The sequence below is a fragment of the Cervus elaphus genome, chromosome 32 (genome assembly GCF_910594005.1).
Source record: "Cervus elaphus chromosome 32, mCerEla1.1, whole genome shotgun sequence".
In the NCBI taxonomy this organism is placed as follows: domain Eukaryota; kingdom Metazoa; phylum Chordata; class Mammalia; order Artiodactyla; family Cervidae; genus Cervus; species Cervus elaphus.
The window spans coordinates 34,273,453-34,561,810 of NC_057846.1; the positions used below are offsets into that span (position 1 = coordinate 34,273,453).

General features: G+C 38.9%; 3 protein-coding genes across 15 annotated transcripts; 1 reads left to right on the forward strand and 2 right to left on the reverse strand.

Annotated features, from left to right (window-relative positions):
* Nucleotides 1-57,940: 57,940 nt before the first annotated feature.
* On the reverse strand, nt 57,941-95,571 carry PURG (purine rich element binding protein G). Of its 4 annotated transcripts, none has more exons than XM_043893952.1 (3): nt 95,287-95,571; nt 94,094-94,969; nt 57,941-58,842 (listed from the first exon to the last, which is right to left on the reverse strand). In XM_043893952.1, exons 2-3 carry the CDS (start codon nt 94,961-94,963, stop codon nt 58,738-58,740), a joined length of 975 nt encoding a protein of 324 aa, XP_043749887.1. In that variant the 5' UTR covers nt 94,964-94,969; nt 95,287-95,571; the 3' UTR covers nt 57,941-58,737. The 4 variants fall into 4 exon arrangements, with proteins under 4 accessions (XP_043749887.1, XP_043749886.1, XP_043749888.1 ...); XM_043893951.1 differs by having other exon boundaries at nt 94,085-94,969; nt 95,287-95,494; XM_043893953.1 differs by lacking the exon at nt 57,941-58,842 and adding an exon at nt 80,014-85,673 and having other exon boundaries at nt 95,287-95,494.
* A 59-nt stretch (nt 95,572-95,630) lies between these two features.
* WRN (WRN RecQ like helicase) lies at nt 95,631-221,121 on the forward strand. 10 transcript variants are annotated; one of them, XM_043893940.1, is made up of 35 exons: nt 95,951-96,164; nt 110,109-110,305; nt 115,747-115,848; nt 116,491-116,609; nt 120,952-121,097; nt 121,583-121,731; nt 122,484-122,633; nt 124,681-124,750; nt 131,798-131,912; nt 133,985-134,402; nt 136,432-136,512; nt 139,006-139,147; nt 141,488-141,563; nt 143,192-143,259; nt 143,534-143,642; nt 144,240-144,308; nt 148,440-148,522; nt 152,613-152,719; nt 157,542-157,729; nt 168,028-168,202; nt 172,552-172,733; nt 177,487-177,588; nt 177,872-177,964; nt 191,884-192,025; nt 198,166-198,336; nt 198,414-198,511; nt 199,617-199,689; nt 200,469-200,545; nt 207,381-207,456; nt 207,690-207,802; nt 209,925-210,039; nt 210,957-211,088; nt 213,673-213,835; nt 217,183-217,397; nt 220,342-221,121. In XM_043893940.1, the coding sequence occupies exons 2-35, from the start codon at nt 110,285-110,287 to the stop codon at nt 220,459-220,461; spliced, it is 4,260 nt and encodes a 1,419-aa protein (XP_043749875.1). In that variant the 5' UTR covers nt 95,951-96,164; nt 110,109-110,284; the 3' UTR covers nt 220,462-221,121. The 10 variants fall into 10 exon arrangements, with proteins under 10 accessions (XP_043749879.1, XP_043749875.1, XP_043749880.1 ...); XM_043893941.1 differs by having other exon boundaries at nt 95,952-96,164; nt 200,472-200,545; XM_043893944.1 differs by lacking the exons at nt 95,951-96,164; nt 110,109-110,305 and adding an exon at nt 95,631-95,767.
* On the reverse strand, nt 102,371-102,795 carry LOC122688109 (small nuclear ribonucleoprotein Sm D1-like). Its single transcript, XM_043893955.1, has one exon. It carries the CDS (start codon nt 102,782-102,784, stop codon nt 102,446-102,448), a length of 339 nt encoding a protein of 112 aa, XP_043749890.1. The 5' UTR covers nt 102,785-102,795; the 3' UTR covers nt 102,371-102,445.
* Nucleotides 221,122-288,358: the final 67,237 nt, after the last annotated feature.

A 288,358-nucleotide genomic window follows, 5' to 3' on the forward strand; every position in this document is an offset into this window, starting at 1 on the left:
ATGGATGGAGGAGCTTGGTGCAGGCTACTGTCCATGGGGTCGCAAAGAGTCGTGCACGACTGAGCGACTTGCCTTTCAACTAGTGAGGTGGGTCCTCTCCTGCCCCCTTCTGATGTCTATGTCAGAAGCTTTTTCTGTCACTTTCACTTTAAATAAAATCCACACAAAGTTCTGAGTGACTGAGACTGTCTTTGGTCCTGTAGTTAAATCTCCTTTGGAGACCATGAATCTGGGGGCACCATTCACCATAAGCTATCATCTTGGGGGCTCGTTCGGGAGCTTCAAGACAAGGTAAGGACACTTGGAGTATGTCAAGGCTGTATATTGTCACCCTGCTTATTTAACTTATATGTAGAGTACATCATGAGAAATGACGGGCTGGGTGAAGCACAAGCTGGAATCAATATTGCCAGGAGAAATATCAATAACTCACATATGCAGATGACACCACCCTTATGACAGAAAGCGAAGAAGAACTAAAGAACCTCTTGATGAAAGTGAAAGAGGAGAGTGAAAAATATGGCTTAAAACTCAACATTCAGAAAACTAAGATCATGGCATCCCATACCATCACTTCATGGCAAATAGATGGGGAAACAATGGAAACAGTGAGAGACTTTATTTGGGGGGGGGGGGGCTCCAAAATCACTGCAGATGGTGACTGCAGCCATGAAATTAAGACACTTGCTCCTTGGAAGAAAAGTTATGACCAACCTAGACAGCATATTAAAGAGCAGAAACATTACTTTGCCAACAAGGGTCTGTCTAGTCAAAGCTATGGTTTTTCCAGTAGTCATATATGGATGTGAGAGCTGGACCATGAAAAAAGCTGAGCACCAAAGAATTGATGCTTTTGAACTGTGGTGTTGGAGAAGACTCTTGAGAGTCCCTTGGACTGCAAGGAGATCCAACCAGTTAATCCTAAAGGAAGTCAGTCCTGAATATTCATTGGAGGGACTGATGCTGAAGCTGAAACTCCAATACTTTGGCCACCTGATGTGAAGAACTGAGTCACTGGAAAAGACCCTGATGCTGGGAAAGATTGAAGGCAAGAGGAGAAGGGGACGACAGAGGATGAGATGGTTGGATGGCATCACCACGACTTGATGGACATAAGTTTGAGTAAGCTTCAGGAGTTGGTGATGGACAGGGAAGCCTGGTGTGCTGCAGTCCATGGGGTCTCAAAGAGTCGGACTCAACTGACTGAACTGAACTGAAAGACACTTTGAGCTCTAGTTCTTTTGTTCTCCTAGTAAACACGTTTTCTATTCTACTTTACTAACTCTCTGGTGTGCCTGTGTGAGTGATTGACTGAAAGCCAGAGATGCACAAAACAAATGCGAAACTAGAGTTAATCCCGGCTTTGGGGTTCCATGGCACCTTGTAACACCTGAGGGCATGCCCAAAAGGGGAGGCTGTAGGGGGTTTATACCAATCTGCCAATGCCAAGAGGGACCCAGCGTTCCCAGGAGGGGAGCGACCAGAAATGGGTGAAGCATGTGGACCAATTTCCTTTCTCTGTCAACTTCTCCTGGTCTTTCTGACCATTTCATAACTGCCTGGGGAATTGAAACTACTAACTTAATGTGTTGAATCATAGACTTTCAAGGGATTTGCCATCCATGCTGTTACTGTGTACTGTTACTTAGACCTCAAATTTAGATTGATAGTCACCAAGCACATAGTCCTGGTAGAAGCCAAAACTTACACCTGGGTTGTCTTTTCATGCATGGCAGACAGGATCCTGTTCGGGAGCTGGGTAGAGCTCTAGCTCCATGAACATCTCTCAGGCTAGAGGTTGCTCTCTTAGCTGTCTGCCTCAGGGGCCACAACAAGCTGAAAGTGACTCCTTGTCCCAGCTGTGCCTCTGGTCTATATGGACAGATTCCTAGGTCGGGAATCCTAGGATCTGGTCAGATTGGAAGGGCAATGGGCTTCTTCCTTTGGTAACACTGGCCCTTAGCAGACCAGAGGAGGCTCTCCAGTGGCTTTTGTCTCCACTCCTTAGATATTCTTTCTGTGGAATCTGTGGAAATGAACTGGAAGGATTGGCCCTAATAGCTCGAGGATAAAGATCACTTTTCCTCGCTGCCTGGCCCTTCACCACCTCTTTTGCTGTCACATATCACCCCGGTTGGCACCAGAGGAGCAGAAATCAGGCAAAGGTTTTAATGGTGAGGATGCTATTTTCCACACACTTTTGCTGGGTTTTTTTGTTTGTTTGTTTGTGTTGTATCTTTTGATACATGGACTACATTTTCTTTTGTTTTCCTCTAATGTTTTGGCAGGTACAGATACTTTTGTTAACTAATAACAATAGGATTTGTTCTTTCTAATCATAACAAATGAAAACTCTGCCATTTCTTCCACTTGGCTACTAATTCAATTTCTGTTTCTCCCTGTTTATTTTTTTACCACAATCTATAGACATGATGACTCAGAGGTAAACAATTTGGCTGCCAATACAGAAGACTCAGGTCCAATCCCTGGGACAGGAAGATTGCCTGGAGAAAGAAATGGCAACCTACTCCAGTATTCTTGCCTGGTAAATCCCATGGACAGAAGGGCCTGGCAGGCTATATAGTCCATGAGGTCACAAAAAATCGGACATGACTTAGCAACTCAACAACAGCAATTGATTTATAATCTTAAGTTTAAATTTTTAGCATTATAAAAATTATTTAATACTCGGGGAAAGTTTGTCACACAACTAATACATAGAGAAAAAAACATTGAGTGCAACTCAAAAGTGAGTTCAATTATCTAAGTTTATAAATGGGACCAAATGTTTAACAAATGTCCTTTAAAGTAATTTTTAAAATTTACTACATTTATAAATCAAATAATAAGATTTGTAAGGCAATTCATTGTGAGCTTAAGAGGTAAGTTTATGATTATAGTCTACATTGATTATTTAATTATACAATTTCAACTACATTCCCAAGACTAATCAGGTAGATGTATTAAAGTGCCAAAATTCTCTTAAACATTTTTATGCTTAATTCTTTTTTTCTGTAATCATCACATGCCTTTACTTATTTACTTTAAGCTTTTTTATCTTCTACTGGGATATAGCCAATTAACAATGTAGTGACAGGTGACTAGCAAAGGGACTCAGCTGTATATATCCATGTAACCATTCTCCCCCAAACTCCCCTCTCATCCAGGCTGCCACATAACATTGAGCAGAGTTCCACGTGCTATACAGTAGGCCCTTGTTAGTTACCTATTTTAAATGTAACAGTGTGTACTTGTCCATCCCAAACTCCCTAACCATCCTGTCCCATGATCCTTCTCTGTGGCAACCATAAGCTCGTTCTCTAATTCTAAATCTCTTGGTTTTGAAAGATGTTTACCTGCTAAGAAAATAATGATATCAACATGAACAATCTGGGTTATTTTTCCATATAACTTCAGGGGTCAGTTTATCCACTTTCTGCTGTTTCTTTTTATAAAAAGAAATTTATATACAATTGTATACAATTTGGTTTATTTTTGGCTCTGCCAAGTCTTCATTGCTGTGCAGGCTTTCTCTTGCCATGGTGTGTAGGCTTCTCCTTGTGGTGGCTTCTCTAGTTGTGGAGCAGGGACTCCAGAGCATCCGGGATTCAGTAGTCATGGCTCCTGAGCTCCAGAGAACAGGCTTAATAGTGGTGCACGGGCTTAGTTGCTCCCTGGCATGTGGGATCGAACAGGTGTCTCCTGCATTGGCAGGTGGATTCTTTACCCCCCGAGCCACCAGGGAAGCCCCTTTCTGCTGTTTCTTAATGAGCAGAAAGTCTCCTAGCTCAGACACCAACAGAATTCTTTTCCACAACCCAGATTATGAGGTGAGTTCCCAAAGCAACAAATATCCTGATGAATCTTTTTCTACTTAAATTTCACTGGATATTAGTGAGGACTTCATGTTTTCTTCCAGCCTGACTTGTCTTCCATTGAGTCAATAGACTTCTTATTTCCTGAGTTGGTTGCTGATTGACATCTGCTCTATCTGGGAACTCCTCAAACATTGTCAACTCATTCTGTCTCTCTTGTTCCTGGAATGAAATTTTTCTTTATTCTATACCTTTCATCCTAAATGTGGAAATCTTGTTCTAATCTAAAATTCTACTCTAACTTTAAATAGGTGTTTTAAAAAATAATTTCTAAGATTAACTCTGATTTCTTTTCTAGATGTCACTAGCCACCAGGTATCACCAATGTGAATGCATCTTTTTTTAATCCAAAGGCTGTAGGGTTAGCAATAAGAACAAGATTTTTACCAAGGTAATGGTGAACTTTAAGTATAATCTATATCCCAGGCATGAAAAGTTTCGTGTTGAATAGTTGGCAAGTACTTTAGAGTTTCTGGAAACCGAGGTCTCAGATGTTAAGTAACTTGCCCAAAGTCATATAGCTATTACTTTAATAAATATTTATAAGTAAATAATATTCTTTTCTTCCTAATAAGAAATCCCTTACTCCCTACACACTGTACTCCATGTGAAACTAGACTGAAGAGAAATGGGCTATTGAAAGACTCAGTGTCTTTCTATACAGAAAGACAGTGTCAATTTCCAGATATATTTCATGGTTAGTTAATTTGTCTAACTGGGTTTTAACCCAAAAAATCCTTGTATCAAGACATATCAGTCTGGGGGACTTCCCTGGTGGTTTAGTGGTTGATTCTGTGCTTCCAGTGTAGGGGACATGGGTTTGATATCTGTTTGGGGAACTAAGATCCCACATGTGCCACAGCACGGCCAACAAAAAAAAAAAAAAGAAGAAGAAGAAACATTGGTCTGTTCTCTTCTCTCCCTTTCTCTCCAACATAAAGACAAAATAATACTAACTTTTGACACTTTCAAACAGTTGGATCAAGTTGATTTTCTGTTGAATATTTTCTAGTCCTTAAGGGCTTCAGTAAATTATTTTGGAGGGACACAAACTTTGTATGTGTTACCAGACACTGTGCCCTTTACATATTCTTATCTTTTTCTGACAACAATCCTGAAAAAGTGGCATTGATTTCATTTTACAGTTGGAGAATCTGAGGCTCAGATCAGCTAATTTTCTAAGCACATACAGCTAATAAGTGATAGAGCAAGCGTTCAAATCTAAGAGCTTTGGCTCTAAAATCCACTTTCTATTATACTACACTGAGTAGAAATTTGAAAAGAATAAGTAATATTTTTAACTAAATTTCAAAAGTAAAGGTAGTTTATTTGTCAAAGTTTTTAGCACCTAACAATGTTATAACCTTTATAAGTTCAGGTCTTTGATATTCTGTAAGGTAATTACTGTAGTTTCAGGGCAGTGCTAGGCACTTAAAAAAAGCTGCTCAACAAATACTGTTGACTTAAATCCAAAGAAATATTTTCTCTTGAATGATTATCTATTAATTTCCTGGGAAGAAATCTATCATGTAAAACTTTCCAGCATCTTCTCCATATAGAAAGAATCACTTGAGTAATTTTGTAATTATATGGCAAATATTCACTCTTTCCTTAGGGAAAGAGCGTAGTGGTAACTCTTCCATGACTTAAAAATGACTGCAATTTCCATTACCCTCTTGGTGTGAAAATCTTGATACTGGGAAGAATAGTACAGATTTAGTCCAGAACAAATGAGCTACTTGAGAGCAAAGAGATGGAGGTCTTGACTTATTCTAAGGTCAATATAAAACTTCTCTGATGAACTTAGATGTCGCTACTGGGATATGCTGAAAGGGCAGCTCCCTGAAGGACCCCCAAGGATGAGCACAGGATGAAGGATGGGAAACTGTGGTGACAATGGCCAGCATCTATACTCAGCTTGGCCTGAATGTGGAAGCTCTTCCAGACAATGTGGGATTATCCCGGTGTTATTATGGGGTTGTGTAGCCTTAGGAGTACAAGCTTGGGACATCAAACTAGAGACAAAGCCTCTTTTCTCTTGAAGAATCTCTACATCTTCTTTAAGAAACTAGATGATCAGTGGCTGTATCACAAACATAAGCCTGGGTGGAGAGGTTGGGAGTAACAGAAGTGGTGCTGGCCATGACAGACCCATTGGCTGCAGAAAAAAACAGAAACAGTTCACTAGCACGCTGATTTCTGAGTTCTTTCTCCAGGTAGCCTTCCCGAAGCAAAAGTGGCCCCTCTGTTACTTCCGAGGGCTTCCTAGGTGGCACAGTGGTAAAGAATCTGCCTGCAATCCAGGAAACAGATGCAGGTTCCTTTCCTGGGTTGGGAAGATCCCCTGGAGGAGGAAACAGCAACTGACTCCAGCATTCTTGCCTGGAGAATCCCATGGATAGGGGAGCCTGGCAGGCTACCGTCCATGGGTTCTCAAAGAGTCGACCACGACTGAGCTATGCATGCACCCATTGCACTTATTAAGTTCCTGGAGTCCTTAGACAAATCACAGTTAGGGAGGCGGGCAGATTTAGAAAACAGTAAATGTAAGTATAGGATGCCAAGTTAAATGTAAACTTCAGATAAACAAGTAGTTTTTCAATATAAGTATGTTCTGTGTAATATTTATCTGAAATTCAAACTTAACTGGTACTTTTTTTTTTTAATCTCTCAACACCCCATGTCCAAAGTAAAAATTAAGGAATTTCTGGGTAATTTTGTCAGATGAGGGTTTAAACATGGGTCGTACCAGTTAATAAGCCAAAGTAAAATATAAAGAATATTTTGTCTATAATCTACTAGCATCTGTGCCTCCTACTACTTTAGCACTATACCCTGTACTGCAAGCATCAATTTTCTTAAGTCTCCCCCAATTTTCTGTGAGTTATCTGAGGGAAGACACTGTGTTTTCCCCATATCTGTATCCCTGAAGCTCAACACTAGACCTAAGACAGCCGTATTTGTTAAATGCTAAGTGGTACTTGGGACTTAACTGGTGGTTCAGTGGTTAAGAATCTGACTGCAATGCAGGAGACCTGGGTTTGATCCCTGGGTCAGGAAAATCCCTGGAGAAGCAAATTGCAACCCACTCCAGTATTCTTGCCTGGAAAATCCCACAGACAGAGGAGCCTGGCAGGCTAAAGTCCATGGGACTGCAAAGATTTGGACATGACCTGGCAACTAAACTGCAACAAAATGAATACTTGAGAAATTAGTTCCAGTTTCAGTGAACCTGGGCAGATTGTCATTCTCTCCAGTAGAGGGCAGCTGTGCACACAGTAATGTATAGAGCAACCTGTCCATTAGTGCGATCCAGCATTCTTAGCTTGGAAAATTGTAAACCATCAGCTCTCTAATTTCAGCAATTCCAGCCACTCCCCGCTCCTACCCCTGCTCCTGCAGCCGTGTCAATTCACACAGGATCCAGATCAGTCTGTGGGAAAGGCTCACACATCCTCCAGTATTCTTAATGTTCATTGTTAAGACTTTGGTCTAGATAGGGCCATACTCATCCCTACAGCTATACTGTGTTTTATATAGATGTTGACTAAGTTAGTGACTAAGTGTTAGCACTAAGTGTCGTACTAAGTCATGTTTGTGACCCCATGGGCTGAAGCCCACCAAGCTCCTCTGTCCATGGAATTTTCCAGGTAAGAATACAGGAGTGGGTTGCTGTTTTTTTCTCCAGGGATTGAACTGGCATCTCTTGCATCTCCCACTTTGGCAGGCAGATTCTTTACCACTGTGCCACCCACCTGGGAAGCCCCACACCTAAATTAGTGGTTCTCAATCCAGGGTCACTCTGACCTCCAGGGGACATCCGGCATTGTCCGCAGACTTGCTGGTTGTCACTTCTGGGTCAGGAGAGGAGTACCATTGGGAATACTGAAGACCTTTGATGTACTGGGGCCAGAGATGGTATTAAACATCCTTACAATGCACAGGACAGCCCCCTACAACAAAGAATTACCTGGCCCAAAATGTCAACATGGCTGAGGTTGATCTATATGATCACACTTTGTATTCAGTTTTGTAGTCACACTTAATAATTTATCATGGACATTTTCTCATGTCAAAATGTATTTTACCTTTTCTCTTTGTATTCTTCATTCAATAATAAATTTTTAAGTAAGAAATGAATTTTGAATTTTATCCAGATACATCCCTATCCATTGAGATAACATAAGGTTTTTCTCTACTAGGTTAGTAATACACACTATGAATTCATTTTCTAATGTTGAGTCAATCTTATGATTCTCAAATAAACCTTTGTGATAAACATTTTTAATCTCCAAGAACTCTCCTTTCTCAATATCCTTTACAGAAAAATTTTTATGGCAGTTTGAATCTTTTGCAAGTTCTTTGTGCCTTCAAATATGAGGACAGTAATTAGAAGTTTTTACACGGTCTCTTCTATTCATGAAATACCTGTTTCTTCTGGAGTGGGTTGTTCCACTTTGTTTATCTTAAAGCTTCTCTTCAGGCTCTTGTTTTGCTTTGAATATCTGCTTTGAGTAACTTGTTCTTGCATATGTTTCAATGACAGACTTGGCCATGCAGCATTCAAGCTGGCCCAGGTACCCCAGGGTACCTCCATGATGGCTTTTCTCAGCAATAGGAGAGTGGTCAGGAATGTGCTAACAGACAGGATTCCACTCAGAGCGGGTGAAGGTGGCACAGGTGGGAGGAGCCAGCTAAGCGTAGGCCCCTTATTTGCTGCAGTAAGAAAGCCCTCATGTGGCATCAGAGTGTGAGTGTGTATTTCGTGCCCTGCATGTTGCTGCACTCGCTTTTCTCCCGTTGGGTCTGCTGTGGGGTTGCAAAGCTTCCCTGGGTTTCATTTAACTTCTCCCTTGGATTCCAGTGCTCTCCCTGGCAGTCTTCCCCTTTTACGTATTTACAATTTTTTTCTGATCACATCTAACTTGCAAGCAAGTGCCTCCACTAGGTATTCTATCTACAAACAGTACAATTAATTAAATTATCTCATTCCATGACTCATCCCAGCTCTAACTCCCTCTGAACTTGGAGTTCCTCCTAGAAACCATCGGGGGAGGTGGTGTTCAGCTGTGTATCAGGCCTTGATTTTGGACAATGGGTTTCTTATTCAGTTTCCTCATCAGGCAAAAAAAATTTTCCTTTTATGTATTTTCTAATTCTTCAGTGAGATTCTGGCAGATATGAGAGATAAATACATTTTCTTAGGTCACCACCTTGAGCAAGTTAATATGTTTGAATTTCAAAACATATTCAGTGTTCGCAAAGAGTCGGATACAACTTAGTGACTGGAAAACAACAAGAACGACAAAATATTCAATACAACCTTCTAAAATAAAATTTACACCGGTTTACACTTTTATCAATAGTAGATGAGCAGGTCAACTTCCCCATTCCCATGTCAGCTCCTGGCAAAATCTGGACTTTAAATTCTTATCTTCATAGATTCAAAATATTTTCATTTTCTTTTGATTTGTACTTTTGTCAGTGAGTTTAATATTTTTTCATCTTTGTCATAGCTCGTTAGTTAGTTTCTGTTTCTTGTTAGTTTCCATTTCTGTCAGTTTTCAGTTTGATCCCCATTTATTGTTCTATTGATGTGTTTGTTGATTTTTATTAATTTGAAAATTATTTGTATGTACCAAGTGTATTAATTATATCCCTACCATGTTACATGTATTTTTCCCAGTTTGTTACTTGTATTTTATTTTTATTTACAACCTATTTTGCTCCAGAAGTTTAAAAATAAATTTTGTAGTCAAATCTGTCAACATTTTCCTTTATGGTTTCTATTTTAGTATTTTGCTTAGAATGTTCCTTTATCTACTTTCTTTTATTTTTTGTTTCTTGAGATAAATGCATAATTGATCAATATTTATTATTTATTCATATTAATATTTACAGCATTGAATTTTACATAAAGAGCTTCACAAAATAACCAACAGTATTTTTTTATTAACTTTGGTGTTCAAGGAAGAAATGTAGTTTATCATTTAGGTTTGTATGGCCTTTGCAGTATTTTCCTTTTTCTACTGTATCAGATACCAAGAATCCATTGCATCAGTTTTATTACATATGCTGTCAATGTAACCATATGTAGACAACTCACAATATTGCCAGAAGAGAAAATAAAACTAAGCTATTCAGCGATAGTAAAGGCCTGAACAAAATTATGGGTATGGCTGGGAGTTGTTAATAATTGGTTTGATCAGTGCAGAGTGGGTTGTCACGGAGTATGACAAGTAGCAAATTGTCTGTATTGCATTTATGTGAACAGGAGATAAATTCAGGTATCGCACGCTCCCTGGGGGCTGACAAGCCCATTGCTCACACAGTACACATTGTACAGTGATGACAGAGATGTTACCCTGATAAACGCTAATTGTTTGTTGTCTCTCCTTTGAATACATGAGACAACTTTCAGGAAAAGGAGTGAGTTTAGTGCACACCATTGAGAAAATGCTGAGGGAGAGACTGTTATGGGCTGAAATATGCTCCCCTCCCCCAATTCATATGAAGCCTTAACCTTCAATGTGACTATATTTGGAGATTGGGCCCTTAAGAAGGTAATAAAAGTTGAATGAAGTCAAAAGAGTGGAGCCATAATTCGGTAGAACTGATGTCCTAATAAGGAGACACTAGAGATCTCTCTCTTTTGAACTCACAGAGGAAAAGCCACAGAGATGCAGTGGAAAAGCAGGTGTCTATAGGTTAGGAAGAGAGGCCTTAGCAGAAACTGATCTTACCAACACCTTGATTTTGAACTTCTAGTTCCCACAACACTAAAAAAGTAAATCTCTGTTGTTTACACCATCCAGTGTGTGGTGTTCTCTTGCGGCAGTCCTAGCAAACAAATGTCCTAGCATCTTTCTTTTAGACTCTCTTTTTATTAAACTGTGATCCCCTATTGTCTTTTTTCAAGGAATTCTATTCAATTGTCAGTCTCATCTCTGTTTTTTGTTCTCAATCTTGTCCTCTTTCAATCACTTCTTATCATGTTTGTCTTGCTAAGCTTTTATTAAAATTCAGTCTTTTGCTCTTTAGATAAGAAACTGAGAAAAATGTAGTACAATGTTATTTCATTCTTTTGAAAAAACTAGTTGGGAAAAATACAGCTTAAGACTCTGGTTTAGAACCAAATTGCTAAAATACCTTAGAATCCATGCACATTTTTACTATCTTCTTTGTATGCTCTGTATTAACTTCATTCATCTGAATCTTTGGAAAATGGTGACCCTCACCATCAGTCTATCAAGGCTACCATTTCTATGCAAGAGTTGTTAAACACACTTAACTTTTTTTTTAAATCTCAGGAGTAAAGAATTCTGTCTTAAATATTATTTTTTCAATTCCTAGCATGATCCCTGAAAGAGATGAGCAGATATTTTAAAAGTTGAATTTAATTGTGTTCACACTAACTCTCAAAATTCTCATCAGTAATAAACTCAAGTTACCAGAAAAAAGACCCAACTATTAATGATATATAAAATCTACTGAATGCTAGGCAATTAGTTCTTAATCATAACTTGCTTTAAGACCTTTGGTAAGGCACTTAGCTACTGGGTTTGTTTTCTTGTCTATAAAGAGCAGACACCCACTGCTATTTGTGTTTTTCCCTCAGATGTGTGGTTCAAAGAAAAGGTAGAGGGGCAGTTGACAAGATGATCTGTAAGATTCCTTCCAGTTCTAATATTCTTTCAGTCACATGTCGCAATTCACGGCCTGTGCTGCACGGCATGCTGGGACATTCCGCCGTCAGAAAGTGGCAGTGCTGTAGAGAAACCGCCGGGACATGAGCTCTCTCTGGGAAAAAGATGTGCCGTCAAATCAACAAGTCCAAGGAGATGCAAAAAACTCCAGGTTACTCTAGGTCAACGGGTACTCTCTGAGAGGGGAGACTTGACTCAGGAAAGTGGGCACAGCACAGGATTTCTGGACGGCAGTGATTCTCAGGGTCAGGTGGGTTTCCAGAATTATGAGTCAGGGAGGACTCAGAGTCAAGGCAAGGAATAGCAAGAGTCCTGGAGGGAAGCTATGACCAACCTAGCCAGCATATTCAAAAGCAGAGACATTACTTTGCCAACGAAGGTCCGTCTAGTCAAGGCTATGGTTTTTCCAGAGGTGAGAGCTGGACTATAAAGAAAGCTGAAGGCCGAAGAATTGATGCTTTTGAACTGTGGTGTTGGAGAAGACTCTTGAGAGTCCCTTGGACTGCAAGGAGACCCAACCAGTCCATCCTAAAGGAAATCAGTCCTGAATATTCATTGGAAGGACTGATGCTGAAGCTGAAGCGCCAATGCTTTGGCCACCTGATCCGAAGAACTGACTCATTGGAATAGACCCTGATACTGGGAAAGATTGAAGGCGGGAGGAGAAGGGGACAACAGAGGATGAGAAGGTTGGATGGCATCACCAGCTCGATGGACATGAGTTTGAGCAAGCTCTGGGAGTTGGTGATAAGAGAAGGGGAGGCCTGGTGTGCTGCAGTCCATGGGGTCGCAGAGTCAGACACAACTGAGGGACTTAACTGACTGGAGGGAAACAAGCAGAATACGCTTAGTGAAGGGAACCTGAGTTATGGTCTAAGCTCGGATTCAGGGTCAAGCTTCATTCCCAGTGGGGAAGTTGCTTGGGGGCAGAAAACCCTAGTGGGCACACCAGACAGACTGGCTATACCTGTAAACCATGTGAGCATCTCTGCTGGGGGTAGGATTAGAGGCAGGCTACTGCTCAGGGCTCACATCAGGAATCTCTGCATCTTTGGTATAGCAATTATTTCCATACTCTTACTCACTACTGGGGAAAGTTCTCATTTCTTGCCTGACTGACTTTTCATGGGTTTGAAAACTGGGTAGGGCTGAGCCCACAAAGAGTAGGACGCGAGCAAGCAGTGGCTGACATCTGACAAGTGGAAGAGGGAGCTGACTTCTCTGGGGCCATCAGAGGCTGGAGGTTTCGTGTTGGTCTCACCTATCCATAGTGACCTACGGGCTAGAGATGCCTGGGGGCACTCCCAGGGGAGCCACTGAAGACATTTCTCCTTTCAAAATCAATATTGTGGTTGCACCAGCCTTGTGGATCTTATTATGATTGCAGGACACACAGAGGTTATCAAGGAGGAGTTTAGGAGGTGAGGGGAATGAGAATGAGTATTTAATGGATATAGAGTTTCTGTTCAGAAAGATGAAAAAATTCTGGAAATGGATAGTGGTGATGGTTGTACAACACTGAATATTCTTAATGCCATGGATTTATACATTTAAAATGGTAGTGTCTATGTTTTGTATGGGCTTCCCAGGTGGTGCAGTGGTGAAGAATCTGCCTGTCAATGCAGGAGACCAGGGTTCGATCCCTGGGTCAGGAAGATCACCTGGAGAAGGAAATGGCCACCCACTCCAGTATTCTTGCCTAGAAATTCCATGGACAGAGGAGCCTGGCGGGCTACAGTCCATGGGTTCACAAGGAGTCAGACAAAACGGAGCACACACATTTTGTATACTTTATTACAGTCAGCAACAACTATCAGGGAACTTTTGAAAAACAAAGTTCATTACCCATAGGTCTGAGAAGGCACATGGCACACAGTAAGGTCTCTAGTAAAGACAGTCAACCTGGGCCTGGAATTCTTTCTTTGGAGGTACCTAGAGGGTGGGGTACCTAGGATTTCACAGATTCACTACTGGGGAATTTAAATGTTAAAGAGTGGGAATTAAAGATGGCAAAGGCAAAACAAGCAAGTAGGTTGTTATCTAAGTCAACCAGAGATCTCTAAAACAAAGGAACTTCTCTACATCTATATACCAATAAAAAATAGAACAGAGGAACTTCAGGGGTGGGGTGGCTTGGCTCTTCAGTCATGTAGCTGGCAATGTGTTTATTGAAGTGAATGCCTCAGCAATCAAAGCTTAATGTCAGACACTGGTATTAAAACAAAAAGATGAATTTTCAGGCATTTACACTATGCTGAGCTAGGACCACGTGGCAGAACCATATGAGGTGGACTTAGCTCCCACAGAAAAGAAGATCGTCAGTTAGACCTGAAAATGAATCCTCCATCAGCGTCAGCTAAATTAGAGTTGATTGAAGAGCCATAAGGTTTGCTGTTGAGGGAATTCTTCCCTAAGCCATTAGCAAGCCAGTCAGCTCTGCCTCCAAAATTTGTCTGCAATCTGACCATTTTCTCCATCTTCTCCCCAGTCCAGCCACCTCCACTTCCTGCCTTGACCACTGTAGACACCTCCTCATTGGGCTCCCTTTCTCAGGAAAAGCCTAAGCAGTCTTTGAAAGGCTCACCTGATTGGGGTAGGCTCACCTCAGATCCTTGAGTCAATGGACTAGACCTTAACTACAACTGCAAAACTTCTTCACCTTTGCTGTATAATGCCACAGAGTCAAAGGAGGGATGTTCCATCATAATCACAGGGCCCGTCTACACTCAAGGGGAAGGGATCTTGCAAGGATGTGGGTCACTGGCAGCCGTTGTAGGGTTCTGCCTACCATGGATATATTGTTATACCAGCCTCAACAGGACCCCACAGGGAACTATGGAGCATAAGTCACACCAAGCCAAAGCAGTGTGAGAAAGTCAGTGCTGTTGGGCTCTCCAGAGCCTTCATCTTGGCCATCTTTTTTTCAGGTACCAGATGCCTGGTGATAGAAGTCACCAGAGATTTTGGGACTTCCCTGGTGGTCCAGTGATTAATACTCTGCCTTCCAATGCAGGGAGCATGGGTTCCAGCCCTGATGGGGGGAACTAAGGTTCCATATGCTGTGTGGTGTGACTACAATTTTTTTTTAAGTCTGAAATTTTGGGCAACTCCTGTTTAATGTCTCTACTGCAATGGATCTACTCTGGTGAACATTCATGGGGCATACAAAGACCCTCTCACTTTAGCTCATTCCTCTACTCTTCCAGGCTTACTCTTTCCAAACCTCTGACCAACCTGTTGAATTATTCACCACAGCCTGTGAGCAACGGTGAACCTAGGGTATCACCACTGGTGAAAGTGGAGGTGGAAGCGGTCCATGCCTGTGTGAGCAAGAAGGGTCTGTAGAGAATTTATGTAGAAATTCTTAAAAGACAGGTCATGTTTTATTATCACTGGGCAGTGGCAATTATAACAATGTCAGTATTAAACTATTTCTCCACACTGGGGTGGACTGTTCCCACTACTCCCCTCCCAACAACTTGGTAAGTCCCAATAGTATCTGCTCAACCCTCTGTGATACCGTTACTCAGACATTTCTCTCTTCACACAAGTAGATGACCAGGGGCACTGCCTGAAACTCAGCCCATCAGGAGGGCTTCCACTCACTACTCTCCTTGAAGAACACTCCCGACTCGGGTTGTAGGGCAGCCCACTCTGTTTGTGGTCCCCTCTTATGAACTGAGGGCTTCCCTAGTGGCTCAGACAGTAAAGAATCTGTGCCTGCAATGCAGAAGACCCAGGTTCAATCCCTGGGTTGGGAAGGTCCCCTGGAGAAGGGCACGGCAACCCACTCTAGTATTCTTGCCTGGAGAATCCCATGGACAGAGAGGAGCCCGTTCATGGGTTGCAAAGAGTTGGACACAACTGAGCAACTAACACACACACACACACACACACACACACTGATGAACTGACCCATCCATCCTCACCAAACATTACAGTAATTAAGTTCACCTTGTTGTTGGTAGTTAGGGTCTACCGCCTGGCTTCTGCTGTTCCAGAATCCTGCCATCCACACTGTCATTAAGGAGAACAGTTCCGTAACGGCCTCCGGAATGGTCAGCCCTGTGCAGGGGAGGACGCCACCACCAAGTGTCTCAGGAGTGCGCTGTCCTCTCACTTGTAGATCCCTTATTGCATAAGAGAAAGAAGCATCATCTGGACCTTCTCAAGGAACAACGTGAGTCCTTGATTCTAAATCATTGATTCATTCATCTCTGAGCCTTCAGACAACCATCCTGAGCACTCTGCCAAAGCACTTCCAACGTCTCTGCTTTTAATGTGGATTATTTCCCCCCATAATTTCTAAAAGCCATCCCAAGAGCACATTAGGGCAAGCTCCACTGCCAGGAAATTAATTCCTGAGTCACAAGATGGTGCCCTCAGCGTTTCAAACTGTCCCTTATCCAGGCTAGTGAATGGTGCCCCACTCAGGTCCAGCACCTTCATGATCCAGGTCTTGAAGCTCCTTCAGTGCATATTCTCTTTCTCTCTGTGGCAAAAACAGCTCTTTCTCAATCAGGTCACAGTGAGATTTGTCCTGTGTTATTGATCTAGTGGCCAGGAGGGAAAGAGACTGCTGAATTTGAGGAGGATGGCAAATACCATCTTTTAAAAAAAAAATATTTATTAATTTGACTACACTGGATCTTATTTGTGGCACACCGGATCTTTGATCTTAATTGTAGCATGTGGGATCTTTAGTTGTGACATGTGAACTCAGTTGCAGCATGTGGGATCTAGTTCCCTGACTAGGAATTGAACCCATTGGGAGTGTAGAATCTTAGCCACTGGACCACCAGGCAAGTTCCAGTAAATATCATCTTGAGCACAGGGCATCAGCCATACTTGAGGCCTTAGGTGTTCTTCAGGTGAGGAGTGGGCTGCTATTCTCTGACCAGGGGCATAGAGGTCACTTCTGCAGACCCAGAGGGTTCGAGGTTCTCAAGTACATCTATCCAGATGTCACCATTCCAAGTCTCAGGCTCCCATTCCTTCCTGAACAAAGCCCTGGCTCTGATCTAAGAGACTTGCCTCTAGTGTCTGGTCTCTAGAGACTAAATTGCTCTCCAGCTTGCAGACAGCAGATTGTGGGACTTAGCTTCCATAACCAGGTGACCCCAGGCTTGGTTATAAATCTGGTTATAAATCTCCTCATATCTCTCTTTATAACCCTATGGGTTCTGTTTCTCTGGAGCACCTTAATAATAATAAAAGCAGAGTAACATAACAGAATTCAATAGATAGGGAACTTGGTTAAAAATATTTAGGTCAGGGACTTTCCTGGCAACATGGTTAAGACTCTCTGCTTCCCCGGCAGGGGGGAAAGGTTTGATCCCTGGTTGGGGAACTAGGATCCCACATGCCACGTGGTGTGGCCAAAAAAAAGTTAGGTCAGTGATAATTAACCTAACTTTACAGATTTATTTATCAGGAAATAAAGATGATCAAAATAGACATGATTCCTGCTCAAACTACTGCACAATTGTACTCATCTCACATGCTATTAAAGTAATGCTCAAAATTCTCCAAGCCAGGCTTCAGCAATACGTGAACCATGATCTTCCAGATGTTCAAGCTGGTTTTAGAAAAGGCAGAGGAACCAGAGATCAAATTGCCAACATCCGCTGGATCATCGAAAAAGCAAGAGAGTTCCAGAAAAACATCTATTTCTGCTTTATTGACTATGCCAAAGCCTTTATCTGTGTGGATCACAATAAACTGTGGAAAATTCGGAAAGAGATGGGAATACCAGACCACCTGACCTGCCTCTTGAGAAACCTGTATACAGGTCAGGAAACGACAGAACTGTACATGGAATAACAGACTGGTTCCAAATAGGAAAAGGAGTACATCAAGGCTGTATATTGTCACCCTGCTTATTTAAATTATATGCAGAGTACATCATGAGAAATGCTGGGCTGGAAGAAGCACAAGCTGGAATCAAGTTTGCCGGGAGAAACATCAATAACCTCAGATATGCAGATGACACCACCCTTATGGCAGAAAGTGAAGAAGAACTAAAGAGTCTCTTGATGAAAGTGAAAGAGAGTGAAAAAGTTGGCTTAAAGCTCAACATTCAGAAAACTAAGATCATGGCATCCAGTCCCATCACTTCATGGCAAATAGATGGGAAAACATTGGAAACAGTGTCAGACTTTATATTTCTGGGGGCTCCAAAATCACTGCAGATGGTGATTGCAGCCATGAAATTAAAAGACGCTTACTCCTTGGAAGGAGAGTTATAACCAACCTAGACAGCATATTAAAAAGCAGAGACATTACTTTGCCAACAAAGGTCCATCTAGTCAAGGCTATGGTTTTTCCAGTGGTCATGTATGGATATGAGAGTTGGACTATAAAGAAAGCTGAGTGCTAAAAAAGTGATGCTTTTGAACTGTGGTGTTGGAGAAGACTCTTGAGAGTCCCTTGGACTGCAAGGAGATCCAACCAGTCCATCCTAAAGGAGATCAGTCCTGGGTGTTCATTGGAAGGACTGAGGCTGAAGCTGAAACTCCAATACTTTGACCACCTGATGCGAAGAGCTGGCTCATTTGAAAAGACCCTGATGCTGGGAAGGATTGAGGGCAGGAGGAGAAGGGGACAACAGAGGATGAGATGGTTGGATGGCATCACCGACTCAATGGACATGAGTTTGAGTAAACTCCGGGAGTTGGTGATCAACAGGGAGGCCTGGCGTGCTGTGGTTCATGGGGTCGCAAAGAGTCGGACACGACTGATCGACTGAACTGAACTGAACAGTCTCATGGAGTAGTAGTGGGGAAAAACAACATTCAATAAAAACATGTAACCACAACTATCATAAACAGTACACCTAGAGAGTATACAGCAGGGTCTGTGACACAGAGGCCTTCTTTCAGAGGAAACGAGCAAGCCACGGTGCTCTGAGAAGAGCAGAAAGGAGAAAGTGGTACAAGATGAAAACTTTGAGAGACCAGATCACTGGGCCAGGGATGACACAGAAATGGGAAATACTGAAAAGTTTTGCACAAGGGAGTGACGACATTCGATTTGTGTCTTTATAAGACCATTTAATGATGTAATTTCTGTTATTCTAAATAGTATATATATATATATGCTCTTAACAAACCAGGAATAGAGGATAACTCCTCAACTTTGTAAAGAACATCTACAAAAAAAGCAACAGCTAACATCATAGTGAATGGTGAGAGTTATGGGCTGAATTGTGTCTCCCTCCCCGCCCCCCATTCATATGTTGGAAGTCCTAACCACTAGAACCTGGGACTGGGACTGTATTGGTGGGTGAGGTCTTTAAAGAGGTAATTAAATTAAAATGAGCTCATTAGGGTGGACCCTAATCTGATTGGTTATCTATATAAGAAATGGAAATTAGGACACAGAGAGGTACAGAGGGAAGACCTTGTGAAGACACAGGGAGAAAAGAGGCATTCACAAGCCAAGGAGGGAGACCTCAGGAGAAACCTACCCTCCGACATTTTGATCTCAGACTTCTAGCCTCCGGAGCTGTGAGACAATACATTTCTGCCTAAGTCGCCCAGTGTGTGATACTCTGTTACGGCAGCCCTAGCAAACTAATACAGTGAGAAACTAGATGCCTTCCTAATGAGATCAGGAATAAGGCAAGGTGTCCTCTATTAACACTGCTATTCAGTATCATACAGAAATAATAGCAACAATAACAAACATTGCACTGGGAACTCCCAGCAAATGCAGTAAAAAAGAAAAGGAAATAACACATATAGAGATTGAAAAGGAGGAAAAACTTTGTTCATAGGTGGCATGCTTGTCTATGTAGAAAATCCCAAAAAATCAACCAAAAAAACCTTGGGAACTAATAAGCAATTATAGTAAGATTGCAAGATACTAGGTTACTGTACAAAAAGTCAATTGCTTTCTTATATTCCAAAATTTGAAATTTAAAATGCAAAGTCATTTACACTAGCACCTCCAAAATTAAACACTTAGGTATAAATCTAACAAAATATATATAAGAGCTACAGGAGGAAAATGGCAAAATGCTGACGAAAGAAATAAAAAAAAAATCTAAGTGGAGAAAATATCCCATGTATATGAATAAGAAGATTGTAGAAGATTGTCTCAATACTGACAAGATGTCTGTTCTCCCTCACTTGACCTATAGATTTTATGCTATCCCAATCAAAACCCTAGCAAGTTATTTCATGGATATTTGTACCTGCTTTTGTGTATATGTAGACTATATTCAGAAAGGTTCATTATAAACTGCTAACAGTGATTGCCTCTGAGGGTGAGGAACACAAGGAATTGGGGGGGGGGTACGGAGACTTGTTTTTACAATTTGTGTGACTTGAATTTTACACCACACACATGCTATGTAGATTAAAAAATTTAAGCTGGAAAAGAATTTGCACAAGGTCATACAGGTAGTAATGGACAAAAAAGGACTAAATCTGGGTCTTCAGAACTGTAAGGGGGACAAGGTTTCTCTTTGTGCAGGTGGGTAGTGACAGAGAAGGATGGAAAGAGCCTTGTGGTTGGATTAGGAATGGGCTTGGCAGAGTGCCAGCCTCAGGAGTGTGGATGTCATCCTACAGATCATGGAGCGTTGGCCAAGTTTTATGCAGAGGAGAATTCGATCAAAGGAGTATTAGGAACTTTACTCTTCTCTTCTCTGATGACTGCCCAGAATCCACCTAATCAGATTTCAGAGGGGGTGAATCAGGAGAAAAAGGAATTCTGGAAGAATTGAAAAAGTAAGATATAGAATGATTCTCTTTTAGTAGAAGCAGACAGCTTATTTAAAAAAGCCTCAAAGGGCTGCAGGAGTGATGGGAACACCTGGTAGCCCAAGCAGTGACAAAGGAATAACTTGATAAGTTGCTAAATAGACAGCATATGCATAACCAGCAAGCCATTAGAGGCCAGGGAGCAAGTCTCGGGAAAAGAATCAGGAACAACTCTAACATTCCTGGCTACCCTTCACAATGATTGCTTTTCTTATTGGACCAAAAGAAAAAAAAAAAAAATGGAGGAAGCTGTGTTCAGATTAGAAGCACTTCTCAGTGTTATGAGTGAATTGAGGATCTAAAGTCATTGCATTTGTACATGGAAGTCAGCTGTAATGCAATCATTTGCATTTATATAGAAACATTCGTCTCAGGCAGAAACGTGCTTCCCAGCATTAACTCATTAATCCTCACAATGTCCTTGTGAAGGAGCTGGTGAGTATGATTATCTCCATTTCACAAAGAGGAACAACGGAGCTGCTGAGAGGGTAAGTGATTTGGGTGAGAAAAGGTTGGGTCTGTACAGGGAATTCATGCTGGTATTAACACAAGGCTCTTGAAATTAGTTATAAATGATTGATCGGTTCAACACAGCTTAGTGTTCAGATTTCTCAAAATTTTTAATAAATGAAGGTCTTGCTTTGGCTTTATAAACAACAGAATCTGATTATTATTCAGTCTTTATTCATGCTGATGAATAACATTTGTCTCCTGGGATTCAAAGCCACATTTCTCCCTGACTAATAACTTTAGAGCCCAGGAGTCACAGACGCTGTGGAAGGAATTGCAAGGTCAGAGAAATAATAACAGAAAGTCACTTGGCTTAATAGGTTATTGGCAATTAGTTTTAGTTTCTGAATGTCTCCCCTCACACACACACAAAACAACTTTTAAAGATTTGAGTGCAAGTAGTTTATCTACAGGGCATTCCAGAAACCTTGTTGAAGGACTGTGGAGATGAGATAGGGATGAGAGGAAAGTTAATAAAGTGTTGAATGGGCAGCTTGCAGCTATGGGAGTGGACCCACAGTGAGTCTGCGGGTCAACAGTGTCCCATCCAGGAGCCAGGAAGTTAGGTTTTGATGCCCTAACTCTCGGACCTCTTTAATTGATCATTTTTTCCTGCAGCAGTTTGTGCAGGTAGAATGGCTCCTGGAGCCAGAAAGCCCTCGGAGAAATGCTATGAGGCTGTAGTTTAAGTGCCTCACTTTACAGGTTTGATTTCTGAGGCATCCATGGCAAAGACAGCTGCTCTGAATAGATCAGTTGCCGGCTGTGTGATACAGCAGCTAGCAAAAACTAGGTGAGAAAACAGGTTGCCCCCACCTTCGAAAGTCCCCTTGAGAAAGCCCTGAGTGACTTAGATAACTGACCGCTGGAGTGACCTGGCTTTTCTTTTCCAAAGCCCCAATTCCTGATCTTGTGTTTGAAATTAGACACTGATGGGACTTCCCTGGTGGTCCAGTGATTAGGACTCTGAGCTTCCACTGCAGAGGGCACGGGTTCAATCCCGTTTGGGGAACTAAGATCCTGCAAGCCAAAATTAAACAAAATAACTTAAAAAAAAAACAAGAAATTAGCCAGTAAACAGTGAAACCAGGAAGCCCTAGACACCCCACCCCTGGACCCAGTTCTGTGTTCATTCCCTCTCTCTTCCTGCAGTTATGATAGAACCATGAGGGGTGGTCCAGGCACATCGTTGGCTCTGGGAAAAGGTCTGGGGGCTGCCAGGAGTAGTAGGAGCCCAGGTGAGTGCCTCAGCAATCCTAACTGCTAACATCACTATCAACAGCCTGATGAACACTACAGAAGGCTTCAGTAAGCCAGGGATGTCACACCTGAAACTACCGGTGACCTCAGGGCAGGCCAAGAGGAAAAGATGAATGTCCTGACAGCATGTGTCACAATATTCAAGTATTCAACATTTACTTAAGACCTACTCTCTGCCATTTTGCTAGGTGTAGGAATACAACATAACTAAGACATGGCATTTCTCAGAAACATAAATTCTGAACATGACACGCTTGAGAATCTCTTCACTAGTTCAGATCTGCTTCAAACTGCTACAGTATTATGAGAGATGCAGAGAAATTTGTCAGCTTGAGATGGAAAAACATCAAATAGCCTTAATATATTCTATTCAATTGGGCTTGACTGAGGGAGTGACTCCCTAGCCTGCTTCTCCAATCTCATCCCAAAATCTAAGCTATAAGACTTTGGCTTCATTCTAGAACATGGCAGAATCCTCTCACTTTATGAACCCAATTTCACCACATTTCAATGACTTCTTCCTTACTAGGCACAATATCTATTTGGCTTCAGTTTTTTCCACTTGTCTTAGATTGAATCACAAATATACTGGTTTCTCTCCTGTTAATGTCTTTGCCTGTTTTTTAATCTTTTCAATGTGATTCTTCCTTTAAGAAATATTTTCAATGATTATGAGTTCATTTTGAGTGTTCCTTCCCTATTCCAGTGACCTCATAATGACCGCCCCTCCCAGACAATTTCTGATCTCCATTTAAATTGAACGACATTTTTATGTAATCCTGAAATTCTAATGCTCTTTTCTGATTTCCAAGGTAAAGCTAGGTGAATTTTTCCCTGGGTTAGTAGGTTGTGAGTGAGAAAAGACAAACCCCGCTGCTCTGCCTCACAAACATACCCTAGGTAGTGTTTATGGATTTTAATCATGGCTCTGCCAGCTGAAAAATAATGCACAGGAGTTGTGAGTTAAGTTTTATTTGGACTATAAAGTATCATAAAAAGTATTATAGCCTGAAAGACAGCATCTTGGATAGCTCTGAGTAACTGCTCCAAACAGGTGAGGGGGAAGGTCAGTATGTTGCAGGAAGGGGGACCCCTTCCAGGGCCGGAAAGTGGGTTCTTGTCTAACACTTGGAAATGAATTGTCGGAGGAGACACATGTGCTGATAAAGCAAGAGGAAAGGACGCCTGGGCAGAGAGCAGTAGGGTAAGGGACCCAGGAGGACTGCTCTGGCAGTCTCGGGTTTTACAGTGATAGAATTAGTTTCAGATTGTCTTTAGCCAATCATTCTGACTCAGAGTCCTTCCTGGTGGTGCGTGCCTTGTTCAGCCAAGATGGATGCCAGCGAGGAGGATTCTGGGAGGTGGCTGGACACGTGGTGTCACTTTTTGACCTTTCCTGAACTCTCCCGGTTGGTGGTGGCTTATTAGTTCCGTGTTCCTTACCAGGACCTCCTGTCGTAAAACAATTCGTGCAAATGGTTACTATGGTGCTTGGCCAAGGTGGGCGGTTTCAGTCAATGTGCTTCCCCTAACAAGTGTATGTGTGATTTTGGTGAAAATAGAGTATATGCAATCAAGCACATTTTTTTCTTTTCTTTTTGCAGGTCACTGCTAGTCACAGGGAGCAAAGGTCACCATGAAGGATTTTAGTGCTTCTCTGGGATACAAGAATTGGGCTCACAAAAATCTCCTCCTGAAAATATTTAGCTGTCTGAAGTCCTGTCCTGCCCACTTTTCCCAGAGCACAGAGTGCCTCATTTCTGATTCCCACCCTGAACTCTTTTCAGGGGGTGTTGATGGTCAGCAGATTCAGCAGTTCATAATTTAATCTTTTTTTTTCTTTTTTTTTCCGTTTATTTTTATTAGTTGGAGGCTAATTACTTTACATCATAATTTAATCTTTGTGGAGGTAGATGGCAAGTGCCAATTGGTAGGTGAGAACTCTTAGGAGTCAACCTTCCCCTTTCTGACCCAATAGAATAGAATAGATTGACCCAATGGCATAAGAGTGACAAGACCCTCAGTTTAATGTAAAGGCAGAGGTAACATGTTTTCTAGACATAGGGTTATTTCTGCTTAGAACTTACATCGTGTTGTGTATATGTCCAGATAGTCTTGTGAAGAAGGGAAATAAAGTTATTTGGTGTGGTGGGGAGGATCCAAGTTATATTTCTGTTAACTATGTAGTCATTTTGAGTCAAATAGCTATTAAATTGTGTCCAACTTCTAATGTCAGACAATGAAGTTTAGAGAACAGAGTCCATGCGAACACTGGGTTTGCATGTCCGTGACTTGGTGATGGTTGTTGTTGTTGGTTAGTCACTCAGTTGTGTTTGACTCTTTGTGACCCCATGGACTATAGCCCATCAGGCTTCACTGTGCATGGGATTCTCCAGCCAAGAATGCTGGAGTGGGTTGCCATTCCTTTCTCCAGGGGATCTTCCCGACTCAGGGATTGAACCTGGATCTCCCACATTGACTGTCTGAGCCATCATTTTTTATTGCGATAAAATATACATAACATAAAATGTACCTCTTTTAATCACTTTAAAATATACCAGGCAATGGTGTGAAGTACAGTCAAAATATTGTACAACCATCACCCTCTCCATTTAGCTGAGCCTTCATTAAAAAAAAAAAAAAAAAAACCACTCTTCTTATCACCTGTTTCCTAAGAGATCAAGTCAATTACAGTAATACTGGGTTAAAATCATTATGTAAAATTATCTTACAAAAACAATTCTGTGCGGGCAAAGTAATAAGCCACCTACAAGTCATGAAGGAGGCATTTCTCCCAGATTCATATTGAGTGGACAGATCTTGTTGCACCCTGAATACCTCTTAGCCTAATTGTCTTAGTTTGGGCTGATATGTAACAAAATACTGTAGGCTTGGTGGCTTCAATAGCAAACATTAATTTCTCACAGTTCTGGAGGCTGAGAGGTCCAAGGTTCAAGGACCAGCTGGTCCGGTCCTGATTTCTGGTGTGGTCCCTCTTCCTGGATTGCAGGTGGTCACCTTCTCGCTGAAACCTCATGTGGCAGAGGGATCATTTCTCACGTCTCTTCTGAGAACATGAATACCAGTCATGCCCTTCTTCCCTCCAGAAGACCTCACCTCCAAACACCTCACCACCAAACACCATCACATTGGAGATTAGAGAATCAACATGGGGATTCTGGGGGATGCATTCAGCCCATAGCACTGATACTAGTGTTAGAGAAAGATAACCTGTATTTCCAGTATGTGGAGAAAAACTACCCTAAAACTCAAAATCAGAGACTCTGGATGTATAAACATCATTGGATTCCCACTGGCAAATCAAACCACTCCAGGTCCTTGATACTATGATCTGCACTGTCCTCACTCTTCTGAGCCTTTAAAAATAATTTTGAAAGCATTTTAAATCTTGGAGGAAAAAAATTGGACCAAAAAGAGAACAAGGCACTGAAATGAACGGCTGATGGGACACACATAGTAGAATGTATTAAATGGCTCTGTGTGTTTCTGTGTGTGTGTGTGTCTGGTGGTGAGGGGAGGGGGTTTAGGGGAGGCAGAATTTAGAGAAAGCTGAGAAAGATACTGTCTCGTTCATTTTGGTAGACCAGTGGTGGTCTTCATTTAGAATCCTAAGAGGGACTTCCTTGATGGTCCAGTGGTTAAGACTCTGCACCTCCACGGCACGGGGCACCTGTTTGATCCTTGGCTGAGAACTAACATCCTGCATGCCATGAGGTGCAGCCAAAAAAATTTAAAAAATAGAATCCTAAGAGATTGTTAGAGGCGATCTTCTACTTCCCACCCCTCAGATACTTGTTTCCTTTTCTGTCCCCACTGCCCCTCTCCTCTTTGCTGACCAGTTTTCTCTCCCACAAGTGTCCTTTGCGCTTCCATTTTTTTCTTTGCCTCAGTCTTGTGCTTGATATCACAGGCAATAACATAACATTTACACAAGTCCCCAAAGCCTCTTAAGATTCCAAAATGGATCCATGCAGGTCCAGAATCTCCTTACTTTCCCTAAGGAACTCAAGATTTGCCCTCTTCTCATGGCTGGCTGCATGGGCGTTCAGAAGTTGTATTCTCTGTTACAAGTGCACAATATTTCCTTGTCAATAGTGGATAATTGTGATTTCTGATATTTCAAGGCATCCTTCAGTGAAAGCTTCAGGAGAAATAATGATTCCAGCCTCCTATTCTTATTAAAAGTGAGTGTAATGTTAGTATAATTTTTTTCAAATCTTAACTAAAGACAACAGTAGGAACTAGTGATCAAAGGCAATTAGGAGTAATTCCCAATGATTAGAACATCTGCCCTGCTTGTTATTCTACCTAGGATTCTTTTGTGATGTTAGGGTTAATGAATTAAATCAAGATTTGGTTAATACGTGGCAGATGTTGGGGAATCAGACTCCCTTGTAAATAGAGCGAAGGTTTCCTCTAAAGGGATCAATTATTTCTGACATCATTGATTCAGTTGGATTTAATAAATCAGAACTTAGAATGTATAGCAGGGAACAGGTGTCTAATTTGAGGTCTTGTTCTTTTCAAGGACAGATTTTAAAGAGGGCTTTCAGTGAGGTGAGTGTCTGGGTGTGGGATCCTGGGCAAGAGATGCCAAGATGGTATTGTAGTAAATTGGACAGTCATCACCTACAGGGGTCGGAGGGAGTCTCAAGAGGGACGGGATAGATGTATACATATCGCTGATTCACTTTGTTGTATAGCAGTAATTACAACATTGTAAAGCAATTATCCTCCCCCCCAAAATTGACAATCATCACTTTCTGATCCACAGTGCTGTTTTCAAGATATTGTTCTGCCCACAAGCACTGGAATACACCATCCCATATCAAAGCTTATAGGACAAGTTGTGGATACACACTACTAGATAATGCCAATTAAATTTTTGCTTTTGAGAAGTTTGAATTGTGGCAATGAGAGTCTGAGTCAATTAGATGGTTGGGGGTGTTTGAACTAAAAGGTCAGGGCAGTCAGGGCTGAAGATGAATTTAGGGAAGCCCTATGTTCTAGCCAAAAATTTAGGGAGCTGAGAATTTATCCTCAAAGAAAAGCAGGAGACTGGCAGAGCAATATAGCCAAAAAGAGACTAGAGATCATTCAGCATCCCTGATTAGTTAGGGGCAGTCAAGCTAACTGTAGTTTGGTCCTTTTCATGGCTGAATAGTATTCCATCCAACAAACTACACCATCCCATGGTAAAGCATGACTCATTTCTTCATTGATGAATTCTCTAGTATGAAAGCTCATTATATACCCAATAGATTTGCCTGATTGTTCAGGCAAAAAAACTCATATCACAAAGAGATTCTTCACTTTCAGAAGGATTTTCCTCCAGAGATTCTTTAACCAGAAATGACCCTAGTAGCACTTAAAATGTAGATTGATTTACCAAAACCCAACTTAGAGGTTTTTTAATGTAAAGATTTTGTTTATATGTTAGTGTTCTAGTCCAGAAGACCCTTGGTAAAATTCCTTATTCTAGTCCTGAAGTTTACTGATACTCATTATACATTTAATAGTTTTTCCTTCTCTCCAGGTTAAAAAAAATAAAAATACAAAACCATGACTAACTAGTTCTCTCAAGCAAGTCTCACCAAAATTTGTGTGCACATTTCTTGGGGAAAAAATTCATACTTCATTACAAATAGGACAAGCAAGCTTTGCAAAGTTCCTACAGGTGTGCATGTTAGTTGCTCAGTCATATCTGGCTCTTTGCAACCCATGGACTATAGCCATCAGGCCCCTCTGTCCATGGGATTTTCCAGGCAAGAATACTGGAGTGGGGAGCCATTCCTTTCTCCAGGGGATCTTCCCAATCCAGGGATCAAATCCAGGTTTCCCGCATTGCACGTATATTCTTTACCACCTGAGCCATCAATATTTGTACTGACATTAATATAAAGTATGCCATATTAACATTATAACAATATAATATTTGAACTAATATAAATACTAATATTAGTACTAAATAATAGAGAGGGACCCACCTGGTGAATCCTTCTTAACTGAGATAATAGAACTATGATAAGATGTTATCATTGTCCATCTTTTCTGCATCACAAGTTTTAAAAAGGACCTGAAATGAAATTCTGCCCACACCACAGCCAACTAGAAAGAAAAGGAACTGGAACATTTTCCCCCTTTGAAGTGGAGGAAAACCAGTGCAGACAAGAACCACTATTAGAATCACTGTTTTTTGCCTCTTAATTGGAATATGGGGAGGGCAACTTCTAATTAAACATATGAAAAAAGAAAACTCCCATGAGCAGAAGGCTAAACTTAAAAGAGTGGTCATACCTGAATGTTGTTTCATTTTGTTTTGGTTAAAGAATAAATAGGCACTGAAATTTCTTTTTACTTGTCTCAGAATCTTTTGGCATTTTAAAACTTTTTCCTATAATGTATTTCAAAATACCAAACTTAAGCCAACTCCCACAAAAAGGAGTAAGCTCTGATTTTAGCTAGTGTTGGGCATAGACACTAAGTGATCCTCTTACATTCATCTTTAAAAAGTCATCACTTCTGAGCAAGCAGAAGAATAATAACTTGCAAGATTGCATTGCCTGCTTCCAAGTACTCACCTGGAGTGATGTATTTCTCAGAATTCTCTTTGATTAGCTGCCTACATTGCACATATCTTTCTTGAAAAAAAATAAGAAATCATTCAGCATTCTTATTTTTCATGAAACAAATACGTGCTAGGTGTCGAGGGTATAGGAGTGAAAAAGCAATAAGTTTATCATTAAAACACTGTGAATGAACAGTTTCCAAGTGAGAAATGTGTCATGCTGAGATTTTGCTTTGGGGGAAAGATGCAGAAAATGAAGAATAAAGACATAAAGTGACACTCCTTAAGGAATAACTTTCACCTTCACCTCCCTAAGCTTGAAAAGTCTCCAAGTTTTTTAGTGCAGAAGCTGATGCTGGGAATTACAATCTTCTTCATTCAAAATGATCTCAATTTCCTCTCCCCAACATAGAATATTGTTTCCAAGGTACAACACACAAAGAGTGGTATTTTTTAAACTTAAAAGAGAAATGGAAGATGTAGTTTGGATTTTGTGAATGAATTTCATAGATCAAAGAGCAAAGGAAATTTGTTTCATCTGCAGAGAAAAAGTAAATTTCACTTGAAATCATGCTTTCAAGATAAAGATGGACAGAAATTCAAGCTTAAATATGTTAGGTATTTTTTGTCTTCAATGAATGAATTTGTTTAGCTTCAACACCTTTTTACTATTTCATGATGAGATTGAGAGAGTAAGCCTCATATATAAATACTGGCACTGACCTTTTTTCGCTGCTACCTAATCAGCAGGCTTTGTCCAGAACTAGCGGGAATTGCCCCAAAGGACAAGAACTACCCCTTGCTTTTTAACTGACTACTCCTGTTGGCAGTAATTTTCACAAAGAGAAAACATTGGCTGAAAGAAAAGGGAAGTTCTTTTCCATTGTCGATTCCTCTATAATACCAAAAATAATCTGCTGAAATGCAGTAGGGAAAAAAAAAACCTGACAACTGGTGCTTTGACTGTCCTAGATCAAATGATTTTTTTTTTTTTTTTTAAGGACTTCATTGCAAAGAATGGTTGTTTCTGCATGGGGTAGAGGCAACTTAAGATTTCAAGATTTACCAACTAACAGATTCTGCTAGCCTGATCAAAATGATGGTGGTGGTGATAGAAGATACTATTTATTGAATGTTTACAACATGCCAGGCACTATTCTGCCCATCATCTAATCCCCAATAACCTAATGTCTTCATTGTGCAGGGAGAAAATGCCCAAGATCACACAACTAATATGCAACAGAGCTGGAATAGGAACTCAGGTTAGTGAACTTCAAAATACACATGTAAAGTAAACCATAAAAGGGCTCATCTTTATTGATTTTGGATATGCCTATAAAAAAACACGACTTAATATTAAAAACCTAGTAATAATAGGGCCCCAGGTGCCTTGGATTTAAATAACCATTCTTTCCTGATCAGTCATCTTTGGAAAACAATTTACTATCAGTATTTTCCACCACTTAGTCATCTCATCTTGAAGAAATTACAGAAGAGAATTTTTATGTCTGAAAGTTCCTAAAAATTGAAAGTGGTGTTCATCCATTTAGGTAATATTTCACAGTATATGTAACATACTTTTGGATGATGATGGTGCTACAGGTGGGCATGGGGGATGAGAAGAAAATAAATAAGTTTGGAATGAGAATAAGAAATCACACATCTTGTATAAATTTGAGCAAGCCAGCCCATTGCTGACGGGTTCAACATATGTATACTTGGAGTAAAAGAGTAGCATAAATTCCTGGGTTACCTGACAAAGATAGATCACAAAAAAATGAGGTAATGTACAAAAAGTATTTAGAATGCTAAGTACAAAGTGACTATGTTGCTCTATTTCACGTATATGACATATAAAACTGCACTATATTTTTAGATATATGTCTTCTCTTTTTTTGTACAAAGGGCTTCACCTTTCTGACAATTAGTCTTCTTTTTCTCTCATATCTCACTTATTATCCAAATCCTGTAAGCTCCATCTTCAGGGTATATTTATTATCCTTCTGTTTCTCGCTGTCTCCACTGCTTCCCTGGTTTAAGCCACTGCCATCTCTTTTTTGGGCTACTGCAACCTCCTAACAGAAATCTCTGCTTCCCTCTGGCCCTCCTGAGGTCTATTGGGTCCTATGAAAATGCAAGTAGAAAGTAAAATAAAATGCAAGTCATATCATGATACTAAACATGCTTAAAACTCTCTAGTAGCTTAATTTGATCAAAGTACACATCACTGGTCTACACATCACTACAGGGTCCGTCCCCTTTCCCCATCAACTCTTCTCTCATCTTATCTCTTATTTTCTCTCTCTCTCTTTTTAAAATTTTTTTAATTGGATTTTTAAAAAACTGTTTGTTTGGGGTTTTTTGGCTGCATGCCGTAGCAGTTCCCTGACCAGGGGTTGAATCCATGCTCCTTACACTGGAAGCTTAGAGCCTTAGCCACTGGACTACCTGGGAAACCTCACTTATTATTATTTGTTAACTGTCCCAGCCACACGGACTTCCCCGCTGTCCCTTAAACACTCCAGGAACAATCTTGCCTCATGGCCTCTGCACTTGCTGTTTCTTCTGCCAGTAATGCTCTTCCCTCTATATCCAGATGGTTCAGTTCCTCACTTCCTTCAGGTATTTGTACATGTTCAGCAAGTCAGAGACCTCTTCCCTATGGGCCAGGACTTCATCTTACCCCTGCACTCCTTATTCGTCACATTCTGCTTGATTTTCCTCCATTCCCAGCACTTTTCATCACCTGACAAATTCTTGTTTGCTTATTGTCTGACTCTCTGCTCTAGAACATAAGCCATAGAACTAAGAACTTGTTCAGTTCACTGCTGTACCCCCAGGACATAATAAACATTCAATAAATAATTGTTTTAAAAAATGAATGAGTGATTTTGTCTTCATGATAGTTTAGGATTGAGAATAGGATGGAAAGCTACTTTCCCCTTTTAAAAAAATTGACTTGAAAGCAGATTTCCAAGACACAAATTCTGTTTGCATGTTACATAAACTTTTACATGATTTAGGGAAACTGGTTCTGAATTTCCAAAACTTTCAGCCCATGGCTGATTCATGTCAATGTATGGCAAAAACCACTACAATATTGTAAAGTAATTAGCGTCCAGTTAAAATAAATAAATAAATAAAAAATTTCCGGAAGTTTCCATTTTGGGTTGGTGATAACCAATGCAATAAAAGTATAGGAGAGAGATGCATTAAAAGTTTGAGACAAGGGACTTCCCTGATGGTGCAGTGGTTAAGACTCCTTGTTTCCACTGCAGGTCTGATCCCTGGTTGGGAAACTAAGATCCTGCATGCCCCTGGGTATGAACCCCCCCCAAAAAAAGATTTGAGGCAGATCTATGTAAGCTGTATGAAAGCAGAGACTTTTTCCTGTTACATTCATTGCAGCTTTCCTAGAACTTTGACCATATAGAGCATGCAATAGGTGCTCAACAAGTATTTATTGAACAACTAGACACATTTTGGGCTTCCCTGGTGGCTCAGTGGTAAAGAAGTCACTTGCCAATGCAGGAGACAGGGGTTTGATCCCTGGGTCAGGAAGATCCTCTGGAGGAGGAAATGGCAATCTACTCTAGTATCCTTGCCTGGAAAATTTCATGGACAGAGGAGCCTCCATGGGGCTGTAGAGTCAGATTGACTGGGCGTGCACGCACATATATACACAGATTCATTTTTACACGTTTCCCATTAAATTGAGTCTTATAGAAGCAAATAGCAACCTCTTTTCTTTTGCCAATGCCCATAGATAGCTTTCCAAATAATGTATTTTAGTAGGTACACCTACACTGGTGTTTGGATTACTATGTAACAAGTTTGATATCTCAACTGAAATCTGCAGTGCTGTTTCTTAAATATTTTGAAGGACATAATGCATACTCCAGTTTTGTAATATATATTTTTTTGATTTTGATTTTGAGTTGTAATTCAGTTGATTTATTCCCTGAAGTATTTCGGCACCCTCTATGTATAAAGTATGGTTCAGTGCAGTTACTGGGCTTTTGCAGAGCCCCACGAGTGGGAATGGGCCTAAACTAGGCTATTGGCCACAAGGGCATATAGAAGGAGCAGATACTAACTTCATTATGGCAGGAGTCTGGCCTAGACTGAATGTGAGGGACAAGAGGAAGGAGTAATTGACTTTGACCTTGTTACTGTTCATCCTGCCCTTCAAATGGCTATATGGAAAATGTCCCTGAACTTCTTCAACTGGAGGCCCTATGGAAAAACCTGTCTGCTATACACAGTGTGAGAAAGCTTACAAACAAGTCTCGGATGGGACTCGAGACATCAGGGACAGAAAAGTTTATGACACAATCCTTCTGTTTTTTTTAAAATAAATATTTATGTATTTATTTGGCTGCGCCAGGTCTTAGTTGCTGCATGTGGATCTAGCTCCCTGACCAGGCGTTGAATCCAGGCCCCTTGTAGTGGCAGAGTGGAGTCCCAGTCCCTGGACCACCAAGAAAGTCCCAGTGCAGTTTTTATGTTAGGATGTCTATACTTTGCTTGAAGATAATTCAGCCCTGACTGGGTGTTATTATGGATGTGTTACTTAGATTAAGCTACCACCTAGTTACAGCTAGCATTCTGATCAGATATTACTGGGGATGGCTATCCTACACAGATGATATTTGTGTGATTAAGTGTATTACGTGTATCTTGATCCACTCATAATTACTCTGTTTCTTAGCAGTGTTGAAAGGTCGTTTTCCTGATCAAGTCAGTGAGTTGTTAAAAAGCATAAAGAAGGTAGAAATGGGACATTTCAAGATATATTGACTGGTAAATATTTTGGAGACATTCCCCGCAGTTATATGGAGAGAATAACAAGAATCTTCCAGGGGTAACCGTAGGCTAAGAGGATTCTTATTATCTATTGTTCTGGCTTCAACATCTAGAGTGGTAAGAGAATTTGGCAAGAAAGAAAAGGACAGGAAGGGAGGAAGCAAGCAAGTAAGCAGGAATTTCTTCTTTTTTAAATGGGAGTAGAATTGCTTTTTGCTGGGAGTAAAACTTTAATGGGAGTAAAACTGGGCTTTTACTGGGCTTCCCCTATCCCACCCTTCCAGGTCACCACAAAAAGGAGAAATTGCTTTTGAGCACAGAATGTGTTGTGCGAAAGGCTTTGCTCTTGCCTGTTCAGTGAAAGGTTCAATACAAACATGTGTGTGGATGATCTTTTACTTTTATCTAGTTTGTTTCACTTTTTCTATTTCATATTCAGGGCTCCCATTTCATTTAGTTTATATTTTCCAATTGCTCCATCTCTTTTCTTTCTCAAGCCTTTATCAGGTGTAGTAGAAAAGCTTTTGTATACCTATATATAAATAGTATGTAAAATATATATGTTTTAGAAAACATGAATTTTTCCCTAACTAAAAAATTGTATGACATTTTGATTCCACTTGTTTGACTTAGTATGGATAGAATGTTAGATTTCTAATTAAAAAAAAATAGATGTGCAACAAAGCTTTACTGTATAATAGCAGAGGGAACTATAGTCAATACCTTGTCATAACCTATAAAGGAAAATAATCTGAAAAATAGTATATGTGTATATGTATAACTGAATCACCTTGCTGTGCTCCTGAAATACTGCAATCTATTAAACTTCAACAAAATATATATATATATTAAGAAAAAAAAAGAAATGTGAGTGTGTAGGCAGAATGTGGTCTGAGGGCTCCTTTCCTCATATCCAGGCATCAAGGAGTTGGCAGAGTGCTAGTCCTCATTCAAGGCAAACTTTTGGGCAGCTATTGCCGTCTTTCCAAAAGAGCCCCAGTGTTTCAAAGCGGCTAGGATCAGGTGGCTGCTCCTCGCCACTGTGTGGTGCAAAATAAAAGCAAAAACTCACATAAGATAAGTGTCACTCAGTCCAATTATTTTAAAATAACTATTAGATGATTTTTGAAAATATTAAGTGCATGATTATTTATATTCTTTCTTATTGTCCAGCATCCCTATTTTGCTGAAGCTTTTTTTTTTTTTTTTTTTGCTGAAGCTTTAAGACTGTTTGCCAAGTCTAATCAAGATTGTTTGGCGACTTTCCTGGTGGTCCAGTGACTAAGACTCTGTGCTACCAATGCAGGAGGCCCATGTTAGATCCCTGATTGGGTAACTAGATCCCACATGCCACAACTAAAGGTCTTGCATGCTGCAACTAAGACCCAGTTCAGCCAGATAAATAAATATTTTAAAAAATACTCTTCTGCCCAGCAAAACCCACAATGATGAGGTGGCCACTGAGCTTATGGAGACAAAAAGCCACTTGGGCAATTTGTTCCTGGTTACTCATGTCATCTTTCGCAGTGCAAGGTGCTTTGGGAGATGGAACAGCAAACCAAGGCCAGGGAGGGAAGGCAACTGAAAGTCAAGGGAAAGTTAGAGCAAAGGGCCAAGAAGAGATCGATGAAAAACAGAAGAATTAGGGCGAGTTGCTGAAAGATATCATTGCTGCCCAGTGCCCTAAGGGCAGCTGGCAATTCGCATGATATTTTTTCATGTACCTTTTACATGGTGGAAAACCCAGGACCTTGCTTTGTTTATGAGGCAACTGAATGTTCTTACTCTAAAATGAACTTTCAGACCTCTGGTATTTGGTGAAAGGAAAATAACATCTTCATCAATTTTCAAGCATCTGTTTTTTCAGCCCTTCAGATTTTTTTTTTCTTTGTGAATGGATTAGAAGTACTAACTTTCCACCATACTGACAAATTTAGAGAAATGGAGAGATATATTACCAAATTTAGGGTAGAAAACATGTCTTGCTTATTTTAGTCTTTCTCTTTAATTATTATTTTCTGAACTTAAATTATACAGCTGTCTATAAAGATGTGCAAATAGAAAAATCACTACCTTGACAATCAAAACAAGATACTCTGGTACATAGCTAAATTACATGTTTATCTTCAATATACCTTATTCATTACCTCACAAAGAATTTATTTGATTTGGGGGTATTTAAAAAAAGCCTTCTTTATAAATGAAGTACTGATTCATGCTACAACATGGATGAGCCTGATTCCATTTATAAGAAATGTCCAGAATTGGCAAATCGACAGGGACAGAAAGGAAATTAGTGGTTGCTGGGAAAGTGGAGCAGGGGGGAGGAAGTGGGCACAGAGGGATTGACAGCTAATGGGTATGGGGTCTCTTTCATAAGGGATGAGAATGTTCCGAAATTAGTAAACAAACACAACAACAAAGACTCTCATGACACAGAGGAGCAGGATGGAGTGTGGTGGGAGGGAGACCCAAGAGGAAGGCGGTATTTGTATGCATATAGCTGATTCTTCTAGCTACACTGTAAAGCAATTATCCTCCAAAAGTACAGTAAGAAAATGTTCTATAATTAGATTATAGTGACATCTGTGAGCCATCTTCTTTTATTTTCCTTTAAACCCCAACACATCTGCACATACGAGTATATATCACCTTAAGTATTAACACAGCAAAATCACATCGTTGCATTTGGAGTTATTCAGAGACAGGCTGCTGTTTATACGTCATCTTTCACAAAGTTGGAATATGGCCAGCGATTTCAAATCCGTACACAGGGTGCGATGTTTTCCAGTGTAATTAACAAATGAGAGTTTAAATGACGGATGGGGATGCTGTGTATCTAGTTTTAGCTCAACCAGGAAACAATCTTTTAAAACCAGGAACTGCAACATAAAGAAAGTAATTATATTTAAATAACAATGCTCCATCTGTAGGAAATTGAAGCCGATTACACTAACCCTTAATTTGCTCTGTCCTCAATATTGAGGATTCAGGCAAGTCAAGAGGCATAAAGCCCTGTTAGATATTTTTTTCCCTGCTACCAATTGTGCAATGAATGAATAAATGCACACACACACACAAAAGATACAGTGAAAGAAATCACTTACACGAAGAGAAATAACATCGTGTCTAACATATGGTGCATAAGTGATAAATAAATGATATGGGTGTTTCTTAATAAGTAGGAGGGGGTATTTTCTGCTAAATAGAAAGTATGCTTCGGCTTGAAGCCCTTCAGTAATACATAATTACTATTTCACTATATGAAGGATTCAGATTATAATTATGGAGTTTTCAGTAATTAGACATTAGTTTATTGAACATGAGGGAGAGTACAGAATGTAGAAAGGAGATGATTTTGTTAGTATCTACACTTTGCTAGCACAGAGGAAAGAACATCTCATCTGTTTGGTAGGTGTGTATGTTTTTAACCTTTCCCTCTCTGGTGTCCTTGGACAACTGTCAGGAAGTTTCAAAATTTGCATGCTCTGCTTTGAGACCTACGAATCAGGAAGTTTTAGAAGTCCTGTTCTGAGATGCGAGGACGCTTTCCAATGCGGCAGCCCAACCTTCAAGCGGATTTGAGAAAGGTGTTGAGTGCACAGTCATCAGGCCAAATTGTTCTGAACTACAACAGTAATGGGCGACAGCGACATCAGAGAATTCAGAGAAAACATGAAGCCCAGCCAGCCATCTCTGCAACATCATAAAGTATCCCTGTGCTGTTGGGCTTTGTCCCATTCTTGGCATAGAGCTCCTAAAACCCTCAACATTTCCTGAGTGCTAAGAGTATAATAGGACTTCCCTGGTGGCTCAGTGGTAAAGTACCTGCCCGCCAATGCAGAGATGCGGTTTGATCCCTGGGTCGCGAATATCCCACATGCCAGGGGAGGTGGGGGCAACTATCTGTGCACCCCAACTACTGGGCCTGCGCTCTAGAGCCCGGAAGCCGCAACTACTCAACCCACGTGCTACAACTACTGAAGCCGAAATGCCCTAGAGCCCAAGCTCTGCAACAAGAGAAGCCACTGCGATGAGAAGCCTTTGCAGTGCAACTAGAAAGTAGCCTCTGCTTACCACAACTAGAGAAAGGCCCATGAAGCAACAAAGACCCAGCAAGCCAAAATAAATAAACAGGCACATAAAATTATTATTTTTTTTAATGTATGATACGGGATCACTAACCCCTGCATCCTTTAGGTCTCTAGGGATGGAATCAATTTTGGCCATCCCTCCCTGGGATCCAGTATTGTTTTTTTATTTACTATCTTTGCTGGGAGAAGGAAGTAGTTCAGAGACTTCCATTTGCCTTTTTCCATTAAAAATTTTTTTATACCAAAAATCAAGGAACCAAGGTAGGATATTCTGATAACTAGAACAGAATCCAAAAATAGAACCACATGTATATGGACAATTGATTTTTCAAGGAAGATGCAAGGGTGAGTCAGTGGAAAAGAATAGTTTTTGCAACAAATGATGCTGAAACAATTGGATATTCTATTGCAACAAACCCCTTCCCTGGTGGCTCAGCTGGTAAGGAATCTGCCAGCAATGCAAGAGACCTGGATTCCATCCTGGGTTGGGGAGATCCCCTGGAGAAGGGAATGGCAACCCGCTCCAGTATGATTGCCTGGAAAATTCCATGGAATTTAATCCATATCTTACATTCATGCACAGTAATTAACTTGGGGATTTCCTGGCTGTCCAGTGGTTGGGACTCCACGCTTCCACTGCAGGGGGCATAGGTTTGATCCCTGGTTGGGGAATTAAGATCCCACCTGCTGCAACATGGCCATAAAATAACAATTCATTCTTAAAAAAAAATTAACTCAAAATTGATCATGTGCTTCTATATATAATGCATAATATTATAAAATTGGTGAAATAAAAAATTGGAGAAAATTTTTGAGAACTTGGATTCTGTAATATGGTATTAAAAATATGATTCACAAGAAAGAATTGATATATTGGACTTTAGCAAAAGTAAAGACTTCTATTCTTTGAAAGGTATTGAGACGAAAATGAAAAGACTAGCTACAGAATGAGAATATATTTGTCCTCACCCAGCTGATACAGGACTTGTATAAAGAACTCTTAACATTCAGACAAGGTGGACTTCCCCAGTGGCTGAGTGGTAAAGAATCCACCTGCCAATGCAGGACACATGAGTTTGATCCCTGGTCCAGGAAGATCCCACACGCCAAGGAACAACAAAGCCAGTGTGAAACAGTTACTCAGCCTGTGCTCTAGAGCCCTTGGAACCACAACTACTGAAGCCTCAGTGCCCTAGGGCCCACGCTCCACAACAAGAAAAGCCACCGCAGTGAGAAGCCCTAGCTCTGCAACTAGAGAGTAACCCACTCAGCAAAGAAGGCCCAGCACAGCCACAAATAAATAAATAAGTAAAAGTCATAGAAAATTCAAACAAGGCAATCAAAAAATTTGCAAATCAAAAATGGAAAAAGATTTGACATTTTACCCAAGTTCTGTAAATAGTAAGCAAGTATATGAAAAGATCCAAAGCATTACTAGTCATTAGGGAAATGGAGATTAAAACCAACTGAGATACCCCCTATATGCCTACCTATTCAAATGACACAAATTAGAAAAATTGATCATACAAAATATGGGTGAGGATGTGGAGGAATTGCTGGTAGGAATGTAAAATGGAACAACAACTTTGGAAAACAGTTTGACAGTTTCTTAAAAAGTTAAACATGCAAAAAAAAAAAAAAAAGTTAAACATGCACTCACCATATAATCCAATCATTCCAATCTTAGATATTTGGTAAAGAGAAATGGAAGCAAGTGTACATGAAATGCTTGAACACAACTTTGCACAGCAGCTTTATTTTTAATAGCTAAAGGCTGGACACAACTCAAATGTCAATCAACAGATTAATAAATTTAGAAATTTAGTATATCCATACATTGAAATACTATTGAGCAGGTGTTGCAGGTTTGGGTGCATCTCATTGATTTGCTGAACATACTTCTCAAGATGTAATTGTTTCGCTGGGATTCAGAAAGCTGTAGTGGAGCAGACAGGCTGCAGATCACCAAATGACCACGACCATTTTTTTGGTGCAAGTTTGGCTATGGGAAGTGCTTTGGAGCTTCTTCTAGGTCTAACCACTGAGCTGGTTGTCACTGGCTGTCATATAAAATCCACTTTTCGTCACATGTCACAGTCCAACCTAGAAATGGTTTGTTGTTGTTGCCTAGAATAAGAGAAGTGCACGCATGCCAAGTCGCTTCAGTTATGTCTGACTCTTTGCAACGCTATGGACTGTAGCCCACCAGGCTCTCTGCCCATGGGATTTTCCAGGCAAGAATATTTTGCCATGCCCTCCTCCAGGGGAACTTTCTGACTCAAGGATTGAACCCTCGTCTCCTGAGGCTCCTGCATTGCAGGTAGATTTTTTTCCCCCAATATTTATTTATTTGTTAATTTTATTTGGCTTCACCAGGTCTTTGTTGTGGCATGAGGGATTTAGTTCCCTGACCAGGGATTGAACCTGGGCCCCGTGCATTGGGAGTGTACAGTCTTAGTCTCTGGACCACCAGGGAAGTCCATACAGGTGGTTCTTTACTGCTGAACCACCAGGCAAGGCCAGAATAAGAGAAGATGACACTTAAAAATGACGACTTTTTGGATTTTCAGTCAGCTCATGAGGAACTCATTCACTGAGCTTTTTCACCTTTTTTTTTCCCTAGAAATAACTTTATTTTTAAAAAGTAATATGGAATTATATGAAAGGCAGCAAGCATGTAATACTTGAATAAGACAATTTTCTTAAAAAACTTACACATAAATGTGTATGGTAGAAATTTTAACATTAACAGAATGCATTTAGAAACATTACCAAGAATACAATTTGTAGCCACACCTTTTTTGGTTTCTACTAGTAACGCTTTTTTACCACTTAAGTATGCTGCTGCTGCTGCGTCGCTTCAGTCATGTCCGACTCTGTGCGACCCCATAGACGGCAGCCCACCAGGCTCCCCCGTCCCTGGGATTCTCCAGGCAAGAACACTGGAGTGGGTTGCCATTTCCTTCTCCGCTTTTTCACCTTTCTAATTAGCTTCAAATGCCAGATGACTGAAGAATGGTCGACTCTGAGTTCTTCAGCAACTTCTCTTGTAAGAGGATAAGCTTTGATGATTTCTCTCAATTGGTTGTTGTCAACTTCAGATGGCTGGCCACTATGCTCATCTTCAAGGCTCTCGTCTCCTTTGCAAAGCTTCTTGAATCACCACTGCCCTGCATGTTCATTAGCAGTTCCTGGGCCAAAAGCATTGTTGATGTCGTGAGTTGTCTCTGCTGCTTTCAAACCATTGTAAGCTCAAATAAGAAAATCGTTCGAATTTGCTTTTTGTCTAACATCACTACTATAGTCTAAAATAAATATAAAATAAACAGCAAGTAAGTCATTAGCAAAAAAAATAATAATAATAATAAGTAAAGGTAGAAATTCTCATTAAAATGATGTATAACAAACCACATTTACTTAAGAATGTATTCCAATATCAAATGGCAAATTTAAACAATGCAAACACAATTAAGTTTGCATCAACACAATATAATTCCATTTATATGAAATGTCTACAATAGGTAATTCCATAGAGACAAGCAGATTAGTGGCTAACAGGCCCTGTGGGAAGGGAAATTGGGATTAACTGCTAATAGGTACAGGGTTTCTTTTTAAGGGGATGAAAATGTTCTCAAATTAGATAGTGGTGATAGTTGTTTAACATAATATACTAAGACCAGTGATGTGTGTACTTGGAGATAATGAATTTTATGTTGTGTGAAGTATATCTCAATTTTTAAAAATGTTATTTAAAAAACCTATGAGGAGTAAAAAAGGTGTTTAAAGAAGTAATTTGGGTATAGCATAGTTGAGTAGAGTAAAATATTAATTTTGTTTTAAAATTGTTTGCTTACATTAAATAAATAAATTTGGAAAACTATTCACTAAACTGTTAGCAACAGTTGCTTCTGATGAGTGAGATTATGAAGGAACTTAACATTCTAATTAATACATTTAATAATAAGTAATCTATTATATATATATTTAGCACCTATACTATATTATATCTATATATGTACAAATGACTTTTGTGATTGAATAAAATCAAAGACTTTTCAAGGATTAAATAAATATGCTAGCAGAGTTTACTATTAAATATGTGATACAGGAAATCTTGAAAAAATAATCTGATTACTTTAAAATCATTCCTTTTTGTACAAATTTAGGCTTTTATATTGAAAGAGATATTTTTATTTTAATACATAAGATGCAAGTTATATAATGAGATATTTGCATATTAAAATGTTTTTTAAAGTCATAAAGTAGTCGCTTTTATGCAGTAGAAATCTGACTGTTGAGCTTAAGAGTACTCATGAATGTTTTAACAATAATTTTATTTCTCATGGTCAGTTCAGACTCCACTTAGGCTAATCTTTCTCCACCAGATTTGAGTATAAGTATCAAAATTACCCCTCACTCAAAATGAGCCAAATAAGCCTGCACATTTCATCCATGGCCGAGATGAGTTCTTTGTGGTCCAAACACCTCTATGTGGTGGGGCGGCCATGAGAATGCGCCTCTCACATCTCCTAATGCCGGGAGGAGAGTGAGCCAAAGGCACCAACTGCTCTGCTCTGACTTCCATCACTGGGTTCAAGCCAAGACCTCATTCCCTTGGACCGTTCCCAGTGACTGCTCACGGCAGGAATACCAAGGCAGGCCCATTTCTGAAAGACACAGGACTCCTCTGAAGGGCGCCTTTGGCTCCAGGTCTCCCTCTGGGTCCTGCCAACCTCCTTGGAACAGTGCTGCGGTCTAAGATGTTCCCTCCTCATTCACACGGAGCAGCAATGAGCTGATGGCCTGTCTCCCGTGTCTCCTGCAGCTCCCCATTTTCCCTCTCTGGTATTTGCTCCTTATAACTCTAATCTGGTCTTTGGTTTTTTTTTTTTTAATATTTATTTATATTTATTTATTTGACTGTACTGGGTCTTAGCTGCTACATGCAGGATTTTAATTGTGGCATGCAAATTCTTAGTTGTGGCATGTGGGATCTAGTTCTCTGACCAGGAATTGAACCCCAGTCCCCTGCATTGGGAGCAGTCTTCCTTGGACCACCATGGAAATCCCCATCTTAGTTTTGCTTCTTGGATGACCTGGAGTGATACAAGCAGAACCAAGGCTGACATTTGGGGCTGGCCCACCAATCAGGCAGAGGGCAAAAAGGAAGGTAACCTGGTTGATAGTTGGGGCCCAGGTAGGCCCTGGTGTAAGGTGCGTGCTAAATCGCTTCATTCGTGAACGGACTCTTTGCAACCCTATGGACTGCAGCCTGCCAGGCTTCTCTGTCCATGGGATTCTCCAGGCAAGAATACTAGAGTGGGTTGCCATGTCCTCCTCCAGGGATCTTCCCGACTCAGGGACCAAACCCACGTCTCTTACATCTCCTGCATTGGCAGGTGGGTTCTTTACCACCATCCGAGCTGCCCCGGGTGTAAGGTGGTGACTGTCAAATGTTAAGGATTTCATTGATAAAATCTGGGGGAATGTCTTGGAGGAGGCAAATGTTGTTGTAGATGTGACATCCAAGCATTTGAAAGCTATGGAGACAACAATGGACTCCAAGACGGCTGAGCTGTCTGATTAATGCTAAGCTGTATTGACGGCAGCAGAGAGAGAATGAGGGGCTCTGAGCTATTAACAAGCAATTAATGGCTAAGTGTGAGAGCCAGAGGGTCTCTTTGGTGGCTTCCAAAGAGGCCATTACCTCCTCCAGAATGTTGGAGTCCAAAGTTGAACAGGCCAAAAATCAAATAAAAAAATTTCAAAGCTTGTTGCACGTGTCCACAGGGCTTCGTTTTTATTTATTTATTTGGCCGTGGCAGGTCTCAGCTGTGGCAGGCGGGAACTTCACTGCAGCATGAGCTTAGTGGCCCTGTGGCATGTGGGATGTTCATTCTCGGTCCAGGCATTGACCCCGCATTCCCTGCATTGACAGGCAGATTCTAGACCACTGGACCACCAGGGAAGTCCCCGAAAGATGAAATAAAATTGCAGAGATCCCTAGATATTCAAATACTCAGCTGAGATATATCTGCGATACCAAGATCAGAGTCGGGGAAAACCTGGAACCCTGAAAACTGGGAGGAGAACATGTAGATAGACACCCCTGAGTGCGTTGCATCTGCAGGACTACCTCCGTCCCCACCATTCAGGTTTGGAGAGGTGTCCCATCCTTTCCTGGGAAGAACAAGCACTTCCATCACACGGGAAGGTGCTCCAGAAACTTCTCCCTCAGGGAGGAACCCAGGCTCCCCTCAGTAGCTGCTCTCATCCCCTCCTGTCTGATGACCGAGGTTCACTCCATGCATCACTTGGGTGCTTATGTTGCTGGCCAAAATCTTGGCTTTCTCTGCCCACCGATGTGGAATAAAATATACGAAGACAGAGTTTGGAGGAAATAGAAAGATGGCTTTAATTCTCAGCTGGCAGAAAGGGGAACATAGTAGGCTCATTTCTCAAGAACTATGTCCACCTTTCCCCCATGAGGAGTCTAGGGGCTTCTATAAGATGAGGGCTTGCAGTCAGTAGTCGGTGATGAGGAATAAAGGTGTTAGGATCTTGACTTCTTTCTCTTGCCTTGCTTCAAAGACAGTCACAGGCTGATGTCATATCCCAGTCATTGAGTCTGGCAGTTTGAGTGACTCTGTGCTCTTCTTTCTGATATGTAACTACAAGGAGAAGGGTGGTGGAAGGGTTAACACCAGAGAGGGGATGTATTTAGCATAGAGTCAAAGGAAAATAGGTGTGAAGTGTAGCATTAGAGTTAGAGGCAGAAAAGCAAACTTACAGACATTCAGAGTTAGCAGTGGTTAAATTAAAAAAAAAAAACCTATGAATGTTCAGTTTTCTTTATCTTCTTTGTTCTCAAGAATGGGAAAGAAGAAAAGCTCGTTCCTCTTTTTTTTTTAAATCCTTTTCACTGTAACAGGTACCTGTTAGGAATGATTAAGATGCAAGGAGGGGATTCCCTGGTGGTCCGCTGGCTAAGATTTCTTCACTCCCAATGCAGGTGGTGTGGGTTTGATCCCTGTTCAGGGAACTAGATCCCACCTGTGGCAACTAATACTCAATGCAGCCATATAAATAGGTATTCTGAAACCAGGAAGGAGACCATACATCAGAAGAACTGAGAGAATTAGCCGGTAGTACCAGCAGGAGCAGAGGTGTACCCCGGGGGCTGTATTTTGAGGGTGATTGGTAAGGGGCTTAAATGTAAGTTTCTCAGGACCAGAGATTCAACACCTTTGTGAGGACCCCAGGGAATGGGGCAAATTCACTGCCAGGGTGGTTCTTGGAAGTTTGGGCAAAGCAAGGACAGCACCCAGTGAAGTGAAATTTCCATGTTGCGCTCGGCAGGAAAGGATTCCACCACAGGTCCAGGCTGGGGTGCCCGTGATGCGGCTCATTGGTCCAGGGGGTCAGAGGAAGGAATAAGGAGGCTGAAGGAAGTGGGGACCCCAGCCTGCACCCTCTGAAACGTGCAGACTCCTGCTGCTTCAGTGACGTTCTTAGGGGGTCCAACGACCAAGAGCGTGCCAGGGTATCTCCTCAAAGTAAAAGGCATATGGGTCCATCTTGGGTTCCCACTACATAAGGAAGCCCCGCCTACTTATGTAGTCTTTTTGGGGGGTTCAGCAAGACAACACACTCCACAGATGCAAATGTGGCTCTGGCCCATATACTGCTTAGATCAACGCCAGCTTTGAGAAGAGATCAGAGCAGGAAATGCTCCACGGCAGGTACGGCAGCCCTGCTTGCGTGGTCGTCGGGTGAGCCCGAGGCTTTGGAACTGTCAGTGTCAGGGAAAGATGCAGGGGGAACGAGAACCCAGGCCGCCACTGGCGGCCTCAGAGCTGACGTGATGGAACCGGGTGGCCGTGGTAAGCAGACAACTAACCAGGGGACCCACTTCACCCTGAGGAGGTGGATGGAGTTGGCCCCCAGCATGAACATCGCACCATCTCGAAGAAGGCCGCTTCACAGAACGCAGAAAGGCTTCTAAAGGCACGGGTGAAACGACCGCTTGAGGCCATCCTCTGCAGGCACAGCGAAGAGCAGGGCCTCCCAAGTGGCGCTAGTGTTAAAAGAATCCGCCTGACAATGCCGGAGACGTAAGAGACGCAGGTTCGATTCCCGGATGGGGAAGATTCCCTGGAGGCGGGCATGGCAACTCACTCCAGTATTCTTGCCTGGAGAATCCAATGGAAAGAAGGCTATAGTCCATAGGGTCTGACACGACTGAAGTGACTCATCAGCCCGGATGAGACTCAGGAGTCCTAGCCACCAGGCCAGCAAGGGCTAGAGGCTAGAAGCTATTTCCCCCTGGATCTTTGCCCCCAGTGAAAAATACACTTCTCACGGAGGCAAAAGCCGCAAATGCAGGTACGAGGTTTATTATTAGAGACACATCACAAGTGGGAGAGCACATAGAGAAACAGTTTGTTTAGCTAGGACAGAAGCAAGGCCGCGATGGACGCCTGGAGAGAGAGAGAGAGAGTGGGCGTCCCCCCTAGTGAAGAGGAGCGCAGTTAGTCCTTATATAGGGCAGTTCTTCAGCTGTGTGTTTACCTTTAGCCAATGATCTGGTTTCTTTTCCCACACCTGACCTACCCTAGGACCCTCCCCGACATGCCATGCGTGCACAACTTTTCCCCAAGATCGAGTCCAGCCCAGAGACCTACGGGATCACATTTTGACCCCCCAAAAGGAGGGTGCATATGAAATGTCTTATTGCCCCAAAGATGGGAATATATGACCTTCTGAACATTGCGTCAAACAAGGTTTAGCCTCCTTCTCTTCCTGCCATGACTGTTATCTTAAGGTGTCCACAGGAGACAAAGCCTATCTATCCTGTTTCAGTTGTTTCTTCCATTTTAGAGAGCAAACAGGAGGCTGGCCATAAATATCTAACCTGGAGTTTACCTACCTCCTGTTTCAGGAAATGCAAACAGGAGGGCAGCTGTGAATGCTTAGCCTGGGGCCCCTTTGAGTCCCTCAGAATCAAAGGCCTCCATATAGCAACTGGGCACTCGATAGGAGAATCCATGAATCTTCTTGGGAAGAAGTGGGAATCAAGAGGTGGAAGCAGGAAAACTGTAGGGGAGGAAAACTTTTCCTTTCTTCCCTCCTAGCGAACCAAAAAGCTGTCTCGTCATATCTGATTCTTTTCTAATCAAAGCCTTGGTAATATAACCAATGTTTCCATCTGTGTCCTATTATAATGAGAACAAGTTCTTTTCAACTATGTATACAATTATAGTGCCATAAAAATAAGAATGCTCACTAAGAGTTTTTGGATTCTGAAGAAACCCGGTAGGGAGAAAAAGATAAATATTTTTCATCTCTGTTCACAAAGGTGTATTTCTCCAAATCTCTGATTAATTAAGAGAAAAATATCCTTAAATCTGGGAAAACAAAACATAAAAGAATCAAAAATATTTCAAATAAATAAAACCATAACAAGTATAATCATCCTCATTGGTTCATGCAGCCCCATGTAATTAATTCTTCTTCATCTTGATCCTTTTTTTAGCAGTTTTACAAAGCCATTTGTTTCTCCATTAGAGTTCTATAAATTCTCACTGAATTCACCAGTAAGAAAGTTATTAGAAATGTGTATTCTAGAGTACTTGTCCTTTTAACAAGGTTCTCTGAAGATGAAACACTTTTGCAAAAACATCAGAGTAAAACAATAACTTGTGTAAATAAAAAGACTTTAACATGATGTTGGGTAAAACTCTGATGAAAGCTCTCATTTCGATGTTGTTGATAAGGAAGTTTGGCTATTTCTGTGACATACATCTTAGGATAATAGCTAGAATTACAAGTGATGACATTATATTAGGACATATCCGATTTCTAGGAACTTTGTAAAATTTCTGGAACACTTATACACCTCCACAAGTAAAACATAAAGAAGGCTTAGTATTAACTCCTTATTTGATAATGTTTCCATGTAACTTAACATAAAATAAAGCTTATTAATTTAACCCCTCCATGTAATTTAACATATCAAATAAAGCTAATTAGTTTAACCCCTCCCTCTCTCTCTCTCTCTCTTTTTTTTTTTTAATAAGGAGAGAGAGCAAATTTTGTTTTGAGATGTTCCAGAGTCTCCTGGAAATAAACCCCAGTAGTTTGAGGTCAGAAAAACTTCATTTAGAATTTAATTGCGGGGGGGGGGGGAATGTGGGACGTTTGCTAATTTTTTTTTTATAAAAAGGTTTTATAACATTTAAATAGATGGGTTCATTGATTACTGTGAAACAATACTTTGTTGCCCATTTAACCAAAGTGACAAAGAAAAACAGAAAGTTACATAGTTGAAAAAAAAAAACAGCTCTTTTAATGAAGAAGACTTGGTTTTAGATAATCAAAGACCTGATAAAGACAATGTGGGGCATAGTCAATTTTTTCAGTAAGACAAAATCTTTGCTTTCTGAGCAGATTACTTAAAAGGTAAAGAAAACATTTCTAATCTTATCAAGAGCTGACCAGTGGTCCAAGAAAACGTTGAGTTTTCAGTAGATGAAAGAAAATTAAGTTTTAGCTTTATATAAGCATAAGTACACTATTTAAATTCTATTATAATAAATTTATTGCATTTTTAGACAGTTTGAGTTACACGAAGTAAAACCCCCTTTCTTTCTCTCCTGCCAAGTTTTTCGATCAACTTAGTTTGTCCTTTACTTTCCTCTTTCTCGTTCAGAAATAACCAGTTTGACTTTGGGCAAATTAATTTCTTTTATCTTTACAAAAATGTACCTCCATACCTCATACCTTTCTTACCCCCAAACACATCCTATTTCCTTTGCATACAGAGTTGCTTCCCTTATTATTTCTAGTATGTGTGTTAGTTGCTCAGCTATGTCTCTTTGCAGCCCATGACTATTATTAATACATCTTATCCCTTAAAACCTTAATTTCTAGGGAAAACTAAGAAATACTGTGAACTGTGCTACATAAACATTCTTTACACTGACAAATTTGTGAATGCATTTCATAATTCCTAGATGCATATACTTTCACACAGTATAATTTTTCAATGTGGAACAAGACATGTTTACTAATGAGTCCAAGTCTCTTTTGTTTGGGCTTCCCTCATAGCTCAGTAGATGAAGAATTTGCCTGCAATGCAGGAGATCCGGGTTCAATTCCTGGGTCGGGAAGATTCCCTGGACAAGGAAATGGCAATCCACTCCAATATTCTTGCCTGGAAAACCCCACGGACACAGGAGCCTGGTAGGCTACAGTCCATGGGGTTGCAAGAGTCAGACACGACTTAGTGACTAAACTACCACCACGAACTTTTGTTTCTCTGTAATAGGCAACCGAAAGCAAAAATCATGTTCAACATAATTAATGTTCCTGTGTTTTATCTTACCTGGAAGCAATCCAGATATTCAATGAATTTCCAGCATTTAACTTAGCAAAACTACGTTATCATAGAGATTTGGGAAACTACTTCAGTAAACATACCATAAAACACTTATTGTTGAAAAGTTCTTTAAAAATTTAATCCCACTTACATTTATTTAATTTACTTGTTCCCACCAATTTTCCCACTAATCAAACTTATTCCCACCAATCAAAACAGTTTTTGATCAAACTTGTTCCCACCAATTAAAACAATTTCCACCAATCAAAACTTGTTCGCACCACTAACTTAATGAGACATCAAAGCAGCTAGTCATCACCTTAAGTTATATTTTTGCTGATAAATTTGACAACAGAGTCAATATGAACTTACTTAGCTTTCAATAAACCTAGGCAGAATAAAAGTATTATATTTAATGCTGATAACTGTAAAAATATGCCCATTTCTATAAACCAAACAAGCTAACTTTTATTTAACAAAATTATTCTAGATCATGTGAACTTGAAAACATTTGGGTTAGTTTATATATTTCTGAGGATATACTTAATTTATATAGCACTTGATTGTCTCTAAGCCAATTAAACAGAACTCTTCAGGAATTAATTTTGGCAATACCCTTCAGAGGTAGAAAAACATCCCATATATAAAACATATATCCATAGATACAAAAACATATAGACAGACACAGAGACCCTATAGCTTTCATTCCCAAATTTTAGCTATGAATCAGGTCCAACAATATGAAACTCACTAGTTTATAAATAACAGTTGGAATATGTTAAGATTACCCACTCAGATGACTAAAGCTTTTACTATTTGTGGACAAGACTTTTAAGATTTGTATTTTCCCATGATAAATCTTGTAGTAGCTATGGACTAGAGTTTGGGCAAAGGAGATTTTATAGCAGTGTGCATATTTCAAAGCCTTCCCCCCACCCCCCCCTCCCCCGCCCCGGCCAGCTGTCTCAGGTGTTTGTGTGCAATGTTTTAATTATCTCCTGGGGTGTTTATGTTTCACAGACATGGTAAGATAGATGTCTTCAATGCATAGAGAAAGAATGTAAGTTTTCTTTCTTTTTTTTCTGAGAGTTTTGGAGTCATCAAAAGTCAGCAGTAAATACTATTTAAAAATTTCCTTCTTTTCTTTATGTGCAGGGCAATTGTACTTCCAATGTCCTTTTTTTTTTTTTTTTTTAATAATATGTGCAGATGTCTGAAGGCAAAAAAGAAAGGGTCTGAGTGGACTCTGTGCTGTTCTCAGAGTTGGACTTCTGTTTCTCTAAAGATTCAACTGGCAATTCAAGGATTTTTTATTTTAACTTCTGTTTTCTCTTGCATTCCTGCAAGCTACCTTCCTGAATTGGGTAGCTGCTTCCATGACCATGCTAACAGTTTGACTTGCCCACTCAGCCACACTATTTTGAATTTGTCTTTTTATACTTCATAGAAAATTTCCTACTAAAGCAGAAATGAAAAAATTTCTATGTTCTGGAGCTTCATGGTTTAGTGCAGTATGCCTTTGAATAGTCTGTACAAAGCGTTCAACAAAGACTTTTGGATGTTCTTTCTGAGCGCACAATTCAACCTTAGACCAGCTCACCTTAGGGGGGAAAGCCTCCTTTGTGGCTTCTATTAGCCCCTGAACATCTAGCTGATCCATTTCCTGATAATTTGTAGGAAGGCCTGGGAGAAACTTTGGTCATCGGTCTCCTCTGTGAAAGGGCTTTTGAATGACCACTAATCTTTCTAATTCCTCTAAATTTGGTAGGATCTTCCGAAACTGGAGGGAAAAGGGCTTTATAATTTAAAAGGTCTGTCACTGTCCAACCAGGGTATATAAATTCTTGATGGTGGGGGGTCAAAGATACATCTGTAAAGGATATTGCATGAAAAGGACCGATGCTTGCAGAATCAGATTTAGAGCCTAGGAGAGCAGGAGTTGTACAAGACAGCAAAAGCAAGCCTTACTGACCTTCCCAGGTGCTTTTACTAAAATCATTCTCTGGCTTTAAGCATTTACACCTGGCACCTGAATACCCTGGGTGTAAAGAGCAGCTGAAGGGCTATCTGTAAATCTTGTAGAGAAAGGAAATTAACAGACAGCTGGGTGTTTAAGGGATTTTCTGGGGGAAGATGGGGGAGTTTTGAGAATTTGCTAATAGATGCTGGAATTTATTTTGGATGTCAACTTTAATTTTTGTTCTAAATCTAATTTCTGTTCTTTCAGCTTGTGAAGGGATTCCCTCAAGTTAGCCTTTATAGTCTTTTCTGAACTCTTTTTAATTTGGTCTTTGCATAAGTATCAGTAAGATAATTGTTTAGGATGAGCACTCTCAAAAATTGTTTTTTTCTTTCAGATATAGCCAATTCAAAGGATTCGTCAGCCAGTCATTGATAGTAAGATCTTACAGTAATCTCCACAGTGACTCAAACCAATAAGCCTTTTTATGGCTCAACCATGAACACAAGAGCTGTCCCAAAGGAGAGTGTAAAACATGCAGTCCTTGCAAGATCCAGAAAATTCATTCCCAGGCTTAGCCCAAGAAATCAAAAACCTCCCTTGTCATAGGCAGTAAGACAGATGGAGTGCAAACAGGGTCTTGGGTCTCCCATGACAATGTGAGACATCCGACCACAAGGCTGCTACTCTGTGACCCTGGACAGGAGTTGCTGGAATGGGGCTTTTCCAGAAATAGCAAGACAATGAAGGCTGAAATGACCAAGGTCCCGTCAACTACAAATTGGCACTTGCCATCTACCTCTACAAGGATTAAATCATGAACCCACTGCAGCGGCTGGTCTTCAACACCCCCTGAAAGGAGTTGATGGTGAAGATCAGGAATAAGACACTCTGTGCTCTGGGAAAAACCACCAGAACCAGTCTTCAGATAGATATTTTCAGGAGATGATTTTATAAGCCCAATCCTTGCATCTCCTCGTATCTAGAGAAGCATTAAAATCCTTCGTGGTGGCATGTGCTCCTTATGATTAGCAGTGACCTCCATGAGACTAGCAGAAATTTGGGCAAAAAAAAAAAATGTGCTTGATTGCACGTATATACTCCCTCTTCACCAAAATCATGTGTATACTGACCTCCCACCACCTCTTTGGAGCAGTTTCTAAAAGCTATAGTCCTCATTTACCCCCCAATAAAACTTAACTCACAACTCTGACATTGTGCTTTTTTTTTTTTTTTAAAGCTGACAGTCCCTTTGGGTCTGGGACCCCTTCTGACAAATTCCCCATTGAGTTGGCACAACCAGAACGCTGCTTGCAAACTTGTGTCTCAGAATCCCAGTGTGTTTGGCCACCAAAGGCAAGCCAGCACTCGCATCTTCCAGCTGATGGAGACCAGAAAGTATATCCTCACTGGCCACAAAGCCAAGCTCTCAGGACAAAGAACAAGATGAAAGGAAAATCTCCTCTGGTTTTTGCACAGGTGACCCACAGCCAAATTTGTCTAAGTAGATGCCGGTCGGGTGACAACTGTGAACTCACCCGCCTGTGAGGCTGCCTTGAGCAACAGACTTACAGGACCTACACCTGTGTTCCACCCTATGGTTTTCTTCCTTATGACAAACGACATTAAAGAGACAAAAGAAAACAATGACCATCTCTGGGGAGGAAAGGGATCCATAGAAAACAGGCGCACTCATCACAAATCTCTACCAGAGTTGCTGTACCCAAGTAACCAGTTCACACAAATATTTTCTGCTCATCTAAACTTAAGAAAACGAAAAGGACTCTCACGTGCTCACTTCCAACACATCCTTAGGCACAGATCAAGGAGACTGACGTGGTAAGAATTCTTACCTTCTGCCGGCGTTTTTCAGAGGTCCCAGGATCTCTCAGCAGGCCCAGAGCAAATAAAACCAGTCTGTGGAGAGTCCCAAGTTGGGCACCAAAACTGTTGTTGTTCAGTCGTGTCCAACTCTTTGCGATCCCATGGACTGCAGCACGCCAGGCTTGCCTGTCCTTCACTATCTCCTGGAGTGTGCTCAGACTCATGTCCATCGAGTTGATGATACCATCCAACCATCTTGTCCTCTGTCGTCTCCTTCTCCTCCTGCCCTCAGTCTTTCTCAGGATCAGGGTCTTTAGGGGAAGAAAATTTTTCCCTTCTTCCCTTCTAGGTTCTTTGACTGGTCTGATAATTAAATTGACAGAGGACAGATTAGCAGGGGAGAAAAAATGAACTGAATTTCATATATTTCGAAGTCCATAAAAATAGAAGACTCCAAAAAGTGACCAAAGCAGGCAACTTTTATACCTTTTAAACAAAGAAACAATCCATTTGTGATAAATCGACTGAACAAAGGGGTTTGTACTTGGGGTAGCACATTATTGAAGAAGTGACAAGATATACAGCCTTTTGTACTTTGAATTCCCTACTCTGATGATAAAGATGCCTGCTACCGTCCTGGTGCAGAGAGTAACTTCACATGAGATTTATTTCTTACTTTCAGGGGACAAAGGAGGATCAGAAATGTCCTTTGTGTGCTGGCTGTTTTTTAAATAACTTTAATTCAAAATAATTCATATGCCAAAATGGTACATTTTGGGGGTGACATACTCTGCTCTCTTTCATCATTATTACCCACTGGGGAGTTTGTCTCCCTGTCCTCATAGCTCTGAACTCTGCAGGGTTGGATGCTCTCCTCTCCAAATGAGGCAAATTCTTGCCAAGAAACACAGCTAGGAACCACTGAATTACAATGTAACTACAAGTTACAGCTGCTGCAGGGGGCAGGCAGGATTCCTTTTGCTAAGGAACCAGCAGGTTGGAAGAGGAGTTGCCATCTGAGGAAGGATAATTGACTGATCAGTAGAAGGAGATGGTGCTGCTTTAAACAAGGGGGCAGGCAGGGAGGAATTGTGTGAGGAACCTGCATGATCCACTCCAGCCGCCTCTAGGTACTCCCTCGCCCCACAGTATCTGCTTTCAAACCTCTGTAGCAACCACAATCTGAGAAAGGAATGCTGCTGGGTTTGCTCTCAGGGCCACAACTGGAACGCATCCTGTTCCTCCTTCATCATCCATTCTAAATTACCTCTCACCCCCTCTCTCACTTGGCAGGAATCAGTGGCTTACCTGGTGGTATGATTCAAACCTTCATTCCCAAGTGGTCTGATCTCTTGGTAGTCATACCTTTCTGGGGTGATGGCTCTGATGAGCTGATGTGATTATTTCCCTTTTCTTGGCAGGTTTGTATCATGGAGTCCATCATAAGATGATGCTATTCATTAATGTTACTCATTTCCTTTCTATCCGATTTTATACTTGTCAAAAAACATTGTTACTAAACTTTAGAAGTAGATTTTCTGCCAGGTGAGGTGGTGCACGCCTGGAGTCTCAGCTACTCCGGGGGCTGAGGCTGGAGGATCACTTGAGCCTAGGAGTTATCGGCTGTAGTGAGCAACGCCGAGCGGGTGTCTGCACTAAGTTGGGCATCAATATGGTGAGCTCTAGGGAGTGGGGGTCCTCCAGGCTGCCTAGGCAGGGTGAACCTGCCCAGGTCGGAAAAAGAGCAGGTCAAAATTCCCATGCTGATCAGTAGTGGGATCACACCTGTGAATAGCCACTGTTCTCCAGCCTGGGCAACATAGAGACCCCCGTCTCAAAAAAGAAAAAAAAAAGAATAAAGAAGTAGATTTTCCTACTGAGAATTGCCAACCAGTTGATACAGGTAATCTAATCTATCTAACATTTATTTCCTTCCTTTAAATAATCATTTTTAAAATTATAAAAATAATATTTGATTATCACAAAATAATTTAAAAAGTATAAAAGCAAAATGTGAAGTCCGCTTCTTGTGCAGTTTCCTTTCAATCCTACTCCATCGAAGCAACACTATTTTCTGTTGGAAATTGTTTTCTCCATTGGATATTGATGCTCAAGGTATGATTTTAATGATCTTGTTTGAAAGGAAACTCTTGTGTGTTTACCCAGAATGAACTAACAAGACTGAATTTTTATTAAACACACAAAACTGAGGGCCAACTCTTTCATGCAGAGTCATTTTTAATTTCCACAAGCCAATCTTTCACTAAGTCTTTTATGATGGCAAACACTCTGCTTTGCAAAAAGTGTAAACTTCAGTTACCACTTAGAATATGAGAGATTGTTTAGGGAGAGTATGTGTAGCGCTGTGCTTACTGCATTTTAAATTTTATTTACTCTTATGAACTATGACTTGTTTTTCTAATTACTTGAATTAAAAAAAATTTTTTTAAACTTTCTATTTTGTATTGGGGTTTAGCCAATTAACAATGTTATGATAGTTTCAGATGAACAGAGAAAGGACTCAGTCATACATATACATCTATCCCTTCTCCCGACTCACTTGTTTTTGTGTTAATCTTTTCCCTTATTTTCTAGAAGTCTTCCCCAAGAATAAAGTAGGGGGTAAGAAAAGTAACTAGTTTCAGTGTGAACGTAGTAGGCACTTACTTCAGTAGTCTTAAAAAGAATGTGTGAAGACAAGTTTGAAATAATTTAGGTTATAGATTGACTTTTTAAAAAAAGGTCAGAGAAACCCTAGAAGTCCAGTTGTTAGGACTCCATATTCCAGTGCAGGTAGGCATGGGTTTGTTTGATCCCTTGTCAGGGAACTAGGATCCCCCCCACCACCCAAAACTAAAAAACTAAGAAGAAGGTCAATATTATTATCACCGGCCATTTTCAAACTCAAAGAAATTCTTCATGAGAAAAACCAGTTCCCTAAGATGAGTGAGGTTAGGCTGTTAGTGTACACAAAATTTAGCTTTAAAGATGTTCTTCAGTGAAAAACATTTGGATCTTTATTTAAGTTTTCATTCAAGAATTTACAAATGACACTTGAGCATAAGATCTCCAAGGGATATTATTGTTTAGGGAACAAAAAATGCAACTTAACAAAATAAGGTTGATAAAACTATAGAGGCAAATATAATTTTGTATCTTTTAAAAAACTTCAATTATGTTTTCACTCAATGAGGGAGGGACTACTTTATTTTCATAAACAACTAAACTTACAAAGTATAGTCATTGTATTACTTTTTAGCTATAAAAGGCAAGTGAGATTTTAAAAGTAATGTCATACTAAAAATGTTGATAAAAAATTTATGAGAATAATTTTTTAGGTGGGACAAACTATGGTCAACTGTAATTTTAAATATGGTTGACCATGGGAATAAAAATTAGAGATCTTTCCATGTAGATTAAAAAGTAGATTGTTTTTTCCAAAATCAACTTATTTATTCTCTTGTCCTTTCATAAAATTAGAATTTTCTTTCAATTAACAGGCAAAATATTATCAGAAATAAAAATACTCTAAAATTTTTATAGATCTTTCTCTTTTTCATCATAAAAGAAAACCTGGAACTATTTTGTAGTACATTTATTAGTTGCCAGCTTTCAAGAGATGAAATCCTGTAAAGGTAGTTATAAAAATATACAGTAGAACTGTTTTTGGGGAGAGCCTGTGATTTTGTACATATCGCATTTGTTCAAGATAGTCATGGAGATGGGCCTTCCCTGGTGTCTCAGTAGTAAAGAACCCGCCTGCCAATGCAAGAGGCATGGGTTCGATCCCTGGGTTGGGAAGATCTTCTGAAGGAGGGCATGGCAACCCACCCCAGTATTCTTGCCTGGAGAATCCCATGGACAGAGGAGCCTGGCGGGCTACAGTCCATGGGGTCGCACGGAGCTAACCAACAACAACCAAGTCATGGACATGCAAACCCAGTGTTCACATGGGCTCTGGTCTCTAAACTTCATTTTCTGACATTAGAAGTTAGACATGATTTAATAACTATTTGAAGCAAAATAACTAGCTTACACTTTTTATGTAATAAAGAGCCGTAGTAGTATGGGAATGTCATTTCAGTCATGGACCCATTGGATTAGGTTAATAGGTTTGATCATCTTCTATTTGAGATCAATGATTGTTGCTTGAGGAGCTTTATAGATTTAGCTGGATCTTTTCTTTTTATTTATTTATAAAATTAATTTACTTATTTTAATTGGAGGCTAATTACTTTACAATATTGTAGTGGTTTCTGCCATACGTTGACATGAATCAGCCATGGGTATACATGTGTTCCCCATCCTGAAACCCCCCTCCCACCTCCCTCCCTTGTGGTACATATACACAATGGAATATTACTCAGCTATTAAAAAGAATGCATTTGAATCAGTTCTAATGAGGTGGGTGAAACTGGAACCTATCACACAGAGTGAAGTAAGTCAAAGAAAAACACCAATACAGTATATTAACACACACACACATATATATATAGATATTTTTTTTTAAATTTAAGATTATCCTTGAGTTAGGAAAAATACAAAGCCAAGCATACGAATTCACACTTTGCCATAATATTGAATTTATCTCTAGTTGCAGAGACAGCCCTCTGCCATCATGAAGAAAGGGAAGCAACTTCTTTTGTCCTAATGCTGTGATTCTTAGTGCAAATATTAAAGTTAAAAATCCAGTGAACCCCCTGCATGGAGTTATTTATTATGCCATTCTGGCATGTGATATTGGCTTTGTTCTGGCAAGTTCCAATTTGATTTTTTTTTTGGTCTCATTTCATACTCATGGGGAGGAACTTTAAATATCATTTAGGAATGGTCTTTACAATGTCTTTGCATTGTACTAAAGATTTTGAAGGCCTACTTGCTTCCATGTAAATGTTATAAAATTTTATTAATAAAATATTAAAATAGACACTCAGAACATTTGTATTCTTCTCAACTTACTTATTTCCAGATTTGATGAGTCTAAGTTTTATAGCTCTGATCTAAACTTGATTTTAGAAGCCAGGCCAACTGGATTTAAATTCCTGAAGATACCATAGATTTGGGGGCACAAATAACATAATACACATTTCTAGTAAGATCTACTTTGGGTTGATATGAGGGCTCAGGAGAACGAAACTGCTTTTTGAAAAATAACCGAGAATCCAAACTAATCACACATATAAACCAGTTTATTAGATTGTCAGTGATACTTTGAGACAAATTCAAGTTATTTTTATTGTACTTTATATAAACAGAGGAAGGGAGGAAAGTTTTAAACTTCAAGCTTTGTTCAGCATGTGTTCAGTTAGCATCCACAGAAGCACCATCGGATATGGAAGAATTAGCACCACAGAATTTTCGGACCTAACTGTTAACATGCATCACTGAAAGATGTGGAACATGAAAACTGAAGTGGTACATGGTATGGCCTATTAGAAACAATACAAGGCAATTTATGACTCATTTTCATACAGTACAATACAATCACCAATCAATGAGAACCTTTTAAGTACAATAAAGGACAAAAACCACTTTGTACCCTGTTAACACTAAAGCAGTTACAGATTTAAAAACATGTTTTCTTCGAAGAGGCGGTGGGTTGAAATGATCCCGCCTCCTCAATTTTTAAATTCAGAGTTATATAGTTACATGATCTCTTAAGAAAGTATTTTCAAATCTATATCTCTCTACTAATGCCGACAATTGTTTTTTTTTAAACAGAAAGGTTTGATGAATGAAAACAAAACAAAATAAACAAACAAAAAAATAGAGTCTAGAAGTACTCCAGTGTGGTGGAAGACATTCCACATCAGATCAGTTTGAAAAGGATGCCAATGGTGCTGACACTTGTCTTTCCTTCCGTGGAGGAATGTCAAGTACAGAAGCCTCGCATTCACGATGAACTTCGGTTCATTTCTTTCACCGAATGCCTTTATTCTGAAGTGTAACATGAGAGATTTATTCTTTATTCCTCTACTGTTTTTGTAGTGTCATGGGGCTGTTCCTTTGGCTGGATTTGACAACAGTGAAAAGGGTTGATATTCTCTCTGGATTTAGGGTAATTTGTGAGCTAAAGAAAAAATATTAATTTAAATTTAGCACAGATGAAATTTTAAAGGGACTTTCACTATTTTCACAGTACAAACCCATAATGAATATCATTGAAAACCTTTCTGTTAGAAAACATGTAACAAACCCTCAATTTTAAGTCTAGGCCAATTTTGGCATATTTGAAGATACTGTATAAGAAATGTGCAATAAGAATAGATACAGGTATATTCAGATCTCAATGCGTTGATGCCAAGGAAAAAATATTTTTACTCACCAAGAGAAGAATATACCTTGAAGCATCTATGCAGACACATGAATCAATCATATATCTGCCCAACTTCTAATTCTGGAATAGTGATAACAGGGTCATTTAGGAAAAAGTACTCAATTACAGTACGGCAGCAATTTTATGTTGTATATATTTAACAGCAAAAACATCTTTGAAAATAGAATCAGTACTATACGGTAAGTTTACAATTCACCATTTCTATACTTGTAATACATGCGTTTATTTGTTTTCCCAATTTTTAAAAATCCCACTAGGACCAACATCTTTCTGAACAACAATCTAACATGAAACAAAAACCTTCTAAGGAAAGTATTTAGCATCACAGAGACTTGAGAAAAATCTGTTACTTAGCATCACAAAATACTTGATAGATCTACATTTAAGATTGTTCATGCCATGACATTAACACACCTTTGGGTTAATATATCTTATTTAGAAAAAAAAAAAAAACCGAATAAACAAAGAATTGACATGGAATTTATCTTTAGTCTCTTCTTGGTAAGAGTAGACTTCTAATAAACTTGACTCCTTTCTGTACCATGTAATGATGATTGATCTATGAAGCAGCATTTACATGTAGTAAAACGTTTAAGACTACTGACAGGAAAATGACCACTACAGAGAAATAATTAAAAATAAGTAAAATTATGGAAAAAAGTTTTTTTTCTTAAGTGAACTGCCTTCAAACAAAACGAAAAAAAATCACAAAGTCTGTTTGCTTTGAAATATTCTTGTGTTGAAAAATATATTTGGATATAAGTTAGCCTATCCTTATAAATATCAGAGAGATGTAAGGTGTACCTTGAGAAAAAAACTTAGCTTTTGAAAAAAAATCCTGTTTTTTTTTTTTTTCTGTTGAATCAAATCTATTGTTTAAATCAAGTATTAATTTTCTGAAGAGGAAGCAAGTATACATGGCAGCACATCCACATTACCAATTTAAATCTGGTAATTCGCCAGGCATGGTTGATTTCAGCATAGAAGCAACACTGATTTCTTAATGTGTTAGGGTTACATTAAAAAAAAAAAAACACCTCAACTAAAAATTGAGTAATGACAGGCTGGCTTAATAGTTTTGATTGCCCTTATCTTTGATCAACGTTTCAAAACAAGTTAGTACCAATTAAAAATAAGATTAAAAAAATAAAAGCTGTCTAAAAATTGCTCAATGAAAAAGCCTTCAAATTTTACAACATTTTAACCTCAGATGATTGTAGACTAACTCAGACGAACAGTTTTGCCATTATCACAAACACTTTTTGTTACACTTGAGTTTTTTCCTGTAGTGTTCATTGGTTGTATTATGTAATACAATTTTGTTTCATTAAAATAGTTTGAATTATTATATTTTATTATAAGAAGCTTTAGAAAAACACATAAGTAGGATAAATTTATAAAAGGATAAAGAATATTTTATGGGATTTTAGACAAGTTCTATACAGACATATAGCTAGTTCAAGGTAATAAAGTGCCTTTATTTCCAGGTAATTACTTTTTCATTAAAATATTTTAAGGCTTTATAAGAAACTTAACATTATCAGAAGTTTGATAGCATATGGGGTTATGCCATTAATTAGCATTCTTTCATAATTTTTATTTCATTTAATCTTTTGATCCATATTAGGTAATTTTTAATAATTAGCAGCTTAAAATGACAACATTTGAATTGCAAATTCTGAATTCATTTTGTGAGGAAAAAGAAAGATGTATAATTTCTAAATGCTGTGATTTGAACATAAGATTCACATGTTTCTTGTGACTGATCCGTTTATGTCATAATATATAACAGCAAATGCCCCCCCAAATTCAACAGAATACTTCATTTCATGGCAAACAGGGCCATGACTTCATTCATTCATATATTCTGTTGTCTGTACATTTAAAATGATTGTGCAGCCTTAAATGAAAAAGGCCACAGGAAATCTAAGATAATATCTTCAAATACAGGCACAATTAACATTTTTTATTGCAATAGCTTATGCATAATCTATATTGATGTCAATATCTAATGTTAAAGCATTTATATTTGTTTTCATTTTGCTTCTAATACCCACAGATGTATCAGAATAAAATACTGGTAACCTAATTGAAGTATATACAATAGCCATAATCATACAGAATTCTATTTCTTCTTGTGATTTTTCTTTGGAGGATATGGGGGTATTTTAAACACAGCTGTGTCCTTAGTTATCTTGGCAGCTCCAGATTTTAAGATACATTATGTCTATATGGACATCAACTACTTGATTTTGCTATAACGAATTAAAATGGTTAAAGATTCTTTTTAGGTGTTTAGTTATTTTTATCAGAAAATTGCTAAAGTCAGGCACCAGATTAAAGGACCATGATATCTAAAATGCTTTCCTAATTACCACTGTATTAATTTAAAATGTTCTTTAAAGATTTTTGAGATTAGATGTAAGAGGAAAGGTAAAACGCATTGCAAAGAATGGTTTAAGTTAATGTTCCATACAATTAGAAAAACAGGAACTACCAGTAGGACCAAAGTGCTAGTTTTAAAATTGGGTTTGGTTTCGAATTTAAAGCCTAGTAAGAGTCATTCCTGGGAATTAAAAAAAAAAAATTACAATGACATAAACTTTTATAATTGCACATTCCTTTACCAAAGTGCCACAAGTTACCAAAACATTTTAAAAATGTACATGATGCTACTTTTCAAAATCTAAGTATATATAAATTTACCTTTATTTTTAATAGTATAGTACAGACAAACTTAGCACAAATATAAGCAGGAAGATGAATTATAACTTTCTAAAAACAGTATAGTGTATTTTAAAAAAATAACTATTAAGAACTTTTATCATTATGAAGATTCAAACCCAAGTATAGCCAAAGCATTTCCATAAAATCTGAAAACATCATGAGAGTTTATGTAGGCAAATTTTAGTCACACGCTGTCATGCAATGCACAGACATGAAGTGCCTTTCTTTTAACACTTTTTAAAAAAAATTTGACTACATATTATACTTACTTTCTTCAAATGTTGAAGGGACAATATATGCAATAACCGAGCTTTGGAGACAGTACTAAACATAAGGTTTTTAGCCTTAAGTGTTCGTTCCTATTAAGCACAGCAAAAAAGGTTTGATGCATGGGTTATTAATTTTCATGCTTCTATCTCTTTATTCTAAATAGAAATGTAGAGGTCATATAATAAGGACAAAAGGTCATTAGAGACCAAAGCACAAACATAAGGAACAAACGTGGTGGAACCTCTCCATATGATTAAATTTGGTGAACTGGGGGAAGACAATAAAATAAATGATTTCTTTACCATGTAATAGTTATATTAATATATATTTTAAAATAAATGCCCCCCACATAATATTAGAGTTTTAATAGTTTTGTAGTTTGAACGTGATGACATTAAACTAAGGAGGTGTCTCTTTATAAATTGTGACCAAAAAATACTGTATTGTTCAAAGGAGAGAACATGGGATTGTGATTGTCAGTGACAGCCCCTTGTCTTTTGTTATGCTGCAAGTTAAACACTGTGGTGGAGCGTCTCATTTAATTAGGGTGAAAATGCTGGGAAAAACATACAATAACTTATGTTAAAATGAAGATTAGTTCATAGTCATGGAATATTAAATGACTAGCAAAAAAGGACCCCTTCCTTTTTCTACAGTTTGAGAATCTCCCTTGGATGTAAAAATGACCACATAAAAGCATATGGAAGAAGTGCCCAATTCAATAAGTTCTTTATCTTCTGAGGATATAGGATGGGATACAAACTGAGATTTGTATCCTCTGAGAAATCCTCTGAGAAAAGTAACAAACTTTAAAATCAAGTAAAATCAAAAAGGATCAATCATGATAAATCACTGATAACAACTCTCTTCAACCCAACATACAATAGGTAAGTCAGAGAAACAATAAATATGCCTCCTATATAATTTAAAGAAACTTCTTGTAGGTTTTGAGTATGAGGATATAATCTCTTGTTGGTAAGTAATAGTCTTGGATAGTGGTAGCATTTAAAAATTACTAGAGAAATACTTCAAATAATGGAAATGCATAATATTTCTAATAGAAACTGTAGATGTGTGGATATTCCACACTATGTATGATAATCCAACTATATATTACCTCATGTAATACCCAATATAAGATTCTACGATCTTTCTTGCTGACACACACCGATTTTTTTTTTCTTGACTTTGCAAAATCATTTGTATTTACCTAATTTAGCTTTTCCCTGGGGAGCAGTGCTATTATAATGACATAAGTACTGAACCATCCCTACCATATAATTTAATCTTGTTTTCTATTTCTACTGTTATTTTCTACTTAGTATTTCAATATCATTCAGCTGTTGTACAGCACTGTTGATTTCCAAATGCCTTACAAATGATTAGAACAGTCACGTCTCATTGCATTCCTATGAGGAAAGGAAAGTTCATAAACTGCTTGAGCAGTGGTGGAACTACTCAGACCTTAGGTATCTTCTCCAAGCCAAAAGCAGTTGTCCAATTCTATGTATCTGTACCATACAATCCCTGGGGTCAAAGGCAAGAGCTTCTCTGCTCTACAGACCTAGCAGACTGTTTAGGTCATGCTGTATGCAAAATAAATATTTATTGACTTAATGAAGGAGAAATGAGATTGAAAAAAAAAACAGAAGAAAGAACCTCGACCCCACGCTTAACTGAAATGGTGCGCTTGGCCCACTCTTGCTTCTCTGCTACCAGAGGGTCGGTAGTATTACGTCTTAAGTGATAGGGTGGTATTACTCACTCACGATGGCAAAACCCATGTTGTACATGCTCACCAGAATATCAGTGACACAACTGTTATTACAACCGCTGCTAAAACTTTGAATGAATCACCTTGCCTTTTGCCAAATATTTAAATGAGAAGTTGTACTTTCATGACAGTAGACTATTCTTTTCCTAAGTTAATTCGGGCACAAAGCAATTAAGGAAGTAACCCTTCTAGGTGCAATCATTATCTTGAATATGGAGGATAACAGAAGGGAGTGGACAGACAGCTACTCAGACAGTGCAAAAGGAACCGGGGACTACTGGTTCTTCAGTGTTTTGGAAATAAGTGCAGGAAAGTTAATATCCTTGAGAAGACAGGGTTTTAGTGAGCTAGGTGAATGCTGAGGTTCACCTAGATGATGTCAGTCTTTTCCAGCTCCATGTTGTGCTGTGCTTCCTCCTCTGATATGATGGAAATGTGTATGGTAATCAAAATAAATTTTATTTTTAAGAAAAAAGAATAACTTTGTAACATTTAATATCCTGGATCTCTTGAACGACTGAGTATTAAGGTTTATCTTTAAACCATCACTAGGCCTTGTTGACTGAAAAAAAAAAAAAAAAAGCACAATGTGAGAGTTGTGAGTATAGTTTTATTTGGGGCAAAATGAGGACTGCAGCCAAGGAGACAGCACCTCAGATAGCTCTGAGAAACTGCCCCAAAGAGGTAGGGTGGAAGTCAGTATATATGTGATTTTGCAGAAGGGGGAATATATGCATCAAGCACATATTTTCTCCAAAGGTTTCTGCTAGTCTCATGACGGTCACTGCTAGTCCCAAGGAGCCGACATCACCACGAAGGACTTTAGTGCTTTTCTATGTATGAGGAGATATAAGAATTGGGCTCATAAACCATTCTCCTGAAACTATCTTACTATCTGAAGACCTGTTCTGGCAGTTTCTCCCAGAGCACAGAATGCCTCATTCCTGATCTCCACCCTGAACTCCTTTTAGAGGATGCTGAAGGTCAATAGTTGCAGTGGCTCATGATTTAATCCTTGTAGAGGTAGATGGCAAGTGCCAATTAGTAGGTGACAGCCTTCTTTCGCAATGTGCCATGTCAAGCCTTTTAAATCCTAAGTAAATCTATTTAAATTATGTCAACCTATTTTGTGGATATTATAATACTTTATATTATCAGCAAAATTAGCAGCTAAGAGCTTGCTCCTACTTCCACAACTTTACATGAATGTCTCTGAATAGGTCTTACCCACTAAGTGCAACTCATGACCTCATGTTCAATTTCAAAGAGAGAAAGGTGAAATTTCTTGTAAAAATGAAGACTTTTGGTTTTAAATCACAAATGATAATCATACTGAGTATGAATCTCTAAGCTGCTATACATGTTAATAAAAACAGCACTATACAATAGCTAGATTAATAAAGTTTGACAGAGAAGCAAAAACATTATTTATCCAAAATTAGGAAGAAAAATCTAATTTTTATTAGCCAGAACCATAAATACATGGGTGGAGGAAAGATGATTTATTATGAACTTTAGTTTCTGCTAAGCTAGGACTTCCAAAACTCTTTAAACTGCATGTACTCACTGGGAAATCAGGCATACATTCTTTATTTCACAACCTAAGACCACTTTACACTTTGAACATTAAAATCATGTCTTTATGCATACCAAAATGGGAACCAGGGCTATATCCTCACTTCTCCACATGGCAACAAACATATCGACAGTTAATTAAAATTAATTACTACAACAAAAAAAAATGATGAACTGCTTAGAGAATTCATGCATACTGCTTGAAAGTGGTTAACCATCTTCATAGTGTAGAACATATATCCTTGAAGCTGAGTATGATAGCACTTCAAATCCTCCTTATGGGTTAAATTACAGTAATGAGATTCTCTTGGTAATTTAAATGTAACTGCCTTTTTATGAGAAATAAGACTTGGGCCAAATTCTACATTAAAGTAGGTCATGTTAAAGGGGAGTTTCATTTCAGTATTTCTGGAATAATCAGAATGAAATATGAATGTGGTAAAATAATTTAGGAACCATAAGGAGAAAAATAGCTATCAGACACAAGAAGGAAAGTATGTGTATTTAGTGGCAGGCAGAAAGGCAAAGGAAATGAGAAAATAAGTAGATGAGAGGGATTCAGAGACTGGGAATAGATGAAATGTTATTAATACTCTCTCAGTGATCTGGCAAAATATTTCCTTTGAGTGTCTTTTTCCATAGAACTGATGCAACACTGTAGTACCATATGGTTTCTCTTCCCCTTGCTGAATAGTTGTATAAACTATTGTTGAAAATGACCTCCTACCTTCCCATAAAGTTAAGAAAGTGCCCGTTGGGGGTGCTTTTCAGTATGACTTAGTGTTCTGCAACCTCTTTGTGGTTCTGCTGCTCCTCATTTTAGAATCTTAGGGGTGGACATGGGATGGATAGGTAAGGACTAAGCCAAAGGCCAGTTCAAGTCTCTCCTTTGTTTAGTTACATCTGAATTCAGACTCCTCTTTGGCAAGAATAGGATTCTCTTAAAAAAGACAACAGCAGATCTATTGGTACACAATTGACGATGCCACACCAGAATCACAGTATTATCTTCACTTAAATATATTGCTGCTCCCCAGAATCTTAATGGCTCTCTGCTTAAAATGGTAAAATTTAGGAATTTCCTAAAGTTTTCCCTGGCGGTCCAGCAGTTAAGACTCCACACTTCCAATGCAGGGGACACAGGTTCAATCCTTGGTGGGAGAACTAAGATCCCACATGCTAAGTGACCACAAAACAAAAAAATCTCTATGCCAGAGGTGATAGTTATACAACTCTCTACATATACCAAAGATAACTGAATTGTGCAAGTAAAGCAAGTGAATTGTACGGTATGTAAATTATAATTCAAAAAATTAAAAAACAAAATGGCAAAATTTTGGTAAATTCAATTAGAACTTTCAGAAAAACAAAAATGTAATCTGGATGTTGCTTTCATTGTATCCATTCTCCTTTCATAAATTATGGACCAATGTGAGTTTCCAGGAATAAAACTGAGTTCATAAGGTTTACATTATATATTATATATTATTATATAATATATATTATATATTACATTATATAATTTTAAAAGTGTGTACAAGCAACTGAGGCATCACCATACTGATAAACAATGAAAGCATTACTTCCTGCATGTTTGGATAATAGAGATATCATAAGAAGTATCTCCTAGTCTGGAATTATTTTCACATTACTTTCTGAGCTCAAAACAGAGCTATAAAGTTAAAAAAAAAAGCAGTAACCGTTCACCGGCTATTGAATAGTTGAACTGCACAAGCCCATCACCTCTGTTTTTAAAAGAATAATAGGATAATTTAGGGTCTCTCAAAAGAGTACAAATATAACTAAGGTAGGAGAGTTGTCTGAATGTTAAGAGCACTATCATTTAATATTAATATTAGCAGATATTTTGTCCCCTCCATCCTTACTAGAGGGTTGCTGCCATGATTTAATTAAGACAGAAAAGATCTGCTTATTTTTCGCCTGTTTAAAAAAAGCATCATTAGCAATAAAAAGGAAATATAAATTCAACAACAGGGATGGTCCTGAAACTACTAGGCTGAGTGAAGGAAATCAAACACAAAAAATACTTGTTAACTTATATGAAATTCCAGAATAGATGAAAGTGACTTATGGGGTGAGAAATCAGACTGGTGACGGCTTTTGGAAGTCAGGATGGGGGGACAGTGTGCGTGGTGACTGGGAAGGGATACGTGGGAGTTGGCGTGAGAAAAATATTCTATGTCTTGATACTTGCCCAAACTGACTGACTGGTATAAGAAGAACTATATATAAATTAAACTTGAATATAAAACATTCAACAGCATTACAACTAAGCAAAATATACCTGCTGAAGAACCATCGTGAAGGTTGGTGTTATTTCTCTTTTTTCATGTCAAAATTTCTACCCTCACCATGCCCCATAGACAGCAAAATATCCCAGAATGGGGTCTATGAGGTACTCTGCAGATGACATGGATTTTTTATTAGTGCATTAAACCCAGACAGGCTCTTTGTAACTGGAGAAAAATTAAGACACATTCTTTTATGGTCCATAGTAAATGTGTCTTTATATCTAAGAAAAGGTATAAAACATCTTATGTTTCAAATACATCATAGAATTGGGACTTCCCTGGCAGTCTAGTGGTTAAGATTCCACGCTTCCCATGCAGAGGGCAGGGGTTTGATTCCTGGTCGGGGAACTAAGATCCTGGTATGGCCAAGCAAACAAAAAAACCCCTAGAGTGTGAAAGGTTTTCCAAGTCAGACTTATTCACGTAAATACTAATTTTTACACACAGAAAAAAAAATCAATAAAATTTTGGCTCAAATGCTTAAAAGCCATCATGGCAGTATGGCCTTCAAGCCTGTTTTGGTTCTACACTGAATGCGGGTGTAGCAGTAGTGACCACTAGTATCTAAAGGAGGTCGATGAACTTAAAACATTTAGGTGGGAAGGAAACAAAATTTCATCTCATGCTGCTGGTGGCAGTGAAGTTGCTAAGTTGCGTCAGACTCTGCGACCCCATGGACGGTAGCCCACCAGGCTCCTTTGTCCATGGGGTTTCCCAGGCAAGAATATTGGAGTGGGCTGCCATTTCCTTCTCCATTACCTTGTGCATAATCAAGCGTATACAGTATGCCGCATTTTAAACCACTTAAATGCCATTGGCTGGGGCCTAATTTTTAATGATTAGCTCATCATTTCAAATCTAAGTGGCCAAGCTCATTGACTTTAAAGAGGTGACAATCAGAGGTAAAATATTTGAGGAATTCCCAATTTCCTATAGAAATAATCTTGTTACACTACTGGACAATTCTAAAAATAAAGTGAAGAAGTTCTACCGGTTCTGAGAAGAAAAGAGTAATATCCTGACATATCCTGAAGAGAATTTATGTGCAAGTGATGCCAAATATTCATGGGCAAAATTAAGACCATGAAGAAAACCAGATACTTATTTCTCCAAATTATTTCTTGTTTTAATTCCATTTCTAACCCACCAAAGGCTTATGCTGTCCTAAACTGATGTGTTATACAAAGGCATCTAAAATATCTAATTTAAATGCTATTCATCATTTCCACCAGAGTAGAGGGAAGAAATGGAAAAAGTAAGCCATTTCCCTAGCACAATGCCTGCCAGTAGGAGGAACTCAATAAGGATTCGTGGAATCAATGAATGAATGCTTCCATTTCTTGGAACTGTCATTTCTTACCTCACACAATGACTTCTTACTATACATTAAAACTTCAGTGTGATTGAAAAGGAAAAACATAGGCACATACTTAGTAAAAAAAAAAAAAAAAAAGTAATTCTCTGGGGGCTTCCCTGGTGGTCCAGTAGTTAGGAAACTGTGCTTCTACTGCAGGCGGCACGGGTTCAATCCTGGTTGGGGAAGTAAGATCCCACATGCCACACAGTGCGGCCAAGTAAGTTTAAAAAATTAAATAAAATGAAAGTAATGCTCCGAAACCCTTAAATCCCACATCATTATCGCTGCTATTGCTATTGTTGACCCAAAAAGTTGTATAAATATACACTGATGTAACTGGAAAACCACAACAATAAATTGATACATGATAACCTAAATGTTTAGCTATAAAAAATTTCCTTTTAAAAACTCAGTTGACAGTAAAGGACACCATTTGCTTTTCTAGAAGTGAAAGTGAAGTTGCTAAGTCGTGTCTGACTCTTTGCCACCCCATGGACTGTAGCCCCGCAGGCTCCTCGGTCCACGTGATTTTCCAGGCATGAATACTGGAGTGGGTTGCCATTTCCTTCTCCAGGGGATCTTCCCAACCCAGGGATTGAACCCAGGTCTCCTGCATTGTAGGCAGCCACTTTACCATCTGAGCTACCAAAGAGGAGTCTTTTCTAGAGGCAATGATAAAAACTTACATAATTAATAGCATGGGTAGTTGTATGATGCTTCAGATAAATATTTTCTGAGATAGTGAGAGGTTTAAAGGTTCATAAGCACCAAAGAAAAACAGAATGCCGGGTGCTAGAAGATAGAAGAAATATAGTCCAAGATGATATAAAATGAGGAAAAGCTCAGTATTAGAATGATGGTCTGTAGGAGCCTCTTTATGACGGTAACTGGGACCTCAATTATAATGGTTACTTTCTGGTTAAATAAGGGTTAGAGTGTGTGTCAACTATCAAACAGCTATTTTTCAGAAGAAAAAAATGACTCACACACATGATCTTGTTTGTAATAGCTTTCAACTTTAAAATAAAGAGGTGAGAGAAGTCTTGTAGCTGAGAGAAAACAAACACATATTCTAAATGAATCACATATACCATCTCCAACAGATTTTGAAGCAAAATAATAGAGAAATAGGTATTAGGTAGTGGGAAGACCATTTAATAAGGTTTAGTTCAAGTTCTGAAATGATTAGTTAAGTGATTTTGAACAAGACACCTAACATCTTTAATGTTTTTCCTATCTGGTTTAAGAGACTCGGGTTCGATCCCTGGGTCGGGAAGATTCCCTGGAGTAATAAACGTCCACCCACTCCAGTATTCTTGCCTGGAGAATCCCATGGACAGAGGAGCCTGATGGTTGCAGAGTGGGACACAGTTGAAGCGACTTGGCACGGCATAGCACATAAAATGAAGGTGTTACATTACTGCAAAGATTCCTTTGTTGACTGGGGGGTGGGTGGGGGAAGTTGAGGCAGATTAAGACGAGAAAATCCTAAATTGTCAAGTCACTAAGGATACTTACACAAATACTAGGAAACAGGTGATTATAATCCTTTTAGTTGTGGGGAAACTGGCCCCAAATTATGCAAACTGCCAAATGACCATCTTTTAACAAAAGTCAAGCAGGGCATTTGTTTTCCTCCAGCAATAAAACCTTGCTTTCACACTTCCTTGTCTGCAGTTAGATTATTCATTTTCTTAATGGCATCTTTTGATGAGCAGAAAATTTTAATTTTGGTGAAGTCTAGTTTTTTTTTTTTTTCTTTTATAAAAGTTAGTGCTTTTTGTTTCCTGTCCAAGAAAGTTCTGCCTACAGAGTTGTTGGCTTTTATATTTTACTGAAAACAACTTCAATCGATTTTAACTAACCCAACTCCCTTGTTGCAGCTATACCTGACTTGAGAGTTAATCTGGTAAAAGGAAACTTCCACTTCCTTCCAATGTTGCATACTTCTGTTCTACTTTCTGGATAACCATCCACTTTAAGAGTTGGGAAGAATTAATAATGAGGTTAGTAAGTTTATTAAATGCTTATTATGTGACAGAAACTTTGCTAACAGGTTTATGTATCTTGAAAGTGAAAGTGAAGTCACCCCATTGTGTCCCACTCTTTGTGACCTCATGGACTGTAGCCTACCAGGCTCCTCCATCCATGGAATTTTCCAGGCAAGAATACTGGAGTGGGTTGCCATTTCCTTCCCCAGGATGTCTTCTTGACCCAGGATTGAACCTGGGTTGCCGGCATTGCAGGCAGACAGACGCTTTACCGTCTGAACCACCAGGGAAGTTCAGCTTAGCCACCTAAGCTTATGTATCTTAGGATGCTGAATTTTCTTTAAGAGCATTTTGGCTGACTATAGGTTCTGTGAGGCAAGGAACCTTATCTGTTTTGTTATTGATACATCCTTTGGTCCAGCACACAGTGAGTCATTATAAACAGAAAGCTGATTGAATAAATTCTCACACTGATTCTAAAAAGGTATAAAATTTGTCCCATATTACACAGTATGTGACAAAATTTGATCTTGAACCCAGGACTGGCTGACATGAAAGTCTGTTCTATACTCTTTATCATTCTCTACTGGACTACTGACACTGCCTGATAACTCTGTGGGGAACCAGTATCTAGAAATACAGCTGAAATTATTGCCATAGTTTAAGGGGGATGGACAAAATGCACTAAAATTATTTTATTCCTCTGAAAGCAAAAAGCAAACATGGATATTCTACACGGATTTTTTCATGATAATCCTAGGTATATTGACCTTCTTATATTTATAGCTATGTGATTATTTATGCAGATTGAGCCACATGAAAGTTTCATGGTCACAGAAATATATGCAGAGATAAATTCAATCTCCAGGTGAGAATTTAGAATTCAGCCTGCTAATTCCTCAGTGAGGCTGCAAGTGAAAGTGAAAGTCGCTCAGTCATGTTCAACTCTTTGCAACCCCATGGACTGTATGTCCATGGAACATGGAACACAGGCCAGAATACTGGAGTGGATAGCCTTTCCCTTCTCCAGGGGATCTTCCCAACCCAGGGATCAAACCCAGGTCTCCCACATTGCAGGCAGATTCTTTACCAGCTGAGCCACAAGGAAAGCCCAAGAATACTGGAGTGGGTAGCCTATCCCTTTTCCAGGTGATCTTCCCAACTCAGGAATCGAACCAGGGTCTCCTGCTTTGCAGGTGGATTCTTTACCAACTGAGCTGTGAGGGAAGCCCCTGTGAGGCTACAAAACCATGGTTAACTGGGAATGCTAGGAACAATTCATTTATTCACTGGAACTTCCTAGTCAACAGTTTTAACCACAATGCTCTGAGCCTGTTGAAATTCAAATATTCCTAGTATGTATGATTATTTTGATTTTCTGCTTCAATAAATATAACACAGTGAACATGATAAAATTTTGTGTGTGGGTGAAGAAGATTACTGCACTGTTAACTATTATAATGATATAATGGAAGAAGATGTGGGTTCTTGAGTTAATTTGCTAAAAACTTGGAACATCTGTTTCAAATGGGTTTCCAAAAAAGCCTGCTTCCAACTTATTATGTGATCATTTATCTCTTGTTCACGAGCGTGTAGGGGAAAAAAAAAATCACCAGTTGACTTTTAATTATTAATTGAATTTATTGTGCAAATAGTTTTCTCTCTTAAATTCTCCAAATAACATTGTTTGAAGGCTACAATGCAACGCAATGCCATGGTAAGACTCGAGTCTACAGGAAGGGATTTGTATTCTAGTCAATAGGATCCAGTTCTGGGAGGTTCACTAGGGTGGGAAGCTCAGGAAAGAGGGTCAAGTTCTCAGTAACTAGTGGCTGAATCTAGGCAGGTGGTTTCTGTATAGACATGCACACCAATATAAAGATTTGACATGCCTTCCGCCAGGGCCAAAATAGATAAAAAAATTCAGTGCAGAATTGCACCTAAAGATGTAACAAAAACAGGAAAGTAACTAGAATGCATTAAAAAAATATTTTATTTAGCTATAAAAAGCATGTACTTAATTTGAACAAATTTTAAGTTTACCATTTAAAATTTCTATAGTTTTATTATGAAGGCTTCAACAAGCCGTGGGCTCCTTATAAACCTTGGTTATTTTAGTAGATCACTAAGTGATTTACAGCAAAGTTGTTTAACCTGCCTGGATCTGTTTTCTTCATCTGTTAAATGAGGTTAGTGATACTGATCTAAATTCATCTGAATTAGTATTTTCATCAGGATGAAATGAGATCCAATATATGAAAGAACTTTGAAAAATGTCAAATTACATGAAAATTATTATAATTTAAAAATCCCATAATTTTTTTTAACATTGAATTAGAAAATATTTTAGCAGCAATGGCCATTTATAGAAAAACTTTCAGGATAAATGAATCTTTTGTGCCAAAAAATAATTGAATTTATCCATTAACAGCTCTTCATTGCAATGAGTCTACAGTGAAAATTATTACAGCTTGTGATTTACACAGACACAGTTGAATCAGGTTTACTGCATTCAGCTAAGACATTGGTGAGTAATTCATAGTCGAGAACATGGATGGATTTTGTGTATCAATCTAGACATATGGAGAGAAAAGGAGTGCATGAAGATATCATATACATGATAAGAATGAAATTAAATTAAAGTGAAGATGAATACAAAGATCTGGGGCAGGGAGGACAAACATGTGACATGAAAGTTACTACTCCTTGTCTTCCTCATCCTCTACCCAGCTGAACCCCATGGACACACAGAAGTCACAGGGGTCTTAGGATGAGCCTGCCTGGGACTCCACAGTCTCCAACTTTAGAGCTCAGGAAGTCATCACCATTTGAACACAGCACATGAGATGGATCAGAATCATTATTTTCATCCTAGGACATCAACAGAGACTTGGAATGGAAAACTGAAAAAGACACATGTATCCCATTGTTCACTGCAGCACTATTTACAATAGCTACAACATGGAAGCAACCTAGATGTCCATCGACAGATGAATGGATAAAGTAGTTCTGCTACACATACGTAATATAATATTACTCAGCCATAAAAAGGAATGCATCTGAGTCAGTTTTAATGAGATGGATGAACCTAGAACCTATTATACAGAGTGAAGTAAGTCAGAAAGAGAAAGATAAATATCATATTCTAATGCAAATATATGGAATCTAGAAAAATGGTACAGAAGAATTTATTTACAGGGCAGCAGTGGAGAAACAGACATAGAGAATAGATTTATGGACATGGGGAAAGGGGAGGAGAGGGTGAGATATATGGAAAGAGTAACATGGAAACTACATAACCATATGTAAAATAGATAGCCAACGAGAATTTGCTGTCTGGTTCAGGAAACTCAAACAGTGGCTCCTGTATCAACCTAGAGGGCTGGGATGGGGAGGGAGATGGGAGGGAGGTTCAAAAGGGAGGGGATATGTGTACACCTATGGCTGATTCATGTTGAGGTTTGACACAAAACACCAAAAATTCTATAAAGCAATTATCTTTCAATTAAAAAATTAATTAAAAAGAGACTTGGAATGGAGAAAACAGAGATATTGTTTAAAGTAGTATCATTGTAGTTCTCTAAATTGCATCAATGAAATATATCCTAAGTACCATAATGCAGATGCAATCTAGATGCAGATCATTCATCACATTTAGAGAATAAATTGTTCAAGGGAAAAGTCATACAACTTTAATAACAGCTCCAAACATACTTATATTTACCAACACAAGGCCAGGCCTGTGGCAGATAATCAGATGGGTATCCAGTGAATGGAAAAAAATGACAGATTGATTAGGCTCCAACAGTTGCTTTGAATCAAATAACTTTGGACATGGCCCACTTCAAGCTAATGGCAGTAGAATATTATTCTTTCATAAAGCACTGTATCTTGAGTTCTTAGCAAAAGGGCTGGCACAGAGCAGCCACTTAATACTCACTGAGTGAATACAAGAACAGGATCATTTATCTATTAAGCAAGGGACAAAATATTTCTGAAGTAAAATTTAGGATGGGCAGGAAACCAAAGATCTCATATGCTACAAGATTTGTGAGTCAGTTTTTGGAATAAGATGACATAGTATTTCTTATCAAGTTTTTAAATGATCACTTTCATTTCCACTTGTCATCATTCTGATTTGTCTGTTAAGTACTATGATCTTCAGGCAACAAGATTTCAAAGGCAAAACAGGAATAGGAACGCTTGTGATTAAATGAAGAGGGATGATTTTAGTCATCAGCCCAGGGCAAGGTGTAGAGGGGAATAAAAAAGAGGAAGAAAAAACAGCCTCTGGTTTTAAACTTAAATTCAAGTTAAGGAGATGGGATTTCTGTACAGGAAAGTTAAGTTTAAATTTTTAAATATATTTAATCATGTTCTAGGCTGTGTCTAAAAAAAAACCTTTTGGAACTAAAAGAATGGCCTGTGTTTTTAGTATACACGACCAAAAAATAAGTCTACACTTTATTAAAGCAACTGTAACTAAACATGAAGGATGCCAAGAAAGAAAGGATGATCAATTAATGTCAGATGAAATGGATAAGATGTGGAGAAAATAAGAAAAGGCCACAGAAGGAAGCTGAAGGTAACTTTAGAAGTTTCATGACTCCATGGATACAGAAATTGAAAGGTTCTTCTGATCCAATGCTCACACTGATGGATAAACAAGCTGGGGTCCACAGCAGTGAAATGACCTGCTGTAAGCCTACCTAGGGCCTTCCCAGGCGGCTCAGTGGTCAAGAATCCACCTGCCAGGCAGGAGACTCAGGGTTCAATCCCTGGGTCAGGACGATCCCCTGGAGAATCCAATATTCCTGCCTGAAAAATCCCATGAGAGGAGCCTGGTGGGCTACAATCCATGGGGTCACAGAGTCAGACATGACTTAGCAACTAAACAACAAACCTATCTTGAAAACACCAGAGCTGGGGCTTTCGAATGATAACATACAACATAGCACTCAGCCTCTGCACCACACCTCTGTGTATCAGGACAACACAGGCGAGACCTTAGGATCCTTTAAAGTCCACGAATGCTTGAAGTAATAGTCCAAATAACACACACTTGAAATTTTTTTTGCTTTATAAATAATAGCACAAATATAGTGAGTAATTTGGCACCCACAGTCATTTTACAGTTATTTTTGAAACAAAATTATTAAAATAAGCCTGTCAGTTATAATTGAATTACTTAAATCTAATAATCAAATTTCATGTTTATCTAAAATTAAGTTTTTCCACATAAATCGTTAAGTTTCCATCAAAGTGTAGATTGTCTATAATATGTCTCATGTCAGAAGCAAATTACCTAATAATCAAATTTCATGTTTATCTAAGATTAATTCTTTCCACATAAATCATAAGTTTCCATTGAAGTGTAGATTTTCTATAATATGTCTCAGATCAGAAGCAGATTACCTAATGGAAGGTACTGCTTGAATCCCAGCTTGCCACATCAGTAAATGTAATATTGGGAGTCTTTTTCCAAAAATGAGTCAAACAGTAAATGGTAGTGATTAACAAACCAAATTGCACATAGTTACCTAATGACCCAAAAGATCCTTAAATAAGAGTACTGTTTAGCTATGTTTAAAGAATATTAAAAACTAGTTTTAATTATTATAAGTCACACAGGCAGTACTAATTCTAAGTAAGTTTAATATTGTAACTGATAAACGGCCGTTAAAAGGAAAAAAAAGGCTCAGAACTTGGGGGAATTTTCAGACTGGAGTTTACCACATTAAAGATTCCCAACTGGCAAAACATTAATGCCTAGCTTATGTTAGAGATTACAAAGAGAGGAGAGATTAACTTCTAGGTTGTTAACAGCATGTGCTGTGAGGATTACAGGACACCAAGAGAAGTTCTGTGTTTGCGGGATGACAATGGTAGGCAATAGAGAAAGATCATAAATAGTGATGGGAGGGAGTTCCCTGGCAGTCCAATGGCAGTCCAGTGGTTAGGACACAGCACTTTCACTCCCGAGGGTCCAAGTTCAATCCCTGGTGGGGGAACTAAGATTCCACAAGGTGCACAGTGTGGCCAAATTATATATATAGTGATGGGAGCACTGCAAAGAAAAAAAATAATTGCTTAGTATGTTACTGGACCAGATGCACTCCAACTCTTTCATTAAGTCTTTTCAACTCAAATTTTTTTTCCGCTTATTGAGAAAACATTTTTGATTTTTAATAGAAATCAAAGGAGTAACAAAATTCAATTTTAAGGAATTTTCTTTGAAATATTTTCGTTGCAACATATCATTAAAGAAAAATCTAGGTACTACAAAAAGTATGGAGATAAAACTCATGATACATTGATATTATAAATTGTTAAATTAATAAAATGAATATTCAGTTGTCATTATTCAAGAATCATGATCAATTAGTTTTTGTGCCAGTTCCAACGTATTTATTTTTTTTAATGGCTGCCCTGAACAGTATGTGGTATTAGTTTTCAATGAGGGATTGAACCCATATCCCCTGCATTGGAAGTGTGAAGTCTTAACCACTGGACCACTACAGAAGTCCCAGTTCCAAGATAATTTAAGCCAAAAAAATTAATTTTTTTTCCTTATGTCAAGAACATAAGCATAATTCTTATAATTATAGCATTTCTGGTTATTTAGATGGATACTGCTTTATTGAGTTCTTGAAAAATTTTAATAACAGAGTAAGAGAAGCTTTTTGAGGAAAAACTTTAAGAGTTTTGAAAATGTTTCTTGGGTTGAGTTTTTTCTCAACTGCCAATGATTTTGAAAATAGCATGTGAAACACTTCACTTGAAGAAAATGTATTTTTATTTATAGCTATTCCTCCCAAATTATGTTTGTAATAAAGCTACTTAAAGCTAAACAGTTTCATATTGTACTAAGCAAAGATTCTGAAATCACCTAGTGAACATCAACACTGTCAAAAACCAGGAAAATTTCCAATCTATTATATTATACAAGTAAATTTTCAACCTATTATATATACAAGTATATATTATACAAGTAATCTATTATACAAGAATTGTCTAGAAGAAGACAATTCTAGGATGTACATAGGAAAAGTCTAGGAAATTCCAGGATTTAGCCTATTTGCACTGGTAACTCTAACTTCAAACTTTCAACAAACAGGCACAAAGATTCCACTGGAATCCTCTCAGTCTCAGGAAGAATAAAGGGTTACCTTTCCCTGTAAATCATTTCCAGAATAAAATATCCTCATTCACAGTCACCCAAAGAGTATAAGGAGTTCTTAATAGAAGCATAATTGTCCTGTGATTGTATATCTTTTTGCATGAGGATTATAACAATAAAGAATATATAAGGATTCTACTTGGAGAGCTAAGCAGCAATAATTATAAACTCATTATTGATGGAAGAACAGTTAAGGAAATATCTTGCTTATTGAGAAAAAAGGTTGAGAAGACAGTAGAATGGGGGTTGCAAGGAGATGGGGATGGTAGGATGAGGAATGTTTAATGGGTACAGAGTTTCAGTTTTGGAAGATGAAAAAGTTTCAGAGATTGGTTGTATAACAAGGTGAATATATTTAAACACCAATGAACTGTATACTTCGAAGTGGTTAAGGTAGTACATTTCTTGTTATGTACTGTTTTAAACACACATAAACACAAGTTGAGCAAGATCAGAAGGGAGGAATTCAGACTGATTAAGGATATGTTTTTCTACTTCTAATAAATTGTAAGTTATAGCTGAAAAAAACAAGGTTGAGGAGTTATTCAAGACTTGGTCAACTTGTGAGAAGACAAATTACCTGTGGATTTGAATTGGGCTGGAAAGACTCAAGAGTATCTTGGTTATCAAATCTGGGGAGAATGTAACCAGTAGGCACACGTCAAGTAGTTTGAACCTGAATTTCAGAGATGGGGAACTGACATTCCCAGTGATCACTGCCCAGAAAGCTAGCCAACAAATACTGAAGTGGGTAGCCATTCCCTTCTCCAGGGGATCTTCCCGACCCAGGGATTGAACCCCGGGAATCCGGGTCTCTTGCACTGCAGGCAGACTCTTTACCATCTGAGCCACCAGGGAAGCCCCTAATATGACAGCACAAAATCTTAAATACTTGGATTTGTGTATTAAGCCTCTCTTAGAGAGCTACAGATATTACTTGCTAATAACATAACCAAAAAATCATCTTCCATCGTGTTATGCCTGACAGTATTAAAATTTAAGCAATTCCAGCTACAAAAATGATATGGATGAAAGACTGTAAGTCTAAGACAAAGAATGGCCTCCAGACCATCTGTATCAGAATGAAAAAAGCCAATCTCAAACTCTACTCTGGACCAACAAAATCAGAATCTCCAGGGATGGGGACAAGAACCTGCATTTTTAATTGCTATGTATGCTAATATTTGAGAATGTCTAGGCTGAATTTTTTTTTTTTTTTTTGGCTTCATTGCATAGTACATGGGATCTTAGTTCACCAACTAGGAAGCAAACCCACATTGCCCACACTGGAAGGTAGATTCTCAACCACTGGACCAGCAGGGAGGTTCTGGGCTGATTTAAAGAGAGAAAATGTTGTCATTTTAATGGAAGTTAGAACTCATTAAAGGCAAATATAAAGTTAAATTCCGAAGGAGATTCTTGATGACATCATCATGACCATGGTCCTTTGAGTTCTTCAGAGGCACAGAAGAGATTCTCTGCTGTGGTAAAGGAGGGACCATTAGATGAACAAAAAATTCTCTTGAAAGCATTAGGAGAGACACATTCCTATGACAGTTTTCTGCTCCAAGGGCCAGTTGTCTGGCTGAGTTTGAAATTTTCAGAACTACAATGAGAACTTTATAGCTCTAAAGCAGAGATGACTTTAGCCAAATAGCAAATATTTGGCATGAATGCTGTTCTTTTCTCTTTCCCTCTAGAGGCAAATTTCTAGCACTTTAGGGCAGCCAACCAACTGTAGTAACAAACAAGATGAAGCCAATTTGTCCCTGTTTCTCCAAGGCATGGAAGGGGATGCAGAAAGAACTGGTCTCTCTTTATAATTTTATACACACACATACAATAATCTTGTAGAGTAAAATGTAGTTAGCTAAATAGTTAGAAATATGTAATACATATACAGTTTATGGACTTTGGCATAATATATTTCAATGTATTCAGGTCTCTCTCTTAAAGGTATTATAGTACTTGTCCTTTTGAAATTTGGATATGTTACAGTATCACAGAAAGCACAAATGGCTTAAGAAGTGACCAGAAAAAAAAGTGGACTCTCCAAGTGAGAACTGATTTTCATATTGGTTTACACTAGATCCCTGAATTTAGATATTATTGCCACTAATATCCTTCAGCCTTTTGTAAAGCCTTGAAATTCTCCAGGAGAGAATCACACATATTATTTGCAACAATAATCAACTTTCTCGGAAGCCTAATCTGTAATACAGACTATCTGAGCTGAAATTAGCAAACTTCACGGCTTCTTTCCATCTTAAATTAGTAGTGCAAAAAAAAAAAAAAGAAGTGAAAATATTATTTTATTGCTTCAATCTTTAAACAGAATTTAATCTGGATTTCTATAAAGAAAACCTTTATTTGATAATATCCAATAATTTGGTTTTCCAACTTACCATACTGTCATGGCTTTCCAAATAAGCCTGTATAAGTCCTTTCAAAAAAGCCAAAGTAAATACTAAATTTATTCCTTAAAAAAAATCCTTTCTGAAAAGAATGATTAAAAATAAAAAATTTCTTATGAAAATTAAAGTTGGATTTGATTTTGAAGGGCAAATTTCATGAAACCTGTCTTAACTAATTCATTTAAGTAGTAAAGCTCATGAAAATTGGAAAGCTGGGTCTTGTTTCGCAGTAACAAGTGCTGGGAGGAAGTGATCAAGTTCCTCTTTTTCCAGAATAATATTAGAAAAACTGAAATCACACTTCTTTATCCTACCTGTTAAATCAACAGAGGACCTGACTACAAAAGTTCTAACCATTATTTCTAAGAAATTCACTCTAAGTAGAAAAGAGTTATCAAAGTTACAATAGTCCACTTATTTTTCTGATTTATTAATTACCTTTATGCATCATGTGTGAGGGAATCTTCTCTACCCAGGGATTGAACCCAGGTCTCCTGCACTGCAGGCAGATTCTTTACCAGCTGAGCTACCCGGGAAGCCCATCTCTGATAGATCAGCAGTTAATCTTTTTCACAATTAGGAATTCGTTCATTGTGAATTCACTCATTCACTCAGTAAGCACTGAAGCTGTAAAGAGAAGTTAAAGAACTTGCAGAACCACCAAGTGTATACATATGAATTTAGTATTTCTGATAGGATGTGATCCACTAAAATGACAGCTGCTAAGAGTTTACATATAGTCATATTTATTAATTATATTTATATATAAAATAGCTTTTATTAATTTTGATCAACACGCTAATTATAGAATGTCCTCAAGTTGACAAACATAAGATGAATTATTAATATGTTAGTTATGTTTCCAAATAATATTCCCAGTGAGTATTTAGGTGAAGTATCTCTAAATTTAAATCAGTGGGTCCAACTGTTAATCTGAAAAAGTACGTAAATACACTATAGTGTGTGTGTGTGTGTGTGTGTGTATATATACATATATATATATATTTCCTCTATCCTCTGCATACAGATAGGACTTAGGAAGATGGTGAAAATATCACAGTCTTGCAAAAGAATTATACTGTATCTCTTACCACTTATGTATCTTGAGAGCTAAGCAGCATTTTAAGTTTTAACCTTTATTATCTGTTTACCTAGCCTATTTTAGTAATTATGGACCTTTGAAGTACATGGAGTATATCACAAAATGTAAATTTAAGGGACCAAACTAATTCCAAGGTCCCTTCAAGTCCTAATACTTAGTATTCACTAAAACTTGTATTAACAGTTCTTGAGTATAGAAATTATTCACTTTCCTTTAGCAAGACTTGTCTACCAGTTATTAATAAATCAAAAATATGTTACAGTCTCCACAAATCTGAAAGCTAAGCTTTTCACATAAGGATTCATAATGGTTAATTCCAATCACAATTATCTCAAGATAGCTGTTAAAAAATCAGAGGCAACTAATGAATTCTTAAATGTAATGAAAGGGAAGAAAATAATTCTTTACCCAACCTCTAGTCAATTTATTCAAAAAGGTTAAAATATGAAAGTGAATGGCATAAAGCAGAAAGAGTAGGATGGCAGAAAAAGTTGCAAAAAACCATCTTTTTGTCAACTCTGGGATTTGTAAACTTCTCAAAGCAGAAGGAATAATGCTGGATCTTTTTCCCAGCAAGATGCTACAGTTGTCTTGACCCAAGTTTCTGCTTCAGCATCCTGTGTAGCTAAGGTAGAATCATATCAACCTAGAGTACTGTAAGTACTAAAGTATGGTCCCCAGATCGGCCGCATGGGGTCCCCTGCAAATATATGAGAAACACAAATTCTTGCTCCTCTCTTCACTCCCCATACCTAAGGAACAGAAACTCTGGGGGTAAGGGCCACTAAACTGGTTTAACAAACCCTCTAGGTGATTCTAATTCTCTTAAAGTTTGAAAACCACTGGATCTGTAAACAGGGCAGGCATCACAGTTTATCCTTTTGGAGTTCAGAAGAAAAAGAGGAAACTTGGTAATTAAAATATGAAAATGAATGGAACAATGCAGAAAGAGTAGGATGGCAGAAAAAGTTGCCAAAAAGAAAAAAAAAAAAAAACACCCAATGAAACTCTAATATTGCCAAGACCTGTTAGACATAACCAGTTAACTTTGGATCATGAAAATTAAACTGCAGACCCACAGTGAATAGTAATTTGTTTCCTCTGTGCCCTTTGGGTAGAATTGGAATGATCATCTGTATTTTCATCATCTGATCCCTTTAAAAAGTTATTCACATTTATTTGAAACACTTGGTCAGGATAAGAGGTTCAATCTATAATCTACACCAAAAATCAAGTAAGTTGGATTGGCATCATAGTTTAACCAGCTAGATAAATGTTCATGTAAATAAGTGTCTTTTGGTGGTACCAGCCCCAGGTATAGGGAATAGTTTTGGATTAAAAATAATTCCCAGTAATCGGAGGCAGATTTATTGACAGTGGTGGCTGGGGTAGACTGTGCTTTATTAGTTGGGGTTAAATCTCAGAGTAAGTCTTAAAGGCATTCTGGCCTAACTGAGCACACTCTTTGGCTTTGTGTCAATAAGGATCAAATATATTCTGAACCAGTTTCTAAGCCTCTGGAAAATTATATTAAGATAAGGATAACAGTAGAAGATGTCTAGCAAAGCCTAGAGCATGGAAGACAATAGTACTTATTAGTACTTCCTAGAGCATGGAAGTAGTCATTAGTACCGATAAATCTTACTTGACTCTCCCTTTTGTTAACACTTTCTGTTTGAAAATGGTCATGGTGCAATTTTCCTAGAGGCTAAATTCATTTCTGAAATTACCTGTCAATCATGTTAGTCAAAATATTTTCTGAAGACCTGCTGGGTACTGAACAGTGGGAGTAACTGACCTTTCAGGCTGTATCATCCCAAGTAAAATGTTTTCTCATCATCTTAAACTGTTACACAGAAGTTCTGATCAGAGTGTTGAAATTAGTTAAGTGAAGCAGCAGCCCTTCTTTCTTAAGAGTCCAAAGTCAAGTTCATAGGGCCTTTTATACTTTTTCAAAGATGAGCTTTAGCCTTTCTTTGTGGTGTTTCAATAGTCATTGGAACAAATAAATAGGATAGAGAGGGGCCACGGTGGTAGTGGGAAAAAAACGAGTCTTTAACCACTTTCAAGGAAATCAACACTGGATATTCATTGGAAGGACTAACGTTGAAGCTGAAGCTCCGATACTTTGGTCACCTGATGCAAAGAGCCGACTCATTGGAAAAGACTCTGTTGCTGGGAAAGATGGAGGGCAGGAGGAGAAGGGGACGACAGAGGATGAGATGGTTGGATGGCGTCATCAACTCAATGGACATGAGTTTGAGCAAACTCTGGGAGACGGCGAAGGACAGGGAAGCCTGGCGCGATGCAGGGTTGTAAACAGTCAGATGTGAGTTAGCGACTGAACCACCATACCACCTTCAACAGGGTAGAATGTACAGAAGGGATGGGAAAGATAAGGAAGGTTATTTATAAGCGACAGAATTTAAAAGTCTATTTTTATGCCTGATGATAACATGGTTTACCCTTTTGTGGGAATTTACTAAACAGTGATCGATGTGTGTTTGTGTGCTCAGTTGCTCAACTGTGTCTGACTCAAAAGTGTCTGACTCTTTGCAACCTTGTGGGCTGACTGCAGCCTACCAGGCTCCTCTGTCCATGGGATTTTCCAGGCCAGAATACTGGAGTGGGGTGCCACTTCCTCCTCCAGGGGGCCAGGGCGTCTTCCTGACTCAGGAAGATTCCTTGCGAGTCTAGAACCCGAGACTCTTGCGTCTCTTGTGTTGGCAGGCAGATTCTTTGCCACTGAGCCACTTGGTAAGCCCTTTATGCATCCTACCCAAAAGATAAAACCCCATAGTAAATGCAACTGAAACTTCAGACTATTCTACCTATTTAAATTCTAGACTGACAATTATTGGCATAAATCACCTTGCTAGTTTAAAGGACCTAGAAATAAAATATAGCTGTTTCTGAAGTAAATTAGCAAATGATAAGAAAAGTTCTGTACGTTCTGTACATACAAGGTGTCTTGTACATATCCATATCTTTATTCCTAAGTCAGCTCAAGATTTTGTTGTTTCATCTGCTGGGTAATTCTGTCACTTAGCTGTGTTCTTTTGGTAAAGCTGCTTGGAGGGTCTGAAATGGGAAACTGAGAAAAATTTCTACAAAATGGCCAGGGTGAAGAACTGCCAAACTAAAGTATTCTTTTTCATCCGAGTTAGATTTCAAACTACACTGAAGAAGAAGCAATCATGAATCTAAAATGGATCTGCTATTTTGAGGAGAAGGAGAGAAAAAAAAATTCTACAACAGCCAATTCACTCTACAGAATCTGTTGATCAGATTACTAGCGTGAACCACCACCAGCTAAAGGCTTTCATTAAATGCTTCTGCAATGGAATTTTATGTGTACAGGTATTTTTGAAATTGACAGATCACATATGTGTATATGCACTTCAAAATACACTTTCCTTGCTCTAAAATGCTGTCTTTGATAAAGAAATAGGCCTCCAAAAGATGGGTTTAGAGAGAAAGGTGTCACTTTTTGTGATTGCTGTTGTTTAGTCGCTAAGTCATGCCTGATTCTTTGTGATCCCATGGACTCTAGCCCTCCAGGTTCCTCTGTCCATGGGATTTTTCCATGCAAGAATACTGGAGTGGGTTGCCATTTTCTTCTCCAGGGGATCTTCCCAAGCCAGGGATCAAACCCGTATCTCCTGCATTGGCAGGCGGATCCTTTAAAGCTGAGCCACCTGGGAGGCCAGTCACTCTTTGTAACTTTTTAACTCCCCTCTATCGGCAGTGATGTAGGCGGTGCACAGGGGAGGACTGGGATGCCTAAATAAAAGCCTTTGAGACAAAGACCTGTGTGATGCTCCTTGTCTCTCCAATCACCAACCTCTGCAGTTTCTCAAGGCTAAAAACAATAATACAGCAAACTTATTATGGTTTATCTTGACACACCCTAGTAGTTACAGTCCTCTGCAGCAGAACAATACTGTTTGAAGTTCATCGTTCTTGATATTCTCTGTTAAATGTCATGACTTGTAATATAGGACATTCAATAAGACCAAGGAGATTGGGGTCAAAGGAAGTATCTGATTGTCAGGGACCAATGTGATGATAGTTGCAGTATATTATTTAGCAATATAATTTATGGTTATTTCTGGAACAATGGCATTTCAGTAACTGATGTTAACTTTAATATTTCTTAAGATAAAAAAATGACTACAGTATGTATAGACCTAGTGATGCTGCTTTCTAAAAAGGAAACCTTGAATAGACAACAAAAATTTTTGTTAAAAAATTTAAAGCCTAGGGTAGTTATGGAGTAAGTATACAACAATTTGGTTCTAAAGAAGACTACGAACAAAATTGTCTCTCGTGTGGTTACAGGGATACACACATTCTAAAACTGACACTCCTGCTAGTCTTTCAGGCATCCTGTCAGGTTGTTACATTATTATAGTTGTTATTAATATAAAGAGAATATCTCTTACACTTTCCAGTTCAGGTATTATTCATCTGTTTTTTCTTTCACTCCCCATCAATACAGAATTTAAAAAGTTTAGAGTAGGAGGGAACCCTAGCTTCTAGGACAAAATTGTTCATGTTTCATATAAAGAAACAACTGAACCAAACTTAAATGATTTGCTCAGGGCCAGGCCATACACTGGCAGAATTAGGTCTTATGATTCTTTCTCAAATGCTCTTTCAAAGGTTAAATAAACAGATTTCATTCTGAGAATGACTTATTTATCTCAGTTCTCTTAGACTGATTTCTTTCGTTACAGTCAAGCAAAATAATCAGCCATCACCTTTCTCTTCTCTATTTCTTCTTTTATATTTGTGACCTCTAGACAACAACTTCAGCAAACCCACAACAAACCATAAATAAAATCCTGAATTATCCTACACAATTATTTCTTCTAAAAAGACAAAATACTGAATATTTCAAAATATGGGCATCTCAGATTAAGACATTCTGCCTCTACCCAGATCAAATAACCAGATTTATATTGCTATTTTGATAAAGACTTATCAAAAGATCTTCCCAACTCAGGGATCAAACCTGGGTCTCCTGCATTGCAGGCAGATTCTTTACGATCTAAGCCACCAGGTAATCCCTTGATAAAGACTAAAACCAACAAAAGCATTTTCCCCACAATCTTACACTTTGAGTGACTTTTAAATGTTTAAATACTGTAAACTCTTTTCTTAGGGATTACTTTCCTTTTTCTTTACTCCTAGTATTTCCTGGGAACAATGAATAGTTTGAGTAGAATAATATGGAAACTAAGTATAAAGAGGTAAAAATCATGTACAGACAATGGCTATTCAATCTTAGAAAAAAAGTCAACAACACTCAAGAAGAAATCGTATATCCCATTTAAAAGAGTGTTCTCTCCATATTCACATTACAAACTACTTTCACTATAGCAGCACTAATTCATTTCCAGTAAGATTTTATTTACTAGATGTTACTGGCCTCAATAAGGCTAAGCAATATCTCACAAGGGATACTGCAAAGAAGGTAAAGTTTGGGGAAAAAATTTACCAGAAAGCATCAACATGGGAAACTCTTTAATGAAGGATGGAAAATTATTAATATTTTTAGCCTAAACGTGAGCAAAACTCTTTCCAAAGGTGAATTTACCTTCCTTTTGATCCCTCTCTTTAAAAAAGGAACAATACCTACATACCATTTTAAGCTTAAACAACTAAATACCTGGAAATCTTAATCAATGTTATAGACTCTGCAAAGGATAGTGAGTTGTTCACTAAAATGAAAGAAGCAAACTTTAAAAATATATGTTTAAGACAATCTCGCTTTCTAACAACACCTTTCTCATGTTACAAACAGAAAATCATGCCATTATGATTATTCTAAAGATGAATTAAAGTGCTTTAATTTTTTAAGTCTTTAAACATTTTCATAAAGTTTACATATACTAATCCATAAAAAAATTATTTCTCAACCCATATACTCTTGAAGTTACTTCTAACAATATTGGAGTTTTTACTTTGGTTGCTTTAATTCATAACTAGATAGGAGCCTTCATGGTTCAAGTACTGGACGTTAATCTTCCAGAACATAATCTTTTCCTGTTGGCTATTAGAAAACTGACCTTAAAATGCCCCCTTGATGTGAATAAAAAGAGAATTACGACTTTTTGCTAGGAGGGGTTGGGGAATTAAAGCAACTTTGTTTATATTTTCAGGAATAGTAATTATGCTACTACATTTTAAAACAATTATATGTGCTATTTTATATTCTTCTGGCAGAGAACAGAAATGGTTTAATTGTATTTTTAACCACACAGCCCTAAGGTATTTAGTCTTTTCCCAAATCATCATAGTATCTTTTGGTCTCAAGGAACTCTGGTAGACTCTGGGTCCCTCAAAGGGACCCAATGCTTTAAATAATCAGAACTAGCATTTTCTGTTTTTTTTGTTTAGTCTTGGATTTGACTAAGTGCTAACTGAATGATTAATTAATAACTATACTTTTCTTATCATATATATAAACGCTTATGTTATTAAATCAACAATCTTCAACAGGGTCATAACCTTTTGTGATGGTTCTAGTATTGATTTTCTCTAATAATGATAAGGTCTTTGGATAAAAATAATAGTAACAGAATTAGTAAAAACTGATTAAAAGTGATAATTTATTAAAGCTTTTAAATATGGGTATTTTTCATGAGGACACAGTTAATTTAAAATAATCTTTGGGTAAACAATTTCATATCCTGAACTGTATTACATCAAGAAAAAGAACACCACTTTTTTGAGGGGCAGGAGAGGGAGAGATATGAGCACAAAGTAGTTTGGAATAAGGAAGGATAACTGAATATTTATACATTTAAAAATTGATATGTACATATATTTGCACTTTGAGTAAACTCCAATGGGAGTCATCTGAAATTTCCTTGGGGTTCCCTTGGTGTCATAAATAGCTCAAATTAAATGCTATGGTAACTAGATCAAACATGGCATCTAAAAGAGAAGGGGAAAAATACACTTATAATGATAGACCTAATATTGATACTACTGGGTACAAGAGAGTGTCTATATGTTTTTAACTGTATGTTTTAAAAGAATGTGTGTATATATACATATGTGTATATGCAGAGTAACTTTAGAAGGATGCACAAGAAATTGGTAACACTAGTTGCTACCTTTCAGTGTCTATCAATCTGGAGCATCTAAATTTTGTACTATATGCAGGTTTTCCCTATTCAAAAATATTGATTAAATAAATTTAAATTGCTTAAAAAAACCATGTCAAATTAAGGAGAAAAGATTTTTGACATTACTCAAGAAAATACACTAACACATAAACTGTTTTTCTACATAAATTTGAGTATGACAGAGTAACTGTGATCTAAAAACCCAATTTTCACAAGACATTAAATTGGGAAAAACACATTTCCCTGTACCTCATTTCTACAGCATTGTGGACTACAGATTGTCTTAACAGCATGCGAACATCTCTCCTCTCTTCCTCTGATGGGCTAGCCATGAGCCATCATTTCTCTATGAAATTCAAGGAATCTTGAAGGAAACTCCAGAAGGATTTTAAGAATCTGTATTTGGCAGGGATAAATATTACACCTGTATTATTCTGTTGGCACAGAGTCAATTTTAAATTCTCTTTGTGGTTTACTTTAGATTTTTATCCTGCCAATACCAAATATGTTTGGTGTTTTGGTAAAAGACAGACTTCAAACTACGTGGTGACTAAGCAAAGTTCTTATATAAAGCTTGAATAAGATTTTATAAATAGTTCCAATGAAAGACACTTGGAAATAAGCAGGAAAAAAGAAACTCATACTTATGAAAAAGTTATTTTCAGTATACTACTTCAAGTTTCCAATCAAGTCCTATTTAAATATTAAAATAAACATAAAATCTAAAGGAATGATAGTACAAATATCAACTTTCCATGGCAGCTGCTTATTAAAACTGAATGTCTGAGGGTATATTCCAATTTCATCCTCTTCAGATTGTGCAGCTCAGATAAATGTTTATTTTACTGAAAATATTTGCAAAATTACAATATAAATACATGAGTATATTAAGATAGGATCACTCTATATAATGTATTCTTATCCACATATATAAAATGAATGCAGTAAATATAGTATACTCTTGATGAATTGTTAGTACACAGTGTTTCTTAGTAAAGTACATACAACCTATTATTAAGCAACAATTATCTACTTTTCAAATGTACATCTTAGGAAGTTTTCAGGATGGAAGGATACACTAAGTCCCCTAATACCCTTTTCGGTTGGTGAAAGTTAGTTCTGCAAATTTTGAAATAATGTCATATTTATTTTAGCAATTGTTCTTAGTTTCTTTGCATTTCCTTAATTTGAACATCATGTCTTTAGTCTGGTTGTTTTTTTAATGATGCCATATCAGCCAATCATACTTTGAATTCTAATACAGTACCAGGTACTGTCTTTTCATTAGTAAGTGAAACATGCATCAGAAATGAAACAGAATCATTAAAAGTTTTTTTTGCTTGCACAAATTTCCAAAATTCATTTTCAGGGTATTATGGGGAGTCTCAATTAGATATAATCTCAACTGTAATACTAGTCTGGGCTAGAAAGAGTTTAATTAATTGATTCTAGTCCTTAAGGATACAAATATGAACTCTAAAATTCTCTGTTAGGTGTCTCGGGATTTACTTCAGAGGCATCTTCTACCCTTCTCCATGACACTGGTTGAATGGAAACTTGTTACTACAGCAGTTCCAACACAAACATATGCATGCAACAGCTCACCCTACAGACTCTAAACTACACACTATTGAAACACGTCCCACCAGTCCAGTGGCATAAATGTACATCTTTTATATACAAAAGGTAAAGTGCATTATTAAATTAGTGAACTGACAGATTGTCTGCCCGGACCATATAGCTTTCAAATAGACAAATGTGAAATTCCCCCATTAGAACCCATTATTTCAAGAGGTTCCAACTAGCTTTTCCACCCTGTCATTTATTTTTTGGCCATGCTCTTTAGTGCAAATAAGCTTGTGTTTGACTCAAGTTTAAGGGACATGGCAGTTTGGGGCTTTAACAAGGAAGATTATAAAGTGTGGCAGAAGTTGAATACTTTTATAATACATTGCATCTCTTGCATATAAGCAACAGATTAGTGCGGCTTTCAACTGGTAGGAGCACACTGCCGACAATGAAGAGGAACCCGTTTCCAGATTTCGTACTACCAGCTTATATGATTACAGTTTTGAGTCTGTACCACATTATGCTTGGATTATTATGTGCAAACATCATCAGTGTTTTAGAATTATATAGTGAAAGAGTAATTTTGGTTACTAACTGAAATGCTCACTTTTTGATTGCTAACATCCAGTTGCCTTAAGAGTTTTATATCTTCAAGGCAGGGATCCTAGTATTTTGAAGAATACCATGTACACTTGCAGCTCCATTTGTGATACAAATGACAATAAATAAAATGTATATTGCACAGATAAGAGTAGTAGCTTATTTTATAAGATACATGGCAATACATGTCCTAATACCAGAGTTTTGGACTGGATCTTACTGGATTATGGCTAATGAATGATTGGAAATTTTAAGTATCAAAAAATCATAGCATCATTTCCTTTTTCAGTGAACATTAACTTTGGAAAAAAAAGAAACTAAAGGACTGGCAGAAGGCTTAATGATTTTAAAGTATATTCAACTGCCGGTATATATGCATCTATGCAATCCATAGCTTTGAGATGGTAAAAACTTTGAAGTATACATACCATGTAGAAAATTTGGCTGCTTAATCCATTTTTAACTTAAATTGTTAATGAAAAATTAAACTAGTAATATTTATATACAATGAGTTAAAGATATTTACGTCTGACATAGTAGTGTGTGTGAATATATATATATAACACACATATATACATACATATATATATGTACATATATATATATATATATATATATATAGACACACACACTCAAATCTTACCAGACTAAAAACCAAAAAGGAAATCATTTAGACTTAACGGATATAAATATGTTAGAAGAGAAGGTTTTAAGAGAGAGTACACAGTCACAGCAATAGTGAGAGGAATGCTCAAATAGTGGAATATTCACAGCTCCAGTTTGCCAAAATCTGACAGGTTAATTATTATTCATAGGCACTATGATGGGCAGCAAAGCAATCAGTAGTATTGTAATGCAAGGGCACACCATTCCTTCCTAGAACCCAAAGCTACTTTTTATCAAGTCTACAATAGTTACTTTACAGTGAGGACTGTTTAAAGATCCTTGCTACTTTTAGAGTCTCAACACCCACCATGTGCTATTAACTCTAGTACTAACATCATCTTCTAACCTTCAGCTGTTCCACAGTGATCCAGATGGTCCACAATTATAATGAACTAGTGAGATTCCTTCACACTGTTTGAGGAAACCGGAAATACAATCCGTAAGCCAACACCAGCATATACGTCTGGGTTACTGACTGCTTGTTTTTAAGTAACATGAATTAGTGAAATTCATTTTCTTAATTCATCTCGTTTAGTGACCTTTTGGGGGACAACCTCTGGAGGGAAAACAACTGTTAAAATAATTGTGAATTACTTATAGCATATAAAAGAAGAGCTACATTCTGATCTCAATCCGAGCAGTCAGCTCTCATCAATGAGAGCTATATTTAGGGGTTGAAATCAGTGTTTGGCTCCTAAACATGATTATATGGACTTATTGTGTGGGAGGTGAGGAAAGCCGAGAGAAAAGACAGTAATTTCATTCAGAATAAAATGCAGCTCAACAGATAAAATTTCAGTCAGTTAATACAGGGTGGGTTGGTACACATATATATTATATCCACTTGTTTAAAAAACTGCTTAGGTGTTGGAAAATTGCAGTGGCACTTCCTGGAAAGTAATTTTTCATACAAGTAAATGGGTGAGTCTTGTGTAAAGTAAACTTTCTTAAGTATCATAAAGAGCACCTTGGAAAATGCCTGAATTTTCTTTTCAAATATGCTTGTAACCAATCTTCAAATAATATTTTTTCAGGCTGAAATTTTATGTTTATTCTAAACGCTTTTTAGAAAAGAGAAAACTTTTCCTGGAATTAAAACACCTGTAAAAGTCAGGTTTATACTGGAAGTGTTGAAATGGTCTTAAGGTGCTAAAAGTGCTACTAAAATATATTATTATAGGTGTATTTTTATATCAGATAACTGGTGCACCAACCCCTCTGAAATAGTGTTAAAGCAGCAGCAAAAAATATAACACCTTGAGTCTATGATATATTTTGGGAAAGAACCTCTTACAACCTTCAAATTAGTATGAAAAGCTAAAATATCAAGATTTCCACAGCAAAGCCATAGGATGAAGCCTCCCACGCAACAGTGACATAAAAAGTAATTCCTGAAACTTTGGAAAGCCACTAATAATATATGGTACAATCATCAGAGGTGAAGATAGGATTGTAACTAGCTTAGAATAACCAATAAAAACTCTTATGGCGCTCATACGGCAACTATAAACTGTAGGGTTACCACAAAATTTGAAATTATAGCATACTATAGTAACTAAGATTTGATTCTTTAATGGGACTGTTTAATATTCAGTTATCCAATGGACACTGAATATATTTCACCTTGTCCTTTTATAAATAAATAAATATATTTAGAATAGAAGTCAATTTCTGTTTCTGTGGTAACTGTCCTACAGGTAATTCTAGCAGCTTTTAATGAAGTAGGCATGGAATACTTTTTGGGGGGGAACTTATTAAATAGAAATCACACTTCCATATTAGGTATATGTATTTTTTTCAGGCTTATGTCATAGTGCAATGTAAATCTTAGCTAGGGTACTTAGAAGGTCAGAATGTCATACTTTGTGCTGATTTGCATACTTCAATAGTCTGGAGCAGTTGAAGCAGGTAAACTATTTAGCTTTGGGAAGGCAGGAGTTCCCATAAGAATTAGAGTGTTCTACGGGTAACATAACATGAGAATCAGACTCCTTGAAGTATAAACTACTAGAGGTATTACTGATAACAAAGGGCCCCAAAAGAGGAGAAATTTCTTCAAATGAGTATGGATCAGTTCTTTTAGCCAATCTATGATTTTAACTTTTGCCTGATGGAGTTCACTTTCATCTTAGTCGAGGCATGCTTGTTCTTCACCACTGGCCCTTCTGCCATCCATGCTCTTTTCTTTATGGCTGTTGCAAATTTTCCTCATCTCTTCTTCATACTTGATAAAATTCTCCCCAAACCTTGTCCAAGCTTTGAACGGAACGGTAATAGTATTACGGTAAGGTGGCCTCACCTCACTTACCTTCAGGAAAATTCCATATTTATTAGAGCCCACATCAAAGTAGAACCTTTTATTGTCCACTCTGAAAGAAGTCCCCTCGGGGAGTTCCACGGGGTCGTCGTCTCCACCTCTGCGTTCTTCGATGTCCCCTTCGCCATAGTCTTCGATGAGCTGAACCAAGGCGTCGCGGAACTCGATCATTCCTTGAGCTGGGAGGACAATAGTCTGCTCTTGGCCCAAAGTGTGGCCAAAATAACCTATCATGCCAGTCCCCCGCATCATGGTTTGTCTAATCCTTAGGAAGCGCCCCCGCTGGTTTTCCTTCAGGTCTAGATAGTATTTCCTGTTGTCCCTCTCGATGTAGTCTGTTTTGAGGACACTGTGGGGGTGCTCTTCGGACCCCACCGAGACCGGCGGGGAGGGCGCTGAGTGCTTCTGTCTCCTCCTGGAGCCCTGCTCTTTGCCGTGACCGTGCTCTTGTCGGTGGCCTTTCAGGCCCAGGTGGGCATAGTGCTCGATGAAGTCCCCTAGACAGTCCTTCAGCTCCGCTGCTACCGACAGGGAGAGGGTCAGTTTACTCTTTCTGATATTGTCTTGCCGGCCTCTCCCTATCCAGACTTCGGCTATCTTCAGGAACCGGCCCCGCGAGCTCTGCTTCACGTCTAGGTAAAACCTCTTTTTCTGGATGTCCACTCGTTTGGAGGCCAGCTCCTGGATTTCGGCGGCGCCCCCAGCCTGACTAGGGGTGGCTGAAGCTGCGTAGTGGGGGTAGTGGGAGTGCTGGGCCTGGGGGAACAGTCTACTCTTGCTTAGGCCAGAGACCCCTACATTCTTGCCGCCGCGGCCACGGCCGCCGCCGCCGCCGCCTCCCCTTCGCCTGGCTCTTTCCATCTTCAGCTGCAAGTGACAAACAGACACACGGGGTGGGGTGGGGGAGGGGGTGTTGAGAACAATCGCAGACGCCCCTCGGCCTGCGCTGCCCCAGCCTCTGCCCGGGACCCCCACATCGGGCCGCCGCAGCGCCGGGCTCCCCTCCTCTCCCGGACGGGCTGCGGCGGCCGGGCGAGCGGCCGGGCGAGCGGGCGGCGTCTCCCGGCTCCGCACTGGGCGCTCAGCATCCCTCCGCCGCCCCTGGCCTCCCGCTCCCGCTCTGCGCCGGGTCGCCCGCCTCGGGCTCGGCAGCCCCCGGGCCCCCCCAGTCAGCAGACACTCACATCAGCGCTACCATCATCGCCGCCACCGGTGCCCTTCACGACCGCCGCCGCCGCCGCCGCCGCCAGTTCTCGGCCCCTCTGTGGCAGCCGCCGCCCCCTGCCTGCTCCCCCGCCGCCGCCGCTGCTCGCACCGCCCCGCGCCGGAGCAGCCGGGCAGGGGCATCGCCCGCGGCGCCCACCGCCGCCGCCGCCGCCCCTCCAGCGGCCGCTGCGGGGGCCGCCGCCGCTCTCCGGGCACCGGCCCGACGCCCGCCGGGGAGGAGGGGAGGGGGCGGGGAGGCGGGCGGCGGGAGGCGGGCAGTGGACCCCGCCTCCTCCAGTACAACCCGCTGAAGCGAAGATCGGGTCTCGGGCTCTCCTCTGCGGCCCGCCCTGACGGAAGCCCAGCGCCTGGGACTGGGGCGTGAGCGTGAGGTGACCGGACAGGTGTGAAGATGGAGACGAGGACCCGGCTGAGGCGAGGCTGTTCTGACTTCTCCAGGTACCACGGAGACGTAGGACTCGGGCGGCCCACCGGCGCCCGCGCGGAGACTACACTTCCCGTAGTGCTTAGCGGCGGCGAGACCACCCCCTCCCCCCGCGCGCATGCGCGCCGCGTAGCCAGCTGGGCTAGGGTGGGTGGGGCTGCAGCTCGGCGCTTCGGGAGCGGAGTACTCGGGGGCGTGGCGGAGCCCGGAGGGAGGGGTGGGGAAGGTCCGTGTCCCAGGAGTGACACGTATTGTGTGCGCAGTGATTCGCCCGCGTGGGCGCCGCAGCGCGGGAATGAGGTCTGCTGAATCGGTATCGAACTCGGATGTCTGGTTCAAGGCCGTGGTGTTGGGTCGCTGCGCAAGTCATCCAGCTGATAGACAAGTCCCGTTGAATTGGCTCATCTCAGGGTAACGTGTCCTTCCCCCCAACCTTGCTTCCGGATGTAGGCCTTGGGGTATCTTTCTAGCCTTCTCCGGCCTGGAGGTGCTCAGTCCCACAGAGTAGGTCTCTGGGCTTTGGGTGGGAGGTTCCTTAGGGATGGACATCTTCGTTCTCCTTTTCCACCTCCCTTTTGTGTAATGTAACAAATCATGTTGGATTTTTGAATTCAAAATACTCAGTCTTTAATTTTTGTTGTTGTTGTTTGTTTTTTTCCTGGTTAAAATTGAGTTGTTTTCTAGTTATGTGTCAGTAGGTAAATATTCTCCCTACAGAAGAGGATATTAACATCCTCAAGATGCTAATTTAGTAGTGTTTTAAGAGTATTTGGCATGTTAATTTTGAGGGAGTTGAAGTCTATGGCTCGGGCAGTTAGATTTTCATGCTATTAAACAGTGATCTCCCTTTGTTAATTCCGCAAATATTTACCGAGCGCCGCTCTAGGTCCGTCAGTGAACAAAACAAACACAAATCGCTCTGTTTTGGGAAGTTTGCATTTTGGAGAGAGATAGGCTGTAAGTCAAATGCCTGGTATGTCAGAAGGTGAAAATTCCATGGAGAATAATAAAGGAAAGAGAGATGAGGAGTGTGGATGAGGGTAGGAAACTGAAATTTTACGGTAAGGTAAGGCCTGGCTGAGAATGTAATTTTTTTGAATTGGTGTTTATTGGAGTATAGGTGCTTTGCAATGCTGTGTTAGTTTCTACTGTAAGGCAAAGTGAACCAGCTGTATGTATACATAGATCCTCTCTTTTTGGACTTCCTTCCCGTTCACGTCACCACAGGGCACTGAGTAGTTTTGTGCTATATAGTAGGTTCTCATTAGTTACCTATTTTATACATAGTATCAGTAGTGTATTTGTGTTAATCCCAGTCTCCCAATTAATCCCCCCTTCTCCCCATCTTGGTGTCCATAGGTTTGTTCTCTGTGTTATGTTTCTGTTTTGCAAATAAGATCATCTATGCCGTTTTTCTAGATTCCGCATAGATGCATAAAATATATGATATTTGTTTTTCTCTTTCTGACTTACTAAACTCCTTGTTAGTGTTAGCTGCTCAGTCGTGTCCGGCTCTTTGCGACCCCATGGACTGTGGCCTGCCAGGCCCCTCTGTCCGTGGGATTCTCCAGGCAAGAATACTGGAGTGGGTAGCCATTCCCTTCTCCAGGGGATCTTCTTCACCCAGGGATCAAACCCTGGTCTCCTGCGTTACAGGAGGATTCTTTATCCTCTTTGCCACCTGGGTAACTTTTGAGTAAAGAGCTGAAGGAAGTGAGAGAGCTAGTTTTGTGGCTCTCTGAGGTAAAAGAAAGTGCAAAGGCCCTGAGGGAGCCTGCTTGGTGTATTTGAAGAGCAGGGCTTTGCTGGTGGCTCAGACGGTAAAGTGTCTGCCTGCAATGTGGGAGACTCGGGTTCGATCCCTGGGTCAGAAAGATCCCCTGGAGAGGGAAATGGCAACCTACTCCAGTATTCTTGCCTGGAAAATCCCATGGACTGAGGAGTCGGGTGGGCTACAATCCATGGGGTCACAGAGTCGGACATGACTAAGTGACTTCACTTTTTCACTACAAGGCCAGTAAGTTAGCAGAGAGTGAGATGGAGAAGAATTGTAGGAGATAAAGTTGGACAGAAAAGAGTGTGGGACAGATTGTATAGGACCTGGTAGGCAATTTTGAAAATTTGGGTTTTCATTCTGAGGGAGATGGGAGGTTACTGGAGAGTTTTGTCAGGGAAACACCATGAGCCGAATGATCTTAAAAAACTGTGGTAAAATATATATGACAAAGTTTACCAGTTTAGCTATTTTTCACGTGTATGATTCAGTGACATTAATGACACTATTACACAACCATCACTGTTATTTATAAAAACTTCTTCATCAATCCAAACAAGCTCTGTAACTGGTTAATTAAGCAACAACTTCCCGTTACCCTTCTGTCCAGCCCCAGGTAACCTCTGATATGCTCACTCTCTATGAATTTGCTTATTCTAGATAGTATATACAAGTGGAATCATAGTTGTTTTTTTCCATCTGACTTATTTCACTTGTCATAATGTTCTCAAGGTTTATCCACGTCGTACCATGTATTAGAACTTAATTTCTTTTTATGGCTGAATATGTTTCTGTTGTGTGTGCATACTATATTTTGTTTATCCATTCATCTGTTGACAGACAGTTGGGTTTTCCCCCCTTATGGTTATTGTGAATAATGGTACACTGAACATTGGCTTACAAGGATCTACTTGAGTCCCTGTTTCTAGTTCCTCTTTCTTTTGGGTCTGTACCTAGGAGTGGACTTGCTGGATCATATGATAATTATGTGTTTAGCTTTTTGAGGAACTGTTTTCCGCAGTGGTGGAACCATTTTACCTATGCATTTTTTTTTTGGGGGGGGTGCTATGCTGGGTGACTCGGGAGATCTGAGTTCCCTGACCACGGATTGAATCCGGGCCACAGCAGTTAAAGTGATGAGTCCTAATCACTGGACTACCAGGGAACTCTCAATTCCATATGAATTTGAGGATTAGCTTTTCCATTTCTGCAAAAAAAAGGCCTTTGGAATTTTGATAGAGATTGTGTTGAATCTGTAGGTAGCTTGGGGTTGTATGACCTCTTAACAGTATTAAGCCTTTCCGTGAACACAGGTGGTGTTCCATTTGTTGTGGTGGAACTTGTCTTCTTTGTGAATGAAATGTCTGCTTTAATTGGCAGCAATGAAGGAGTCTTTTGGGCCTAGAAAAGAGAACAACAGTCTCAAAGGCCCCTTGCTGAATCATCTAATTTAGGAGAAAACAAAACAGAACTTTAGTTCCGCCCTGATGCTCCAGGCCGGTTGCATCTATCTGGGACTTATCACCCCCTGTCCGGAAACCTACCACCCCCTACACCCGCCCAGAAGACTTATCACACCCTGCCCAACTACAAATGTCATCTCAACAAAAGAATACTCAAAATATCCCGCCTGACTGACATTTCCCTTATCGATTTCACAAACCTCCCTATAAGTATGACGCCTCCCTGATCACTGTCAGCACGCAGCCTGGTCCTTAGGCCGACTGTCGCCCCTCCTTGCCTAAATAAAGGTAACCTACTTCTGTTGAGGTCATCTTTCCTTTTCTGCCTCACCCGATCTATGCCTTACAAGCAATGTTTTGTAGGTTTTGATATACAGGTTTTTAATTTCACCTCCTGGGTATTTTATTTTTTTAGATGCTATTGTAAACAAGATTGCTTTTTAAGTTTCTTCTCAGATTGCTCATTGCTGTTGTCTAGAAACACAGCTGATTTTTGTGTCTTGATCATGTACCCTGTAACTTTGCTGAATTTGCTTATTAGATCTAGTAGGTTTCTTGTGGTTTCTTTGGGATTTTTTTTTATAGACACAGTCACGTCATATGTGAATAGAGTTTTACTTCTTTCCAATTTATTGCCTTTTACTTCTTACTTATACCTAATTTCTCTGAGGCTAGAAATTTCAGTACTCTTGTTCAATAGCTTTGGTGGAAGGAGTATCTTTGTCTTGATCTTGATTTTAGGGGAAAAGATCTTCAGTCTTTTACCGTTGAGTATGATGTTAACTGCGTTTCTCATAAGTGCCCTTTATTGTCTGGAGGAAATTCCCTTCTATCCCTAGTTTTCTGAGTTTATATCATGAAAGAGTATTTGATTTTGTCAAATGCCCATGTCAGTTGAGGTGGTCAGTTGTATTTCCTTCATTCTGTAAAAGTTACATATTACATTGATTGATTCTCTTATATTGAGCCACCTTTACATTCCTGGGATAAATCTCATTTGGTTCAGTTCAGTTCAGTTCAGTTCAGTCACTCAGTCGTGTCCAACTCTTTGCGACCCCATGAATCGCAGCATACCAGGCCTCCCTGTCCATCACCACCTCCAGGAGTTTACTCAAACTCGTGTCTATCGAGTCGATGATGCCATCCAGCCATCTCATCCTCTGTCTCCCCCTTCTGCTCCTGCCCCCAATCCCTCCCAGCATCAGGGTCTTTTCAAACGAGTCAACTCTTTGCATGAGGTGGCCAAAGTACTGGAGTTTCAGCTTCAACATCAGTCCTTCCAATGAACACCCAGGACTGATCTCCTTGAGGATGAACTGGTTGGATCTCCTTGCAGTCCAAGGGACTCTCAAGAGTCTTCTCCAACATCACAGTTCAAAAGCATCAATTTTTCGGTGCTCAGCTTTCTTCACAGTCCAACTCTCACATCCATACATGACCACTGGAAAAACCATAGCCTTGACCAGATGGACCTTTGTTGGCAAAGTAATGTCTCTGCTTTTTAATATGCTGTCTAGGTTGGTCATAACTTTCCTTCCATGGAGTAAGCATCTTTTAATTTCATGGCTGCAATCACCATCTGTAGTGATTTTGGAGCCCCCAAAAATAAAGTCTGACACTATTTCCACTGTTTCCCCATCTATTTCCCATGAAGTGATGGGACCAACTAAGATGCCATGATCTTAGTTTTCTGAATGTTGAGCTTTAAGTCAACTTTTTCACTCTCGTCTTTCACTTTCATCAAGAGGCTTTTTAGTTCCTCTTCACTTTCTGCCATAAGGGTGGTGTCCTCTGCATATCTGAGGTTATTGATATTTCTCCTGGCAATCTTGATTCCAGCTTGTGCTTCCTCCAGCACAGCGTTTCTCATGATGTACTCTGCATATAAGTCAAGTAAGCAGGGTGACATATACAGCCTTGGTGATGGTATGTAATTCTTTAAATTGAAACATTTTTTAACAGAATCACTGTGACTTCTGTTTTGAGAAGACGGTGGAGGCGACGGAAATAAGAGGTCATGTGGCTTGAACCAGGGTTTTTCTGTCCAGGTGGTCAGAGATGAGAAACGCCTCCTTTATGTCAAGTTTCTATATTTACATGGCTCTGTTTCTGAACATGATATATTTTGTTCCATTGATTTATATCTATTTTTATACCAATTCCACCCTATTTTAATTTATGTTTTTCTGAACTGCTTATGTTTAATAGAGGGATTCCCTGGGGCTTCCTTTGTGGCTCAGCTGGTAAAGAATCCGCAGTATGGTAGTATGGTAGACCTGTGTTTGATCCCTGGGTTGGGAAGGTCCTCTGGAGAAGGGAAAGGCTCCCCACACCAGTATTCTGGCCTGGAGAATTCCATGGACTCTACAGCCCATGGGGTCGCAAAGAGTTGGACAGGACTGAGTGACTTTCCCTTTCCCTGGTGGCTCAGACTGGAAAGAGTCTGCCTCCAACGTGGGAGACCCAGGTTTGATCCCTGGGTCGGGAAGATCCCCTGGAGAATGATATGGCAACCCACTCCAGTATTCTTGCCTGGAAAATCCCATGGATGGAGGAGCCTGGTGGGCTATAGTCCACAGGGTCTCAAAGAGTTGGAGACGACTGAGCGACTTCACTTTAGGAGTTCTCAAACTCTTTTTTATGTTTAATAGAGTGAATTTTTCTTTATTGGTCTTATTTTCTCAAAAAATACATTTTTTGGAATGCTCTTGACTATTTTCTTCTTTTAGTGAACTTTAATATAAGCTTGTGTGGTTTGATGAAAAATCCTGCTGACATCTTTTCTTGCGTTGCTTCTGGAGTGTAGTGATTTAATTAATTTAAAGTTTTGAGTCTTAACTGTCCAGGAATTCAGTATGTCTTCTCTAGCCCTTTTTTGATGTCTTACTAAGCTTGCCTAGTTGTCTTTAAAATGGGTCTTATGTAGTTTACTTTAAGTTTATTCCTTGGCAGATGGCCATTTTTGCTGTTTTTGAGTTTAGATATAAATTATACTTTTTAATTGATTCTTGCTCATATATAGATAAGTCCTTTCATTTGGATATGCTTATCTTGAATCTGGTCATCTCTGGAGTATTTCAGTCTTTTAATCAGGTTGATAACATTTTATAAAATCAAGTTACCTCAAAGTGATACTGGGGGACAAGTATTTTGGAGACTTTAGCTCTTTGATAGGAGTTAAGCTTACCTCTTGTGAAAACTGGTTACTAATAGCAGTCAGGCGCTACCTCCCCCCCCCCCCCCCCAAAATGATCATCATCAGCATTTTTTTTGTGTGTGTGTGTTACATCTATGTTTATTAAAGACTGCCACAAACAAACAAAGCCTGTACAAAAAAGCTCCAGGTACATTATCGCTTAGGACCTCCAACTCCTCTGCCACAGCCACATACTCTTCCTCTGTCATGGATTAGTTCTCCCTTCCCCTCTACTTTGAAATAGTAGTCTTGAGAGACATTATCGCCTAGGACCCCCTCTTCCTCTGCCTCGGCCTCGGCCACGTCCTCTTCCTCGGCCTCGGCCTCTTCCTGCAACAGCTTCCCTTTTCTTAGACTTCACCTTCGGTTCCACATCCAAGAGCAGGGTGTCCAGAGGTAAGCTGTCCGGCAGAATGAAATACCGGGTGTTATTTCCTCGGATACTCAGTGTCTCCAGCTGTACCTGTTCTCTGTTCTTCAGGGTCATTTTCACTGCTTTAAGATGCGTATTCATACTGACATCTACGCCTGTGATTGTTCCATGGACCTGTGTTCCATTCTTTAATTCAATGGTTACAGTTTCGTGACTCAATTTCATCAAAAATGAAATCAAAACAGTCCATCCCTGACTTGAAACATTTCGGAACTGGGTTTTATTACTTCTTGATAAACCTCTGCAGCTTCTAAGTACTCTTGCCGGCTCTGCATGCTCACGAGCTTCATCCTAGCGGTGCCGTCACCCTTTCGGCCCGATAGTACACAAAATCCGACCACCGACAGCCGAGGTCGGGAGTATGAATGGCCGGAAACACTTACTCTCAGGGCTCCGACGTAGAGACCGCGCCGAGCGCCCATCATCAGCATTTTTATTATCATCTGCACCATCATTATTCTTCACTACTTCCCTCAGGGAACATAAAGGTTTAGCCTGTATCCTCCTTCACCTGCAGAGCAGTCAGCTTCTTTTAAAGGGTGATTTGCTTTCTTTTTTGATAAATGTTTTATATATGGGAGGATTAAGAAAGAGGTTGGTTTTGGAATAATTTCTTCACTGGGAAATAAGTGATTAGAATAATTTCACATTATCTCCCAATAAGTGGAACCAGTGACCTTCCCTCCCTTCCATTCAAGCCTTTGCTTCTTTCTAACTCCAGAGTCTTGTCTGAATTTTAGTCTGATTTAGTTCCACCTTTAGTCTGATAGGCTAGCTCTTCGGGGCACGGCAGAGATTCACCCTCTCTTTAGGTCTCTCTGAAGCCAAGAAGGTAGAGGTGTGGGATCTCCCTAGTGTATTGTAGGAATAATAGAAGCAATTAGAAAAAATATCAAAGGTTTGTTGCTTCTTCTGATTTTGATCTGTAGCATGAGACATCACCTGTTGGCCTGTGATCTACTTTAGCTACTCATTTTTGAAATGAGGGCATCAGAGTGCGGTGGAAAGATCACTGGACTGGAAGATAACTTTTGGCTTCTGTACCATCACAGAATTGCTCATTTTTCCTTTTACTCATTTATAAAAACTTTCCCTGTCTGAAGAAGTTAATCTGAAGTTCTTGGCATTGGATAAACTTATGGTTGCTTTCAGAATCGTATATTAATTTTCTAATTTCTTTTTCACTCTGTCTCTATTTTTACCTTTTGCTATTCCTTTCACAGTTAAATTGGTCTTATTGTAAAATACTACACTTTTCTTTCTGTCTGAAAATCCTGAATTTCAGCCCAACACAGAGCTATGCATCCTAAGGTTCAATATCACCCCCATTTATTAAGTCCTAATTTTCTGTTACATTGCTTTTTAATGTTATTTTAATTCTTATTTTGATTTAAAGAAGATATGAAGCTCTGTTTATGAAATTTTGAAACTTTTGGTACTGTATGCTTTGTGTGGCTAGTATTTTTGTATGTTTGTGTGGGGCTAGTATTTTTAATCCTTATAATTTATTTTTATTTAAGATAAGGGGTTAAAGAAAAGAATTGGCCACATACTGTTATTTTCAATTATATTTGTGTGTTAGTTACAACACAAGCACCGAAAACTTGACTTAAACAGGCTTAACAAATAAGGAAACTTATTTTTAAAATGAACCTTGAAGGCTGAGGGAGGACTAACTTGAAGACTAGTTTAGTGCATTGACTGTAGCTTCATTTTTCATCTTTTCTATCTCCTGTGTGTTGGCTTCATCCTCCAGCTAATTTCCATCACTGTGGCAAATTGGCTGTCGAAGGCCCAAGGCTTCCCATACTCAAAACAGGACATCTCTTGTGGTACTTTCATATAAGTGAAAAAAAAAAATTATTCTCAGAAGCCCCGTAAACGTCTCTTGTATCTCATTGGTCTGTCTTAGGTTGCAGTTTTTATTCTTAACCCAAAGCTAGGAGAATGCCTTGAGTTCAGGCCTGATTTTCTGAATCATCATTGTGACTGGGGGAATGGGATTTATTTTAGATCAGTTGGATTTTTCATGGGAGCTGGCAGTGGAGGCAACTTCCTTGAAGCACATTAGCTTTGCAAATAACTGGTCATTATCTGAATTAAATTTACAGTACTGTGCAAAGGGTACAGGGTGGAATGGATGCTGGGTAGCCAACTGTCAACGTCCTTTTGATAATGAGTCTTATAAAATTTCATCTCAGCCCATATGAAGTGACAGTGAAAAATAAAAAGGAAAAATAAGCAGCCTGAGAAAGTTTTAAATTGACTTACCTGAAAACTTTCTCTGCAGTTTCCCAGTTTATAGTCGCTGATTTTAGCTGACTGGCTATAGCTACTTACAGAACAGAGGAAATTCATTAAAAATAATGAATTATTCAGTTGGATAATGAAATTCAGTTATAAAGCACTTCGCTGTGCCATGGACTCAGTTCAGGTCAAGTCATGTTCCTGGTTTATGGGCAGTGCGGCTTCTCAACGATGACACAGCATTATTCTTTTCCCCTGTTGCTAGCATTTTAATGACCTTTTTTTGTATTTATTTGGTTCTACTTATACTTTATTTCAATTAACTTTATTAACACAAATTTTAACTTACACTTTAAAAATATAAATTATATATTACATAATGTTTGACAGTTATGAATATTTAGTAGATACCTATAAAGAAATAGGTCTCTCGAAAGAAAAATCCTGTTACCTTTAAAATTGCAGTGATTTACTGTAGCTGAACCAAATGCTAATGGTGGTTTTATTTAGCCTTTGTAGTTTGTTTGCCTGGGTTATTTGGAGGGAAATTACGATTCAATAGATTAATGAAAGCCTCTTTAATTAGGGAATTTAATGAGGGCTTTGTCATGGATTCCATGGTTCTTTTTCCTCTGCCCCTTCCTATTCCTATTAGTGCATTGAAAAGTAGAAAAGAATTCTCAAAAACAATACAGAAGGATACCTTATAAGTTATATCCTTCACAGTAATTACAGATTGTGCATGCTTGTGTAGAAAAATGTGTGTGCATGTGTCTCTATGGGGACTTCCCAGGTGGCTCAGTGGTAAAGAATGTGCCTGCCAATGCAGGAGACGCAGTTTCATTCCCTGGGTTGGCGATATTCCCTGGAGAAGGAAATGGCAACCAACTTCTATATTCTTGCCTGGGAAATTCCATAGACAGAGGAGCCTGACAGGCTATAGTCCTTGGGTTGCAAGAGTTGGACATGACTAAAACAACAGTGTGTCTTTATATGTATCTGTGTATATATATACATATATATAATTTATTATTGTTAGTCTCTCTGTCGTGTCTGATTCAAAGTGTCTAACTAAAATTTGGACATTGATAACCAGAGTGAATTGCTGAATCATTTAAGCTGCTTTGGTTTTATATTATGTATAACAAGGATGGCTATGTGTGTGAAGTCGCTCAGTCGTGTCTGACTCTTTGCAACCCATGGACTGTAGCCTACCAGGCTCCTCCGTCCATGGGATTTTCCAGGCAAGAGTACTGGAGTGGGTTGCCATTTCCTTCTCCAGAGGATCTTCCCCACCCAGGGATTGAACCCGGGTCTCCTGCATTGTAGGCAGACGCTTTACCGTCTGAGCCTCCAGGGAAGTCAGGATAACTATACTTGTATATAAATCTTTCTGGAGAATGCTGGTTATTTTTGTAAGATTAATTTTTAAAAATGTAACTTTAGGTGAAACGGTGTGAGAAGTAGAGAAGTATTTTGAGTGGAAATCATAGTATTGTGTGAAGAAATTTCCTTGGCCTACCTTCATGAAGATGGCTTATCTTTTGTTTACCCTAGGCTCTATTTAGACATTAATTTTCACACTAGACCATCAAACTAGTCCTTTTAATAATTTGACTATTGAAGCATTTGATTGATGCTGATAGTTGATGGACTGGAAGAACTGAGCTAGTGCCCCTCTCTGGATTCATCGTTTGTACTCCCAGTTTTATAGATGAGAAGGTAAATGATAGGCTGTGTGGGTGCTCCTCACGTCATTGTGGAATCCATAGGGTGAAGTAATGTGCCAGGCCAGCGTGAGTTGACACAGCAGACTCAGAAATGGGGAGAAAAGGAGACGTGCTCCAGTCTTAGGATAACTCCCCTCTTACTCCTCTAATTAAGTAGGTGTCCCAGACTATCACCCTGTTTCCTGTTTTGGCATATTCCTACTGTTTCTCAACTACTCATTCTGTAGTCTAACTCCAAAAATGTACCCAAGTATTTCACTCAAAGAATGTTTTATAAAGGGATATTGACTTAAAATTTCTAGAGATACTCAGACCAGCTGCTGGTACTGATTTGTCTACAGCCGAGGTTAGAATTAAGAGGCCTGCAGGAAACTGGGTCTTGGAAATTGGTATCAAACGGGAGATTGCGTAGTAACATCCATTTCTTTTGAAAATTTGGAAGGTCTGACAAAACTGGGACCATACTGACCATTGGCAAGCGTTAGCTGAAGCACTATCCTTCTAGTTTGTGCTGCAGCATAATGATATGGGTTATGGGTAATGCAGGATTTTGATGGTTGCATATTTTTTTATAATTTTCAAGCATAAAAACTTTTTATAAGGCAAACATTCAAAGATTTGCAGTAGGTTAAATCATATTTGAGCATTCTTTATGTAGATCATTTTATAAACTACTTGAGATCTATAACATGTATAGTTATGCACAGTAAGCATGGTTGAAAAGGGCTGTGTTGTGGCTGTATCCTTCTGACTTAACTGTTAAATAATTTCCTATCTGTTACTCACTTTAGTTGGGTATGTGTATGTTATTTAATCATTGGGAAACTTATATGTGTTCTTTGAATTTTCTTTCTTAATTTTCATAGTTTTACTGGAAGCATAGAAAAGAGCATGATTATTAGTTAATTATTACTATTAATAATTGAACATATGCAACTCAGTTGATTCAATAAAATAAGTCTTTGTAACTTCAGAAACTCATTAAAAAATATATTTGATTACCCTGAAGTGTTTTTTGTTTACTTTAAAATTTTTTAATTATTAAACTAAATGAAAATAAGTATTTCAGTACACTTAGTTTTTGTTTAATCTCCTTAATTTAAAAATATTGTTTTTTTGGATAGGATTTGTTTAGAAATGTTCACAAGAATACAGACAGGCTAAACAACAGAAAACTTTCCCTGAGGACTTAAAGACCTGTAGTATTTTAAGTACTTTATATACAAATAGATTTAATTTCCTTAGATACTTACTTTCCCATTTTTGATATCTAAGACTGATTAAAGCTGGAAAGTCATCCAGTTAATGAGTTGAACATAATAGTAAATATTTATTAGTCAATAATTAAGTAGTAAAGGATTATCTCAGAATTGGATTTGGTATTCCCAGAATTCTTCACTTTTCAGCCTAAATCAAATGGAGTAGGGGTGTCAGGCAGAATATTCTGATACTTTTTCATAAAACATTTATTTTATGAAACAAAAGATCTGAACTTTTGAAAGTGTCTGTGAGCACAAAATAAGAACAAATTTAAGAGACTGATAAAAGAAATAATCAGATTGAACTCAAGAAGCTAGTTACAGGATTGAACAGTTAATAACCCAGATTACCTCACTAGATTGCTAAATCTGCTTTTTCCCCCCCTGCTTATACAGAATAATATGTTTGGGACCAGTGAGGCAAAGGAAGTAGAAAAGTTGCCATTTTTCAGTTATTCTTTTAGAAGATAAGTTGAAGATTTATGGGCTGAAGACAACACTAGAAGAAGATTAATGAAAAAAGTGTTCATTGCAGTTATGAATTCGTAAATACTGGCAGTGGTCCTCAGCGGGCTTTATAGAATCTTTGAAAAATGCCTGGAAGGACATTATTTGCTTGGCACAGAAGTTCCAAAACCAACTGGAGGTGAAAAATGAAGTGAAAAATGAATATTTTGAAACACATGAGAAATTATAGAAACTGGAAATGTGGGACTGGTAACAATAGGGACGTAGAAAGGCTTTATGTTAAGTTCAACATAAAAAACCTGATATTCCTAGTTATGTGTTGTTTTATTCACAGAGAATCTCTTGTATATTAAAATTTACTTGTAGTTCTGAATTCTGCATTAAATAATGTCATAAAAATGGTGAATCTACTGAAATCCAAGTGGCTACAATGCCATCCTTTCAGCTTTAGGTGAAGAAATCTGATTAGCTATTTCATTACTGAAATAAGTTGACAGTCCAAAGGAAGATTTATAAGCTAAAGGGAAAAATTTCAAATTATTCTATGTGAATGACTCTGACTTTGCAGGTTTTTTGAAGTCTAATTATTGGCTTCAAAAAATGGTATCCTTAACTGACATTTTGAGCACTTGAATTAACTTAATCATCACTGTAGTGATCATGTGGAAAATATATTAATGTGTAGTGACAAAATTTATGGATTCAGAGTAAAAATTCAACTTTGGCGGAGTGAAGTTAAAATAACTTTTAGAAGTGATTGTTTAATTGGTGTTATTTGAATCCTAAAGAAGGATTAATATTATTGAGAAAAGCCAGTGTGTGCCAGATACAGAACTTTAGCATTGAAATTCTTGATATAAAAATATTCATTTGTATTTGAAGCTTATTTAACATCATCAGAAGAAATGAACATATTTCTCAGTAGAGGAACAGGGAAGCATTAAAGACTCTCAGTAGGCTTGAAGTTCAATTTAAGGAGATCGAATTGTTGGAATGCTGGTTAACAGTGAAAAAGGAGCTTTCAGTATGTCGGAGCAAAGCTTCCCCTTTTGCCATTTGCTACCATTGGTGCTAACAAAGCTTGTCCGTGATGGTTGCTATACGGAGTGTTAAGGATACGTTGTTTAAAGATCTAAATCAAGAATTTTGTGTAACCATGTTAAGCATAAAACCTAATATACAGAAGTTATTTCTTCTAAATAATTTCAAGATTGTTATTTTAAAAGTTTGAAAATTTTAATTTTATAAAGAAGATAGAAGTTTCACAGTATATTCACATTCCCAGATCCCATTCCCAGCATGCCATGAAAACAGTTTCATTTTCTGAATGTGCCATGAACTTGAAAATGTCCACTTCTGGTATAGAACTTCATTTATAAATGAATTGGACAATTGAAGACTGAAATTCTAACCGCTAGACCACCAGGGAATTCCTGAATTGGACAATTGAGAGTCATCATGTATTTGAGTAAAATCAACAGATATCAAATCACTTAGCTGAGTAGTTGACCCTTGATAAAAAAGAATTGTCTACGCAAAAAATAACTTAAAGAGTCCTTGTGAAAATGGATTCAGTGGATTCAATAGAAAATGTATTAAAGAACTGAAAATGGTGGAAAAGGACAATCGGAAGTTAGGAAAGGAATTAAAACATTGTTTCCTAAATAAAGTACTCATTAGAATTACTGTGGTAAAACAAATGAGGCTGAAAATTAAATTGGTATTTATTGAATGTGAAGAACTGATTGGGCTTAGGAAGCCTACTTGATATTTCCTGTCTTACAGGACTTAGAGGAGTTGTACTGGTGGGTTCTATGTGCTGGTGAGCTAGAGCTTGAGATTACAACTCTGGATACCTGTGAATCAAGACATTGGCTTCTAGAATTTCATGGAAGACTTAATATAGTCTCTTGGTGCTCAGTTTGCAGCTTTCTGATGGACCCTAGGAGCTGAGACTGCTGATGATAAATAGAATTATACGGGTAAAGTAAAATAACATTTTTCCCAAGGAATTCAGCATGAGGAACATCCAGAATAGGAAACTCCTGTTGAAACAGATCTTTGAAATAATTAAATCATAACTTTTACTAAAGAAAGAAATTACAGGCACATTTGGGGAGACTCAACTAGAGTGCAAAGAAACTTTCTGAAACTAATAGTCCAAATCTTAACATTGTAAAAGTTCAGTAAGGCAAATTGTAAAAGGACTTTGAAATGAAAGGGAGAATATTGAGAATGAAATTAGCATCTTGGAGATCAAGTAGAAGAGATGTCTTGTAATACTGAACAAAGTTAAGGAAAGTCATCATCAGGTGGGAAAAAATAGACATTAACAGAAGAAATTCAGGCAAGTTTTCACTGGAATGTGAATAAGTGGTATAGAAGGAAAAAAGGAATAGGTTATAGCAATTAATAACTAAACCAGTAACAGGGGTGTATTAGTTTGTTATAGCTGCTGCGATTAAGTACCACAAACTGGAAGACTCAACAGAAATGTAATATTCTGCAGTTTTAGAAGCTAGAAGTTCAATATCACATTGTTGGCAGAGTTTCTTTTTTTCTGAGGGCTATGAGGGAAAGAAAGGTCTGCTTCTGGCCTGCCTTCGTGGCTTGTAGATGACTTTTTCCATGTGTTTCTTCACATCATCTTCTGTCTATGCATGTCTTGTCTCTGTGTCCAGATTTCCCCTTTTTATAAAGACATCACTCATTTTGGATTAGGCACGGCCCTAATAACTTCATTTAAATTTGGTTACCTCTGTAATGACCCTGTCTCCAAACAAAGTGGCATTCTGAGGTACTTGGAGATTAGGACCCCAACCTGTCTTATAGTGGAGAGGCATACAGTTCATCCTGTAACAAGAGGAAAATTTTCTTAAGACTTGTAATCCTTTCCAGGGACTCGCTGATCCCAAGAAGAATAGAGTGGAGTGCTTTAAAATATAAAAATCCTTTAAAGTCTCTAAGGCTCCCAGATGGGAAAAATGTTACTCATAATTGAAGAAAGCAGCAGAAAAGCGATGGACTTTTTACTTGTGACGTTAAACGGCAGAAGACTGTGAGAGAACATCTGCAAACTGCTGAGAGACTGTTAGGCTCCGTCAACACATCATTCTCTTATCTGTCTGAAAAAATAGGTTTTTATATATGCAAGGGATCAGCACTTATCCCCTACATATTCTACCCGAGGAAAGCAATTGAAAAGAACGTCTGAGCAAACAATTGAATTCAGAACAGAGATCCAGGATAGGGCAGGATGAATTGAAAAGGAAACCATAGTAAGCAATATAAGCACTTACATATATATTTAAATTTATATGAACATTAAAATGGATGATGAAATTTGTAACAAAAATGTTCAGAAAACAGTAAGGATTTCTTGAAATAGAAAAACAGTACTAGAAAGCTAACAGGCTGTAACAGCCAAAACTGTATCAGTTAACTACTGTAACAGTAGTTAAGGGTGGGAAAGTCAAAACATTCTAAGTTTTCCCTTACTGGGTGGAGGGACAGTGTAAATGTCAGGTCTTGATGGGAAAGGGATATAGTTTTATTATTTTGCCCAGAGAGTGGAGTAATAGTAGGATGTGTAAAAAGTAAAGTTTTAACACTGAAAATGGTAAAAAAGAGTATGAATGGTAACTTCACCCAGTTGGAAAAAATGGACGAAGAGTAAGAGGAAACCAAAGAAAGGAAGATGAACATTAATCAAAAATGAAAGTTCTTACGCTAACTGTGAATGAGATGAATCTCCTTATTGAAAGACAGCATGTTCAAATTGGCGCTGTTCAAAACCAAAACCAGAAAAATAAACCACCACGAAAATCCCAGGTGTGTGTTGTTTAAAGCCAGCCTTTAAAAAAGTGATAAAGGTGAAAAGTGGTAGATAGTGGTGGATAGATAGGTGAGATTATTCTAGAAAAATCCAAACCAAAGCAAATGAAAATACATTGTTTATTTTAAAGAGGAACTTGGATGCAAAGAGCTGACTCATTGGAAAAGACCCTGATGCTGGGAAAGATTAAGGGCAGGAGGAGAAGGGGACAACAGGGGGTGAGATGGTTGGATGGCATCATCGACTTGATGGACATGGGTTTGGGTGAACTCCTGGAGTTAGTGATGGACAGGGAGGCCTGGCGTGCTGCGATTCATGGGGTCGCAAAGAGCCAGACACGACTGAGTGACTGAACTGAACTGAACTGAACTGGGATCCTTTAATGGCTCAAATAAGAAATGATAAGATTTGATTTTGGAAAAAGATGTGTGAACATTGCTCATACCCAACAAGGTAACAGCTCAATATATAGTTTAAAAATTCTATTATTCAATGACTTAGATCCCTTCCAAGAATAACCTTTATCTGATCAATGATTAAAAGCCTCATGTATGCAGAAGAATTTCTCTACTGTGAATTATTCTCCAACTTTCCTTTTCTGTGTGCTTTTTATCTGGTACAAGATGTAAGTATTAATAAGTTTGATAAAAATGTTAGGTTTGTAAACAAGTTTACTTTCAAATTCTTAACCTGGAGGCATCTAGACAGAATTTTGTGTCCAAAAAAGAGTATTTCCATCTAAAAATTAGACATTTTAAATTAAAATGATTTCAATCTTATTGTTGGCTATAGGGAAGTGTTACTGAGGTTTATTTCTGTTCTGGCAGTGTGAATGATTACTTACAGTATTATAAGATTTTATAGTTGTTTTTATAGAGTTGTTTATTATTTGCAGAAAACAATTTTCTGGCAGTTTTGTGAATGATCTACTCTGTATATAGCAAAACTTGTTTTCCAGTTTAATAAAAATGTATTTTAAGATTAAGAATAGACTCTTTCCCTATGTGTGTTGTGTGTATGTACACATACTTTGGGATTAACTTTCGACTTTCCTGTTAAGGGCTTTGGATTTGTGGCAGATCAGTTCAGTCGCTCATTCATGTCCGACTCTTTGTGACCCCACAGACTGCAGCATGCCAGGCCTCCCTGTCCATCACCAACTCCCAGAGCCTACTCAAACTCATGTCCATTGAGTCGGTGATGCCATCCAACCATCTCATCCTCTGTCGTCCCCTTCTCCCACCTTCAGTCTTTCCCAGTGTCAGGGTCTTTTCTGATGAGTCAGCTCTTCTCATCAGGTGGCCAAAGTATTGGAGTTTCAGCTTCAGCATCAGTCCTTCCAATGAGTATTCAGGACTGATTTCCTTTAGGATGGACTGGTTGGATCTCCTTGCAGTCCGAGGGACTCTCAAGAGTCTTCTCCAACACCACAGTTCAAAAGCATCAATTCTTCAGTGCTGAGCTTTCTTTATAGTCCAACTCTCACCTCCATACATGACTACTGGAAAAGCCATAGCTTTGACTCGATGGATGTTTGATGGCAAAGTAATGTCTCTACTTTTTTAATATGCTGTCTAGGTTGGTCATAACTTTTCTTCCAAGGAGCAAGCGTCTTTTAATTTCATGGCTGCAGTCACCATCTGCAGTGATTTTGGAGTTCCAAAAAGTAGTCTGTCACTGTTTCCATTGTTTTCCCATCTATTTGCCATGAAGTGATCGAACTGGATGCCATGATCTTAGTTTTCTAAATGTTGAGTTTTAAACCAACTTTTTCACTCTCCTCTTTCACTTTCATCAAGAGGCTCTTTATTTCTTCTTCACTCTCTGCCATAAGGGTGGTGTCATCTGTATATCTGAGGTTATTGATATTTCTCCTGGAAATCTTGATTCCAGCTTGCATTTCATCCAGCATATATTTTATCTTATGACATATAATGCAGGTGGTAGTGCTAACACTCAAGTTGTTATTTCTGATTGACTGAATCATAGATCTTCCTCAGTGCCAGACTTTGCTAATGATTCAAAGAGTACAGGCAAGCTTGAAGTGCAGATGGAATATTACTTTCTTTTTGTTTTTTGGAGGAACCCCAAACTCTCACACACAGATTCCAAAAAATGTCCTTTTCTTCTGCACTAGTACATGTTACGGTTTTGGATTAGCAGAATAGTTTTGAGCAGTTAAAAAAAAATTGCACAAAGGAAGTTGTCTTCATTTTGGAACTCCTCTGTTTTATATTATCTTAATTGTACAGCTTGCTGACTACCTCCCATTTTCCAGACATAAATTAATAAATCCATCAATCCAAGCTTATTTATGATAAGCAATCTAGATAGGTTAGTTATATCTGGCTAACAACATTTTCTAGATAGATGCTCTTTGGGATGTTTTGGGTAGTAGATACCATTGATAGATGAGCTTGGTGGCTCAGTGGTTGAGATCTTTCATTCCCACTTCCTTAATAGAGTGAGTGAGTTACCTTCTACTATAGTTAACTGTTTCCTTCCCAAGGTATAAGAGTGAGTTTGTATGACAGATTTGTTTGCCAAAGTAATCTTTAAAAATTTTCTTTCGTACATTATTAGTGTTATCAGTTTTGGGGGTTTATGCTTGGGAAAAAAAACTTTTTTTTTTTGGGGGTTTATGCTTGGGAAAAAAAAAGAACTTAATGGATACTTGCTGGATGCTGCTTAATTTCTTCAGAGTTTATAATATCAATAGGGATGACAAGCTAACCCATAATCATAAATAGTTGCTTTGATTATTTCATGTTGATATCATATTTCATCATAAGAATCTTCAGGTATATATTAAAGTCTGCTGTGCGTTTACTAGAAATTTGAAATGTCAGGAACTAAGGTTGGGGTTTGAAGAGTTTTATTAAGAACTTAAGGCCACTTCAGTTTATTGTGTAAAGTGGCACGAGGAGATGGCTCTGTTTTACCTTTAACAGAGTATGTCATAGTGTTCCTAGCCATTGTGTTTCTGTAACCATTCTTGAAGTGCAGTTTACATTGAGGAGAGCCCTCAAAGCTCATAATAGAGTTTTAAAAATACTCCCAATGAAATAGAGAGACTAGTTCACTTGATAGGCCAAGAGTGTAATAAAAACCCTTAATATAGAAAAGCTTTTCTGTCTTTTCAGGTAGATTTGTGAACAATTTAACAGTTTCATGAGTTTACTTATATCTTAGGAAATATGATAAGAAAATTAAAGTTATCAAAAATTTATAGAAATTTATATACCCAGAGATTCTCATTGTGAATGAGATAAAGATTATTTTTTTAAGAGATCAAAGTCACAGAATAATAGAATTTTGAAACTGCTAGAAGCTTAGAATTTAGAACTCTATTAAACTGCCTCACTTATTTTAAAAAGAAGAAATACTAAATGAATGGCTTTTAGAGCTAGCATGTTGTTTCTTCTTTTGCGATTCTGGCTCTTACATCCTGTGTTTGTGCCCAGATGCCATAGCTTACTTTAAATATGTATGTTTGGCTCTTCAGTCATGTTGATTGGTCTGTCTGTAGGTTTCTTACAAAGACTGGATTTATTCACAGAATAATCATTCTTTGGGTTTTGCAACTAGGACCTTTTAAAGATGAGTGAACGAACGTTGGAAAAAGGACAGCAGCGGAAACTTCCTGAATGGATGTCTACACAGAAGATCTATACAGTAAAAGCAAAAAAGGTTGCAGTTCATCAGTAATTCTTTCAGATGGAAAATTTAACGTATATTTGACTGTAAACTGAGTTCATCCTCACTTATAAACTTCAAGCCATTATTTACTTTTAGAGTTGTTGTGAATGAACCAGAATCTAGTCATTGAATGGATGAGTGGGATTAAATTTTAATTGGGTTTACAATATAAGAATTCTTATTCTGTTTTCCCTTTTTATCTAGTTCACATGGCTGGTCTTGCCAATTTGTTCCGATTCAGATTGTGATTTAGACAATATTTATTTTGGTGAATTTTTTTATGGTCAAGTGAATTTTAAGTCCTGATAGATTTAAGCTTCACCAACCAGTCTTTAGCATTTTAAGGCAACATTATTGCATCTAGAAGACTAATCTAACTGCAGAAAAGCATTAATAAAATAAATGCTTTTATGAAAATAGGGTAGAAGTTTGCAAGTAAATTTGTTAGAAAAATAATTTTACAGTAAATAGCTTCATCTTTGTTAAATTGTCCATATGACTCATTAGTCTATAAAGCTTTAGTTGATAAAACTTAGAGCTATAATTTGCCATGTTTCAGTGAATTATATTATTTCAATGAACATTTATTATTTAATGTGACTTTTATTTGTGCCTCTTTGGAATTTTGTTTAGCTCAAGGCATCTGTTCAGAAGAGTGTTTTGGAAGATGACCTGCCCTTCTTAGAATTCACTGGATCCATTGTGTACAGTTATGAAGCTAATGATTGTTCTTTGCTCTCAGAAGATATTAGGTAATGAGTTAAATTTCCAACTTTCATTTGAATTTGGACCCTTAGACTATAAGCCTTATGGTAGTATTTGTAAGTGTACTGAGTTTTATAGTGGAGGTGTGTTTAGTACATAGTTATACATGTAAAATATCACTAATTCTACTTTTTAAATAAAAACTTAAAATTTCCGAATTAAATATGTAATGTCCCTGTTTGTTCATTCATATACCTTTGTATTACTTTAGCTTATTTTTAATCTTTTCAATACTTAAGATATTATATATAGAATTACTGAACACACCAGTTTAGGAAAACATGCAAAAGTTATTCAACCTCTAACACGTCCCTTTCTATTTCATTAAAAATACCAACATTGTAATATTGAATAGTGGCTGTGACTGTCTCTGTTGCATTTAATTAGCAGCAGTTATAGCAAATGGTCCTTTAAAAGAACTTTAAAAATGATTATTAATATTTTTTAAATCATCAAATTAGTGTTCTGTAATAATGTAGTCTAAGGCTCTTCAAGCATTTTACAAGGAGAAGTAGTAGGAGATTCATTCAGATCTTTGATGTTACTATCGTTGTCCTTTTTTTTGTTGTTTTTTTTAAATTACTGTTTACATATTGGACCTCCCTGGTGTCTCAGACCGTAAAGAATCTACCTGTAACGTGGGAGACCTGGATTCAATCCCTGGGTTGGAAAGATCCCCTGGGGAAGGGAATGGCTACCCATTCCAGTATTCTTGCTTGGAGAATCCCCATGGACAGCGGAGCCTGGTGGGCTACAATCCATGGGGTTGCAAAGAGTCAGATGTGACTGAGCTTAGGACTCAGCATACACATAGCATACATTGGCTTGAAAGAAGCAGAGGTAAGTTAAGCTGTTTATTAATGGTCTCCTGGTAGATATATTCTAGAAAGAGCAGTCAGGTGACCTCACTCCCACAATAGTTCACTGGCTATATTTGGGTCTCATCAAATAGAACTAAGTTTGTCTTACAGAGAAAATAAAATCTGTTGTTTATGATTATGTATTAACTCTACCATCTTACCTTTAACAATGCTATAGTATGTCCTGTCTGAAGGTAGTAAGCCTAAGTGTCTTGAAGGGTGTAGTTCTGATGAATTGTGTGATTTATGGAAGATAAGCAAGTAGTTTTTTTTTTTTTTTTGCTTCACCTCATCCCAGGTTTTCAGCAATTTGATTATGATGTGCCTTTGTGTAGTGTGGTTTGTGTTTGTCTTGCTTGGGGGTTCAGTGAACTTTTTGGATCTGTGGATTTATAGTTTCATTATGTTTGAATAATTTCTTCAAATGTTTTTTCTCTCACATCCTGTTTTTCTCTTCTGCCACTCTGCATGCATGTAGGTTACATTGCTTGATACAGCAACTGTGTTCTTGGTCATGAGGCTCTTTGTCTTAAAAATTGGTCTTGGGCTCTGTCTTCAAGTTCCCTTGTTTTTTCATTCTGTAGTATCTGATCAGCTGTTATGCCATCCTGTGAATTTAAAATCTTGTTGTATTTTTCATGTCTGGAAGTTCTATTGTTTTTTTTTTAAATACCATCCATTTTGGCTCTTACCATATTCATATTCATAAAAAGCAGAGACATCACTTTGCCAGCAAAGGCCCATCTAGTCAAGGCTATGGTTTTTCCAGTGGTCATGTATGGATGTGAGAGTTGGACTATAAAGAAAGCTCAGTGCTGAAGAATTGATGCTTTTGAACTGTGGTGTTGGAGAAGACTCTTGAGAGTCCCTTGGACTGCAGGGAGATCCAACCAGTCCATCCTAAAGGAGATCAGTCCTGGGTGTTCTTTGGAAGGACTGATGCTGAAGCTGAAACTCCAGCACTTTGGCCACCTGATGGAAAGAGCTGGCTCATTTGAAAAGACCTTGATGCTGGGAAGGATTGAAGGTGGGAGGAGAAGGCGATGACAGAGGATGAGATGGTTGGATGGCATCACCGACTCAATGGACACGAGTTTGGGTAAACTCTGGGAGTTGGTGATGGATGGGGAGGCCTGGCGTGCTGCGGTCCACGGGGTTGCAAAGAGTCGGACACGACTGAACTGAACTGATATTCATGTTTTCTTTTAAATCTTTGAACATATTCGGCATATTTATAATAGCTGTGTTAATATACTCTTTTGTTAATTCCATTATACTTATTATTTTTCTATTAAATGACTATTATCCTGCTTATAAGTCATGTTTTCCTGTTTCTTTTCTCATGTCTGGTGATTTTTGATTAGATGTTATGATCTTATCCGGTTGAATGTTAGATTTTGTTGTCTTCCTCCAAAGAAAGGAGCTTTGCTGTGTTGGGCAGTAAAGTCACCTGAAAATCAGTTTTACACTTTGAGACTTGTTTTTAAGTTTTTAGGCCTGATGTCAGTAACCTTTATTCTGGGCATGATTTAGTCTGTAATGGGTGTGACCTTTCTGGAGTCTTTGCTGGCTGCCCCAGGTGATCAGAACGAATCTCCCTGCTCCAGCTTTGCAGAGCTCAATGCCTCTTGCCTCTGTGTAAGCCGTAGGAGTTTCCAGACTGCAGTTCCCTGGTTTTTCTTTGTCCAGCCTCAGTTTCTCTCTGTGCTGGCATGTCCTTTGCTGCCTGGCTCCCTCCTCCCCAGAACTCTGCCCGCATCTTCCAGCTGCTTCCCCTTCTCGTTCTGAACTCTGTCCTCCCAATTCCGTGCTCTGCTTTGGACTCTCCTCCCTGTTCTGTTGTCTAGAATGTTGCAGGTGGAAATCTGGGGCAGCATTTGGGCTTACACTTGATTTCCTCACCTCAGAGAGCATAGTCCTCTAGGGCCTGTTGTCCAGTGTCTGGAAACTCTTGTTTATGCATTTTGTTCAATCTTCTTTATTTGTTCATGGGGGACAGTTACGACTGATCAGTGTTATTTCATCTTAGCCCAAAACAGAGGTTGAGTTTTTTAAAAATTTATTAAATAGGTTTTTCACTTTTAACAACTGTGAAGCAGGCAAATATAAGCAATAATTTAACATGCACCCATCGTCCTTCCACTAGCTTTGTCAAACCTTAAATCTTCCTTTTCTTCAAATCTTTATTAAGACAAAACAATAAAATACAGCTCATGTATGCTCTTTCTGATTCTCTTCTGAGGTCCTCTGAGCTAACTTCTATCATGAGTTCAGTGTTTAGTATTCCCTCACATATTTTCTATGATTTTCATAATTTTATGTCCCCCCCAATATCATATACTATTACTTTGCCCATTAAGAAACTTTCAAAATAATACTATCAAACTCTGTGTATATTCTTCCACTTGTCTTTTTCACTCAACACTTTATGTTCTTGTGAATTTTTCTTTTTGGTTTGGTATGTGAGGTTCTATTTAAACTTTTATATAGTATTACATTGTCTCAGTATATCATAATTTATTCACTCTTTTGTTGATGGAAATATAGTGTTTCCATTTTTGCTAGTCAGAATAGTATTGCAGTGAACATTCTTAAACATTTCTAATTATGCACATATAAGTTTCATATATTTATGAGAAAATCTTGTCAGTTCATACTGTTCATACATCTTTAGCTAGATATCATTAGAGTTTTTTCCAAGAGGATTATCAGTTTAAAAATTCACCAGTATGTGAGTGGTCCCACTGGTAGTTTTCTTTATCAGCATTCAGTATTGTGGAGCTTTAATTTTTGTTAGTCAGATAGATGTGAAATTGTAAAGATTCAATTTACGTTTCTCTGACTTCAGAGATTTTGTGTCTTCATATATATATATATTTGAATTTACTGGCCATTTTGATTTCCTCTGGGGAATCGTGTGCTCTGTTGGTCAGTCGTGTCCACCTCTGTACGACCCCATGGACAGTAGCCCACTAGGCTTCTCTTGTCTATGGAATTTTCCAGGTAAGAATAGTGGAGCGGGTTGCTGTTTGCTACTCCAGGGGATGATCTTCCCAATCCAGGGATTGAGCCCCCGTCTCTTGCGTTTCCTGCATTGGTAGTCAGATTCTTTTCCTGATGGTGCAGCCATCTGGGAAGCCCTCCTTTGGGGAATTACCTGTTCATATTTCTACCCCCTTTTTTTAAACTGGATTATTTATCTTTTTTGTATTGACTTTTCAAGGAATTTTTTAGTATTGGATTGGTGAAAAAGTTCACTTGGGTTTTTTCTGCAACATCTTGTGGAAAAACCAGAATGAACTGTTTGGCTAACCTAATATTTTCTGACTATTGTATGAATATGTATGTTGCATGTATTACGATATCCTCTACAGGCTGTGGCTTGTCTTTTAACATGTTTAATGATGTCTTCAGTGATGCAGAAATTAAAATTTTAATGAAATAATTTATGCTTTTTCCCCCCACTTAGCATGAGTCTCTCTAATGGAGATGTGGTAGGATTTGACATCGAGTGGCCACCAGTGTACAAGAAGGGGAACCTGGGCAGAGTGGCGCTCATTCAGCTGTGTGTGTCGGAGAGCAAGTGTTACTTGTTCCATGTTTCTTCTATGTCAGGTTGGTGTCTCTTATTTTTGTATGGTAGATAATTGTATTATGTCAGCTTTGTCCACATGAAATTAAGCTCTTGAATTAACGGGAGCCTCTCTCACCACCTCATATTTAAGTATTTATATTTAAGTATTCACTCATATCCCTGTTTTATTTAATTTTCATGTCACATCTGTCAGTCAGTGATATTATTCCTGTTTCAGAGGGTAGAGAACTGAAGTGTAAAGGGGCTAAATGTTAGTGATAATAGAGTTATTAGCATTTAAATTAGTTGTTTTTCTTGTCATTTATCAGTCAGGACTTTTTGCTTTAGGTGAAAAAAAAAAGCTCTCAAAAACACTCAAGGTAAGTGTTGGTTTCTGAATTTAATCTCAAATTTAAATATAAACATAGAATGTGTATGAAGTAGAACATAAATCTGTCATGTTTGATAGAACCTATGGGAATAAATATTATATATTATTATATAAATATTAATAAAAATATTATAGTTTTCCCTCAGGGACTAAAAATGTTGCTTGAAAATGAAGCAATTAAAAAGGCAGGTGTGGGAATTGAACAAGATCAGTGGAAACTTCTACGTGACTTTGATATCAAATTGAAGAGTATTGTGGAGCTGACAGATGTTGCCAATGAAAAGGTAGACATAATACATAGATTATTTTCAGAATACAAACAAAATAAATTTGTGTTTTACAGAATGTCCCTTCTGAGTGTTAAATTTTTTTGGAGAGACTATTTTAAGCTACATAATGTTTTTATAAAAAAGAAGTCCCTAATGCGTGTCTCATAATGAAAACTTTCAGTTCTAATCAGTTGCCTTAGCAAATAATTTTTTTTAAGCAAGCATCCTCTCCCATATTTAGTACTATTTCACTTTGTTTTATATATTTGCAAATTTAATTACTGTATTTAAAGTTTCTCTCTTTAATCCATCTATATCAATATCCCCCCCCCCCCCCTTTTTTTGAGGCAAACATAATGCAGCTCTTGTGGTGTGATGCTCTTAGTGGAAGTTTGACCATCATTTCCACGGCCCATATTTCACATCTTTTATTAATGCAGTCATTTAGGTTATGTTCTCACATTAGCCAAGTGTTCGTTTGGCTGAGAAGTTGAAAAATCACCAACCTATTCAACTTTTGTCCATGAATGATACTTTGACAGTCCAAGAATTTTAATACCTACATTGAGGAAATGATAGAATTACATTCTTGTAAGGTAGATTGCAAATAAGGTTTTTAGTGACTGGAAATCTAAGGACTATCTCTGCCTTATATTTTGGTGTAACATTTTCAACTTTATGTGTGACGTGGTCATTTGGTATCAGAAATATCTAAGAATACATGGAAAGAAATAACTTTTGCTGAGTTGATTTTTCATTATTTTTAGCTGAAATGTATAGAGAGCTGGAGCCTCAGTGGTTTGGTTAAACACCTCTTTGGTAAACAGCTTCTGAAAGACCGGTCTATCCGCTGTAGCAACTGGAGTAAGTTTCCCCTCACTGAGGACCAGAAACTGTATGCAGCCACTGATGCTTATGTAGGTACCAAAGATCTTTTTCAAAAATTAATTTTTATTAGAATATGGTTGCTTTATAATGTTGTGTTAGTTTCTACAGTATAGCAAATGAATCAGCCACACATATACATGTATCCCCTCTTTTTTGGATTTCCCTCCCATTTTAGGTCATCACAGAGCATTGAGTAGAGTTTCCTGTGCTATACAGTAGGCTGTCATTAGTCATGTTTTATACATAGTAACCGTGAAATTAAAAGATGCGTGCTCTGTGGAAGAAAAGCTATGACGAACCTAGACAGTGTTTTAAAAAGCAGAGATATCACTTTGCCAACAAAGGTTCATGTAGTCAAAGCTGTGGTTCTTCCAAAATAGTCATGTATGGATGTGAGAGCTGGACCATAAAGAAGGCTGAGCACTGAAGAATTGATGCTTTTGAAGTATGGTGCTGGAGAAGACTCTTGAAAGTCCCTTGGACAGTGAGCAGATGAACCCAGTCAGTCCTAAAGGAAATCAGTCCTGAATATTTATTGGAAGGACTGATGCTGAAGCTGAGGCTCCAGTACTTTGTCCACCTGATGCAAACACCCGACTTGCTGGAAAAGGCCCTGATGCTGGGAAAGATTGAGGGTAGGAGGAGAAGGGGACGACAGAGGACAAGTTGGTTGGATGGCATCACCGACTCAGTGGACATGAGTTTGAGCAAACTCCGGAATTTGATAGGGAAGCCTGGCATGCTGTAGTCCATGGGGTCGCAAACAGTCGGACACGACTTAGCGGCTGAGCAACAACAAATCAATACTGTATATATGTCAGTCCCATCTTCCAATTCATCCCATCCCCCTCCTAAGATCTTTAGACTACAATCTATTTTTTAAACTTTATAATAAATTACTTTATAAAATTTTTATTGTGTACACTAAAATGTTTTAAGTCAGTTGGGCATTAAAAATGCTTAGGTAGAAATTTAGTGAAACTGTTAATTCTAAATATTAATTAGCAAGTATCAATAGATTGTAATGCTAGTTATTTTTATCATCATGAAGCAAAAATAATGTCCAATTTTTATGTGAAAAAAAGTGAGTTCTTTGAAAACATGAGAGGACAGTAAGCTCAGACTGAGCAAGCACAAGTGGTGTTGATGATGTATTTGATTATAAGCCACTTCAGAATAAAAATAACTACAATGCAGTTTCTATATCGGAACTGGCCTTATTTCTTACACTTATATTTAAAATGTGGTAAAAATTTAGAAAATTGTCTCCACAATTAGCTCTCCACTGCTGTTAGTCAGATGATTTTTATAGCTACCTATTTGTACATAGTGAAATTAGGGCTTATCTATCTATCTTTATATACATATACATATATATATATATATATATATAGCACTCTTTTTTTTTTCTGAATAGCACTCTTTTCTTTTTCCAAAAAGTCTTATTTTATGTCCTAATAGACTTTTTTCCCCCAGCTTATACTTTTATTTGTAGATATCTTGTTTCTTTTCTTTGCATCTATTTTTAGAAATGGGAGCTTCTTTTATTTATAACCAGAAGAAAATTCATCTGTGTGGGGAAATAAAAAGATAATTTTCTTTATGTTTTGTTTAAAATAGAAAACTTGTTGAGAACTAATCCAAGTTCTGTAGCATTTTTTAGTAATGAGAAATCTGTATGATTTGATTGTTCCTGTTTAGAGTAGCTAGATGGAGGACTATATATACACTAACAGCTAAGAATGCGATGATGGGAAATGGATATCTGTATCATACAGTTTTCTCTTACTCGATTGTATTTTGTTAGATTCCATTTATAAGGTGTTTGATTTTGGTACTTGCTCATAATATTGGATGTTAAAATAAGAAAATTTTTATTTTAAAGGTGTGCCACTTTCTCCATTCTCACAATGGGTGTGGTGAATAAATGAAGACAGATCTTTGTATAACTTAAAGGGTTGAATTCAGCTTCTTGGGTGCTTTGGGAATCATTGTTTTTAATTTTTGTAAAGATGAGGCATCGAATTTTATTTTGGTGATTTTAGCTTACTGGTTCCTCTTTCTGTTTTCTTATAGGCTGGTTTCATCATTTATCAAAAATTAGAAAATTTAAGTGATCCTGTACAAATATTTGTCAAGAGTAAAGGTATGTTATGGTCTGAAAATAAAAGGTAAAATTTGAGTTTGCTCATTTGTGAGGTTAGGTCCAAAAGCACAAATTTTCACACATGTGTATTTAGCATTATTACAATGTGTTGGTTGTCTGAGGATTAGGATGAGGTCAACTTGGCCAAAGCTTAGGGTTTCAAGCATGTTACTTGTGTCAAAGCAGGACTTGTAGCATTGCTGTTCACTAGGCTTCTAGTGTTGGGATTTTGTAGCTTGGAGAACATCAGTGGTACAACCAGCCGCCTCTCAGCCTGGAGATTATACACCTTTGCTATAAATATTTGGGCTCCGTGGGTGGCACAGTTGGTAAAGATCTGCCTGCCAATGCAGGAGATGGGGGGTTCGATCCCTTGGTCGAGAAGATGCCCTCGAGAGAAGGCAATGGCAGAAGGAAATGGCAACACACTTTAGTATTCCTGCCTGGAAAATTCCATGGACGGAGTCTGGTGGGGTCTACAGTCTGTGGGGTCAACAAAGAATCAGGCATGACTGAGTGACTGAGCTCAGAGTGCCGTGATTTAAATTTCTAAATTTTCCCCAGGATGCGATAATTCTGCTGCTTTTCTGCTAAAAGAATGGCCACTTGCAGCTTTCAAATTCAGCTCTCAGATCTATTGTTAGGTCAGTGATGGCAGATCTGCTTACAGTGTCACATAGGCCAGTGGTGGAATCCCAGCCACGTGACCTGGGATTTACTTGTTTCCTGTGTTTGGGAAGTGAGTGATGGCATAATACCTGTTTCATAGAGTAGCTGTTGAACTCATGATATGCAAAGCACCCGTACTGGTCTCTGTATAGTTGTTATTCTCGTAGCTTCCTTTTAGAGATTTTAAATAATTGTGTTTGTTAAGGGGTTAGTTAAATAAAGTGATTTTGCCAAATTTTAAAATGTATGGCATGACCTCCTTATAAAAAATTATATAATATCCTTTATAGCTGTTATTGAGAAGGAATCCATACCCTCTGTGGGTGACCCTCCTTTACACGTTAAGGAAGATTTCTTATACTTTCTCTTGTTGGAAGGCCACATCTGTTGAGTGCCTGCTGGTTGTCTGTTGGCAATGGTATGGTGGCTGGAAATTACCTTGATAACTGAGGCAGATGATACGTTTTTGAAGCTGGTATAGAGAATAATATATAAGAGCTTATTTAACTCAGAACTCAACAGAGGGATTCATGATTTTCTGATTTTGTGGTTTACAAGATTGCTTGTAGGTTACACTTGCTATTTTGTCTCTGATGAAAATGCTTCTGAGGACTGTAAGATATTTCTCAAGTAAAGTAGCAGGTGTTTTATAAGTTTTTATGAAAGTCCTGATACCTGTCATTGCAATATTGCATTCTTTGACCCTCACTATTATTCTCTGTTATGTTATTTATTTAAGTGTATTGTGACATCTGAAGGGAAATAACTTGACTAGGATTCCAGTGAATTGTAACTAACATTGCTGCTAAGTCACGTCAGTCGTGTCTGACTCTGTGCGACCCCGTAGACGGCAGCCCACCAGCCTCCCCTGTCCCTGGGATTCTCCAGGCAAGAACACTGGAGTGGGCTGCCGTTTCCTTCTCCAATGCATCAAAGTGAAAAGTGAAAGTGAAGTCGCTCAGTCGAGTCCAACTCTTTGTGACCCCATGGACTGTAGCCTACCAGGCTCCTCCGTCCATGGGATTTCCCAGGCAAGAGTACTGGAGTGGGTTGCCATTGCTTTCTCCGGTAGCTAACATTACTGTTCCTTTTTTTCCTGCCTCCTTTCATCCATCCTCCCTCCCTCCCTCTTTCTCTTCTTTCCTTCTTGTTACTGAACCAGCAGTGCCAACCTCACCTTCCTCAAATATAGAGGTGTATATAGATGATATTTTCAAATGATATTTCAAATGATATTTTCAAAAGTTTTGGTTTTTATTATGTTTGTGGTTTTTTCTTTTACTAAAAAATAAAAGAAGATTAGAACATAATATTATTCAGCCCAGTATAAATGGAGAGCCAGCAGTGAACAAGACAGGCATGGTCTGTCTCCTGAGGGGGGAACCTACAGCTTTATGGGGAATATAGGTGAACAGCAAAGAAAAGGGCACTGTAGGAAGATGAGGCTTATGATGTGGGGGAAAAAAGGTGTTATGGCTAACGTATAGAGGTACCCAGTGAATATTTGGAGGTATTAGAGAATATTTTCTGGAAAAAGTGATGTTTATGGCCAGACCTTAAATATGAGCAGGAGTTAGCTAGTGCAAGAGGAGAGGAAGAGTGTCAAAGGCACAGGCAATGGCAGGTGCCCAGTTTCAGAAGGAAGAGGTGTCTGTAGGCAGTTGAAAGCAGTTTGGTATAGTCAGCTGTTGAACATGACAGGGCAAGGGATAGAGGAGAGGCAGGGGCTTACATTTCCTCCTAAGAGCTGTTGAGAGTTTTAAACAAGAATGATATGCGTTACATGAAAAAAATTAGAACTTGGGCTGTTGAGCAGAATATTGATTCTGGAGGGCAGGGATCACAGTGCAAGATCTGTTAGGGTGATGTGTCCATAATCCAAGTCAAAGGCGATGGTCACCTGGCTTGGCTGGTTATATTGTGAAAGGAGAGAAGTGGATAATGCAAAGTACATTTAACAGAGCGGTAGGATCAACAGGATTTAATGTGACGCTGTGAGCCATGTGCACGGATCAGTCCTGTGTTGGCCGCTTGAGCAGCAGGGGTGAGAAACACTGAGGGCAAGGAGCCAGATTTGGGGTCAAGGGGTTAATTCAGTTGTTTTTAGACACGTTAATGGAAGGAAGCCTGAGAGATAGCAAAGTGGAGGTGGTGGCCAGTAGGCTGTTAGATATACAGCCTGTTAACTCAGAGGATGATTGGATTTAAAGAATTAGGAGTTCTAGGTAAAGAACTGAGGCTGAGAGTCTCAAGGAACTCTTATTCCATGTTTGCATGGGGAGGGGACCCTAGAGGAGTTGCCGTGGGCATGGAAGGAAATGAGGAGGTGGATGTGTGGCAGGCCAAGTAAAGGACGTGTATTACAGAGGAAGGCGTTATCCACTGTTTAAATTTTCTTGTGAGTTTGAGAAACTGAGCACTTAGAATTAGTTCTCAGGTTTGGCAATGTGGCAGTCGTTGGTGATCTTTACTACAGCCGCTTAGGTAGACTGGGTGACAAAAGACTGTATTGAGGGGAGAGTGGTCATTGGGACACAAAAAAGGGTCGCAGGCTTGGGTACCGTGAAGGTCCCATAACCGGAGCCAGAATGGAGTAGTGGAAGGACATGGGTGGAAATCGCATTAGCGTGAGTGGAGGCCTGAGATCTAAGGAAAGTGAGAAAGCACGTGTAAACAACTCTTTTTTGGTTCAGAAAGGGACTGTTTATTCATTTATTCATATAACAGATTTGTGAGCTTTCCTGGTGGCTCAGACAGTAAAGCGTCTGCCTACAATGTGGGAGACCCAGGTTCAATCCCTGGGTTGGGAAGATCTCTTGGAGAAGGAAATGGCAACCCACTCCAGTATTCTTGCCTGGAAAATCCCATGGATGGAGGAACCTGGTAGGCTACAGTCCGTGGGGCCGCAAAGAGTTGGACACGACTGAGCGACTTCACTTTCTATTAGGCATCAGGCACTGTACCACTTGCTGAGGAAAGTGCACTGAACAAAACAGACCCAACCTCTTCACTCTGTTTATCTGAGTGATGGAATGAGCCACATGGATGCCCGAAGGGAGAACATAGAAGGCGCGAGGGGAAGAGAGAGCAAAGCTGTGAGGGACGGTGAGTGTAACCGAAACGAAATGAACAAGGGTGAGAGGAGTCGGAAATGAGGCCAGAAAGGTAGGTTGGGCCAGATCATTTGGGGCTTATAGGCCATGAATCTGACTTCATATTTTATTAATTAAATACAAGGATGAGTGATGGGAAATACTTAAAGGATTTGGAGTAGCAGCATGATGTGATTAAATATTTATCTCAAAAGGATTTTTCTGGCTGCTACAGGAGGGTAAGTATTTAGGCAGGGAAGTCAATTTGGAGGCTATTGTGATATTCCAAGCAAGAGATGATTGGATTGGGCTGGTGGCCGCAGAGGGGGTGAGAAGCTGGAAGATATGTATATATTTGCTGATGAATTCTCTGTGGGGAGTGAGATGTAGAGGTGTTTTGGTTGGATCCACTGAACGAATGCAAGGGTCAGTCACAGTGAAAGATAATGAGAAGAGCAGGTTTGGGTAAGAAGAATCTGGATTCCAGTTTTGGTCACTTCCCAGATGGCTCAGTGGTAAGAGAAACCTGCAGTGCAGGAGATGCCAGTTCAACCCCTGGGTCGGGAAGATCCCCTCGAGGGGAAAACGGCAACCAAATCTCATGGATGGAGGAGCCTGACGGGCTATAGTCCGTGAGGTTGCAGAGTTGGACATGACTGAGTGACTGAGAACCCATGCATGCTAAGTTTTAGATGTTTATTGTCATCCAAGGAGATACCTTAGTTGGGAACGTGATTCTGGAGTTTGGAGGGAAGACGGGTTGGAGCTGTAACTGTGAGGGTCATCAGTATACAGATGGTGGTTAAGCTTGAGAAGATAAAATAGAAGATAAAATAGGAAGTGAGTGGAATAAAGAATAGAAGAGGCCCACATATTGACATCAAGGGCACACCAGCCTCTAGAGGTCAGGAAGACATGGAGAGTATAGCGAAGAGGCTTGTGAAGGGGCAGTGATGAAGGAGGAAGCATAGGAGGGGTGGTGTTTAGAAGCCAGCCAATGTTGTGGGCTGGAGCTAGTTGTTAACTGTTTTAAATGCCTCTGACAGTTTGAGATGTTGTTGTTCAGTCACTCAAGTTGTATCCAACTCTTTTCGACCCCATGGACTTCAGCAAGCCAGGCTTCCCTGTCCTTCACTATCTCCGGGAGTTTGCTCAAGCTCAAGCCCATTGAGAAGGTGATGCCATCCAACCGTCTCATCCTCTGTTGTCCCCTTCTCTTGCCCTCAGTCTTTCCCATCATCAGGGTCTTTTCCAGTGAGTTGGCTGTTCATATCAGGTGGCTAAAGTATTGGAGCTTCAGCTTCAGCATCAGTCCTTCCAGTGAATATTCCAATGAAAGAGTGAGATGAGCAACTCGGATGAACGGGTTTGGCTCTGTGGAGGCCATTGGTAACCTTTCCATGAATAGCTTTTGGAAAAAGCTCAGTGGCAGGCAGTCAGCTTGGGAGAAAATGGAACTAGAAAGTTGAAGACAGTGAGTGTGGACAGCTCTTTCTTTCAAGGAATTTTGCTGTAAATGGGAGTTGTGATATGAATTAGCAATTAGCAGGTTGGTGGCGGGAAGATGAGATAGTTCTCTTTTTGTTTCTGTTTCCTTAGTGAAGTAAGAGATGAAGTTGTTTTCTGACCAAAAAGGACGGACAAGTGTTGGAGGTATTGGAAGCATGAAGAGACAGAAAGAAGTATGACACAGTCCTCTTGAGAGTGGGAAAGTGGGAAATGTAGACTAATTAACAGTCATCACTGAGGGTTCATGGGGTGTGTGCATGAATTGAAAGCTCATAATTGAAACTCATAATTGTGTTTTATTTTCAACTGTAGTCAACTTTTTGGGTATAGGCATCAAGTAAGTGCCATGGAAGAAGGAAGGAACAAAAGAGTTGAGTCCACAGGAGCGAATGATTAATATGGGCAAGGGAGGAGAGTAGGGCATGGGGGGGTGTGGGGAGCAGTGAGAAGAATAATGGGTAAGGAAAGGCAGGAGGTCAGTGGGCTTGGTTCTGAAAGTGTGCAAGAATTGTTGTATTGCCGAAGTCATGCTGGTGTTCAGAGGATGGAATACTTGCAGTTGGCATTTGGAAGTAATGACTTTATTGACAATTTTAAGATCAAGGGTATGGTTATGGGCTTCCCTGGTAGCTCAGGTGATATAAAGAACCCACCTGCAATGCAGGAGACCCCAGTTTGATTGCTGGGTCAGAAGATCCATTGGAGGAGGGCAGGACAACCAACTCCAGAATTCTTGGGCTTCCTTGGTGGCTCAGACGGTAAAGCATTTGCCTACAGGAGACCTGGGTTCGATCCCTGGTTTGGGAAGATCCCCTGGAGGAGGGCGTGGCAACCCACTCCAGTTTTCTTGACTGGAGAATCCCCATGGGCAGAGGAGCCTGGCTGTTTACAGTCGATGGGGTCGCAAAGAGTCAGACACGACTGAGCGACTAAGCCCAGCACATGGTTATGGGTAGGGTGGCTGAGATCAGCTGAGGAAAAGATGGCTGGAAATGGAGGGATTGAGGAACTGAAAAGGCCACGTTCTTAGGCAGAGAGTTTCTGTGGATGTTGAAATCACTAGGAGTTATCACAGAAATAGAGGGAAGAAAGAAGACAGTGAACCAAGTGCTGAAATCTTCAGTGATGTGATTTTGAGACCACAAGATAGCTGCAACTAGTAGGAATAGCTGATGATGTAATCCAACATGCAGTGCTTCAGAGGAGCTGCACTTGTTGAAGGACACAAGAAGTGGTGATGAAGAGTAGGAATTGTAAGCAGGGGAAGGGTTTGGGAAAGGCTGGTAAGTTATGTGGTGTTTGTGGAGACACCGTCAGACAGAATGAAGCTGAAAGTTCGGAAGGTGATCACTTATGAGAAAGGCTTGCATTTTATTTTGTGATGACTGGTAATGAGGACAGTGAGGGGTGTCTGTCGGGTAAGGTTATGTTTACCCAGCTGTTTTAGTAAGTAGCATCCCATATGGTGGTCTGTTGGTTTCTGATGCTGAAACAGTGCAGGTGAGATCAGAGTCTCATTTCTACCTTCACCTGCCAAGGTTGAGAACCACTGGGTTGTAATATGTATGAATGCAGATGAGTTAGAATTTAGTCTAAAATTTTAAAGAACGGAAATTTGGAAGGGAAATAAAGTGATTGAGGTGATTTTGGGATAGGTTAAGGGAGTCTTTGTTGCAGTTCGTTTAAAGAAACAAAATGCAAACTTAAGCCCTAGTAGTGTTTAAATAAATATCTCTGCTTTGTAATTTGAAAATTAGTACTGATTCTTTTATTCCAGAGGAGGAAATACTACCTAGTGACGTGAAGAAACAATTGACTTCGCTCTCCAAGGAGATGATGGATCTGGCTGAATGTCTTCCGGATACTTTTGGAAAACTGGAAAATCCACAGAGGTTAAATGTTTTTTTTTTTTTTTTAATCAATTCTGTTTGTTCTTATTGCATTTTTCTAAACACGGTAAAAAAGTTCATTAGGGTGGACTCATAAATTTGCTTGAATACATGCACACAGACTGATGTATAAGTTTGAGAAATATTTCCCAATTGTGAAATTGTGCACAAAAGTTGGAGGCTTCTCTGCTTTGTAGGATGCTTTATGAAGCAAAGCCGAATAAAACTCTTATGTTCACTTGAACGAAACGTTGAAGATTCAGTGTACTGTTTCTTTCTGTTTATGGGCCTTTTTCATTTAATTATATTTATAGTTTGGTTACTTGAAATCAGTAAATAAGAGCAACTTTTAAACCTGTAACCTCATTTTTCTGGTTATTAAGTGATTATTATATGAGAATTCTACCTAATCAGTAGACTATTAAAACAAGAGGCATTTAGATTTTAAAGAGTGTTTTATATAGCTGAAGCATTGAAAAAAAGTGGAGGAGTTAGTTGCTCAGTCATGTCCAACTCTTTGCGACCACATGGACTGTAGCCCACCATGCTCCTCTGTCCATGGAATTCTCCAGGCAAGAATACTGAAGTGGATTGCCATTCCCTTCTCTAGGGAGTCTTCCTGACCCAGGGATCGAACCCAGGTCTCCTGCATTGCAGGCAGATTCTTTACGGTCTGAGCCAAGCAGTAGATAACTTTTGACATTTGAATTAACAGATATTGGACTACTGGTTGTTGTTGTTTAGTTGCTCAGTTGTGTCCGACTCTCTTGCGACTCCATGGACTGTAGCTCCCAGTAGCTTCTTCTTGGAATCTGGCTTTACTCTGTCCTTAATGGATGAATGACTCCCTTATAAAACCTCTAAAAACAGGAGTGCTCTTGAACAGTGATTGAGTATAACATGGTAACAGAATTTTGAGGCTAACATCCTTTGTAGAAATGTGAAGCAGTTAATTGAAATAGAATTCTGACTCTGAAAAAATGCAGTGTTAATGTATTCTTTTTTGGATGAGGTTTGTGATATATTTTGATAGATTTCAAAGTATGAGATAGAAACTCAGCTCTTTTTCAAAGTAATTTTCCTCCTGGCAATTTGTTTTAGTAGTTGCTATGTAACTTTGAGAATATCTGAAAGAAATAACTGTCAAATGGGAAAAGGTACTAATAAAGCTATTTCATATTCATTTTTACATTTTTCCCTCCATGAAAGAAGAAAATACCATTTATATGAAAAATTACTACTCACATGCATTTCAGGTTTTTTTTCTAGGAATTAAAATGACTATTGAGTATAAATTACATGTGCTTAATGCTTTGCTTTATAATATTAAAGCTAAGTAGGTTTTCTTAAGTTTTGAGAATGGGCAATATTGGATTCTTTTTTTTTTTAATTGGAATATAATTGTTTTACAATGTTGTATTAGTTTCTGCTCTACAACAACATGAGTCAGCTGTATGTATACATATATCTCCTTGCTCTTGCGCTTCCCTCCCACCTCCCTAGATTCATTTTTAATAAAGGTAGATCTTATGAACTTTTAGTGGGTCAAAGCAAGAACTAGTTAAGATCTTTTGTTTCAGATTCTCTGTAACAAGTCTATGCTGTTGCTTCACTTATTTAGATACATCTCTGAACTGGGGGAGAACAAAAGAGATCTGTGAATAGCCAAAATGCATGCCATAAGCATGAATTCACGTCCACTTAACTGCAGTTCCAGTGGAGTGCATGAGGCTGCATTCAGGGCATATTTGCTTTGCATTTATGACACAGTTTGACAAGCTTGGATGTATGCTGAACATGAAAATCAAGAATGGATAAGGAGTGACACCATAAACAATTAGTTTGGGGCCAAACACTCCTGACACTTGGTAAGCACGCAAGTCAGGTGTTGAGTGTAGAAGTACCTTGCTGTACTAGCGAGGAGCCCAGAAACTATAAGCATGAGGGGCATGAAGAGCGACTTTAATCCAGTGTGTCCTTTAAGTGAAGGTCTTCTTATTAAAAAGCATTAAAACTTGTCCTTAGAGTTAACACAATTAAAGTTGAATTCACCTTTCTTAAATTTTTTTTTTTAGGGTTTCCCTACTACTGAAGGATATTTCAGAAAATCTGTGTTCATTGAGGATGATGATGTTTGGCTCTACTCAGAAGGAACTGAGACCCAGCAGTAATTTTCACTTACCGCTGGAAGAACCAACTGCTGGTGAAGTACAAGAGAAACAAATTAGAGCACATAACATTTTTCCTGAAATTAAAGATGAGGCATTGGATGCAACTCCTGATGATTTAATTCAACATGATGGAGAAGAGGTACTTGGAAATCAAATGAAACAAGAAGATGGAGTTGAAGATGGACTGGAAGGCAATAAGTTGAAAGAGGATACAGAAAGAAATTGTTTGATGTCATTAGATATTACAGAAGATGAGCTCCAACTTTTGGAACAACAGGCTCAGGAAAAACATCTTACTGATGTTACTTGCACATCTCCTGAGGTACTGAATACAGTAAAGAGCAAATAGTTTTCATTCACGAAGGTGGTTGGCTGATTTTTTCTATAGATTGGCAGATAGTAAATATTTTAGGCTTTGTAGACCACCTGGTTTCTGCCCAGTTTTGCCAGTTTGATATGAAAGCAGCTGTAGACCAGCAGCTTGTCTGTATTTTAATAAAATTTTATTTACAACAGCAAAAAGGTGGGCTGGGTTTGGCTTGTGAGCTGTTGTTTGCTACTCCTGACTTAGTATGATCAACAGCATTTTATCGTGGAAAGATTTTTAGTGTCAGTACATATTTGTTGTCATTTGCTAAGCATATATTTCTCCTGCTTTTTTACCTAGTATATACCTCTTCTTTTTGTAGATCCCTACATACCTACTAGAGTTTACTTTTACAAACGTGATTCTTGAGGGTAGTTTTGTTTGCTCTTATGGGTTTTCTTTACTTGATATTCTGAGAGGGTTTCTAGTAAACCCATATTTTTACTTGACACTCACTTATACTGTCATCTAGAGTCAGAAACCTCATTTTGTTCTTGATAGATTATTGTTAAACATTGTATATTTTTTCTCAACTTCATGTTTAGATTTCTAATCATATTCTGATTTGATTAATTTGTGAGATTATGTTTTTCTGTTTGCTAATAACTTAAGCGTATTTTTTGAAATAGTGAAGTTGTATTAATGGAATTATGGTGTTTCTTTAAGACAAAAGAGACAGCTGTAAACTTTTTATCTCATTTGTTTTTAATTAATTAAAAAATTATCTCTATTGGCCATATTTGGTAGAACTGTATACATTTTAAAAATATAACTGCATTTTAAAGTTTTAAAATTAGATTTGAAAGTCATTTAATAGGATTATTTACTCAGTTTTCTAAGAACAGATTCTCAGTATTTCTTTGTATTTGGTAACTATATTAGTAATCACTTCTATCAGTATGCAAATACATTTTAGCATTGTTTTCAAACTGTTTTCATACCAACCATTTGTAAAGTGGACTCCACTTTAGGAAATATCTTTTGCTAATGTCTGCAGTACCTTCTGATTTTCTAGAAATTTCATATTAGGTATTCACTTTAAAGTGATAGGTTTCATATAATGATATAGAATTATGATCAGGATTTCATGATCTGACTCACATCTTTTACCCCATTTATTGCCATTTTTTATTGTGTAATAATTATTAGCATTTAAAAAATTCATGAGACCTCATTTAAAAAATAAAAGAGTAAGGCTTATTTTAAGATCTTTTTTAAAGGTTAATTTTTGAACTTAATTAAGTCTATACTTCCTTTTCCTATTTCCAGTTTAAATTTTAGACTTTTTTGGGGTCCTTCTGTATTTCTTTGGTGGGTTTCTTTCATACAGGTTACTATCATTGGACATTTGCTTTGTAAGGATTGCCAGATTATTGTAGTTTCTTCATATTTCCACATTGGCAATAGCTGAATAAATAACTTATCTGACACTATTTTCCAAATACCTGTAGATGCTATTTGTAAAATATCCAAATTTATTTAAAGGTATTATTAGTCATTGTGACTTTTTGTGATCTTTTAAAAATCAGTGTCTATAAGAGAACAAGTATAGTTCCTGGCTTTGTACAGAATTTCTCAATATTGCAAAGAGGTTCCTGTACTCAAAAAGTTTGGGAACCACAGTTTGGGGTTTTTTTAAACTATAAATGAATTTGTCATTTGTACTCTCATTTAGAGAGTATGGACTATTTCACGTTTGTTTATCTATCTTGTTTGTTAGGTAAACAAGTTAGGTAGTTTTTCTCTTTTTATTTGCTTCTTTGTTTCTATATTTATTCCTCTTCTTTTTTCCTTCCTACCATCCTCTTTCCCTTCCTATCTACCTGTCACATAAACATATAAATAATATTATAAATTTATTAGTGAAGAATAGGAGGTGGTCTAAAGATATTTAGTGTAAAGCAACTTTATTTTGTAGTAAAGAGGGTATTGAGTAAATTATACTGGAAACTAATGTTTGACATACTTTTTTTTTTTTTTAAAGCATTCATCTTTCAAGGATAATGAAGAGGATCTGTCTTACATAATTGAGAGTGATGAAGATTTAGAAATGGAGATGCTTAAGGTATGTTTACCATTACGGAAAATTACTTCTAGTTCTTTACAATGGACATTAATTAAGTAAAATATTGCCTGATTCTAAACTGGTCCTACCACAATGAGATTGCTGTCACTTATGTAGCATTAGATTTTGTTTTCCTTTTCATATTTCTTATATGTCTTTGTATGGCCTATGCATAATGTATTAGCAGTAGTGATGTAGAAGTTGTTAGGCAGTTAGTGTAGGAACTCTGAGACCTTGGCCTGTTTTAATAAGCATCCCACTCCATTAAACTAAGCCTATCTCCTTTGTCCCGAATTACTGGCTCTTAGAGGAAGGTGTCCTTGGTCTGATAAATTATCAGCACTCAGATCCAGGAAGGGTAGTAATTAACTTGTGTTCCATATGCCCGAGGGAAAAAAAACTGAGGATCATTAATCTTTAGTGCATACATCTGGTCCATTGTAAAATGGCTGGGAGTCATGAGAAATGGTTGCGGATGGTGACTTAATGTCTAAGAAAACTAAGAATCCAAGAATCAAAAGAAGCCATAAAGATGTCAAGTCAAACATTGTGGTCTTTAAGCTGATGGTTAGAAACAACATATGTTAAAAGTAAGAACCAATCAAAAGTGTGCAAATCATTAGGAGTAAGGATATAAACTGCTGTTAAGTCCCACCTTTGTGGGAACTTCACCCGCTTTCAGTGTCTATCTTGAGAGCTTTGTACTTTCTGAAGTAAATCCTGTTTGCTTGCTACTGTGAATGTTCTGAGTGTTCATGAAGTTCATTCTTTGGCTCTGTGAATAGGAACTTGGATTCTCATTTCAGTAGTTTACTAATTAGGTCACTTTCTTTTAATCTTTCCCTGGAACGTGGGTAGTGGTTCAGCTCTCCAGTATTTGAAACAGGTTTCTCTTTCCTCCCATCCATGTGTGTCCACTTTTATTTGGAAGTTCTGTTTTTATACATTCCATCTTCTTTACTTTGGTTTTATTTGCTGTGGATGTTTTCTTTTATACATAATTTTCTAATGTTTTAAGTGATTCAGTTTCCCCCTATTACCGAGTTGAAAATAGAATTTTATAATTTATGTATATTCTACTTCTTCACCTGACCTCCAGTTTCTTCATCAAATCTTATGAATCAAGGATGGACAATTAGAAAGAAAAGCCTAAACTTAGCTAAATTAAGGGAAAATGAAGAAAAACATGTGGTGAATGGAAGTTCACCATTATGCATACTTTTTAGTTCTTATCTTTAGGTCGATGTGATTTTTCTTTTTATGAAATGAGATTTAAGTTCCTGATTCTCTGAATTTTGAGACAGTGTACTGGATGGTGATAGGAATGTGGATTCTGAATGTGAATGTGGGTTTAAAGTCTACCTTCTCCCTTAATTAACTGTGTGACTTTGGGCACATTTCTTAGCTTTTTGATACTCTATTAACAGTTGTATTTATTATTAAGGTGTTACTTGTGAAGGGTTTAACTAAAGAGCCTGGCATTTCCTAAGTGTCATAAATACTAGCTAACTAATAAAAGGATATAAATACTAAATCATATGCCTTTATTGATGAACCATTTCTCTAAAGAGTCCTATTAAAGTAGTGGATTTATAGGATACTTTGGGACTTCTACAAATTTATGTTATGTATTGAACCTCTTAGAAGGCAACTTGGGTGCACAGATATAAAAGTACTTTTTTTAACAAGTATGTTCATTGACCGGAATAAAAAAAATGTGAAAGAGAATCTCTTTTTTTTCCCTTTTGCAGGCCTGAAATGAATACTTTTTAAAAAACCTTTTAAGTCAGACTTACTGAATAGAAGTTTTAATATAAAGAGAAAATGACAACTGTGGTTTAATAATTCTTCCTGTTATTTCTCATTAAGAAATTTTACAGATGAAACAATTTTGAGATACCTGCAGATTCATTAAGCAGATAATCTTCATTTAGGGGAGGAAATCAGATACCAAGCCAAAATGAAAGCATTTGTTTTACATTTGTAATATTCCTTTCCTAAAGTCATTTCAGTGTTTTTGTTGTTGCTTTGACAACTCCAGAAACACATTTATTGTTGGCTTATAGTTTAAAATTTATGCTTCCTCAAAAATAATGTCACTGACACATGATACAGAGAAACTCATTACAAGAATCACATTAAAACCCACATTTACCACTTGGGAATTGGAAGCATTGAAGTATGATAAAGAAAAAAATGTTTTAAATAATCTAAATGCAAAATTTATGAAAACTTTCCCTAGGGCCAGTTCATTGTATGCTATTAATGAACCCTGTTTGGCTGGCAGTATTCCGTCTTTGGCCTTATGCCTGAGAAACCATTCTTGAGCACATATTAAAACAGGAGCACACATGTTCTTTTGTGGTATTGCTTGCGCATCTGCCAGCTTTGAACAAAATTGTAGGCTCTGTTAATAATACTCCTTTTGTGTTTGCTGAAAAAGATACTGCACTCTCAATGCTCTTGCTTTGAAAAATTCTTTTAAATGTTCAGTCTTTAGAAAACCTCAACAGTGGCATGGTAGATCCAAATCATTCAAAATGCATAGAAATGGAAAAAAATCTGGATCTTCCTTCTGAAGAAGATGATGAAGATGAGATTGAAGCTATTGAAGAGGAAAAAGAAGTTGATGAAGGTAAGCACTATCATGTGTTTGAACTGACTCGTCTCTGATACCTATCACTGATTTTAGTTTAGGTTTTAATTTTAAACATTTTGGACATTGAGGATTCTGTGGCATGTAGTTAATTCGGCCCTGAAAACTTGCCATTAAGTCCTGTAGTGCTTTGGTCTTCATAAAGCACAATCATACTACTTAGAAGAGTAAGTAATAAAAGTGTTATGTCATTTGGTGAACATGGTGATTTTTCATCCTGAATTTTATATTTTGTCAAAAATGATAAAAAATAATAAGAAGCAGGGGCTTGCCCAATGGCTCAGCGGTAAAGAATCTGCCTGCGATGATGGAGACAGAGGAGACATGGGTTCAATCCTTGGGTCGGGAAGATCCGCTGGAGGAGGAAATGGCAACCCACTCCATTACCCCAGTAATCTTGCCTGGAAAATCCCGTGGACAGAGGAGCCTGGTGGACTACAGTCCATAGGGTTGCAAAGAGTCAGACATGACAGCACAGTACAGAAATAAGAAATAATAAATTACTTATATTAAACATTATTATAAATGGTATTGATAAATATCTGTCCTTCAGGTGCTTATTACTTAAAATAAGTGGCAAAGTGTCAAATAGCAAAATGGGCTAATTTTCATCTTGTATGTGCAAACTCTAATAAAGAATATGCTAAATGAATCTTCTGTCATTTACGTATAAGTGATGATACTCATTATGACAAGCTGTAGGCATCTTCTCATAGAGTAGAATGCTCTCTGGAGCTAGATTTCTTCAATGTTATAATATGGAATATTTAAGATACATTTCATAGATGGAAAATATATGAAAACGTTAAAGTTTTTTCCTTTGTTTTCTTGTATTAAACATGGACAAATACTCATTTGTTTAGAGATGGTTTTCTTGACTCTGCTTTGCTCTTTCTCGGCAACTCATGAATTCTTCAACTAGAGGAAAAAATGAAAATCAGTGGGGTGAAGTTACCATAACTCCATTCTACTTTGCAGTTGGAATTTTGATCAGAGATTTTTGGTGGAATGGTAATTAAAATGAAGGTTTTACATATGGGTTTTAATTGTGACAGTAATTAATTCCTGCTTACTGTTGACTGAAAATTGGTTATATTATAAAATTTGGATTGCTATTTTGTTTGCCATGGTTGGCTCTAAATGTTAGTTTTTAGAAGTATAATTCTAAAACATTGTATTTTTATGAAGCTAGCAAAAGTGTGAATCGTAGCAAAGTTCTTATCCTTAGTGTTAAGAAATTAATCAAATAATTTATCTGGAGTTGTGCCTGGTACCCAAAGGAAAAATAAGTGTAAGTGTATTTAAAAGACCACAGTGATGTTTGGTACCTACCAGTATATTCTTTCATTGACTCAATTGGACATGTTCAGTTCAGTTCAGTTCCGTTGCTCAGTTGTGTCCAACTCTTTGTGACCCAATGAACCGCAGTATGCCAGGCCTCCCTATCCATCACCATCTCCCAGAGTCCACCCAAACCCACGTCCATTGAGTTGGTGATGCCATCCAACCATCTCATCGTCTGTCGTCCCCTTCTTCTGCCCTCAATCTTTCCCAGCGTCAGGGTCTTTTCCAATGAGTCAGCTCTTCGCATCAGGTTGCCAAAGTATTGGAGTTTCAGCTTCACCATCAGTCCTTCCAATGAACACCCAGGACTGATCGCCTTTGGGATGGACTGGTTGGATCTCCTTGCAGTCCAAGGGACTCTCAAGAGTCTTCTCCAACACCACAGTTCAAAAGCATCAATTCTTTGGTGCTCAGTTTTCTTTATAATCCAACTCTCACATCTGTACATGACCACTGGAAAAACCATAGCCTTGACTAGATGGACCTTTGTTGACAAAGTAATGTTTCTGCTTTTTAATATGCTGTCTAGGTTGGTAATAACTTTCCTTCCAAGGAGTAAACGTCTTTTAATTTCATGGCTGCAGTCACCATCTGCAGTGATTTTGGAGCCCAGAAAAGTAAAGTCAGCCACTGTTTCCACTGTTTACCCATCTATTTCCCATGAAGTGATGGGACTGGATGCCATGATCTTAGTTTTCTGAATATTGAGCTTTAAGCCAACCTTTTCACTCTCCTCTTTCACTTTCATCAAGAGGCTCTTTAGTTCTTCTTCACTTTCTGCCATTGAGCAAACTCTGGGAGATGGTGAAGGACAGGGAAGCCTGGCATGCTGCAGTCCTTGGGGACGCAAAGAGTCAGACATGACTGACTGAACAACAACACAGCAACTAGATTCTTTAAAAGAAGTCAATAAAATAAAACTTCCTCTCACTTTGTGTACCTTTATTTTAACATAAATGCCCATTTTATTCTAAGACTGCCTGTTACCAAGACCTACTGAAAAGCAAATTAACTGCCTCAAGACCTACTTTGGCCATTCTACTTTTAAGCCGTGAGTATAGTTTCAGTTAATTAAACTGCATATTTACTGTTTTCTTTACAAACTTTAAAAGACAAATAATCCATGCATTGAACAGTACAACTTCATTATAGTTTATACATGCTACACTGTAATTTTTCTAAGTACAGAATTACTTTGAAGTAATATTTATGTAAAATTCATATCTGCACATTGTTTTTATAAGTGAGGAAAAATGGTTTTCCTTAAGATAGAGTTCTGAGTTTAAATACGTTAATAAATTCATCTTAAGTTAATCCTGACTTTTATTTTATTACAAAAGTATCTGTGTGCCTGTTTTGTGCATCTTATTGTCTAAAGCATGTTGATGTAATAGAAATTCATAAGACAGTAGTTTGAAAAACAGTGACAATCATATCTGTTTTAACATAGTCAAATGTATTTACATCCAAGGGAGCACACTTACAAGTTTTAAAATGGGAGGAATACAAATGAGATGAAGAACAAGTAGATTTGAATAAAACTGTTGGTAATAGGAATGTAAAAATCTAGACTTTTTTTCTCTTCTGATCTTAAAACATTTTTTTTAGATTAAACTGTGTCCTACACATAATACACATCAATGTACATATCAATGAATTTTCACAAACCAGACACCCTGTGTAGCCAGCATTCCAATAAGAAAGAATAAATCATTATCAGCGTACCAGAAGATCACCTTTCCAGTTTTTCCCTCAAAATTTTATTGAAAGAAATTTCACAGATACAGTAGGTTTTTTTTTTTTTTACTATGAATACCTGTATATTCACTGTTAATTCACTATTAGCATTTTAGTATACTTGCTTTATCATATATTGATTATCTGTCTCTCCACTTTTTAATCCATTCAATTTTTATTAATAAAATGCATCTCAAGGTAAATTGTAAGCATCTTTACACTTCAGCATGTAAATCATTAACTATAGTTAAGTATTTATGTTACTTTTGAGCTAAAATTTGCATGTAAGGAAATGGTTAAACTTAAGTGTTTAACATTGGCAAGTCTTAAGTGTACATGCACATCTGCATGTAACCTAAACCCTTTTTAAAATATGCTACATTACAATCACTCCAAAAAGTTCCCTTATTTCCCTTCTTAGTCCTTGCACCTAGAGCATTTCTCTTATTTATTTAAATGAGTGATTCTGTTGGATATCTAGATTGAAGCTTGGAATTTATTTTATATTTTAGATATAGGTAATAAAATTTAATGCAAATATAAATGGAAATCCTAGTTGTTCAGTCACCTTGAATGGGAAGTTGGTCAAGTGAGAGTTCTGTTTTAACATTCCAGAATTCATGTAGTTTTATTGAAACTTGGAAATGTAAAAGAAATTCTGGAGGAAATGAGAAAATGAAATGGCTTTATCACGTATCAATTATCTGTCTATCCACTTTTTAATCCATTCAATTTTTATTAATAAAGTGCATCTCGGGATAAATTGTAGACATTCTTATACTCCCTTCTAATTACTTCAGCAGGTAAATCATTAACTATAGTTAAATGTTTATTTATTTATTTTACTTTTAAGTTAAAATTTACATGTAAGGAAATGGTTAGACTTGTCTCTTCCATTTCTTATTAGTAAAACAGTGCAGCATTTTGCTTTTCATCCTCCAGGGTTCAGTGGAAAGTGATTTATTCTGTACTGGAAGAAAGAAGAGATAATGTTGTTGTCATGGCAACTGGTAAGTTGTACTTAAGCAAATAACCTTATTCTTTAAAAAATAAAGCTTCAAGATTTTGAAATACTTAATCTTTCCATAAGGTATGTATGTATACAAATGGTGTAAATTGTAGAAGAGAATGAGCTGAGGTTAGATGCTTGAATTTTGCATGAATTAACTCAGGAAGGTAGCACATTAATAGTGACTGTTCATCTCATGCAAGTACATTGTAAGAAGAAATCAGAGTACCAACGATCTAATTTTATTTCTCTGAGTGTATTATTTTTATTTTAAGGGTATGGAAAGAGTCTGTGCTTCCAGTATCCACCTGTTTATTTAGGTGGGATTGGCCTTGTCATCTCTCCCCTTATTTCTTTGATGGAAGACCAAGTGCTTCAGCTTGAGTGAGTAAGGCTTTCAGAGCCACGTTGCCACCCTTTTTTTTTTAACTCCTGTGAAGGAAATACTTGATTTATCATGTATGTTAAAATCTAGTTCCTATTAATGCATTTCTATAAATGTTTTGTCTTTACTAGTAATATATGACACTTTAGTGGAGGAGCTTATCTTCTTTCTTTAGTTCTCTTTAATTTAGGGCTACCAGATGACCCCCCCCCCCCAAATTTTTTTAAAAATCAAATTTTATGCCAGTTAACACTACATATCACAAAATTCTTTTCTCTGTTGGTTATTCTTTTCTCTGTTTCTTCTTTAGCTTGGTATGCAGTATATACGTAGAGGTGTAGTTTTTATTTATGAAAAACATTTAAATTCCTTCAACCTATACTTGCAGTCTTTTTGGAAAATCCACCTTAACTTAACAACCAGTCTTCTAATATAGCCATTGAAGGAATTTATTTACCAAGTTAGTGAGTTACAAAAAGAGATTGCAAAGAAGAGAAATGTACATCATTATAATTTTTTGTTTCTTCTCACTTAAAAATGAAGTTGATATTTGTAGTGTGCACATGGTTCCAAGATATTTGTTTTTCTTCTTACAGAATATCCAGTATTCCAGCTTGTTTTCTTGGATCAGCACAGTCAAAAAATGTTGTAGAGGATATTAAATTGTAAGTTATTTATATGATTCCTGATCATGTTGTCTAGTGTCTGTGGTATTTTTCTCAGTGGAAAAACCTGACTGAACTTTTTAGCCTACCCAATATATTGAGATTCATTCATGTTACATGTACCAATAGTTCATTCTTTTTTATTGGTGAATAGATTACATCATGTGGATATTCCATAATTTGTTTATCTGTTCACCTGTTGATAGACATTTGGATTGTTTGCAGTTTGGGGATTTTACAAACAAAGATGCTGTGAGCATCTGCGTGTGGTGGTCTGCTTAGTCGCGTCTGACTCTTTGCGACTTCAGCCTACAGTGTTCCTCTGTCCATGGGATTCTCCAGGCAAGAATGCTGGAGTGGGTTGCCATGCCCTCCTCCAGGAGATCTTCCTGACACAGGGATCGAACCAGGGTCTTCTGCATTGCAGGAGGATTCTTTACCCACTGAGCTCCAAGGAAAGGCCTGTGCTGAATCACATAGTCTGTGTTAAGTTTTTGAGAAACTGCCAGACTTTTTGAGTGGTGGTACCATTTTACATTCCTACTAGCAGTGTCTTAGAATTCTAATTTCTCCTCATCTCAGCCATCACTTGGTATGGCCAAGGTTTTAATTTTAGCCATTTTAATAGAATGTCGGTGTGCGTTTTTAAATTTTTTTGATTTAGTTTTGTCTGTGCTGGGTCTCTGTTGCTGTGTGGTCTTCTCTCTAGTTGCAGAAGAGGGGCTGCTCTCTAGTTGCGGTATGTTGGTTTCTCATTGCAGAAGCTTCTCTTGCTGCTGGGCACAGGCTTTATGGTGCAGGGGCTTCAGGAGTTATGGCACGTGGGCTCAGTCATGCGTGCTCCCAGGCTCTAGAGCACAGGCTCAGTAGTTTCAGCACATGGGCTTAGTTGCTCCATGGCATGTGGAATCCTCCGGTACCAGGTATTGAACCTGTGTTTCCTGCATTGACAGGCAAATTCTTTACCACTGAGCCACCAGGGAAGCCCCTCAATGTGTTTTTCATTTGCATTTCCCTAATGAGTACGTTAAGGCTGTTTATTGTCACCCTGCTTATTTAACTTATATGCAGAGTACATCATGCAAAATGCTGGGTTGGTTGAAGCCCAAGCTGGAATCAAGATTGCTGAGAGAAATAGCAATAACCTTGGATATGCAGATGACACCACCCTTATGGCAGAAAGTGAAGAAGAACTAAAGAGCCTCTTGATGAAAGTGAAGGAGGAGAGTGAAAAAGTTGGGTTAAAACTCAGCATTCAAAAAATGAAGATCATGGGATCTGGTCCCATCACTTCATGGCAAATAGATGGCAAATAGATGGGGAAACAGTGAGAGACTTTATTTTTGGTGGCTCCAAAATCACTTTAGCTGTTGACTGCAGCCATGAAGTTAAAAGACACTTGCTCCTTGGAAGAAAAGCTATCACCAACCTAGACAGCATATTAAAAAGCAGAGACATTACTTTGCCATCAAAGGTCTGTCTAGTCAAAGCTATGGTTTTTCCAGGAGTTGTGTATGGTTATGAGAGTTGGACCATAAAGAAAGCTGAGTGCTGAAGAATTGATGCTTTTGAACTGTGGTGTTGGAGAAGACTCTTTAGAGTCCCTTGGACTGCAAGGAGATCCAATCAGTCAATCCTAAAAGAAATCAGTCCTGGATATACATTGGAAGGACTGATGCTGAAGTTCCAACACTTTGGCCACCTGATGTGAAGAACTGATTCATTGGGAAAGACCCTGATGCTGGGAAAGATTGAAGGCAGAGGAGAAGGGGACGGCAGAGGGTGAGATGGTTGGATGGTATCACCTACTCATGGACATGAGTTTGAGCAAGCTCTGGAAGTTGGTGATGGACAGGCATGTTGCAGTCTGTGGGACTGCAAAGAGTCGGACACGACTGAACTGAACTGAAGGACTAATTATGTTGAGCATCTCTTTATATACTTATTAGCCATCTGTTTATGTTTTTTTTTTAAATCTGTGTATCTTTGATGAAGTGTTTATATCCATCTTTTGCTTATTCTTTTTTTTCTCATGTGAATTTTGATAGTTTATATTATACATTCTGAATATAAATCCTTCACTTGCTATATGGTTACCAAACATTTTCTCTTAGTTTATTATTCCATTTTTCATTCTCCTAACAGATTGTGTGTGTGTGTGTGTGTGTGTGTTAAGTTTTATTTGAGGCAAAATGAGGACTGCAGCATGGGAGGCAGCATCTCAGATCGTTCTTAGATACTGCTCCAAAGAGGCAGTGGGAGGAAGGTCAACATACAAGATTTTGGAGAAGGCAGACCATTCTCCTAACAGTTACTTTGAAAAGTATCAGGTTTTCATTTTTATAACATCCTGTTTGTCAGTTTGTTTTTTTATGGATTTTGCTTTTGCTGTTGCTTTTTGGTGCCTCACTCAAGGTCACAGAGATTTTCCTTTATATTTTCTTCTAAAAATGTTATAGTTTTATGTTTTACATGTACATCTATGACCCATTTTGTGTAAACCTTGTATATTAGGTATTGAGTGCAGTTCTTTTTTTTTTTGACCTAGGCACATCCATTTCTTCTAGCTCCATTTGTTGGAAAGATTATCTTTTCTCCACTGTATTGCTTTTGCACCTTTGTAAAAACTAAATTGACTAAATGTACATGGGTTTATTACTACAGTGTTTATTTTCTATTTTGTCAGTCTGTCTGCCTTGATTGGTGTCTTGATTACTATAGCTTTATAATAAGTCTTGAAATCAGGTAGTACAGGTCTTCCACTTTTGTTTTCTTATTCTTTCAAAGTAGGTTTTTTTCTTTTTCCAATTTTTTGGGGTCTATTCTAGGTCCTTTGTATTTCAATATCACCTTTTCAACTAAATTGCCAATTGGGATTTGATTGAGTTTACTTTGAATCTAGGTCTCTAAAGAATTAACTGTCTTTATAGTTCTTATCACTGTTTTACCCTGAAGAACTGATGCATGCTGAAGTTAAATACTTGCCTAAGATTACTTAGCTTGTAGGAAGTAGAACTGAGATTCAAACCTAGATAGTCTGGCATCAGAACTAATTATATAGTTCCCTGTGTTAATTAGACTGCTGAGTATGAAAAGCATAACTTTTTTCTTAGTTGTTTTCTACCCATTCCTACTGAAAACACCATGCCTAGCACACAGTAGATTAAATATTATGAAGTGGTTTCATATAGAACATTAATTCATTTTATTTAATTTGATCTGTGTCTTCATTTGGTAGAATGGAAAAGAGACTGTGTACCTGTTTCGCCCCAGCCCTAACCTTTGTTGCAAACATTGTCTTAATTAGGATTCTATCTGCGCAGAATAGAAGTCAAACTAGTTTAAACGAATATCAAACTTTATAGTAAAGATACAGGAAAGGCTTGTGGATCCCTATGAAAAGTAATTAGCCAGCCCGCAGGAAGAGACTGGAATCATTATTGAAAATACAATAGGGTGTTTTTTTGTAACCTAAATTCTCTGTGTGTCTTCCTCTTGCTTTCTCTCAGAAGGTAAGCATTCTCTGCTTTTCTAGTCACAAAATAGACTGCAGGTATTTTTCATTTACATGTTACAGATCTTGCTGCTTGGAGACTGACTGGTTGTTACTTGGTTAGACCCCCAAATTCCAGGACGGAGACTGACTAACTTGACCTTAGTATGCTTTTCATCACTGGCCCAAGAAGATGTGGGCAACAGAGCAGAATATACAGGAGAAATGTGGGTGCTGTGGGTTTTATTGTGGAGATGGGATCAAGGGTAGGGTAATGGGGTTGTCGTTCTCCAAGGAAGGTGGCATGTAGGTGGATTGCTAACGTATAGAAGGTTTACTGTAGGCTTGATCAGTTAACTCAAGCACTGTGATTTTGGGGCTAGACTGCTGGAAATCAGAATCTGGCTTCTAATGGCATCTTATACTGAGTACTTTCTGACTGGTGTTGCCGTGTTTGTTTTGATGAATTGAAATCAGAGAACCAACATATGTGCATATGTCCACACATATAATATGAATTTTATTTTTAATAAGTGGTGTAATGCATTATTTAAAAAAATTATACTGTGTTATGGTTTTCAGTTATGTTCATTGGGTGATTGTTTTTACATTTCCTATTTCTTTGTTTCTTTTTACAGAGGCAAATACCGGATTGTATATCTAACTCCAGAATTCTGTTCAGGTAACTTGGACCTGCTTCGGCAGCTTGAGGCTAATATTGGTAAGTGGGATGATAGAATCTTTATAAGTACTTGTTAAAGTGAGATATTCTTTAAACTTGTGGATGGATCCAGGAAATCTCTGCCTCTCCTGTCCTGTCCCACAATTCCTTCTGCCCTAGAAATTAAGCTCCTGGATTATAATTGCCTATTTGTGTATCTGTTTGCTTCTACTGGACTGTCAACTTTTTAGGGGAAAATGCTCTTCTTATTTATTTATATTTCCTGAGCATGTTCCTGGCACATAGTAGGCATTTAAATATATTATTGAATAAATTTTGAATCTTGGATTCTATGATATTATAATTTCCTTTTTTTGGTATTCTGAATCTTAATCAATGTAGTGGTTCTCTACTCTTATTGTTCATAAGAATCGCCTTTCAAACTTTAGAAGATTTCGGATCCTCCAACCTTGAAAATTGTGATTTAACACACCTGCTGTTAGGTTGTGGCAGCTGTAGTCTTTTTACTGGTGACTCTGATGTGTGATTTTCAGGTTGGAGACCACAGTACCTATGACTATTTGTTGTCAGTGAGTACGATTAATCTTAAAAATTAGATAATATGTCATAGCCTATTTCCTAGAAAATGTAAATATAAAATGAGTCAAAAGCTGGTATCGTCTTTGATGTGTTTGCTAAAAACATTTTTGTCTTGTTTTTTCCCTTCTTGATGGTCAGGCTCAGCTATCTAAGAGCTACAATCATAGATTCTATTGCAGTTGTTCGTGTTTCAAACATTAAGTTAAACCGACAATCTTTGCCTTCTAATGTAATATGATCTCACTTTATATTTATGTTTTAAAATAATTCCTGCACATAAAAGTTTTTTTAAACATTGTGGTGTCTCATTTAATGGTTACTCACAGATAACTCTGGGAAAGCATTTAACAGTTACTCTCATAATATAATGAAAATAAGTATTTATCTTTTAATATGTGTTAAGTATGAACAAAAGAATGAGGGCAGAAATTAGCATTTGATTAAATATATTATCAAAAAGGACAACCATCAGCTGTTAAACTCCCTTATTGGCGTGTTATATTTTTGCCTTTAATTTAAAACAAATTTGTTGTGTATCCTATTACGTTGTATAAAGTTCTTAGGAATATTTCAATTCAGATTAAAATAACAACTCTAGATATATAAACTCCATGGTTTTATTGCAAAAGTTAGGGTCTATGTACCTAGTGGTCTGGATATGTTTTGTTCCATTTTAACATTTGCTTTGTTTCTGTGATGGGTTTAATCCAATATTTACTTAGAGCCTCCTGACAGGTTGTTCTAATTCTCTATTTTAATTTTTTGTAAAGGAATAAATTATGAACACTGCAATTATTAGAGCTGCGTATCTGTGTAAGATGGATGAAAGTGCTCTTTCTGGGTGGCTGTCAATGTTGAACAAAATAGGATAAATTCTCTCTGAAGTATTTTTATTTAACTTTCATTTTACAATGCTTGCAGCAGTGAATATACTCAGAATTTCATTTGTATAGTAGTTTTGACATTTAGCTATTCTGATTTATGATTTTTATGAAATGTTATTATTTAAGTAGTGTGGGTTTATAACAGAAGCAGCAAGCAGAATTTTATATAGAGACACCTTAAGAGCAAACATACCTATAATTGTCGTGTAAATTTGGGAATAAGGCTTTAATGACTGGTGTGCCAAAATGAAATATATCCTGGACCTGGGCAGATACTCAGACTTTCACATTTAATGGGAAAGTTGGCAGAAGCTTGCATCAGCTGCTTGTGAGGGACAAAGTTTAGCTCCATTAAAAAGAGTCGTTGTTGTTGTTTTAGTTGCTCAGTTCTGTCTGAGTCTTTTCCTGTCCCTGCCCACCAGGCTCCTCCGTCCATGGGATTTCCCAGAATACTGGAGTGGGTTGCCATTTCCTCCTCCAGGGGATCTTCCTGACCCAGGCAGCGAACCTGCATCTTCCACATCTCTTCCATTGCAGGTGGATTCTTGACCACTGAGCCACCGGGGAAGTGCAGAAGCTAGTTAATCAAACCTGTGATTTTAAGGAGGGTTTTAAAATGAAGGAGCTGTCATTCTTTGTTTTAACCTATTTAATTTAAAATCTGGGTCATGTAGCTTCTAAAGCCAAATAAGTATAGTGGTAATATTGAATTTTTCTCACTCATCAGTTAATAAAATTTTGATGTGAATCAATCTGGATTTGCTCAGATTTAGCAGGGCTTTCTTTTTTTCTTTCCTTCTTTTTCTTCTCCAGCCCTGTTGTAATTGGTAATCTCAATGAATTGTAGTTATATGCATGTTCCTCTGTCTCTTCCTTTAGAAATGTGAGCTCCTCAAGATCGTGAACTGCATTTTACTATTGTTTTATTCCTAGGGAAGTGTTTGGAACATAGTATGCATTTCCCCAGGTGGCACTATTGGTAAAGAACTTGCCTGCCAGTGCAGGAGACAGAAGAGACACGGGTTCGATTCCTGGGTTGGGAAGGTCCCCTGGAGAAGGAAATGACAGCCCACTCCAGTGTTCTTGTTGGAAGAGAAACCCGGTGGGCTGCAGTCCATGGGGCTGCGGGTTGGACATGACTGAGCGACTATAGCACAGTAACTACAATAATAATAGTTTTTTTAAAAATTGAGCGGTCTTTTATGCCAGCCCCTATCTTAGTGTTTTATGTGAATGATCTTAATCTTCAGAGTAACTAAAAAAATGTTAGCTACTTTTATTATCTACCTTATACTTATGGGAAACTGACAGTTGAAAGCTTAAGTAAGATGCTTAAAGTAATGTAAATGGTAAGCCAAGTTATGCATCTAGGTAGTCTGACTTGTGTTTTTAATCAGCCCCCAGTGGCAGACCTCCCCCTGGGCCAGGAAGATCCCCTGGAAGAGGGAATCACAATTCACTCCAGTGTTCTTGCCTGGAGAATTCCATGGACAAAGGAGCCTGGTGAGCTACAGTCCATGGGGTTGCAAAGAGTCGGACACGACTGAGCAGCTAACACACAGTGGCAAAGCATAAATATAGCAGATAAACATTAAGTTGTGATCATCCCCGTTGAAGGGAAAAATTATTTTTTTCTTAAGTATTAATTTGGTAATCAGGGACAAAAGCTGTACTGTCATTACTTTGAAATATCTGAAGACATTTTCATGGATGGTTATATAGTAAAGCCCTTTTCTGAGAGGCATTACTGTACATTATTGATTCTGATTCAGTGTGGGGGTGGGGGTGGGGGCCGAGCAAAGGGGTTGCTAGGTGAAGAAGGAACAATCTGCCTTCCTTCTTACCTACTTTGTACAAAATGAGATATAGTTCTTCCCTTCCCATTTTATATTAGAAACTGTGGATGTCATCCTGTCTTTCAGAACTGGCATTTCAGAGGAATTTTGTAGTGATCATTCACAGACAGTGAGAAATGTAATCTCAGTAGAAATATGCTGACTCTTTCTCTTTGGATAGCTAATCCATGAGATAAAAGTATTATGAATGAGAATTAGAACAGCTCTTCTTTTTAAGGTATTATCATTGCAGATGAGTGATAGCTTTGAGGACAGAGTAGTAGTAATTAATTTCTCTGAGAAATAATGATGAAAACCAAAATTGAATAAACATGTTATTTGAAAAATAGATGTTAAATATTTCTTTTATCCATCTGCCTTTTATCCATATATCTCCCTTTGCTTATTCTCAGTAATAATTTTTGGTGTACATGCTAAGTCACTTCAGTCGTGTCTGACTCTTCGTGACCCCGTGAACTGTAGCCTTCGCGGCCCCATTGACCATGGAATTCTCCAGGCAAGAATAATGGAGTGGGTTGCCATTTCCTCCTGAAGGGGATCTTCCTGATCCGGGGATCGAACCTCCATTTCTTAGGTCCCTTGCATTGGTCTATTTATTCTTTACCACTGGCACCACCTTGGAAGCTCAATTTTTGGTGTTATCTGCTATTATTTATGCTTATATTTTTCTATGATTCAATACTTTGAATTACTTTTCTCCTTTCTGTTATATTTACATATTCAAAGTGAAATTGGTGGTAAAACCTTAGATGAGTTTATTGCTTTTTTGAACGTTATCTTCTCCATTTACATATTTTTCTTTTTTGACAGGTATCACACTTATTGCTGTGGATGAGGCTCACTGTATTTCTGAGTGGGGACATGATTTTAGAAATGCATTCAGGGCTTTGGGTTCCCTAAAGGCAGTACTCCCGAAGGTAAGCTTTGCCAGGTACAACGTCTTGAAATGACTTGCTTAGCAAGGGAGGATCCAGGATTGGGGAATGGCCAAAAATCTGAAAATGTTTTTATGAAAGGGTGAATGGTTGATTTTCAAGCAGGGGAAAGATTTTTTTACAGCATGGTGTATCTTTTACTTCTCTCAAGTCTTTGCTGAAAGAGGACTTTTTCATTTAGGCCTCCTGTCAACTGTAGTCAGCTTTTCAAATTAACCCCCTTCCCACAGCTCTCAGCATTCCTCATATTCCTTTGCTGTCTTTTAAATAACACTTAGCAGTGTTAGCATACTTTAATTTATTTTGTCTATGGCCTGTGGGTGCCTACCAGAAATATTCTTTGTGGGGAGGGATTTTTGCTGGTTTAGTTGATAAAATCTACAACAGTGCCTGTCCCATAGTGAGTGTTCTATAAATAATTGGGTAAATGAATAAGTGAATTCTGATGAGAAAGCTGAGACCCTGAGAAGTAAGTTTACCGCACAGGTAGTGAGTGGGAGAGCTGGGCAGTGCTACACAGCGGGATACTACACGGGCTTCCAGAGCAAGTGACTGGAGAGAAGTTTAAAACAGTTTCTGCCCTGAAGTAGCACAGAGTCCAGTAAAGGAGTTTAGACTCAGAATTACCCATAAAAGTGGAAGCAGGAGTACCAAATGAAGTGCACGGAACAGTATGAATAATATAGAAAGATTAGCAGTGTGAATAGTACCTGTAATATTAATAGAAAAAGAAGATTGATATGGTGAAAGCCAGTAGGCTCAGATTCCTTGAGGACTGCTTTTCACTAATTTAGAATGGTTTAAAGTAAGCTTTTGGAAATTAGGAAGATTGCTGTCTGTGATCCTTTCCTGGGCCTTTGATTCTAGAGGGATTGTGTTAGAGGAGTTTTAAGTGTTTTATGCAGTTTGGAAATGCTTTTCGATATTGAATTAGTCTTTTATTGTGTCAGACTGTGGACTCCATTGGACTCTGTATTTCTTGGGATGATTCACTGAGCCCAGAGTGTTTGTCAAGCAGTGGCTGAGAAACCTTTTTCCCTAGTGTTTTAGTGAAATCTGTGTTAGCTAAGGGGTGAGAAATGCCACCTGGTGGCTGTAGGGCTCTCCTTTTCCTCACTGTTCTCAGCTGACTGTCACCAGTGCTTCACACTGTACTATTTCAATAAGTTCAAAAATAGGAAAAAAAATCACTAACATTCCCATTTGGAGAGAATCTGACAAAATGAGTCTCCAAAGAACAACTTTGTTGTTGAAAGCTTTGTTGTTGTTGTTGATTTGCTCAGCTCTGTCTGACTCTTTGTGACCCCATGAACTGTAACCCACCAGGCTCCTCTGTCCATGGAATTTTCCAGGCAAGAATACTGGAGTGGGTAGCCATTTCCTTCTCCAGGGGATCTTCCCTACACAAGGATCAAACCTGTATCTCTTGCACTGCAGATGGATTCTTTACTCTTGAGCCACCAGGGAAGCCCTGGAAAGCTTTACATCAACCTTAAAGTTCTATAAAATTCAAGTAAGAGGTACTGTAAGGAATGAGACATTTTGGATCTTTCCGTGACGTTCCTCCCAGCCCTTTTACAGAGATTAGCACATAGTAGACAGTAACTGTTTGGAATAAGTGAGTGACTGAATGAATGAAGCATATTATGGAGTACATAGATCAACTGCACCACCCAAATTCAGAGGCAGTTGGAATAGTAATGGTTCTTGGAGTTTGTAGTGGTAGCACCATTGAAGTATATGTCTAAGGCATTCCTAGATTTATAGTCCCAAGATTAATTTACATTTTATTGCTTGTTTCACCAAAATTTTGTACTTATTACCAAAGAAACCAAGATTTGCCCATTTAAAGAACAAGTTTCGTGAGTTGAGAACTTGATAAAACTGAGTGACAAGGTAATTTATCAACCATACCAGTTTGCTTTTAACAATTAAAAGGTTGAAGCTATTAAGAACTGTGCTGTAATATAAAGAACAGACTTTGACCTCTGTGGGAGAAGGCGAGGGTGGGATGATTTGAGAGAATAGCACTGAAACATGTATATTACCATATGTGAAATAGTTCACCAGTCCAAGTTCGGTGCATGAAAGGGCACTCAGAACTGGTGTACTGGGACAGGCCTGAGGGATGGGGTGGGGAGGGAGCTGGGAGGGGGTTTCAGGACGGGGGACACATGTATACCCATGGCTGATTCATGTCAGTGTATGGGGAAAACCTCTACAATGTTGTAAAGTAATTAGCCTCCAATTAAAAAAAAAAGAAGAACTATGCTGTGATGACCAGATAAACTGAGAGCTTCCCAGCACACCAGGCTCTATGGACACACCTTTCTCCTAGCCAACCTGAGTGTTATTTTTAAGTTTTACCCTAGTTTACTTCTTTTAAATATCATAAAGCACCAGAGTTTCTAAGCAAAAATATTCTGTTCATTTCTGAACTGAATGTAAATATTGTTCCTTTAAATTTAATGCATTCCATTACTTTACTGTGTTTTCTGAGTTACGGAAGCAACATTCTTAACTGTGACTTTCTAGGATGTCGGCAAAGGAGTGAGTCATTTATAGTGATTTTCCCTGTTAGCTGGTCGCTAGAATAAGGAGTTTTTTGTAGCAAAGTGGGAATTTTTAAGTTAGAAGAGAAGTTACCATCCGGTAGCCCTGTCCATCTCATATTTTGATGAAAAAGCCGAGGCCAAGAGAAGTTAGCCCTTGCCCAAGTGAGTGGCAAATCTGGGAGTAGTGGCCGTGTCTCTGGAGTTCTTGTGTAGAAGTCTTTTCAGATGTTGCTATGAAAACATAAGTAATAGCTGACACTTCATGTCTGCTTTCTGTATGCTGTGCTGTTATGTTTGGCATATTAGACCTTTTATCCCATTTGCTCTTCACAGTGACTTTCTGAGGTTGTTGCTGTTATTGTAGCCATCTTATAGATGAGGAAACCAAAGTTCAGAATATGAAGTAAATAGCTCCTGGGAATTCCCTGGCGATTCAATGGTTAAGACTCCACACTTCCACTTCAGAGGGCATGGGTTCAATCCTTGGTTGGGGAGCTAAGATTCTGCAAGTTGTACAGTGCAGCCAATGTATCTAAAATAAGCAGCTCAAAATCTCACATCTCATTAGTGGCGAAAGCTGGCTTTGAACTCAGGCAACTGTTTCTGAGCCAGATTTTTATACTACTGTGCTGCTATTTTGCCTGATTTTTCTACTAACTTCTTCAAAATGTGTCAGGATTCATGCTTATTTCCTTTTTTTCACAAAAGTGTTGCTTGTCTCCTCTTAGATGATACTGCATAGAAACAAACCAGACCCCCTTTTCTTATAGTCTTTATCCTGAAAATGTCTCTTTATCTGTATATGCAGTTAAATATCAAACATTTTTTAGTCCATTTATAAATTGTTTGAATAACAGTTAAATTGATGGAAATGCTTCATTGTGGTAAGGTGAGAAAGTTCATATCCTGGGAAATTCCGTGTTTAAACTTCCCTTATTCTCAGCCATATTTTTGATACAAATATTTTTATTTGCTATAAAGATATATAGCAGGTAAATACATATATATTAAGCCTTGATTAGAGAAACCAGTTTCTTTATAAATTGGCCTGTTTCTATATGTTATTAGGCAGATGCTCTCTAAATTCAGAGAAGAGTCTGATTGTAAGCCAAAAATCAATTAAGTTGATTTGGGATGTTTTTTAATAATTTCACAGAATTGAAGGATAGAGAATATCAAAATGTCAGTTAACTGGTCACATTGATTTTGGTATCATTTTTTTCCATTTAAAACCTGCTCCCAGACTTAATTGATTTTTCTTTGCATGAACTTTGAGATAGTTTTCAATTCAGTAAAGCTATATTGATTATAAAAGTAGTTTACAGTTTTTAATAAATTGTATTTTTTTTCAAATTCTGTAATTGCTTTTTTACAAATTGCACTTAAATTTTCACTTATGTACAGTAATTGCTTCAACTGATTTGCAGGGTAGATGTATTGCATCTGAAGAGCTGTGTTATGAGCATATTATTTACCATATTTTATAATAAGCCAAAAAGTATTCAGAAAGTTGTAATCTTGGATATCAAGCAGCTAATTATATAGGAACAATTTTTCTGATTATGAAATGATTGCATAGTTGATTAATACTCCCAATGATAATAGTGATGAAAAATTAAATCTAGAAGTCTACTGTACTGAAAATAAAACATGACTTGGTTGCTCAAGGAATCAGTTAATAATAGATGTCTTATTTTCTGCATTTTCCTTATATATTGTATGCCACAATTAGCCCTTTAAAACTGTTGAGAGGTCATCCAGGTCATTGAGAGCTGTTATTTTAGATCTGAAAAGCCATATACCAGTGTATTTAACATAGGAATAAAAAAAAAGCCTTGGTTGGGCTTTGCATGGCTAAATTTTCAGTGAGTGCAGGGTTTATAATTTGTGAATTATAGATTATCAAAGATAAGACATAACTTACCCCTCATTTGTCCCAGCACTGTGGTAAATGTATAAATAATAAATGGAGAGGTAGATAGCTAATAAGTGGATTTAACATAAGATAGAAATTGCATTTAGAAATCTTACGAGTTTAGTGTTTGAATGATTTCTTAGAAGGCTGAGAAGTAAGAAGAAAGTGTTTTTCTTCTTCTTTGAAAAAATAATTTTAAAGTTTCATTTTTATCACTGTTCTCTGTTCTTCCTATAATTGTCTTCCAGTGTCTATCTAAGAAATGTCTATCTAAGAAATGTTGGGAATTAACGACCTCTCTCCTTTGTTGAAAAATCACTTTTACTTATTTCAGGTTCCAATTGTTGCACTGACTGCTACGGCAGGTTCTTCAATCCGAGAAGACATTGTACGTTGCTTAAAACTGAAGGATCCTCAGATAACCTGTACTGGTTTTGATCGACCAAACTTGTATTTAGAAGTTGGACGAAAAACAGGAAGCATCCTGCAAGATCTGAAGCAGTTTCTCGTCTGTAAGTCAAGGTGAGAATTTCGTGGTTGATCAATTTTGGAAACTAGTTTGTTCTTTATAAAAAATGTATTTTATTTTTAAAACTTATCTCTTTGGAATGTATATTTAACATATTTGAAATTCTGCTTAGCTTAGGTTCAAGTGTGATGTTATATAATCAGTGACTGAGGAAGGGAGAAACTAATTTTTCTTATGTTTTCATACTCCATACTGTATTTGAAGAGGACATACACTCTTAATGGGCTTTCCTGATGGCTCAGCTGGTATAGAATCCGCTTGCAATGGGGGAGACCTGGGTTGGAGACCTGGGTTTGATCCCTGGGTTGGGAAGATCCCCTGGAGAAGGGAAAGGCTACCCACTCCAGTATTCTGGCCTGGAGAATTCCATGGACTTTATAGTCCACGGAGTTGCAAAGAGTTGGACACAACTGAGTGACTTTCACTACACTCTTAATAACTGACAAATATACAAAAAAAGCAAATGAGTCTTTTATCTGAATTCTGCCTAGTTCACTAGTTATATGACTAACTTGAGTTTTAAGGAATTTAAATACTTTTTGAGCCCATATCATGTATCAAGTAATATCCTAGGTGCTTCATGTAAATGATCTAGTTTGATCTTTATAACTGTTCTGTAAGCTACATATTATTTTCATTTTACTGATGTAGAAACTGTCACTAGCACTTCTTCCTATTTATTTTGTTTGGAGCCACTTTATGTATACTAAGCTTCTCTGATCTATCTTCTCAGTGAAAAACTTAAAATTTTTGCATTATGAAATGTGAAGTTAGAGTAAATGAAAACACTTGTTTGTCCTGTCCATACAAACGCAAAGCAAATCTAGGAAAATAGAATTTAAAGAACACTGTTAGTATTTTCCTTCTCAGAAAGTAATAAAAAGAAGATCGATCCTAGGTTAGGAAACCCTAAAGTAACTCTTAGGGTCTCTTGGGGTGAATTTAAATGTGGAATTCACTGTTGGCTTGACTGCTGTGTCCAGGTTAGAGCGCACATGTAAGGAATGTATCTGAGTGTTCTAGTGTCGCTCGGCTGCTCTAGGGGATCTCTCCGAAGTGACTGTACATTGTACTACACTTCCTTTCTGTCCTAAAGGTAAAATGTTCTCTTGGAGAAGGCTATTTATTTTACGTTAGAGTCTCCACAATCAGATCCTTATTTACATTCCTAACATTTGATCCTTTTCAGTCCATAGCATTCTCAAGCTCTATGGTATTTCTCCCTAATAACCCTATCCTTTTTGAAACTGTGCTTGCCGTTTTTCACCCCCCGACTCTGTGACATTGCGATTATATTGTCCTTTTATCATATCTTACATAAATGATTTCTCCTCACTGTTGTTCATATTAATTCTACTAACAGTGGTTTGTATTACTTTTTAGCTCAGACTATTATAGTCTCTCCTAGCAGATCTCCTTGCTCCTCAGGACTCCCTGGTGCATCTGTATACAGTTTTCAGGTTTATCACCTGAGAGCATATCCCCTGAGTCTTGGTGTTCCTTTTCTTGTGGCTCCCTCTTTCCTAAGACCATCCAAAGATTTTGATACTGACTGTGACAGTGGTTTTTCTAAAAGCAAATCCGAAATGATTTTGCACCTGTTTTGCATCCTGTAAGAAGAGTCAGAATGTTCTCTGTAGAACTTGGGCAAATAGAAGTTTACCTCTTGGAAATTCCCTGGCAGTCCAGTGGTTAGGGCTCTATGCTTCCGCTGCAGGCAGCATGAGTTTGATTTCTGGTCGGGTAACTAAGGCCCCACATGCCATGTGACTTGGCCAGAAACAAAGAAAAAAAGAAAAAATTGTCTCTTAATGAGCACCATGATGGAGGGTAAGTTAAGACTTCAAAATATTACCTGTTATCTTCATTTTCTTCCTTTCATTTAATTCTATTTAACTGTATTCACATTTTTTCTCTTCATTGAGCCATCATGTTTCTTAAAGTCTTACCTTATTTGCTTTCTATATGCTGCTGCTGCTAAGTTGCTTCAGTTGTGTCCAAGCCGACTCTGTGTGACCACATAGATGGCAGCCCACCAGGCTCCCCCATCCCTGGGGTTCCCCAGGCAAGAACACTGGAGTGGGTTGCCATTTTCTTCTCCTGTGCATGAAAGTGAAAAGTGAAAGTGAAGTCGCTCAGTCGTGTCCAACTCTTCGAGACCCCACGGACTGCAGCCTACCAGGCTCCTCCATCCATGGGATTTTCCAGGCAAGAGTACTGGAGTGGGGTGCCATTGCCTTCTCCATTTCTGTATGCATGATGCGTTTAATTTAAATAAGCCTGTCTCACCTATCTAACTTGATTAAATGAGGATAGATTTTTTTTTCCCTCTCAGAAACTTGTTATGAGGAAATAACAGTCTTTGGTAAACCTCTTAGCAAAATAACGAATCCTCTTGTAATAGTGAGGTAGGAGACAGAGAGGCCCCAGGCTGAGCAGCTGCAGCCAGTCTCCCACTGACACTTTGAGATAAGATGGCAGAAGGAGCACTGGGCCCTGAGACAGTGACCACAGTTTCCTCATTCTTATGGTTAAGGGGATTTCTCAGCCTGACACAATGTGCAGAGAAAGTCCTCAGTTGTCCCCTCAGGAGTTCCATATGACACAGCTCTAGGGGAGGGGTCGAAGGATGGAGGAGGTGACAGCCCGTAATGTGTCCTGCCAACCTCCCTGAAACCTTTGCACTGGAATCCATCTTGGCTGAGAATCGTGCACACCCACCAGGAAGGACCCTGAGTCAGGCCAGTTATGGGCACAAGCAAGATGATTGGCCAGAGACAACCCGGAAGACTGCCCCCATGTAAGTGATCATGCCACCCCTATTGGGTGCAACTAACTCTGCGAGTTCACCCATATGCTCTTCCACACAAGCTTTGCTTCTGTTAATAATAACAGCCTTTAGGGGCTGGTTGATTCCATGTGCCACACCTGAATCTTTGAGATACCTGGTCCTGGAGGATACATCCCAGTATTGGAAAAATAATCATAGGGCTGTACAATCAAAATAAGCTCCCCAGGGAACCCCTGGCGACTGCAACATTTTTCTCTATTCAGGGAACTAAGTTCAGCTAAAGACATCTGATTCAGGGTTGCTGGGGATCTTGGGGACGCCGTGGACCCCTTCTAGATTAAAAGAAAGAAAGTGAAGTTGTTCAATCATGTCCAACTCTTTGTGACCCAAGGGCTGTAGCCTACCAGGCTCCTCAGTCCATGAAATTTTCCAGGCAAGAGTACTGGAGTGGGTTGCCATTTCCTTCTCCAGGGATTCTTCCTGACCCAAGGGTTGAACCCAGGTCTCCCACATTGCAGGCAGACACTTTGCCATCTGAGCCACCAGGGAAACCCATCTAGATTAAAGCCTTCTGGTAAATGTTTCTGGGATGCCGGATTACATTTCTAGGTTAGCCTCTTTGTTCTTGGTTGCAGCTTGTTCCACATGAGGGGACCTCCTCCTGAGTCAGAGGGAATACCTCTGTACTGTGTCCTTAAGAACTGGAAGCTGTTTAAATTAGATGGGCTAAGAAAAGAAAAACTTAAGTTTTTTTGTAATACTTCCTGGCTTTTATATAATTTGGGTGATGGAGAAAGATGGCGCCAAAATGGGTCTGGTAATCATCCCATCTTGCAGTTGGATCATTCTTGCCGCAGGTTGGAGCAGTGGACTGAGGTTCCCTGTGTCCCTTTACCGGAGTCCTGCCCTGTGCAGCTCAGAGGCCTGGGGAACCAGAGAATTCTCCCAGCATTCTAGACAGTCCTAGTTTAACTCCCCCCAACTCTCAGTGGGGAAACCGAGCCTCTCCTATTCCTACAAGTACCCCTAATTCTCCAGATCCCCCTGGCAAATCCCAAACCTTGCTGCCCTGTTCACCTCTAAACACACTGGTACCACACTTTGCCAACAAAGGTCCGTCTAGTCATGGCTGTGGTTTTTCCAGTAGTCAGGTATGGATGTGAGAGTTGGACTATAAAGAAAGCTGAGTGCTGAAGAATTGATGCTTTTGAACTGTGGTATTGGAGAAGACTCTTGAGAATCCCTTGGACTGAAAAGAGATGCAACCAGTCCATCTTAAAGGAGATCAATCCTCAGTGTTCATCAGAAGGAATGATGTTGAAGCTGAAACTCCAATACTTTGGCCATCTGATGCGAAGAACTGACTCATTGGGAAAGACCCTGATCCTGGGAAGGATTGAAGGCAGGAGGAAAAGGGGACAACAGAGGATGAGATGGTTGGATGGCATCACCGACTCAATGGACATGAGTTTGGGTAAACTCCAGGATTTGGTGATGGACAGGGAGGCCTGGCATGCTTCCGTCCGTGGGGTCACAAAGAGTCAGACATGACTGAGCAACTGAACTGAACTGAAGTGACCCCTGGATGAAAAAGCTAATCTCACCACTGAGGTATCTCATAGGTGGGACTTCCAGTCACCCAGGATCAGGGAGAAAGTGTCCTCCCAGGGAAGTGGCAAATGGCGAAAGCACAGTCAGAGTGCACACGCCCTTCTCTTTAGCTGATTCAGCGGGGTGCAAACAAAGACTGGGTCAGTTTTCTGAAGACCCTAGTAGATTTACTGAAGGATTTCAGGCCCTAACCCTGGCATTTGATTTAGCCTGGAAGGATGTCCAACTAATACCCACTACCTGCTGTACCTGTGAGGAGAAGCAGAGGGTTTGGCCCGCAGCCTCGGAGCACACTAAGCAGCTTGCCGGGGCCCAGCCCAGCGTCTGTGATGCGGGTGGGATGCAGAATCCCACTGCGGATGAGAACTTCCTGGTGGGAGTGAGGGCCAGGAACCACATGCTTCAGTGCCTATTAGAAGGAATGAGGAGTGCATTAGAAAACCAGTCAGCTATGAAAGGGTCAAGGAAGTGACCCAAGAGAAAGAAGAAAATCCAGCCCTCTCTTAGGGGCAACTTGTGGAGGCATTTAGAACATTTACTAACATAGACACCTCTACTCCTGAGGGTCAGTCCCTATTGGGATTACCTTTTATCATTCAGTTCACCCCTATGACATTAGGCGAAAACTTCAAATGTTACAATCAGGGCCACAAACCCTGATGCCCCACCTTCTAGAGGTGGCTTTTGGGGTAAAAAATCAAGCTGAGGAGAAGGCCAGAACTCCGCGTGAATTGAGGCAGGCCAGAGCCAAAGCTCAGCTGATAACGGTTGCTGTCGGACACGCTTTGCAACTTCAGGGCAACCGAGAGGGGACAGCAGGTGTCAACCATCAGTCCAGAGGTAAGACCAGCAAGGGGGAATGCTTCAAAGGCAAGTCAACTGACCATTGGGCCCGTGAATGCCGGAAGGAGCCTCCCAGGCCATGCCCAGTCTGCAGACAGACTAATCATTGGAGATGGGACTATTCTTTGTCCTGAAAAGGAAGAGGCACTCCTGCTTCTGAGATGACCATGGTGGGCTCCTGAGGTGTGCCAGCAGCTTCCCCCACGCCTGCCCTGAGATGTCTATCTCCATCAAGGAGCCCCGGGTCATCTCTGATGTGGCAGAAAGAAGATTGATTTTTTACTTGATACAGAAGCCACTGACTCTGGCCTGACTTCTTCCTCTGCACCTTTTTCCTCTAAAAGCTGCACAGTGACAGATGTCAGTGAAAAGGCTCACACCTGTTACTTCACTGGAATCACACTTGCCAGTTTGAACAGTGTTTGGTCTCATCATCTCACATGGTAGCAAAGTAATGCTCAAAATTTTCCAAGCGAGGCTTCAACTAAATGTGAACAGAGAACTTCTAGATGTTCAAACTGGATTTAGAAAAGGCAGAGAAACCAGAGATCAAATTGCCAACATCTGTTGGATCATAGAAAAAGCAGGAGAGTTCCAGAAAAACATGTACTTCTGCTTTAAAGACTATGCCAAAGCCTTTGACTGTGTGGATCACAACAAACTGGAAAATTCTTCAAGAGATGGGAATACCAGACCACCTGACCTGCCTCCTGAGAAATCTCTATGCAGGTCAAGAAGCAACAGTTAGAACTGGACATGAAACAATGGACTGGTTCCAAATAGGAAAAGCTGTATGTCAAAGCTATATATTGTCACTCTGCTTATTTAACTTATATGCAGAGTAGATCATGTGAAATGCCAGACTGGATGAAGCACAAATTGGAATCAAGATTTCTGGGAGAAATATCTATAACCTCAGATACACAGATGACACAACCCTTATGGCAGAAAGTGAAGAGGAACTAAAGAGCCTCTTGATGAAAGTGAAAGAGGAGAGTGAAAAAGGTGGCTTAAAACTCAGCATTCAAAAAATGAAGATCATGGCATCTGGTCCCATCACTTCATGGTAAATAAATGGAGAAACAATGGAAACAGTGAGAGACTTTATTTTCTTGGGCTCCAAAAATCACTGCAGATGGTGACTGCAGTCATGAAATCAAAAGTCACTTGCTCTTTGGAGGAAAAGCTATCACCAACCTAGACAGCATATTAAAAAGCAGAGACATAACTTTGCCATCAAAGGTCTGTATAGTCAAAGCTATGGCTTTTCCAGTAGTCATGTATGGATATGAGAGCTGGACCATAAAGAAGGCTGAGCATCAAAGAATTGATGCTTTTGAACTGTGGTGTTGGAGAAGACTCTTGAGAGTCCCTTGGATTGATCAAGGAGATTCAATCAGTCCATCCTAAAGGAAATCAGTCCTGAATATTCATCGGAAGGACTGATGCTTAAGCTGAAGCTCCAATACTTTGGCTACCTGATGTGAAGAGCTAATTCATTAGAAAAGACCCTGATGCTGCGAAAGATTGAAGGCAGGAGAAGAAGAGGACAACAGAGGATGAGATGGCATCACCGATTTGATGGACATGAGTTTGAGTAAGCTCCAGGAGTTGGTGATGGACAGCAAAGCCTGGCATGTTGCAGTCATGAGGTTGCAAAGAGTTGGACATGCCTGAGCAACTGAACTGAACTGAAGTGGACTGACATGCCCACTTTTGGTTGTCACTGACTGTCCTACCCCACTAATGGGGAGAGACCTTCTGAGTTCTTTTCTGAGTTCCCTAACCATATTATGGTTAGAAGGTCCTGAGCAGCGCCCCCTGCCCTTTTTTTTTTTTTTTTGTTAAGCCATGACTCTTGCCTATAAGCAGTAAACCCTGCAGTTTGGGACAGAGGAGTCCCTGAGAGGGCCATGAATGCCCAACCTGTAAAAATTAGCTTTAATCCAGAAGCTGCCTACTCTAACAAGAGACAATACCCCATGAGTTTTTAAGCAAAAAAAGAGTTATACAACCCCTCTTAGATAAATTCTTAAGACCTCTTGGTGCCCTGTCAGTCTCTTACCCCTGATCTGCTGGTTGTTAGGCCAAATGAGGAATATAGGATGGCGGATGGCCTCCGAGTGGTAAATGATACAGTGGTTCCTGTATATCCCCTTATGATTAATCCTTACAACATCTTAGTCCAGTTCCCTCAGGATGCTAAACGGTTTACCATGCTCAACCTCAAGGATGCCTTCTTTTGCATCCCAGTTCATCTCTCATCACAGTATCTGTTTGCCTTTGAGTGGACCAACTCCCACTTGGGTCAGATGCAACAATATACCCGGACAGTCTTGCCTTAGGGGTTTTGAGATAGCCCACACTTGCTCGCTCAGGCCCTAGGAAAGGAACTAAGGGAAATATGCCTAAAAGAAGGACCTATTCTACAGTATGTAGATATATTAATATATAGCTCCTCTATGGAGGCCTCAGATCAGAACACCATTGAAATTCTTAATTTCCTTGGGACTCGAGGTTATAGGGTCTCCCAGAAAAAGGTGCAGATCTCAAAGCAACAAGTTAAATATATGGGATACATTATAAATCCTGGAAGTAGACAGCTATCTCCAGATAGAAAATAAGCTGTATTAGGCCTAGATACTCCAAAGACAAAAAGACATCTCTACACCTTGGGCTTCCTAGGTGGTGCTAGTATTAAAGAACCCACCTGCCAATGTAGGAGACGTAAGAGATGCAGGCTCGACCCCTGGGCCGGGAAGATCCATCACAGCTCCTGCTCTGAGGCCTCCCAGTTGACAAAAGCCGTGCATCTGGTATGTTAAGTTTATTTCTTCGAGGTGGCAGCAGTTCCATGTCAAGATGATGGTGATGCAGGGATTCTAGCCACTCCCTAAGCCAGATTTTTCTGGACCAACAGCGGTCTCCCTGGGGCTCCACAGCCAGGCAGGATGAGGGTTCTGTGGCCCCAGTTAGGTAGGGTCCACAAGCCCGATGCCAGCCTGAAGAAGCTACAGAAGGTGGACCTTAAAAATTCCCTGGGGTCCAGGAATCTGAGAGGGGATGTGAGCTAGGCAATAGACGGGCCCCAGGCTGAGTTGCTGCAAACAGTCTCCTGTTGATACTTTGAGAGAAGATGCCATCAGGAGCATTGGGCCCTGAGACCACAATTTCCTCTTGTGGTCAAGGGGTTTTCTCATCCTGATGTGTGCAGAGAATGTCCTCAGTTGTCCTCTAAGGAATTCTGGATAATGCAACTCTAGGGGAGGGGAGAAGAAAGGAAGAGATGCCAGCCCATAATATGTCCTGCCAACCTCCCAGAAACCTTTGAGCCGACCAAGGAAGAACCCTGAGACAGGCCACATATGAGAACAAGCAAGATGACTGGCCAGACATAACCCAGAAGAGTGCCCTCATATAAGCAATCTAAGCAACCCCTACTGGGTGCAGCTCACTCTACGAGTTTGCCTTTATTTTCTTCCACACATGCTTTGCCTCCAATAAATGCTCTGTCTGCTGGTCTCTTATGAATTCTTTTGGCAAAGAAGACAAAGACAAATGTTTGTCATCAATGTTCTAGTCATTTCTGTGGTAGTCAATAGGAATGTTCACTGCTTTGATTTTTTCTGCTCTATACATTCAAATTTTTATATTTTCTACTTTTTTTTTTAATGTAAAAAGTGATCCATATTGTTAGTATCATTTTGAACAGTACGGATGCATGTAAACTGAAGAGTACTTAGGTTTTTCTGATACCATTCCTCAGTTTTCACTGTTGGTATTTTTGTATTTAGCTTTATAGGCTTCTGTTCTTTGTTTTAGACTATGTAAATATGTGCTCTCAGCTGTTCTTGTTGTTGGCTTGCCACAGAAATGGTTTTGTAGTATGTCCATTTTGTCTGCAATTTTCCTCCTTTTTGTATCTCTGTTATCTTTCTGTATATTGTGTTTTCTTAAATTAGGCCTTAATGTTTTAAGATGTTATAGTATTCATGTTTTGGTGCCCAGTTTTTCCTTCTTTGAAAAATATTTTTTTAAATGAGATTCTTGTCCATTAAAAAGATAATTTGCATTTTTTTTCACTCCACGGAGTTATCTACTATGACATTTTGATATGGAAGCCCATTTGGTTACTCTCAAAAATTACTTCGAGTAGATTATTTAGTAAGACTCTTAGAGTAAAATTAGTTCATTATTTTTCTAAGTTTTCAATTATTTTTACCATAGTCCTTCTTAAAGGTTTTTATACATTTACTTTTAAATATTTGATTCACTTTCATAGCATGAATGTGTATGATCAAATCTAAGTGGTATGTTCTTTTTTATATTTGTTGGGTCAGCATAAATGAATGTATTTATGTAAATGAATATATTGAGGAATTAAATATTCTATGAAATCATCATTTAAACTTTTAATAAGTGCAGGTTTCTAAAACAGACTTTCTAACGTGTTATTTTCTATAACATAGCCTTAAGATTACCAGTAAATGCTTCTTTGAACTATGTAAATGATCTCTTATTATTACATGAAAGTTCTTGTTTTTTTTGGTAAACATATAGAAATTCAATTTTACAATCATAAGAGAGATAAGAATAATGTAAAAATTTATTCTTTGTAAATATTACATTTCTTGTATAAGAGTAATTGTTAAACTAGTGTTCTGCATTTCCAAAAGGATGGTAATTGTATTTCCATTAGTTTGTTGGTTTTTAGCAAGGCTTCTGCTTCAATAAATAAACTTGTCTCTGGTTTTAATTTGAATAAAAAACTGAAGTCAGTGGTGTTTTTGTTTAACATAATTTATTTCCACATCTGAGTGTCCAAAATGTTTTAGATTTTTCTTAAATATATCAGTTTTTTTTTAAAAATATATCATTGTTTTTTATATGCATTCTCCTTTCAGTTTTTTACTGAAAGGAAAATGTAAATTAAAATTTAAACATGAAATTAAATTAAAAATTTAAAAAGAAGGGAAAATTAAATCACGTAAAACTCAAACATATATATATATATATATTTGTCCTTTTGCTCTTCTTTTTCTTCAGTTCTGCTTGGGAATTTGAAGGTCCAACTATCATCTATTGTCCTTCCAGAAAAATGACAGAACAAGTTACAGCTGAACTTAAAAAACTGAAGTTAGCCTGTGGAGCATACCATGCAGGACTGAGTGTTAACTTAAGGAAACAAGTTCATCATAGGTTCTTGAGAGATGAAATTCAGGTGTGAAGATGGATCATCATTACTGTCTTTTCCCCATACTGGAAATAGATATTTCTATAATAGTTATTTATGAATCTTTATTGAACATTTTCTTTGTGTTCCCCAACTTCCTCGCCCACCCCTGCCCCCCCACCCCCATGGAGGGATAATGTTTTTTGGTTTTTAATTAATTTTTTTAAAATTTTTAAAGTATATCTTATATTAGAGTATAGTTGATTTACAATGTTTTGTTAATATCACATATACATACTATATATAAAATAATAGGACTAACTAATAGGAACTAATAGGGACCTATGATACAGCACAAGTAACTGTTCAGAACTCTGTAATGACCTGTATGGGAATGGACTCTAAAAAAGAGGGGGTATATGTATACCCGATTCACTTTACTGTACGGCAGAAACTAACACATTGTAAAACAACATTGTAAGTCAACTATACGCTGTTAAAAATTAAAAGTTTCTTTAAAGTTGGAATTGAACTTCATAATTTAATCATGAAATATTATTTGTTTAAAATTGCAGTGGTAAAGAATCCCCCTGCCAATGCAGGAGACATAAGAGTTGTGGGTTCGGTCCCTGGGTTGGGAAGATCCCCTGGAGTAGGAAATGGCAACCCATTCCAGTATTAGTTGCCTGGAAAGTTCCATGGACAGAGGAGCCTGGTGGGCTACAGTTCATGGGGTCCAGTTCGACATGACTGAGCACGAGCCCGAAAATGGGAAAACAGCAATGTATATTAAAAAATTTCAGGTGTGCATCCAGGTGATTCATTCGTGCATATACATTTGAGTACCGTTTTGATGCGCATAAAGCTGTCACTGTGATAGAATCAGTGTAAAACATGGAAGATAGGTAAGAAAACTGTTGCAGGCTGGTATCAATGGCAGCCTATACATAGAATGGTGTTTAGGTTCACAGAGGAGGGGACACAAGCTGTTAAGGTAGATTGTCAAATGAAGTTGTACACCCAGGAATAAGCAGTTTGAGTAGAATCTGAACAAGTGAACAGAAGTTCATCAGGTATGCGTGGCTGGGGGTGATGAAGGATAAGGAATTGATTATAGAATTCCTGGAAGAAGGACTGATGTGTGCAAGGCACTTTGATATAAGAGAGCATACTGGGTTCAAGGAATTGTGAGTAGTTTGCAGTGGTTGGAGATGAAGTCTGGAGTAGGAGGGACACAAGTATGGGTAAAATGGCAGGAACAGGTGGAGACTTAGGGAGAGAGTTGGATTGGTTGTTTGCCCAGGTTATAGAGGATCTTAAAACTTTGCAGAGAGGCAAGCTGGAGTTGGTGTGAAGTTCCCTTATTTTTTCCAGACACGCTGTAGGATTTTTTTATTTAAATGAAATTCCATCTAACAGGTAGGACAGATTAAAGTAGAAATGGCCTTGTTGAAGTTGATGTGATGGAGAACCAAGTCCAGGAACGTCCCTGACACCATGTCAGTGTCTTGGGGGTTGTCTTAAAATCTTCAGAATTCTGCAAAACAGAACTTGAAAACCACTGCGACAGACTGCTCTGTTTTTGAGCAAGATAGTAGTATTACAGAAACATTGGACCGGGAGCACTAAGTAGTATTGATCTGAAGGAGAGAAGAAAGGTATGGGTGAAGTTCACAGGAGGTGCTGCGGCTGAGATTCTTATGGTTAGAATCCTGGTTCAGTGGGTGTCACGAGGATTATTTTGGAGGATTTCAATTGAAACATGGGAGTAGGTTTAAATCAACACTATTAACATATCCACCCCCTGTCAATATACGCCTGGAATAGTCCTCATCTCAAATTGAGAGGAACTTAGCTTCCGTTTTGCATTTTCTGTCCAATAGATCATCCACTTCCTATGTATCTAGAACTTTGCACATGCAGCTCATTGTGCATTTTCAGGCTGCAGTATGTATCTGCCTGGAGGCATCTGTTCTCTTTCTTCCTCTTCTTTCCAAAGCAAGACCAGCTATCACAGCTGCCTGGAATAGAGGTTTTCTCCAAATCCTTAAATGCTTATATGTTTATTCTGTTATCTCTGAAGCTTGAAAATTATCAGATAAAGTTCATTAGCTGCTGCTTACTAAATCTTAACAATTGATCTTTGCGTCAATAATTGACCAGTGGTTTCTTCTGTCTTGGCGTATTACTAATTATTTATTTAGATAGAAACATCTCCTAGAGACATGAGGAAGACGAGATTTTTTTTCTTTCCTATATTTCATAATGAAATCTAACCACATTTGGATGTAGATTTGCGTTTTAAGTCTGTGATCAGTCTTTTAATCCTGGCTTTTAATTTTATGTCCTTTGTATTTTATTTGCCTTTTCAAGATGGCTTGAATTCCTTTCCTTTTTGGGATGAGGTTATGAGTAAATTACTTGATAAAGTATTTTTGTTTACACCTGAGAAGTTCTAATGATATTTTGAAAATCATATCTGTAGAATAGATTGATCTCTTTTAAAGATAGTGTCATGAAAAAAATTAGATCTTAAAAATTTTCATCATACACACACATAGACACACATACATATACATACATACAGTAATCATGTGAGGTGATGGAGGTGTTAACCTTACTAAAGTTATCAATCATGTCACAATATATATGTATATCAAATCATGTTATATATGGTAAACTTACATAATGTTATAATTCAGTTATATCAATAAAGTTGGAAAAATTGAATAAGAAATAACATTTAAAACATAAGTATTGGGATTATTATTAGATTGCTTTTTTACTCAAATATAGTAAAACTGACTAGTTGTATTCACACAAAGCTTTTTCTTAATATTATTTCCATTCCTATGTTTATTTTCTTTCATATTTCTCATACTTCCCTTTATTTGTCCTTCCTGCCTTTCTTTTTTTTCTACTCTTGGTACCTCTTAACACGTTTTTGTTTCAAATGGCCCTTTAATATTTACCACTTATGCACACACATAGTTTAACAAACTAAATAGTTCTCTGGTGCTTAAAATGAAAAGTATAAGCCATCATTCCTTCCTGCTTCTTTTTCCTACTCTTAGCTTTTTTAGCGTATCCCTTTGGTGTTTGCCACTGTATCTTGCAATAATTTGCTTGTGCTGCTACTAGTTTACTTATTATTTGCCTGTTAGATTTAGGCATTATCTCTCAATTCCCCACTATGAAAGGTGAAAGTGTAGCTCTTTGACATCCTTTCCTGCCCTTCTCATTGCATCCAGAAGTTTCTGCCCCCTCTTTACCCAATATATTAATATCATAATTTTGATTAGATCAGTATACTCAAATATTATGTTTCTGTATTCTTTATAAATGCTCTTTATATGTAAGGCATGTAGTATACTTAGAGTTGCTTGTACATTTTTTGTATTCTAATTAATACCTTTCAAGAAATGTGTTTAGTTTTTTTTGACAATTATCACTAATTTTCCCCTAGAATTTCCCCTAGTCATGTAAATCTCACCTCTGTATATTCGTTCCTGTTATACCAGTTTTATCCTTTTAAATTTGCAGGGAGAAATTCATATTTCATTCTATATCTTTAATGAGCAGCTTCCTTCTGCCTTTAGCTTCCCTGGTGGCTCAGATGGTTAAGAATCCTCCTATGATGTAGGAGACCCGGGGTTCGACCCCTGGGTTGGGAAGCTCCCCTGGAGGAGGGAATGGTTACCCACTCCATGATTCTTGCCTGAAGGATCCTATGGACAGAGAAGCCTGGTGGACTACAGTCCTGGGGTCACAAAGAGTCAGACACAACTGAGCATGCCCCACACCTGTCTTTCTACCTTAGACTACTGCTAGAAAAATTAAGATGCAGTCTTGAAACTTCAAAATAACCCAAAGGCTCATTTACTATAATAAATATTTTAAGAGTCTCTTTTGTGTCCTGTATTTATATGCTTTTAAAAGAACCATGATATTCGCTGCTTTTTGTAGAAAGGGAACACATCCTATTTGATGGTCACCAGTCCTAAATCTGTAAATTGGGCAGATAGTTTTTTAAGCTGTAAGTGATTTGTCAAAATTATATTAAATTCCCTGGTGGCTCAGATGGTAAAGAGTCGGCCTGCAATGCAGGAGATCCAGGTTTGATCCCTGGGTCGGGAAGACCCTCTGGAGAAGGAAATGGCAACCCACTCCAGTATTCTTGCTTAGAAAATCCCATGGATGGAGGAGCCTGGCGGGCTACAGTCCGTGGGGTTGCAAAGAGTCGGACACGACTGAGTGACTTTACTTTCACTTTCATATTAAATTCAGTTGCATGCCCGGGACTGTAATGGATGAACTAATTGTACTTACCAAAGGGAAACATGTAAGGTTTTAGTTCCGCTAAATGTTTGTCAAACTCTGTCGTTATTTATCTGCAGTGTGTCATCGCTACCGTAGCTTTTGGAATGGGCATTAATAAAGCTGACATTCGCCAAGTCATTCATTACGGTGCTCCTAAGGAAATGGAATCCTATTACCAGGAGATTGGTAGAGCTGGCCGAGATGGACTTCAAAGTTCTTGTCACGTTCTCTGGGCTCCAGCAGACATGAACCTAAATCGGTAAAAACATTCATTGCTTTCACCCTTGCAGATTTCCTTCTTTCCATATGAACTTCAAGTATTTGAGGCAACATTCAAAATTTAAACTAATATGTGTAAGTGCATTTAAAACCAAAAGAAAACCCAAGACGTTTAAGAAGATTTGTGGTGAGTTGCCACCCAGAGGAGATGAACTCATTTCATGTATACATCTTTGTGTGAAGATTTAACTAAACCAGCACTATACTGGGAATGTAATGTAGATCTTGTGGAACACTTTCAAAATGTTGTTCGTTGATGATTTGTTTTTCTCTTCAGTTCTCTCAAGTTTTGATATGTCTTCAGCCATAGTTACTTTAGATACCATTTATTTTGTTTTTTTCTTCTCATGCTGCCGTGGTGCTTATTCCAAATGATTTCTGTCAATTCCAGTTTGGCTCTAATTACCATTTTTGTTTCTTTTGTTTGTTCTGTGAGAGCATGTCTGCTCTCCTTGCCCATGTGAGTGATCATGTTGCTCTGTACTGACTGACTGCCATGGAAAAATACTGCGCTTAGTATTTAGAGGCAGGAAAGCCTTACTACTTAAATACTAAACAGGTATTTTGTTGGCATTTATGTTCTGTGAGATTGATGTTGAAAAGAAAACTTCATCTTGCAGAATTTTAGTGGCAGGATTTGCCAATTTATTCCTTCACCCATAGGAAAAAAAATTCAAGATAAGAAACATGTATGTGGTGGACTTATTGGCCATTTTATTAAAGTAGTGAGAGTGCCTATCTAATAGAGTTTTTATTTTTATTTATTACTCAACAATTTTTTTTAACACTATGTCCCAAGCATTATGCTCTGTGCTGAGTGTCCAATGGTAAATAAAAATAGATGTAAATAGTACCTGTTTTTATAGTGTTTACTATACAATGGGAGTGACAGATCTTAATCACAGAATCATACAACTGTGGGTACATAGGGTTCATTTTACTGCTCTCTTTGTGTTTGAAAATTTCAATAACCAAAAGTTCTTTTGGAAAGGATCGTGCAAATATGTGTAATGGTATAGCTATTATGTGCTATGAAGGAAATTTGCCTTGAATAGCCAGTGTAATATTAGGTGTGTGTTTACCCACTTATAAAGATCAGGTAAGTCTTCCTTGAGGAACTAATGAGTTAACTTGAGGTATGAGAGAAGAATAGAGATTAATTAGGTAAGAATGTTTGCTATAAATTTTAAGCTTCTCCTTTTAGGAATAGTCAGTAGCTTTTGTTTCTTATTGTTATGCCTTTGACACTAGTGTCTTTGTAAAGCTTTTTATAAGCTAATTTAAAATAATTGGGATAGAACACAGCTTTGCATACCACTATTAAATTTGGGGTTGTTAAAAACATTTGGGATTGTATCAAACATAAGTTCATTCCTACTAGTTCTGATTTTATTTGTGCATTGTGTTAAAGACGCTGAAGACTTAACAACTTAAGTTTTGTATTGTGGCTTGTCAGGTTCATCAGTGGATACAATTTCTGTTTATCTGAGTCTCAAAGATATTTTAAATGGTTATCTCATTAAGATATAACGGAGGTTAACAGTGAGCAGTAATCAAATAGTGTTGCCAGAAAACCCATACTTGAATCTTTAATACAGACAGGTTGTTCTTTGTATCCATACTACAGGAAATAAAACTGTAGGGTAAATCAGCATAAAAAATATTTCAGCAAGGATCGAGGCCCCAATCTGTGCTATCCTATGACAAACCTCTTCTATTAGAGAAGAGAGAGTTTTAGAATAAATGGAATAGCTGATTTTCAGATGAAAAGATCACTGTAATTCATGAAATGTTTAGAGCCTGTCTTATGCTAGAATCCTGTGACTAAGAGAAGAAACTTGTCTGGTCATCAGTGTAAATATGCAACTAAAATTTTTTTATCATAGAAGCCATACTGTTGGCAAAGTCTCAGTGTCTGCAGTTGCTAGTCATTATTTGAAACAATCAAACCCCAGATAGTTACTGTAATCTTTGTTTAAAGGGGATAATTTGCAAATTAATCTCAGTTTAATAAGTCTTCCACTGGCTCCAACTGATTTCTAGTTAGGGTATTGCTTTCAGAATATTTATTCTTTTTCAACTTCTTTTTACTCTGTGGAATATTATACATTAACTATTTTGGTAGTCCCAGAAGAAGAACAAATATTCATTTGATTTGTTGTTAGAAACTTGTTATTTTATTTCCTTCAATTTGTTAGCAAAACTGATGTGTTAAGTCTTGGTCATTGGAACCAAAAATAAGGGATCTTGTTCTCAGAGTGTGGGCATTTGTTTCCTTTGTTCTTTCTGAGGAAAAGGAGGTGACTCAAACAAACAAATCATTGCAAAATAGGGACCAAATTTTTAGCCCATGAGCTAGGAATGACATTGGATGGCTGAACTAGGAACTAGAGTCAGTCGTTGGAAGAGACTTTTTAGAGAAATTACATGGAAGGGTACAGTGGTTGGTGGTGTCAGTGGATAAGAATTTTTGAATAAGAGGTCATTTGTGTGTTCAGACTTTCCAGACCTCTAACTGGATTCCCTCTTGGTATCATCCTTAAGAATTGTACTTCTGTCAGTACTTTTATCAGTCAGAAGGTTGTATAGTCAAAATATGAGTGAATCAGTTCCCTTTTGATGAGGAGAAGTATTATCACCTAGATCTTGTAGGTTGGGTTGTTTTCTTTTGAAATATTTGTAACCTATTCAACTCAGACTTATATTTATTCTTGGAAAGATATGCAAAGTCTATTTGGGAGATTCTCATCATCTAATATGTGATAGTCATGGAATTTCTTCACAGAAGAGTAAAATTAAGAGAGTCAGCATAAGGTATAGGAGTGATACTTTAAAAAAAGTCTTTTGTGTTATTTTAAAAGTTTATATAAATTCAGCATTATGGGGAAAGAAGTTTGAGGGAGGAACTTAATTTTGATAATTTTCTGATGTCTGGTCAGTCAGTTCAGTTCAGTGGCTCAGTCTTGTCCAACTCTTTGCAACCCCATGGACTGTAGCACGCCAGGCTTCCCTGTCCATCACCACCTCCCAGAGCCTACTCAAACTCATGTCTATCCAGTCGGTGATGCCATCCTACCATCTCATTTTCTGTCATCCCCTTCTCCTTCCATCTTCAATCTTTCCCAGCATCAGGGTCTTTTCCAATGAGTCAGTTCTTTGCATCAGGTGGCCAAAGTATTGGAGTTTCAGCTTCAGCGTCAGTCCTTCCAGTGAGTATTTAGGACTGATTTCCTTTGGATTGACTGGTTGGATCTCCTTGCTGTCCATGGGACTCTCAAGAGTCTTCTCCAACACCACCATTCAGAAGCATCAATTCTTTGGCGCTCAGCTTTCTTTATAGTCCATATCCATATCCATACATGACTACTGGAAAAACCATAGCTTTGACTAGATGGACCTTTGTTGGCAAAGTAATGAATGTCTCTGCTTTTTAATATGCTATCTAGGTTTGTCATAGATTTTCTTCCAAGGAGCAAGTGTCTTTAGTTTCATGGCTGCAGTCACCATCTGTAGTCATTTTGGAGTCCCAAAAAATAAAGTCTCTCACTGTTTCCATTGTTACCTATCGATTTGCCATGAAGTAATGGGACCGGATGCCATGATCTTAGTTTTTTGAATGTTGAGTTTTAAGTCAAATTTTTCACTCTCCTCTTTCATTTTAATCAAGAGGCTTTTTAGTTCTTCTTTGCTTTCTGCCATAAGGGTTGTGTCATCTGCGTATCTAAGGTTATTGATATTTCTCCTGGCAATCTTGATTCCAGCTGTGCTTCATCCAGCCCAGCATTTCGCATGATGTACTCTGCATATAAGTTAACTAAGCAGGGTGACAATATACAGCCTTGACGTACTCCTTTCCCAATTTGAAACCAGTCTGTTGTTCTATGTGCAGTGATGTCCGGTAAAACCCCATAATACAAAGAGGTAGTTTTTAGAAGGCTGAGAAGTTTTCTGAAGAGCTGAAGTGGTAAAGGCTCATATTTGGATCATGAGTGTTTTCAGTATTCCTTATATAGATTAGATGCCTTAGTTTCTCATGTAAAATAACTTTAATCTTTTACTGGAAAAATATAAAATTTATATAAATTTATATATAAAAATCTATATAAATTTATATTAAAATTTATATAAAATATAAAAAAATATAAAAATTCATGAACAGTAGAACGATTGCCAAAAAAGGAAGTAGCATATACGCCAAAATGAAAAACAACTTTAGAGTGTTAACCAGTTTTTCATAGGCAATGAAAAAGTTGATATTTGGACATAGGTAGCCTTCCTTCAAGGAGAAGGCAATGGCACCCCACTCCAGTACTCTTGCCTGGAAAATCCCATGGACGGAGGAGCCTGGTAGGCTGCAGTCCATGGGGTCACAAAGAGTCAGACATGACTGAGTGACTTCACTTTCACTTTTCACTCTTATACATTGGAGAAGGAAATGGCAACCCACCCCAGTGTTCTTGCCTGGAGAATCCCAGGAATGGGGTCCCACAGAGTCGGACACAACTGAAGTGACTTAGCAGCAGCATTCTTTAAAAGGCAATTTTCATAAAAATCAGAAAAATGCCTAGCTCTTGTGGGGGCATTGACTGGAAAGGGATCCAATAACTTTCTGAGATGATAGAAATATTTTTTGTCTTGTTAGTGGTGTGGATATTTTAGGTTACAAAAAATAAGCAGTAATAAATAAACTGCTAATACAATTTTAATATTACTGTGATATTTTTAATTGACAGGCACCTCCTTGGTGAGATACGCAGTGAAAAGTTTCGATTATACAAATTAAAGATGATGGCGAAGATGGAAAAATATCTTTATTCCAGCAAGTGTAGGCGACTGTAGGTATTGTTTATTTTATATCACTTAATAACAAGGATATATAGATGATACTCTTAAGAAAAATGTTTTACAGAATAATTAGAAATACTTAGAAAATATTTGCTGTTGTTACATATGTGCTGAATTTTTAAGGCAACTTTCTTTGTGCCTCAATAAAGTGAAGCAAAATAATGAGGTCTCAGCTGAATCAGTTAATGTTGATTTCTCCTCATTATTTTCAACAATGAATTTAACATATATGTTTTTGTTCTTTTATTTAATTTTAAATTTTGTCTTGGGTAGAATCATCTTGTCTCATTTTGAAGACAAACAACTACGAAAGGCCTCCGCAGGAATTATGGGAACTGAAAACTGCTGTGATAATTGCAGGTCCAGGTACGTTTTTCTTCTAGATGGACATTCTAAAAATCTTCCTTTGTTTCTTTCTTTTCCTTTTCAAATGATTTTAAATTGATTTTTTATTGCAGTTTTTAAAAAAACTAAATAATGAATTTATTTATTTAAAAAGAGGACAAAGCAAGCAGTATTATAACATTTTACTTTTATAGAGAGGTAAACCAATAAGATGGTAGACCTAAATCTAAACATATCAATAGTTACATTAAATGCAAATGGTCTAAAGACTCCATCTAAAGAAATTGTTAGAATTGGTTTAAAAATATGACCCAACCATATGCAGTCTACAAAAAATTCACTACAGATATAATTATATAAGTTGATTAAAAATAAAAGGATACATACATTGTAAAGCAGTTAAACTCCAATTAAAAAATAAATAAGAATTGAAAAAAAAAAGATAAAAAACTGTATAGCTGTATACCATGAAGACATTAATCAAAAGAAAGCTGGAGTTATTTTTAATGGCAGATAATGAAGATTTTGGGGAAAAAGTATTACCAGGGTTACAGAAGGATATTACATGGTGATAAAACAGTCAATTTATGAATGTATTAGTCAGGGTTCTCCAGAGAAACAGATCACATTTGTGTATATACACATACTCACACATATATACAGAGAATGAGAATAAATGAGAGAGAGAGGTTGATTTTAAGGAATTGGCTCATGCTGTTTGTAAGGATTGACAGGTCTGAAATCTGGATCTAATTGACTTTTATAGACCGTTTGTCAACAGGAACTACACATTCTTTTCAGGTGCAACTGTAATGTTCTTGAAAATAGACTGTATTTTGGGTCATAAAACCAGTATTAACACACTTAAAAGATTTGTATTTATACAGAATATATTTTCTAACTAAAATGGAATGAAACTAGAAATCAATAGAAAGATAAGAGGCAAGTCTCCAAATACTTGGAAATTAAGCAACACACTACTAAATAATCTTGTCAAAGAGGAAGTCACTAGTTAAGTCAGAAAATATTTTGAACTGAGTGAAATGAAAATGCAAAATATATGGGATAGAACTAAAGTGATACGGAAATGGAAAATTAGAGCATTAAATACTTACAATAGAAGAAAGATTTCAAATTAGTAATTAAGCTTCTACCTTAAGAAACTAGCAAATAGAGATAAAGTAAGCTTAAAGGCAGCCAAAAAAAAAAAAAAAAAAAAGAAAGGAAAGAGTAAAGATAAGGGACTAAATCAGTGAAATAGAAAATAGGAAAACAATTGAGAAAAGCACTGAACTCAAAAGCTCATTCTTTGAAAAGGTCAATAAAATTGACAGAGACTCCTAAAAAGGAAAAAAAAAAAAAACAAAAGAAGAGACAGATTACCAATATCTGGAATGAAAGAGGAATTCCACAGACATTAAAAGGATAATGAGAAAACACTATGAGTAATTCAGTGCACATACATTCAGTAATTTAGATAAAATGGACCAGTTCCTTGAAAATTCTTAATGGCACCTTAAACAAGAAAACCCCTACAAATATGTAAAGCACCCGACTGACATAATAGCTGGAAAAAAATCGACAAATTTACCATCAAAGTAGGATTTCAGTTCAGGTCAGTTCAGTCACTCAGTCGTGTGCGACTGTTTGTGACCCCATGGACTACAGCACGCCAGGCTTCCCTGTCCTGGAGCTGGCTCAGAATCATGTCCGTTGAGTAGGTGATGCCATCCAACCATCTCATCCTCTGTTGTCCCCTTCTCCTCCTGCCTTCAATCTTTCCCAGTATCAGGATCTTTTCCAGTGAGTTAGTTCTTTGCATCAGCTGGCTACAGTATTGGAGCTTCAACTTCAGCATCAGGCCTTCCAATGAATATTCAGGACTGATTTCCTTTAGGATTTGATCTCCTTACAGTCCAAGGAACTCTCAAGAGTCTTTTCCAGCACCACAGTTCAAAACCATCAATTCTTCAGTGCTCAGCTGTCTTTATGGTCCCAACTCTCACATCCATATATAACTACTGGAAAAATCATAGCTTTGACTAGATGAACCTTTATCGGCAAAGTAGTCTCTGCTTTTTAATATGCTAGATTGGTCATAACTTTTCTTCCAAGAAGCAAACGTCTTTTAATTTCATGGCTGCAGTCACCATCTGCAGTGATTTTGGAGCCCCCAAAAATGAAGTCTCTCAGTTTCCATTGTTTCCACTGTTTGCCATGAAGTGATGGGACCAGATGCCATGATCTTAGTTTTTTGAATGTTGAGTTTTAAGCCAGCTTTTTCACTCTCCTCTTTCATTTTAATCAAGTGGTTCTTGAGTTCCTCTTCACTTTCTGCCATAAAGGTGGTGTCATCTGCATTTCTGAGGTTATTGATATTTTTGCCAGCAATCTTGATTCCAGCTTGTAATTCATCCAGCCCAGCATTTCGCATGATGTATATAGGTTAAATAAACAGGGTGACAATATATAGCCTTGATGTACTCCTTTTCCAATTTGGAACCAGTCCGTTGATCCATGTCTGGTTCTAACTATTGCTTCCTGAGCAGCATACAGATTTCTTAGGAGGCAGGTCAGGTGGTCTGGTATTCCCATCTCTTTAAGAATTTTCCAGTTTGTTGTGATCCACACAGTCAAAGGCTTTTGCATAAACAATGAAGCAGAAGTAGATGTTTTGGTGGAATTCTCTTGTTTTTTCTGCAGTCCAGCAGAGGATGGCAATTTGATCTATGGTTCCTCTGCGTTTTCTAAATCCAGCTTGAATATCTGGAAGTTCTCGGTTCATGTACTCTTAAAGCCTAGTTTGGAGAATTTTGAGCATTACTTTGCTAAGCGTGTGAGATGAGTGCAGTTGTGCAGTAGTTTGAGCATTCTTTGGCATTTCCTTTCTTTGGGATTGGAATGAAAACTGACTTTTCCCATCCTGTGACCACTGTTGAGTTTTCCAAATTTGCTGGCATATTGAGTGCAGCACTTTCACAGCATCATCTTTTAGGATTTGAAATAGCTCAGTTGGAATTCCATCACTTCCCCTCTCTTTGTTCATAGTGATGTTTCCTAAGGCCCACTTGACTTAGCACTCCAGGATGTCTGGCTCTCGGTGAGTGATCACACCATCGTGGTTATCTGGGTCATTAACATCTTTTTTTGTGTAGTTCTTCTGTGTATTCTTACCACCTCTTCTTAATATCTTCTGCTTCTGTTAGGTCCATTCCATTTCTGTCCTTTATTGTGCTCATCTTTGTATGAAATGTTCCCTTGGTATCTCTTAATTTTCTTGAAGAGATCTCTAGTCTTTCCCATTCTCTTGTTTTCCTCTAGTTCTTTGCAGTGATCACTTTGGAAGGCTTTTTTTTATCTCTTCATGCTATTCTTTGGAACTCTGTGTTCAGATTTTCTCCTTTGCTTTTCGCTTCTCTTCTTTTCTCAGCTATTTGTCAGGCCTCCTCAGACAACCATTTTGCCTTTTGCATTTCTTTTTCTTGGGGATGTTCTTGATCACGGCCTCCTGTACAGCATCACAAACCTCTGTCCATAGTTCTTCAGGCACTCTGTCAGATCTAATCCCTTGAATCCATTTGCCACATCCACTGTATAATCGTAAGGGATTTGATTTAGGTCATACCTGAATGGTTTTCCCTACTTGGCTTCAGTTAAAGTCTGAATTTTACATTAAGGAGCTCATGATCAGAGCCATGGTCAGCTCCCAGTGTTGTTTTTGCTGACTGTATAGAGCTTCTGCATCTTTGGCTGCAAAGAATATAATCAGTCTGATTTCAGTATTGACCACCTGGTGATGTCCGTGTGTAGAGTTGTCTCTTGTGTTATTGGAAGAGGGTGTTTGCGATGACCAGTGCATCCTCTTCACAAAATTCTATTAGCCTTTGCCGTGTTTCATTCTGTACTCCAAGGCCAAACTTGCCTGTTGATCCAGGTATCTCTTGACTTCCTACTTTTGCATTCTAGTCCCCTGTGATGAAAAGGACATCTTTTTTTGGTATTAGTTCTAGAAGGTCTTATAGGTCTTGCATTGAACCATTCAACTTCACCTTCTTCAGCATTTGTGGTTGAGGTATATACTTGGATTACACAGAAAACTAACCAAGCTTATCACATGGATCACAGTCTTCTCTAACTGAATACAACCATGAGCCATGCCGTGTAGGGCCACCTAAGATGGACGGGTCATGGTGGAGAGTTCTGACAAAATATGGTCCACTGGAGAAGGGGATGGCAAACCACTTTCGTATTCTTGCCTTGAGAGCCCCATGAGCAGTATGAAAAGAACAAAAGATAATGACACTGAAAGACGAACTCCCCAGGTCGATAGTGCCCAATATGCTACTGGAGAAGAGTGGAGAAATAGCTCCAGAAAGACTCAAGAGGCTGAGCCAAAGCAAAAACAACCCTCAGTTGTGGATGTGACTGGTGATGGAAGTAAAGTCCAATGCTGTAAAGAACATTGTTGCATCGGAACCTGGAATGTTAGGTCCATGAATCAAGGTAAATGGATGTGGTCAAACAGGAGATGGCAAGAGTGAACTTCGACATTTTAGGAATCAGTGAACTAAAATGGACCAGAACAGGCGAATTTAATTCAGATGACTGTTATGTCTACTACTGTGAGCAAGAATCCCTTAGAAGAAATGGGGTAGCCCTCATAGTCAACAAAAGAGTCCAAAATGCAGTACTTCTTTGCAATCTCAAAAACAACAGAATGATCTCTGTTCTTTTCAAAGGCAGACCATTCAATATCACGATAATGCAAGTCTATGCCCCAAAGTAGGAGAGGTTGATGTAATTTTTAGTTTTTGGTAGGCTAAGAAATAAAAAAGTAGGAAGCAATAGGTAATCTGGTTAATACAGTAACAAGTTTGATTTATCGATTTGTGGTATATAGAGAAGCCTATATCAAGCAGTTAGAGTAATATGTCTCAGACATTTTTACTTCATGACCCATATAGTTAATGATATTACTTGTATAGCACATGAAGCTACTTGAGTCTAGATTGTGTTCAGAACTCTACGGTCTGAAGGGATTAGCCTTCAGCACAGCTATAATCTATTTGCAACATCATGGCTGGGGAGCACTGAATTAGAGACTACTTCTCAAACATAGGTAGTATATTTATAAGCAGTGGTTGGCAAACTGTGGCCCCTGGACGAAATGCACTTGCAGCTGGTTTTCATAAATAAAGTTTTCTTGGAACACAGATGTGTACTTTTGTTTATGTGTTATCTGTGACTGTTTTCAAAGTTGAGCTAAGTAGTTGTGACACAGAGATCATATGGTTCACAAAACCTAAGCTATTTGCTGTCTGACCATTTATAGGAAAAGTTTTCTGACCTCTGTGTTAGACTGTTTCAAATTTTTAGTGTCTTGATATCAAACACACTACATTTTCTGGCCAGAATGTAACTGAATTCGAAGTAAACAGAGGGTAAGCAGAAAAATTCTCATTCATTTTGAAATTTAAAATAATGTTTTACAATAACTCATCAATCAAGGGAAAACTCAAACTGGAAATTAAAACATTTTTAGAACTTAGTGATAATTACGGTAATGTACACTACAATTTGTATGCTGCAGCATAGGTGGTACTTTTTTTTTTTTAATTTTTTTTTTTTTATTAGTTGGAGGCTAGTTACTTCACAACATTTCAGTGGGTTTTGTCATACATTGATATGAATCAGCCATGGATTTACACGTATTCCCCATCCCGATCCCCGCTCCCACCTCCCTCTCCACCCGATTCCTCTGGGTCTACCCAGTGCACCAGGCCGGAGCACTTGTCTCATGCATCCCACCTGGGCTGGTGATCTGTTTCACCATAGATAGTATACATGCTGTTCTTTTGAAACATCCCACCCTCACCTTCTCCCACAGAGTTCAAAAGTCTGTTCTGTACTTCTGTGTCTCTTTTTCTGTTTTGCATATAGGGTTATCGTTACCATCTTTCTAAATTCCATATATATGTGTTAGTATGCTGTAATGTTCTTTATCTTTCTGGCTTACTTCACTCTGTATAAGGGGCTCCAGCTTCATCCATCTCATTAGGACTGGTTCAAATGAATTCTTTTTAATGGCTGAGTAATATTCCATGGTGTATATGTACCACAGCTTCCTTATCCATTCATCTGCTGATGGGCATCTAGGTTGCTTCCATGTCCTGGCTATTATAAACAGTGCTGCGATGAACATTGGGGTGCACGTGTCTCTTTCAGATCTGGTTTCCTCAGTGTGTATGCCCAGAAGTGGGATTGCTGGGTCATATGGCAGTTCTATTTCCAGTTTTTTAAGAAATCTCCACACTGTTTTCCATAGCGGCTGTACTAGTTTGCATTCCCACCAACAGTGTAAGAGGGTTCCCTTTTCTCCACACCCTCTCCAGCATTTATTGCTTGTAGACTTTTGGATAGCAGCCATCCTGACTGGCATGTAATGGTACCTCATTGTGGTTTTGATTTGCATTTCTCTAATAATGAGTGATGTTGAGCATCTTTTCATGTGTTTGTTAGCCATCTGTATGTCTTCTTTGGAGAAATGTCTGTTTAGTTCTTTGGCCCATTTTTTGATTGGGTCATTTATTTTTCTGGAATTGAGCTGCAGGAGTTGCTTGTATATTTTTGAGATTAATCCTTTGTTTGTTCATTTGCTATTATATTCTCCCAATCTGAGGGCTGTCTTTTCACCTTACTTATAGTTTCCTTTGTAGTGCAAAAGCTTTTAAGTTTCATTAGGTCCCATTTGTTTAGTTTTGCTTTTATTTCCAATATTCTGGGAGGTGGATCATAGAGGATCTTGCTGTGATTTATGTCGGAGAGTGTTTTGCCTATGTTCTCCTCTAGGAGTTTTATAGTTTCTGGTCTTAAATTTAGATCTTTAATCCATTTTGAGTTTATTTTTGTGTATGGTGTTAGAAAGTGTTCTAGTTTCATTCTTTTACAAGTGGTTGACCAGTTTTCCCAGCACCACTTGTTAAAGAGGTTGTCTTTTTTCCATTGTATATCCTTGCCTCCTTTGTCAAAGATAAGGTGTCCATAGGTTCGTGGATTTATCTCTGGGCTTTCTATTCTGTTCCATTGATCTATATTTCTGTCTTTGTGCCAGTACCATACTGTCTTGATGACTGTGGCTTTGTAGTAGAGTCTGAAGTCAGGCAGGTTGATTCCTCCAGTTCCATTCTTCTTTCTCAAGATTACTTTGGCTATTCGAGGTTTTTTGTATTTCCATACAAATTGTGAAATTCTTTGGTCTAGTTCTGTGAAAAATACCGTTGGTAGCTTGATAGGGATTGCATTGAATCTATAGATTGCTTTGGGTAGAATAGCCATTTTGACAATATTGATTCTTCCAATCCATGAACACGGTATGTTTCTCCATCTGTTTGTGTCCTCTTTGATTTCTTTCATCAGTGTTTTATAGTTTTCTATGTATAGGTCTTTTGTTTCTTTAGGTAGATATACTCCTAAGTATTTTATTCTTTTTGTTGCAATGGTGAATGGTATTGTTTCCTTAATTTCCCTTTCTGTTTTTTCATTGTTAGTATATAGGAATGCAAGGGATTTCTGTGTGTTAATTTTATATCCTGCAACTTTACTATATTCATTGATTAGCTCTAGTAATTTTCTGGTAGAGTCTTTAGGGTTTTCTATGTAGAGGATCATGTCATCTGCAAACAGTGAGAGTTTCACTTCTTCTTTTCCTATCTGGATTCCTTTTACTTCTTTTTCTGTTCTGATTGCTGTGGCCAAAACTTCCAACACTATGTTGAATAGTAGTGGAGAGAGTGGGCACCCTTGTCTTGTTCCTGATTTCAGGGGAAATGCTTTCAATTTTTCACCATTGAGGGTGATGCTTGCTGTGGGTTTGTCATAGATAGCTTTTATTATGTTGAGGTATGTTCCTTCTATTCCTGCTTTCTGGAGAGTTTTAATCATAAATGAGTGTTGAATTTTGTCAAAGGCTTTCTCTGCATCTATTGAGATAATCATATGGTTTTTATCTTTCAATTTGTTAATGTGGTGTATTACATTGATTGATTTGCAGATATTAAAGAATCCTTGCATTCCTGGGATAAAGCCCACTTGGTCATGGTGTATGATTTTTTTAATATGTTGTTGGATTCTGTTTGCTAGAATTTTGTTAAGGATTTTTGCATCTATGTTCATCAGTGATATTGGCCTGTAGTTTTCTTTTTTTGTGGCATCTTTGTCTGGTTTTGGAATTAGGGTGATGGTGGCCTCATAGAATGAGTTTGGAAGCTTACCTTCATCTGTAATTTTCTGGAAGAGTTTGAGTAAGATAGGTGTTAGCTCTTCTCTAAATTTTTGGTAGAATTCAGCTGTGAAGCTATCTGGTCCTGGGCTTTTGTTTGCTGGAAGATTTTTGATTACAGTTTCGATTTCCTTGCTTGTGATGGGTCTGTTAAGATCTTCTATTTCTTCCTGGTTCAGTTTTGGAAAGTTATACTTTTCTAAGAATTTGTCCATTTCATCCAAGTTGTCCATTTTATTGGCATAGAGCTGCTGGTAGTAGTCTCTTATGATCCTTTGTATTTCAGTGTTGTCTGTTGTGATCTCTCCATTTTCATTTCTAATTTTGTTAATTTGGTTCTTCTCTCTTTGTTTCTTAATGAGTCTTGCTAATGGTTTGTCAATTTTGTTTATTTTTTCAAAAAACCAGCTTTTAGCTTTGTTGATTTTTGCTATGGTCTCTTTAGTTTCTTTTGCATTTATTTCTGCCCTGATTTTTAAGATTTTTTTCCTTCTGCTAACCCTGGGGTTCTTCATTTCTTCCTTCTCTAATTGCTTTAGGTGTAGAGTTAGGTTATTTATTTGGTTTTTTTCTTGTTTCTTGATGTAAGCCTGTAATGCTATGAACCTTCCCCTTAGCACTGCTTTTACAGTGTCCCATAGGTTTTGGGTTGTTGTGTTTTCATTTTCATTCATTCCTATACATATTTTGATTTCTTTTTTGATTTCTTCTATGATTTGTTGGTTATTCAGAAGCGTGTTATTTAGCCTCCATATGTTTGAATTTTTAACAATTTTTTTCCTGTAATTGAGATCTAATCTTACTGCACTGTGGTCAGAAAAGATGACTGGAATGATTTCAATTTTTTTGAATTTTCCAAGACCAGATTTATGGCCCAGGATGTGATCTATTCTGGAGAAGGTTCCGTGTGCACTTGAGAAAAAGGTGAAGTTGATTGTTTTGGGGTGTAATGTCCTATAGATATCAATTAGGTCTAGCTGGTCCATTGTGTCATTTAAGGTTTGTGTTTCCTTGTTAATTTTCTGTTTAGTTGATCTATCCATAGTTGTGAGTGGGGTATTAAAGTCTCCCACTATTATTGTGTTACTGTTAATTTCCTCTTTCATACTTGTTAGCGTTTGCCGTACATATTGCGGTGCTCCTATGTTGGGTGCATATATAATTGTTATATCTTCTTCTTGGATTGATCCTTTGATCATTTTGTAGTGTCCTTCTTTGTCTCTTTCCACATCCTTTATTTGAAAGTCTATTTTATCTGATATGAGTATTGCGACTCCTGCTTTCTTTTGGTCTCTGTTTGCATGAACTATTTTTTTCCAGCCCTTCACTTTTAGTCTGTATGTGTCTCTTGTTTTGAGGTGGGTCTCTTGTAGACAGCATATATAGGGGTCTTGTTTTTGTATCCATTCAGCCAATCTTTGTCTTTTGGTTGGGGCATTCAACCCATTTACATTTAGGGTAATTATTGATAGGTGTGGTCCTGTTGCCATTTACTTTGTTGTTTTGGGTTCACGTTTATACAGCCTTTCTGCATTTCCTGTCTAGAGAAGATCCTTTAGCATTTGTTGGAGAGCTGGTTTGGTGGTGCTGAATTCTCTCAGCTTTTGCTTGTCTGTAAAGCTTTTGAATTCTCCTTCATATCTGAATGAGATCCTTGCTGGATACAGTAATCTAGGTTGTAGGTTATTCTCTTTCATTACTTTCAGTACGTCCTGCCATTCCCTTCTGGCCTGGAGGGTTTCTATTGATAGATCAGCTGTTATCCTTATGGGAATCCCTTTGTGTGTTATTTGTTGTTTCTCCCTTGCTGCTTTTAATATTTGTTCTTTGTGTTTGATCTTTGTTAATTTGATTAATATGTGTCTTGGGGTATTTCGCCTTGGGTTTATCCTGTTTGGGACTCTCTGGGTTTCTTGGACTTGGGTGGCTATTTCCTTCCCCATTTTAGGGAAGTTTTCAGCTATTATCTCCTCGAGTATTTTCTCATGGCCTTTCTTTTTGTCTTCTTCTTCTGGAACTCCTATGATTTGAATGTTGGGGCGTTTCACATTGTCCCAGAGGTCCCTGAGGTTGTCCTCATTTCTTTTGATCCTTTTTTCTTTTTTCCTCTCTGCTTCATTTATTTCCACCATTTTATCTTCTACCTCACTTATCCTATCTTCTGCCTCCGTTATTCTACTCTTGGTTCCCTCCAAAGTGTTTTTGATCTCATTCATTGCAGTATTCATTTTTAATTGACTCTTTTTTATTTCTTCTAGGTCTTTATTAAACATTTCTTGTATCTTTTCAATCTTTGTTTCCAGGCTATTTATCTGTAACTCCATTTTGTTTTCAAGATTTTGGATCATTTTTATTATCATTATTCTAAATTCTTTTTCAGGTAGATTCCCTATCTCTTCCTCTTTTGTTTGACTTGGTGGGCATTTTTCATGTTCCTTTACCTGTTGGGTATTTCTTTGCCTTTTCATCTTGTTTAGATTGCTGTATCTGGAGTGGGCTTTCTGTATTCTGGAGGTCTGTGGTTCCTTTTTATTGTGGAGGATTTACCCAGTGGGTGGGGTTGGACGATTGGCTTGTCAAGGTTTCCTGGTTAGGGAAGCTTGCGTCAGTGTTCTGGTGCATGGAACTTGATTTCTTCTCTTTGGAGAGCAATGGAGTGCCCAGTAATGAGTTTTGAGATGGGTCTATGTGTTAGGTGTGACCTTGGGCAGCCTGTATGTTGATGTTCAGGGCTATGTTCCTGCGTTGCTGGAGAATTTGCGTGGTATGTCTTGCTCTAAAACTTATTGGCTCTTGGGTGGTGGTTGGTTTCAGTGTAGGTATGAAGGCTTTTGGACGGTCACTTATTACTTAAAGTTCCATGTAGTCAGGAGTTTTCTGGTGTTCTCAGGTTTTGGGCTTAAGTCTCCTGCCTCTGGATTTCAGTTTTATTCTTCCTGTAGTCTCAGGACTTCTCCAACTATGCAGCACTGATAAGAAGAGTTCTAGGTTAATGGTGAAAAGATTCTCCCCCGTTAGGGACACCCAGAGAGGTTCACAGAGTTACATGAAGAAGAGGAGAGGGAGGAGGGAGATAGAGATGAGCAGGAGGAGAAAAAGGGGGACTCAAGAGGAGAGAGACAGATCTACGCAGCTGTCTGTTCCCAGAGTGTTCTCTGTAGCCCAGTCACCTACAAAGATTCACAGAATTGGATTGGGAAGAGAAGGGGAAAGGAGGAAATAGAGGTGTTCTGAGGTAGAAAGCAGAGAGTCAAGATTGGGAGAGAATAATCTTCGGTTTAAAAATAGGGCTTCTCTTCTTTTTTTTTTTTTGTAAGGTTATAGTGTATTGAAAATGAAAATTAAGGAGTAGCAGAGGAGTACTAGAGGACTTTAAAAAAATAAGAGAAAAAGAAAAATAGAAAATAGAAGAGAAAAAGGAAAGAAAAAAAAGAAGAAAAAAGGAGGAAAAAAGAAAAAGAAAAAAAAAAGAAAAAAAAAATTTTTTTCCCCTAATTAAAAAAATCGTAAAAATCTATGGAAATGAAAGTTAAGGAGTAATGGAGTAATAGGGGATTTTAAAGGAAAATAAAAGAGAAAAAATAAAAAAGAAAAAATTAAAAAAGAAAAAAAAAAGAGAAAAAAGTAAAATTATATCTAGGAGTTTCTCTGGAGCTGTTGCGGTCAGTGTGGGTTTGGCTTAGTTTCAGATAGCTCCTCGTTCCAGCTTACGCTTCTCCATATCTACAGGCCCCTTCCGGTGTAGTCGGTGTTTTCTACAGGGATTTTAATCTGTTGCACCAGTCCCTTCTGAAGCGGTTCCTTTGTTTATTTGGCTTCTGTTTGCCGGTCTCTTCAGAGCCTCATTTCCGCCCTGACACAGGCGGGCGGAGGTGGACTCTTATTCAGGTAGCTAGTTCCGTCGCTCTGAGGGGAGGGGCTGGCGCTGTGGGGATGGGCTTGCGCCGCGGGGACGGGCTGGCGCTGCCGGGAGGGGCTGTCGCTGCTTTCTCTGTCTGCGCTGCTCAGGTTCCCGGCTGCTCTATATGGAGCGCGGCCCGTGCTGCGCGAGGTTCCAGCCCTCGGGTGTTCCACAGAAGCGCGGAGCGAAAAGCTGCGCCCGCTCTCTGTGCCTTCCCCGTCAGAGCGGTCCAGGCAGCCAGGGGCTTGGTGGGCGCACTCTCCCCAGGTGTGGCGCGCCCCCTCCCTTCCGCGGACCCAGTCTCAGTTTCCGCTGGCGCCAGTCGAGTGCGCGCGCCTTCCGCCCTCCGCGTCCCCAGCCCCAGTCCCCGCCCGCGCCGGTCGGGTGCCTGCGCCCTGTGTCTCTCCGCGACCTTCCCCTCCCCCCTGCCTCCTGCCTCCGGCGGGGCTGGGCCGGTCCGCAGCCTGCGAGCTCTTCTCTGGATTTTCTCGGTCTCTTTGTTCTGCGAACGGCCGGCAGTGAGTTCGGGCCAGTTAATTAACTCTGTCTCTTTTGGTCTCCCACAGTTCAAGTTGGCAACTCACAGAAGCTCCCTCCGATTGTCCTCAGGGCACTCAGGCCTGGACCCTACCCCAAGCAATGCCGCCTAAGACTTCCCGGGACGGATCTCCGTCCTTAGCTCTTTTGTCTCACTTTTTATCTTTTCTATTTTGTCCTACCTCCTTTCGAAGACAATGGGCTGCTTTTCTGCTTGATGACCTCAGCTAGCGATCAGAAGTTGTTCTGTGAAGTTTGCTCTGAGTTCAGATATTCTTTTGATGAATTTGTAGGAGAGAAAGTGGTCTCCCCGTCCTACTCCTCCGCCATCTTGGCTCCTCCCTCGCATAGGTGGTACTTTATGGGATTTTGATAACTTTAAATACTCACAGTAGAAAAGAAAATTAATGAGCTAAGTATCTTGCTAAAATAGTTATTGTAGAGAATAAACCTAAGCATAACCTTTTTCCCCCAAATATATCTAGAATACTGACTATATTCTTATTGTTATTTCAAAGATATTTATTATAAAGAAAGTAACTGAATTAGGTAGTTGAACCATGTTAGTAGATTTTCTCTTAACTTCTTTTGTTCTCAATGTGCTGTAAAGAACTTTCATTTGTATTAATGATAATTTCAAATCTGCTTGAAGGATGGTTTAGGAATTTAACTTCTAAATGGTCTTAAATGAACAGTTTATCGTCTTTGGTCATATTTTACAGTGGTTAGATTTTAAACTAATGATTTATTGCACAGGAGACTTTTTTGTTCAGTTCAAAACTTTTTTGGGGAGTGAGGGCAATAAAACCCTTTTTCTTCCACCAAAACCTAACACAAAAATGCAGCATTTATACAATCGATCAAGTGAAGCGCTTCAAGCTATAACCCTACATTTCTGCTTACTTGAACCTTTTTCTCTTCTGTTTTTGTTCCGAAGTACCTCCTGTGAAAATTGGGTTCTTGGGCACTAGGGTTTGAGAAACATCAAGATGACATACTTGTGATGCTGTTACAGGTTACATTTCATGTTCTACATACTTCACGTGCTCTTTGCTGTGTTGAATTTTATTTGTAGTTTCTGAAGCAGTTGGCACATTTGAAATGTTTTTTTACTGGAATTTTTTTTTTTTTTACAATTTACTTATTTAATTATTATACTAACTCTTTTAATTTCTAAAGGTACATGGCTTGACTTGACTTTCTTCACGTATTGTTTTTATTTAGATTGGATCACTGCTTTTCCCTTGAAGACTCAGATGATATGTTACAGGACTTTGGTCCACAAGCATTCCAGCTCTTATCTGCTGTGACCATCTTGGGAGGAAAGTTTGGCATTGGGATTCCAATTTTATTTCTCCGAGGATCTGTAAGTCTTCTTTTACTCCCATTATACTTTTCTTCAGAGGTTTGCTGTTTTGTGATGATAACTTTGGCTTTGGTTATCAGAAACTCAAGAGTCATATTAAGTTCCAGGTCAGCACTGCATTCATTACTTTTGACAAAACCTGTGTGTATCATTAAGAATGCTTCCAGGCTGTCTGTCTTAGTTTATTACATTGCAGTCGGATGAATCCCCAGGCTGGTCTTTTTTGGGATAATTAAGAAAAGTTAACTTTCATTGTGTCAAGGGACAGGTAGAACAAATTTGTGTCTTTTGGTGCCATGAAAAGTAGTAAAATTTTTGAGCATAACTTAAAATTGTAGTGATCTTTTGTAAATGTCTCAGTTCAGTTATAATATTTGGCTGTAAGTTTTTTCTTTCCTTCTTCTTTTTTTTATCAGAAGCATTTAAATTTCGTAGAAAGTTTTCTTTTTCTTAACTAATGAAAAAATAGTTAATTCAGCTACTTGGTTTTTTTTTTTTTTTTTGAGTGATTAGCGTGCCAGCATTATGCTCACAGTTGCAGGTACAAATATGAGTAGGTCATGACCCTTATAGCCAAGGAGCTTTTTCTGTAGTCCTTTTGTTTATGTGATTTTATTCCTGATTGAGAAGTCTGTAAAGTTAAGTTTTATATATTGATATTAGTTGGAAAAAAAAACATAAGTGGGAGATAGAATCCTTTGCAACTGTGTATATTTATTAAAAATATACTAAAAGATTAAAATTCTCACTTTGTAGAATTCTGAAAATAATTTAGAATTTATTTTTTATTTGTTAAATTTTTTTGTTTATTTATTTGTTAAATTCTTAAATATCTCATGTAAATATTTACTTTCTGAGTTTTTGTTCTCTTTGGAAAGAGATTTTTGAAGGTAGTCAGTTGTGAAATATTTTTAATGAAAGATTGAAAGCATGTTACCTTCAGGTACTGATATTTTTAGATTCTGCATGGAGTTTAAAATTTGATTTGATTTGATTAGAAAGCTAATGGTAGAAGTGTTGCCTGAGGAACTTGGACTAGCAACTATGAGTACTGCAGTATTTTTTTATATAAAAAAATTCAAGTTGCAAGGAACAGATTAAATGTAATTGAGATCTATGAAAATTTTTTGTCTCTGTCATCCTCAAATCCTGTGTATCCCAGCTGAATGTATAATTTGTAAAAATTAGCCTTGTTTTAATTTGGTATAACCCAGCAGTATCCAGTATCAACAGATAAGTGGAAGTGGGCTCCTAGACAAATTTGAACTGGTCGCAAGAGGGATCAGATTTCACCTATTATTTAAAAACCAAGTCAGACCGCTTATACTGACAGTCTCTTCTGGGAGTCTACAAATTAAGAAGTTTATTCTTTGTGAAATTTTATATTACCCTTGCTAGAGAAAGGTGTAAAACTTTTTAAAAAGTACCACTTAACGAAAATTTATACACATTAACTACAGTGAAAATAAGGCAAGTTTTTTCTCTCTTATTTCAGAGATCTTGGCATCTACTGGGATATTATTTTAAAAATTATAATTGTATCTCCTTTGAGAATTTAGTGAATCGTCCACCTTACCTAATTTAGGAGAAATTAATATCTTTATAGGTAATTTTTATCTGTGCGATGATTAAACACCTTAAACTTGAAACTCTTTGAGTTTATTTAAAGAGATATTTGTACATGTAAAACAAGTATTTCAGCTACACATGATTTTCCTCTGTTACATAGATGTTTACAAATAGTATAAATGATTTTTCAGGCCATCCAGGTGTTTGTGAATAGTTTGAAATTTTTTTTTATTAATTTATTTATTCTATTTGGAGGCTAATTACTTTACAATACTGTAGTGGTTTTGCCATACATTGACATGAATCAGCCACGGGTGTACATGTGTCCCCCATCCTGAACCCCCCTCCCACCTCCCTCCCCATCCCATCCCTTAGGTTTATTCCAGTACACCAGGAAATTTTATTTTTAAAGCATAAGTTTTGTTGGAAAATAAATAGTAGAAACGTTGCCTAAGGAAATTTGTTTTAGGGGGTCTAGCTCACCATATAAAGAGATTTCCAAAAATCTTTCAACACCTTTGTGAATAGTATTAAGATATGCAGTTATCTTAATTTTTACAGATTAGAAAACAGATACAGTGATCAATTTGCATAATTAGGAGATTAAGTGAAACCTCTTTCCTGATCATATTATTAAAGTGTTGAACCTTATCATGGCCCCAGAATTAGAGAACACTTGATAGAAGATGCTTTGACTATATGCAGCTATTGGAAAACCATTGTTAGTTTTAATCACTCTTTATAATTTTCAAACTTTCTAGCAGGAGAGGGTTATCCATTTAATTTTCTGGACAAGTTATTTTATCAGATTGATATATATGCCTAGAGATAATGATCTTTACTTTATATTTTGGCTTGATTGTTCACGTAGAACAGCAGTTCCAGAAATGACTTTTTTAAGCCCTGAAATGGTAGCTGTGAACTTCTTTGACTTGAAGGGACTGGGAAAGAGGCAAAAGGAAAAAATTGTTAATATAGACAGAGACTATGAACTTTGTACTTTAAGAACACAGGAAAATTAAAACCTCAGGAGTGAAGAGTTTATAATTGTTTTTTGGTTTTTTTTTTTTTTTTTCTGCTAGTTATTAAACATCTTTGTTGTGTGTGTGTGTGGCTGTGCCTCAGGGGCGTGAGAGGTCTTAGTTCCTCAACCAGGGATTGAACCTCTGCCCCAGGAAACGCAAGTGTGGAGTCCTAGCCACTGGACTGTCATGGAAGAACCTAAACATCTATTTTTGTGTGAGGCACTGTACTCTGTTTTGTGGGGAATTCAAAGTGAAATTAGATGAAACTTACCATCCAGTATGGAAGATGTTACTTGAGAAGAAATAAGTGTATAGCAGCATGAAAAGAGATGAGGAGCAAATGAATAGGTTAAAGTACTATTCAAATTCTGAAGAGAGAGTGGTGGTTAGTAGCTGCAAAACTAGAGTCGTTTTTCCATTGTGTGGACACTAACAGTAGATTTGTGCACTCAGAGACGGATCAAGGGAAGAAGGCGTGGAGGGGAATGTGGCATTCCCAGCAAGAGGAACCTCCACAACAAGCAACTGTGATTTTTTTTAAAGAAGTTAATTCAGAGAAGTGGCAAGTTTGTTTTCTGTATCATGATAGCATGTGTGTGTGTTCAGTTACTCAGTCGTGCCCGACTCTTTATGACCCCATGGACTGTGGCCCGCCAGGCTCCTCTGTCCATGGGATTTCTCAGGCAAGAATATGGGAGTGGTTTGACATTTTCTCCTCCAGGGGATCGTCCCAACCCAGGGGTCGAAAACTGTGTCTTCTGAGTCTCCTTTTCATTGGCAGGTGGATTCTTTACCACTGAGCCACTTGGGAAGCCTGATAGTGGTTTAAAGATTGGGGATATGATTGTCTTTATTCTAACACACATCCATTTGTTAGTAGGTTTCCACATTCCTTGATGCATCATTTAGTACCCTGATTTTTCCAACCTGCTTTTATTTTTTATTTTTATTAGTTGGAGGCTAATTACTTTACAATATTGTAGTGGTTTTTGCCATACATTGACATGAATTAGCCATGGATTTACATGTGTTCCCCATCCCGATCCCCTCTCCCGCCTCCCTCCCCATCCCATCCCTCTGGGTCTTCCCAGTGCACCAGCCCTGAGCACTTGTCTCATGCATCCAGCCTGGGCTGGTGATCTGTTCCACCCTTGATAGTATACTTGTTTCAATGCTATTCTCTCAAAACATCCCACCCTCGCCTTCTCCCACAGAGTCCAAAAGTCTGTTCTGGACATCTGTGTCTCTTTTTCTATTTTGCATATAGGATTACCGTTGCCATCTTTTAAAATTCCATATATATGCATTAGTATACTGTATTGGTGTTTATCTTTCTGGCTTACTTCACTCTGTATAATGGGCTCCAGTTTCATCCATCTCATTAGAACTGATTCAAATGAATTCTTTTTAATGGCTGAGTAATATTCCATGGTGTATATGTACCACAGCTTCCTTATCCATTCATCTGCTGATGGGCATCTAGGTTGCTTCCATGTCCTGGCTATTATAAACAGTGCTGCGATGAACATTGGGGTGCACGTGTCTCTTTCAGATCTGGTTTCCTCAGTGTGTATGCCCAGAAGTGGGATTGCTGGGTCATATGGCAGTTCTATTTCCAATTTTTTAAGAAATCTCCACACTGTTCTCCATAGCGGCTGTACTAGTTTGCATTCCCACCAACAGTGTAAGAGGGTTCCCTTTTCTCCACACCCTCTCCAGCATTTATTGCTTGTAGACTTTTGGATAGCAGCCATTCTGACTGGCGTGTAATGGTACCTCATTGAGGTTTTGATTTGCATTTCTCTGATAATGAGTGATGTTGAGCATCTTTTCATGTTTGTTAGCCATCTGTATGTCTTCTTTGGAGAAATGTCTGTTTAGTTCTTTGGCCCATTTTTTGATTGGGTCATTTATTTTTCTGGAATTGAGCTGCAGGAGTTGCTTGTATATTTTCGAGATTGATCCTTTGTCTGTTTCTTCATTTGCTATTATTTTCTCCCATTCTGAAGGCTGTCTTTTCACCTTGCTTATAGTTTCCTTTGTTGTGCAAAACCTTTTAAGTTCCAACCTGCTTTTTAAAGGGAAAGAATGGGTTGATAATTTCCATTTTTGAGATGTTGCCCCATAGAAGTAAAGACTCTTATTAGAGAATAACGATTGTTTAACTCTACCACCTTATTACACAATGGTTGATACAAAAGCCCAGAAGTTAAATGAACTGCCTCAGGTCGGCTTTGTATCAGAAGCAGGATGAATGACAGCTTTCCTAACTGCTGTTCTAGGGCTGTTTCTGTTTTATTATGCTGTTCACATGCAGTTTTAAATTTGTATTTTTAAGTTGAATGATCTAGAGGTACTAGAAGAAAGGTTTATGGTTGGTTACAATGTGTGTGTAAAATTGTGTGCTCCGTAAAAATCAGTGCCCAAATCCCCATGTCCTCTATAGCAGCTTTCTCATGCTTAGCAGTTTCCTTCGTCTGTGGGTTAACCTGGAAAATTAAGTTAACTGGAACATATACGTAATAAATGGAAGATGCCTCGCACAGAGGAAAAAATTGTTAGACATTTGTTGCTAAAAAGTATTCTGACTTTACAAAAATGTTACTTGGGTACATTTGGATTTCTAGTTGAAAAAGGAATATGGTTCCTTTAAGACAAAATGCTCTGTGTTGAAGAGCAGAAATATTTTCTGTGTGGGGATTGCCATGGAAACAAGGCAGTGTAAATTTATTCACACCACACACAGTATTCACAGTGATTATTGCTCATAAGGGGAAGAGACAGTTACCCCTACTGATTAGAAGAGCATCTTCTTACTTCATACTAGTAAATGTGTTCATTCACTTAACAGTGTTTTCTCCTTATGAAAGGGAAGACTAGAGGAATGATTTTTAGAGTCCAGATTGCTAATAAGTACTGGTCAGGCACCTTAATACCTTTAGTGTTATTAGTTTGCAAGCAATAGAATCTCCTACTATAAAGGTAAGCCCCCAGCAGGTGTAGAATGCCAAGTGTTCCAGGAAAACTGACTAGATGCTGACCGAGTCAGGGCTTTTACTTTTATGTTAAGGAATGCAGGTTAAGTTAAAGGCTCAGCTGTTAGCTCATAAAAAGAAAGTTAGTATCATGGAGCCAGGCTCTGTCCTGTCCTGGTTACTGACTTAATCTTCACAACATCCCCAAGAGATTGGAGTTGTTATTATACTTATATAGCAGCCAAGGAAATAGAAACATGGGTAAGTTAAGTAACCAACTTGCCCCATATCAAAAAGCTAGTAAGTACCTATGCATTGGGAAATGCTTGTGATTTTTATATGAAATTTCCCGCCATTTTTTTTTTAAGCAGAAAAGGAACACTATTTTAAGTGGTTTTTTTTGTGTGTGTGTGTGAGTTAGGTATTCAGAGCAAGTAGGATGGGTATAAAAATTCCATGGGTTTTTAAAGCTGAAACTTAAGTATTAAAGCCAAAGAATCAGTAGATGGTGTTGTGTTTTACTTCTCCTGTTTAATGAAATAAACACTTGAAGTTTTATTCCCAATTTCAGAATTCTCAGCGTCTTGAAGATAGATACCGCAGCCACAGCGTCTTTGGTACTGGCAAGGGCCACACTGAGACTTGGTGGAAGGCTCTTTCCCGTCAGCTCATCATTGAGGGATTCTTGGCAGAAGTTCCTGGGTATAGCAAATACGTAAAGATTTGCACCCTTACAGAAAAGGTAAACCATGCAGAAGTCTGCCTGTTTGATTTCATATTCTCACTGTGCATTAAAAAGAGTCTTCTTGTGTTCAATAGGGTAGAAACTGGTTTGCTAAAGCCAAAACAGAATCTCCTCAGAGACTTTACCTTCAAGCCAATGAAGAATTGTGTCCAAGGAAAGTTTTTCTACCAAGGTTCATTTTTCATTTTTTCTTTTAAACTTTCAGGTTTTTATGATTCATTTTATGCCAATTTGCAGGCACCACATGGGGTGAAATGAATAAAATCATTTTTGCATGCCTCTTTTAGTGTTTGGAGGTGGCCGTCAGTAGGGAGAAATAAATCATAGAACACTCAGAAGGTGTTCTTAGTGTATACGAAGTAGTTGACTATACTATTTAGAAAGCTGCTTTCCTGTTGATTAAAGAAGTATATAGCAAAGGGAACTGTAATTGATATCTTGTAATTAACTGTAATGGTAAAGAATCAGGAAAGAAAAAGAATGTAGATTTATACGTATATATGTGTAGAACAGAATCACTTCACTGTACACTTGAAACTAACACAATCTTGTAAATCAACTATAATTAAAAATAAATAAAAGAAGCAGCATTGAGATCAATGTGGAAGAATCCATATGCCATATTTCCTTCTTCTATATAGAAGATGGGAAAGGAATACATGTGTTGTTGCCTACTTTATAGTACTTCTAAATTATTGATCATTTTTCAGTTTTTTTCTTTTTTTAAAAAAATGAGATATAATTGAAATATAACACTGTGTAAGTTTGAAGTGTACAAGTATTGGTTTGATACATTTACATATTACACTATGATTATTGGATGGCATCACCAACTTGATGGACATGAGTTTGAGTAAACTCCGGGAGTTGGTGATGGACAGGGAGGCCTGGTGTGCTGCATGGGGTTGCAAAGAGTCGGACATGACTGAGCGACTGAACTGAGCTGAGATGATGGCAATAGTACATAACTCATTACTTGCACATAACTCTTCTGTGTAGAGAACAATTAAGATTTAGTCTCTTAGCGACTCTGAAGTTTATAATACAGTATTACTGACTAATCACGGTGTTGTGCATTAGATTATCAATTTTACTTTAAAACTTAAAAAACTTTAGAAAGCTTAAGCTCTTTCGGGGTGGTGGGGAATTAATTTAAAAGCATCCTCAGTTCTAAAAGAGTAATATAATCTCATCTGCCTCTCTAAGAGTAGAGGTGTGATGATTCATATATTAAATAATTACATTTTAACATTTGAGATAATTTTATTACTTTTCAGTTCTAGAGCTGTATCTTCAGGCACTGAGGAACATGTCTCTGATCAAGTACCAGTTAAATTAACTTCAGAGAAGGTTTGTTTTTGTTAGAGATGTTTCTTATTTATTTTATTCTTCATTGATGCAATTTCTATTTTAATTTTTATTTCCATTGCATTTCCACTCAAATTAAAGAGGAAAATGCCATATATAGCAAGACATAAAATTTGGAGAGAGAAATGATATGAACAGAATAAAATATGCAATATATGATTTCTTGGATTAATAGAACAGTTAGAAGTATTTGAGCAAGTAACTTTCTTTTTCTTTTATGCCTACTTCATAACTCATTTTGTTTGGAGTCTTTTTTTCCTTAGCAATTATGATACTTTTGGTTGAATGTTCTCATTAAAGTTACACACACACACATTTTCCTGCTTTGTTTTAGATCTTAGGCAACTATTACAGATTAAATACTTATCCACAGGCAGACTTCCACTAATTAGAATACTAGGGTGATGGGGTGATGGACAAATGAATTAAATTTTCTGGTGAACTTTTTCTGCTTTATTAAAGTATCCAGAATGTAATTAAATCATTTTTATGACTTTGGCTCTTGCTATGCCTCTAAAAATTCTTTTGATCACATATTTTCTGTAGATTTGGAAGGAATGGGATATTATATTGTATTTCCAACTGTCTTTAGAACCCAAAAGCTGATAATTTATGAGCTTATTTTCAGCTGATTTCTTCGATGAGGTGTTTAGTCAGAGGAAAAATGATCATCATAACATTTTGCATTTTATTTTCTTCATATTTAAAAGATTTCTGAAACTTCTCTCTTTTTTTTTAATGGATCTTTATATGTTTAAAAGCAGTTTAACTTGGATCAGATGTATTCTTACAAAGCACATGATAAAATTTCTTCTGGGAGTAAGAGTCCTAAAAACAGGTACAGAATTCACATTTTATTCTCTATAATCACTGTTAGCAGTTCTTCTCTTTCTTTCCTAGAGAGAAAGCTCTATCAGATGTTGGGTTATTTCATTGGCAGAAAGAAGTTAAAACATAAGCCTCCAGTATTATAATTATTAAGGCAGACTTATAAAATTATAGTTTTACTATTAAGAGCTAACACTTCTGGGTATTATTGTTTGCCAGGCTTGTGCTAAATGTACTATCTCATTTAATGTGTACAACAACCTATGAGTTAGCCACTATTCTTTATCCCCATTTTACAGTTGAAGAGACTTAAGGGTTAAGTTAACTAACTTGTTAAGAGCATAAATCAATAGCAGAGGTGATTTTCATATCTGTATTTGTTAACCTTTAGCATCTATATACTATTTCATTATAATTTGTATGAAATATATATATTCCCACTTCATTTTCAAGAAAGAGATCTTACTGCAACGTACAATGGTGGATATTAAGGTGATGCATCTATTGTGCTTTCAAGCATAATATTTGTCTTTCTGACTTAAAAGTGTGGAGAATGTACAGAATTATAGAAGGTGTGAAAATGGAGAATTTAAAAACTTGTTAGGACATGTGCACAGGTTAAGTGGACTATATTTACATACATATCAAGTGAAAGAAAATGGTTTGTTCTCTAAATGGTATGCTCACTTCGATAATATTGCTTTGGAGCTTATAGAAACATTTACTATGATATCAGTCTTCCACACCAAATGATTTCTTTTTGATTGGATATGTCATATGTGATTACTGTGTTTCATGTAAACAAAAGGTTTAAGGACTGTGCAAAACAAGAAACCCATTCAATATGCTGAAGCATTTATTCACTTAAACATTCCCTGTGACGACTTCTTGGTGCCACGGACTAACTTAGGCCCTGGGATTGAGTGGAGAGTTGCTGGCCCTCCCAGAGTTTGTATTCTAGTGGGATATACAGATGAGGGAACAGAAAATTACAATCCAGGGTTGTGGCACTTTGGAAACATACTTTGGAAGTGACTCTTGAGCTTAGTAAAAGTTAGGTGAAGTGAGGAAATGCTTTCTAAGCAGAGGAATGGCCCACACATTAAACCCTGAAAGCAGGAGAGGTTATGAAGTGATTGAGGAGCTTAGCAGTTTGCTAGCAGTTCCCTGGGAGAGGGAAGCAAGGGAATGGTAGAATTTAGGGCTGGAGAATTGAACAGGGTCTTGAGGATCTGGTGGGCTTCCCAGGTGGCCCAGTGGTGAAAGAATCTGCCTGCTATCAGGAGACGTGGGTTCAATCCCTGGGTCGGGAAGATCCCCTGGAGAAGGAAATGGCAACCTACTCCAATATTTTTGCCTGGAAAATCCCTGGTAGGCTATAGTCAACGGGGTCGCAAAGATTTGGACACAACTGAGCGACTAAACAACAACAACAGCAAGAATATCCAGTTCCTTTCAAGTACTCCATTTGATCATAAAGGCAGTTGGAGCCAAGGAAGGGTTTTCAGCAGGGCAGTGACATAATCAAATTTATGACTGAGGACAGGTGTTGACAAACATTTTCTATGAAGGGTCAGATAGGAAGTAGTTTAGGCTTTGAGGGCCAGGTGGGCTTCCGTGGTAACTCAGCTGGTAAAGAATCCGCCTGCAATGCAGGAGACCCTGGTTTCATTCCTGGGTCAGGAAGATCCCCTGGAGAAGGGAGAGGTGACCTGCTCTGACATTCTTGAGCTTCCCTGCTGGCTCAGCTGGTTAAGAATCTGCCTGCAGTGTGGGAGACCTGTGTTCGATCCCTGTGTTGGGAAGATCCCATGGAGAAGGGAACGGCTACCCACTCCAGTATTCTGGCCTGGATAGTGCATGGGGTCGCAAAGAGTCGGACACGGCTGAGCGACTTTAACTTTTCACTTGATCTCTGTCTCAACTACACTGCTTTGCCGTTACGTCCTCAAAGCAGCCATGAATGATATGAAAATGAATGAGCAGGGCTCTTTTCCAATAAAACTTTATTTAGGGACACTGAAATTTGAGTTTCATTTAATTTTCACATGTCACAAAATGTTCTTTTGATTTTTTTTAAGCTTTAAAAAAATGTACAGAAGCCATTCTTAGCTATAAACTTTGCCAGAACAGACAGATTTGGCCCGAGCACCCTAGCTTGCTGACCTGTGGTTGATGACTCTGACTGTGGAGGGTATGGATTGCAGGAGGAGCAGCATTGTGGAGACACAAGTAGAAAGGCTGGCTGTTGGTGTGCCGTTTGCAGGCGGTGATGTTAGATTAGTCAAGGGAAGTGGCAGTAGGCGTGGAGTGAAGAGATTTGTGAGATATTTAGGAGATGGAATTGTTAGGACTCAGCGACTGAACAGATACGGGTTGATAAAAATGGAGGACTTGACTGTGACACTTGGATTTCTGTCTTTGAGAGTAGGGTAAGTGCTGCCATTTCCTTCACTGAGCCTTGTAAGAGGAAGCCAGGTTTGAAGGGTTGTATGTTTAGGAGATGAAGTTAACTTAGGAGTTTTAGTGATAGACAAACCCAACTTTGAGATACCTGTGGAGTGGTCCAGTAGTTAATTTTAATGTACACGCTTAGTGTACAGAAATGATAATGATGCTTATATATCAATAACTATTATTTTAAATTTCATTTGAATTTTCATCAAAATAATACATGTGAATTTTTTAAAAGTTGATTGGCACTTAAAGACGTATAACAAAGCATAAGTTCACACCCTTCTCAAACCCATGTTCTGTTTTATAGAAGCAATTGGCCTCCATATTTCTCTTTTTAAAAAAATTCCCTTTTCAACATATATTTTATTTTTATTGTACATTTCTCTTTGAAAGGCTGAAAAAGTGGGGAAAAGGCTAAGAGAGAGGGCTATTGTTTTCAATAACTCATCTTTCCTTTTTTATAAAATGGATGTATTGTTGGTTTACAATATAGTTTGGAGAATTCCATGGACTGTATAGTCCATGGGGTTGCAAAGAGTTGGATACAACTGAGCGACTTTCACTTCCTTCAGGTGTATGGCATAGTGATTCTGTATTTTTACTGATTATACTCCATTAAAAGTTATTACAAGATAATGGCTACAATTCCTTGTGCTATCCTTGTTGCTTATTTATTTTTAAACATAGTAGTTTATAACTTTTAATCCCATTCCCCTAAATTAGCCCCTCCCCTCCTCCCTCTTCCCTTTGGTATAAAGCCTGTGACTTTTCTATATACATTCATTTTCTTATTTTTTAGATTCCACATACAGTGATATTGTGGCTTCCCAGGTGGCACTAGTGGTAAAGAACCCACCTGCCAATGCAGGGGATGTAAGAGACATGGGTTCGATTCCTGGGTTGGGAAGATTCCCTGGAGGAGAAAATGGCAACCCACTCCAGAGAATACCATGGACAGAGGAGCCTGGCAGGCTTAGCACATAAGTGATATCATCCAGTATTTGTCTTTCTCTTTCTGACTTACTTCATTACAGATAATATTCTCTTTCTCTAGGTCCATCCATGTTGTTGCAGATAGCAGAATTTCATTCTTTTTATGGCTGAGTAATAGTCTGTTGTATATCTATACACCACATCTTTTTTACCCATTTGTCTGTTTTTTTTTTTTTTTTAAATTTTTTTATTAGTTGGAGGCTAATTACTTCACAACATTTCAGTGGGTTTTGTCATACATTGATATGAATCAGCCATAGATTTACACTTATTCCCCATCCCGATCCCCCCTCCCATCTCCCTCTCCACCCGATTCCTCTGGGTCTTCCCAGTGTACCAGGCCCGAGCACTTGTCTCATGCATCCCACCTGGGCTGGTGATCTGTTTCACCATAGATAGTATACATGCTGTTCTTTTGAAACATCCCACCCTCCCCTTCTCCCACAGAGTTTAAAAGTCTGTTCTGTATTTCTGTGTCTCTTTTTCTGTTTTGCATATAGGGTTATCGTTACCATCTTTCTAAATTCCATATATATGTGTTAGTATGCTGTAATGTTCTTTATCTTTCTGGCTTACTTCACTCTGTATAAGGGGCTCCAGTTTCATCCATCTCATTAGGACTGGTTCAAATGAATTCTTTTTGACGGCTGAGTAAAATTCCATGGTGTATATGTACCACAGCTTCCTTATCCATTCATCTGCTGATGGGCATCTAGGTTGCTTCCATGTCCTGGCTATTATAAACAGTGCTGCGATGAACATTGGGGTGCACGTGTCTCTTTCAGATCTGGTTTCCTCAGTGTGTATGCCCAGAAGTGGTATTGCTGGGTCATATGGCAGTTCTATTTCCAGTTTTTTAAGGAATCTCCACACTGTTTTCCCCATTTGTCTGTTGATGAGCACTTGGGTTGCTTCCATATCTTGGCTGTTATAAATAGTGAACACGGGCATGTATGTATCTTTGAATTAGTGTTTTGGCTTTTTTCTGGCTGTGTACCTAGTTGTGGAGTTGCTGGATCATATGGCAACTCTAATTTTAGTTTTTTGAGTGACCTCCATACTGTTTTCTGTAGTGGCTGCGCCAGTTCACATTCTCACCAGCATTGTACAAGGATTTCCTTTTCCCTGCATTCTCTTCAACATTTGTTATCCATAGACTTTTGATGATGGTCATTCTGACAGGTGTGAGGTTGCCTGCATATTTTTGACATGCTTAGATTACTGTTTTTTGACTTAACTGATTTTAGAAATTTTCTGCTTATATCCTGTAATGGTAAACTAAGGCTTGTTTCCCATATCCACTTCCCTCATTTCCTTACCTTCAATCCCTCTGCTTCCCTGGAACAAAATTATGTTTCAGGTTTTGGTCATATAAATAATTTGTTTTTATTATATATGCTCAAATACTGTATGCTAAGGCAAACTGTTACTATGACCACTGCTCCCTTAATTATCTTCTTTGTTTTCTTGATTTTTAATGTTCCTATTACTAATTTTTAATTTATCCAATTTTCAATCTGTTTTCATTTGTTTATTTTCTTGGAGAGTTTCTTGCCTTTGTATTCCCTCCCATCTAGTAAGAAGCTTCTCTGGTGGATCATTTGGTAAAAAATCTGCCTGCAATGCAGGAGACCTGGGTTTGATCCCTGGGTTGGGAAGTTCCCATGGAGAAGGGAAAGGCTATTCTTGCCTTTGGAGAATCCCATGGACAAAGGAGCCTAGCGGACCACAGCCCATGGGCTCACAAAGAGTCAGACACGACTGAGCGACTAACACATCTAGTGAGATTTCAGTTTTAGTTATCAGAATTTTAATTTTTAAGAACTATTTCTCATCCTCTGTCGTCTTTGTTGAACCATGTATAGCAATCTCTTCTTGATTCATGGGTGTAGGATCTTCACTTACCTCTTTGATGACATTCATGATATATTTTGAATTTCTCTTCTGTGCACTTTCTTTCCTAGTTTTGTTTATGTTTGGCTGTGCTGGGTCTTCATGGCTGCGGAGGCTCTCCTCTCGCTGCGGTGTGTGAGCCCCTCATTGCGCTGGCTTCTCGCTGCAGGGCGCGGGCTCTACACTAGAGCCCCGGCCCAATAATTGTGGCACATGGGATTAGTTGCTCCATGGCATGTGAGGTCTTCTCGGACCAGGGATCAAGCCCATGTCCCCTGCCTCAGCAGGTGGCTTCTTTACCACTGAGCCACCAGGGAAGCCCTTCTGTATAATTGTAATAGCATTCAAAGGCAAAATGTTTTCTATCAAACATCTTCCACATGTATTTCTGCTTCAGGGGTATATTAGCCAGAATTTTGCCAGTATATATGATAACAAAATTTTTCTGAGAACCAATTTAAGGTAACAATTTGCAAACAGTCTATTAGTGTATAAAGATTTCCATATATACTAAGATAAAAGTAAATATATTACTTCAAACAAATTTATAATTGTCTTGAGTAATCTGATATGACTAATTCTTTGAACTGGAGTTGTCTTTCCTCATGTTCAGATCTGTTTTAGTGATAGGATCTGATAATGTTAAAATTGAAGTCTTTATGCTGTAGATGTTGAGCCCTTGCAACCGGGGAAATTTATAAGCATTTCTTAAATACCAAGCATGTTCTTCTCTTTCACCCTTAAAAGCAGAAATTTATTTAACTTTGACATCTTTTACATATCCTATTCTATACAATTTCATTTTTATAACTTTTCCTCTTTATAATTGACATGTTTTACATATGCTGTTCCATACAATTTCATTTTTATAACTTTTCCTCTTTATAAGTAATTTATCGGTGAGAAATGCCTCTTGTAGAAGTTGGTGTTCCATCTAATGTGCTGCCTAACACCTTTCATATATTTGCTAATTGGGTGTTTTGAAGTCTTCTTTTAAGGAGTCAAAGGCAAAATTACACCTTCTGGCTTATTTTTGTTAGTTTGATTTTGAAGAAAATTGTGAATAATTTAATTAAATCCATGCTAATTTTCCTCAGCGACCAAAAATTATTATAAATTTATAAATTATTAACAGTGCTGTCACAAGAAGGATTATAGATTGTATTCCTCTTGGTTTAAAAACATCTTATTTTACTTCAGTGTGGATAAAGGAGTATTTTCTTTCAATGAATTTGATTGAGGAGGAGGCAAATGCTCTTCTTAATTACACCAGTTTTGTGATGAACTCAGATTACAGTTTTAACTTTACCTTTATAATGTATGTATTTGATCCAAAATGTTTAAAATCTAGGCTGTCATTTAAGTAACAGTTACCTTACTGCTATTACGACATACAAGTGTTAATGTTGATTTGGAAAGATATTCTCATTTGGAAGGCGAAATAAAAAGTGAACTTGGAGAAAGAAAAGTTTTTGTTATTAATTTTCTTTTAATTGTTTTAGCATCATAGTGTCATCACCAGGAAAATATTACAAGTCCTCAGAACCTGTTATTTCAGCTCAAGAGCAGGAGACTCAGGTATGACTTTTGTAGAAAGGCAGTTATTTTTTGAGAAGATAGTTATGAATCTAAGCATGCTTAAAATTCTCTTGCCAGTATTTTAAAAATTGTTCTTTAACAAAGAGGCTAAGATACAGTTCAGTTTATTTTTTCATCCTAGGACGAAATGTAACATCTGAAGCTCTGAAATAAAAGGACTGGATTTTTCTAAGCACATTTAAACAGATGTTGTTTATTTGCTTTTTGTTCAGACTGCATTATATGGCGAATTGGTAGCAGCTAGGCAGAAACATGCCAATACAATGGATGTTCCTCCGGCTATTCTGGCAACAAATAAAATATTGGTGGATATGGCCAAAATGAGGTAAACTATTTACATATTTTAACTTATTTTTTTTTAACATAATAGATTTGTGAAATATATCATTAAGTGGTATCATGACTATTTCTCCAGCAGTCACATCTGAGAAGTGGTTCCCACATCTCCAATGTTGATGCCAGTGATCTCTTCACTGAGCTTTAGTCCTACATTTCTACATGAAACCAGCTGTTTTCAGCAGTCAGACCAGGATATGTTGTAAAATCTTAACACATTACCCACCAACCCCCCATATGTGCATTTCATGCAAATACCAGAACTCTACTTTCTGAATTCCTTAATTTTGTTAGTCATACTATCATGTTCCTCATCATGCCTCTTTAATACCTGATGTTACTTTTACTCTTCTAACATATAGCCCCATCTTTTATTATATAGTTTTTAGACTTTTTTGTTTAATTGTTCCTTGTGTAATCCGTTTATGCTTTTCTTCATTTTTTTAGTGACAGCGTGGTAGTTCAGACCATTACCTTTGAACTATTGTAAAAGCCTCTAATTAGTTTCTCTTTTAACAGTCTCTCTCTCTCTCTGTCTCATCTGATATATGAATAACAAATTAATCATTCTTTACCATGCTTTACTTTTAACTAGTTTCTCAGTCTTAACTTAAAAGAAAGTGAAAGTGAAGTCGCTCAGTCGTGTCTGACTCTCTGCGACCCCATGGACTGTAGCCCACCAGGCTCCTCCGTCCATGGGATTTTCTAGGCAAGAATACTGGAGTGGGTTGCCGTTTCCTTCTCCAGGGGGTCTTCCCGACCCAGGGATCAAAGCCGGGCCTCCTGCATAGCAGGCAGACTCTTAACTGTCTGAGCCACCGGGGAATTTAATATAATTTTGACAAATCACTTATAGCTTAAAAGATTATCTGCCCAATTTACAGATTTAGGATTGGTGACCATCAAATAGGATTTGTTCCCTCTCTACGAAAAGAAGTAAATATCATGGTTCTTCTGAATGCATATAAATACAGGACACAAAAGAGGCTCTTAAAATATTTACTATATTAAATGAGCCTTTGGGTTATTTTGAAGTTTCAAGACTGCATCTTAACTTATTTAGCTCACAATTCAAGGCCTTACATTTATAGATTTAAACCTACTTTTCCATCTGAGTCACAGAGTTTTGATGCTTTATCTTACCTAGATTGTTCAACATTTGTTTAAGTCTCCTTTTCAGCTTCCATATACTTATTTACAGTGTTGCTTCTGCTTTGTAGTTCCCTTGATTCCCCAAAACTCCTTTTAGGAAATCCTTTAAGATCTGACATTATTATTTGCTTGATGAAGCCCTCTATGTTCTTATCATCAAAGTGATTCTTCTCTCTGGAATTCATAAAGGACTTTTAAATGTAAATTTAAAAGATGATTCTGTGGCACTTACTATATCATGCTTTATTTATGGTTTTGTTTTTATTGGTATTCATGTATTGTGTCCTCTAGATTTTAAACTCTGATAAAGATGTTACATTCCTCATCTTTTTGTGTCTTCCAAAGCACCTAGCACAATGCTTAATGATCAGGTGGTCAGTAAATATTTAGAAGAAATTATTTCCAAAAAATAGTTGCTTGGTAATTGTACTTATCTTTTATTCTTCCTTTTCAAAAATTGTTTCTGTTGCTACAAAATTTCATCGAAGAGATGTTACTTTAGAGAAGAATTTTCTAATAATATTACATACTGCATGTATTTTATAATAATTATTTCATTAAAAATACATATTCAAAGACCACATTGTAATATTAAGTGAAGATATTTAAAGGAAAAATAGTAATCATTAGATTGGCAGATTTTTAGAATGAAGGCATCAGACATTTTCTTCATATTGGACACAATAAGAAATATTGAAAGCCTGAAGTAGTTAGCAAGTTTATTGTTACAGATAAAAACTTTGGAAGTAATGAAATTTTCTTTTGAGTTTCTTAGCCTCTTAGTTGTCCTCTAAGACTCAAAACCTGATTCCTTGTTTTATACATTGTTTTTGGTTTCTGGAACAAACATTAATATATGTTTATTGAGTATCAGTATGAAGCTAAATATCTATCAGCTTTGTTGCTGGAGTAGTAATGTTTCAGTGGTTTCTTGACTTTTTAATTTTTTAAAATGATAGGCCTACTACAGTTGAAAATGTGAAAAGGATCGATGGTGTTTCTGAAGGCAAAGCTATGATGTTGGCCCCTCTGTTGGAAGTCATCAGACATTTCTGTCAAATAAATAGTGTTCAGGTAAAATACTATGGTTTACTGGAGCTCTGAGGGAATAAACTTTTTTTGGATGATTTTAAAACATGCTTCAAAAGCAGCATTTTCTCCCTTCATTTTAATTTCTATGCTGGACACTTAGAAAATGAATTTGGATAGTTTCTATATTAAATCAGTTATAAAAACGTATTAGTTACCAATTTTTAAAATTAAGTATAGTTGACTTACAGTATTAGTTTCATATGTATAATATAGTGATTCAATATTTTTATATATGATACTCCAAAGTTATTATAAAATACTGGTTATTTGCCCTGTGCTGTATATTACATCCTTGTGACTTACTTTATACCCAGTACTTTGTACCTCTTAACCTCCTTTCCCTATCGGGCCCCTTACCCCATCCCTGTCCCCACTGATACCCACTAGTTACATAATTAAGATACTAAAGTAGTTGTCAAGGCTGCATATGTCTGTTTATTTTGTTGAGAGGTTTTGTTTTAAAACTTGAATAAGTACTGTGTTTTGGATTAATAAATTATCTTACTTTCAAACATAGATAGAAATTAAAGCTTCGTTTATTTACTCACTATTCACTTCCAGGGGATTAGGGGACTAATTTAGAAGCAGAGCGGTCGACGTTATAGTTCATCTGTATTCTCTCTTTTTGACTTAAGGAGAAGACTAGGAATTTTTAGTTCTGTAACCATGCTTGCTATTACAAATATTTATTCAAAATTTATTCACTGTAGCCTATTTTACTTTTAAAAATCAATATGTAAAAAGAAAACAACTTTTTTGGGCCTCTCATAAAAGGAGAATTTGGGGCTGTTCCTTGAAGGTTATGTTATTTTTTTCCTTAATAGCTACTGATCATGTTTATATTCTGTCATTATATTGATATTATTTTGATCATTTGTGCTGCATTTAAAATTGTGTAGACAGACCTCTTTTCAAGCACAGAACTACAGGAAGAGCAGAAGAAAAGTTTGGTGCTGGAAAATAAAGCCAACTCACTTTCACCATCTGTGGCCATCACGTATTCTTTTTTCCAAGATAAGAAAATGTCTTTGGTAAGTGTTACTTTCAAGTTAGAGGGAATTTTTAAATTTATCTAAATGTATTTTATCAGCTTTTCAGTATTAAATTGGGATAAATTTCTTATAATCCTACAGTGTTTCACATTGGTTCATTTTATAATTAATTTTAGAACAAGGTCATTTTCTTTTTCTAAGCCTACTTCTAGTAAAATCAGCAAGTATAGTTTGAACATGATTATCTTACAGAGGTTGTATCAGAGGTACTGATTAACACATTTGTAGCTTAGGGATGTTGAAGCAGCCATATTTTGAAGCTATTTTTTTTAATGGGATTAATAGTTAAAAAACTATTATAGTGTGTACTGATAATAGATAATCTCTAAGATAACACTGTTAAGTAGAAGAAGGAAAGTGCCTAGTGGTGTGAAAAATTTACATAAATGTGTATATATATGTATTTGCATGCTTATATATTTGTAAATGGGTTTCCCTGGTGGCTCAGATGGTAAGGAATCTGCCTGCAGTGCAGGAGACCAGGGTTCAGTCCCTGGATCAGGAAAATCCCCTGAAGAAGGAAATGGCAACCCACTCCAGTATTCTTGCCTGGGAAATCCTATAGACAGAGGATCCTGGTGGGCTACAGTCCATGGGGTTGCAAAGAGTCGGACAGGACTGAGTAATTCTTTCACTTTCACGCATATTCATATATCCTTGTGTATGTATACAAAAGTGCATAGAATATCTCTGGAAGGATGTCCAAGAAGCTAGAAATAAGTTTTAAAAAAGCAACACACTTGCTTTTCACTCTCTCCTCTAGTGTTATGTTCTTTTTTTTTTTTTTTTCCTTAACCATGTCTGCTTGATGCTCTTTGAAAGAAATCTGACTGCTGTGAAAAATGGACTTACTTCCTGTTTCTTCATCATTGTGGCAGACGTCCTTAAGGTTGTGGAGATTTTTTAAATACACAAAATGAAGAGGGTTTCTTAGTGGCAGAAGGGCAGAAAGTGGCTTCCCCCTGAGTTTCACTTGATTTACATTTCTGTCCTCTCTGATGTTAAATTGATTTAGATCAGGCTGTATGGTCCAGGGCCTGTTTTTCCTATTCTCTGTGTCTGATGCTCTAGGCCCCATTACACATTTTCTATTCTGTTTAAGATTCAATACAAATAAGAATAAACAGTCTCTAGCTTGTCTTAGTCATTAATAGATGTTCTACTTAGATAGCCAAACTCCTTAGTTAAAAGTTCGAAAGCCATTACACAAAGAACCAAATAATTCCACTGTACTCTTTTTGAGACAAATTGTGTAATAAATAGGAATTTTAACTTCAGTCTCTTATTTAAACAGTAACTTACATATACGTGTTAAACATGCTTGTATATATATAATTGGACCAAATATGTATGGTAAACTGTATGTAATTACTAAGAAAATACGGAATAGCCTCTAAATTTTTTGAATAAATTATATTCTCATATTCAGCCAGGATATGAAGTTTCATATATTACATATTCATGGTTAAAAATATGAGGAGTGGTATATGTTCATTTGGGTCTTTTGCTATTATTTGGTTGTATATTATTGTGAAATATTGTAGTGTAATTATCTGTGCCTCCTGGGAGCCTGAGGGGGGTCTTGCTAGTTAAGCACAAAATTAAACATGCCTAAGGACTAATTAATCAGGAGCTATAATACAATTAGTTTTAGGTAACATGATGCCCGGTATCAAATAACCCTGATATTAGGTAGACATGGAAGTAACTAAAAACCTTCCTTTGAGTGATGAAGAATATTGCTTTAAATGCCCTGTTTTGTGAAAATATCAGCATTCATGCAAATACAGTCCAAATTTAGACTTTCAAGGTGTGTTAAAAAAGAGTATCATGAAATATTTTAGAGCTGAGTGATTGAACTTCCTGAATGTTGAGAAGAATGTTTTATCTAACAGACAGTTTAACTGGATTTGGAGCTGCATTTGTTTAAAAGCTGCGTAAATGTGTAACAGTGTCCTTAATGTAGCATAGTTCATGTTAAGTCCAGTACCAGGCAAATGATGACAGCCACCTGTAAATTGTGTTTGTTCTTATTTTATGAATAGAGCCCATTTAAAGCACTTTTTAAAGTCTTTTTGAGAACCTTTTATAGAATACATTTGGAACCTTATGTTATCTCTAAGCATCTTAGCATTTGTCTTCCTGGAAGTTCATGTAACTGAAAGACCATGTGTTATTTCAAGTGTACAGTTTATTTGTTACAGTTTTACTGTATTTTTAAAAGGTTGTGGCAGCTATTAGATTTAGGTAGAATGACTGTTCTCTGTTACTAATGGGTTTTTAAGGTGAATAATTGCAGAAGGGTGGGGACTGATCTCTTGGCTAAAGCTGGGTGGTTTTGCTTCATTCAATATAGTAAGTATACAAAGCAGCAGCGCCTGTGGAGTTATAGCATGTGAGTCATTTTGAAGAATTAGTTAAAATGAGAAATTTCAATGAAGGTTCAGTCCACTGTTTTATTTCTCAGTGAACATTTACTACCTGAAGGTTTTGGACCTTGTGCTTCTATACACCCAGTGGAAGCTTAAAAAACTCACTGGTTGTTTTGCTGCCATTGCTCTAGAAAGATACAGCTGAGAAGAGGACTCTGCCTCTCGCAGCAGTTGGCATGCACTTGTCCCAAGCGGTGAAAGCTGGCTACCCAGTTGATACGGAGCGAGCAGGCCTGACTCCAGAGATTCAAAAGATTATTGCGGATGTTATCCGAAACCCTCCCATCAACTCAGGTGATAACCATGACCCTTGTCTGCAGCCTTAATGACTTGAGTCATTGAACCCAGATGAAGTAAACAAGCAATCCACTGATATTTTACACTCTGATCACATTAACCCTTTATGCTACTATGCAAACGTTGCTTTTCTAATGCTTTGTCTTGTTTTAGGAAAATAATCTTTCTTCCCATCATCACTCAAAGGAAAGTCTGAATTGGAAATTCTTGTTTTGTTTGTTTGTTTCAGCTTCTGATTACACCTTCCACACCCATCTCCAAAACAGAGCTCTTGCATCCTTCTCTGATTTCCAGTTCATTACTTGGAAAAAAACACACGTTCCTTCCCCATAGTTTACCGGCTCTTAGTTTCTTCCTACATCTTTCTGATTCCCTGTCGTTGGTTTCACTGAACTAGCCTTTCTCCTCCAGGCAGTTTTGTCAGGCACTGTGAAATTGAAGGGATGGACTTGGGTCTCTTGGGCCCCTTGTGGAAGGGTTTTCTCCTGTCATTCTGCTGTGGAACCTCAACTGTGGTCAAGCCCCTTTGTTTGCCTTACAGAAAATGTTAAAATCTGCCTATTTTAAAATTATGATCCCTTTCTTACAGAAGTAAAGACGAGGTACATTAGAAGGGTTTTCCTACTCTAAATGTACAAATGTAAACTAGATGTATCATAATAATCTGGTAAATCTGATGTAATTTTTTGGACTGTTAGGACAGAGCAGAGAACATAGCAAAAGCCTCATGTCAGAGCTACAGTGCAAATAGTTAGTTAAGCTTTTTACTACATCAGATTCTTTCCCACTGAGGAGTAAGTACACAGTTCTCCCCCAAGGTTAGAAATAAGGTGAAAAAGATCACAATTAATACTATACTTAATTGATGAGAACAAAGGTATTTAAGTTACCTTCAAAGGCAGCCTTCATTCTAGGCCTGAGCAAGACTTGACTGAAGAACACCTCCATCTCTTCTCCTGCTGATCAACCTAAGAGGCCCGGAGAGGGGCGAACACAGGTTTGAGCAGCAGTCCTCTAAGTTAGTTCCAGGGAACCTAAGTTTCCCTCTTTACTATATACCATGTTAAAGTTGTTCTGCCAACTTTTATTTAAAGGAAAGACACATGCAGTTTCTAATCCTGGTCGATGAGACCTTCAAGTATTTTAAGGGCCTGCTGATAAATTATGTCGAGATCTTATTGGAGGGAGGAGACACCTTAACAACCAATTCTGCTTCTGTGTCAGAGCTTTCTGGTTGTGTTTTGGTGTCCCATGTAGGGCAGTCTCTATAGGGAAAATGTGTGCTAGGCTTGCTAATCTATATAATAGTTGTGAGTTCATAACTGGAAATGAATGAATTGGCATTGTGTGAACTTGGTTCATCTGGTTCTGTTAAGGTTAATACTGGTTTGTAAATCTGAAAACCTGAGGGCCAGATCCTGTCCTGTGATAAGATATCCAAGGTCCCGTAGCTGTGAGTATCTTATGAGGAAGCTAGCCATCTCTGCTGGTCACTCTCCAGTCTCCCTAACTTCAGCTGCCGTTTTACTAGAAGTTAAGGCGGAGAAAGAATAACAGTCATTACTTGTGGGGTTAGAATCGTGATTGTATAAAATCGTTCTTTCTTCAGTGCAGAAGGAAATACTATTTCAGAGAAAGTCAAATGCCTTCTTGCTCAGATGCCTGCTTGATATTAACACCCGAGAATTACTTTTTTCCTTATATATGTATTGTCTCTTAGGATTTAGAGAAAGATGTGTCTCTGATAAGCTGTTTGATAATATACAATATCTGAAAGAGCTTGTGCAGTTTTTCCCCCCCTTTTCCTATTTTCTTTACTACTACATATTGAGTATAGCAAATTTTCATTCAGAGTTAAATAATAAATTGAAATTAATATTTCAATTGAATTAATAAAGATGTTAGCATAAATTGAAATTCCAAAGAACAATGAAATTTAAATTATACTTATTAAACACTTCATCTCTTTCTGTCCAAACATTGTATATACATTATACAGATAATATGAAAATATATATTATTGTAGTTTACTTCCAAAGCCAAAACTGAGGAAGTTAATATTCATGAGCTCTATCTAAACTTTATTTCTTTCAATTGTACATTTATAGTCTGTACTATATTATTTATTGATATGAAATTTTATTTTTAAATTCTTATTTTTCCATAATAAAATACTGTTTGTTATCTCACTGAAGGAAACATTGTTGAGTTATAAATTATAATAAGAAATGAAGATATCCATGTCACACTAATGATTCAGATAGGTTATTTCATCTTTTACTTCGCTGTAGCCATATGACATAATTTAGTATTTTAATGAACCAGTTTGTTGGCATTTAAATTCTGCACAATCATGAATTGACAATTTTCTATATTTTATTATGATATAATCTTAAACATAGAGTATTTGAGAACTGAGAAATTATGTCTTATTATTTTCATGCTTATTTGCTAAATATATTTTGTCCTTGCAACTTAATATTTTAAGGAATTTTGTACTTTTTTATTCTTTTAGTTTTTTTTCATGTTTACATAATTTTAAGCTGCTTCTTTTATGGAGTTGAGATTCTAACTATGCCTACTAATAAATTAAGCAGTGTATTTAATGATGTACCTGGATAATATTTTGAAGAATTTTGTTCTTTCCTTCTTAATGTGCATGTCCCTGGAAAATTAAGGGTGGCTTCCAAGGGACATGCCACAAAAATAAGGGTAATTTGATCTCTTTAACCACTGACGGGGTGCAGGCAGTGCTCATTGTTTCACTTGATTTTTCAGTAGATATTTTCAGCCCTTATTTGTGTGGAAAGTTAGGGCAAATAAGATCTTAACATAAAATCTATCTTTCTGGGAAAACATATTCAATTAATAGATATTTTAAATAGTTGATGTGTTTTGTTATGCTTCAGTATCCATTGAAAGAATCGTTTTTATTAGCATCTTATTTACAAGTATGATTAGCTTCTATTTTAAGAATTATTTTCAAAAAAATTAGCTTATAATTGATATTCGAAATTTGAAGCATAATTCCTTTAGAAACAATTCTATGGATGGGGGTTTTGATTCTCAGGGCAGCCCTCAAAAGACAGTTTGAAACATAAGTTCTGCAGAGTGGCTGAGCTGACCTGACTCTGGGTCTTGGAAGCAGGGGTGCAGGAGTGAAGGGGCCGTGTGTTTATTCCATTTCCGATCTGTGAGGGGGTAGGCATTTGCAAGAGGAACATCTTCTCTGACCACCTTCTTCCTTCCTCTCTACAAAATATTTCATTATTTCCAGCTCATAGAATTTTCTGTGATGCTCTATGTAATTTACTTTTAAATCTTTTTAAAAAATTCTTTTACAGATACCAATAAAATTAAACTAATTAGAATATATGTTCCTGAAAACATTGACACGTACCTTATCCACATGGCAATCAAGATCCTGGAAAAAGATGGTGAACACAGAATGCTATGCCACTCTTCATGTGATCCCAACAAAAAGCGATGTTTCCCCGACTCTGAAGAGAGCTCTTCAAGTTCTAAGAGAAGCAAGGAAGAAGTAGACACCAATACCGAGGTGTTAATTATATGTAGAATTTTCATATACTGTCAGTGTTCAATTTGCATATCCTAATAGCAGAATGTTGTATTTTTTGATGTGTTATAAATTCTGATAGAAGGTTACTTTAAAAAAAAAAATCTCTGTGCTATGTTTCCTTTGGTTTCATAAATCTGATCTGAGAAAAGAGATTTTTTTTTTTAATGACAAGAAAAGAAGAATATAATCCCATCTATTCTAGCTTATTGTGTGGGAATGTCAGCTTAAATTTTATATCTACCTTATATGGACTGTGTAACCTGGAAATTCCCTTTCTTTCAGGGGCTTCCCTAAAATTCGGGGGTCCAGTGGTTAAGACTCTGTTCTTCCAATGCAGGGGGCACAGAGTCAGTCCTTTTTCAGAGAACTACGATCCAACATGCCTTGTAGCATGGTCAAAAGCAAAACCAAAACTCAAGTTCTATTATAAATACCTTTTAGATATTGGAATTTGTCTGTCATTCTGTTATTCTTCATGCTGTGTTCCTGTTATACTGAATCTCTCAGGTACAAGGGTAGTTGTTTCTCATGGCCCCGGGCATATCCCAGTGCACTTTGGCATGATCAGAGAACGACCATGAGTTTAGTAGCATTTTACATGGTATATTTTATTAAAATCACATGCTTTGAAAATTATTGTTCTATGATTTATCTAAGATAAATAGTAATTAAAGAATAACTATTCTTTGACACTGTGACTTTACCAAATGATTGCAAAGACTTGAAAATTTGACATTTAATATCTTCTGGGCCTAAAGTTCAGTGATAAAAGTTTATGAAAATCATAATTAACTCAAAAATTACTTTAGTTCCTGGATGATAAATTCAGCATAATGGTAGTGGTTGCTACTATTTATATTAGAGAATTAGGAACTTTATTTCAGTTGTAATCTTTATAAAATTTCCAACAGTTAAACTCTTTTTCTCAATAGCTTAAAAATAAGAGGAACTGGTCTTTTTAAAACTGTCCTTCAGTTAGATGTGTATATATTCATGTCGTAGATAACCTAATGAAATTTGCTTACCTGGAATTATTTACATTATTTTGGCAATTGATTAGCTATAAGAAGGGCATTAAAGAAGATAGATGTTGGGCAATGGTAGTGAAACTTGGCTGCTATTCCCAGCCTTTTATTCCTGAAATCTATATACCAAGTGCCTAAGACCTTATTTTTTTCCCAGCTGTATCTGTCAATACAGGAAAAGGTGTAACTTATTATCTTTCCTGAATATTGAAGCACATTTATAGTGAAATATTGTTTCAATCACACAGTAACATTTTTGCTTTCCTCCTATTGAAATAATATCTCATTCTGACAACCAAGTGGAGATATTTTTTTTATTAGGACGTAATCGCTTGGCAGTGTTGCGTTAGTTTCTACTGTACAACATGAATCAACCAAGTGTATATGTGCGGAATGGGGGTATTGTGGAGAGGGTGGGTAAGTGGGTGGAAACCACACTAAGCTTAATAGATTTAGTCTTTTCTTTTTCCCCATTTAGGGGAACAAGAATATTGAGGCTGGGAAGTAGATTATGAGATGAGTGAGCCAGCCAGCCAGTTTTTCTTCCATCCGCCTTCCAGTATAGAAAGCTACTCTGAGCGCTGTAGAGTCTGTTGGAGGCCACGTTTCAAGATCCTTCATGTGTTAACATTCGTCTTCTCTACCGCCCTGGGTTGTATTCCGTAGTCTCTTTCATTTTACAATTATGAGGCTTCTAATAAAAGATAATGCCAAAACAAATTCTCTTTATTAGCTGATGCATCATTAGGTTTACATCTGTTGTGAATGCTGTTTACTGGAGGAAGATTATGTCTTGATAATGGTAGTTCTGATTAATATACTAAGGTATACAGTAGATTCTTTAAATATGTAGTTTTTAAAAAATTGGTGGCAAGTTTTCTTAAATTGAAGCTTTTAAATTTTTATTTCAGGAAATTAAAAAAATTTTTGCCTTTTAGTATTTTTGTCCCATTGCTTGGTATTTCTTCTTAAAGGAGAAGAAACTTTTGTTCTCTATATGTTGGATCTGCTTGTACAGATCATATAGTAGGCAACCACTGCCTTTGGGTTTAATCTTTTCCCCTAAAAGTTAAAGACTTTTAACATAGAATTCTGAGGCTTCATTTGGTGCAAGGGACCCCATAGAATTAGACAAAATATCGTGCATGTGTACATTTGTCTTTTTTTCCTAACTGGATCCCTAGTTGCAGCAGATCCTCAAAAGAGTCTACGAAACAAAGATCATTTTTTTCCCCATTTACTGAGCAAATATTTTTTGAGTACCTGTGATGTCTCAGCAACTCTGATGATGCCTGAACTCCTCCAAGTCTGTCCACCAGTGTAGATGGACATGTGTGCTTTTTTAATCACTAATATAACTGTATGTGTGTGTACACATGCTCAAGCAGATGCCTTCCTCAGAACATTAAATTCACCATTTTGGCATACCCAAGGTTAATGTGGATCTGAAATAATATCCAGTTCTTTCCTTCCCAAATGAGAGTCTACACTTGAGTGTCTAAAAACACGTAACAGGGTGGCAGGTAATTGCCTAAACAAATGACATACTGATTTTGGCTCTCATGTGTTTACTTTTGAAGCAGAAATAAACTCTGTAGTTATCATTATTTTGTTTTATTTGAAAAGGGAATGATGATGGGTGTATACTTAGTAACTTAATGCAGGAGATATTCGATCCCTGGGTTGGGAAGATCCCCTGGAGGAGGATCTGCTGCATGGCATCCCACTTCAGTATTCTTGCCTGGGAAATCCCATGAACAGAGGATGTTGGCGGGCTAACAGTCCATGAGAGCGCGAAGAGTCAGACATGACTGAAATGACTTAGCACACAGCAGTACAGATATATGTATACATATATATAATATATATACTTGTTTTTGTTTGTTTCTTTCCTATAGACTTCATCTGAAACCTCCAAGAGAAAATTACCTGAGTGGTTTGCCAGAGGAAATGAGACCTTACCTGATACCAGCAAGAAATCAGCGGCCAAAACCAAAAAGAAGGGTCTTTTTAGTTGAACTGGCAGCTGCCAGAGGAATTATGTGTCCTGCTGTATTATAAGAGGGAAGCTGTATTTCATTTCTGAAAAGAGTAGGGAGTGTTTGTTTAAAAACTATTCTAATTTTAAAGTAAAACTCACCTATTTATTGAATAGCTGGCATTTTAAAACAGCCTTGGGCAAACCACATAAAGTTGAGTCTTCTGAGAGTCTGAGTGAGTATCTCCTAGGACAGAATCTTAAGTTACCTTCCTATGAGATTGCTTTAAGAAATCATGTCATTGCCTGTTTTCTAATCTCTTCAGTTATTTTCCTGGTATGTTTGGAGTATGTAATGTGCAATGATTTAATATCGGTAACAGATTAGGAGTTGTACAGTGATTATGTGTGTGATATGAAATATTCCTATATTACAGAAATTCTGTCTTATACATGAAGGATGCGTATTTTACAAATTGTTCTTTTTTTATTTTTAGAAGACACTCTTGTACACATTTTAAAATGGTACTAGTGGGCCAGCCCAGTGAAAATGAAACATTTAGGGTTCTGTGTAAATAGACAAAAGAATAGAACAAAGGAGACCAAATGCACTAGGCAGCTATGTACTTTGTATTTTACATATGATTTCTGTTATTTTTCAAATAATAAAAAGTCTTTCCTACTGAAAATTATAAAGATATATATTTTCTTAACTTTAATTTATTTAATTATCACTATGAACAAAGCTAGTGGAGGTGATGGAATTCCAGTTGGGCTGTTTCAAATCCTAAAAGATGATGCTGTGAAAGTGCTGCACTCAGTATGCCAGCAAATTTGGAAAACTCAACAGTGGTCACAGGATGGGAAAAGGTCAGTTTTCATTCCAATCCCAAAGATGGGCCATGCCAAAGAATGTTCAAACTACCACATCATTGTAATCATCTCACACACTAGCAAAGTAATGGTCAAAATTCTCCAAGTGAGGCTTCAATAGTACGTGAATCGTGAACTTCCAGATGTTCAAGCTGGAATTAGATAAGGTGAAGAAACCAGAGATCAAATTGCCAACATCCATTGGATCATAGAAAAAGCAAGAAAATTCCAGAAAAACATCTACTGCTTTATTGATTATGCCAAAGCCTTTGACTGTGTAGATCACAACAAAGTGTGATCACTGTGATCAGTTTTCAACAAAGTGGAAAATTCTTCAAGAAATGGGAATACCAGACCACCTGACCTGCCTCCTGAGAAATCTGTATGCAGGTCAAGAAGCAACAGTTAGAACTGGACATGGAACAACAGACTGCTTCCAAATTGGGAAAGGAGTATGTCAAGGCTGTATATTGTCACCCTGCTTATTTAACTTAAATGCAGAGTACATCATGCAAAATGGCAGGCTGAATCAAGCACAAGTGCTGGGAGAAATATCAATAGACTCAGGTAGGCAGATGACACCACCCTTATGGCAGAAAGTGAAGAGGAACTACAGAGCCTCTTGGTGAAAGTGAAAGACGAGAGTGAAAAAACTGGCTTAAAACTCAACATTCAAAAAATGAAGATCATGGCATCTGGTCCCATCACTTCATGGCAAATAGATGGGGAAACAATGGAAACAGTTAGAGACACTATTTTCCTGGGCTCCAGAATCACTGCAGATGGTGACCGCAGCCATGAAATTAAAAGACGCTTGCTCCTTGGAAGAAAAGCTATGACCAACCTAGACAGCATATTAAAAAGCAGAGATACTACTTTCCTATCAGAGGTCCATCTAGTCAAAGCTATGGTTTTTTCAGTAGTCATGTATGGATGTGAGAGTTGGACTATAAAGAAAGTTGAGTGCCGAAGAATTGATGCTTTTGAATTGTGGTGTTAGAGAAGACTCTTGAGAGCCCCTTGGACTGCAAGGAGATCCAACCAGTCCATCCTAAAGGAAATCAGTCCTGGGTGTTCATTGGAAGGACTGATGCTGAAGCTGAAACTCCAATACGTTCGCCACCTGTTGCGAAGAACTGGCTCACTGGAAAAGACCCTGATGCTGGGAAAGATTGAAGGCGGGAGGAGAAGGGGATGATAGGATGAAATGGTTGGATGGCATCACCGACTCAATGGACATGAGTTTGAGTAAGCTCTGGGAGTTGGTGATGGACAGGGAAGCCTGGCATGCTACAGTCCATGGGGTCGCAAAGGGTTGAACATGACTGAGTGACTGAACTGCACTGAATTACTTTGAGTGCCTTTAACTTTTGATGATGTTGGAATTTGATTCTAATATCTCTTTATTTAGCACATGTGACTGAAATATCCAAAACCCTGCCACTGATTTGGGTAAATCACAGCTGATATACTTTAAGCAGTTCAACATGTAGCATTTAATTGACTTCTTTGTAAATAAAAACAGCTGTTGTTAATAAAGAAGAAATACATGTTTATAAAATGAAAAAATCCAGAAAAGTGAAAAAAAGAAAATAAAAATCACAGAAGTCCCCATGGTAGGTAATTTGTTAACACTTTTCATTTATCTGGTCAAGCCATTTTATATTCACTTCTTTGCTTCATTACATGAATAATACATGAATGAATATTCTTTGTGAAACATTCAAGCTACACTTAAAACATAAAAGTCCCCCATATTCCCTTTTCCCTGCATCCCAGTACCCGGCCCTTTTCCAGGTAACCCCTATCAAATATGTGATGTATAGTTCTCCATAATCATTTCTTCTGCATTATGTGCTTCTGTATGTGTAGCTACACATACATTCTTGTTTTTTTACTTTTATTTTTATATTGAAGTACTGTTGATTTAAAATTTATATTTGTTTCAGGTGTATAAAATAGTGATGCAATAGTTTTATAGATTATATTCCAATTACAGTTATTGTAAAATGTTGACTATATTCACTGTGCTGCACAATATGTTCTTGTAGCTCATTTATTTTATATATTGTAGTTTGTACCTCTTAATTCCCTAGTCCTATCTCACCCATCCGCATCACCCTACAATTTTCTGCAACAAAGGTTTTTTTACTTAGTTTATTGTGAAGATCTTTGTATGTCAGTATATGTATCCGTCTATCTTTTTTTTTTTACAGCTATATCCTATTTGGTGAATATATTATAATTTATATAATCACTTCCTATTAGTGATTTTGTTATTTTTTTCTATTTCATATTATTTCAAGAAGTATAATTATTATCAAACACAAACATGTTCTTTATTATATTTCACTTGTATTATGAACATGTATTTCCATGTCCTTAAATAGTTTTCCACAGAATCTTTTTTGGGGCCTTCTACAGTGCGGTGATTGTCAAAGTGTGGTCTGCAGACCGTTAGGAGTCCCTGAGACCCTTCTGGGGATCTGCAGAAGGAAAACTATTTTTATAATACCAAGAGGTTATTCACCTTTCATAGCGTGTTGATATTTGCATTGAGGGTGCATAGCCATGTGAGTTAAATCACTGGTACTTTACTGCACATCAAGGCAATGGCAGCAAATTACTGATCTGATTAATTCTCATTTCTTGGACACATTTTTCCAATATTCTGTGTGATAAAAAGGCAAATTCACATCCAGCACCTGTGCTATATGCCAAAGTGTGATGGTTGATTTCCAGGAAAGCCCCCGTTTGGTTGGTTAATTGTGGACTAGCTGCTTTTCTTCGTGGGATATCATTTTTACTGAAAGGAATGACCGAGAGAAAACACCGTTGGTTATTGCTCCTAGGCGGAGGCATAGGAATTCCTAGATCCCCAAGTTCTCCGTTCTCCATGAGTACCTTCTGGGTTGGTTTGTTTTGTTTTGAATCCTCCCTGCCTCCCTCCTCCTGTCTCCTGACTCCTTGCCAGAGTGTGTTTTGGAAGCTGTCCCATACATATCTGCCTTATCACCAGGTATGAGTAAGTGGTTCAAAATGACCCTCGCACATTACAAAGTCTTTACCATAAGAACAGATGGACTGAACTGTAATTTCCTGGATGCAACATCTTTCTTCAGCAGGCTCAGGTCTGAAGTTGGTCTCAGATTCATTCTTAGAAACAGGGAATTTCTTTTATTTATTTATTTACTTCTTCTTTGGCCATGTTGTGGGACTTGTGGAATCTTAGTTCCCCGACCAGGGATTGAACCTGGTCCTTGGCAGCGGAAGCGCTGAGTCACAAACACTGGCATTCCAGGGATGTCCCTGAGGAATTTCTTTCAGAATTCTGTTATGCTATCTCCCCCCAAAATATGAACTGCTTTTTCTTCTGTGTCATTTGTCACTGGACCTTAGGACTGTGATAACACAGTCAAATAAATCACTGACAGTTATTTAGAATTCAGCAGAGCTGTGGTCTAGATAAAAGGAGAAAAGAATAGAGGATTCTTCCTATTCAAATAGGTTGCTTTAGAATCAACTGAGAGCATGAAAGATTCAATAGAATGACCTTAAAGTCATTGTAGAGTTATCATCTATCTTAAGAGAAGCAAAGAAATGCAAAACCATCAAAAACACTGAAGAAAGTCAGCTAGTCTTGATAGCAGCTGTGAACTGTGGCCATCTCAGCTGTCTGAGAAGACATTCCCATCATTCTGCTTGGGAAGGCAATCTAAATATTACTTGGGCTAATGTACTAGCTTCCTTACTGGTTACATGTGTTTAAACCTTGGAAAAGATGAGAAATAAGTAGAATACAGAATAAATTAAAACTTTGGTTATATTAGAGTTAAGAAGTACATATTTGATATTGTAAGCATTTGTAATACTTGAGATATTTTAGCTTATTAGAATAATAAGTTATTCTTGTGACTCATTTAAAATATACCATTGAAAAATTAGCATATCCATGTTATTTTTAAGTCAAAATCCTACCAAGTCAAAACATTATTGGATTATTTAATAAGTCCTTAAATTTGTTATTGCACAGAAATAGTATCATCAACAAATTTCCCTTATATGAGAAAGAAAAAAATCTAATATTATGCTTAGTATTAATATTAAGGTTAATATTCATTAAACCCAAAGCTTTCATTGTTTTTTATAAAAATTAATAAAACTTCAGCCTCACATCCAGCTTCATTTTCTAACTCAATTTAAAAGGATTACTGAGAAGTATGTACTCATTATGTCTTCATTCAATAAACATTTGCATCTATAGTTTCCAAGACCATTTGCTGACTTCATAAGAGAAGGAACAAAAAGGAGAAGAAAAAGCAACATGGATCCCATGTTTCCAAGAAGGGAAGGTTTACTCTGTAAACAATTAATAGAAGAGAACATCTCACAAAAGTATTTTCTTACAGGAAACACAACATTTTTAGGAAAATATTTACTTAGCATACTCAGTAAGATGTAAGGAAAAAAATGTATGAAAGACATTTTTCTCTGTGAAGGGAAAAAGGAGCTCCTATGAAGGGATCATAGTGATAGCATTCATAACTAATAATTTATCAGGCATTTGCTATGTGTCACAGCATGTGCAGTTGACCTTTGGGATAACCTGTAGAACTGGAGTCATGTACTGGCCTGTTAGCATACATAGAATATACAAACCAGGAAGGAGATCACAGTCTATGGGTATGTTACCAGGTAGGTTAAAGTCTTTCCCTTTTTTCAAATGGAACTTTCCTTTCCCCCCAACCCCTCCCCCCTCCCCCAACTTGACTCAACCTAGAACTGATAACAAAGGTACTAAATCCTCCAGATTCTAAATTCAGAGCAGTAGATTCTAGCTGTTCAAGTGATCGTGTCTTTTTAGCAAAAATGGCCCCACTGTTTCGCTCTCATCGCTACTTTGAGAAAGAGGAATATTGGGTGAGAGAGAGAACTTGCTTTGCGAAGGAACATGGAGAGCAAGAAACCTTCCAACTTTCCTTCATTGTGAGGAAGGAGGCTTTTCACTTGGACCTCCCATCCTCATTTCTGGAAGAAAGGCATTGGAACTGGGCACTATATTGAGTGTGATGGTCTCTTTCTGGAAGCTCTGACCTACTAGTCCGGCGGAGACCTGATGTTCCTGGAGCTTGTAAATACCTGGGGCTGAGAGTCCAGGTGGAGCCGCCCTCCATCATGCGATAACCAAGAATGCGTTTTCCTCGAGGGTGGAGTGGACGCCTTGGAGGGAGCTGGGTGGAAAGGCCATCCTTCTGGTACCCTCAGAAGAAGGCGACCTGAGCAGTGAGGGCAACCCAGTAGCAGGAACACACTTGGCAGGAGATGGGAGAGAGGTGGACCCCTGGAGGGACCGACTAGCAAACCCCGAAGAGAGCCAGCATTCAGGTGATCGGCCCACAGGTTGAGCAGCCGCTGGTCAACTGGCCAGAGAGGCAGCCCCCGCCAGAAGACGGAACAAACAGTCCTGATGGGCAGCGATATGCTCATGCTCCTCCCTGCCTCCCCGACTTTGCACTCCAGAGGCTAAGTGTGTGCAAGAGGGAGCCGGCGTGAAAGAGACAGCTGGAACCATTGGTCTAGTGGGAGGTAGGTGTGAGGAGAGCCGGGAATCAGACATGCGACTGGAGACTCAAAACCTGAATGGACATTGTTCAGACATCCCCTAACGATAGAAAATTCTGAGATTGGACCGAGTAAGCAAAGGAAGCCACCACCCAAGGGGTCAGGGGGATTTGATACTTGGTAGAAGTTAGAAGAAGTAAAAAGTTTATACTCCAAGGGGCGCACTTGTTATATGTTTGTAGGAGCAAAAACAAGCTGTGGACTGAAGCACTCCTAATTACTGAGTCAGTGGCTGGGTGTCCAGAGGCAAGCAGTCTACCTCCCTAGATAACTGGTGGATGCTACTTGCTGAACTCACTGTGGTCCTGCATATGTTCCTTACTGTGTTTGCTCAGAAATCTGGGTGTCAACACCCCATAGTGTCTCCTTTCAATAGCAGATTCAGCTTCTCAAACAAGTTGACAGAGATGGAAGTAAATATTGAAGAAAGATTTACTGAGAACCTGCTACGTGCCTGGCACAGTCCTAGATGCTGGGGATATGACAATGGCAAAGAAAAAAGTAAGATGTTCTGTCTTGCAAGTGGCAAGGGGATGGAGAGCAGAGCAGCTGGGAAGGGGTAGAGGGTTGTTTCACAGCCCTGGTGAGCTTTGGAATTAGCCTGAGTTTGACAATTTGTCACGCCGACCCTGAGCAGATCAGGCCCGTCTGAGCTTCATTTATCAACGTTTTATAGAAGAGGAAACAGGCTTAGAGTGTTTGTGGAATTAAATGAAGCACAGCCTTTTTCATAATTCTTGGCACACCATAGGAATAATAAACGTTAGCTCTTCTCATTCTTTGCCTCCGGGAAAGCTATAGGGGAATCCACTTTAGATATAATCGGAAGCTGCCTAGTGGTTTGGTCAAAGAAAGGGGAGTTAGGTGATTTTAATATTGAAGGACACCGGATAGAGTGTACCAAAGTAAGTATTTGTCATTTAACAGAAGATAAAAAGGGATGGATATTCCAAAACTTTTAAGAAGATAATGGTAATAATAAAATATTTGGAAGCCGATGAAATACTCTGGTTCATGAATTGGTTATCCAAGGCCTTGTCTTAACATTTCTGAATATAAACCATTTAAAAATTTCCCCCAGGGTTTACTGCAGCTAATTAAGGGTAGGGGTATTTAAGCTGGGGAGAGCAGAGTACCCAAGATGGTGAAGAAGAAGGAGGTAGGAACAGGGGCTTTGCGAACTGTAAGCCTTGAAGGAGATTTGGAACTTGACAAGGCCCGCAAATGCCGTTTGTTTTAGGTCCTAAGACGATCAGATTATTTTTATTGACTCCTTGGAATTACACAGTTTTAAGCACCAAGAACCTGTTTCTTTATCTTGCGCCTTCATTTCATTCTCCTAGGGAGTAACCAAAGGAACATTGACCTCAGTGGTTCAAGAGCACCACCAAGTGGTCAAGTGTGGTAATGTTAGGTGATACGGTACACAGGAAAAGGATAATTTGCTTGGGTTTTATCTTCATGGGGCTTCCCTTGTGGCTCAGCTGGTAAAGAATCCACCTGCAATGCGGGAGACCTGGGTTGGGAAGATCCCCTGGAGAAGGAAATGGCTACCCACTCCAGTATGCTTGCGAGGAGAATTCCATGGACAGAGGAGCCTGGCGGGCAACATTCCCAAGGATCGCAAAGGGTAAGATGCCGCTGAGCACGACTACTGTCTTCAGGTGGTGCTCAGCTAATTTGTCAAGATTTGGAGGGAAAGGTGTTTACTCTGAGCCAGTTTTTATGAGCCACAGAGAAACTGGAATCTGTTTATTCATTTATGGAGCAGCCAGAATTTGAATCCAAGTCTGTTGGTCAGTTCTAAGATCTAAGTACATTGGTTCAAGGGATAATAAGATTTACTTTTCTACTCTCAGCTGGAAATCTTCCTTGACCTGTATTGAGAAAATCCTGTGGCTTCCCACAGTCTAGAAAGGGGCTTCTTAAACCTTTTCTCAGGTACTCCATCACCCCCATAGAGAACTCAACTCACAGTTTCCTCTACATAATGAGAGCAATGTGTAACCATCATGTAATGAATCTTTATGTCTAGTCTCCAAACCTAGATTCTAGGTCTTAAATGTGGAACTTCACTCTTGTAGAGAGCACCTGTGAAGCCTGGGGTAAGCACTTCCATCTGCCCTCTCCTACCAACAAGAAGTGCATCACCCAGCCATTCCCTTTCAAGGACTCCAGATTAATTTCAAGCAGCAAGGTGATGGTGGTTGTGGTGGTGAAAGGGCTTGAGAAGGATTGGAGAAGTGATTCCAACAGTGTAGCAAGATCAGCAAAATGGAATCCAGAGGGATTAATGAGCAACTGGGCTTAAAGCGTGCTGGCGTAAACAAAATCTGAAATTCTTCGTTTTCCCGGATGACCATCAAGTCCCAGAAATGCTCTAGGTTTCCTCCATAATTTTCTCATTAATCAGGAGAACTCTGCCTCTCAAAAATGTTATGAAAGGCAGATTTTTAGTATCCTTACTAGTTAATCCTGCTGTGTACATTGGCACGTCTCCTCCATAATTCATATGCTAGGGTCCCCAGCCTGCTGGTCCTTCAGTAAGTCTGCTCAGAGTTCTGTCAAATGAACTGAGATATTGATTTATAAATAAAATAATGTGCTGCCTGACTTTCATGATCTTAAAAAGGTAACCAATTTTTCAAGTGTGCTAATTCAACATAACAGTAAAATTGCCTTTCATTTAGAAATATGTTATTTTAGAACCTACCAAATTAGCCTGCTTTCAAAAGTTCAATTTCCCTAATGGAGAAGAGCTCATTTAACTCAGCTCCAACCCTGACTTCTGGTGATAAAATGCCGTGGATATATTCAGAAGCCACTAGTTTTATGGACATTTTTTAAAGCCAGAAAAGTGAAAAATGATGTGAGGTGAGAAATAAAGTCAAGTGATCTTTATTATTTTTGCTGAGATCCAGTGTTTACAGGGTATATGTGTGTGTGTGTATGCATGTGTTTGTTCATGTACATGACTATACAAATTCCTATAAATCAAAAATCCTCAAAGTGGACCAACCATGAATGCCAGGTTAATTTCCTGAATAATGTATTGAATTGTACTTTCATAACAATTTCTTAAGCCCTAAGCTAATCCAATTTTAAACAAACATAAAAGTCCTAGTTTGATTTTAAGTGTATTTCTGCTTAGTTTTTCCTTTCCCTTCTCTTCTTTTACCTCCATAACTGTCCCAACTTTGAATACCTGAAGACAATGGCACAATATCCACAAAATTCTGAAGGAATGGAATTTTGATCTGAGACTATTATAGCCAATGAAGATGTCCTTCAAATAAAGATTTATGGCAGGTATTGCCTAATACAAAGCATTCAAGACATGCAACACTCAAGACAAATTACCAGTGAATGTAGAAAAACAAGAGTTGACTCAAAGGACATAAGAATAGAGACCCTGTGTTGAATCTATTTAAATACAGATCTCACATTAAAACTGATAAAATCATGGTTACAGAATACAAAGCAAATGATACAAATCTGAACCATGTAAAACAATATAACTAAGAAAAATCAAGCAGTTGGAAGAAGGGACATGGAAGAACGTGTTCTTTCAGAGCAGAGAGTCAAGTCCGTTTAAAACTTAAACACAGGAGAAAAGAAAAAACTAAATTTTCCTCTTTTTTTTTTTCTTATCCTTAGAAGGATATTTTATGAAACAATATCTCTTGAGAAAAAAAGAACATTGATTTGATACTGACAAATTTCTGTCCATTAAACTCAAGTGAAATTAAATTCAGTACATTTATAACAGTGGTGTGATGCCAGTTAAATAAATGTCATTTATTCTGTTTTCACCCATCCATTGTCCATCAGTTCGATGGACATGTATGCACAGATCCTTGCCCCCTTTGGAAAGTGAATGTGTTAGTCACTCAGTCGTGTCTGCCTCTTTGTGACCCCCATGGACTCTTGCCTGCCAGGCTCCTCTGTCCATGGGATTCTCAGGCAAGAATACTGGAGTGGGTTGCCATTTCCTTCTCCAGGGGATCTTCCCGACCCAGGGATCGAACCCGGATCTCCTGCGTCGCAGGCGGATTCTTTGCTGTCTGAACCGACAAAATCTTCTTTTCTAACTCTTAATTTGCAAGGGCTTCCAGGGAGCCCACTGGACAGGTTTGAGATGTGTTCCCGGCAGCTGGGAGACACAGGGAACTGGGGTCTGACAACCGAAGGGCAGTTCCAGAGAGGGGAGGACTCCCAGCTGCTCTGGTGGTGGAGCCAGGAGCGGGGCTTGCTGTGCAGGGAGCAGCCTGCTCTCCTGGGGTTCGTCTGGGTGAACGGTGTGCGCTCGTTTCGTGGGGACCAAGCGGGAGCGATGCCTGATGTGGGCTCCTGTGGGAGCCGGTGGTCTAGGGTTGACTGATGGAGGACATCTCAGCACGAGGAGTCTGGTCGTATACCTCTGGATGCCCGAGGGTTTTCTTTCTGGAGTCATGGGAACTTCAGGGACCTTCGGATGAGCCCCTGAAAAGTACCACCACAGTCTATGTGAAATTAACAGCCAGACCCATCTGGAAATACCAGTTGAGCAAGAACCTCACTTGACCGGAGCTTCCCTGTAGGAGAGAAAGTAGTTAGGAGACAGTAGATGGCAGAAGTAGTCCCTCTTCTGAATTGAAGGCAACAAAGTTTGAAGGATGGAGAAAATGTAACACTAAGTCAAGTTTGGGGACTTCCAACCTTATTATGCGACTGGGTATCTTAACTTGTGAATTGAGGCTTTTCTTATGACCAATAGTCACCGGAGGATATTTTGTTATCTTCCAGGAGTTAAGAAAATTCTGTGTACCTGCATCCAACCACATGTTTACCTCGGTGTCTGGCATTTTTATGCTGCTCCGTCTTTCTCGAATGTTTGCCATCAGTTGAAACTCTGTTCTCCCTTGAAAGCCCAGTTCCAATGTCACCTTTACCGTGAAACCTGCAGGGATCTACTGAAATGAAAACTTCTGCTGACTCCTCTACTCTCTCTGAGCACGTTCGTTTTTTTTTTTTTTTTTTTTTCTTGGTTTAGCACAAAACAGACCCTCCCTAGAACTTCACCCGCTGTCTAGACTAAGCTGCAGCAATTTGCTAACACTGAAACAAACCGGTTCTCTCTTTTGCATCTATATCGGTCTCTATGCTCATGGGAAAAGGAGAGCAATATCACTTCAAAACTTGAAGGAAAAGCAAATTAAATTCTTAGCCCTGAGACCAGTGAAATCGTGAACCGTCACCTTCACCTTCACCAGCCCAGCAAGGGTCCTCACTCCACGAGATTGGCATTTAGGAAACAGGAGCAGAGCTGAAGTGATCATGTTTTATTTACCCTTTTCACCTGGGACAGACTGCATGCACCAGGGCAGCCCTGCCTTTCCTGTTGACTTTTCCTTCCCTGTAATAGGGTTCTTTGTTCTGTGCTGAAAGCCCCTTCCCACCAAATGATGTCGGCCAGGGGCTACATAACACTGCGGAAGATGGAACGAGTGCTAGAAACGGGTCATATAAAATTTCAGGACCTTGCTGAAGTTAGAAGTCGCTAAATTAGAGACACTGACTAGAATATCGATGGAACTGGGGTTTTATTTTGTGTGATGTTTTTATGGTGACTGGGTAATGTCTGCCTCAGTGAGCCCAATTTTTAATATCTATGGGAACAGTAACAGTCCTGTCAGCTAACACTAAATAGAGAAATAAGACATGCCACATTTAGAGATGATGGTGTGTTCTCCCCAGGCTGGGCAGACTTGGTGATGGCGTTAGAAAAAGTTTGGTAAGAAGGAAAGGGAATGAGGAACAGTCCCCCTCATCCCACCCCCGGGAAAATGTAGAGCAAATTCTTGATTAAATGGTTCAACCTGATGAATTGCTTCAGTGAAATTTTCAGTTTAAGTATGTTAAAGACAAACAGAAACCTTCCGTGGCTTAATACAAAAACGGCAGCTCCCCTGCACAAGGGAAGGAGGCTTTTCTAATACCAACATAAAGAGAAAGAAAAGGAGAATCTTCTCTTCAGAAGTGACTACAAAGAACTTCGTACAAATAAGTAATATTTAATTGACTCCCAAATACCTATGAGCCTAAATATTTTGTAGGTGACCTGTGAAAAAATGGAAAAGTCCAAATCACTAACCATTGGACTTTTAGAAGAAATGTATGTTTAACATCCTGAAGGGATCTTTCAGTGCAATAAAGAAATGGACTTTATATGCAGATACTTGGAAAATCTAGAAGATGCATTTAGAGGGCTTGTGAACACTTGAAACATCCTGTTTTCTCCCATAAATGGTAGAGTTTTTTGGTAGGTGAAGCATTTTAATAAAATGCTCTCATATATGAATTTTCAAAGCTGTTTTCTGAGCTATTAAGCTTTATCCTTTTCTGCATTGAAAACTTTGTTATAAAGAGCAAATTACTCGAAAAACAGGTGATTCCTTTTCATAGTCTTACTTTTAGTGTGAGTAGAAAAGATTGCTTTCAGCTTTCCCGACTCAGTGATGGGATGTTACTCTTCCTGGCTTTGTCTCTCACCCACTTTATTGTAACTGGGGGGGGGGGGGGGGTTCAGTTGCAGGATTTGTGTCTTTCTATACATTATTTGCTAAAAGTGACTGGAAGAAAACATTATAACCCGATCATAAAAAGTCTCCTTTCCTAGTCTTATCAGGGAAGACAATCATAAACAGAACTAAAAAAAAAAAATTATTTTATCAGTTACCCACGTAACAATACACTACATAGTCTTGTGCTTTAGCATGCCAAAGTAAGCTGTCATCTTTGGTTGAGCTGCAGAAATGGGTGGGTAGGATCCCCAAACAACTGGGTGGAAGAACAGAGACCTAAACTTTTTCACAGAAATTTTCAGAAAGAACCCAACAGCAAGATGGCAACATTGGAGGCAGCTGCCTGCCAGGCTGAGGGCATAGACTGCAGACAGAGTGCCTTAGTCTGAATTCTTGCTCTGCCGTGCGGCCCTGCGTCACACTCACCTCATTTGTAAAATGAGAATAATAATAATGATTGTTGCTGTTGTTGAGTCACTTAGTCGTGTCTGAGTCTTTGTGACCCCATGGACTGCAGGACGCCAGGCCTCCCTGTTCCTCACCATCTCACTAATAATAATAATAACCTACACTGTAAGGTTGCGAGAGACAATATACAAACAGTGGCCAGACCACATTTAAGAACAGAACTCTGACCCACGATCCACAGCACCTGGCCGAGGAAACCAACCTGTTATGTACAAGAAACCAGCCTACCATCTGCAAGTCAGACTGGTGAATATCAGATCACTATTTCTAGCAAGGACTCCAGGAAGCCAAACAGTAAGTCCTGTAATAATTGGCCCCGAAGAGCACGGACTTGAGTGCTAACCTAATTTTTGGCCCTGCTCCCAACTGAGGACCATCCAGAGAAAAGCAAACAAGGATAACCCCTTCTAGTCCTCCTACAGCCGCCCCCCTCCACCCCGACCCCGCTGGCCAGTAGCCTCGGGTCAGGGCGTACTGGAAGCTGGCCCTTTTCCCCACTGTTAACCCTTCCCACTCCTCTGCCTGCCTTCAGGCCTCCGCCAAACACAATTGACGCTGGCTGCCTGCCTTGCTCCACAGGCTCCGGATAAAGAGCCTCTGCTTGCTCCCCTTTGGGTGCTCTTGGTTTATCTCACAGCTCTCCTGAAGTCCCTCAGAACCTGGTTTGTCCTGTCCCTGCAGACCCCTGCCTTCACCAGGACCAAAACCACCCACGGGGGCCCGATCCCTTCTGCTGGAGGCTTGTCCAGTCCGGGAGGACATGGTCAGTCAAGTGCTGGGTCTCAATTCCGCTCTTTGCGTTGAGTTTATTGATTCTCAGTTTATACCAGGTTTCATACCAAACTGAGAATGAATCGGCTCCCATTTGTCTGGCATCCTTGGTGGAGTCAGACGGTCCCTGTATACCGCTTGCTGTCCTTTGCATTGCTGTGTTGTGTGGTGCTGTTAAAACGTTGTTCTAAGGAGACTCAGGTTAGGACAGGGGCACAAGCCCCCGAAAGTCTGCTGTTTGAACCTGCCTCGTGGATTTTGCAGTTCTCACTGGACAGGCATCTGTTGGGACAAATTTCGCTGTGAATTTCACAAATAAAACCAGCTGAGGTTTTTCCTTCCATGTCAGTTTTGCGTCCAGAGGGCTTGGCTTTCATGGAGAGAGAACATTCTCTGGTTTTCCATCTGAGGTCGCCGGGAGGGGTACAGATGGTCAGGTCTATGTTTTCACTTTGCCATGCTATCAGTTACTCGGGGTCAACCTTGATCTGAACATATTAAAAGAAAAATCTTATCAGTCTTAAATTGCAAGCTGTTGTTGTGATTTGCTTGATGAAATCTTGCTGGACCCCACTTAGTCCTGGCCAGGTGTGGCTCAGCCCTTTGTCCAGTGTCTCCCGCCGTTTGTCCCATCATAGCCCCCTGGGTTATCAGATTGCCAGTCATGGCATCGCGGTGCTCGCGTTCAAGTGACTTTGAAAGTGAAAAGTGAAAGGCGCTCGGTCGTGTCCAACGTTTTGCAACCCCATGCACTATACAGTCCATAGAATTTTCCAGGCCAGAATACTGGAGTGAGAAGCCATTCCCTTCTCCAGGGGATCTTCTCAACCCAGGGATCGAACCCAGGTCTCCCACATTGTAGGCGGATTCTTTACAAGCTGAGCCACAAGGGAAGCCCTCAAGTGACTTAATAATGGCCCCAAATGCCGGAGTCAGTGATGCTGGCAATTCGGGTATGTCGAAGAGAAGCTGTAAAGTGCTTCTTTGAAGCAAAAAGATAAAAGTTCTCGACTTAATAAGGAAAGACAAGAAATCCTATGCTGAGGTCGCTGAGATCTACCGTAAGAAAGGATTTTCTGTCTGTAAAACTGTGAAAGGAAAAAGAAATTCATGTTTGATGTATGGTTGCATATCCAACTGCAGAATTTATGGCCACAGTGCATGATGCATGCTTAGTTAAGATGGAAAAAACATAAATTTGTACAATACGATATTTCCAGAGAGACCAGATTTACGTGACTTTTTATTACAGTATATTGTTATAACTGTCCTATTTTATGATTAGTGATTGTTAGTCTTATTGTGCCTAATAATAAATTACACTTTATCATAAGTATGTGCATACAGGAAAAAAGATGGTATATTTAGGGTTCAGTACTACCCATGGTTTTGGGCATCCACAGGTGTCTTGGGATGTATCCCTTGTGGATAAGGGGAGACCACTGCATGTTCATGCCCACTGCGGCCAGATTTCATGGGTTTGTCTAAGTCCACATCTGCTGCTCTGCCTGGAAAAACCCCTACATCTTCCCTGTGCCTTTCTAGGAATACCTATTCTCATGCCTGTCTTTCTCGATGGTATAGCTTTACTGAGGTTTAGTTGGGCTTTTAGTGACCACTCAGGGAGCATTTGACTTTAACAAAATTGTTCATTTGAGAGGTGCTTTAGAAAAGAAATGGGAAAAGTTTTTGAAAGCCCAGAGGGCAGTGTTGTTTGGATTGGTAAGGAGAGACCTCCAAAAAAATGTTCTGAGTCAAAAATTGCTTCATTGTAAGATTCTTTGGTCAAGGCTAACAAGCTTCCCTTGTGGCTCAGCTGGTAAAGAATCTGTCTGCAGTGTGGGAGACCTGGGTTCGATCCCTGGGTTGGGAAGATGCCCTGGAGAAGGGAACAGCTACCCACTCCAGTATTCTGGCCTCGAGAATTCCACAGGCTGTATAGTCCCTGGGCTCGCAAAGAGTCAGACACGACTGAGTGACTTTCACTTTCAACAAGCAGTTGGACAAACATCAACAAGAACAAACTAGACTCACTCCCCCTGGCTACCCCCTCACTCCTGTTTTCCAGTTGCCTCCCTCGATCCAGCTCTCCTTCCCCTCAGTCCTTCTGATCTCTTTCCCCTTCCCCATGTCCAGACCCTACGTTTTTCCAACAATGCTCCTAAAACCCCCAAATGTCAATTACTTTTAAAGATTCATCCTTCCCATGAGCCAGGTCTGAAAGCAACTATAGAATTTAAGCTTTGGATCTGAGTTGAAGTAAGAGCTATAGAAAGATTTCCCCAAACCCGAACAAGACCAGAAAATATTCACGGAAGAATTTAGAATTCCTTTGAGTGCACAGGAGCCAGGGTTATCTGACTTGCATCAACTTATATACATACATGTTAGCTGGAGTGTCATATGCTAAATTCTGAATGGTGGAAGCTGGCTGGACTAACTCAGAACCCCAGCCTGGTAGGGATCATAGGATTCCTCTTTTCACAATAAGCCTTGAGGTAAAAAATGGGCTAGAAAATGAGGTCAAAGTCTCTTAAAAGCTATCCCTGAAACATTTCCAATAAAAGATGATTGAACCACAAATCAATCATGCAAACAAAAAGATGAAATTACAAAAGAAAGAGTTTGGGGATAAGACTAGGAAATACCTTCCAACAATATCTGGAAGTTACAAAAGGTACTGATGTCACAGCATCCTTTCTTCTCATTTTGTTAGGAGTTAAACCTAAAATTGGAGACTTCGTTCAAATACAGACATTAGAAAGCGTGATGGCTAATTTTATGTGTCAGCTTGACCAGGCCATGGGGTGATCAGTTTTTCATCAGTGCTCTGGGTTTGTCTATGCGGGTGTTTCTGGATGAGACAAAGATTTGAATTGATAGACTAAGTAAATCAGACGATCCTCCTAGTGCGAGTGGCCTCATCCAGTTAACAGCCTGAGCAGAATCAGTTAGGGGCTTCCTTCCCTGGTGGTTCAGGAGTAAAGAATCCACCTGCAATGCAGGAGTCGCAGGTTTAATCCCTGGGTTGGGAAGATCCCCTGTAAAGGCAATGGCAATCCACTCCAATATTCTTGCCTAGGAAATCGCAGGGACAGCGGAGCATGGCGGGCTACAGTCCATTGGATTGCAAGAGTCAGACACCAGTTAGCAACTACACCACCACCACGACCATAATCAAGTTTAAGATCCTGAATAGAACTGAAAGACTTCCCCCACCCCCACCCCCCACACCCCCGCCCCAACTAGGAGGGAATGTCTTCTGCCTGCCCGCCTTCAAGGTGGGACATTATTTCTTTCTCTCCTTTAAACCTGAACTGGAACACTGGCTCTCTGGGGACTTGCTGGCATTTGAGATGGAACTGTACTGTTAGCTTTCCTGGGTCTTCGCCGCGCTGACAGCAGGTCTGAGGACCTGTCAGCAGGTCTGAGGACCTGTCAGCCTCCATAGCCACACGTGCCAATGCTTTACTGTGACCTTTCGCCCTCTCTCCTCATGTTTATCTAATAACTCCGGAAGGTCTGGTATTTCACCTTTCCCAAGGTGCAGTTAAGCTCTTAAGTGGCTGTAGGCACCTCTAGGGAATCCCAGAGGGGTGATTTATGATGAATACCTGTGACCCCATTACAGGATCCTTCCCCAGAGTTCTCGCTTAGCCAAGGAGTCCTGGGTGTTTGAACTTGTTTAGATGTGGGAGCTTGTTTAGCTGTGGTTAACTCCTCACTCCAGCAACTGGAGTTAGGTGTCTTCACAGAGGACCTGGGATTTTTCTACCTATAAATGCAAAGCAGCTGTGTGGGCTGCCCATCCACTCCATTTCTAGGGATTTCATGGTCAATTAGAAGATCCTGCAGAGTCCTGTGACTCTAAACCCTCTGAGAACAACTCGGCCCTTGTGGCTGATTGTGGTAATTGTGCCCACCTTGTCTGTGTGGGTGAAGACCAGCACCTGTCCTCTTCTGTTCAGGGATCCCCTTATTTCCACTGAAACCAGGGCGCCCAGTTCCATTGTGGCATCTCCCCCTGTTGTCATTGACTTGTAGATACCCCCTTCCCACCAACAAATATCTTAACTACCTAGTGCCTTGGTGAAGGGAGTGTCCTCAGGTCCTTTTAGAGACTGAGATTAGGTTAGGGGTGGCTGGGTAGGTCAGTCCTAATAGATCTGGTCCAACATTTCCATCTCATTGAGGCTTTGATTTCCTTCTCTTGTAAACCAGAGAATTGGGAACATTTTAACCTTACTGACTACTAGTCACTGTTGAATTCAGGCTTCAATTAACCAAGCCAGTAGATACTTTTTTTGGATTTTGTAATGACTTGACTTTATATTGAAGTGTGGTTGATTTATAGTACTGCATTTCAGGAGTACAGCAGAGTGATTCAGTTATTCATATACATGTATGTATTCTTTTTCAAATTCTTTTCCTATTTAGGTTATTACATAATGCTGAGCAGAGTTCCCTGTGCTAAACAGTAGATCCTTGTTGGTTACCTCTTTTAAATACAGCAGTGTGTACATGTCCATCCCCAACTCCCTAACTACCCATCCACCCCATCCTTCCCCCCTGGTAACTGTTAAGTTCGCTAAGTCTGAGAGTCTGTTTTCTAATCCAGTAGGTGGTAAACACTATTCCTGGGCCCTGAAGCCAGCTCCTTCGATCCTAATTCCCGGGAAAGTGTACGGTTGTCAATACGTGCAGTCCAGTCCAGCTTTATATTTCAGTTTTCCTGACGTCACTCTCTTCAGATCACAGGCGTTTGTGCTATTCAGAATCCCGTAGCAAAGGTGCGCTTTGTCTGAGCTCTATTAGTACTGAACTGTCGTTATGAACATGAAGGCAAGAAAAGGTTGAAGGGCTGGGTCCTGAGTAGAAGAAGCATCTGTTTTTAAAGCAGGGACAGGAATGGTCACTGAAATGTTTTTCTCCCCCAGAAGGCTGCATCCTTTGGATGGAGAATGAGGAGGCATTGACCCCACTCTTCAGGAAGTTTCAGCAGTCTCAGCTTCATTTCTGACTACTCAGGTGACCCCCTCTCGTATCTCTGGTCCCTGCTCCTTACCAGCCTTATCTTGGTGCGGAGACATGCTGGGGTGGAGACTTCTAATAGGTTTTATAACCGACGTCTCCTAAGATCAGGCTTGCTCTCAGTCCTCAGAAACACTTTCTGACTGCACAAGACAAGACACCCTGTAAATCCTGCTGTGATTTTCCACTTGTGTTTTGAGTTGGGTCACCACAAACTCCGATCTCTTCTTTTCCCTGTGAATGCTCTCTAGGGCCCTCAGAAGCCAGTTGGCCCGGGGGTCCTTACAATCAACCCCTCACATTTTATGAGCAGGATTATCGCCACGGCAGTGACAGGTCCCATGCATTTTCTCCCTCGATAACTTGCCAACCTGTAGGGCATCCCATGCCTTGTTATAATTTGAATAACTGTGGTGCCAAAGCTGGCTGTGGATTATTTGAATTCCCTTTTCTCTTAACAAAGAAGTTTTCTGTGAACGTTTCGAATCCCAGAATTCCACTGCACAGCCTTTTTCCTAGGACCACTCCAGGCAACAATTACTGTATCAGAGCGTCCTGAGAGAAGACACGGGGTACCTCAAAATAACTTTGAGGAGGCTTTAATAAGGGAGTATTTGCAAAAGGGTAGGTAAGGTTTAAGAGAACCGACAGAGGATAATGTCGCCCGGCGGGTTAGTAACCGTGGGCGCTGATGCCATCCTGGCCTGGGGAGGCAAGGGGAGGGAGTGGTTACCGGAACCCGGAGAGGGCCGCTTCCTGAGGAGGCAGCCACGCAGAAGAGAAGGAGGCAGCCAGTCAGAGCAGCCAGGAAGGAGGGAATCGAGGGCGGAAGTAGAGACCCCGATTCTTCTATCCTCTGATGTCAATTATTTCCGGCTCAGTCCTGCCGGAAGCGGAAGCCAGAAGGCAACCGCTGACATGGTCTCTTCCAGCCAACCTCCTGGGGCTCACCCTGGGTGGAGAAGGAGCGAGAGTAAATGCAAGAGGACACGTGGAAGATCTCCAGCATCCCATTAGTCTAAAATACCAGGCTGCCTGGCAGAAATCAGCGATAAAGTTCTCCTGGGTTTATGATACATACGTGCCAGTCTGTGCTATCTGGTTTAGCGAATGTATGTAAATGTCAAGGGCTTCCCTGGTAGCTCAGCTGGTAAAGAATCCGCCTACAATGCAGGGCACCTGGGTTTGATCCCTGGGTTGGGAAGATCCCCTGGAGAAGGGATAGGCTACCCACTCCAGTATTCTTGGGCTTCCCTGGTGGCTCAGATGGTAAAGAATCTGCCTGCAGTGCGGGAGACCCAGGTTTGATCCCTGGGTTGGGAAGATTCCCTGGGTTGGGAAGATTCCCTGGAGGAGGGCATGGCAACCCACTCCAGTATTCTGGCCTGGAGAATTCCATGGACAGAGGAGCCTGGTGGGCTACAGTCCGTGGGGTTGCAAAGAGTTGGGCATGACTGAGCGACTAAGCACAGCACATAAATGTCATGCATTATTTTCTGTTTTAGTTGACATATGTCCCTTAAAGAAGTTCTGTAAGAAAGAAGTGTTCCTGTTTCTCAAGAGTTCCAGAGAAAGCTTCACTAATTCCACTTTTAATAGAGAAATAACTAACTTCCAAAACAAAAATAATTAACCTTTAATTCTTCCAAATAACAAAACCCAAAAGTGGTAATACTGAGTTGGCCAAAAATTTCACTTGAGTTTTTCCAGAACATCTTACAGAAAAACCCAAACAAACTTTTTGGCAAACCCAATAATAATAATCACAACTAAAGGGAATTACTTTAATTTTGTAACCTGAAAGGTTCTCAGTAATGAGGTGATGGGGTTAAACAGAAGAGACATGTTAAAGCTATTACGATGCTATGATTGTTAGGCTTTGGGGACTGGATTGAGGAGAGTTTGGTGAAGGAAAAAATTTCCCTCCACCCTTTCTAGGTTCTTCTGGCTGGCATAAGAATTAAGTTGACTTGGGACAATTTAACAGGAGAAAATCAGATTTATTTTTGTAGGTATGGAAAGTCTGCACAAACATTGGAGATCCCAAAAACAGTCAGGCAAAATGGTATATATGTCATTCTAGACTAAGGAAGAGGGCTTCCCAGGTGGCTCAGTGGTAAAGAATTTGCGGAGCAATGCAGAAGATGCAGGAGAGGCGGGTTCGATTCCTGGGCCAGAAAGATCCCCTGGGGCAGAAAATGGTTGACCTACTCCAGTAACCTTGCCTGGGAAATCCCAGGGACAGAGGAGCTTGGAGGGGCTACAGTCCATAGGGTTGCAAAGAGTCAGACACGACTGAGCCACTGTGCATGCACAGACCAAGGAAGAAGGCGGCAGGGGTCTGAGACTTCAAAGAGAAGGAAGGCAAGTCACGGGAAGGTAAAAAAAAGAACAAATGTCCGGTCAACAAATGTTTGCTGGACCATGTAGAAACAGTGGGACATGGGGAAAAATTTTAACACACACAGTGTGCCCGGTTCTCCTCTGTCTGCAACACCTGATTCCTGTACTTTGGGTGCTCTCTGGCCCTCTATCTGAAATCTTCTAGGCAGTTAAAATAGAAGGCCAAGAGTTGCTCCTGAGTCCCCCATTTTTTTTCCTTTAAAGCAGTCCAAAATAATCCTCATGCCAAAGAGACAGATTTTGGAGTGGCAAATTTTACTTTCCTATAGAAGGAACTCTTCCTTGGTGAGAGGTTGGATGGTGTTTTAACCAAGATAGGGAGTTCTGGAGATGTCGCAGGGTTGGATTGGGGAGATACTCATTTGTGTCCAGGCTGAGTCTGGAGGTACTTCTGAGACCTACAGAAAATGCAAAAGAGACAGGCTGTGGGAACACAGGAGGGAGTTCCAACACGGGGATGCCAATCTGGGTCTTGGGCTTGGACGTGCTTTAGTGACTGTGTGGTCCTGATGCTGATTCTCTTCGAAGCGTCCTAGTGATGTGACAAAGCAGAAAAATCACGTCGTGTTCAGCTTCTGCTCGGGAGCCAAAAGGGGCTGGAAAAAAGGATGTTGGGAGGAGACCGGGACACCCTCCCCTGGCTCCCGGTTTTGTCTTGGGCTGGTGCAGACAGTGGGTCCTGAACAAACGTAGGTTGGGGGACTCTGAGCTGGGTTCCGCGTGACTCATTCTCTGCAGTAACCACGTGGGCGTGGAGCCCAGGGAGTTCTGGCCACCTGCGTCCCTCCATGCGGTAATTAGCTGAGGCTTTTCTGCCTTTTGTCATGTTCAATGGTGCCGCACATCCAGGAAGCTGGTGGGTAATCTGGGAGAGAAAAGAGGGACTCCCCTGCCTCTTCAAGGCTGCTGTTACAGAACTCAAGCTTTCCTAAATGAACCCCAGGGGAACTCCTCCAGGCTTCATCTGAAATTCACCTCCATTTCTGACCTACTTCTTTCAAACTAGTTCCCATTTCCTGGAGACAGGCAGCCCCTTGCCTGTTTGATGTGTTTCATGGGGGGTCCTGTGTGGATTTCTTTAGTTTGTTAGGGCTCTTCTTACGCTCCATAGGCTGAAGTTCTCTAGCTCTTGGTAAAAAGCCAACCTCCACGTCTTGTATACACTCACCAGTTGTTTAGTAGCCAGTTTATGTCAAGCCAGCCTCCCAGCACTCCCAGGATAATGGCCACGGGGAATGGACTGAGAAGACAGTCCATCTCAGTGCCTACTAAGAGTCACCAGAAGGTTTATTTTCTGAGGGCTTTGGGACCTATCTCTCCTTGGACGTACACTTTGGTCTCCAAGCTGGTTAGCCAGAAGAGCCCTCACCAGCTCTGATGCTGCCCAGGCATCTGCTATGTGGTTCCATGTGCCATCCACCTTACAGGGGGCTTCCCTGGTGGCTCAGTGGTAAAGAATCCCCCTGCCAAGGCAGGAGATGCAGGTTCAACCCCTGGGTGGGGAAGATCCCCTGGAGAAGGAAATGGCAACCCGCTCCAGTATACTTGCCTAGAAAATCCCATGGACAGAGGAGCCTGGTGGGCTACAGTCCATGGGGTCACGAAGAGTCAGGCGTGACTTAGTGACTAAACTACAACCAGGCCTTACAGAACCGGAATCTGTGATCTTTCGCTCTATCGAGCTTGGGTCACCTTGTTTGAGAGCCAAGAGCAGAGCAGACAATAGCTTTGTTCCCTAGAACCCTGGTCAAAAATAGCTTACTAACACTGACAATGGAAAAGCCTTCAACGGGACAGATTTCCTAAGGAGCTTCTTTTTAAGAGACTGGAGACCCACAACATCCTATGGGGCCTGCCCAGAAGAGGCCTTCCCACATATTCTCTGCTTTAGCCCCTCTGTGAAGTACCTGTTGAGTAGATAATAGTATTTGATGCACATTTCCCGAGTTGTTTGGCAGGTGTGAAAAAGCCCCACCAAACAGAAGATCTTGACTACTTGATGACCATGAGCACGTGGCCCCAGGCCTCCTGGAGCCTAGGAAGGACTGATAACGTTCACCCCTATGACACCACCTGTTGTCTCACCATCAGCCGGTCAGAGAACTGTGATCTCATACCCTTTGACCCCCAATCCTACCTTCCCTTTAAAGATGCTCTGCTGAAACCTTTTGGCAAGCACAAGGCTTTTCTGGGCATGAGCCACCTCATCTCCTTATGGGGCCCTGCGATAAACTTTCTCTGCTCCCAACTCCGATATTTCAGTTTGTTTAGCCTCACTGTGTGTTGGGCACACAAACTTGCATTAACAAGGTGACAGAAAGAAATGAGGGAGTGGGCAATCTGGAACCTTCCTTTTTTAAGCCTCTTCTAGCAAGATGATGGGGGTCTTTCCTTCAGGCCTTTCCCCATTTCCCTATGGCTCAGAAAGGCTGCATTTCTGCCAGTGGAGAGTTACTGCAATGGGCTTTCTAGAGGCAGCTCCTATGGCAACTTTAGTTGTAAGTAGTTGTGTTTTCTTATACCCCGAATCCATCAACGTTTTCTCTGAGTTGATGGCCAGGAGGATGATAGAGGTGGGTTTTCCTTTGTTGTCAGGCGCTCTGGTTCGTGATTAGTCACTGCTTTTTTAGGTAATACAAGTCGGCTTGATTTTAATAAAATGGTTTCACAAATAAACATGGAAATTTACCAAAGGTATCAATTAGGGGCATGACTATGTCACAATTTTTGAGTTTCTGTTTTACAAAGTAAGTTTCCCTTGTGACGTCCCCTAAAATAGTTGAATTATTTGAATACAAAGAGTTATTTCAAATTTGATGTGTCTTGTGAAAACATAAGGTGTATACTTTTAAGCCAAAAAATAAACAAAATGTAGTCTATTTGTAATTATAAGGGTGTCAGTATTGAAGCAGTAGCTTCATGATTTATGCCCAGTTTTCTGAGGTCTAAAACATAAGTTTTATGTTAACTAGCTAACAAGTTGTAATGGAAATTATTTTTCCTAGGTTCCTCCAACAATCATAGCTTGAACTATGGTGTTTTTTGTGTTTTCTTTCATGAGCAGGCTTAAAGGTCCTATTTCCATTGTGCGATTGACTTCCTAGGAAGTAGCTGAAGCCGAGGGCTGAGCGCATTTGCCCTGACCTGTAGTGGGTGAGGGGCTGCCTGTGCATAGCTGGTGTCTGTCTGTCCATTCATGGAACACGTGGGAAGATCCCAGCTGTGCAAAGACACTTGGAAGGACGAATATCACGACTGTCTTCCTGGTCTCAAGACAGCCACTTCTGTGCAACTTACTGGGAAATAAGGAGGGCGTTGAGTTTGTGGATGGACCTGCTGTTTGGTGAGAGTTGGTAGAGATTTATGCCTGTGTCTATTTAGGCTATGTTCACACGGTCATGTGACTTGATGTATAGAGGGTCTGTTGCTCTGAGTGGCTGTCAGAATACCTTTTGTTCTGTCTCAAAGGACAGGCCCGCATGAGAAGACTCCCACCTAACGTATGCCCCTTAGAAATGACCTCGTCTCCCACATGAAAGGAGACATTTTATATTTGTCCTGGAATTCCCATTAGAGTCCTAGAAAAACTCTGAAAGGAGTCTAACACTCATGGAAACTTCTTCTCTTGAGAAGTTGTGGTTATATAAGGGATTATATAGGGCAACAAGTTGAGGAGCCATTGCTTATATGGTAAAAAAAAATCTAGTCTGATGTATTGAGGAAGAAGAGAATTGTAAAGGGTGTTGAGTAAGATTAAAAAAAGCACATTAAAAAAAAAAAGCAAATGGTATACTCAATATTGGAAGAAGAAATATAATAAATAATGTGAAAATACTGTGCATTTCTCACAATGATAATGAAACGAAATGCTGATGATAGGCAGTGTGATGATATAGATGAAGTTGTTAGTGGGGTTTAAATATTTGCAACTGTGAGTGTATGTCAACATGTATGCGTGTGTGCATGTGTGTCTGTGTGTGTGTATGTGTGATTGTGCGCGGTGAGTGGGGTGGGTAGAGTTTGAGGCAACAGGTTAAAAAAAAAAGCCAGTGGATTTTCTCCCTGGGGAACTTTGCCGATGTGATTGAAGAACTGATTTATTTTTCCCTTCTCAGTGGTGGTACCCAGTTTTCTTTAAACATGATTCAGCTTCTACCTGCTGTTCTTTTAGAGAATTAAGGTTTAATTCCTGATCTTAGCGGTTGGATAAATGTGCTGTTAATCCCGCTGTTTTATAGAGTCAGGCCCACCAGCAGCCCCTAACAGCTTTTATCCCTAACTGCTCCTTTGATGTCTTGAACTCACAGAGTGCTGTGTGCACTCAGGACTCACATTCTGCAATGCAGTGATATCTGGTCAGTTATTGAAGGAGAGAGTTGTTATCTGGCCCCAGCAGGTCAGTGACCCCTTCAGTGGGTCCTTTGCCTAGAGTTGGGAATGCCCATCAAATAAAACTAGGTTCCATAAATCGGAGCAGAAACTTTATTCATTGATCAAGGAATAGAGAAGGGAGAGTTCAAGTTCTAAAAACACCTTCCCTCCAAAGGGAGGGCAGTAAGGGAATTTTAAAGTTAAGGAGGATGACGTGTCAGGAAGGCTCCAGGAAAGGGGTGAAGATTTCTAGGGGCAGCTGGGCCAACGCAGTCTTCCAAGCTTCTTTATACACAGCGCTAATTTGATGTTCTGCTAACAGCTCTGTGATGGGACAATCAGTAAGTGAATTCTCCTAATATGTTAATTACCTAGTTATTTACATTCTTTCCACAAGTATGATATCTTAACACAGTCAAAATGCACACTTCATCCTAAAAAGCTGGAAAGGATGTTTTTGGCGATGGGTTACATCCAGTGCTAATGCTAGGTGTCTCTTTTATGCTATTTACTCTGATTCTTTGGACAAGTGTTTTAAGGCAGCGATGTGAGGCTGGTTAATTCAACTTGGAGGTGTTGAAGGAGCCCATTCTGTAAAAGTTAGCCTATAGCTACTGAATCAGGGGCCTGAATCCACCCGGGAGGTGAGAGTCTCTAAGACAAAGCAGACTGAAAATGTGGGAGGGGAACGGATTTGGGGACTGGTTTTTTTCTGGCTGTCATATATAAGAGGTTTTTATTTCTGGAGTCCAATTTCTTTCTCAGCACTCACTCTAAGGGGATTCATATTGTCAAAATTTGGTGCATGTTTGTATTGCTGCTGAAGGATCTGGGGATTAAAAAATGTCCGTTTTGCTCCTTGCGTCCTGGGGAGCTGTTATAGCGTAGCCTGGCATCATTTGAGATGGAAACAGGTAGGAAATGAGTTTAGACTCGGGGTGCAGTTTGGCCTTGAGGTTAATTCAGTAAATGTTCCATTTCGGCCATTTCAGAGCCTTTAGGTACAAAAATCCTCTCCATGTGAACCCAAGGAAGATAAAGAGCAGTGATAGGTGTGAACTGAGTTGCTCATGGAAGTGGAAGCAAAACTACTCTGGTACGCTGCAGGCTTTCTTTCTTGAGAGAGAGAGTGCAAGCCGTGTTCCCAGTTCACTGTGTATGTGGTTGTTCCAGCACAATAAAGGCAGTGTGTGTGTGTTTGTGTGTGTGTGTGTGTGTGTTACTGGAGTTACTGGCCGTGGTGAAGAGGGAAGGCTTATCCATTATTATTTGTGCTTATTGTGAAGGGACTTTCTCAACCATGATTCCTGCTTTCAGGGGGTGATAAATATGCCAGAGGTCACTGACCTTGTGTCACTAGTTTTCTTGTCCCACATCCTGTAAGATATTCCCATCAGGCATTGCACTCCTTGGCTTCCTCTAGTAGGTCTCCCAGCTCTGGGCTCCCCCAGTTTTCTGATTTCTCATGTTAAGTCAGTGGCTGGTTGAGTCAGGTCAGACCTGTGCTGGGGCCATCAGGAATCATGGGGAGGTGATTATTAAACTTGATAATTTGGTACTTGCATCAGGAGGCTTTGCTGGAAAATCCTGCATGTCCAGGTGAAGACTCCTGCTCTACCTTTTACGTCTGACATTCTTTCTTCCACCTGGAGACACAGGGGCCTGATAGGTGGTGATTTTTGTTCTCAAAACAAGGCCTGAAGACTTTCATTGCCAAAAGTGAATTTATCGAAGTTGCAAGAAGAGAAAGGAACAGAAGAACGAAGTATACTCTAAGTTTCTTCTGTCTTTTGCTCTTTGAGAAAGTGACCCAAATAAGAAAAGTTACAATTTCATCTCATCATTCTCATCAATTTGGATGTAAAAGGGCATCAAGTAACTTCACTCCTGGGTTAGAGGAAGCAGTTCTCATACTTGGGGCTTGTTGGTGGACAAACTTGTCAGTTGATCCTTCCTAAAATAGGTGGGTGAAGGTCTGCACCATTTAGACATTTGAATGAAAGGAAAGACCCCCTACCAGTGGTGGTCTGAGAAAGCAGATCTTGTGATACTTGATTATTACTTAAGGATTTGAGTAGATATTAATCATTGAGTAGTAGATTCTGACTGATATCTGTCTTTTGGAATTCTGAATTTTTCCATCACAGGCTATATTTGTATTTGTTTAAAATGTGCCAAAGGAAAGGGAATGCTCCCTGACCTTTGGTCAAGAAAGCCCCCAAACATTTATTGCATTATTTTTCTTTATCAAAACTTTAAGCTTGTCTGTAGTCAAATTAAGTTTTTCCATGTGACTTCTGGATTTTGTATTATTTTTAGAAAGATCTCCTCTTTGATGTATCTATGTATGTCTGTGTGTATTTATGCATTGTAAGTATATTTATATGAATATACATTCATACTCATATTTATCATCTACATTCATTTTGTTCTTTGGTTTAGCTTATATTTATTATAAGGAACATTCTCAAATTATGCCTAGCTGCATTATCTAATATAGTGCTCCAAAAATGTATGCGAGGAGTACAAGTTTGTAGAGTGTTTTTGGCACCAACATGGAGAATGGGTTGGAGGGATGCAGATGGGACATGAATGGGGACAGGAGAATCAATTCAGGCTGCAGTGATTGTCACAACACAGAAGGCAGGAGAGCCGGAAACACAGTCAAGTCCAGAAGGGGTTTCTGGTCTGGGAGGTGGAAGTGGTAATTAGCCGTGACTCGGGCTTCCCTGGTGGCCCAGAGGTTAAAGCGTCTGCCTGCAGTGTGGGAGACCTGGGTTCGATCCCTGGGTCGGGAAGATCCGCTGGAGAAGGAAATGGCAACCCACTCCAGTATTCTTGCCTAGAGAATCCCATGGACGAAGGAGCCTGGTGGGCTACAGTCCACGGGGTCGCCAAGAGTCGGACACGACTGAGCGACTTAACTAACTGTTGCACAGAGTCGGACACGACTGAGGTGACTTAGCAGCAGCAGCAGCTGTTGCACTGTTGGGTGAAAAGCCCTCCTTCGCGCTGTATATGCGGCTTGTCTCTGCAATTTCCACATTAGCCACTGGGTGGCGCACTCAATCCACAGAAATACTCCTATCAGACGTTTCTATCGCTGTTGACAAATGGAAGATCATTAGTAGAAGCCAAGACTGGCTGCTCTGTAGAAATGAGAGGTTAGAAACTTAAAAAAAAAAAAAATTACCCTTTTATTGAATAATCCGTTTGAGCATTGACTGCTTACTATGTGTCTTACAAAAGCTTATTGCTTTTTAATTCCCTCTTCCTCCAGGACGCTGAACTTGAGAAAGCAATCAAGAAACATTAGTTCAGACAGCCACAATCACATAGTGATCAAATCCTTCCTGTTCCTTAACCAGACAGGTTGCTTCTTATTCCGAGACCTCACCTCTCTAATGTGTTCCATAGTCCTCCCTGTGGGCTGAATTGGGTGCCCTCCCCACCCCCAATATGACTGTATTTGGAGATATGACTTAAAGAAGGCAATTTAAGGCTAAGTGAAGTTGTAAGGGTACGGGTACTAGTCCTGTATGACTGATGCCCTTAAGAGGATTTAACATTTCAGGATTATTTTAATGATAAGTACCGGGGAGTTGAAGAAACCCTAAGACAGAATAATAGTAGACTATTTTTCTCATTCTCCCCAACTATCTTAAACAAGACAAAAATTCCTAAAACTTGTCATATGTATTATTATACATATGTATATATGTATATGTATATGTAAAATTTTTTATTTAGGAAATGATCAGATGCCCAGTTGCACAGAACCAGAGGAAAGCTGATAATCTGTGGCAAAACTTCTAATCTCTCCTGCCAATTTTCCTGTTTGCTCAAATTCCTTAACTGGGGACAAGGCCCTTGATTCTGCAGTTTGGAATGAGACTTAAAGGTGCATGTCCCCAGAAAGTTAAAGCATTGTCTTATAATTCTCCCAAGGTGTAAACCATGGATACCTTTACATGTAGCTACTTCAAGGATAGAAGAATGGTTGGTGGTCCTAAAGAAAAGGAGAAAGGTGAGAACTTCCCTGTCTGTCCAGTGGTTAAGACCAAGTTTCCAATGTAGGGTGCGTGGGTTCGATCCCTGCTCAGGGAACTGAGATCACATATGCAGCACAGTGTGGCCAAAAAATTAAAGAAAAGAAAGGGGGAAAGGCGAGAAAAGGTATGGTGAAACGGGGATAAGGAGGCAAATTATTCTGTTTGGAAATAGCAAGGCCCTGATCTGTCAATTAAAGAGCAGAGAAATTACTTTGCCAACAAAGGTCCATCTAGTCAATGCAATGGTTTTTCCAGTAGTCATGTATGAATGTGAGAGTTGGACTATAAAGAAAGTTGAGCACCAAAGAATTGATGCTTTTGAACTGTGGTGTTGGAGAAGACTCTTCAAAGTCCCTTGGACAGAAAGGAGATCACACCAGTCAATCCTAAAGGAAATCAGTCCTGAATATTCATTGGAAGGACTGATGCTGAAGCTGAACTCCAATACTTTGGTCACCTGATGTGAAGAACGGACTCATTGAAAAAGATCCTGATGCTGGGAAAGATTGAAGACAGAAGGATAAGGGGATGACGGAGGATGAGATGGTGGGATGGCATCACCGACTCAACAGACATGAGTTTGAGTAGACTCCGGGAGTTGGTGATGGACAGGGAGGCCTGGCGTGCTGCAGTCCATGGGGTCACAGAGAGTCAGACACGACTGAGCAACTGAACTGAACTGAACTGATCTTTAGCCTCCAGATTTGTTATTTTTTTGTTCACTCACAAAAGGGATACACATGACATTTAAATTTTCCAGGCTTCACTTTGAATCAGAATCTGAGGTCCACTGCTGACACTTAGGCCTTTGGGCAAGGAGCTCTCTGATGTCTTCTCCTGATGTATAAAACAAAGCTAGTGCCTCCCCATGGAGGTGTCTGGAGACGAAAATGAGGTGATGCCTATGAAGCCGCTAGTCTTATGTGGTGCAGAACTGGGGCTTAGGATTGTTTGGTGAGGGGTTCTCCTCAGAGTTAAGTCAGACCTTTTGGTCTAAATCCAACTTGGCCACTTACTCACTAGGGAATTTGAACACTTTGCCTTACAAGTTTCCTCATCTTGTAAGATGAGCGTGTGTGCTCATCTGCATCAACTGAGCACAAGCTTTAGGTTGTATTTCCCTCCTTTTTGTGAGGGTGAGACCACTGGCCCCAAGCTCTGTGTATAGCGAGGGCCACTTAGCAGGAGCTCCAAGGGCAGCAACTGACCCTGTGCCCCGTTAGGCTCAGGGCCCCGGGGAAACACGTGGGGTGGCTGCTTCTGCTCAGGCCTCTCGCCCTCACTCTTGCTCTCTCTTTTTCTCTTTTTTAGGTCTCCTGGGGATAAATGCCTCCAGTTTTAGTTTGAAAATGGGTCCAGCCAATTTTCGCTTTCAAAAAATATTTTTATTTCATATAGGGGCTTCCGTGGTGGGTCAGCAGTGAACAGAATCTGCCTGCAGTCAGGAGACACAGGAGACCTGGGTTCAGTCCCTGGGTCTGGAAGATCCCTTGGAGGAGGGCATGGCCACCCACTCCAGTATCCTTGCCTGGAGAATCCCATGGACAGAGGAGCCTGGTGGGCTACAGTCCATAGGGTCACAAAGAATCACAAAGAGTGGATGTAACCGAATCAGCTGAACGTACATGCACATACTGTGTACAGAATTTTAGGTTAAAATACTTTGAAGATGTTATTTCATCATTTTCTGGTTTTCATTATTTCTCTTGAAAAGTTATCCTCTGTCTTAATGTCATACCAATTATCCTTTGAAAGTAATATTTTTCTTTTTTAAAAAATTTCTCTTTAGCTCTGTTTTTTTTTTTTTTTTTTTTTTTTTTTTTTTTTTTTTTAGCACTTTCAGCTCTGTAAATAAACTAGGTACATCTTACTCTGATGTACCTAGGTTTGACTTTCTTTGTATTTTTCCTGCTTTGGGTTTGAATCTGTGAATTTGTGTATTTCATTCTCTTGGGGAAAATTGTATCATTATTACTCCAAATATGACTTTTTCCTCATTCTCTATTTCTTCTTCTAGGAGCCTGATTACATATGTCGCATATTTTTATTATATTCCATTGGTCTCAAACTCTTCGTATTTTCCATTTATTTTCTATGATTCATTCCAGATATTTTCTTTTTAAAAAAAGACATTTTGAGGGGAGCAGTTTTAGGGTCATAGCAAAATCGAGCAAAAGGTACAGAGATTTCTTATGTATTCCCTACCCCATGCATGCTTAGCCTCCATTGTTATCAACATCCCCTGCCAGAGGGATTACATTTGTTACTATTGATGAACCTGCCTTAACTGAGCATAACCATCTGAAGTCCATAGGTGACTGTAGGCTTCACTCTGGGGCTGTGGGTTTGGATAAATGTATTATGACATGTATCCATCATTATAATATCATGCAGAGTATTTTTATTGTACCCCTCATCCTCTGTGTTCCATTTATTCATTCTTCCCCCACCCCCCACCCCTATCCCACCCCCTGGCAACCATCTATCTTTTTACTATCTCCATAATTTTGCCTTTTCTAGAATGTCATATGGTTGGAATTGTACAGAAGGTAGGCCTTTTCACATTGGCTTTATTCACTTAGTAATAAACATTTAACTTTCCTCCATGTCTTTTCATGGCTTGATAGCTCATTTCTTTTTAGCACTGAACAATATTTCACAGTTTATCTATTTTCTCACGTAGTGGAGATCATTGGTTGCTTCCAAATTTTGACAATTATGGATAGAGCTGCTATAAACATCCATGTGTAGGTTTTTATGTGGGCATAAGTTTTCAGCTTCTTTGGGTAAATACCAAGAAGTGCAATTGCTGGATTGTGTGATAAGAGTGTGTTTAGTTTTGTAAGAAACTGCCAAGCTGTCTTCCTCAGTGGCTGTGCCATTTTGCGTTCCCACCAGCAATGAAGGAGAGTTTCTGTGGTTCTACGTTTTCCCTAGCTTTTGAAGTTGTCAGTGTTCCAGATTTTGGTCATTCTTTTCTTTTTTTTCCCCCCAATTATTTTTATTAGTTGGAGGCTAATTACTTTACAATATTGTAGTGGTTTTTGACATACATTGACATGAATCAGCCATGGATTTACATGTGTTCCCCATCCTGAACCCCCCTCCTACCACCCTTCACATCCCATCCCTCTGGGTCATCCCAGTGCACCAGCCCCGCGCACTTGTCTTATGCATCCAACCTGGACTGGCGATCTGTTTCACACTTGAAAAAAACACCAATACAGTATACTAACGCATATATATGGGATTTAGAAAGATGGTAACGATTTTGGCCATTCTTAATAGGGCTTCCCAGGTAGCACTGGTGGTAAATCCTCCTGCCAATGCAGGAGACATGAGAGAAGATGATTCGACCCCTGGGTCAGGAAGATCCCCTGGAGGAGGAGATGGCATCCCGCTCCTGTACTTGTGCCTGGAAAATTCCATGGACAGAGGAGCCTGGTGGGCTACAGTCCACGGGGTCTCCAAGAGTCGGACGCAACTGAGCACATAGGAGGTATGTTGTGTTTCATTTCACAACAAATATTTCATTGTTGCTTTAATTTGTGTTTCCTTGTGTCATATGTTGGGAGTATCTTTTCACATGCTTATTTGCCATGTGTATATCTTATTTAGTGAGGCAGCTCTTAAGACCTTTGGTCCATTTTTCGGTCAAGTTGTTTTCTTATTGTTAAACTTTAAGAATTCCCTGTTGATTTTGGATAGCAGGGCTTTATCAGAGGTGTCTTTTGCAAATATTTCCTCACAGTGTGTGGTTTGTATTCTCATTTTTGGACATTTTTTGATGTCTTTTGCAGAGCAGAAATTTTAGTGAAGTCCAGCTTATCTATTGTTTCTTCTTGGATCATGCCTCTGATGTTATCTGTAAAAAGTCATCCTCATGCTTAAGGTCATCTAAGATTTATCCTATCTTATCTTCTAGGAGTTTTATAGTTTTGAATTTTACATTTAGGTCTCTGATCCACTTTGAGCTATTTTTTTGTGAAGGGTGAAAAGTCTGTGTCTAGATTTATTTGCATGTGAATGTCTAATTGGTTTTTTTTGGTCATTTATGAAAATATAGTCTTCTCTATTGTGTGTGTCTTTGCTACTTTGTCAAAGATCAGTTGATTATATTTATGTGGGTCTACTTCTGGGCTTTCTGCTCTGCTTCATTGATCTCTTCGTCTATTATTTTGCCAACGCCGTGCTTCCTTGATTACTGTAGCTAAAAGTAAGTCCTGACATTGGGTAATATCAGTCTTCCAACTTTATTCTTCTCCTTCAATATTGTGTTGACTATTCCGGGTCTTTTGCCTGTTCATGCAGACTTTAGAAGTAGTTTGTTGGTATCCACAAAACAACTTGCTGGGTATTGATCAGGCTCACATTGACTCTCTAGATCAAGTTGGGAAGAACAAACATCCTAATAATGTTGAGTCTTCCTATCCACTTGATACTTTCTTTTGAATTCCGGTCAGTCTTCTATACTGTGGGTTCTGCATCTATGCCTTCAACCAATTATGCTACTGCTGCTGCTAAGTCGCTTCAGTCGTGTCCGACTCTGTGCGACCCCATATACGGCAGCCCACCAGGCTCCCCCGTCCCTGGGATTCTCCAGGCAAGAACACTGGAGTGGGTTGCCATTTCCTTCTCCAATGCATGAAAGTGAAAAGTGAAAGTGAAGTTGCTCAGTCATGTCTGACTCTTCGCGACCCCATGGACTGTAGCCTACCAGGCTCCTCCATCCATGGGATTTTCCAGGCAAGAGTACTGGAGTGGGTTGCCATTGCCTTCTCCGCAACCAATTATGAATTCCAAATATTCAGAAAAAAATTTTTCAGAAAGTTTCAGAAAGCAAAACTTGAATTTGAGGCATGCCAGCAACTATTTGCATAGTATTTACATTGTATTTACAACTATTTACATAGAATTAACATTGTATTAGGTGTTACTAGTAATCACTATATGATTTATAGGAGGATGTATGTAGGTCGTATGCAAATACTACTGCATTTTATGTAAGGGACTTGCGCATTCATGGAATTTGGTGTCTGCAGGGAGTCCTGGAACCAATCCCACCCCACCGCCATGTATACCAAGAGAAGACTGTATCTTCTTGTCATTAATTCTATTTTCAGTTGATTAATAATTGTGTTTTTCAGGTCCAGAATTTCTATTTGATTTTTTAAAAAGTTTACAGTTTTGAGATTTTCCAGTCTTGCTTGTTTAAGTTAAATATCTCATCCAAGGTTATTTTAATTCATGTCTGACAAGTTCCTGTCATTTGTTGTTTTTCTTAATTTTTAGACAATTCTTATCTTTTTGATACCTGATAATTTTAGATTATAAGCTCTACATTGTTGTAGTTCAGTTGGTAAGTAGTGTCCATCTCTTTGTGACCCCTGGACTGCAGCACGCCAGACTCCTCTATCCTTCACTATCTCTGGAGTTTGCTCAAATTCATGTCCATTGAGTCCATGATGCTATTTAACCATCTCATTCTCTGCCACTCCCTTCTCCTTTTGCCCTTAATCTTTCTCAGCATCAGAGTCTTTTCCAGTGAGTCTGGTCTTTGCTTCAAGTGACCAAAGTATTGGAGCTTCAGCCTCAGCATCAGTCCTTCCAATGAATATTCAGGGTTAATTTTGAAATTAACCTTTGAATTGAAATTGAAAGGAATTAAAATTGAAAGGAAATTGAAATTTCCTTTGAATTGATTGGCTTGATCTCCTTGCAGTCCAAAGTACTCTCAAGAGTCTTCTCCAGCACCACAGTTCAAAAACCTCAGTTCTTAGGTCTTAGACTTCTTTATGGTCCAACCCTCACATTTGTACATGACTACTGAGAAAACTATAACTTTGTTCAGATGGACCTTTGTTGGCAAAGTAACACCTCTGCTTTTTAATATACTGTCTTGGTTTATCATAGCTTTCCTTCCAAGGAGCAAGCATCTTTTAATTTCATGACTGCAGTTACAGTGTATGAAAAATTATAGTGAAAAGTTGAGGATCTGGACAATGTTATTTTTCTCCAATGATGACATACTTTTGCTTCTGGAAGGCAGTTAGGTCAGGGACTCATTACCTCAATTCCATCAGATACTGAGATGTTTCAAAGATTGGCATCAATCTTTGTGAAGACTGGGTTCTACTGACTCTCTCAAAGGACTGAGGGATCTTCATCTGTAGTAATGTCCCCCCCAAAACTAAATGGCCTGAATTGGGCCAGATGCTCATTTCTGAAGCAATCACTTTGATTTAGCAAGAAAATGGGGACCTCAGTCTTACAACCCAAAGGAACTGAATTCTGCCCCAACCACGTGAGCTTGAATGATGCATTAGTCTGCCAGCACTGCCATAGCACGATCCCACAGACAGAGTGGCTTGAGACACAGAAATTTATTTTCTAATAGTTCTGAAAATCAAGCTGTTGTCAGGGGTGTGTTTCTGATGAGAACTCTCTAGCTTGCAAATAGCTGCCTTCTAGCTATGTTCTCTTATGGCTTTTCTCTATGTACACTCAGGGTGACAGAGAGAGATTTCTGTTGTCTGTTCCTCTTACAAAAGGATATAAGTTCTCTTAGCAGGGAGGGATAAACTGGGAGATTGAGGTTGATATATGCATACCTACTGTATATAAAAGAGACAACTAAGAAGGACCTACATTATAGCGTAGGGAACACTACTCAGTCATCTGTAATGGCCTGTATGGGAAAAGAATCTACTAATATAAAAGAGTGGAGGTATGTGTATATATATATGTGTGTGTGTGTGTGTGTGTGTGTGTGTGTGCATGTGTGTTTATAAACACACTCATATATATATATATATCTGATTTACTTTGCCGTATACCTGAAACTAACACAACATTGTAAATCAACTATAGTTCAGTTAGAAAAGGCCAAAGATAGCCTGGAAATGTTGCACTGGCAGTTATGAGCTTAGGCGGCAGCATAAGCTAATAAAATTGTGAGTGAACGAAAAAAGGACACTAACCCTCTCAGATTAGAGCCCCACCCCTATAACCTCATTTAACCCTAATTACTTCCTAACGGCCCTATGCCCAAATACAGGCACACTGGGGAGTTAGGGCTCCATGAGTTTCGTGGGCACACATTTCAGTCCATAACAGAAGAAGACTCCAAACTCTAGATGAGAAACGCAGCCCAAGCTGACACTTCGGTTTCAGCCCAGTGAGGCTCTGGGCAGAGAATCCAGCCTTGCCAAGCCTGGCCTTCTGGCCTCCAGAAACTGTGAGGTAACACACTCCTTTCCTTTCAAGCCACTAAGTTTCTGGCAATTTGTTACAAAGCAGTAGAAAACTAAGGACACCTAGAAATTCTAGGCTGATCTCACTTTTTTCACGAAGAAAATCATGCCCCGTGAACCACAAAGAGTAAAATAACATGATGACGTTGACTCCGCCAGTGTGTGTTGAGGAGAGGCAAACACTCAACCGTGTTAGGCTCCATCCAGACCTCTTTCCACTTTGGTTGTTACTTCCTGACCTCCTGCCGATGCAGCCTAAGAGGTTTCGGTCTTAAAAACAGAACATTTTGGCCTCAAAATCCCCTCCCTCCTGCCTTCCAGAACACGAGTCACTAGGAAAGCAGGCTCCCTGTTCTACTTCTTTGGGAATTCCCCCATCTTACTCCAGAGATTTAGTTCCCAGCTTCTAGAAAGTTCTTTCTTCCGTTCAGTTCATGTGCAGAATTTACATAAATACGGTCTGTGTCAGCCCCCTCTGTGTGAATCACCTGTGGTGCTGGCTAAAAATGCAAAATTTCCCCCTCCCCCTGAGACAGCCTGCTTCAGTAGGTGATACTGATATGCATGAAAGTTGCAGAAACACTATTACAGACTTGACGCTGCGGTGTGTGCCCTTTCCTATTTGTTGGCTCCTCAGAGGAGATGGAAAACATCTGTTCATCATTCTGTGCATAATAAGCCAGAGCATAATTTTGATTACCTCATTCCCACAAGACTCCGGTGAGATGGGTTTATCTTATCGCATTGGAAAGGATCCAGTGTTAGGAGCCTCGTATTCTTACCTCAGCACTTTGCCTGTTTTTCCCAGGCTGCTGTCCCGTCATCTTTCCCTTTGTTCTGCTTGCTCCAGCCAAACCATGACGCCCAAAGGAGAAGGACTGTGAGGAAACACCTGCATGACCCTGAACGCCTAAGTCTCTTCTATTGAACATTTGCAGTTCATAGAGAGACCCTGGTGGTTTGTTTTTCTATCTTATTTATTTATTTTAGCCATGCCTTGCAAACTGTGGGATCTTAGTTCCCCTCCCAGGGATCGAACATGGGCCCCCTGCATTGGAAGCATGGGGTCTTAACCACTGGTCCGTCACGGAAGTCCCGTGCTTTTTGAGTGTTGTTATTAGGACATTTGTATTTCTGAACAGAACATTTTTTTTTAACATAATCACTTAGATAAACAGGTGCCTATGACACACAGAAAAAAATGCTGAGATCATGTTAATTCAACACAATAAGAGATTCATAGCAAATGCATGGAAGACATATGAGTTCTAGAATGGAGATAAACCCTGTTCTCCACTGGAGAATAAAGCACTAAAAACAGCATTGAAAAATGCTGAAAAAGAAATATAATGAGGCAGAAACAGTCGCACTGGATTCTAATTAAAATATTTGCTATCACTTTTTATAAAGCTATACGCTTTATATTTGCACAGTGCTGGTAAGTGAATAAATAGATAATTCAGAAAAATAACTTGATATAAAAGGTTTAATACTAAATAAAGGAAGTAAAATAAATCAATGAAAAGTACACCGGGGGGAGAAGTGGAAGGGACGAAGGAAGAGGGGTAACTTCCTCAGCCCCCCGTGCTCTACCGCCCCTCAGAGCCTCGGAGGTGAAGGATCCCAGGGGAAGGAGCTGACATAGAAGGCAAGTTGACATCCGTGGGAACCACACAGCAAGAAGGTGCTACAACATGTAACTCATGGGCTGAATATTATGCTTGGGAACAGAGGTGGACTCAGAGATGTTTTAGGCTAGGGTCATCCCAGAGTTAATGGCAGCGATGCTTGTTGGTAATAAGGACACTCTTCTAATTTTATGTTCTTGTAATCATTATAAATCCTTTAGAATGGGTCATGGCTGCAGTAGAGTGGACTCCTGGAGGGAAAAGACTGGTGGGGGTGGGTATTTAATATTGTTGATCTGTGGGAAGGATGGACCACTGAAGTAGGGGGGGAAAGTGTCATTGCAAGTATCTATTTTTTTATTAAAAGTCATTTATTATTTTTAGTGTACAGAATTATAGGGCCAAAACAAAATGCAATATGATTATAAAATAGAGTATAATTTAATATATGACATAATGCAGATAAATCAAACAATATATTAAGGCCTGAAAGAGGAACAGAACATCCCCTCCCACTTCACCCTCCGTCTCTCTCTTTCTCGCAAGGTTACCGCTTAGACTTTTCTTCTGTATCGGATCAGGAAAAATCTGCACATATACTAGCATGTATTCATGCATTCACTCTGTAAGTACTTACCGAGTGACTTCTCTATGTCTAACCTTGTTCTAGAATGGATGCTAGGAATAGAACAGTGAACAAAATAATCAAGTTGATCTTCTATTCTAATGGGGGAGATATACAGCAAGCACGTAGCATATTAGGTGGTGATAAGTGCTACAGAGAAAAACTGGACAAGTTAAGGTGTGTGCATGTGTGTGTGTTTATGTCCAGGCTGGGAGATGGGAGTGTTTACTGTATTGTATAAATTGGCTTACTATTAATGTTAAGAAGGCACTAGAACAGAAATTTAAGGGAAGTGACAAAATTATCCCTGGGAATGTCTAGAGGCAGAGCATTCCAGACAGAGGGTTTAACAAGTGCAAAGACCCTGAGGCAGCATTGTACTTTGTGCGCTGAGCAAACAGGGGGTCGAGGCTAGAGGGGTGTAGGCAGCGGGGAAAGTGGTGGGATGTGGTAGCCAGGGACATGTGGTCTGCAGGCTTTTGCTCTGAGAAAGATGGGGATCCAGACAAAGTTCTGAGCACAGAAGTGACATGATCTGACTGAAATGTTGGAAGGATTGTTCTCACTGTTGAGACTAGATGACATGAAGGGAATTTTTTGGTATTATTTTTTTGTAATTTATAAAATTTCCCCCCAGTTTTATTGAGATACAATTGGCATATAATGTATAAGTGTAAGATGCACAATGTAATGATTTGATGTGTGTATGTATGATAAATGATTACCACAGTAAGTTCAGATAACGTCCCTCACCTCACATAATTACACATTTCTTTCCCTTATGCTGGGAACTTTTACAATCTACTCTCTTTGTAACTTTTAAATGCACAATACAGTATTGTTAACTACAGTCATCATGCTGTACATTCAGTTCAGTTCAGTTCAGTTCAGTTCAGTCGCTCAGTCTTGTCCGACTCTTTGCAACCCCATGAATCACAGCACACCAGGCCTCCCTGTCCATCACCAACTCCCGGAGTTTACTCAAACTCATGTCCATCCCAAGAACTTGTTTATCTTGTAGCTGGAAATTTGGACCTTTAACCACCTTCACCCAATGCCCCCAAGTCTGGTAACCACCAATTTGATCTCTCTTTATATGAGTTTGGGCTTTTTATTAAAATTCCACATGTAAGTGAGATCATATAGTATTTTTCTCTGATTGGCTTTTTTCACTCAGCATAATTCCCTGAAAATTCCATCTGTGTTGTCGCAAATGGCACAATGTCCTTCTTTTTTTGTGGCTGAATAGTCTTCCATTGTGTATATCTGTCAATGTTGATTACAAGACATTTAGTTGGCTTGGGCAGCTGGAAAGATGGAGTTGCAATTTACTCAGATGTGAAGATTATGAGAGGAACAAGTTGGAGGAAATGTGTTGGAATTGAAGGCTTGGTGTTGGTCCAGTTAGACAACCAAGTAGCAATGTGGAGTAGAGAGCTGTAGACACATCTTGAGGCCAGAACTTCCATGTGTGAACCAGCAGCACAGGGATGGTTTTTAAAGCCCTAGGCTGTGTGAGAACTCCTGAGGAGTGAGTGTAGCTCCTATGTTGGTACCAGGTCATGTGCATATCCAAAGAAACTCAGGAATTCAGGTTTGATATTTGATGGGATTAGTATACTGTCCTAAAGCAGAAAGAAATTTCAGAGAATTACAGAAAAGTTCGCAGGCTTCAGTGCTCTGTTAAACTGTTAAAATGGAAAAAGTGAGAATCCATGGAATTAGTTACCATGGAGAACTGAACATTCCTGAACATTCCAGAAATGATAAACTAACTGGACCTGAGTGTAACCCAGGAGACCCTTATGAGGGATGGGCAGGCAATCAGGGCAGACTAGCTCTCTAGGACTTTGACAGCAACCTCTCCTCAAGGGAAGGAGTCAGCTGACTTCTCAGAAAGCAACCACCAAATTCTAAAACATACTTAACATTTCTGTCTAGTCTGTTCTTAATCTGAATCTAAGATGTTTTCCACTGAAAGAGGTTAGCAGGAGATCAGGATGGGAAGGATGAGGAATGGAGGTGGAGAGTTGAGCATATGTGCTGGAAGGGAACCTCATAGGAATACAGGCAGCTGGGGAAAGAATTGCAAGAATAAGTACTTAGGGAAGAAGGTGATGGTTAAAAAGGTAAGGATAAAAGTGCTGTGAAATGATGGATGGAAGCCATTACCTTTCTGCTTGTCTCAATTCACACTTAATGGATAGTAAAATGAGTAAAACCATAAGATTTTAGGGGATGGGAGAAGAGCTGACAATGGACAGGAGATGTCAACACATTTTTGGAAGGCTGAAAAACAAGACAGGGGAAGATGGGAACCAAATGCTGTGATGAGAATGTAGATCTGTTCAGGATTTGCCAGCAACAGGTACCACAAGGATGAGCTTGAGTCAAGGGGCTAAACACAGGAATGGAGGGTTCCCTGAAGTCTCTATGTTATACAATCTGACCGCATCCCTTCCCCAACCTGAAAAGTCAGGCCTAATAAACTCCAGAGAATTTAAAATGGTAAGGGTCTGCTTTAAGGGACAAAGGTTGTATATATATATATATGTTGACCCCTGAACAAAATGGGTTTGAACTGTGTGGGTCCACTAAACCACATATTTTTTCAATGGAAAATGCTATAGCACTGCGTGACCATGGTTGGCTGAATCTATGGATGTGGATGCTTAGATACAAGTACATGGAATGGATACGAAGGGCTGACTCTAATAGTTATACGTGGAGTTTTGACTGCCAGAGGGTCAGTGTCCCTAACCCTCCAGTTGTTCAATGCTCAACTGTATATATGATATCTTTTGTCTGAATCATGCATTGAGCATATACTCCCCTAGACTATTTTTATAATCTGGGAGGAGGGAGTCTAATCTGGGAGGAAAGATTTCTTAACAGTACTGCCCAAATGGGTCAGTCATAAATGAAGCATTGATCAACTGGACCACGTTAAAATTAAGAATGTGTTCAAAAAATAATTAAGATGATGAACAGGCAAGCCTCAGTTGGGACTTGTATTTATAAAATATATTGGATTGGCCATAAAGTTCATTTGGGGTTTCCCATAGCAACTTACAGAAAAACTCTAATGAACTTTTTGGCCAACCCAATAATAGTGCCTACAGATTAATAAGAAAAAGGCAGAATGACTGGTAGAAAATGGAAGAAATATGCAAACCTAAAAGAGCATATCCATCTGGCAAGAAACATATGAGATAGGGGTCGAATTCACTAGCTGTCAGGGAAATCCAAATTAAAAATCACAACGTGATACATACGTATACACACATATAGAACAGCTAAACTGAAAAAAGCTGTAAAAGTCAAGTGTTGTCCAGGATGGGAAGGGAGATGGCCAACAGAATTCTTATACTCTGCTGATGGGAGTGTACATTGGTATGACCACTTTGGAAATTATTTGACAGTATCTACTAGCATTGAATAGGCATATATCCTATGATCCAATGGTTGGTGTAAACCCCCAAAATGCACACATGTTTTCATCAGAAGACATGAAAATAATAGTAATAAAAATAAATGACAAAAATTAAGAAAACCAGTGAGTAGATAATTCATTTTCCAGTGAATTCTCAGATGGAATTCTAGACCCCCATTGATCCATCTCCTCCCTCTCATCCTACTACATTTTCATCACATTTTTCCTCTCTAGTTTTTTTTTAAATTTATTTTGACCATGCCTTGCAACTTGCAGGATCTTACTTCCCTGACCAGGGATTGAACGGGTGCCCCTTGTGTTGGAAGCGTGGAATCTTCACTACTGGACTGCCATCTTTAATTTTTTTTCTCTTCTGTCATGAGCACTAGCAGGTAGTTTTCCTTGGGGCACTATTTTTGTATTCTCATGAGAAATGTTGCTTCATCTAGAAGGTGAACAGAGAATTATAAAGCTATTTTGAGACTCGAGAGCAGGGCCGTCAGCTGTGCTCACTCATTACTTCAGTGACTCATTTCAGTTCAGCAATCTTACGAAGCATGCAGTACCAATTTGTGCTTCAGGAGATGTTTACGTTTCAGAATTTCAAGAGTCTAGTGTTCTGAAGTTAAAATATCAATTGGGGTTTGTTTCCTTAGTGGTCTGTCGCTCTTAATTTATGTTGGTACTTTCTCAGTGGAATTCCAACATCATTCAGGAATAAAACAGACAGGTACTTTAGAGGAGTTTAAAGAAAGATGAAAGCCTCAGTGGAGAATGATAACCATCATTTCTCACAGGATCTGGTTCATTTATGCTAAATGCTGTTTCTCTGACTCATGTTTGGTAAGTGCTGCTTCTTTGAATCTGTCTTCCATCTCTACTGGGACCAAAAGATCAGTAGTCCTGTGTTTTCCATTCTTCACTTTTAGGACCTAATCTCAGGCCCTGGATTAGACTTGGCTTACATGATCTCCTATATTTTGACATACTTTGTAAAGGGATAATAGGCCAGACCTAAGAACAGCTGTGAAGCAAAAGATGTCATCTGTGCCCCCAAACGTGTTATTCACGGTGCCTGGCATTCTTCCTTTCTTCCCCTTCACATCTCATTTTAACAAGTATAACATATCTTAAGATGCCGCTACCAGGAAAGCCATTTTGATGGTAGAATACAAAGTTACGGAAACAGCACGTAAACATCTGCTAATGGAACTGGTGTCAGAGGAGCCGATTCTAGGTTGCTGGGTTGGTTTCTTAAACAAGATCAAGCAAGATCAAATGGGTAACCTGACCTGAGCCTTCTGCTTTTTCATTTACAGATGTATTCTTATAAGAAACTCCAAAGAAGTATGTACATGATGATTTCCGATTCATCATGGAAGCCAGTGGTCAGCAAACTTTTTCTATAAAAAGCCAAGATGCTAAATATTTTAGGCTTTACATATCATACAGTCTCTGCTGCAACTACTCAGCTTTGCTGCAATAGCATGAAAAAAATTGTGGACTGTGAAACTGAGTTCCAATAAAACTTTATTTACAAAAACAGATGGTAGGCAGATTGGCCAATTGACTGTAGTTTGCCAGTGCCTTTAGCCTAAGATTACTTATTCTCTTGGGTTGCTCATTTCATCTCTCCCATGTCTCTGGTTCCCTTAAAGATAAAACAATGTTTATAAATTAAAATATGAGTGTTCCACAGTGTAAGGATGTAATGAAACATAACTATAAACTTGCAGGCCTCTTAGGAAGTTATTCTCCTGCTACTAGGTCTAAATCTTAACTTTTGAATTAAGATTATTTCTAAGGCTACATTCAAGTATCTGCATATGGCTTCTGGAACTGAATATACTATATTCTCAAGGGAGAACAGATGACCCCCACACACACACTGAATTCACCATCTGGTCAAACAGAGTGGGTACCAGTTGTCTTTGAGGGTAAGATGTGAACACCTGTTTTTTTCTTGCAGATTGAGAATTTACTGTTGCAGGTATAAGAAGGTGTATTTGTCCACAGATATGCAGTTAAGCCTATTTTTAAAGCTTGAGCAAATACATCTTCTAGTTGGGCCATCGTAAGTTGATTTATGACTCAAGAATGCTAAATTCCAATGTTGGAGTCTGACCAACAGTTACATTGTTCTGTACACTGTCTGCTGCTTCCTACACAGATAATTACCAGAGGCTAATTTACAGATGCCAGCAGGAACGGAAATGGAGTGAATGGCTGCCCACAGAGATAGGAATTGGATTTTATCAAGAGTTGTGGACAAGCACGGCTGTTCTCAGAAGGAAAAAAAAGTCCAGAAGAGTGACTGGTTAAGAAATATGATAACAAAATGAATTATCCAAAGGACAGTGCAGTATTTAAAACCATTGCTTTCGAGTTAGACTAAATCTAGGTTTAAATTTTTTCTGCTACATTTAATATTTGGAAACCTTGGCTGAGCTGCTTAACCTAAGGCTCAATTTCTCACCTGCAATGTCAGTGTAATAGAATCTGTCTCAAAGTTGTGAGGAATAAAGAAACATGTAGAACAGTTAACTCAGTATTTAGAACATAATAAATAATGAATGTTAGCTCTTATTATTAATTAAATGCCTCCAGCTAAAGTGCCTCCAATCTAGTATTTAAGTTTTCTTCCACATTCAATAATCATGAGTAAACTTTTTGCCTTCTTCATTTGCTCAAGGGTATCAGAGATTTCAAGAGTAATTGACTGCTTACTCTATAGAATAGAAAACTGAGATCTGTGAATTTATGCCAATTGCCCAAACTTACAGCCTGATGAAACCAGAATTCAACCCCACCCACTGGTCCTCTTATTAATATAGAATTTCTCAAATTTGAAGTTGCGCTGTTTTTTTTTTTTTTTGACTCAACTTCTCATATGATTCTATGAAATTCAGTATCAAAGTCAAGTTTATAAAAGAAGTGATCTTAGGCAAATTATATCCTTCAATCTCAGATTTTCATTTATACAAAGAGTAGGTTGCTATATAGAGGTGATCCCTATTTTTTTTTTTTTCCCAGTTCTGGAATTCTAAAGGTTTTGTGGAGAAACTCATCACTGAGGTAAACAGCTAGTGATGGAGATAGGGTAGACCATGTTTGACCAATGTCATCATGTTCATGAGAATGCTGGTGATTAGATTTTAAAATAGACTCAGGATTGTAATTATCATGAAGATTGTTCCTGCACCTGCAAAATGGCCTTGCCGTTCTCTTTGATGCTATGTATTGGTGATGATTCCAGACTACCCCAGGAATTGATGCCCTGCTGTCACCAGGGATGAGCCAGGATTTTAGAATTCGAGGAAAATTTTAAAGTATATAAATGAGGGCTTCCCTGGTAGTCTAGTGGCGAGGAGTAGTCTAGTGACTACTAGTGAGGAGTGAGGTAGTCCAATGGTTAGTGCATTGCCTCACAATGCAGGGGATGCTGATTTGATCCCTGGTCTGGGAGGATGCCACATGCCCTGGAGCAACTAAGCCCACGGGCCATACCTACTGAGCCAACGATCTAGGGCCTGGGAGCCACAAAGCCCATGTGCCTGGAGCCATGCTCCCCAAGAAGAGGAGCTACAGCAACGAGACTGCAGAAAGAGTAGCCCCTGCTTGGCACAACTAGAGATAACCTGAGTGAAGACCCACCGCAGCCAAAAATAAAAGAAGTAAATGAATAACTCTGTTTTTTTTTAAAGTGTATAATGAATACCTATGCAAGTAGAGAAGTATATAAATAAGTGCCTTATTTTCATTGAATAATTACTTTAGGAAAATTCATTTTTAATCTTAGAAATTATCAGTCACATAGATTCTTAAATTTACAGTGAAAACTAAACACACACATATATAGTCCACTTATTCTGCCAGTTACATTTCTCACTGTGCAGGGTATTTAAACTTATGTGCTTAATGTTTTAGGGGAAATTTAGTAATGGAACTGAAGGGGGGTGCCTCGTTTTCCAAATTCCAGGATGATCCTCAAATCACTGAATTCGGATAATCTTTTTAAAAATAGCATGGGGGAGAACAGCACAAATATTTAACAAGACTCTTACAGAGCTGTTTAGAATTGTTAATTAGAACTGGAATATTGTTCATGAATTTAAATGATAACTGAGTAATACATAAATAATTATACTAATGCTTGTTCAGTTCAGTTTAGTCAGTTCAGTTGCTCATCTTTTAGGATTTGAAATAGCTCAGCTGAAATTCCATCACCTCCACTAGCTTTGTTCGTAGTGATGCTTCCTAAGGCCCACTTGACTTCATGCTCCAGGATGTCTGCCTCTAGGTGAGTGATCACACCATCATGCTTATCTGAGTCATGAAGATCTTTTTTGTATAGTTCTTCTATGTATTCTTGCCACTTCTTAGTATCTTCAGCTTCTGTTAGGTCTATACCATTTCTGTCTTTTGTTGTGCTCATCTTTACATGAAATGTTCCCTTGGTATCTCTGATTTTCTTGAGATCTCTAATCTTTCCCACTCTGTTTTCCTCTATTTCTTTGCACTGATCACTGAGGAAGACTTTCTTATCTCTCCTTGCTATTCCTTGGAACTCTGCATTCAAATGGGTGTGTCTTTCCTTATCTCCTTTGCCTTTAGCCTCTATTCTTTTCTCAGCTCTTTGTAAGGCCGCCTCAGACAACCATTTTGCCTTTTTGCATTTCTTTTTCTTGAGGATGGTCTTGATCATGGCCTCCTGTATGTTGTCATGAACCTCTGTCCATAGTTCTTTAGGCACTCTGTCAGATCTAATCCCTTGAATCTATTTGTCACTTCTACTGTATAATCATAAGGGATTTGATTTAGGTCATACCTGAATGGTCTAGTGGTTACTAATGCTTGTAAGAGTAATCAGAGCTTATCCTTGAAGTACGTGTCTGTGATACACACATTTCAAAATCAACAGCAATTTTCAGAGATTTATACTTTGAGTAATAATCTTAAAAAATAGGTAATTCTCTATCAAGTGGGAATACATATTCTATATTCTATAAAATAAGATTCATAAATAACCTGAATCAGGAAGTCAACACTCCAATTATAATTCTCTCTATTGAAGCCTGTCATATTTAGGTAATGTAGTGTTGTGATTAAGACAATGAATGGGCTCTGGAATCAGACAGGCTTGGATTTTATTTTGTTCTTTGCCCTTTACTGTGTGACCCTCAAGAAAGTCCTTGACCCACCTAAGCCTCAGTTTCTTCACTGTGAAATACAGAGAGTAACTGATTATAGCGTAGGTGGTCTTGAAACAGAAGCAAAAGATATTAAGAAGAGGTGGCAAGAATACACAGAAGAACTGTACAAAAAAGATCTTCATGACCCAGATAATCACGATGGAGTGATCACTCACCTAGAGCTAGACATCCTGGAATATGAAGTCAAGTGGGCCTTAGAAAGCATCACTACGAACAAAGCTAGGGGAGGTGATGGAATTCCAGTTGAGCTATTTCAAGTCCTGAAAAATGATGCTGTGAAAGTGCTGCACTCAATATACCAGCAAATTTGGAAAACTCAACAATGGCCACAGGACTAGAAAAGGTCAGTTTTCATTCCAATCCCAAAGAAAGGCAATGCCGAAGAATGCTCAAACTACCACACAATTGCACTCATCTCACACGCTAGTAAAGTAATGCTCAAAATTCTCCAAGTCAGGCTTCAGCAATACGTGAACCGTGAACTTCCAGATGTTCAAGCTGGTTTTAGAAAAGGCAGAGGAACCAGAGATCAAATTGCCAACATCCGCTGGATCATTGAAAAAGCAAGAGAGTTCCAGAAAAACATCTATTTCTGCTTTATTGACTATAGCAAAGCCTTTGACTGTGTGGATCACAATAAACTGTGGAAAATTCTGAAAGAGTTGGGAATACCAGACCACCTGAACTGCCTCTTGAGAAACCTGTATGCAGGTCAGGAAGCAGCAGTTAGAACTGGACATGGAACAACAGACTGGTTCCAAATAGGCAAAGGAGTAGGTCAAGGCTGTATCTTGTCACCCTGCTTATTTAACTTATATGCAGAGGACATGATGAGAAATGCTGGGCTGGAGGAAGCACAAGCTGGAATCAAGATTGCTGGGAGAAACATCAATAACCTCAGATATGCAGATGACACCACCCTTATGGCAGAAAGTGAAGAAGAACTAAAGAGCCTCTTGATGAAAGTGAAAGAGGAGAGTGAAAAAGTTGGCTTAAAGCTCAACATTCAGAAAACTAAGATCATGGCATCCGGTCCCATCACTTCATGGAAAATAGATGAGGAAACAGTGGCTGACTTTATTTTTTTGGGCTTCAAAATCACTGCAGATGGTGATTGCAGCCATGAAATTAAAAGACACTCACTCCTTGGAAGGAATGTTATGACCAATCTAGACAGCATATTAAAAAGCAGAGACATTACTTTGCCAACAAAGGTCCATCTAGTCAAGGTTATGGTTTTTCCAGTGGTCATGTATGGATATGAGAGTTGGACTGTGAAGAAAGCTGAGCATGGAAAAATTGATGCTTTTGAACTGTGATGTTGGAGAAGACTTTTGAGAGTCCCTTGGACTGCAAGGAGATACACCCAGTTCATCCTAAAGGAGATCAGTCCTGGGTGTTCATTGGAAGGACTGATGGTGAAGCTGAAGCTCCAATACTTTGGCCACCTCATGCGAAGAGTTGACTCATTGGAAAAGACCCTGATGCTGGGAGGGATTGGGGGCAAGAGGAGAAGGGGACGACAGAGGATGAGATGGTTGGATGGCATCACCGACTCGATGGACATGGGTTTGGGTGGACTCCGGGAGTTGGTGATGGACAGGGAGGCCTGGCATGCTGCGATTCATGGGGTCACAAAGAGTCAGACATGACTGAGCGACTGAACTGAACTGAACTGGTCTTGAAATAATTGGGATATTTACCTGTGACGTATGAAGCACAGTGTTTACCAAAGGCTTTGTGCTTTTTTTAAGTGACCACTTAGCTTTTGGAGAAAGATACACAGCTCCTACTCTACAGCAACGTTTTGGTGGGGAGGGGAGGGGAGGGGGGCTGAGGCAGGTTCCCGCCTGCCCCGTTGTCTGTGGCAGTCAGAAGCCAGGCGATGGGTCACAAACAGGCAGGTCTGTCAAGTCCTTAAATGCATGGATGGAAACTTTTCAAGTCTGCATCTTGAAATGAGATGCTTTGTATTTGCTTTTTGTTAGGTACAGAATTTATTTCTTGGCTTTGGTGAATATTTCAAACCATCTACATTTGCCCACCTCTTTTTTTTTTTTTCTTTTTCTTTTTTTCCCATATATTTTTATTAGTTGGAAGCTAATTACTTTACAATGTTGTAGTGGTTTTTGTCATACCACTACATGAATCAGCCATGGATTTACATGTGTTCCCCATCCTGATCCCCCCATCCCATCCCTCTGGGTCTTCCCAGTGCACCAGCCCTGAGCGCTTGTCTCATGCATCCATCCTGGGCTGGTGATCTGTTTCATCCTTGATAATATACATGTTTCGATGCTGTTCTCTCAAAACATCCCACCCTCGCCTTCTCCCACAGAGTCCAAAAGTCTGTTCTGCACATCTGTGTCTCTTTTTCTATTTTACATATATGGTTATCGTTACCATCTTTCTAAATTTCATATATATATATGTTAGTATACTGTATTGGTCTTTATCTTTCTGGCTTACTTCACTCTGTATAATGGGCTCCAGTTTCATCCATCTCATTAGAACTGATTCAAATGAATTCTTTTTAATGGCTGAGTAATATTCCATGGTATATATGTACCACAGCTTCCTTATCCATTCGTCTGCTGATGGGCATCTAGGTTGCTTCCATGTCCTGGCTATTATAAACAGTGCTGTGATGAACATTGGGGTGCACGTGTCTCTTTCAGATCTGGTTTCCTCGGTGTGTATGCCCAGGAGTGGGATTGCTGGGTCATATGGCAGTTCTATTTCCAGTTTTTAAAGAAATCTCCACACTGTTCTCCATAGCAGCTGTACTGGTTTGGACTTCCCTGGTGGCTCAGACGGTAAGGAATCCACCTGCAATGCAGGAGACCTGGGTTCAATCCCTGGGTTGGGAAGATCCCCTGGAGGAGGATGCCCACCTCTTTTTAATCTCTCTGAATCTCCAATTAATCTCAGTGGAGATGTGTATTAGAAAATTAAATTTGATGGAAATTATTTGTCCTTTTGTAATTTAAGATACAGAGAATAACTTATAGATTTTTTTAACTTTCTGGCAGAAAATCATAACTAGTATGTTGTGTTAATTAGAAGTAGAATGTATTTTTATCTATTTGGTATAAAGAAAGATACCCACTTTTTATTTTCTACTTCAGAACACCTAGCTATGGGTCTTCCTCATAGCTCAGTTGGTAAAGAATCTGCCTGCAATGCAGGAGACCTGGGTTTGATCCCTGGGTCGGGAAGATCCCCTGGAGAAGGAAATGGCAACCCACTCCAGTATTCTTGACTGGAGAATCCCATGGACAAGGAGCCTGGTAGGCTACAGTCCATGGGATTGCAAGAATCAGACACAACTTAGCGACTTAACTGCTTCAGAAATTTGGATTCAGTAATTATTTAATATTTTTAAATTCATTAACTTACATACTATGGTAAGGATAAATTATTTTTTAATTTTTATATAATACCTGAGGCAAAGTTAGTTATAGTCCTTTGGAATTCATTTAAATGTATGTTATTTCATTGTAGCAGGGTGGAAACCCCTTTTTAGTAGATGAGAACATTTTTCACTCACCCACAGAATGGGTGAAAATGTACATAAAACAAATAATGTGATAAAGAGAAAATCATTCCAAGTTAATTAGAATGGATGTGAAAACTCTTTATAGTTAATATATACAATATAGATGGGTTAGTATGTGTAGAAAACTGAGAATAATGTCTGATACATAAAATATGCGTAATATATGCTGGGTTATATTACTATGATTATGTCCAAGGAGAATGCAATTGAAAATAGTAGAATAAGAAAAAGAGTGAATTTTCCTATTTACTGCATAATATGACTGATTTCAGCTTGATCTTTGATAACATTTAGCAACAGTTGCTGTTAGAATAAAAACCATTTAGGGTTCTAATTTATTGTTAAGAGTGCAAGTGCCAGCATACTTACAGGGTTTGATATTTTTTCATTTGATTAAGGAAATAGGTGTATACTTTTTATCTTTCAGAGAGTTAACAATCTACAGGGACCCCAAAAGGATAGCTAGTATATTCTGCTTACCAATTTGTTAGATTATTTTGTTAAGTGTAATTGTAGTTGACAAATTTATTGAGTCCATACACTAGACATCTCCTCCATGTTTAAGAATTTTGATTGCTAGACTGGTAGGCATTTGACTTTCTATCTAGTGCATGGTCAATACAAAATAGTCTCTTTTTCTAACACAACTTTATGGTGGCCATTAATATTCAGGGAGGCACAGACCTTGTGGTAACAGCGCTTCATATTTAGGTAGTTATTTTAGAGTCATCACCAAGACCTTCACGTCCACTACCCTCAATTTCATGTAAAACAGTCTGCATAATTTCCCTTTTAACTGTGAATCAGAGAAATTGTTCACTCTGGCTCCCTCTAGTGGCAAAACCAGGATTACTCTTCTTTCTACTCTCCTCACAAGCCTATGTGGTTAGATACATAGGGCAACACCTAAAAATAAAGAACAGCTTTAAATAGTCTCGCATCATTCAGTGATTTTAGCTAAATGTATTTTTTCTGTGCTTACTTTCCATTTGAAAGTGTAGGGCAGATACTCAAACATCCCCTTCTTTCAGTATTATCTGAGGATGGAAGCATGAAAGCATATGGAGGAAAGAAATCCCCCCAGCCTTCTTTTTATCCTCCTGTTAAGAACTTCATTGCTCTCCGATAACAACAGGCATTGGCATCCAGGGAGGTCATGAGAAAGTTGTCAGGAACTGGTAGACTGTGACCTCAGGAGGACCCGGGAAGCTGGCGATGATACAGAAGATACTACATTTTTAAATAGGATGGTCAGTTAATGGGAATCTTTTGGGGGAGCCTTTTGCAGTCACTATTTTTATTTCTCTTTTAAACTTCTCTGTCACACACTATAACTCAGTGAGGCAAGTCAGGAAAGCTCTTCTTGGTTTCTTAACAGTGAATTTAGCCACTAGTTCATTTGTTCTAACAGAATCTGACACTAGAGTTGTCACCCGTTTTGAGAAAAGACATTCAATCAGTTGGGTACACTGCTTTCCCCTTACTCCACTAGCTACTTTCTCAGTTTTGCAGAAAATCAAACCAAAGTACAGAAAACTTAGGACTTCACTGGCAGTGCAGTGGTTAAGACTCTGAGTTTCCACTGCAGGGGGTGTGGGTTTGATCCCTGGTTGGGGAACTAAGATCCCACATGCTCCGTGGCATGGCTAACAAAAAAAACTCACAAAGTACAGAAAGTCTAGCAGACTTAATAAAGATGAATGTGAGAGTCAGGAAAAACTTAGTGATCATATTCTTTTCTCTCATAGAGGCCACAGCTCAGGAAAGCAGGGTCTCTGAGTCCAGGGGTTATAGAAATGTTCTTTGTTTTCCATAACTTCTTAGACCTATTTCATGATCAGTGGGTCCTTCTAGAATCTCTAATTTTTTTCCTCTTTCTTTGACACTGCTTTTTGACTTCTATACACTTAAAAAAGTCTTTCTTCACCTTTTCCCACTGACCTGTTACAGAAACTAGATCAGTTTTCCTGTAGAATTTACCCCAGTTTGGTGTTTTCTTTATTCTCTTTGGGGTATTATTTAACTCGATCTGTTGTCCCTTGTATTTTCTGTAATGAGAGTTAGTCTAGAGGACTGATTCGATTCAAGTTCCACTTTGGGGGCCATGATATTAGATAGGCGTTTCTGTGTGTTTCTCAGTACATACATCTGTAGGCACACAATTTCTGGTTGTTCCTGCTTGAACCTTCAAAAATCCAGTCTGAATTCGTAAGTAGCTAGCTCAAACTCTGGGCTTCACCATTCTCTTCCTCTGCTTGCCAGTTGAAGTGAGGTGTGAGCCACGTTAACCAGAGATTTAAAAATGATGTCAGAGTTAGATGTGAAGGTGCATCAAGAGACTGAAGCTGAGGAGTCAACACAAGACAAGAGGGCACTTAGTGTTCTTTAGAAAATGAATGTGGCTGTAAGGTCTCTGGTTAAGGTGGTCCCAGAGGCTTCTCTGCTTCTTCAGATGCTTAATTCCACAAACATCTATTGCGAGCCAGTCTATTTAGAGAAGTTTCTTGGCTTCGTGGGAGATTTACAAAGATGAATAAGCGAACATGTTAGTCTCCACCCCTTAATATGCTCATAAGATGAAATACAGGGATGACACACACAAAGTAGCTTTGATTTATGTCAGATGGTATTAAGAGGTGTGTGTAGAAATGCCCATGTCCGGGCTCTAGGAGCACAAGGGAAGGAATTTACTTCTGACAGATTAGGATACAGGAATTTCACAGATGCATGGTGTTTGAACTGGATTTGAAGAAGATAAATGGATTTCACTGTGTAAAAAGGAGAAGGGGCATTTTAGTCCAAAGAAATAGCTTGAACGAGTGCATAGCTATTTAATTTATTTGTAAAATATTTATTTATTTTGGATGCACCAGGTCTTAGTTGTGGCACGTGGGATCTTTGATATTCCTTGTGGCATGTGAGATTTTTAGTTGTGGCATGTGGGACCTAGTTCCTCAACCTGGGATTGAACCTGGGCCCCCTGCACTGGGAGTGCAGAGTCTTAGCCACCAGTCCAACAGGGAAGTCCCCAATACATAGCTGTTTTAAAGAGTTTGATGTTTTCAAGGAATGGCAGAAATTTCACTCTAAAGAATCACATAGTTCATGTCAGTCCACAGAAATGAGGCTTAAAAACTAAATGGAAACAAAGCTGAGGAAGAAGTGGCCCAGACTGGGACTAGGTTTAGAAGCCATATTATGGAGTTTAAAAGATTTTCCTGGACTTCCCTGGCAGTCCAGTGGTTGAGACTCTGCACTTTCAAGGGACGCAGATTCAACCCCTGGTTGGGGAACTAAGATCCCACATGTTGAATGGTGTGGACAAAAAACCTTTTTTCTCCTGTGGGTAACTGGAACCTTTTAAAAGAAGAAATAAGATTCATATTTTATGGAAGATAAATTTGTTGAGCAGCTTAGAGACTCAGTAATAGAAGGTAGAAAATGACTCATTAGGAAGTCACTTGAAATGTTATAGACCTTGCGAAGGGAATGGAAGGTGTGGACTGGAGATATTTTAGGGGTGGAATGGAAAGGCCTTAGAAAAATTGAGTGTGAATTGAGAGAGCAGGGAGTAAAGACAATTTATATTTTTTAGCCACAAAATAGATGGTTATGCCATTTAAATAAAACTGAACTTATGGGGGGCTTCCCTGATAGCTTAGTTGGTAAAGAATCCTTCTGCAATGCAGAAGACCCCCATTCGATTCCTGGGTTGGGAAGATCTGCTGGAGAAGGGATAGGCTACCCACTCCAACATTCTTGGGCTTCCCTGGTGGCTCAGCTGGTAAAGAATCTGCCCACAATGTGGGCGACCAGGTTTCAATCTCTGAGACTGTCTATCAGATCTAATCCCTTGAATCTATTTGTCACTTCCACTGTATAATCATAAGGGATTTGATTTAGGTCATACCTGGATGGTCTAGTGGTTTTCCCTACTTTCTTCAATATAAGTCTGAATTTGGCAATAAGGAGTTCATGATCTGAGCCACAGCTAGCTCCCAGTCTTGTTTTTGCTGACTGTATAGTCAGCATCAGCATTCTCCATCTTTGGTTGCAAAGAAAATAATCAATCTGATTTCGGTATTGGCCATCTAGTGATGTCCGTGTGTAGAGTCACCTCTTGTGTTGTTGGAAGAGGGTGTTTGCTATGACCAGTGCATTTTCTTGGCAAAACTCTGTTAGCCTTTGCCCTGCTTCATTTTGTACTCCAAGGCCAAATTTGCCTGTTACTCCAGGTATTTCTTGACTTCCTACTTTTGCATTCCAGCCCCCATTTTTGAGATTGCACCCAAGTACTGCATTTCAGACTCTTGTTGGCTATGAGGGTGACTCCATTTCTTCTAAGGGATTCTTGCCCATAAAAAGCAGAGACACTGCTTTGCCAACAAAGGTCCATCTAGTTAAAGCTATGGTTTTTCCAGTAGTCATGTATGGATGTGAGAGTTGGACTATAAAGAAAGCTGAGGGCTGAAGAATTGATGCTTTTGAACTGTGGTGTTGGAGAAGACTCTTGAGAGTCCCTTGGACTGCAAGGAGATCCAACCAGTCCAACCTAAAGGAAATCAGTCCTGAATATTCATTGGAGGACTGATGCTGAAGCTGAAATTCCAATACTTTGGCCACCTGATGAGAAGAACTGACTCATTTGAAAAGACCCTTTTGCTAGGAAAGATTGAAGGCAGGAGGATGAGATGGTTGCATGGCATCACCAACTGAATGGAATGTGAGCAAGTTCCGGGAGTTAGTGATGGACTGGGAAGGCTAGCGTGCTGTAGTCCGTGGGGTCACAAAGAGTCGGACAGGACTGAGAGACTGAACTGAACTGAACTTAGGTAAACGAACAATTTTGATGAAGGCAAAAACAGAGATACATTTCAAATTGTTGAGTCTGGCAGTCTGTGGCAAATTGATTTATTTGATAGATGAGTGAAGGTCTTACCTTATTCAAGGTGCTGGGAATACACAGGTTAAAACAAAGACTGAACAGATGAAGAAGCCCTAGGCTTCATGGAGCATGTTTATGGAAGGGAAACACTAACAAAGACCAGACAGGAAAAAAAAAATTAGATCCAAATGAGCACCAAATAAAAAATAAAAAAAAAGATACTGGAAAAAGAGCGGTTGGGATAAGGGAACTGTTGGAAGGGTCAAGAAAACAGACCTGAGTGATTGGAAGAAGCCAGTCATAAAAGGACCCAGCGTGAGAGAAAGCCAGGCAGAGGGAGGAGCAGGCTGAAAGGCGTGAACCAGCAGTGGCTCTTCAAGTCTATGTCACAAGGGACGGGGAAGTGGAGGGGGGTGCCGATCATGTGGGTTTTGTAACATAGGAAAATCCTCAACTTTTTGTTCTTAACAAAATGCTTAATTTGAAGCGTCTTCGGCATCTCCAAAATCGACGTGAAAAATTAAATTGGTAATTTCCGCCTCAGCTCCCCGCAGTCCCAGTTTAGCTCAATAGGTGGCGCAGCACAGTTGCTCAGGGTAAAAGCGAGCGCCCAGCCTCACTTCCTGTTTTGCCCTGCGGTCTCCCACAGCCTGTCCTTCACTAACCCGGAAGCTTTTCCCTCCCAGGACGTCTGCTCAGCCTATCGACTCCATGTGCCTCCCTCCCTCCCCACCTGAGTCCAGGCCACCTAATGCAGCCTTGAGTTGGTCCCCTGATGGGTTCCGAGCTGCGTTCTCAGGAGCCGAGGGCATTTGGTAACGTCTGAAGACGGTTGTGATAGTCACAGCTGGGCACGGGGCCGCTGCTGGTGTTGAGTAGGTGGAGACTTGAGGTGATGCCAGACATCTTATAATGCTCCGGAGAGTTCTCAGAACAAAGAGAGATCTGGTTTAACTTGTCAGTCCTGTTGCTGTTGACGGGTGTGAACAAAGGAACATCCACTTTTACCATCTGCCTTTCCTACTGATAAAATTTTTCCGAAGCAGTCTGTGTATTCTCCAAAATGAATATATAATTATCATTATTTAAAAATGAGAGACATTACCATGCACCACTGCTATCCTAAATGGATATCCGTTTTAAATCCTGTTAAATAAACTCAGTAATTAGCGATTGCTTCAATAGTTAACATTAGGAAAACACTGGTTTTCTTAACATCCACTAGTAGGCAATTTCCTCTGCACTAATGTCTCTGTAATGAGGCTGTATACCTGCTCTTGTTAATTTCTCTTATAAGTATTATGTTTTTTTTACATTTGAGAATATGCTCACTGTTGGATCCTGCATATATAACCTTCAGTGTTTAGTCATTAAACTTAATTAAAAATCCCAACAAAACAGCAAATACCAAGTGAATGAAAACAATGCCACATATCACATTAAGCAAATGGACATCATGGAAGGAACAGTAAATGAAATGCGCGCTGTTATAAACTGCTGCTGAAACTAGTTAAACACTAACGCTCCAAAAAGAGCATTGAAAATAACGTGGCAAGTTGTGTAAGTAAAGCTGACTGCATCGTGTTTTGCCTCTCCTAGTGGGATCCCAGGAAATGAGGGGAAAATGCCTCAGTTTGAGATCAGGTTTCAAATGGAGCTCCAGATAAAGCTGGTTTCTCCTACCTACAACGGATACAGCAGGATATGACTATGTGAAATTTATGCTGTCTTTATATTAAGCAACAGTGTAACCATGAACATAATCATGCCTTATGTGTGTTTAACACCCTTCAGAGGTTTTCTTTGCCCTTTAAGTCTAAATTCTTGACACGAGTTACAAAACTGTGCAAAGTCTAATCTCAACACTGCCACTCTCCACATCTCTCCGGAATTTGATCTCCCTAAATGTGTTTCAGGTGGTTGCATGTGTAATACTCACTCATTCTTTCATCTCTGCCATTTTGCAGGTGCTACTTGCTCTGTTGGGGTGTTTTTCTCCACCCCAACCCCCACCTTTCCTGGCAGGCGTCTCTGTGGCCCTTACTCTACTGGCTTTCTGATTTAGAGTGAATTTATTGTTTTGTCTGCAGTGCTGAAAGTTCCCCAATGTTTCCGTGAGTCTCATTTGAATTTCCAGAAGGTACAACCTTCCTCTTCCCAAATGAAAAAAGAAAACTGAACTTTATAAGCAAAGTAATAGAAGTATTTTATCGTGATTGGTAAGTGTGCTCAATCAATACTAATTTTCGGTCGGATGCAATGCTGAGCTTGGTCGCTCAGTCGTGTCCGACTCTTTGTGACCCCATGGACTGCAGTCCATCAGTCTCCTCTGTCCATGAGGATTCTCCAGGCAAGAATACTGGAGTGGGTTGCCATGCCCTCCTCCAGGGGATCATCCCAAACTAGGGATCGAACCCAGGTCTTCCTGCATTGCAGGCAGATTCTTTACCATCTGAGCCACCAGGGAAGTCTAAGAATACTGGAGTGGGTAGCCTATCCCTTCTCCAGGGGATCTTCCCAACCCAGGAGTCAAACTGGGGTCTCCTGCATTGCAGGTAGATTCTTTACCAGCTGAGCTACCAGGGAAGCCCTAGGATGCAGTATTCCTCTGTTATCCACTGACCCTCATTTGCAGTCTGGGTTTTCCACAGCCCTGTTGTGCTATGCTAGTCCACCCCTGGAGGAAGCCCCCACAGACTACCATTAATAGTAAAAGAATGGAATCAATACGAAATGAAAATAAAGGAGTGCATCACCAGGAAGATTGAATCTAGAATAGATTTCAAACTTTTTCAGACATTCCATATGATATTCTTGATCATTCTTCGATACTTTTGTGAAAGTGCCTAGGAGTGATCACTTTCTTCGTATGATAACTGGAGATACAAGGGCTTCCCAGGTGGCTCCGTGGTAAAGGATCCGCCTACCAGCGCAAGAGATACCGGAGACGCAGCTTCCATCCCTGGGTCAGGAAGATCCCCTGGAGAAGGAAATGGCAACCTGCTCCATACTCTTCCTGGGAAATCCATGGACTGAGGAGCCTGGTGGGCTTCAGTCCATGGGGTCTCAAAGAGTCAGACACAACTGAGCACACACGCATAGAGATTCTAGATCCCATAGTTTGTTTAAGTTATGCCTTTAAGTTGTACTATTATCTTCTCCAAGTTAATTGTTTCTGTGTCATTTTAAAAACAAACTTTTCCAAGGTGGAATTTAATTTTCATCCTGAGGATAATGCTTTGACCTTCCCTTTAAAAGAGAAAATGCAAAAATCATCCCAGTGCTTAGTGATTGGTAGACTGTGTTGCAGACTCACCCTGTGATATCAGGAAGTCCATTTTGGCTCAGTTTGAATTCTGGTTTCCAACAGAGCTGTGCCCTTGCTCTACAAGTCCTCTGAATTTTTAGCTGATAACTATTAGGGAGTAAAATATAATAATCTGTCAAACTGTCAATGAATGGTTTCCTTAGATGTAATAGGAGCTTTATGACCAAATGGCAACACTGCTGGAATTTTATTTTATTTGAACAGCAAGTCGGCATTTATGCATAAGACGTTCTGCTGTATATATAAATTATGGTGTCTGAATAGGCACAGAGGCATTCTAGAGGTTTGCAGATTTAGGAAGTAAATCCTTTATGTGTTAGAGAGGAGCATCTTAATAAGATTCTGAAAGATGTCGATATTTGAAAGTGAAAAAGAAGCAGTATCAGAGGAGTGCGAATTACGTTACATGGAAGATAATTTTAACTGGAAAATGATTGTTGTGTCCTAACCACTGAGAATGTTCATCAATAATTCTTCCCTCCTTCCAAGCACACTCTAGGCACTTAAGTTAGACATAGGTACAGGATTTGACTTGGCCAATAGAAAGGGAGCAGAAGTGATGAGGGTCCTTTCTAGGCAGGAGCCTGTTAGAACCAAGATAAGTTCAGTTCAGTCACTCAGTTGTGTCCAACTCTTTGCGACTCCATGGACTGCAGCACGCCAGGCTTCCCTGTCCATCACCAACTCCCAGAGCTTGCTCAAACTCATGTCCATTGAGTTGGTGATGCCATCCCAACCATCTCATCCTCTGTTGTCCCCTTCTCCTCCCGTCTTCAATCTTTCCCAGCATCAGGGTCTTTTCTAAGGAGTCAGTTCTTCACATCAGGTGGCCAAAGTACTGGAGCTTCAGCTTTAGCATCAGTCCTTCCAATGAATATTCAGAACTGATTTCAGGAACCAAAATAGGATTTCCAAGTCCTTTCTCTGTGTTCCACTGATGGGCGATGTTCCAGATGGTGGACACACCCCCAGCCTGTGTCCCTCAGTGAGGACGATGAGGTTGTGTCAAATTAAACATCTGTCATGTTGAGCCATGTGACTCGGGGGCTGTTTGTTACAATAGCACAAACTAGTGTATCCTGACCAGTAGGGTAGGCTGTTGCTACCTTACTTAGATTGAAAAGAATTTAGAATGTTAGAACACATTTGATTCTTGGAATTGTCACCATCTTACTGTGAGGCCATGGTTAGGGTGTTTGAGGGAACAAGTAATTGAGTATTATAGAGCTATGATTTTTATATGTGATACCTTTAGCTGATTAAGTTGAATAAAAATAGAGCTAAAATTATTTCTTGCAATTTAATCTACTAGATAATTATTTTAGTTTAATTTAGTAATTGCTTAAAATAATTATGCTTTTACTATTTGCTTATAAACTAGAAGTATTATACCCCTCCATGTATTTGACTCATCAATTTTGAAATGCTCAAGCTATTTGGTTGCATATTTTCAAAGTACTGGAATATAGTAGCCCTTGGAGTTAGCGTACAGAATGACTATGGTGGAAATCTTTAAAAACTAGTTACAAACCATCAGATTATCTCTAATCTTAAAATATGTTGCTTAAGGATTTTTTACACCCTGATTTATATTATCAATTTTAAAATTACATCTGAATAATTAACTAGGTGGTCAGTTTTCTTTTGGAGGGTAAAGACTTCTTAGTTGGGTTCATGCTCCGTTGCTTCAGTAGTGTCTGACTCTGTGACCATATGGACCGTATGTAGCCTTCCAGGCTCCTGTGTCCATGGAATTCTCCTGGCAAGAATACTGGAGCAGGTTGCCACTTCCTCCTCCAGGGGATTTTTTCGACCCAGGGATTAAACCTGCGTCTCCTACATCTCTTGCATTGGCAGGTGGATTCTTTTACCACTGAGCCACCTGGGAAGCCCCTTCCTTAGTTGGGTACTTAAAAAAGATTCTGGCCCATAGAGCGTACTCTGAAATGTGTTGGATATTTGAATGCTTAGAACTACATAAACTGGCAAGTGAGAATGGTCATGCTATGTGAATGGTGACCCACAAAGCCGTATTAAATGGCAGTGTCAAGGAACTAGTGATCTTTCTTTCTGGAATGGAGGCATAGCATAAATCAACATTTGGGCTGATAGCTATTAACAATTTGGGGGAGTTCACTTGGAGTAAGCTGTCATTCTGATCATAGAGAGCACATTTGTGTTTAATACTAGGATTTCTTAAGCTCAGAGAAGCATCAGGATAGCTAAGAGAACTGGAAGGGTGTCACGTCCTGGTAGGATGCCTTTTTATTTCCTTGTGGCAGTTGCTTAACTCAAAAAATAAAAATAAAAAAGAGTTCTCAGTCATGGGATTGACATTAGACAGATGGTGAACTGGAGGGAATTGGCCAGGAGTTAGCAGTTTTGCTTGTGATATAAACCAGGGTGAATTCTATGCTAATGTATTCACTCATGCCTAGCAGTGGTTATTTGAGGCCAGAGTTCAGCACAGATTTGGGTGCTTTGAAAGAGAACATCTTGTCTTCAGTACTGCAGACTTTATTCAGGGAGTTATGATGTTTACATCATCTTTCTCAGATTCTACAGCTTCATGGGCTTCATGCTTGGATTTGTTCTTTCAAGAATCTAGAATGGTGACCTGTGGACAATGGGAACAGCTGATTTGGGGCTAGTCTATGCTCTAAGTACTGTTCTAGATATTTTACTTAACATTATCTAATTTAATCCTCCAAATAACTTCATAATGTACATATTTATTCTTCGATTTAATGAGTTTGTGAAATTTCTGTTATTTGCCAGGAGTTGTTAGACATTGGTATATGATCCCATTTTACAGATGAGAAAACTGAGGCGCGGGAAAGTTGATTTAACTTTGTTATGGTTACTATGGTAGCCCCCTCTCCACCACACTCACCCCAAGATGTCGATGTCCTAATTCCTAGAACTTGTGAATATGTTCATACATGGTGGAAGGCACTTTGCAGGTGTAGTTAAGGTTGAGGACTTTAAAATGAGAGATGAGCTTGGACTGTCCAGATGGTCGCAATCAGATTAGGTCTTCATGTGCAAAGAACTCTTCTGGCTGTGGTTATAAAGAGATGTGATGACAGAAGAAGGGTTAGAGATGTGACATTGCTGGCTTTGAAAATGGAGAAAGAGGGTCAGAAGCCCATGGATGTGGTGGGACCTCGAGACTGGAAATGCCAGGAAGCCATTCTCCTCTGTGGCTCCAGCAGCAAATTCAGCCCTGCAGACATCTTGATTTTGGCTCTGTGAGACCTGTGTTAGATCTCTGACTTACAGAACTATAACAGATTTGTGTTGTTTTAGACTACTATGTTTGTGACAATTTGTCATGGGCAGTGTTAGAAAACTAACACGGTTCCACAGATACTGTTAGAATTTTACACCAGGTTTGCCTGGAAAATTCCATGGACAGAGAAGCCTGGTGGGCTGCAGTCCATGGGGTTACAAAGAATCAGACATGACTTAGCAGCTCAGCATGCATGCTGTCTGACTCAAAAATGCTTTCTTTTCGTTAAGTAATATTGATGAAAATATAGCCAAGAAAGCGCTTTTCATCTAGTTTTTGACTAAATGACCTCCATTTCCCTTTTTGCCTCATTCCAACTGCTGACAGTTGTTTTGAACCTTTACTTCTTACCTGTTGGATGCGGTAGATTTGTTGATTTAAAAAATCATACATTGCACAATTACCTCCAATAAAAAAAGAAAAATTATGTGGCTCAGTGAAAAATGAAAATGTGAGGCTTCTTGCTCAAGCACAAGTATTAAAACATAAAAGTTTTATAATGTATGTATTTGGTTTATGCTAAACTCCATGAATATGTGGGAGGGCACTTTTTTGGTGTTGTTTAGTAGCTAAGTCATGTCTGACCCTTTTTGACCCCATGGACTGTAGCATGCCAGGGTCTCTGTCCATGGGATTTTCCAGGCAAGAATACTGAAGTGGGTTGCCATTTCCTTCCCAACCCGGGGGTGGAACTTGTGTCTCTTGAACTGGCAGGTGGCTTCCTTACCACTGAGCCACCTGGGAAGCCTATTACTAATGTCAAAACAGAATGCCTTATGACTGAAGAGATTGTTCCTAAGATTTTATTCTGATAAACTCACCGACAAATATTTTACAGAAAAACAAATCTCACATGGCTCTGGAGGGATGGGAATGCCATACAGAGAGGTGAATTGCAGACTCTCTCGTGGAATTTCAATCTTTGCTGGCATATCAGTAACAGTATTTATGGCCGCAAGCTAAATATTCATAGTACGCTTTACTGATACTAATTTATGATGGATAAAAGTGAAAAAAATCATTGCATAACTGTGCTTTTAGGAAAGCAAAGGAGTTAATCAGTTTCCCAGAGCCTCAGTCACTTGCTCTACCTTGGCTGTTCTGCAATCCCATGGCCTTCTTTCCAGCCTGCGTAGCTCCACTGCTTGGGGACCGCTGGTGACTTCTCCTTGGCCACTGTTGTGCCACCAGCCTTACCACCTGTATTTGGTGTCTGGCTACCTCTGCCACTTTCAGACTCAGAAGAAACTCCACGTGGCAGGGTGGGTGTCTGCATCCCAGTGCGCGGCTCAGGGGGCCAGATGAGAAAGCTGGAAGTTCAAGAGGAGTTAATTTCCTATGGGACAAACATTACTGTAACCAGGAGACAGAAGGCAGCCAAGTGTATGACCTTCCTCTCCTTCCACTCTTCCATGGACTGTGCCAAGGGATGGTTTCTTCTGGCAGCCCTTGTGAAGTGGGAGCCAATGAGGTAATACATCATTTTTCATTACTGTATATCCTTTCTTAAATCCCCTTTTGCCCACTCTTGATTTACTGATGTTTACTAAAGAACTCATGCTAAGCAGAAGCAATGAAGACAAATCTATGCAAAGGTTGCACAAAATAATAATAATTATCAGAATAAGTTATTAGAAAAATTAGAATTTATGGGGTTAAAAAATAAAATAGAATGAAAATCTAGATGATAATTGAGATTGGTGCTTGGGATAAAAATTCCAAGATTCTGGTCTTAATATTGTTTAGCTTTGAACTTTGTGAATTTAATCAGGAGTATTAAAATTTCTAGAGTAACTAATAAAAATATGGCAGAATAACATCTAATAAGGATAAAAAAATAAATGGAAACAAGCAATATTAAAATCCTCAGTCTATCCAAAACAGACAAGAATGGGGAGGAAGAAAGTATGCCAAACAGAAAGTACAAAATAAGATGGGTTCTTTGTGATTACAGTCAATATAAGTGGAAACTTCATACTTAAAAAAAAAACACAACAACTCTTAGCCTTGATGAAAACATTGAAAACTGGTATGTATGCTATTTATGAAAAACATAGTAAAATACTCAGGTTGAAGATCAAAGACAGAAAAAAGATAAAGTCACATAAATACTGTTCCCCCACAAAGAAAAAGTTGACGTAACTATTTTAATGTTTGACAAAGTAAATCTTTAAGGCTTGCAAAGAGTCGGACACGACTGAGAAACTGGCAGTCCCGTCTGACTCTTTGGGACCCCGTGGACCGTAGCCCACCAGGCTCCTCTGTCCTTGGGATTCTCCAGGCAAGAGTACTGGAGTGGGTTGCCATCACCTTCTCCTGGGGATCTTCCCAACCCAGGGATCGAACCTAGGTCTGCACTGCAGGCAGATTCTTTACCATTTGAGCCACCTCAGAGCTCTCAGATGTGACAGCACTCATGAACTCTCATGAGATATTTATTTCCATAGTTAGAACTCAGGAAAAAACAAAAAATGTGAGACCTTAGCTTTCTTTTCATAAAATAAGGTTTTTTTTTTTTTTTTCAATCTTGCACACCATCCTCCTCCCATTCTTCTTCATCAGCCATCTTCCTCTTTCTCATCCACCTCTTAGCATGACTGGCTGGTAAGTAAAATGCAGTCTTCAAAGTCTCAAGTGAGTTTGCTTCCTTTCTGAGAGAAAGTGCTGCTTCACACACGATTTGGGTCAATTTCCTAATTTTTACCCTTATCTCAACTGAATAGGTCATGCTTGTCTGTTCAATGGAGAAGAAAAGAGGAAATTGATCAGTTCCCATTGTTTAAAAATCACTGAGCTTATAATTACACATCTCAAGCTATCTGATTTTTAACAATAGAAAGAGAGACTCAGGTTGAGAGAATTATTTGGCTTAGTCTATTGATTCATGCCTGTGGCCTTTTATACATCCAGTTTTATGATTATTCCAGGAAACTAGTTTCTTGTGCTACCATTTGTCATTTTCTGTATGTGAACAATCAGTTCACTGTTCCCCCAACACTTGAAGTTTTGACACAAAATCTGACACCATGGCTGCCACTTAAATTTTTATTGTCAAGAGCAAAAAAGAGTTCTGACTTTGGTATGAGAAGAAATAATCTCTCTATAATTGCTTACTCAGACAGTTCAAGTTCACTGGAGGGCCTCATCTTTTTTTGCTCTCAAGGCCTGGAATAAAGGAAATCTCCTGCCTCCTTCATTAGTTCTAGAGAATAAAGGTGCATGTTGTCACCTACCTGCTCAAGAGGAACTCTGTGAATGTTTAGTTAGTTCCAGGGAAAAGTGCATGGAGGTCATGGAGACGTGTAGGAAAGGAGAAAAGCATCATAATGTGTGATTTATAGTAAAAAATGGACATAAGCTGGTTTTTCTTTTTGTTTTATATTAAGTGATTTCTGCCATTCACAGATTCTATATTCTGGCTCTTCTTCCAGTTCATCATTCATTCAGTTTTCAACATATCTGTTGATCACTAATTACATGCCAAGTCTCCTCTGGGTGTTTGTGATACCTGAGTGAACAAAAATAACAAAAATCCATGTCTTCATGGAGCTTGCATTCTTATGGGGGAAGACTGGCAAAAAATGATAAACATAATGAATAAGTTAATTTAATGGACTGTTGGATGGCAGTGTGTATTAGAAAATAATTAGAGCAGGATGAGGGACATTGGATTGTTGACAAGGGGATGGCAGTAATCTTCAAGAGGGTTTTTAAAATAGGTTTCCATGGAAAGAGGATGTTTAACTTAGAGAATGAATTTGTGGTTACAGTGGGTGAAGGTGGGGAGGGATGGTTAGAGAGTTTGGGGTTGACATGTACACAGTACTGTATTTAAAATAGATAATCAACAAGGACCTACTGTATAGCACAGGGCACTCTGCTCAATATTCTGTAATCCCCTAAATGGGAAAAGAATTTGAAAAAGAATAGATACAGGTACATGTATAACTGAGTTACTTTACTGAACACCTGAAATTAACACAACATTGTTAATAAGTTATACTCTAATATAAAAGATAAAAAAAAGAAAGGGGATGTCTGAGCAGAAATTAAAGGAAGCAAGGAATATGCTGGTGATGACTGGAAAGAGTATTTCCAGGAAGTGATCAGCTCCAAGGCCCTGGGGGAGGAGTGTGCTTGTGGCATCAAGGGACAGCAGAGGCCAGAATGGCTGGAGTGGAGTGAACACAGGGGACAGTGATAGGAGATGAATTTTGAAGTGATTGGCAGGGAGTGGACAGAGGGTAAAGGTTGGGGGGGAAGCAGGTTAGTAGAGACTTCCTGTCCATGATATCTACTTTCATTCTAAGTTAAATGGATGCCCAAGTGTTGGCCAGATATAAAAGAAACAAATGCATTTTAAGGAAAAATGGCCTGAAGAAATGAGAGTGATAATCACGGTAGAAAAGGAAATAAGCATGGAAGACACCTCTCTTTTTTTCTGCATCATCAGATTTCTCCTCGCTATAGGATCATTCCCTTTGTCTGTTTTTATTTGTCTCTCTTATAACAATCAAATAAAAACAGACTAAAACAAAACAAAACCCAAAAACTTTCCCTTGCCAAC

Excerpts from the sequence above, each read along its gene's own strand:
- LOC122688109 (XM_043893955.1), bottom strand. The coding sequence starts at position 102,784 with ATGAAATTGAGTCACGAAACTGTAACCATTGAATTAAAGAATGGAACA.
- PURG (XM_043893950.1), bottom strand. The coding sequence starts at position 94,963 with ATGGAAAGAGCCAGGCGAAGGGGAGGCGGCGGCGGCGGCGGCCGTGGC.
- WRN (XM_043893940.1), top strand. The coding sequence starts at position 110,285 with ATGATAAATAGAATTATACGG. Across the intron at positions 198,512-199,616 it reads AGGAAAGTTTTTCTACCAAG|TTCTAGAGCTGTATCTTCAG; the intron begins GTTCATTTTTCA and ends ATTACTTTTCAG. Across the intron at positions 213,836-217,182 it reads AAACCCTCCCATCAACTCAG|ATACCAATAAAATTAAACTA; the intron begins GTGATAACCATG and ends ATTCTTTTACAG.